This window comes from Eumetopias jubatus, unplaced genomic scaffold (assembly GCF_037043125.1).
Source record: "Eumetopias jubatus isolate StellerSeaLion01/CBP00866 unplaced genomic scaffold, mEumJub1_p1.0 scaffold_11, whole genome shotgun sequence".
Lineage (NCBI taxonomy): Eukaryota > Metazoa > Chordata > Mammalia > Carnivora > Otariidae > Eumetopias > Eumetopias jubatus.
In genome coordinates, this window is record NW_028274817.1 from 115,840,662 (window position 1) to 116,111,427 (window position 270,766).

Genomic DNA, 270,766 nt, shown 5'->3' on the forward strand with positions numbered 1-270,766 from the left:
TAACTTTGAAAGACTAAAGAATCATGGTAAAAAAGCCATGAATTCTATGTGCAGTATTCCCCTAGCGCTGGAGTTCTGCTGTTCTCATTGATCGGTAAAGTTGGTCTTGGCTTGCTGGCTGTTCGTGCTGATCTTCTTGGGGAGGGGCCTGTTGCCGTGGTTCCCAGATGTCTTTGCCGGAGGCGGAATTGCCCCGCCCTTGCCGGTCTGTGCTAAGCAATCTGCTCGGGTTTGCTCTCGGGAGCTTTTGTTCCCTGCAAGGTTTCCGTAGGGCTTTGGAGGACGAGAGTGAAATGGTGGCCTCCCAATCTCCACCCTGGAGGAGCCGAGAACTCGGGGCCCCGCCCCTCAGTGCGCCCCCAGAGAAAAGCAGTCACTCCCGTGTCCCCGGGCTCCGGCCGCACTCCGTGCTCACCCGGCCTGTGACCGAGCGTTTCTATGTCTGGCACCCGACCCCGCGCAGAGTCTCCAAACCCAGCAGATCCCTGTGGTGCGCTCCCGCGCCGCTCCTCCCAGGGGAGGAAGGGGAGTCTCCCCGGATTTGCCGCTTGTTGGGTCCCTGCTGGAGGAGCAGTGGCCCGACTGTCACCGATCACAGTTTATGGCCACCCCGAGCTGAGAGCCCGCGCCTCGGCTCCGTCTCTGCAGCCGGCTTCCCCGCTCCGATTCCTGGGAGCTCTGCCGCACTCAGGCACCCCCGGTCTTTCTGTGACCCCGAGGGTCCTGAGACCACACTGTACCACGAGGGTTCCACCCCCCGCTTAACCACTGGAGCAACATCCCTCTGCGGAGTCGATTTCTAAAAGTTCCGATTTTGTGCTCCGTGGCTCTAGCACTTGCCAGAAGCGGCCGACGGAGGCCCCCTCCCCTGCTGTCTAGCCTCCCGAATATCGCCTCGGATTCACTTCTCCGCACGTCCTACCTTCCAGAAAGTAGTCGCTTTTCTGTTCAGAGAGTTGCTGCTACTCTCTTCTTCGATCTCCTGTTGAGTTCGTAGGTGTTCAGATGGTTTGATCCCTATCCAACTGAATTCCTGGGACCAGACGAAATCCAGCTCTCCTGTTGCTCTGCCATTTTGCTCCGCCCCCCCAAAATCTCTGGTAACCTCTCATCTCACTGACACCCACTGCACATTTCCCTCATCTCCACATTCCTTGAGTTGTGTGTACTATGTGTACAGATTGCTTCGCAAGGCCGACACACTCAGTGTCCCGCTTAACTTCTTGCAGCACTCAGCTTCCAGAACAGGTCAGTGGCATCCTAATTTAAGCACCTGGGACGCCCCTCAACCCCCACCCCCACCCCGGAGGCTTCTCTCTAGTGCTAGTGCAGGGTACATCAGAAGTTTTGGGGAATTTGTGTCCATGGGAACATCCCTCAGCAAAGGATGAATGGAAGTTGGACGATAAATATGAGACTGGCTCATTCCTAGGTGGGATGAGCATGGCTCTGATGTATGGTCTGCAGTGTCTCCCAGAGATACCCAGTAGGACTGAGTAACAGTTGCCGCAGCAATAATATGCTCAGTACCTGACCTTTTACATGTTTCCTTCCCTTTCCTTCTCACTTCCCTTCTCCCTTACTGTTGCTTCCTGGGATTGTCTCCCAAATAAACCACGGGAAGTTAAATCTTGTCTCAGCATCCGCTTCTGGGGGAGCCACACCCAAGACATACCCATTTCTATTTCACCACCTCTCATCACTCTCCAACCATTCCCCGTGCATTCTGCTCCATCATGTCACTGAAGACCTTCGTGTCAATGCGTACAAAGGGCATTTTCAGTTCTTAGTCTCGTAGTGACATTATACAAATTGACTGCATACACCTCTTGAAACACTCTTGACAGCTTGATACTATCTACCACTGGTTCTCCTTTTACTTCTCTGCTTGTTTCTGCCTGGTCCCCCTTGCAGGTTCATCTGTCTCTAGCTGACTATGAAATGTGAAAGTTCCTCAAGGCTTGGTTCTACACCTACTCTTGTTCTCACTTTATACTCTCTGGCTGATTTTATCCACCTCTTCATCTTCAGTTGCCACCCATAAAGAAATAAATCACATTTGTGTCTTTTGCCCAAACCTTTAGTCTGCACTCCAGACTGGCATGTCTGTCTAATGTATACCTCTTTGATATCATAAAGGCATCTCAAACTCAACAGGATCCAAAGGAAAACATGGCATTTCTTCCACACATGACCCTGTAGTGTCCTATTGATCTCTATCTCGAGGAATGTTACCACTATTCATCCAGTTTTAAAAGGCCGAAATCTAGTAGTTATTTCTCGATTCATTTCTCTTCATCACCATTCCCCAGCGCACGTGTATAATCTATCATTAGTCTAATTCTTTTTATTTTACCTCTTAAATATTTTTGAGCCTGTCAATCTCTTTTGTCTCTCCACCATCTCCTAAAGCTCTGCAAATACCTCCTACGCTGCTCGCCTACTTCTTCTCTACCACTATCCATGACCTGTTGTCAAAGTAGTAAGATTACTTCCATCCTCCTCCCCCTCCCCAGATTTATTTTTTAAGATTTTATTTATTTATTTATTTACTTATTTATTTATTTGAGAGAGAGAGTGCATGAGCAAGAGAGTGAGTGGGGGGGAGGGGCAGAGGGGAAGGGAGAGGGACAAGCAGACTCTGCCCTGAGTGTGGAGACTGACGGGGGGCTCCATCCCTTGATCCTGAGATCATGATCTGAGCCAAAACTAAGAGTCAGATGGTCAACAAACTGACCCACCCAGATGCCCTCCTCCCCAGATTTAAAACACTTTAATTCTAGGGGCATCTGGGTGGCTCAGTCGGTGAAGCATTGGACACTTGGTTTTAGCTCCGGTCATGATCTCAGGGTTCTGGGATCAAGCCCCGTGTTGGGCTGCGTGCTCAGCTGGAGTCTGCTTGAGGATTCTCTTTCGCCCTCTCCCTCTGCTCCTCCTCCCCCTGTTCTCTCTCTCTCTCTCTCTCTCTAAAAGAAATAAACAAATCTTTAAAATAAAAAAGATTCTCTCTCTCTCTCTCTCTCTCTCTCTCTGCCCCAGCCCCACCACTCATGCTCTCTCTCTCTCTCAAAAACAAAAAAATAAACACTTTAATTTTAAACACTTTAAAATCATTACTCATTAAATAGACACAAAATCCTTAATCTATGCTACAAGACCCTACCTGTATGGCCTCTACCTATTTCTCCATCCTTCTCTGGTCCCCGGCTTCTTCTCCATCTTCCTGATCTGGCTATAGTGTCCTTCTATTGCTCCTTCACACATCCTCGACATGGGAGTCTTCATATACACTATTTTGTCTCTAAAACCCCTTCACCCCCCCTTCATTTGTTTCATATTTACTAATTTTTCAAATGTTTGTTGAATTGTTATTTCCTTAGGAACATTTTCAGTCACCTCTTGGGCCAAGCTAAACCCTTCCATCACCCTATCTTGAATTACAGTTATTATAGTTGAAATGCACAGTTATTTGTTCATTATACGAATAATTGCAATTTAGTGAGTGAATGAAGAAAAGTTACATTCCCAAAGCTAGAAGAATTTTGTTATTTCCTGTTATGGGCTGAATTCTGCCCCCTTGAGAGTCATGTATTGAAGTCCTCATCCCTAGTACCTCAGAATGTGACTGTATTTGGAAATAGGGCCTTTACAGAGGTCATTAAGTTAAAACTGGGTCATTAGGGTGGCCACAGTACAATATGGCTGTGTCCTTATAAGAAGCGGAGATTATGATACAACACAGAAGGACAACCTTGTGAGGACATAATGAGAAGGTGGCCATCTGCAAGCCAAGGAGAGAGGCCTAAGGAAGAAAAAAAAAACCTGCTGACGTCTTGATCTTGGACTTCTAGCCTCCAGAACTGTGAGAGAATACATTTAGGTTGTTTAAGCTACCCAGTTGTTATGGCAGCCCTAGCAAACTATTACATCTTGGATTTCTCAATGGGTTAGTGTATACTGTCCTGGAATTCATCCAACACCATCTCATCTCAAGAACGGTTCTCATATACTTTACCACTATGCCAAATACAGTTTTTGACTCTGCCAAGATGATCCCATCTGCTCTAAATGAGGCAGCATTCATCATTATCCCATGTGTTCAGCTTGAAAGTCAATCTTTATAAATTGAGGGATGAAATGACCTTGGTGTTATGTGCAGTACCCTCACTATATGGATAGAAATCAATAGTAATACCAAAGACAAAGTCTCTTTGAAAGCAAAAAGCAGTACTTTTTAAGGAAGCTGTCTTTGAGCTGCCCATGATACCTTGTTGTTGGGGAATTTACAGTTTCTCTCTCTTTTTAAAAAACAAACAACATTTTTAAATAAATATTGTGGCCAGTATTTTTACTTTTTTGGTTCATTTTACTCAGAGGAAGTGTGACAACTGATAAAGTTTCCTGCTTGAAATGATAAGATAATTTAAGTGGGAAAATGGCATTATTTCATAGCTGGAGATATGGTGTTTTCTATTTGTTTAGTTTTAGAGAATATTGTGTCTTGGTTTATTAACTCTTATATGATAGTACTAATTGTAGGATAATTCTCTTTGAATATTTTATATCATTTTAATAAGTAGTGCTATAAGTGGTTAATAGCCTAACAACAAAACTAGGCATGTTTTCAAATATGATTAATATTTCTCTGTCTTTTTCTTAATGCTCCATTAACTAGTGCAAAGTAAGTGGTCCTACTGCCAAAAGCCTTTTCCATTAAATGGAAAATACATTTACTCACTTTGTGAATTAATTAAAGCCATATGGAATCTAGAGCAGAAGATTCTAACTTACACATTTTGTTTTAGAGATTTAGAGAATACAGAGCCATTTGTACCCAACAGGACTCCCATATGCTTTCATATCTTGAAAGAAAAATACAGAAACAAGTATTTCAACTTTTTCTTAGTAATCTCAGTTTTCATGTGTATGATTATTTCATGTATATGATCACATCTATATGATTCCAAGGTATGTGTGATTGATAGCAATGAGCTATACTGACTATCAAAACCTTTGGATGGGGGGAGATTTTTCAGTGGGTTTTCTCCTGATTCCATAAATCTCTAGTATTTTAGAAATTTGAGTGTGGGAATGGGGTGCTGGCCACATGGGTAGTTTAGGTGATGGATGGCTATATCCCTAGCCTGAAAGAAACCATGTGCCTTTGCAACTGAACAGCTATGCCAAGTCAGTCACATAGGTGTACAGTAAGGAGTCCCACACATGAGTAGTTCCTTGTTCCAGGATTTGCATGAAAAGGGACTGTGGTGACATAAGCAATGAAATGTATTGAGGACTTTTGTCCTCTGCATAGACTTCCTGTCTCCTTAGCTCAGTAGCTATTTATTGAACACCTGCTATGGGTCAAGCATGCACAGAGTAACTGAGCTGCATTTACACATTATGATGTGGCATAACAGAGAGGTGGCATTGGTCCTCTCTCACTGCTTGCTCCAAAGAAGGCCAGCTCCAAGGGTTGATGTCCAATTATGGACATCCTTGAAGGAATTTGCTGGGAGTCACTTGTCTCCAGAAGCACTATTCCCCATCTAACATGAAAAATTTAAGATTGCTTTCATCTCATTTCCAAAGCTTAGGATATCAGTTCTCAAACTTGAGCATGCAGCAGAATCATCTGAAGGACTTATTGAAACAGATCACTGTGCCTCAGCCACAGAGTTTCAGATTCAGTAGGTCTGGGGTGAAACCCAAAAATTTGCATTTCTAATAAGTTCCCAGTTGATGATAGTGTTGGTCTCAAGCCATTATTTAAGAACCACTGGTGGGGCGCCTGGGTGGCTCAGTCATTAAGCGTCTGCCTTCAGCTCAGATCATGATCCCAGGGTCCTGGGATCGAGCCCCGCATCCGGCTCCTTGCCCCGCAGGAAGCCTGCTTCTCCCTCTCCCACTCCCCCTGCTTGTGTTCCCTCTCTTGCTGTGTCTCTTTCTGTCAAATAAATCAATCAATCAAAACTTTAAGAACCACTGGGCCAGGAAATAGCCAGTCCCAAGCAGCCAGAACCCCCATTATTCTTACCCAAACACTACTCCAAGCTCTCTCCGCTCTTCTGTCCCAAAGGCACTTCCTAAGAAGGCTCATGCACCTCCATGTTTCACCACCCAAAATGCCCCATTCAAAAAGGAAAAGAGAAGCATCATCAGAAGGAGGAGGTGTTCTATTATTGTGTCATTATTAATTGCAGGAATTGTATCTCTGTCTTAATAACAATTTGATGAACACTTACTATATGCCAAACACTGTGCTAGGACTCTGAATAATAATGAGTTAACTTATACTGAGCACTTATCTGGGTGTTACGCTCTAGCTATAGTCATTTAAATAGATTGTTTCATTTGATCCTCACTATAGCTCATTTTACAGGTGAGGAAATTGAGGTATATAGAAAATAATAACTTACCCAGAGACATAGTGAATAGTGGAGCCAAAAATATGAAACCAAGAGAATGTGCATTCTTAACCATTAAGATATAGTACCTTTCAACATATATCTGTATGTCTATCTAAATTTCATTTAATCTTAACAAGAAGCCTAAAAAGTAAGCCTTGTTAGCCTCGTCTGTAGATAAGGCAACTGAAGTTTAGAGACATTAGCAACTCGGCCACAAGGTTAGGGATGGAAGGGAATGCAGGCTAGCTGACTCCTCAGCACGTGCTTCTGACATATATAGGATTCTATTGGCCTCAGCAGGTAGGACAGCCATTATCCTCCTGAAGCTCATTGTGTACTCTTGGCTTGGCCAGAGCCCCTCTCCTGAAATGAAAGAGGAAGATGGGTTGGAGCCACCAAAATTCATATCACCTGAACAATGACGTATCAATATCAAAGGGCTGGAACAGCTCCTCAAATAGGTGGCTGGCCACAATTTCTCTAAGTACGAAGAATTCAGCAGCAGCATCTGTTGGGGGTGGCACTTAGTTTTGGACCTTTGGTTTTCCAGATTAAGATGATTGCTCTGTAAGGGACTAACTGGATCCACCTTTGGATGCATCAATATTCATGGACTTTCTGAGAGCCCAGAGTGTAACTTACTGCAAAATCTGGCACCTCCCAATACTGCCCCTTTCAGGAAGGAAGCGCTCATTGCTCCAGCTGCTGAAAGAGTTGTTAACTGACAGCTCACCGCTGAATCCCTCTCCAGACATTGTCCTTGGCTAAAGAGAGGTACATCGTGTCCACGGTTATGCTTCCTTGGGGGTTAGGAGGACATCCCCTATCTAATGAATGGTTGATTCAGGGGCTTAAAGGCCCAGCCACCTGGTTATAATTCAGGATATCTCAACTGGGACATCCCAGTTCCAGAGGGCCTAGGGTGACCAACCATCCTGGTTTGCCTGGGACTGAGGGGTTTCCGAAGATGTGAGACTTTAAATGCTAAAACTGGAACAGTCTTAGGCAAACTGGGACAAGTTGAATACCCTAAGAGACCCCCTTGTAATTGTCTGAGGCCCATCTTCTCCTTTTGCCCAAGGCTAACTCCTTCCCTTCCCTCACAGGTGATGTTTCCAAGAGCATGTCCCAATAATTTCTTACATGCTAATCCCCATCTCAAAGTCTGCTTTTCAGGCTTTCCCTAAAACCTGACAGGTTTCCCCTAACACCTGTGACACCAGACTTTAGAGGAGATGCTAGAGAGTACTATCTCCTCCTTCCCTTACTTGCTTGAGGACCCATAGGAAGAATCTGGAGAGATGGTGCCAAAGATGATGAACAAAATGAAGCTAACTCGAATTATAGCCAGATGCTGAATTCACTCAGCATCTCCAGTAGCTTAAATCCATTTGTCAGAGATGAAGTCATAATATCTGAAACAGACTGACGTAAAGCTGACTTGTGCTATAACGAATGCTTCTAAGTTTAATTTGTGGGGAAATCTCTTCATATTGAAAGAAATTCTGAAAGACTCTACCCCAAAGTCTAGTCAGTCTTTCTGTCTGCCCCTCCCCCCGCCCCCGCAAGCTTTTTGCTTTTGTCAGGGCTACTCCCTTTGCCAGAACTTTTAGCTAATAAAAATATGTTTGCTGAGCCTGACTCCCTGAAGCGGGATGCAACCTTATTGAATTCTGAATTTTGTATAATGTGGGCTATAATCAAGGTGGAGATCCTTACTGAAAAATAATTAGCTTTGGGGATAGAAAGCTCAACAGAAGCATAATAATTAAATTGGTTCTCTGTTTTTATTTTATTGGGAACACTAAGCTATATTGATCTCCTTTCAAACCAGATGCTGATTCATGCAGCCGATTGCAAATCTTTGGTGAAGTGCTTAGGGAAAAAGGGATAAGCTTGAGAATTCCACCCTAGTACTCTAATAGATTTTGGAAAATTCCAGTACTTGGAGCTTCAGTGTGCCTGGGTTGGGGTGCTGAACTCCTCCAAGTGGGATGACTCAAGTGGGAGATGCTGGTCCTTTAAATATCTGGTGGGTCTCCCCAAATGGAGGGAAAATCTAAGAGAACAGAATGTGTGTAGAGTTTCAGTTTTGCAAGATGAAAAAGTTCCAGAGATCTGTTACACAACAGTGAATATGATTAAATACTACTGAACTGTACAGTTAAAATCGGTTCAAAGGCTCTAGTGAGGAGATCTAGGCCAAGCCTGAAGTAGCAGATGACCTACTTACTGGTTCTGCTTATAGCTCAGACCTGATCCTAACAGGAGGCCTGAGGAGAAACCGTGGAATTCCGAATGGCTCCCACTCTCTCTAGACGGTTCTCCCAGGCCCACTCTTCTTCCTAATATTCTGACCTTCGGACCTTGATTCCCAAGAGTATATCTCAACTGTTACTGTCCTGTTTTCGTCTCTCAGGACCACCCTGCTCCTGTGCACCCCACTGAATGTGCCCCCTCCCTGTCTAATGGCCTTTTCTTGGCCTGGCATTTACCTTGTGTTGGATTCCCTGTGGCCATCTATATGCCGAGCTAGAGGCTACCAGCAGCTCATGCTTTCCTGGCCTCTCAGAAGGGGGTTCTCTGCCTGAAATGTCCCCCTCTCATCCCCAGGAAGTTAGACATACCCTCTATTTCATTCCCAAAGCCCCATTTGGACCCTGGCCATGTTCCGTTATAATTGTGTGTTCACCCTGTATCCGCTCACATTTTTGTCTCCCCAACTAATACCAAACTGTGAGCAACCTGAGGGCTGCAACTCATATACAGCTGACTAGAAAGCTAGTTTGTTTTTATTTCTATGATAACATAAGTAGTTAATTTTTAATTTCACAGGTTTTGACCATACTGATAAAAATGAGTTCATTCTGAGAAAGAATCTGGTTGGAGAGAAAAAGATTTTATTGATCGAGTACTTATCAATTTTAGAAGGCATTGTTCTGATTTTATATATCATAAGTCTAAAAGTTATTAAAGGATTGCTGTGAGGTAATTTTATTGATTGTGCCAAGTGAAAAGTATAATAGTCTTCCAGCATTTATCTAGTATGGAAAATCAGCCTTAAAAAATAAAAGGCTTGTGTTGGATTACTACATTATACACCTGAAGCTAATATAAAACTGTATCTTGTATGAGTTCTAGCAGTTTTATGATAGTGACTTATTTATAACTGAAGGCAAAACATGCTAGTAGTTCATTCAGTATGATGTCTTCTTAATAAAGAAAATGGCATATTTAAAAAAATTGTATCTTACTAATTGGAATTAAAATAAAAACTTTAAAAAATAAGTAAAAAATAAAAGGCTGGTGTGAGTGTAAATAAATTGGCTGTGGCATAAAATGATTTCTTTTACTGTCAACATGCTTTATCCAGTCTCCTTTTTATTTATGTCACTCTTACTAAATGCACTTCTCAAAAGAAAACAAAAAACAAATCTATTTGCTGTTACCTTCTTTTAGCTAATTGTTGACATGAAAGCTGCCAATTCCAAAGAGAGCTAAAGCTTAGCATTTCAAAGAGTAGAGAATGAACTAGGGAGAGCGTAAGATTTTTTTTTATTATATTTCCATGTGCGAAGTTATACTGTGCATAAAATGCACGTGTTTACAGACTTAAATAAAAACCACGTCTGCCTTGCCATTTGCCCCCTTTCAGAGAAAATCACTTTCTCCTCTTCTAATTTATTTTTATTTTACTATTCTATTTCTCTAAATGAAATGTTTCTCGTAATAATTGCTGCTTCTTAACTTTTCAGCTCAGGCATAATTAATTGACTTCCTCCTGTGGAAAACGAGCATGTAACATCCTCCCCTTTCCTCGGTGTTCTTATATCTTAGTTCCAGTTAGATCAATATTGTTCTTTACCTTTTTATGGCTATATAAATACTATACGTGGGTGTGCTTTGTAGTCAAATATGATTACTTTTCCTTTTAATCACCTTTGATTCTCCTGTGATTAACAATGACCTCATGTTTGCTACATACTGAACATTAAACATTAATTAAATTCTGTATTTTCTGGCAAGTGTCTGAATCTCCTTTCAAGAGGTCCAGTCACATCAGCTGTTTTTGTGATGTTCATTTTTCTTTTAGAAATATTTCCCAGTGCTTTTCCGTCCGTGCTACTCTGGATATGTTGCCTTCTTTGCCTTCTGCCCTGCTACCGTGCTGAAGAACATCTTTACCTCTCTCCTGTGTTGGATCTCCTGGGTCCTGTATTCAGGGATTTCTTCATTGGTAAAGCGCACCCTGCAGTGACTCCCTAATAGAGTACGAAATGGTAAGTTTTTTAAAACCTTATATGTCTTCCTAATTGACTGATAATTTGGTTCAGTATAGAATTCTAGGTTGGAAATCATTTTTAAAGCATTGTTCCATTTTCTTCTAGCTTCCAGCAATGTTGTTGAGAAGTCTAAAATTATCCCAATTCCTGATCATTAGTATGTGACCTATTTATATTATCTCCGTCTCTCTCTATTTATATATCTCTCTTTCTCTATCTCTATCTCTCTTGACTTGTATGTAGGACCTTTTAAACCCAGGATCCTGAATTTCTTGATGATGGGTCCTAGTGTGTGTCTCTCTTTATCTGTTGCCCTATATGCTTTGTGAGTTTCTTTAAATTTGGAAACATATCCCTTTGATCCTGAACATTTTCTTGAATTATTTTATTGATGAGTTTTGCCTGTCTATTTTTTTCTTTTTTCTCTTTTGGAGCACCTGTTACTTGGATTTTGGACATACCGGACTGGTTCTTTAATTTTCCTTTCTCTCTTATTTTTCTATCTCTTTATTTTTTTAAGTTACGTTCTGGAAGAGTTTTGGAAATATATCTCCTTATCCAACTATTGAGGTTTTCATCTGCGCTACAATTAAAAAAAAATTTAAGAGGCATAGTCATCTTCTGAATGTTCCTTTTTAATAATACCCTGTTCTTGATTCATGCTTGCACTATCTTCTCTAGTGAGATTAAGGATAAACTTTTAAGGTTTTCATTTTTTTAATTGTCTTCTCCCTACCTAGGTACTGTAACCTCTAACTTGCTTTTTCTCTGAGGGGTTCTTTTTGGTCTCAATATTTTATATTAGAGGCTTTCCTCAGATACCTGGAATTCTTGGTGTCTGCTCCTATTTAAGAGTGTGGGATTAAATATCTAATTGGCAGCTCTGGCCAATCAGAGTCCCTCATCTCCCTGGCTGCGTGATTAGCTCAGGAACGAGCATATTGCCACAGGCCAGTTTAATAAGTATCTTCCTTTGATGTTTAAAAAAAAAAAACTACTTCCGGGGTGCCTGGGTGGCTCAGTTGGTTAAGCGACTGCCTGTGGCTCAGGTCATGATCCTGGAGTCCCGGGAGCGAGTCCCGCATCGGGCTCCCTGCTCAGCAGTGAGTCTGCTTCTCCCTTGGACCCTCCCCCCTCTCATGCTCTCTCTCTCTATTTCATTCTCTCTCTCAAATAAATAAATAAATAAATAATAAAAAAAAAAAACCCTACTTCCTATTCCTGGTGTTACTCAGCTAGCAGGACATGAGTTGACTTACTGGTGTCATCTTTACCAATGCATGGGAAGAACTTTCAAGAAATGGAGAGACAGACAGAATGTAGATAACATCTCTTAAAGCCCTGAATTTGATTAATTACTTAACTTCTCCATACCTTCAGCCACTATAGACCCCTGGGTTTTTTTTCTGCTTAAATTATTTTGAGTTGGGTTTCTATGACTTTAAACTTAAAGTTTTTTTTTTGACAAATATGTTTCACAACGTTTCTATGTCTGACTAAAAATAATATAATTTGTGCCACCTGCAAATGTAAAGGGTCATCAACTATTGATCATTTCCTTCAGCTTTCTCACAATGGCTTATATGTCCCATGAGTACCAATGTGTCATCCAGTCCAATATATAGCTACATTGAGAATGGGGGACTGGGCCATAAAAAATATCATCCACAAGTAACAGTGATGCTAAATTCACATTTTCTCTGAGGGCTATCTCCTTTCCCTCAAAGCTCTCATTCAGTTCCAGGCTACTTAAATATGGAGAAATTGTGCCAGAGGTTGTTCTAGGATTTCTTATTTTTCACTTTCATTGATTTCCTCCTGATAGTCTAGGTATTATATCTCCTCTTTGGAGTTTTCTGTACTTAGCTTGTTTGTGATAGTGATGTGAACATCCCTTATTCATAATGCCCTTGTTTCCCAGATGCACCTATTCTTAATCTTGAAATTTTTACATAACCATTTTAAGACTCAGATTGCTTACACAATTTCTGGTTACTCTTTTTAGCAGGTGGGAAATAACTTCTCAATTTGAATGCTACGTCTATTATTTAGCAAATTCTGGTTTAGGTTCCTCTAAGATAAATGAAAATTTAGAATACCATAATGATACTCGCTTTTTTCTTAAGCCATGGCTGAATGTAAAATACCCTTTAGCTTTTCAGTGTTTCTAAAGATAGCTCTCATAAACTTCACATTCCTGCAAAATCAGGTTGCTTTGGAAAGCAGTTACAACTCTGTGTCTCACACTGCTGTATCCACAGGGCCTGATGCATTTTCTATGTCCATAAAAAGAGGCCACAGAATAATGACTAATTTTACTAGGAAACAGTTTTGCCTATCAAAAATACTTTTAGAGGTTTGGTAATCAATGTGCCTAATTTTGAAAACATTGGGAAAATGGTTTATCATATTTATTAGTCAGTTCCATCACACATGAGCCTCTGGGCATGCTTACAAGATACTAGGGCTGGAAGAGAGAGAAAATCATTCATCGAGTTTCATGCTCTATAGTATTATAAAAGCAAGAAATATGCTCTTATCTCAGAACCAAGAGCTGCTTGTAGGGCCTGAATTTTAAAATAAGGAGTGGGGCATTCCCCAAGAGAGACAATACATGTGGAGGCTCTAGAGAGAAGAACCAGGTTAGCCTTCAAACATAATCACTTGATGATTAAGGCCCCAAAAGGACTCTTCAATGCTTGCCTATCTTTCCTCCTACCCCCCTCTTTTCCTATGGGATCCATGATTTTATCCCAGTTTTCTTTTTTTACCTTCTGTTAATTTTTCCATTTTGAATATTTCTACTTGCTTTCTCTCCCAAAATATGGCTCTACAGCTAAACACAGTCTGATTATTTTTTTCTTTGGGCCTTGTCTAATTTTAAAATACTTGCTGGCTTTTCAGTCATTTGATCTGGTGGCAAGTACAGTATGCATTTTAATTTAAGGACAACTTGCTATTATCACTACAGTGAAACAGATACGGAATGATGCATGAGCACAGACACAAATTTAATAATTGAGACAGACTCCATTCTAAAAGTTTCCATTACATTTTCTCAAGGATTCTGTAAAGTATGTCTCCCCGCTTGGACAATATCCAGAAGGTAGAACAATGAGACATTTAAAAAAATCCATACCTCCTTCTTCCTCTAGCTCATAGAAGGATTGTTAGAGTGTGATCTACAAAACAATGTCAAATTTCTTATCTTTAGAAAACAAAATGTCCAAGGAGTCTGGCTGTACAAAAGAAGCAGGTTCAGGGACGCCTGGGTGGCTCAGTCGGTTAAGCAACCAATTCTTGGTTTTGGCTCAGGTCATGATCTCAGGGTTGTGGGATCAAGCCCCACGTGGGGCTCCGTGCTCAGCGTGGAGACTGCTTGGGATTCTCCCTCTCCCTCTGCCCTTCTCCCTGTTCATGCTCTCTCTCTCTGAAATAAATAAGTAAGTAAATAAATAAATAAAATCTTTTTTAAAAAAAAGAAGCAGGTTTGGGGCGCCTGGGTGGCTCAGTCGTTAAGCATCTGCCTTCGGCTCGGGTCATGGTCCCGGGGTCCTGGGATCAAGTCCCGCCTCGGGCTCCCTGCTCGGCGGGAAGCCTGCTTCTCCCTCCCCCACTCCCCCTGCTTGTGTCCCCGCTCTCGCTGTGCCTCTCCCTGTCAAATAAATAAATACATAAATCTTTAAATAAAATAAAATAAAAAAATAAAAGAAGCAGGTTCATCCACATCACATCGTTCTTATTTTTCCTAGTGGCCCAAAGGCAGAGGGTTTCTAGTTACATGATCATGAGGCCACAATTCTAAAAATATGTTTTCCTTGAAGTGACCGTGTGGTGCTTAATAAGAGTGATAGCCTTGGCATCAAGAGGCTATCTTTCTAGATTTATAAAATTTAGATTATATCATTTTAAGGTCTTTTCCGGCTGTAATATTTTATGTGGTGTATCCATATAGCTGTGCCCTCTTGGAAGAATTTTCTCTCTTTTTGTTCTTTCCATTTTTGAAAGAAAATGCCTTATTTTGTGAGAAGATCTGTGTGAAACCCCCACTTTACAGAGTATGGTGAGTTCCTGTCCTTCAGCCCTTCCATTATACCCCTCTCCTTCCAGGGATGGCGAGAAGGTTAAATCGACTAAGCCTTATAATTCTAAGCTTTCTTGGCTTAATATTATTACATGGGGTTAAGAACTCTGAACAGCTCTACAGACACTCTCTCATCTTGTTTTTCCAAGAGGCTTTTATTCTTGACCTTCAAGAGTTGAAACAATTTGAAGATAAAATGTTGAGGATTTTGTAGTAACTATTTCTCTACACCACAAATGGTTTTCCTCAGCACAGAGCTTTCATTAGGGAACTTCCAGTATAATGGTGACCATCCTCACAGACAAACATTTTGACTTTCACTCTTGGGATGGTGTACGGGGAGACATGAGCTGGATTTATGTTTCAATATTAGATCAGTTTCTGCCAGACATTTTTTTTTCCCCTTGAGGTTAAAACCACTCTAACATGGGCGCTTGAGTTTTATTCTTCTCTGAAATCACTCTCATAACCAGTTTATTGAGAAGAGGTATAAAAATGATTGGATTTATTTTTCCTTCAGTCACTACTTTCAGCCATGTGCTATCATATCTCCCTTTCATGGAAGATAGTGAATCACTTAATGCGTATCTTGGAAGATTCCACTACCTTCTGGTGGCTTTCAGTTACTTCAAGACCAGCCCAGGTTAAAACTTCAATCTCAGACTTGATTTATAACTCATTTCCTCCGTTGCCCACAACGTAAGTTTCAGCTGGGACAATGACTGCCGCTAGCGGGAGGACCTTAATGAGCTCCGAAACATGGTTTTTCCCCCTCCACTTCCACAGCTAACTCTAGGGGAAGGCAGGCAGGAAAGACAAGGAAGAAGACAAGTGCCTCTTGGCTTAAAGTGGCTGTTGTCATAGTGTCACTGGCTACCACTGTCTGATCATTGATACCCCTGTGGCGAGCATCCAAAGAAGCCAAATATTGGCTCTCTGGTGAAGTGAGTTTGAAGCTATAAGCTCTGAGGGATGGAGGCTTTAAAAGGGTCTCTTTGCTGCTGCCTAAGCCTCTGAAGATGCTGAGAGGTTTAGCTTTGGCCCCTTCCAGCCTCTCCTCAGCTCCCATATCTTCTTGTTCCAGAGGTTGTCTCACTGAGTAGGTAGCCTTCTTGGGTGGAATATCAACAAGATAGATCAAATTCACTTAGCATGTGTCCCCAGAAGCATACTCTCGGACAAGACGTGCAGAAAAGGGAAGACAGCCAGTAAAGAGTATATTAGAAAGCAAGTTACCCCTCAGGTAGCTGGAGCTAAGTTCCCTGGGACACTCTGGGAGCTAGACTAGAATGTGGGTCTTAGAGTTATCTTGCCTGAGGGGCAAGGGAGAGGAGCGTTATATAGCGGTCCCTTCAGTCGTTGGTTGAGGGTTACTCTCAAGGATGTAAACTGCTCAGCATGTTTGGCCTGTGAAAAAGCTCTTAGAGACACAGATGCTGGGAGTTGGTAGTTCCCTTCATGGAGCCATCTCCAATCTCACACCCACAGGTCTACCGTTGGCCAGGGCTGCGTTGTTTTAGGCTGCAGATCTGTGGGGGTATCTAGAGAAGTTCTATAATACATGCCTTATTCCCTGACTCAGGCTAGAGGGGCAGCGGGTTTGTGGGCACATTGTCCTCATGGCGGGAGTTGGAGACTCACAGAGGGGTGAGAGGAAGCACTCAGGGCTTCTTAAGGCCTAGCCTTTGAGCTCAGTCCCTGTCACTTCTGCCCTACTCTTCCACTGGTCAAGTCCAACATCCATAGGGGGATGGAGAAAAGACTATTTCTCCCCTGAAAATAAAGCAGGGGGCAAGGGAAGTGAAGATTTGGTAAACAATAATGTCATCTACCACACATGGTCTTCAAGCATGGAAAAAAATTTAAGAGTCTCAAAATGGATAGTAACAAATGTCTAGAGAGAACAAAGAAATGGCTACTGCATTTGGTGGTTAAAGAAATTGACTACTTTCAATTATATATCTTCACCAGAACTGAGGAGAACAAAAGAAGACTTTAGGTAGTGATTACAATTTTTAAAATAATAATAATTTATTAATAAATAATAAATACTTATGTAATAGTACCTATATTATAATAATTAATCTGTGAGTTCTAGTAAAATATTAAAAAGTAATAACTGAGACAGCTGGTGTGTGCAACTCAGTTTCTGAGAGCTTGGCAGGGAGAAAAATGAGAAGGTTGAACAAGAGCCAGAGAAGAGAGTCAGAAAATATCATAGGAAAAACATGCGACTCTTTGATGGAACAGAAGAGAAAACATTATGAAGACAAAAAGAGACGGTTTAACTACAAAAGAAAATTTCCTCAGGAGGCGAGAGTTCCTTCTGCCAAGGAAAGCTCTAAGGCCAAAAAGAAGAGAATGCCAAATTTGGCGAGCAACCTCAAAAACCAAAACAAACCAAAACAAAACAAAACAAAACACCCTTTTCTGGGACCTTTTTGGGAAGATTCCAAACTAATTGTTAGTTAAAATAATTATTAACTGTGTTATTTTTGTCATGGAATGAATATCTGGAAGTTTTCACTCCCTTAATTTTCAGTGTTCTTTTCTCCTACACTCTTAATTTGACAAATCAAGTCCTGAAATAAGAATAAAAAGAATCAGTGTGGTAGGCTGGATAATGGCCCCCAAAGACATTCACATCCTCGTCCCTGGAAGCTATGAATGTGTTGTCTTATGTTAAAAAGGGATTTTGCAGGTATAATTAAGTTAAGGCTCTTGAATTGACAGAGTATCCTGGATTATATAAGCAGACTCAGTGTAATCACAGGAGTTCTTAGAAGAGGGAGGCAGGAGGCTCAGAGCGGTAGTAGGAAGACAGGCAATATGAAGACGGAAGCAAAGATGGGAATGATGCAGCCAGGAGCCAAGAGATGAGGGCAGACCTCCAGAAGCTGTAGGAGGCAAGGAATAGATTCTTTCCTGGAGCCTCCAGAAGGGTCCATCCCTGCCAACACCTGAACTTTAGCCCCTTAAGACTCATTTCAGACTTCTGATCTCCAGAACTGTAAGGTAGTAAATTTGTGTTGTTTTGAGCCAGTACGTTTGTGCTAATTTGTTATAGCAGCAAAAGGAAACGAATATAGTAAGTGACAATTACTGGGTGCTCCCTGTGTGCCAGGCACAGTGCTGAGTGTGATGAGGTGCCCTGTTTCCTTACCCCATGTTACAGTGTGGGAACTTGCTGCCAGCTACACAGCTGCTATGTGCTGGGAGTCATGACTCACACCCAGGCCTCAGAGCCCATGCTGTTCCCATTGTGTTAAAAGTTAGGGATCCGGGGCGCCTGGGTGGCTCAGTCGTTAAGCGTCTGCCTTCGGCTCGGGTCGTGATCTCAGGGTCCTGGGGTCGAACCCTGCATTGGGCTCCCTGCTCCGAGGGAAGCCTGCTTCTCCCTCTCCCACTCCCGCTGCTTGTGTTCCCTCTCTCGCTGTCTCTCTCTCTCTGTCAAATAAATAAATAAAATAAAATAAAAAAGTTAGGGATCTACCATTCTCCACTAGAAGTCACTAGAGCTTCTTAGAGAAATCGCTGAATCTAGAACTGGAACAGGAAAGACAAGGTAAGACAAGACGAGCCTTGGAGCATCTTGTAGTCCAGAAAGCAAGAAGTATTAAAAAAAAAAAAAAAACAAAAAACAAGAGGAGAGGGGCAAGTCAAAGAGACACAGGAGCCAACCTGAACATGCTCCCAATAGTCAAAACTGGAACAATTTGAGCAACAAAATAAAGTCATACTGGATTATAACCCAAAGTATAAAATAGATAGCCATGCATCCATACTGATATAAATAAATGATAAAAATAAGCAATGAGAGAGAAAGGACCTACGTTCCTCACAAAAGAGTTCTAAATAATATATTTAGATACCTACCCCACCCCCACTCCGGTTTGGACTAAGTTTAGTGACTTGTCCTAATGAATAAGAATGAAAAGGGAAAAGTAGTAACTTTTCAGTGGAGAAACCTAGCAGACAGCCCTTTCCAAATAGTCAAGGCTAATATCACCAGTGATAAGTCATGTGGACATCACGTGTCTCCTGATGTGATGTGATGAAAAGGGCACTTCACCGCTCTGGTTTTTTTTCCTCCAAAATCTGTTTCTCCAGCCCAAATCATGAGAAAACATCACATAAACTCAAATTGAGGAACATTCCCACACAATAGCTAACCAGTAGTCTTCAAAACTGTTAAGATTAAGGAAACTGTGAGAAACTGTCACAGACTGGAGAGCCTAAGGAGACCTAACAACTGGGTGCCTGGGTGGCTCAGTGGGTTAAGCGACTGCCTTTGGCTCAGGTCATGATCCCAGAGTCCTGGGATCGAGTCCCACATCAGGTTCCCGGCTCAGTGGGGAGCCTGCTTCTCCCTCTGACCCTCTCCCCTCTCATGCTGTTTCTCTCTCTCTCTCTCTCAAATAAATAAATAAAATCTTTAAAAAAAAAAAGAGAGACCTAACAACTAAATGCAATGTGGTATATACTGGATGAGATCTTTGAATACCAAAAGGACATTAGTGGAAAAATATAGAACACTGTGGTTTTGTTTATTATTCTTTACAACAGCAACAACAATTTGATGGAGTAGATTACCCTTTCCCATATGTCACAGCACCCCAAGAAATAAAGGAAGACAGGTTTTATTGTCTTCATTTTTACTATATCATTCAATGCTCACAGTTTATTGGGCACAGTCCTAAACAGAGTAGATATAATATCATGTACCCCATTTAATCCCTGTATCAGCCCTATGGAGTAGTTACTATTTCCATCCTCATTTTCCAGAGGAGGATACTGAGGCACAGAGAGGTTAATTGACTTGCTCAACTTAACACAGCCACTAAACAGGGGAGCCTGACTTTGAGCAGAGATGTTTGGCTCCAAGTCTAGCCCCTCACCACCAAGCTACAGTGCCTTAGGTTTTTGGGGTCAAAGAGGCTAAATGATTGGCTCAAAATCATAAAACCAGTTGTTCAGAACTGAGACCAACGTTGAGATCTCCCCATTCCCAGGCCACCATTTGCCCCTATTTCTAGACACCACCACCCACTTGGTTTTCCTTTCCCAAAGCACCATGAAATTCTTAGAATTTCAGAAGCCGACCTGAATATGCTCTCAATGGCTGAAACAGGAACAATTTAAGCCACAAAATAAAGTAGTATTGGACTAAAACCCAAAATGTAAAATAAATGGCCTTTCATCCACACTGAATGATATAAGTATATGATTGAATATATAAGTGTAAGTATATGATTGAATATATAGATAGAGGAGGACGGAATTCTTTGACTTTCACTCTACCTTAACAACCCAAAACAGGTAAGAAGTCTCAATGATGTAGATTTGTGGTCCCAGGTTGAAAGCTGAATAGAGAGAAAAATTTTGTCACTGGTTTAGTTTTCTGACAGGATTCTGATGATTGTTTCAGAGCTGATGACACTTCAAAATTTCTCAGGCCTGGTGGATATTATCTTGACAGTTCTTGACCTTTTTTAATCCTTGAGGTTTAACTTTGTTTACACTGACTTTATATCTAATATCTTTTGGCACCCTTTGGAGTGTTACTTCAGTATATGTTCTCTGCAGTTGGACAGTAATGTTGATTGGCATCAGTTGTTGTCTTCAAAATACTTGGTTTTAAAAGAAGAATGGGGGTGCCTGGGTGGCTCAGTCATTAAGCGTCTTCCTTCGGCTCGGGTCTTGATCCCAGGGTCCTGGGATCGAGCCCCGCATTGTGCTCCCTGCTCCGCGGGGAACCTGCTTCTCCCTCTCCCGCTCCCCCTGCTTGCGTTCCCTCTCTCGCTGTCTCTCTCTCTCTCTCTCTGTCAAATAAATAAAATCTTTTTTAAAAAATAAAAAAAAGGAAGAATGACTTTTAAGACTCATAGACTTTAGGGATGCTTTTATGACTTTTTCAACTTCTGAAACTCTCTTTCTGGATGTAGTATTCAGATTGAATCTGAAGGAGAATGGAGAGGACTAACTGTGATCATGTTTTCTTTAAACTATGTCAATATCGGGCACCTGGGTGGCTCAGTCAGTTGAACGTCTGCCTTCAGCTCAGGTCATGATTCCCAGGTCCTGGGATCGAGTCCCATGTCGGGCTCCGCACTCAGCAGGGAGTCTGCTTCTCTCTCTCCCTCTGCCCCTCCCGCCGGCTTGTGCTCTCTCTCTCTCTTTCTCTCAAATAAATAAATAAATAAATAAATAAAGTCAATATCTCACAGATTCTTGGATTCTCATGGAAAGGGGGATGAAAACTCTTTAATTAGGAAAATTACCAGTTGGGAAACTAGGAGCTGATTCTTTGAAAGAATTAACAAGATTGATAAGCCCCTGGCCAGACTTATCAAAAAGAAAAGAGAAATGACCCAAATCAACAAAATCATGAATGAAAGAGGAGAGATCACAACCAACACCAAAGAAATACAAAAAATTATAAGAACATATTATGAGCAACTCTATGCCAGCAAATTAGATAACCTGGAAGAAATGGAGGCATTCCTAGAGATGTATCAACTACCAAAATTGAACCAGGAAGAAATAGAAAACCTGAACAGACCTATAACCACTGAGGAAATTGAAGCAGTCATCAAAAATCTTCCAAGAAACAAGAGCCCAGGGCCAGATGGCTTCCCAGGGGAATTCTGTCAGACATTTCAAGAAGAATTAATACCTATTCTCCTGAAACTGTTCCAAAAAATAGAAATGGAAGGAAAACTTCCAAACTCATTTTATGAGGCCACCATTACCTTGATCCCAAAACCAGACAAAGACCCCGTCCAAAAGGAGAATGACAGACCAATATCCTTGATGAACATGGATGCAAAAATTCTCACCAAAATACTAGCCAATAGGATCCAACAGTACATTAAAAGGATTATTCACCACGACCAAGTGGGATTTATCCCTGGGCTGCAAGTCTGGTTCAACATCCATAAATCAATCAACGTGATACAATACATTAACAAAAGAAAGAACAAGAATCATATGATCCTCTCAATAGGTGCAGAGAAAGCATTTGACAAAGTACAGCATCCTTTCTTGATCAAAACTCTTCAGAGGATAGGGATAGAGGGTACATACCTCAATATCATAAAAGCCATCTATGAAAAACCTACAGCGAATATCATTCTCAATGGGGAAAAGCTGAGAGCTTTCCCCCTAAGGTTGGGAACGCGGCAGGGATGTCCACTCTCACCACTGCTATTCAACATAGTGTTAGAAGTCCTAGCCACAGCAATCAGACAACAAAAAGAAATCAAAGGCATCCAAATCAGCAAAGAGGAAGTCAAACTCTCACTCTTTGCAGATGATATGATACTGTATGTGGAAAACCCAAAAGACTCCACCCCAAAACTGCTAGAACTCATACAGGAATTCGGTAAAGTGGCAGGATATCAAATCAATGCACAGAAATCAGTGGCATTCCTATACACCAACAACAAGGCAGAAGAGAGACAAATCAAGGAGTCGATCCCATTTACAATGGCACCCAAAACCATAAGATACCTAGGAATAAATTTAACCAAAGAGGCAAAGGATCTGTACTCAGAAAACTATAAAATACTCATGAAAGAAATTGAAGAAGACACAAAGAAATGGAAAAACGTTCCATGCTCATGGATTGGAAGAATAAATGTTGTGAAGATGTCAATGCTACCTAGAGCAGTCTACGCATTCAATGCAATCCCCATCAAAATGCCATCCACTTTTTTCAAAGAAATGGAACAAATAATCCTAAAATTTGTATGGAACCAGAAAAGACCCCGAATAGCCAGAGGAATATTGAAAAAGAAAAGCAAAGCTGGCGGCATCACAATTCCGGACTTCCAGCTCTATTACAAAGCTGTCATCATCAAGACAGTACGGTACTGGCACAAAAACAGACACATAGATCAATGGAACAGAATCGAGAGCCCAGAAATGGACCCTCAACTCTATGGTCAGCTCATCTTCGACAAAGCAGGAAAGAATGTCCAATGGAAAAAAAGACAGTCTCTTCAACAAATGGTGTTGGGAAAATTGGACAGCCACAGGCAGAAGAATGAAACTGGACCATTTCCTTACACCACACACAAAAATAGACTCCAAATGGTTGAAAGACCTAAACGTGAGACAGGAGTCCATCAAAATCCTAAAGGAGAACACAGGCAGCAACCTCTTCGACCTCAGCCACAGCAACTTCTTCCTAGAAACATCGCCAAAGGCAAGGGAAGCAAGGGCAAAAATGAACTATTGGGATTTCATCAAGATAAAAAGCTTTTGCACAGCAAAAGAAACAGTCCCCAAAACCAAAAGACAACCGACAGAATGGGAGAAGATATTTGCAAATGACCTATGAGATAAAGGGCTAGTATCCAAAATCTATAAAGAACTTATCCAACTCAACACCCAAAGAACAAATAATCCAATCAAGAAATGGGCAGAAGACATGAGCACACATTTTTCCAAAGAAGACATCCAAATGGCCAACAGACACATGAAAAATTGCTCAACATCGCTCGGCATCAAGGAAATCCAAATCAAAACCTCAATGAGATATCACACCCATCAGAATGGCTAAAATTAACAAGTCAGGAAACAACAGATGTTGGCGGGGATGCAGAGAAAGGGGAACCCTCCTACACTGTTGGTGGGAACGCAAGCTGGTGCAGCCACTCTGGAAAACAGTATGGAGGTTCCTCAAACAGTTGAAAATAGAGCTACCCTACGATCCAGCAATTGCGCTACTGGGTATTTACCCCAAAGATACAAATGTAGGGATCCGAAGGGGTACGTGCACCCCAATGTTTAACACAATGGAATATTATGCAGCCATCCAAAGGAATGAGATCTTGCCATTTGCAACGACGTGGATGGAACTGGAGGGTGTTATGCTGAGTGAAATAAGTCAATCAGAGAAAGATATGTATCATATGACCTCACTGATATGAGGAATTCTTAATCTCAGGAACAAACTGAGGGTTGCTGGAGTGGTAGGGGGTGGGAGGGATTGGGTGGCTGGGTGATAGACATTGGGGAGGGTATGTGCTATGGTGAGTGCTGTGAGTTGTGCAAGGCTTTTGAATCACAGATCTGTACCTCTGAAACAAATAATGCAACATATGTTAAGAAAAAAGAAAAAGAAGAAGATAGCAGGAGGAGAAGAATGAAGGGGAGTAAGTCGGAGGGGGAGACGAACCATGAGAGACTATGGACTCTGAGAAACAACCTGAGGGTTCTAGAGGGGAGGAGGGTTGGGGGATGGGTTAGCCTGGTGATGGGTACTAAAGAGGGCACGTTCTGCGTGGAGCACTGGGTGTTATGCACAAACAATGAATCATGGAACACCTCATCAAAAACTAATGATGTAATGTATGGTGATTAACATAACAATAAAAAAGATTATAAAAAAATTACCAGTTGGATTCACGAATCAATTGTTCTCTGGTTTGAAATAATAAAACTGAGGAAAAGCATTTCCAAATTTATTTTTTTAAAGATTTTATTTATTTGACAGAGAGAGACACAGCAAGAGCGGGAACACAAGCAGGGGGAGTGGGAGAGGGAGAAGCAGGCTTCCCGCAGAGCAGGGACCCCGATGCGGGGCTCGATCCCAGGACCCTGGGATCATGACCCGAGTCGAAGGCAGACGCTTAACGACTTGAGCCACCCAGGCGCCCCAAGCATTTCCAAATTTAGTAGCAATTGTGATAACACATAAAATTTGTAAAGGGCATTTCCGTTTCCAAAGTGCTCTTACTCAAGTTTTCTCTCTCGAGTCTCACAAAACTCAGTGAGATTGGTATTTTATTACCTGTCTGTCGTAAGTGAAGAAATTGAGGTTGGACCCAGGTTCACTCAGCTAATTGTGGGCTAAACTGAGATTCCATCATTTCATGTGACCTTGAGTCCTTAAAAAGAAAGGACTGGAGTAGGGAAGACTCTTGCCAGTATGTCAATAATCATTGCTTTGATAAAGACTACATATTAATTGATTTTTCCTAGCTATGCCACTTCCCTGAAAATGACAACAAAACACATTCACTAGTTCATCAGAGTAATAGAAGATGAAAGAAGATCAATACTAATAGTGACCATTTATTGTAATCTTACCACCTTTCAGAAGCTGGAAGTGAAAAAGTCATTGTGAGGCAAAAGTCTACCATAACCTGGTGAGATAATAGATCAAATCTCTCAAGGATAAGTTTTTTTAAAAAAGAAGAGACCACAGTGCCTTCAAAGTGCCTCGCACAAAAATTTGTATTCAGTATTTTTTTTTATTAACCAGCGTAAGTAATAGTCACTGGTTTATTTGGAGAGGTTTCTCTTTTCTTGGCAGAGAAACAATATAAATCGAGTCAGTTTGGTCACCATAGGCTTAGTTCTATCTGAGAAAACCTCGCCTAGATGAGGTCTGCAACCTCCTTCATCTTCTCTAAGTTCTGGACCACCAGCAGAACTTCACAGGAGACTTGGGGAGCTGTGAGCAGGTAGCCCCCTGCAGAGCAGAAAACTGGCAAATTGATCCTGCATAAATCCCTACATGGCTTCCCACTGCTCTTACCGAGGCTTTCCTGGCCCCAGCACAGTCTGTCCCCAGGAAGCCCCCCAACTCTATCTCTTGCCTTTGCACATGCTGTTCCTTTTGAATGGCACACTCCTTCCCCTTCTTTGTATGGCTAATGCTCACTTATCCTCAGGTCTCATTGTAGGTGTTCCTTCCCCTAACTCCCCGAATCTGGGTAAGGAGTCCCCTCAAGTGCTCCAGAGCGCCCCCTAGTTTCCCTCTTTGTACCACAGTCCCTCACTGGAATGTCAGCTTCTTGAAGGCAGTGACTCATCCGTTTTCTTCCTTGTTTTATTTCTTTTGCCAGCAAGACCTGGCCCTTGGCAGGTGCTGAGCAAATATCTGTTGACTGAATGAAGCAAAACAAGGAAGCAGAAGAGGAAAGAGAAAAAAGGGATGAGAGAGAGAGAATTGCTTTTGAAGGAGCAGAGTGAACTGTCCATAGCAATAATGTCCCATGTTTGAGTGACATCACTGGTTTCTACACAGAAGCTATAGCATGACATAGCCTTCTTTTCCTGCTTGCAAATTAACAAAGATTACATACCTTCAGTTTTCTTCAGCAGTAGATAAGCAGACAATGAGATCCAACCAACAACAGAAGTAACAATAGCACCTTGCATTTTTGTGCCATTTTACAACTTTTATTTTTTTTAAGATTTTATTTATTTATTCATGAGAGACAGAGAGAGAGGCAGGCAGAAGCAGAAGCAGGCTCCCCGTGGAGTAGGGAGCCTGATGTGGGACTCGATCCCAGGACCCTGGGATCACGACCTGAGCTGAAGGCAGACGCTTAACCAACTGAGCCACCCAGGCGCCCCATTTTACAGCTTTTAAGGAGTGGTCATGTAACTCTCCTATCAATTCTGGGAGTCAGGCAGGACAAGTGTTATTATTACTCTCATTTTATGCATGAGGAAACTAGGACTCTGTGACACATGACTTGCCACTTAATGAACGCATGACATTGGCAGGTCAGTAATTATTTTTTTTTAAAAGACAGGCAGTAAGCGATGCATGGGTTAGGGTGGGGGTTGGGTCTTGCACTCCAGCCTTTGGGACTTATTAATTGGGATGTTTAATGGCCATGATAAAATCTTCTTTGCAAGTTTGTTGTGAGTATTAGGAATGAGAAAATTTATGTCGCTTGCATAATACACTATCTGGCACTCAGTAATCATTATATATTTGTTGATATATATATTTTTTGCCTTCATGTGTTTGTTTTTCTCTAACTTGCCAGTGAGTTGCATCAGTGGTCCCCCTGCAGTCCATTCAGAGTTGGTGGCATTCATTTAGCATAGTACAATTTGTGGGCTTAGAGTGAAAGAGTTAATGTAATTTTCTTCAGGCTCGTGCCCAGGAACATTAGTAAGGTTGGAAAATATAACGTAGTTATCCTGCAACTTGCTACAGAAAAATGTGAACAGTGTAGGAACCTGCAAGCAGGATATCAAGCATCTACCCCCACAATGTTTCAGGAGTGGAAGAAATCTGGTGCCAAGTTGTACTGCACAGGGTCTGTCTATGATCACCATGAATAGTACCAATACTGACCCCATGGATGATGTAGGTCTAGCTTATAGTCAATGGGTGCCCAGAAGGGTGAGGGGTATGGTCAGAAAAGACTCATATACCTGTCATTCATTCATACATTTACTCAGCACATATTTATTAAATACCCAACTAAAGATAACACAAGATGGTAGGTCCTATAGGAGTTACAAAGTGGAATGAGATTAGGGTCCTACCTTTCAGGAATTTATGGTCTCTGACATGGATAAGGAACATTTCTTGAGCTCTCCCATTGTACCAGGCACTGTTCTAAACACTTTCCATGTATTAGCTCTTTTGATCTTTACAACAAATGAATAGGTCACATGTTATGACTAAAAATCGCATTATACAAGTGGGAAAACTAAAGAAGGGAGAGATGAAGGCACTTGCCTAAGTCCCTAGAACATGTACTCCCAGCGGGGGAGATAAGCAAAAGTCTCAAGTGTTCAAATCCAGCAGTGCCTTCTACCACAAACTCAGTACCTTCGGCTCCCAGCGCAGGCAGTTCTACTGACCAGCGGGGATGGCCTACAGCACCTCGCACCAGACTGTGGTGGCTGACAGGGCTAATCATCACAATCAGACCTTCACCTTTTAGGGCTAGTTCCTCCTCAAGTTTGTTTCTATTTTTATTAAATGATTGTACAGCTGTCTGCTTTTAGAGAATCTATGGATAAAAGCCTTCTTTTCCCTGGAGTGGAGAATATCAACCTTGAAATTTGTTCTTTCCCCATACTTGCTATCATCCAAAACTTTCAAAATTAATGTACCAAAGAATTACCTGTTTAATGCTCATAAAACCATTTCTTAAGCTATTTACTTGGAAATGAATTCCATGCAAGGGAATAGGGCAGTAGGGCAGAAGGAGAATTTCTTCGAAAATATGATATCAAGAAAATGTTATAAGTATTGAACCAGCAGGTACTTTAGGTGAGGAAATACATGCCTTTCAAATAATGACGAAAGCCATTTGAAGCAGAACAGTGGCAACAAGTCCAATTTGTTAAACAATCTTAAGATGTAGAAGTGTAACACTTCAAATATATTTAGCCTCTGCCTTTACACATAGAAGGAGTTTTATTCCAGTAACCATGGTTACATTATATACTACTCAGGTACTCATAAAGTGAAAGAGATGAGTGAAGAGTAAAGTTAAACGCTGAGGTACACAAAGCTGTGACTGGTACTATAATGGAATTTCCTTTTGCTTTGAAGATTTAGATTTGCATGTACACTGATCTAGTTCTTTCTGTGTTTGCATTTTACCTTTATCAGGACTATACTTTGACCGGGTAGATAATAATGTCTTACAATAAATCTAAAACAGTAAAACTTCTCAGAAAAACGTGTACTAACTATGGTGGGGCACTGGGAATCCTTTGGGCGAGTACAGACGTGGGAGTAAGGGGGAGATCAATTAAGAGTAGCATATAAATCTGAAGAAGGAATAGAAATCACAGTGTTTATGAGAAGGACACATAGTTACAGTTAAGGATTAAAAAACAAGCAAATACAGGAACTTCTCTCCAGTATAAAGTAATAAGTGAGTCCAAAAAGCTCAGTTATGTTATTGCATAGTTAATAAATCATTTGGTACAAGCCTGTGCAGCTAGCTGACCAGGGGTTCCAGGAGCCTGGCTATAGGAAATGAACGCTTTCTTGTCCTTGCTATGGTTTAACATCACCTGATGGCAGTTGTCTGCGCCATCTTTTTTTTTTTTTTTAAGACTTATTTATTTATTTTTGAGAGAGAGAGAGAGAGAGAGAGAGAGAAAGAGCACGAGCAGGGTGAGGGGCAGAGGGCTACAGAAGAGTCTCAAGTAGATTCCCTGCTGAGTGCAGAGTCTGATGCAGGGCTCGATCTCATGACCCTGAGATCATGACCTGAGCCAAAATCCAAAGGGGGACTCTTAACCGACTGAGCCACCAGGCACCCCTAATTTTCATTCCTTTATAGTTATCACATCTCTCTCTCTCTCTCTGTCCCCCTTGAGAGAGGCTTCTAGGCTCCCTTCTTTATTCTTTTGTAGTAAACACTTGTTTTCATTCTCACCATCTGTTTCTCATGCTCCACCTTTCAAATAATCCTCTATTTCCATTCAATACCCATGGGTCTTAAGTACATGTACTTTTCTCCCAGTCCCATGAGGCAAACATGTGAATTAGGACAAGTCAATCAGAACTTGCCATCTTTCTGACCATCTCTTTATGGATGTGTGCATCAACTGTGCCTGTTCGATCTGAGTGAATCTTACGACTTTTTTTGGGAACTCTGAAACACAAACCCTCTTTCCTTATGGACTCTGTGGTATGCAAATGTGAAGCCTGGAACTTCTGTCACCATTTTGCCACCATGGGGAAAGCCTGTCTGGAAAGAATGCTGACTCCTGAAAAGGGGAAGGGCTGAGGGCATGACAAAGGAATGATACTGGAGCCCTGCTCAAACCACTCATAGAAAGCATGACATTTAGTCAGGCGAGCTCTCTATCTCTACCACAAACTCAGCAGATAATTTTTCCTTTTATTTCAAAGAGAAAATAGAAATCAGACAGCCCGTCACCAAATTTGCCAAACCAAATTTCCATTGATGAAATGTCTTTTCCTCTCTAAGCCTCAGGTCTCCCCCATGCTCTGGACCCTAGGTCTCTCTCCATTAGCATTCAAACTCACTTAAGCATCTCTCAATTAAAAATCCCTCATGGTATCTGATTTTTGCATCAGGCTTGTTCCATTTTTCTTTTCCCTATTCCCAACCATACTTCTCAAAAGACTACTCAATATTTGCCATTCTCATTTCTTCATTTTCCTCCCATGCCTCACATTCTCATTCCACAACTTCCGCCTGATCAAAACTGCTTTTGCCAAGATCATTGGTGACCTCCATGTTGCTAAATCCAAGGGGCAATCTTCAGAATTCTGACTTCACATCTCACCACCTACCTTGACATAATTGTCCTCTGTCTTTCTTGAAGCACTCTTTCTTTGGTTTATGTATACCATGCCTTTCTGGCTACTCAAAGTCCCTCTCCTTTTAATCAACTCTTATATGTTGGAGTTCTCGAGAGACTGACCCTGAGTCCTCTTCTCTTAATCTTTACTGTCTTCGTAGATGATGTCACCAGTCGCCACAGCCTCATTATCGTCTATGTGTCAATGGCTTCAAACTGGTCCTCTCTGTTGAATTCTAGATAGATTTATTGTCTCTCAGGCATATTAAGCTAATTATTTCTGAACTTGAACTTACCATTTTCTCTTCCAAAATCTGCTTCTTTTTCAGTGATTCTTATCTCAGTAGATGGCCTCCACAATCTTCCCAAGTGCTAAAGGCAGAAACCTAGAGTCAAAATTTGATTACCTCACTCTCTCTCAAGCCCTGTTATAGGAGTAAGGGAATGAGATAACCATACCATAGGAGGTTGTGACCTGAGATGGTGCTTCAGAGTTCAAGATTTTATTTTTTTTAAGATTTTATTTATTTATTTGCGAGAGAGAGAGCACAGAGGGAGGGTGAGCGAGAGAGGCATACTCCCTGCTGAGAAGGGAGCCCGATGTGGGTCTCGATCCCAGGACCCTGAGATCACGACCTGAGCTGAAGGCAGTTGCTTAACTGACTGAGCCATCCAGGTGCCCCGAGAGTCCAAGATTTTAGAGGTGGAAATGTTTCAGGCACTGTTATGTTTTAAGAAACAAAACAGATAAACATAAGGGAAGGGAAGGAAAAATAAAATAAGACGAAAACAGAGACGGAGGCAAACCATGAGAGACTCTTAACTATAGAGAACAAACTTGAGGGTTGCTGGAGGGGAGGTGGGCGGGGGATGGGCTAAATGGGGGATGGGCATTAAGGAGGGCAGTTGTTGGGATGAGCCCTGGGTCAGTTGAATGTTAAGTGATGAATCGCTAAATTCTACTCCAGAAACCAATACGACACTATATGTTAACTAACTTGAATTTAAATAAAAACTTGAGGGGAAAAAAAGGTGACTAGCCATGTAGAAGGCTTAAGTGGATGTGGAAGTAAGGGCCACTAGATTGAGAAGGTTAAGTCAGCTATGAGATTAACATGTGGGAAGTTTCCACATCTTTCTGGAAAAAAAAGCTTAACCATCTGCGTACATTTAATCAAAGCACAGGCATTAGTTTTTCTTAATTTAACATTTCCTTGGTGCCAAATTGTTGGCCAGGAGTTAGTGAACACATGGTTCTCAATGACTTGCGGCAATATACAAACAAATCCTGAGACAAATAGTGACATTCTATACTATTAAACATTAAACTGCATACCTCTTTTTCCCAATTAGGAGAAAATGAGTTTTTCCTCCAACCTTGTCCTTTGAAGGTAGAACTAATTTAAAAGCTGTGGTCTCTTAGCAACCATAGCTGATTCACACAATTAGTGTGGATAGTAGATGTGCTTTTCTGAAAAGATTTGAAGTTATTATCTAAGCTTTCCAGAGAATGTTTTTAAAATATATTTAAGCAACATATAGCAAGGTATTTTAACAGAGATAAGAGCACTTTCATCTCAGGAGTCATACCCTGTTCATAATCTTCATGACAATTAAATCTATTCCAAGTTTCTTAACTGCCCACTCTTGCCTAGCTACGGTGGTGGAACATATGTTTGCTTGTGTTAATTCAGGGATTTGCATTCAAATTTGGTCTTTTTTGCTACTCATGATAAAATTTTAGTAAATTGTGACTCATTACAACACTTCTTCTAGCCACTATTCTGGTTGATGCACAAGTACATTCAAACTAAAGACTTATTCCCTTGTTCAGGATTTAAAGTTTCAACTTCTTAACTCAAGAGTCACAACCTTGGGGTGCCTGGGTGGCTCTGTCGATTAAGCGTCTGCCTTCGGCTCAGATCATGATCCCAGGGTCCTGGGATTGAGCCCTGCATTAGGCTCCCTGCTCGGCAGGGGGTCTGCTTCTCCCTTTCCCTCCGCCCCTCCTCCCTGCTTGTGTTCTCTCTCTCTCTCAAATAAATAAATAAAATCTAAAAAAAATTTTTTTAAAGAGTCACAACCTTTGTTGAAAAATCTCTTGTCACACTCAAGGTTATAAATTACAGTAGTAGAAGAAGCTGTCAAAATGGCGTGTTAAGCTGTTTGCAGGAAATTTAGTTGTGGCCAAGTGTTTTGTTTTTTTTTTTCCTCCAGACCAGAAATATAAATTCATGAAATTGCTTTTAAAATACATCAGAGAGAGGAAGGTCAAGAGTTCTCAAGTTTGATTTTTGTATCTACCCCATAGGCTCTAACACTTGGGGGCTTTCAAAATAGACTGAATTTGATTTCTTTTATTTTCCTCCAAATAATAAATGTTAGGAGTGTGTGCTCAGTAGTTTAAGGAAATTAATGAAAACATTCTTATAGGCAATGTGGAAAGAGCACAAAGAATAGGAGAGAGAAGTCAAGCAATTTTCAAACAAGCCAGAGGATAGAATTCAAACCTGACAGGGAAATTCATTAGCAAATAAAGTTCCTCCCAGATATAAGAGGTTCCTGGCACCTTTTACAGTCTTTTGGCTTTATTCAGCCATCTACTTTTTTATTCCTTTCATCTTTAAGTCAAGTGTTTTCCGACCATATTCCTGTTGATAATTCTAACTAAATAAAAGAAGTGAAACTTCCTTAGCCTGTCTTTATTCTTTTTTGGCTCACCTGGCTTAAATTATGAGCTACCTCTCACACAGGCCCAGGTACACTGTAAGAATTCATTAAATATTTATGGCAGAACTAAACTCACCTTTCTAAAATACCAGGGAAATAATTTCTTTAATATTTTATCTTGTGATACAACATGCAAAATGTGCGTAAGACACAAATATTTGGCTTGACAAATTACAGATCTTCCTCAACTTATGATGGGATTATATCCCAACAAGCCCATCATAAGTTGAAAATACTGTTAAGTCAAAAATGCATTTAATATACCTACCCTATTGAACATCATAGCTTAGCCTAGCCTACCTTAAATGTGCTCAGAACACACACATTAACCTGTAGTTGGGCGAATCATCTAACACAAAGCCTATTTTATAATAAAGTATTGAGTATCTCATATAATTTATTGAATACTGTACTGAAAGTGCAAAACAGAATGGCTGTATAGGTACAAAATGTTTGTCAATGTATTGGCTGTTAACCCTCGTGATCATGTGGCTGATTAGGAGCTGTGGCTTGCTCCTGCTGTCCAGCATCACAAGAGAACATTGTACTACATGTCACTAGCCTGGGAAAAAAAAACAACCAAATTCAAAATTCAAAGTATGGTTTCCACCACATGCTTCTAGCTTTCACACCATCGTAAAGTCAAGAAATCATACATTTCTCCATTGTAAGTCAGGGACTGTCTGTATTGAAAAACACCAGTGTGTCTTCCCTGCAGGTCAAAGCATAGAATGACATCTGCCTCCTAGAAGGCCTCCACCTGTCTCTTCCTGATCATAATCCTAACCTACCTCTACTGGTGACTGCTAGCCTGACTTTCATTGCATTGATGTTTTGCCTCCTTTGGAGTTGTATGCTGCAATTATTATATGTATAACTATATTATTGTTATTGTACCGTATAATAGTGGTTGAATTTTGGCCTCTTTTTGAAATAAGTGTCATTGGGATCATACAGTAGGTAGTCTGGCTTCTTTAGCTCAGTCTTCTTGTGTTTAAGATTTATCCATGCTGTTGTATGGAGGGGTAGTTCATTCATTTTCTTGCTATATAGTATGGTATGGATCTACTCCATTTGTTTATCAGTTCTTCTATTGAGTTGTTCTTGTTTGGGGCTTTCTACTAACAGTGTGTTGGAAACATTCTAGAGCATGTTTCTTGGTGCACGTAAGCATGCATTACATGCATGGGGCTGTGCCTGTGGGACACAGAGAGCCAACAATAGAATTGCTAGGTCATAGGCTGTGCACACATTCTGCTTTACTGTCAGACATTATTCGAAAATGATTTTACAATGTATACTCCCATCAGCTGTGCGTAAGAGTTCTCATTGCTCCATATCCTTGGTAATATTTGGCAAAGCCATATATTGTTAACATTTTTGCCATCCTGATACATGTGGATAATCAGATGTTTTATTTTTGTCACTCTGATGCATAGGTAGTGGCGTCCTGTGGTGGTTTCAACTTGCATTTACCCAGTAGCCAGTGAGGTTGAGCACCTTTCCATATGATTTTGACCATTTCATTTTCCTTTATTGGGATGTGCCTGTCTGAGTGGTTTTCCTGTTTTTCCCTTGCATTGTCTGTCTTTTTCTTATTCATTTGTAAAAGGTTTTTATATATCAGTAGGACTGTTGATCCTTATCATCTAACTCACTCTCACCAGAGGCTGAAGGCACTCCTGTGTACATTTTTTCTGTATGTACTTTATGGTATCAGTTTCCTTGGTGACTCACAGTGGGATACCTGTAAAATTGAAAAAGATAATGAAACTAAAACTTATTTAATCTTTTTAAAGTAAGCTCTGTACCCAGTGTGGGTCTTGAACTCACGACCCTGAGATCAAGAGTCACATGCTCTATCAACTGAGCCAGCCAGGTGCCCCTAAAATTTATTTACTTTTTTAAAAGATGTATTTATTTCTTTTAGTGAGGGGGGAGTGGCAGAGGGAGAGGGAGAAAGAGAGAGAGAAGCTAATCTGCCATTCATGAGCTTGTCTTAAGAAATCATACAGCATCACTTTTATCACATTCCATTTGTCAAGATGGTCCCAAAAACCTGCCCAACTTCAAGAGGAGAGAGAAGTAGACTCATCTCTCTTTTTTTAAAAAAGACTTATTTATTTTAGAGAGAGAAAGAGAGAGCAGGGAGAGGGACAGAGGAAGAGGGAGAGAGAATCCCAAGCGGACTCTACGCTAAGCGCGGAGCCTGAGGCGAGGCGATCCCAGGACCCTGAGATCATGACCTGAGCAGAAACCAAGAGTCAGACCCTCAAACCGACTGCACCACACAGGCACTCCTAAAGTTTATTTAATTTTTAACATACTTGCTATTTTATAAATTTTTTAAAAGATTTTATTTTTAAGTAATCTCCACACCCAAAATGGGGCTCAGACCTACAACCCCAAGATCAAGAGTCACATGCTCCACCAACTGAGCCAGCCAGGTGACGCCTGCTATTTTAATTTTTATGTAGTTCTCTTGTCAATACTTTCCTTCACTTTTTCATTATTTGTAATAGGTTTACTTAGCAGTCATTTTAATCCTTGAAGATCTCTATCAATCAGTCCATCTTGTCTTTCCTAAAGACAAATTAAAGTATATTTTTCAATGGAACCATGTTTAACAGTATGTATAATATTAAAAGAGAGTATTCTTTTTTTTTTAAAGATTTTATTTTATTTATTTGACAGAGAGATAGAGAGAGAGCACAAGTAAGCAGAGAGGCAGGCAGAGAGGGAGAAGCAGGCTCTCCGCTGAGCAGGGAGCCCGACGCGGGGCTCGATCCCAGGACCCTAGGATCATGACCCGAGCCGAAGGCAGCTGCCTAACCGACTGAGCCACCCAGGCGCCCCTAAAAGAGAGTATTCTAAAGTGATTAGCACATAGCAAGAACTGAATAACTCTAGTTATTATACTCTATTCAAGAACAGCATTAATATTACCTTCCTGAATCCTGATTCCTTAAAAGTAAGAATCTGTGTCTTGTTAAATTTCTGGGAACCAGAACTTTGACTAATCAGAATACTTTATTTCATCTAAAATAGTACATGTGTGTACTCACATTCAAAATCTAGAAGAGAAAAATCCTGAAATTGCCTTTTATATCTGACTTACAAAGTTCCATTTTAATATACCTTCGACTATCTTTTATCTTTGCAAACATTCCTTGTATTTTTCCTCCTCTGAGCTCTTTCAAAAGAGGAAGCACTTATCTGAGAACAGTATCAGTCCTATTGAGGGCTTGGTTTAATATGGAACCCTACCTCCTGTGGTTACTAACAGATTGCAAAAGGATAGTCACATAAATGAAAGCATAACTCAAATTTCAAGAAATTATAAATTTCTGTTCATTTAGCCACTCATCAGACTGAAAGCTTGCAAGCCTAAAATAAAAAAATGTAGTGTTAGCTGTAAATGATCATTTTTGGCAACTATCCCTGAAGATAAAGAATTCTAATAAAGAAGAATATTTCTTCTCCTTTCCGAAGAATTCTGTTTGCTGTAGAACATACTTGGGACAGAAAGGAACCAAGGGCTCCAATTATTTATGTCTCAGTGGCATTATTTGAAACTGTGCTAGAGGAAACTTAGGGACTCCAGAACCTCCTTTAGCAGTCACATGTTAAGGTGCCCTCTTAGGGATTTTACAAAATGTAAATGCTCAGTGCTTTGATAGACACCATCCGTCTTAGAGCAGTACAGGATCCTTTCATCATAAATAGTCTTTGAAAATCAAAGGTTCACCATCCTCAATGTGGAGACCTATAAGCCTAACACCTAAAGTGCTTTAGTAACTTTTTCTAACTTACTGTAGCTCTAGGGCACTAGATTTTTTTTATTTCTCTTTCTTTTCAGAGAACAAATTTTATAATGGATTTAAATATTATATCCTTGTATAAATTCAGCATGACAGAAAATGTATAGAGACTCTTAGAAGAGCTTAGAATTTGATGGGATCCATTCATCAACCTTATGGCACTTGATGTTAACGGCATAACCTATATTTTCACTTGGAGCTGAAGAATATATACTATTATTGTATTGGGCCAAACTCTAGTAGGACATGGACAATCTGTTAATAAATGACTAAACTGTGAGAAAATGTCTTTGCTGAATTTACATTACTATTCTAGGTTTAGATATGGTTTTTGTAATCATGAGAGAAATGTAATGACCCAAATTCTCCCAGTAGTATTCACGAATTGCCAAATGAACGTGGAAATGTAATATTGAGATTATTAATTTAAGTAGGGGTGCTTTTTAAAAAACAAAAGAAAACTAAAGTGAGATATTTCATGGTAAATTAACTCACTTACACCTAACCTAACAGCACATATCAAGGTCTCTTTGACTAACAAGCAGAGAAAGCCTGCCTACAAAACCTGCCCAGAAGGGTCCACTTCTTAAAAAACACAAGAGGGAGAAATGTTCCATGAGGCACAAGTATAAAAGAGCACAGGCTCTGAGGGTCAAATTACTTGGTTTGAATCTCAGTTTCTCTGCTTGATAAGATAGGTCTTCAGGCAAGTTATTGCCTTCTGTTATTTTTTCAAAAATATTTTTGAAATACAGTAGAGATACACAAAATAATATTAAAACATCATATACTCATGTCAAAATAAGGAGGGGTGGGGGGTTGGGGTAGCCAGGTGATGGGCATTGAGGAGGGCACATGTTGTGATGAGCCCTGGGTGTTGGATGCAACTAATGAATCACTGAACACTACATCAAAAACTAATGATGTACTCTACAGTGGCTACCTGAACATAATAAAAAAGTATATTAAATTTTTGCATGTTTTTTATTTAAATGAAACTGTGGAGATAAAAGTTGAAATCTCTGCTTCCTCCCCCAGGGCCATCCCTGTCCCTCCCTCTCCAGATGTAACCATTTAAATGATTTGGGTATACAGTCTGTTCAAGAGTCTATATTCTGTCATAATATGCCTTTGGGAAGGCCATATGTAAAATAACTGGATATGTAAGAATTTGAGTTTGGCATCAAGGGGGCTTTTGAGCTGGTGGATAACAGCCTGCTGTGAAGAAGTAAACAATACAGGGGCCAATGTACAGGGGCTCTATTTGGCTCACTTACATAATAGTAAAAAAAAAAAAAAATCTGTGCCCTTTCCCTTCTTTGTTCATAGTCTCAAACATTTTCCCAAAGTGGTTGTTTTCTACATAACATAGAAAAATGGATAAGAGCAGGAACTTCGGATTCAGTCAGGCTGAGTCTAGTTCTAGCATTTCTATTCCAGCATTTTCTAGCCATGAGACCTTGGGCAAGGTACGTTAACAGTTTACATTTCATTTTCCTTATGGCAAAATGCAAATAATAAGAGTGACCTTTAAAGTCTGACATAAGAAATAAATAACACATGCAAAATATTGGCCCAGTGCGAAGAATGTAGTAAGCCCTCAATAAAAACCTGTTATTATTTTTATTTTTGCATATATATATGTATATATATATATATACCTAAGTTCAACAATACAAAGCTGCCATTTTTGCTTGCCGATAATGGTCAAAATCAGCACTTTCATGTAGTTCAACCTAATATACACCATGAAAACCTCTTTGATCTTGGTACCTGGTGCTTTACCCTCCAGGGCTTTGACTCAGCGAGCTGGAAACCAGCACCTGCTTTCCAAACTCTTAGCTACACTTATAATTCCTTGAGCCTAAAAGCATCTGTCACTTTGTACTATTTCTTCCATAATTGTGGGCAAGGATCTTTGTGTCAAATACTGCCTGTGAGAAACTGGGCTTTTGCTGCCCTCATCGAGGGATGGGCAAACTATAGCCATGAGCCAAATTGGCAGCCGCCTGTTTTTATAAATAACACTTTATTGGAACACAGCCATGCTCACTCATTTATGTATCGGCTATGTCTGCTTCTGCACTGTTATGGCAGAGTTGAGTAGCTGCAACAAACACTGTATGGTTCACAAAGCAGAAAATATTTACTCTCTGGCCCTTTACAAAGTTTACTGACCCCTGGTCTAGACTAGTGATCTGCAAAATAGAGTATACCTCTCAGGGTTGGACAAGATGTTTTAATGTAGTGCAGGGGAAAGAATTAAAACTGTTATTTATGGTTATTTTTCCCTTTTTAAATAAAGAAACAATTCAATCTGCCAGTATGTCATAAATGGGCTCACACTGGCACCCCCTTCTGTCCTGTCCCTGAGATATCGGGAGAAAATATTGGCATCCCATTTGGGAGAGGAGTGGACAGTGGCCCCTCTACCTTCATTTTGTTGCTGTCAGTGTATTGTGAAATAATGGACTTGACAAATGCCCATTCAGTGTGTCTACAGATTGTATTATCTAGTGGTAACTCACTTAAACCCCCCAAATGGACAAGTGACTTTAAAATATACGAGTAAACAGTAATATTAATCAGATAATGCTAATAATGCAAGCCCCAGGGGAAAATGAGATCTATATTAGTTATGTTAGGGATAAAAACCAGTCAAATCTAATTTTAAAAAATCAGCTAAGAGAAATCCAAAATTTCAAGAAGACTACTTGAAACAAAGGTTCGTGTGCACTGCCATTAAGAGTAAAACTCACATTAAGTACCTGTTGCGTTTAAGATACTGGTAAATGAAAATATGAAGCACCCTAATTAGCAAGACTTTCAAGATCCATTTTATTTCATCTGTGTCATACTAGGTTTGCAAATTTGCTTTTTTTTTTTTAACCTAGGCACTGTATGCAATATACAATATAGGCATGCAATTTAATAATAAATATATAACCAAGCATGTAACAGTAGAAGGTACTCAAATTTCCCCTTTAGAGCTTTGCATAATAAATGGAAACCAGGTACCATAGTCCAGGCTTCTGTATGGTGGAGATCCTTTGGCGAACTACAAATAATGCCTGTATTCACGACCCTTTCTGTGGGTGCCCCTCTCTTTTCTTCTCACAGCTGGGCTTGGACATATAATCTCCTTGTTCCTCTCCTAACCTGTGGAAGTCTCCAGGCCCTACTGGATGATCACTGGGTAATTTTGTTTTACTTTTAATAAATTTCCTCCAGGCTCTATCTTAAATAACTCCAGGGGGGAGAACAAAAGCAGTGTGTTAAAATAGAAAAATCATGCAAGTCCTAGGGATATGGTATTCATGTAACACAGAGTTTCCCATCTAGCCCAGGGCCCACATGTGCCAATACACTTGTGTCCCCAGCCTTCAGGGTGGAGAAGAGCCTAGGGCAGCTAGAGACCACAGGTTGGTGGCCTCTGGCCAGAAGTAACCTCTTCCTCTTGTTATACCAGTTTCTCCTATAAATATCATTTTTCTACTTGTGTCATGATACAGAAAAAAAAAGGTTAGGAAGCAATTAAAAACCACAGGCAAACTCCTGACCTCGTAGAGTTTGCATCCTAGAATATAGCCATACATAAAAACCATAATTTGTGTAGTTGTTCTTTAGGATTACCTCATTCCTTTTGTGATAGGTGCTAAGAAATCACGTAATAAGGATCTAACCTATCTGGGAATCAGGAAAGGGGGTTCTTTGGAAAATAAACTGAGAGCTACATAAGGAGCAGAAAGTTTTCTATGTCGGGGATGGAGGATGGGAGAGCAGTAAGAACATGAAATACCAGGGTGAGAATTTTGAATTTTAGCCTAAAAGCAAGTGGAAGCCTTTAAAACGTTGAAACATGACCATGTTTGGGTTTTAAGAAGATCTCTTTAGTGAAGTGATTGAAAGGGACAAGTCGCTTTTAAGGAAGACTGGACTGTTTTAGAGCCCAGCACTGGGGTGGGGCCATAGGGGTGGAGCAGAGTACAGAGTGTCAGATGTATGACTGTCTGGACTTGGGATATGAACATGAAGAAGGAGGTATCACGAGGGATTCCTGGATCTCTGACTTTTCCATACTGGGTGGGTGGGTGATGGTGCCATTCCCAGAGTTGGGACTCACTAGAATGAGAGAGCACACGCCCAGTTGGCAACATGTTAAGATTGAGATGCTTCTGGGGTGCCTGGGTGGCTCAGTCGGTGAAGCGTCTGCCTTCGGCTCAGGTCATGACCCCTGGGTCCTGGGATCGAGCCCCACATCGGGCTCTTTGCTCAGCAGGGAACCTGCTTCTCCTTCTGCCTGCCGCTCCCCCTGCTCATGCTCTCTCTCTCTGACAAATACAATCTTTGGAAAAAAAAAAAAAAGATTGAGATGCTTCCCACATTAAAAGGATCATCCACCACAACTAAGTGGGATTTATCCGTGGGATGCAGTGGTGGTTCAACATTCACAAATCAATCAATGTGATAGAACACATTAAGAAGAGGAGAGAGAAGAACCATATGGTCCTCTCAATTGATGCAGAAAAAGCATTAGACAAATTAAAACTCTTAAGAGTATAGGGATAGAGGGAACATTCCTCAAGTTCATAAAATCCATCTATGAAAAACCCACAGCGAATATCATCCTCAATGGGGAAAAGCTGCGAGCCTTTCCCTTAAGATCAGGAACACGTCAAGGATAACCACTCTCACCACTATTGTTCAGCATAGGACTAGAAGTCCTAGCAACAGCAATCAGACAACAAAGAGAAATAAAAAGTATTCAAATTGGCAAAGAAGAAGTCAAACTCTCTCTTTTCACAGATGACATGATACTTTATGTGGAAAACCCAAAAGACCCCACCCCCAAATTACTAGAACTCATACAGCAATTCGGTAATGTGGCAGGATACAAAATCAATGCACAGAAATCAGTTGCTTTCTTATACACTAACAATGCAACTGTAGAAAGAGAAATTAGAGAAATGATTCCATTTACAAGAGTACCAAAAACCACAAGATACCTCGGAATAAACCTAACCAAAGAGGTAAAGGATCTATACTCTAGGAACTACAGAACACTCATGAAAGAAATTGAAGAAGACACAAAAAAATGGAAAAACATTCCATGCTCATGGATCGGAAGAATAAACATTGTTAAAATGTCTATGCTACCCAGAGCCATCTATACCTTCAATGCCATCCCGATCAAAATTCCAATGACATTTTTCAAAGTGCTGGAACAAACAATCCTAAAATTTCTATGGAATCAGAAAAGGCCTCGAATCGCCAAGGAAATGTTGAAAAAGAAGAACAAAGCTGGGGGCATCACGTTGCCCGATTTCAAGCTCCATTACAAAGCTGTGATCACCAAGACAGCATGGTACTGGCACAAAAACAGACATATAGACCAATGGGACAGAATAGAGAGCCCAGATATGGACCCTCAACTCTATGGTCAGATAATCTTTGACAAAGCAGGAAAAAATATGCAATGGAGAAAAGACAGTTTCTTCAATAAATGGTGCTGGGAAAATTGGGCAGCCACATGCAGAAGAATGAAACTCGACCATTCTCTAATACCATACACAAAGATAAACTCAAAATGGATGAAAGACCTCAATGTGAGACAGGAATCCGTCAAAATCCTAGAGGAGAACATAGGCAATAACCTCTTTGACATCAGCCACAGCAACTTCTTTCAAGATACATGTCCAAAAGCTAGTGAAACAAAGGCAAAAATGAACTTTTGGGACTTCATCAAGATAAAAACCTTCTGCACAGCAAAGGAAACAGTCAACAAAACCAGGAGGCAACCCACAGAATGGGAGAAGGTATTTGCAAATGACACTACAGAGAAAGGGCTGGTATCCAAGATGTATAAAGAACTTCTCAAACTCAACACCCAAAAAACAAATAAGTCAAAAAATGGGCAGAAGACATGAACAGACACTTCTCTGAAGAAGACATACAAATGGCTAACAGACACATGAAGAAATGTTCATCATCATTAGCCATCAGGGAAATTCAAATTAAAACCACATGGAGCTACCACCTTACACCAGTTAGAATGGCAAAAATTGACAGGGCAAGAAACAACAAATGTTGGAGAGCTTGTGGAGAAAGGGGAACCCTCTTACACTGTTGGTGGGAATGCAAGTTGGTACAGCCACTCTGGAAAACAGTGTGGAGGTTCCTCAAAAACTTAAAAATAGAGCTACCCTATGACCCAGCAATTGCACTCCTGGGTATTTACCCCAAAGACACAGATGTAGTGAAAAGAAGGGCCACATGCACCCCAATGTTCATAGCAGCAGTGTCCGCAATAGCCAAACTGTGGAAAGAGCCGAGATGCCCTTCCACAGATGAATGGATAAAGAAGATGTGGCCCATATAGACAATGGAATATGACTCAGCCGTCAGAAAGGATGAATACCCAACTTTTGCATCAACATGGATGGGACTGGAGGAGGTGATGCTAAGTGAAATAAGTCAAGCGGAGAAAGTCAGTTATCATATGGTTTCACTTATTTGTGGAACAGCAGGGAGGACATTAGGAGAAGGAAGGGAAACATGAAGGCGGGGGGAATCAGAGGGAGCGACGAACCATGAGAGACTATGGACTCCGAGAAACAAACTGAGGGTTTTAGAGGGGGGGGGGGTAGGGGGGATGGGTTAGCCCGGTGATGGGTAGTAAGGAGGATATCCACTGCACGGAGTGCTGGGTGTTATATGAAAACAATGAGTCGTGGATCACCACATCAAAAACTAATGATGTAATGTATGGTGATTAACATAACAATAAAAAATGGAAAAAAAAACTAATGATGTAGTGTATGGTGACTAACATGATATAATAAAAGAAAATTAAAAAAAGAAAGATTGAGATGCTTCTGTGGCAACTAGGTGAAGATGTGGAGTGAGAGTCAGGCATATAGATCTTTAGCCCTGGCTGGGGGGTGTACATGGATAAATCAAGCCAGAGAGTGAATGACATGGGTAAAAAATAGAGAGGAAGAAGAATGGGGAGAAACGAAGAGGAGGGACTAGGCTTTGGGGTCAAATAGAGAAAACAAGGGGAGTAGGAAGGATCATCCCAAGCCTTAGAAGTACAACCAAAAAAACTTGGCGTCATGCCAGCAACATGAGGAGGATGCTTTTGGAAGGGAGTGGTCATCCGAGTCTCACGATGCCAAGAGCTCAAGAAGAATGGGAGCAGAAATGAATAAATGTTAGGAGTAAGTATTGGGGAATGAATAAATGCTGAAATAAAGTTCAGACACAAGTTTATTTTACAGAAAGAGGGAAAAGGGGGCAGTTTCTGGAGATAGGAGATAAGGTAGAAATAGGTTGAAAGGAGGTTTTCTTTCTTTTTCTCCAGATGAGAGAGACTTGATCATGAATAAAAGCTAAAAGAAAGGTCCTTTGCTCAAAAGACAACTGTGTTCTCATGTTAACATGATCTTACTCACATCGGGAACACTGGCCACCCCCTAAATGGCTAGATTAATGTCACCTGGTCCCTATGTATGAAGGCAGGAAATGGGCTGAAATAGTTAAATAATAGCACATGCTTTCTAATTCCAATTCTCTATTCATACCTTACATCCATTCACTATTCAGCAAATACTTACTGAGCATTTACTAAGTGAATAAGTCTAACAGAAGCTCAGGTTGCAGAGGTAACCAAAATCAAGCCCCTAGCATAGATTCTTGTGAAGAAGACAGACTGTAATCCAACTAAAATGAATAATTTTATATGTTAAACTATTATTTACAATATTATAATAATTTTCTAGTCATATAAAAAATAATCTACTTTTATGTAGGGTTAAGTGCTTTGCAAACAATAAAGCAGGGTAAAAGTGTAGAGAGACAGAGATGGTGGGCGTAGGAGCATTTGACAAGGGGTGGTCTAGGAGGGCGTTTCTGTAAATCGGTGTTGGTCAGAGACCTGCATTGTAAGAAGGAAGGGGGCAGCCACGGAAGGACTTGGGAAGAGAACATTCCCAGGAAAAGGACCATCACCGTAAGTCTAAGAAAAGCGAGTGAAGGCGGCAGGGTATGACCTGTGTGGTGTCCCACCCTGCAACACACCACATAAAGCACAATAAGGGCTTTATTATACATGCTACCGGAGGTCCCTGGACGGTTACTGGCAGGAAAATGACAGAATTTTACCCACACTTCGTTCGAAACCTTGCTCAGCTTTTGCCAGTAACATGTTTGCCATGCCAACTTTAAGAAAGGATCAACTTGGTTCCAAGGATCCGGATATCTGTCATAACAGATCTACATGGGATTAGAGTCTTGCTTTGGCTATTGTAGGTGTGCAAAGTAAGGTTATTCTTGAGGGCAGCCTTGGAGAGGGGGATTACAGTACGTGACTATATCGTGACTTCTGCCTATTTTCCAACATCCGCTGAAAGCAGGTGGTCTGAAGGGTGACGGGAGCCACAGGGAACTGCTCTAGTGGTTCTGTATCTGATCAAGGCCACAGAGGAGCAGTGTCAAGATGCCCATCACCTTAGACATCTTAGTTAACTAGTTGGGGGGAATCCTTTGACGATGTATACATGTATCAAATCATCACGATGCACACCTTAAATACCCTACAATTTTATTTGTCAGTTATATCTCAATAAAGCTGGGGGAATAAAGAGATACCCATCACCTGCTTGCTAGCTGACATGCAAAGGAGCGAAGGGGACCCCCCCAGGGAAAGAGTTAAACATTACATTGAATTCAACTTGAGGTTGTATCTGAATTCCAGTGAGGTCTCATCAACTCCAAAAGAGATCCCTGAAATTCCCAGGCCAGATAGCACATGTTTCTTAGGAAGCCGACTGCTTACAGAAAGATACGTAAACCAGCGGAGTAGAAGTCAGACTTGTGGGTTTTTGGCACTTGGACTATGTCAGGACATTTGTAATCAGGCCATCGTCCCCCTCCCCAACCTGGTTCTGTTGTATTCACTTTGCCTTAAAGGTTGCCTCTCCAGATTTAAATCTAGTGATGAGAAAGGTGCCTCAGAGCTGGCTTCGGGCATCATTGTGTGGCTTTGAAAAGGAAACCTCAGAGTAGTTGTAGTAAAACTTCTTCAGGAAAATTACTGGGCCTGGAAATGACAGAATGGCCCTAGAAATCTCAACAGAATGCAGAGAGGACATGTGACCGCTGTAAATTCAGCCTAAGAATGCAGATGATGCTTCTGAGCCCAGTGTTTCTGATTCTCTACACAGAGCAAAAAGAGATTGTTCTGGAACCAGGCTCAGGGATAGATGTGTGCCTAATGGTGGAATTATTCAGTTAGATAATGGACAGGGAATGCAGTGGGTGAGGGAAATGCTTGAGGGGCAATCTCCCACAGATTGTGCAGAAGCTCTGTGTGCATTGTGAAAGATAATGGTTGGCTTTTAACATTAACTGTTTCTTGAGATATTTTATTGTTCAACTCCAGGACTTCTGAAGGTTACCAGCCTGATCAGGTCTGTTCCAAGAATTGCTTCTCTTCTTTCCTGGAAGAAAAAAAAAGTGCACTTCAGTTCTAACAGTCCTGATAATAGTCCTGGAAAAATGAGTTTTATGAGGGCACTGCTAGAAACCTACAAAAGTGAAGGGGAAGGGAAAGTAGGAATCCCAAGAACTAAGGAAGGCTTAATATGGCTTTTACTTTGGGGGTGTCTGGTGATCCTCATGGTCTGTTTTAGAGGCTGCATGAGTCCTGGGGAAGAAAAAAATAAAGCCTAGAGAACGCTAAGGTGGAGACCTTAATAGAACGCTCTATAAAGCTAGGACCCTGAAGAGCTTCACCTTTAGAGTTAGGGTGAACAAAAACTCAACTCATAATGCAGAGGAGGCAGCTCAGAAACTTCCCTGCGTCCACCTTTTCCCCAGATAGAAGGACTGGGGGAATTAGGCATTCTGATACTGTGGAATACGATACAGCAGGTGAAATGAATACACTATAGCTAACTAACCTGGGTAAATGTCCAACACCTGACACTGATCAAAAAGCAGCAAGTCACAGAAGAGTACATGTATGATTCCATTAATGTGAAGTTACAGGATACCAGTCATATTGGATTAGAGACCCACCCTATTACAGTATGACCTTATCTTAACTAATGACATTTACAACAACCCTATTTCCAAATAAGGTCATGTTGGAAGTACTGGGAGTTAGGACTTCAGTATATCTTTTGAGGGGTATAAGTCAACTCAGTAGCATAGGATGGTCTCCCGCAAGAAAAGATTATTTCATCTAAAATGTCAGTAGTGCTGCTATCGAGAAACCCTGGGGTAAGGCGATAAAGGAAGTGTGGGGGCCGAGGTGGGCTGCCCCAAGATGGGCCACTGTGACATGTGGATAGTTTTGAGCTGAAGGCACTTGAGACCCTACAGTCTCAAGAAAACATTCGGCCCTCCCTTAACCACATAGACAAATCTAAACTGGAGGGTCTTTCCAGAATAAGGGTTATTAACCAGAGATAGATTTTATAGATAGATGTTGGCAGGGCAAACGTCTGTTTACCAAACATTCACTCTTTTTCATCTTCCCATGAATTTCATTCCTTGCCTCTGAGGTCCCAGATGCCTTCCCCCACTTCTCCTTAGTTCCGAATGACATATAGATAGACCTCATTGTGCCTGATGGTCTTTGGAATTTCCAAGTCTTCGTGGATTCCCCATACTTATGCTATTAAATTTGATTAAATTTGATTTTCTCCTGTTAATCTGTCTTGTGTCAATGTGATTCTTAGTCCAGCCAGAAGGACCTCTGAGGGAGCAAGAGTTCTTGCTCTCCAACAAAAGCAAAGAAGTAATTAACATATAATTCTGAATACCTTTTAGAGATGGGGGAGTAGAAAAAGAAGAGACCAGGGAGCAGCACACAGGGCACTTCCCAGATCTTGGAATGTTGTCTATCTTTAGCTTGGTGGTGGGTACACAGATGAGCCTTTCATTATCCTCAAATATACTTGTATATTACATATACTTTTTGCCTGTATAAATAACCTTGTTCAAGATAATAAAATTCCAAAATTATGAGGATACAGATAAGTCATAAATATAAGGTAGTAGGCATAGAAGAAATTGAGCCTCTTCTGAGACACGCTTGCATGCGTTCATTTAAGGTTTACATGAGGTTCTGTGTAAATGTGTTACTGTGGGTCTCAGCCAGGAGCAATGGTGAGAAATACACCATGCAGTTTGCCCGGTGTGAGCCACCTAAGGGCTTCTCATAATGATGCCACACGTGTTGAAGTTCCCCCAGATGTTGGATCTGATTCTGCCAGATCCCTGCTTTCTCTGGCTGCAAAAATGCCAAACTACAGACACAAGCATACCTTTCACTGGTGGTTGGATCTTCTCTCCCAGACCCTGGAACTGCACAGGACCGTGGTTAAGAGCGTGCGATCTGGAGGCAGACTGCCTGGGTTTGCATCTTAGCTCTGGCACTTTCAGAGTGGTCAAGTTAATCTCTCTGGGCCTCTAGTTTTGCCACTGTGAAATGAAAATATTAACAGTATTTAATAATAGGGTTGTTCTGAAGAACGAGTGAGGTAATGTGTATAAAATGTTATAACAGCAGTAGCAGGTGTTAAACACTTCATAATATCAGTTATCAGCATCATCATCACTGTTATTATCCCTGCCTTGTCTCCTTGGTGACATTGCTTGGACAACGTGTGAATCTGTTTTTTCATCATTCTCATTCTTTTTTTTTTTATTATGTTATGTTAATCACCATACATTACATCATTAGTTTTTGATGTAGTGTTCCATGATTCATTGTTTGCATATAACATTCTCATTTTTAAAACCAAGATAAGAAGTAGACCTAACACAATCCCCTTCACTTCTCCTTGATTCTTCTTTGGCTCTCCGTATCTCTTCTCTTAGCAGAAGGACTCTCCCAAGCCCAACTGCATCAGTCTAGCAGCAGACAGGCATAGAGAGAGGGATCCATGAAGAGGAAGAGAAACTCAACTCCTCCACAAACACGTTGCTCCCCAGACTGGGATGGACACCATACTGTGTGTCCTTAATGACTATTGATTCTCTCTGTCCTTATAGACTATTGACTAATGATATCCCCACCTTCTGCATCTCCATGAAGGGTGGGGTTGGGATGGTTGCAAGGTATAGTAATTAAAATGTGACTACCTGCTGTAACGAATCACAAAAGGTAGCATGGCTCAAAAGACAAAAGAAGTGTATTTCTTCATAAAGTCAAGTCAAAGAGAGGGGTTCCTAATTAGCAGGAAGTTCCCTGTCCGTCTTATGGCCCTGCCACCTGGGACACATGGCTTCCAGATAGCTTCGTTCATTTGCCCTAAGTTGGTGGAAGGGAAAGTACTTGAAAGATCGCATGGGGAGAGATTTTTATGGGTCGGGTCTGCATGAGACACATATTTCTACTTACATACCACTGGCTAAAATCCAGTCACATGACCACACCTAACAGCAAAGGAGGCTGAGATGGGTAGACTAGGAAGAATATGACAGGATTTGGTGAACAGCTAGCATGAGAAGCAAGAAGAGAGTATGTCATTGAGTAACATATGCCCAACGTGACTCACACATTTTACAGAATTTTGGTGCTGGGGGAGAGGGGAATGCCTGATTGCTTGGAAAATAATCGGCAAGGTTTAGCCCTATGCACATAATATGGAAGAGTATCCTGTCTGCCGAAAACTGATTTCACCGAGTAGTACTAAACATAGGATTGCTGAGGGTTCACTGGCTCCGACAGTCCATCCAGAGGGGCATAATAGGCTATTCTAGAAGATCCCGGAGCCTTTCATAGTAGTGAGGCTAGGTAAGAGAAATTAGGATTTCAGCTGTTTCTGGAACTTCCTTGCCTCCTCACCAGAGACAAGATAGTAACACTTTCCATAGGGCTGAAGAGCAGATATTCTCCCGACATTTTCTGGTACTTGCTATGAGTCCAGGCAAACAGGAGAGTCTCGATGCAACACAACCTTCCCAGTCATTTTGCTACTTTTCTTACACGGGAGATACATTGCAGCATCAGCACTGGTAGGAGCTGGTTCGAAATGCAGAGTCTCAGGCCCCGCCCCAGACCCACTGAGTCAGAATCTGCAGTTTAGCATGATCCCCAGGGAAATCCTATGCAATTTAACATTCCAGAAGTGCTGCTTTGGAACACTGACTCTTAAACTTGGCTGCACATTGGTATCACCTGGGAAGCTTCAAAAATGCCCATGCTTGGGTCTACCTGCAGAGAATCTGTTGTAATTGGTTTGGGCTGTGGCCCAGGCATTGTGGGGGGGTGGGGAAAAAAAATGACAAAAGCTCCCCAGGTGATGCCATTTCCAGTTAAGGTTGAGAACCAGCACTTTCAAATGGCTGGTTCTTTTAAACTAAAGATTCTTCCTTGGTCAATGTGGGCACTTGTTTAGAGAATGGTTCCAGCATCTGTTTGATATTTAATCCAACAATCCGGATCCATTCACCAACTCACAAGGATTAGGGGTATTATGTGGACCTCGGTCAGCGAGCAGCAGAGGCCTATAATGTCACAGCTGGAGGCTATGTTTTTGCAAAAAGGCTTGTGCAGGTAAGCACACGTTTTTCCCCCCTAAAGGCCACTACAGGTAACCCTGATCCCCCCACCCCCCCCACCCTCTCCCTGGTTGGCACAGGCTTGGATAGAAAAGAGTTTCAAATGAGTTTTTCCTTGTTCCACTGTATCATTTTCACAGAATACACAGTTGATAGGAAGCTCTGATAGGAACCAACCCCATGTTTCAGTTTTGAAATCTGCACAGAAATAGCTAACTTTACTGGCATTTTTTTTTCCATCTGTTAAAGGACATCCTGTGGTGTCTAATTGTGGAGTCTCTCCGATCAGATGGCAGCCCCCAAATGTGGGGCGGTGAAAGAATTCACCCCCTGAGGCAGAACAAAGGAGATAGACGTTTATTGAGTACACCTGCAAGGGAGTGGCGGGCAGGACAGCGGAGGGGAAGCTTCTGCAGTGAGGCCGTGGGTGGGGGCTGTTTTTAAAGGGAGACAGTGAGGGGGTATGGCGACCTATGGAACCTTCCCTTTTTTGGGAACTGTGCCTGGGTGTAAGTAGCCCACTGGTGAGTTAGGACCTAGGGATGTTTTGGCGGGGGGGGGGGGAGGTCACTGGATGGGCCCTTTCTACACTCCATTGCTCAAGCCTGTTGGCCTAAAACCAGCCTCTACACTTACTTTCCTTTAATTTCAAGCTCTGCCCCAATCCCATCATATGCTTAATAAACAATGAAAGAAGAAACCTGGGTTGCTTGTGTCTGCTTGGTAAAAATGGAAAAGGTACAGGAAGGCTTTGGTGTTTAGAACTTGGCCTTCATTTGCTCTTCGTTTGTGTTGCCCTGTGTTCAATAGTAATGGAGGATACTCGGAAGAAAGGCAGGCAGGGGCAAGGGGCCCCGACCTAAGAGGAAACTACCCTTGAGAGGAAAAGGACCCCATCATGGTATTCTACACCACCCTGGAAGGAGCCCCCCACCCTTTCCCATGTAAACAACTACCTACCTGATCTGTGGATAGATGAGCACGTGGACAAAACCTGATTGGGTGACAGGCTGGAAGGTTCATCGGATTAAAACAGCCCGCCAACAATCTCATAAAAACCCCTAGACTTAGAAACTCCAACCTCAACCTTCTCCGGTCCCCTCCTTCTTCAGGAGCTTTGTGTTATCGCCCAGTAAACTTTGCTTTGCTGCTCACCACTCTTCATCTGGTCTATCTCTTCCTTCTTCAAAGCGGCTCGACCGAGAACCTCGGACACTAAAGGCAGAGAAATCCTGCCACACTAGCAGCACCCAGATCAGTGGTTCACATGTGGACTCTGAGCCAGCATCATCATTATCCCCAGAGAAATTGCCAGAAACGCAAACTCCGCATCCCACTCCACGGAGGTTGGGTGTTGACTACCCCTGCAGGTGATTCTGATGAACACTCCAATTTACAAAATGCTGCCCTAGAGGTTAAAAGCTTAACTTGGGAAACAAACCAGGTTCTGCTACCTTCTGTCTAGGTGACTTCGGGTAAGTTTTTCAACTTTGTGAGCCTCCGTTTTCTCATCTATAAGTAGCAATAATAATACTGTACCTATTCTGTGGAGTTGCTGTGAGTTTTATATGTGATAATGCAAGAAAAGTAACTTCCAGGCATGTAGCCAATGTCCTGTGAATGTTGATCACCATTACATGCTATTTGTCATTTAGGCATGTAGCTATTAGGGGTTTTTGTGAACACTTTTCTATTGAGCACATTCCACATGCCAGTGGACTTATCTTAGGTGATACCGGTAAAAAGCAGAACGAGACCCTACCCTCATCCACAACAGGTTCATGACCTAAAGAGCCAGGAAAAGCAGAGAGCTCCTACCTGGAGTAAATAGGGTTTGGATGGCCTTCCCTTCGGGGAGCCAAGCATGTATGGAGAAGGGTGGGGAGAGGAATACAGGATTCAGCCATGTCGCATACACGTGCTGGTGAAGAACATAAAGGGGAGCTGAATATGCCACTCCAAAATATGCCTCTTGGGCATAAGGATTATTTTGAGTGGAGTATTTCAGGACACTGGAGCAGTGCTGAAAGCCAAGTACAAGTTAGACTTTGGTGAAGGCCATTTACATGGATAAGGGAAATCTCCCTCGTACGGGTGTCTCCCTCTCTGCTCCAAGGAGGGGAGGATGACGACTTTTCAGGGGAGAAGGCACTGAAATTGGCAGAACCAGCCCTACCCTTGTTACCGAGCTTTGCGGCTAACCTCCCAGAAACGGCTTCCCTTCCCGCACATCTCTTGTCTTTAGCTGGGAATGATTCTGAAGGTGGTGTCTCGGGCCATTGGGGGGAGTTACTCGGTTTTTCTGGGTTTCTCCCAAGTATAGAGTGGTATACATGTTATTAAACTGTTGATTTTTGGATGGAAAATTTTTTCCTTCCTACTAACAAAGCATACAGCAGAAATCTGGAAGCAGAAATTCCAGTCCCGGGTCAGCACCCCCAACCTGGCTGTGGGGCACCAGAGCCCCTCACTTATCTCTGGGCTTTGAGTGCTTCAGTACAGCATGAGGGGGTGGCCCAAGAACATTGCTGACAGTCCTTGTAGAGGCCACTTTCAGGCAACAGGTTTGAGCCATGGAGAGCTGAGCAAGGCAAAAAGGCCCACAGTGACCACCGGGCTGAAAGCAAACAGGCTTATTAGGTGACCCACCTCAAAAGAGCCATAAGCCCTAACTGACCCATGGGCTACTTACAACCAGGCAGTTACCAAGAAGGGGAAAATTCCATATATCGGCATATTCCCTCGCTCCCCCCCATAAGTAGAGCCCCTCCTCCGCTGTCCTGCCCTTGCTCCCTTGCCGTGTTTTCAATAAAATCCCATCTCCTTTGTTCCGCCTCGGGTGAATTCTTTCACAGCCCACACGACTGTCCCCTGCCCAACTAGGGTACCCCGCCCTCCTGCTATAGGTAACTAAGTTTTAAGACTCAGAGGAAACCGGCAGATGCTGTAACCAAAAGAACAAAGAACAGGCACATTTATAGATCAAGAATATTAAAATGTGCAAATGGGGGCTGTTGTACCATGAAGAATTTGGTTGGACTTTTGTTTCGTAGATCTTGGGAGGTAACTTTGAAACCCTTGGAATTTCCTGGTAGAAATGGCTCCGTTGCCTATGATGGGCCCTTGGACCACACCTGGTTTTATGCTAAGGCCATGACTCCATATGGAGGCTAATCATGTGATTAGACTGACCAAGTGACTGGAAGGCTGGGGCTTTGAACCAGGTGATAGCAGATCGGCCTTCCAGGAGGGGAGGGAGCTGCATACTGAGTTCCGTCCTGTGGCCTACGTAATGAGCTTCCTGCCTGGTGATGTGGGGGCAGGACAATTTTCCCTTCTTTCCTACCTGGTTCTTTGGCTGGTCTAGTGAGTTGACCTAAGACCGATTAACAGGAGAAAAACAAATTTTGTATGTAGGGGATGCCTATAAAAATTGGAGCCCCACAGGGCAGTCAGGTAACTGAGATTTAAATAACCTCCTGAGCCCAGGAGAAGGGCCTGGCTGTGTGGCTACAAAGGGGGGAAAGGCCATTCACAGGAATGGAGAGATGTTTGGAAAACAAAGGCTGCCCCATTCAGATATGTTTCTTAAGTGAAGTATCTCTGGTAATAGCTCTCTTCCTGGAACAGACCCCTTTCCATGGTAAATTTAGTTAGTTGGGGAGGAAGTAAAGAGCTTTTCCTGAAACTGTTGGGTTTGGATTGCCTTTAGCTCCAGGTAATCGTTAGGCCAAAGGGACATACTTTGGGGTGGCAAAATCCGCTCCCCTTCAGTGAATACCTATGTGCGCTGAAAGGGTGACATTCCCTGATTCCCTGGGGAGAGGACACAGTCGTTCTGTGTTGGAGATCCTCCCAGACCTCACCCTCGGTGTCTGTCTGTTCCTTTGTGGGTCCTCCTTGTACCCTTGACAATAAAAGTGTAATCCTAAGTAGAAAAGTTGCCTGAGTTCTGTGAATTATTCTGGTGAATCATTGAACGTGAGGGAGAGTGGGAATCCAATTTGTAGCTAATTGGTCAGATGTGCAGGTGGCTTGGGGACCACTGAACTTGTAGCTGGCATCTGAAGTGAGGACAGTCTTGGGGGACTGTGCCCTTAACCTGTGCAGTCGGCACTAACTCCGGGTGGTTGGCGTCAGAAGGGCAGTGCAGAAATGTAGAGACAAAACCTGTCTCTTCCTCAGTGGGGGAGGCAAGATGATGGGCCCTCCGGAGAGACCGAATTCGCACGTCTGTAGGCAAGAACTGTTTTGTTCTCAGTTGTCCACAGCATAGAGTTGTAGAATGGTTTTCACAGACTCAGAAGGAGATAGTGCGGAAGGGTAAGAGAGACAATGTGGAGCTTCCTACTGAAGCATTCATTTCTTTACCTGTTTACAGAAAGGAGAAATGGAACTTGAGATGTCATTGAATCCAGTTTTCTGCATCTAGGAGAGTCTAGGTAAAACCAGTCCTGGCTGACCAATAAACAAGGGTCAAGTCCAAATTTAAACCTTCGGGGAAGACGAACCTTCCCCCCCGCCCCCACCCCCGGTACCACATCCCAACATCACAAACCTTTCAACTAGGAAATTCTATCAGATGTGTCATGCGGCACAATGCCATGAACCCTGTTGTCATTAATAATGAGGAATTAGTAAATAACCAAAACTCTCCTGCTCAATCTCTCAAGGATGGTCTGCCCTCCATGTAAAAGATGAGCATCTCCTCCACAAAAGAACATTCCTTCATCTTCCTTGTCTCTCCCCACCCCCAGCACACACACTGCTTTCTGCATTTAGGGTTTGGTATTTCCCTTTAGGTTCCCAACAGTTTTTCTACATTATTTTTCTTGTTTTTCAGTCAGCTGCTGTTTTGCTTGTGAAACCAGAGGTTCCTGTCACACGAGTCACATCATGGGCCTCCAGAGTCAGCATCTTCCATGTGACTCCAGATCCTGCACTAACTTGACCTACTGGGGATCCGAATATCTACAAAGAAAGAGGTATTTGAGTGTTGGACCTTAGAGTCATGTATAAGTCATCCTTTAAGGTTAAAAAAAAAAAAATACCCAGAGTTATCCTCAGAGCAGTGGCTTGCAGAGTATGGTCCCTGGCACCCCAGCATCAGCATCTCTGGGAACTTGTTAGGGATGCAAATTCTCGGGCCCCACCTCAGAGCTGCAGAACCAGAAACACTGGGGGGCGGGGGGTGGTGGTGTTTTAACAGGCCCTCCAGGGGATTCTGATATGCACTGAAATGTGAGACCACCCGTATAGATTTTTTTTTTTTAACTTTCCTGGAATTTGAAACACAGTCCAGAAAAGCCAGTGCGCCTAATGAAATGCAGTTGCTTCTTCGTCTCTGTTTCTGGACCTGATCTGGATACACAGCTTTGCAGGCAGAGTCTCCTGAGCCTTTAGGTTGAACGTATCAGAATTGTTTGACTCCCTGGTTTAGAAATCTCTTTACCCCAGGACAGACTGTCCCTTTTGGGGGGGGGGGAAGAACCATATAGAACCAACAGGAAGTTTAGAGTAAATTTTCCTTCTGAACCACATTTTTATTGACTACACATCACCATCGGCATGTGGAAAGAGCTTCCAGTGGGCTCAGCTGGGCAAAACCACCACAGTGTCTCCCAGATGTTTTAAATGTTTGCTTCCTAATCCCTCGGCCCAAGAAAATCTGGGGCAACAAGCATTCATCCCACTGGTTTGCCTGCTTTTAGCCGGGGTTCTGGGAGCCCCTGTTACATCCTGCCCCTCGCTATTGCCATCCATCGCGCTCATCAGAGTGACTCATCTTCTGGCACTCAGCCCTCTCAGCAAGAGGATGGACTTTTAATCAGAGTGCAAACCATATGATTCTCTTTTATGACTGTTATTTCAACTTCTTTTCCAAACCTCCCTAAGGATTGCTGCCAGGAGCTGTGGTTCCTCTCAGAGGCACTGAAACTGAAAGTGCCCTCGGAAAGGGTGGAGAGGAGATTTTGACTTGGGAAAATGTCTTCCACTGCTGTGGAGTCTGGAAATGATCACAAGCAGATACCTTCAAAAGAAGGCTGCATAGTTAAGCACATGTGAGGAAAATGGCAGCCCACAGGGGGCAGCCGGCTTTGGAGGTGGGATCGCAAACATCAACCCCCTCAGGAGTTCACGTAGAGGCAGTTAGTACTTAAATTAGTTTCTCTTTAATTTGCAGTTGGTGATGGTGTAAAGTTTGCCCACTAGGAGGGAGAGAGTTGATGAGCTGCAAGTCCCTGTTTTGCATAAGAGCTACCTTCCATTCTGCACATCTGTAGAGCTGGCATGGCCTGGAATTCTGGATCGTTCTCACAGGAGACGGTGGTCCTCCGTAGGGGCCTGTGTCGTGAGAGGGGGCCATCCGAGTGTGGGAGACCGCTTTCCCAGTAACGACTCACCTATAGACATTCTCCATGGCGCTTGGAGACATGTCACCGTGTGGTGGGAGTCCTTAGCCTGACCGTGAGACACGTTTTGCATGACTGCTTCCCTTGTGGCAATTCAAAAAGATGGTGTACCCAAAGTCAGTTTCCCATCGCTAAGTAAAGCACCACTGGAGCCAGCGGTTTTCAAATTTAGCTGAACATCCGAATTAACAAGGACTCTTAAAAATCGCGGTGCCCGGTTTGTGCCCCAGACCCATCACATCGGACTGTTTGCGGGGAAGGGGCCCAGGCTTTGGTATTTTTTTTTTTTTTAAAGTCTCCAAGAGATTCTAATATACAACAGATTTCGAGAACCACTGACGTAGGCAGTTTACATGGCAACTGGATGGGGGGAGGTCAGGAAAGGTCTTGTGGGCTCAGAATAGACAAATCCATTTTGTAAGGGAAAGGGGGTATTGTGCTGGTACCCTGGTAATGGTACTGAGTGGAAAAGTTTCCAAGCACTGAAAGCATACGAAGTCATCAGCAATTTGGGAGAAACTAGATGGGACTCTCCGCACTCTCCTACCTGTGAAGTTTTCTCCTATGAAATCATTCAGTCTTGAGTCCTAAAGATCTGTGTGGCAAAACATAGCTGCTATCTCTGTTAAAGACAGGGGAGGATGAGTGCCTAAACTAGTAGTTTTCAGCCTTGACTACATGTTAGAAGTACTTGGAAAGCTTTAAAAATCCCCGTGACCTGGGCACACCCCGCCCCCCGCCCAGAACAATAAAAATCAATCAAGTCAGGATCTTTGGATATGAGGCATCAGGATATTTAAGATCTCCCGGGGTCAGGGGGCACCTGGGTGGCTCAGTTAAGCGGCCAACTCTAGATTTCGACTCAGGTCGTGATACCCGGATCCTGATTGAGCTCCCGTGCCCGGCTCCGCACTCAGCACTGAGTCTGCTTGAGATTCTTTCTCCCTTTACCTCTCCCCTCCCCCCCCCACCACATGTGCCTGCTCTCTCGCTTGCTTTAAAGAAATAAAAGTCTTAAAAATAATAAAATCTCTCCCAGGTAATTCCAACTTGCAAGTAAGGTTGAGAACCAGTGGCCTAAAAGAGTGATCCTCAAATTTTTGTTGCTGTACAGGAGGAAAAATAATTTCCCCCTATCCTTCTGTGTTCTTAGCAGATAACCGTTGTAATGAAAGAGTAACAGGAGAAACACAAACACAAGTGTATTAACATGTGTACCACATGCGTATATGGGAGATAACTCCAGGAAAATGAGTAACTCCTCAAGACGGCTTTAGCCACCACCTTAAATACCATCTTCAGCTGACGATACAACAAAGAAAAGTGGGGAGGGGTCAGGGAGGCCAGTAATGGGAGATTACCAAGAAAAGCAAGAAGGGAAAAAAACAGGGTGGGGGGGGTCTTATCATACAGATCACCTCATCTTCCTTTATTGGCTGGAGAGGGCCCATGTAGCTGACTCACTGGTGCTGATAATAAAATTCCTGACTGACCAGTTAAGACTGCATTTCTTAATTTAAATTGGGTATTAAGCCCTGATTTAGGGACTTGGCCTAAGTGATGCCATTTTGGACCTGTGGTTTTCTTTTTAACACCTTCATGAGAGACTGAAAAGGAAGTTAATGGGAGGAGAGAGGATATAGGAAGGCATCACAATTTCATCTACCTGGTCAATTTGCCCAAATCCTGTTCTTTCCAGTGAGTAGAAATAGTTGACTCCCTGGCTAGACATTATGCTAGAATAAAAAACATCCTAAGAACAAGCTGCATTCTCTTATTTGGGGATTGAGTGTGAAGATAACCATCAATCAGCCCAAAGTCAGCACCTTCCCTCACCTGCCTTCAGGCTCTGTTTTATAAATTCCTATTAAGCTATATTCTTTGTCCCGGAAGAATTGTTCTTAACCTTGGCTGCACATTAAAACCGTGGAGGGGAGGGAAGAGGGGAGATTTTACGCTCTGGATGCCCAGGCCACACTCCAGACCATTTTAAATCAAAGTCTAGAGGAGTGGAGGTATGGGAGGAGATGGTATTAGTATTTTGTTAAATTGAAATTTGTATCCGGATATTTGTAAATCGACATGCAGTGGTGTTAATTTGCGTTTCACTAGTGGCTAATGATACTGAATATCTTCGTTATTTGCCATTTATGTATCCTTCTTGGTGAAATATTTGTTCATATCTTTTACCCATCTTCTGACTAGATTATTTGTATTTTTGCTGTTGGGTTTTAGCATTCTTGGGTTGTCTAGATACTTCAGGAGATAGGGGTTTGCCAGTATTTTCTCCACTGCAGCTTATCTTACCCTCCCCGTGTGGGCATCTACAGAGCAAAAGCTTCTAATTTTGATGAAAGTCCAACTTGTCAATTTTTTCTTTTATGGGTTGTATTTTTGGTATAAAGTCTAAAAATTTGCTGCCTAGTTCTTGATCCTGAAGATCTTCCCCGATATTCTAAAAGCTTTACAGTTTTACATTTAAAAGTGTTAAAAAATAATTAAAATAAGTGATACAAACAAACATTAACACTTCAGAAAGTGGACCATCTCCTGCTGCTGGAACAGAGTTCTGGAGAACTGCCAAGTGGGGCAAAAAGCAGAGAGCTTCTCTAGGATAAATAACAAGGAAAAGACAAATTATGTTTGGCTGAGACCATGTAATCAACCCTGTTTGGGGTGAGAAGCCCCCAAGTTGGCTTGGCACTTGGGGATTGACTGACTGGGTATACTGCCTTTTTCGTCAAGTGGAGTATTTACAAGCACACGAAAGTTACCTAACTTCCGGGTTGCTGATGTGGCGACCTGGACAGGAGCAGCTTCATCTTGAGCCTAGAATTTCAACAAAGCTACAATTCATTTTGAGTTAGCTTTTGTATAATATGGGGGGTTTAGGTCGAGGCTTTTGTTGAGTTTTGTGTGTTGTTTTTTTGCCTGTGGATGTCCAAGCGTCAGTATTTTTTAACAGCGCTCCAAAGTGATCTCAATGGGCAGCTAAGGTTGAGAACCAGTGCCTGCTGATTGAAGGACATATGTGTTAGAAATCTGAACTCTGAATCTGCCTGTGTGGCTTAGTCAGTTGAGTGTCCAACTCTTGACTTTGGCTCAGGTCATGATCTCAGGGTTGTGAGATTGAGCCCCTCCCTGCTCTCTTTCTCTCTCTCAAAAAAAAAAAAAAATGTGAACTCTAAGGTCTTTTCTTGAGCATCTCAATAAGATTAAAAAAGAATGACAGGAGTATGTTTTTATAACCACTGTCCAATGGTGCTGTTTAATATAATATGTATGTTAGTATATGTTACACATATATAATTAAAAATTTTTTTTACCAGCTACATCAATTTCACCTGTTTTTTATTTTTTTAATTTTAAGAATATATTTAACTTGGGGTGCCTGGGTGGCTCAGTCAGTTAAAGCGTCCAGCTCTTGGTTTCAGCTCAGGTCATGATCTCGCAGCTGTGGGATCAAGCCCCACATCGGGCTTTGTGCTCAGTGCGGACTCTGCTTCAGGTTCTTTCTTCCTCTCACTTACTCTGTCTCAAATAAATAAAATCTTTTTTTAAAAATTTTTCTTTATTTGACAGCACAAACGGGGGGTGTGGCAGAGGGAGAGGGAGAAGCAGAGTCCCCGCTGAGCAGGGAGCCCGACGTGGGGCTCGATCCCAGGACCCTGGGATCATGACCTGAGCCGAAGGCAGATGCTTAACCAACTGAGCCACCTAGGCGCCCCAATAAATAAAATCTTTAAAAAAAAAAACCCAGTGTATTTAACCCAATATAGCCAAAAATTATTTCAACTCATAATCAAAACAAATTATTGTAAACAAATTATTAATGAGACCTTTTGCTTTTTTCTGGACTAAGTCTTAGAAATGCTTTGTGTATTTTACATTTATAGCACACCTCATTTGGACTCCTCACATTTCAGGTACTCAAGAGCCGCATGTGGTAAGTGGCTACCAAATTAAGAAATACAATTTTAGACATGAACGGTCTTATTCCCCACCCCTGTTCTTTCCATGTTTGCTGACTGAATATTTCTGTACAGTTTCTACCTGGTACAAATGTAGGACTACTCCTTTCAAACAATACAGGTGGTATTTAGAAAACTTGGCTTCTGCTTACAGAGGGATGAAACAAGTCTCTCCCAGACAAACGTGCTCATAGCACAGTGTGCTGTCATAAATATTTACATTGGACTGACAGTGATGGGCCCAGAGCCTTGGAGCTATGATGACCTACGCCCTATGCTTTGATTTTTAATCTTACTTTCCCACAAGAAATGTTATTAAATTCACATGAGTTTGCACAGTGTTCAAAATTCATGAGGGCTTTGTTTATAGATGGAGCTGTGCAGCAGTAAGGGTGGGACAAGGTAAATTTTACGTGTTATTTAAACTGTCTAAGGAACAAAGAGCTTGAGTAGGACTGGTTTCCATTCCACCAATGAAAGCACACCAGTTGAAATAAATGTACCCTTAGCCATTTGGCATGGACTAGAACCGAGTTTCTCATCCTCATCACTGTTGACATTTTGGATTGGACCATACTTTGTCATGGGGGGCAGTCCTGCACACTGTAAGATGTTTGGCATCATCTCTGGTCTCTAGTGTCCACCTATTTCACAGGTGTGACAACCCCATATGTCCCCAGACATTGCCAAATGTCCCCTGGGGGTCAAAATCATCCCCAGTTGAATCACTGGGTTAGAATGAAATAAATTTGATTTGTGTGTTTTTTTCTTTTCTTTTTGCCTAATTTGAAGTTTTATGTGACTAATTGCATTCAGATGGTTAAAAGATAAGATGAGGCATATTAAAAATTTTAAGAGATTTTTTTTGAGCAAAAAGCAATTTCAACCAGGCAGAATTCAATTGGGCAGCTGGAAAGGAACTCTGCGGAGCTGTACCAGATGAAAGACTTTTATAGGCAGGAGGGATCAGGAACAAGAAAATTACACTGGCAAAAAAGCAGGGTAGTTATTGCAAGGTTATTTTTCCTTAGGGGATGGCAGGGGTCAATCAGGCACATTACCTAACGCATGCTGACCAGATGATTCCTGATTGATTTGTTGCAAAATGATCTATCATAGCTGTGAGCTCAGGAAACAAAGGGGTGAGCCCCAGCACTGCCTTAGCCAACTGCTCTGCCATGCGGAATTCTGAGAGGGCTGGTCAGATCGAAAGCACAGCTCGTGTCTGGGTTTGCCAACGCTGTTGCGGAACAAACTCAGATAAACTTGTCTCAAGAGAAGCCCATAACTCAAGAGACAAGGGTTTGGAAAAGAGAAAGGGAGAGGTTTATTTCGGGTTCTGGCAGTCAGGGGAGATGGCAGGCTCAAGCCTTAACAACCGACCTCTCCTGGCAAGATGGGCACCTAGAGTTTTATAGAGAGAGGTTCACGGGGTAATGTGCAAGAAAGCAGGCAGGGAGCGTGTGATCATGGCTGGGGGTATGTATGTGTTCAGCATGTGATCTTGGGTAGGGAAGGGGACGGAATGTGGTCTTCTAGGCATTCCGTTGCTTGCAGGGCTTTTCTCACCTGGTGGTTGTAAAATATCTTGGTCAATGCCTCAAGAAAGTGCAGTAACAAATAAGAACATTTGGGTTTTAGTTAGAGCATGAATTAAGTGGTCTTGTCTTAGGTTGGGGTCTATAGTTGAGCAAGAGGGCTCGCTGACAGATTGACTAGTTTAAGATTCTGTTTCTGAGAGAGCTGAATCTTTTTAAATTTTAATTCTCAGTTTGGTGATGTAGGGCTTTAAGTTACTCCATTTTGGGCCTGTTGTCTTGTTTTTTCGACACTTCAATATTATGAAATATTCTACTTCGGTTTTTCTTTGGAGGAGGAAATTATATTTGTAAAAGTGCATGTGATGGTAGGGGGAGGACATCTCTTTTAATCATTGAGAAAATGGCACTCTCAGTTTCAGGTCATGGTACTGTGAACTCCTTGAGACACAGAAATAGGAAAGATTCTCATCTAATCTTTGATAGTAGATTTACCATGGAAATAGACTTCTGTTCTCTGCTTGATGAATTCCTGTTCTGCCTGTGAGGCCAGCTCAGATGCCTCCTTGTTTGTGAAGACTTTGCTAATGCAGAAGAGGAAAAATTTTTCTTTCCCTTCTTGGTTCTTTGGCTGGTCTAATCATTGACAGAAGGCTGATTAACAGGAGAAAAACAAATTCTATATCTAGGAGAGCCCCATTAGAAATAGGAGACCCAAAGGCAGTCAGGTAATTGAAGCTTATATAACATCCTGAGCTAAAGAAAAGGGTAGTAGTCTGGGGAGGCAAAGGGGGAGAAGGGCCCATTCCCAGGAACAGAGAGATGTTTGGAAAATAAAGGCTGCCCTGTAATGCAAATGTGCTTCTTAGGTAAAAAATTATCTTTTATAATAGCTCTCTTCCTGGTACAGGCCCCCTTTCTGATATAAATTTAAGTGGTTGAGAGGAAGGTTGTAAAGAGCTCTTCCTGACTCTGTTGGGTTTGGATTGCCTTTAGCTCCAAACGATCCTTATGCCAAAGAAACATATTTTGGGGTGGCAAAATCTGTTCCTTTCACTAATGTCCCAAGGCAGAAAAATGACACCTTTTATCAGTGGTGGTCTTGGTTTTTGCCAAAGTTCCGCTAAAAGCATCTATTCCTGATTACAGTCATCTCTGCATAGTGAGTGAATGAATGAATGGGTACAGGTGACATTACAAGTAGAAGCAGCAGGTGGAGGCACAGCCAACTCTGGTTAAACCAAGAAGCATGTTTCATGTACACACAGACAATGGACAAACCAAAAGAAACCAGTAAGTAGATGCCTGCTTGGAACATTGCTAAGAAGCTCTACAAAAAAACTGTAAATATTAACAGAGGATTAACAATATCATAAAGGGAACTCCAGAGACCAAAGTAGTTAGGAAAACAGTCATCAGTGCTGCTCATACCCTTAAGTAAACTGGAATCAATATCGTAAACTCCTATGATCAGTGACTTTCAAGATGTATAAATTGACATTGACAGTGAGTGTCCTTTACAGTCAAGAATCTTTGAATAAAAAGTTACTGTGTTGATGCTGAAATACTCATTCACACAAAACATGACGATACTGTCACCACATTGAAATTTTATAGTTTTACTTGATCCCACTGCACACCGGGGAGAAGTCTAAATTCTCCAAGTGGGTCTGCTTGGCTAAATTGGAATCTTTGGAAGAACCATATATCAGTTCACTTCTACCTGTGATAAGGAACAGGATCCCAAACAGGCCAAATTTTACTTTACTAAGTACCAAAGACAAATTCAATTTACCTTTAAGAAGAAATACTCAATTCAGTGGGATCTCCAACTTTAAGGCACTTAAGAGTTTCAGACACTACCAAGCGTCCTGATTTCCTGAAGGATTTGGATCTGGGGGCCTGAGTGGGGCTTAATAAACTGCTTTTTAAATAAGCCCTATAGATACTATGACAATTAATAGCTCAGAAAATTGCGGATGCTACATTTCAAACACCAAGCTCTTTGCAAAGGAAATGCACAAACCAAAGTACATTGTTGCTTCAGATCTGGAGGAGCCTGCTTTATCTTAAAGATTACTCCCTTAGCATGCATGCCTTTCTGTATCTTCTTTGCTTGCTTCAATAAACTAATTTGCATCAAGAAAAAAACCACAAAACACAAGTGAATGAATGAATGAATAAGCCTTGTAGATGTTTCTGATCTGGGTTGGCCTGTAATCATTGTTGGAGAGATGATGATGAACTCTAACCCAGTGTTTTTCTTTTTTCTTTTTTTTTTAAGATTTTATTTATTTACTTGAGAGAGCGAGAGCGAGAACACAAGCAGGGGGAGCTGTAGAGAGGGAGAAGCAGACTCCCCACTGAGCAGGGAGCCCGACGTGGGGCTCGATCCCAGGACTCTGGGATCATGACCTGAGTGAGCCAAAGGCAGATGCTTAACTGACTAAGCCACCCAGGTGCCCTAACCCAGTGGTTTTCAGCTGTGGGTGATTTTTAACCCCAGAGACATTGGCACTGTCTGGAGACAGTTTTGGTCGTGACATCTTTGGGAGGCGGGTATCACTGGCTTCTAGTGAATAGGGGCCAGATGCGCTAAGCATCCTACAATGCAAAGAATAGCCTCCCACAATGAAGAATGATAACAGCCCAAAATGTCAATGTTGCCATGGTTGAGGAACCTTGGCTGCGTAGTGGAATTACCTGGGAAGCTTTACAAAAAAAATCTTCTGCCTATGTCTCACCCCCAGAAAGTCTAATTATTCTGGCCTATAGCTTGAACTTTGGGACTTTTACAACTCCTAAGGTGATTTTTATTTATTTATTTTTATTATGTTAGCCACCATACAGTACATCATTAGTTTCTGATGAAGTGTTCAATGATTCATTAGTTGCGTATAACACCCAGTGCTCATCGCAGCACGGGCCCTCCTTAATTGAGAATCATGAATCTGGGGCAGTAGTTCTCAAACATGACCATGTATCAGAATCACCAGGAGGATTTTTAGAAACACAGATTGCAGGACCCCACCTTTAGAGTGTCTGACTCAGCAGGTCTGGGGTGGGATAGGAGAATCTGCATTTCTACAAGTTCCTAGGTGCTGCGGCTACTGGTTTAGAGACCACCATTTGAGGATATCTTGTGAGTCATGGAAAAGTCACTCTTACTCTTTGGTCTCCTTCTGACCTGCCATTTTACAGATTCTGCAAATGGCAGATTTTGTCTTATAGTCTGCCTTGAACTTCAGCTCCCGCTATCCCTGCCAAGGACAAACAGGCAGTTAGTAATAATTAGACCACAGTACAGATGTGTGGCTGGCTCATGGGATGTCCTCAGGGGCTTCCCAGGGAGAGAATGCATGGGTTTGCAGTTCCTGGTTTCAGACCAAACTTAGAAATCACAAAGGGGAGAATATGGGGTGAGTGGAGAAGAAAAAATATGTAGGTGACCAGCTTCCAGTGTGGGGCAAATCTACAAATACCAACTGACCCCTTAATCTGTGGGAGAAACAAGGAGAGGTAAGATGCAGTCTGAAAGATATGCAACTTCATTACCTTAGTTTCCATGTGGTGCTTCTCATGGAAACCCTGAGAGCACACAAAGGGATGGCTTTTGATTTCCTACTCCACTTGAATTTCTTGTTTACATGACTTTTAATTTGCAAGAGAGGAAGGATGGGTAGGATCACAGCTTCTGGATCCAATGTGCTTGAGTTTGAATCTTAGCCCTGCTGCTTACTACTTTTATAACCTTGACCGAGTTCCATCACCTCTATGTGCCTACGTTTCCTCATGTATAAAGAGGCAACAATGATAATGCCTATAGTGTAGGTTCGTCACCATGATTAAATGATATTAATATATCATTGTATTATTAAAGTGCTTAGAACAGTACCTGGCACATAGTAAACACTCAAAGTGTTAGCTCTTATATCAATCAGAACTTTAATTATAGAATATAAGCTTTATTACCAGCATTTTAGTAAAGCACCAAAATAAAACAATCATCTCATTTATAAAAAATAATACCAGGCAACAGCAGGAGAAGGAAGATTATTTTTAAGGTGGCTTCAATAAAGATTGCAAAGACCTCTTTTATATAAAAGAACATCAGGAAATATGTTGGGTTCAATTTAATTATTCACATACAGTTATTAGCCCAGTTGCCAATGACCATGTTTATCTATAAATAGCCAGTTGATCCTATCAAAATGAAAAAGGATCAAGTCATTGAATGAGAACTGAAATTAAATGATTTCTAGTAGCAATGCAAATAAGCATAAATAATAGCAGATACACTTCTTCACATTTTTTTCAACAAAACTTGTGAGAGCCTGTTTCCACGTGTTTGAAAAGTTGTTTTCCAAAAAGCTTGAACAGCAACTTCAAGTCCAACAAGAAGAGTTTTAATTTAATCCTATAAGATGGTGGCCAGAAGGGTCAGCAGAGAAGTGTTTGTAATGTGAGCATCTCAGCATTGCTTTCAAATTAGTACTAACACACATTCTGAATGCAAGACTGAGAGACCAAAGAGCTAACTGTCAGAAAACCTGATGTTAGGGGAAAAGAGGCATGAGACCCTCTTGTAGCAGAATAATTCTGTTGTGCTTCTCTTTTTGTTCTGCCATTAAGGAATCAAGGGTGTCAGGAGGAAGAGGGAAGAGTCTTTGACCCTAAGAAGAGCAGAAAGTTCTTATCAAATCTAACTATGTTAGCATGTGACTTTTCTGTTTGTGATTCTGGTGGGAAGAAGCAACTCATCAGCTGAGAAGAGACAAAAGAAAAAAAGTCTTTGGCCATAAACCAGTTTCGGATTCTGAGTTTAGATCTTTAGATCAGCATTTCTCAGCCTCAGCACTATTGCCATTTGGGGCCAGATCATTCTTTGTTCTGGGGGTTGTCCTATGCATTGTGCAATGTTGAGTGCAATGGTCTCTACCCACTGGATGCCAGGAGAAACTGCCCGAACTCTTTGCAGTTGTGAGGATCAAAACTGTCTCTAGATATTGACAAATATTCCCTGGGAGGCAACATTACTCCCAATTGAGAACCACTGCTTTAGATGGTCTGACCCAGATTTGAAGATTTGGAGCAGGGCTTCTTGAATTATCTGTAGGGGAAAACAGTTTTGAAAAAAATTTCTAATCCATTGTGAACCAATACATTTTTGAAGCATGATAAAAAGGAATTCTTTTTTAAAAAGTAAAGTAACAAAAGGGCATAAAATACAAACGACTGTTTATGGTTCGAGTCAAATGAAATAAAACCGTTCTGTAAAGTTAGCAAAAAGGTTTCCAAATACTTAGTCTCCATTTCTGTACTTCTCTCATGTGGACCAGTAATGAGCAGTAAATGGGCCCAGCCCTGAGTAACACTAATTTGGAGGACATTAGACTTAGAGAAAGAGAAAATGCATTAAATCAAGTAATCCTTGCAGCATAGTAAGAAATAGTCCTTGAGTTTTTCTATTTCTTATGTTCAACTCTTGTTAGTTTTAAAATTACATGATTTAGGTTTAGTGATTTTTCTTGGCGACTTCTATTTTATTTTTAAAAGGAATAAATGCCTTTGGAAAAGCATGATACTTTATAGCTCTTATCCATGGGAAAGCTGGCTATGAAGGCTCCAGCTAAGATAGAGCATTTGGCTTGTAAATATTTTATCATTTCTTTGATTCATTCATCGATTCATTTAACATGTGTTTCTTCAAGAAACCACTGTGTCCTAGGCCCTGGGGATCCAAAGATGAGTGAGGGAGAAATTCCACCTAGGAGGGAGGGTAGTGGCATCCAGAAAATCTTCCTGGTGGAAGTGATACCCAGTGGGACCTAAGGCATGAATAACAGCCTCTGGGGTGAAGCAGGGGAGGCTGAGAGCATGTTTCAGACAGAGGGTACTTCATGGGAGACTGTTAGCAGGTAGTCATGACCCTTCCAGGGGACCGAAAGTAAAACAGGGCTGGAGTTGAGTGGAGAGGAAGACGCAAAAGATGATGCTGTAAAAATAACACAGGGGTCAAATCATGAAGCCCTTATCAGTTCTTGCCAGGCCAGGTATGGTGCCAAGGACCAGTAGCAATAGCATCACCTGGAAGCTTTCTGGAAATGCAGACCCTCGGGCCTATCCCAGATCTGTTAAATCAGAGTCTGCACTTCAACACGAACCCCAGGGGACCCATAAGCTCAGTAGAGCCTGAGAAGCACTGCTCTGAGACCTATGAAGGTTACGTTTTTTTATGGGCGCCTTTATCCTGAAAGATATGGTTAATTATTACATATTAAAAGGTTTTTAGGCACTGAAGGTTGGCTAAACCAATATCTCCTGGCACTCTTGCTGCCTTTGCTATAGGTACCAGGTAGATGAGCATGTAGCTCAACATTGGCTTTATTAGACTCCCTTGCAGCTGGAGAAAGGGCAGGGCACCTCAGTGACAATCTACTGTGGTGATTTTTGAGAAAGCTACTGCTTTCCTGATTAAAATAATAGGCATGGCCAGCAGATCCTTTTGCCAGTTATTTCTGCCTTTAATGGGGATGTGATTCCTGGAGCTGTGGCAGCCATCTTGATTATGGGAGAAAGGCCAGCGCAAGCCCTGACTTGTTGGACTGCAGAACCTAAGCCGGGAGACCGTTCCTCCAGATATTATTATTATTATTATTATTATTATTATTATTATTTTATTTGCAACTGAACGCACTCCTATGACTAGCCCAGAATGACGAATCGTTAATATATCTGTTAGCATTATATTTGGACATATATAAAATTCAAAACACTATTTACTTAAACAATATACGTGTTTACTGCTGTATCCCCTATAGAAAAATTCAGCAAATTGCAGCCTAGACTATAATGGCAGTTACCACAAAACACCAGGAACTCTCTTTGCTATCTTTGCCATTTTTTTTTTTAAGATTTTAGTTACTTATTTTTATTTTTCTCTTTAAATTTTTTTTAACTTTAAATTTTTTATTGTTATGTTAATCACCATACATTACATCCTTATTTTTGATGTAGTGTTCCATGATTCATTGTTTGTGCATAACACCCAGTGCTCCATGCAGAATGTGCCCTCTTTAATACCCATCACCAGGCTAACCCATCCCCCACCCCCCTCCCCTCTAGAACCCTCAGTTTGTTTTTCAGAGTCCATCGTCTCTCATGGTTCATCTCCCCCTCTGATTTACTCCCCTTCATTCTTCCCCTCCTGCTATCTTCTTCTTTTTTTTTCTTAACATATATTGCATTATTTGTTTCAGAGGTACAGATCTGTGATTCAACAGTCTTGCACAATTCACAGCGCTCACCATAGCACATACCCTCCCCAATGTCTATCACCCAGCCACCCCATCCCTCCCACCCCCCCACCACTCCAGCAACCCTCCGTTTGTTTCCTGAGATTAAGAATTCCTCATATCAGTGAGGTCATATGACACATGTCTTTCTCTGATTGACTTATTTCACTCAGCATAACACCCTCCAGTTCCATCCACATCGTTGCAAATGGCAAGATCTCATTCCTTTTGATGGCTGCATAATATTCCTTTGTGTACATATACCACATCCTCTTTCTCCATTCATCTGTCGATGGACATCTTGGCTCTTCCCACAGTTTGGCTATTGTGGACATTGCTGCTATAAACATTGGGGTGCACATACCCCTTCAGATCCCTACATTTGTATCTTTGGGGTAAATACCCAGTAGCGCAATTGCTGGGTCATAGGGTAGCTCTATTTTCAACTGTTTGAGGAACCTCCATACTGTTTTCCAGAGTGGTTGCACCAGCTTGCATTCCCACCAACAGGGTAGGAGGGTTCCCCTTTCTCCACATCCTGGCCAACATCTGTCGTTTCCTGACTTGTTAATTTTAGCCATTCTGACTGGTGTGAGGTGGTATCTCATTGAGGTTTTGATTTGGATTTCCCTGATGCCGAGCGACGTTGAGCACTTTTTCATGTGTCTGTTGGCCATTTGGATGTCTTCTTTGGAAAAACGTGTGCTCATGTCTTCTGCCCATTTCTTGATTGGATCATTTGTTCTTTGGGTGTTGAGTTTGATAAGTTCTTTAGAGATTTTGGATACTAGCCCTTTATCTGATATGTCATTTGCAAATATCTTCTCCCATTCTGTCGGTTGTCTTTTGGTTTTGGGGACTGTTTCTTTTGCTGTGCAAAAGCTTTTTATCTTGATGAAATCCCAATAGTTCATTTTTGCCCTTGCTTCCCTTGCCTTTGGCGATGTTTCTAGGAAGAAGTTGCAATGGCTGAGGTCAAAGAGGTTGCTGCCTTGTGTTCTCCTTTAGGATTCTGATGGACTCCTGTCTCACATTTAAGTCTTTCAACCATTTGGAGCCTATTTTTGTGTGTGGTGTAAGGAAAGAGTCCAGTTTCATTCTTCTGCATGGGGCTGTCCAATTTTCCCAAAACCACTTGTTGAAGAGACTTTTTTCCATTGGACATTCTTTCCTGCTTTGTCAAAGATGAGTTGACCATAGAGTTGAGGGTCCATTTCTGGGCTCTCGATTCTGTTCCATTGATCTATGTGTCTGTTTTTGTGCCAGTACCATACGGTCTTGATGATGACAGCTTTGTAATAGAGCTGGAAGTCTGGAATTGTGATGCCGCCAGCTTTGCTTTTCTTTTTCAGTATTCCTCTGGCTATTTGGGGTCTCTTCTGGTTCCATACAAATTTTAGGATTATTCCATTTCTTTGAAAAAAGTGGATGGTATTTTGATGGGGATTGCATTGAATATGTAGATTGCTCTAGGAAGCATTGACATCTTCACAATGTTTGTTCTTCCAATCACGTTGATTGATTTGCAGATGTTGAACCAACCTTGCAGCCCAGGGATAAATCCCACTTGGTCATGGTGAATAATCCTTTTAATGTACTGTTGGATCCTATTGGCTAGTATTTTGGTGAGAAATTTTGCGTCCATGTTCATCAAGGATATTGGTCTGTAATTCTCCTTTTGGATGGGGTCTTTGTCTGGTTTTGGGATCAAGGTAATGGTGGCCTCATAAAATGAGTTTGGAAGTTTTCCTTCTATTTCTATTTTTGGAACTGTTTCAGGAGAATAGGTATTAATTCTTCTTGAAATGTTTGGTAGAATTCCCCTGGGAAGCCATCTGGCCCTGGGCTTTTGTTTGTTGGGAGATTTTTGATGACTGCCTTCATTTCTTTAGTGGTTATAGATCTGTTTAGGTTTTCTATTTCTTCCTGGGTCAATTTTGGTAGTTGATACATCTCTAGGAATGCCTCCATTTCTTCCAGGTTATCTAATGTGCTGGCATAGAGTTGCTCATAATATGTTCTTAGAATTGTTTGTATTTCTTTGGTGTTGGTTGTGATCTCTCCTCTTTCATTCATGATTTTGTTGATTTGGGTCATTTCTCTTTTCTTTTTGCTAAGTCTGGCCAGGGGTTTATCAATCTTGTTAATTCTTTCAAAGAACCAGCTCCTAGTTTCGTTGATCTGTTCTACTGTTCTTTTGGTTTCTAGTTCATTGATTTCTGTTCTGATCTTTATTATTTCTCTTCTCCTGCTGGGTATAGGCTTTATTTGCTCTTTTTTCTCTAGCTCCTTTAGGTGTAGGGTTAGGTTGTGTATTTGAGACCTTTCTTGTCTCTCGAGAAAGGCTTGTATTGCTATATGTTTTCCTCTTAGGACGGCCTTTGCTGCGTCCCAAAGATTTTGAACAGTTGTGTTTTCATTTTCATTGGTTTCCATGAATTTTTTAAATTCTTCTTTAATTTCCTGGTTGACCCATTCATTCTTTAGTAGGATGCTCTTAAGCCTCCATGTATTTGAGTTCTTTCCGACTTTCCTCCTGTGACTGAGTTCTAGTTTCAAAGCACTGTGGTCTGAAAATATGCAGGGAATGATCCCAGTCTTTTGGTACTGGTTGAGACCTGATTTGTGACCTAGGATGTGATCAATTCTGGAGAATGTTCCATGGGCACTCGAGAAGAATGTGTGTTCTGTTGTTTTGGGATGGAATGTTCTGAATATATCTGTGAAGTCCATTTGGTCCAGTGTGTCATTTAAAGTCTTTATTTCCTTGTTGATCTTTTGCTTAGATGATCTGTCCATTTCAGTGAGGGGGGTGTTAAAGTCCCCCACTATTATTGTATTGTTGTCAATGTGTTTCTTTGCTTTTGTTATTAATTGGCTTATATAATTGGCAGCTCCCATATTAGGGCCATAGATATTTACAATTGTGAGATCTTCTTGTTGGATAGACCCTTTAAGTAGTATATAGTGTCCTTCCCCATCTCTTATCACTGTCTTTGGCTTAAAGTCTAATTTGTCTGATAGAAGGATTGCCACCCTAGCTTTCTTTTGGTGTCCATTAGCATGGTAAGTGGTTTTCCACCCCCTCACTTTCAATCTGGGGGTGTCTTTGGGTCTAAAATGAGTCTCTTGCAGACAGCATCTCGATGGGTCTTGTTTTTTAATCTAATCTGATAGCCTGTGTCTTTTGATTGGGGCATTTAGCCCATTTACATTCAGGGTAAGTATTGAAAGATATGAATTTAGTGCCATTGTATTGCCTGTAAGGTGACTGTTACTGTATATTGTCTGTGTTCCTTTCTGGTCTATGTTGCTTTTAGGCTCTCTCTCTGCTTAGAGGACCCCTTTCAATATTTCTTGGAGGGCTGGTTTCGTGCTTGCAAATTCCTTTAGTTTTTGTTTGTCCTGGAAGCTTTTTATCTCTCCTTCTATTTTCAATGACAGCCTAGCTGGATATAGTATTTTTGGTTGCATATTTTTCTCATCTAGTGTTCTGAATATATCATGCCAGTCCTTTCTGGCCTGCCAGGTCTCTGTGGATAGGTCTGTTGCCAATCTAATGTTTCTTCCGTTGTAGGTTACAGATCTCTTCTCCTGAGCTGCTTTCAGGAATTTCTCTTTGTCTCTGAGACTCATAAGTTTTATTATTAGGTGTTGGGGTGTTGACCTATTTTTATTGATTTTGAGGGGTTCTCTGTGCCTCCTGGATTTTGATGCCTGTTTCCTTCCCCACATTAAGGAAGTTCTCTGCTATAATTTGCTCCAATATACCTTCTGCCCCTCTCTCTCTTTCTTTTTCTGGGATCCCAATTATTCTCATGTTGTTTTGTTTTATGGTATCACTTATCTCTCGAATTCTGCCCTCGTGATCCGGTAGTTGTTTATCTCTCTTTTTCTCAGCTTCTTTATTTTCCATCATTTGGTCTTCTATATTACTAATTCTCTCTTTTGCCTCATTTATCCTAGCATTAGTGCCCCCATTTTTGATTGCACCTCATTAATAGCCTTTTTGATTTCGACTTGGTTAGATTTTAGTTCTTTTATTTCTCCAGAAAGGGTTTTTCTAATAACTTCCATGCTTTTTTCAAGCCCAGCTAGTATCTTTAAAATCATGATTCTGAACTCTAGGTCCAACATCGCACTAATGTCCATATTGAGTAGGTCCCTGGCAGTTGGTACTACCTCTTGTTCTTTTTGTTGAGGTGATTTTTTTCTGTGTTGTCATTTTGTCCAGAGAAGAGATGAATGAGAGAACAAAATGCTAACAGGGTAACCACGTCCCCAGAAAATATACTCTAATCAAATCAGAAAAGACCTGAAACCAGGGGAAAAGAAGGGGAAAGAAAGAAAAAAGAAAAAAAAAAAAAGGAAAAGATAAAAACAAACAAAAACAGAACAAAACAAAACAAAAAAACAATATGATCAAATGTGATCAGGCTGGTGCATAGATCAGTGCCACACACTAGATTTTGGGTGTATTTTGGTCTGTTAGAAGAAAGTGCCTCCCAAAATTTTAAAGAAAGAAAAACTTATATATGTACAAAAATAAGGGTTGATACAATGAAGGGATGGACTATGACTGTAAAGATGAAAATTATAACAAATTTTATAAAAGGAATTGATAAGTTGTTTGAAAAAAGAAAGAAGAGGATTTAAAGAAAGAAAGAACAAAAAAGGGGAGAGAATGTGATCAGGCAGGAGAGTAGAACAAAGCCATACAATAGAGATTTAGGGTATATTTTGATCTGTTAGAAGAAACTGTATCACAAAATTTTAAAGAGAGAACAACTTATATGTTTATATGCCAAAAATAAGGGTAACTACTATGAAGGGATTGAATATGACTCTAAAAATGAAAAATAAAAATGTTTTTTAAAAAAAGGATTTGATAAGATGTTGGTTGAAAAAGGGAAAAAGAAAAATTCAAAAAAAAAGACAGTTAAAAAAAATTAACTTTGAACGACTAAAGAATCATGGTAAAAAACCCATGAATTCTATGTGCAGTATTCCCCTAGCGCTGGAGTTCTCCCGTTCTCCTTGATCGGTAAACTTGGTCTTGGCTTGCTGGCTGTTCGTGCTGATCTTCTGGGGGAGGGGCCTGTTGCCGTGGTTCCCAAATGTCTTTGCCGGAGGCGGAATTGCCCCGCCTTTGTCGGTCCGGGGTAAGCAATCTGCTCGGGTTTTGCTCTCGGGAGCTTTTGTTCCCTGCAAGCTCTCGGTACAGCCTTGGAGGACCAGGGTGAAAATGGCGGCCTCCCAGTCTCCGCCCGGAGGAGCCCAGAACTGGGGCCCTGCTCCTCAGTGCGCCCCCAGAGAAAAGCAGTCACTCCCGTGTCCCCGGTCTCCGGCCGCACTCCGTGCTCACCCGGCCTGTGACCGAGCGTTTCCATCTCTGGCACCCGACCCCGTGTGGAGTCTCCAAACCCAGCAGATCCCTGCGGTGCGCTCCCGCGCCGCTCCTCCCGGGGGAGGAAGGGGAGTCTCCCCGGATCTGCCGCTTGTTGGGTTCCTGCTGGAGGAGCAGTGGCCCGACTGTCACCGGTCACAGTTTATGGCAACCCCGAGCTGAGAGCCCGCTCCTCGGCTCCGTCTCTGCAGCCGGCTTCCCCGCTCCGATCCCTGGGAGCTCTGCCGCACTCAGGCTCCCCCGGTCTTTCTGTGACCCCGAGGGTCCTGAGACCACACTGTCCCGCGAGGGTTCCACCCCCCCGCTTAGCCACTGCAGCGACGTCCCTCAGCGGAGCCGACTTCTAAAAGGTCCGATTTTGTGCTCCGCGGCTCTAGCACTTGCCAGAAGCGGCCGATGGGGGCCCCCTCCCCCGCCGTCTATCCTCCCGAATATCGCCTCGGATTCACTTCTCCGCACGTCCTACCTTCCAGTAAGTGGTCGCTTTTCTGTTCAGAGAGTTGTTGCTACTCTCTTCTTCGATCTCCTGTTGAGTTCGTAGGTGTTCAGAATGGTTTGATCCCTATCCAGCTGAATTCCTGAGACCAGACGAAATCCAGGTCTCCTACTCCTCCGCCATCTTGCCCAGCAATTCGATTTTAGTTACTTATTTTAGAGAGCACAGGCAGGGTAAGGAGCAGAGGGAGAGGGAGCTGAGCACAGAGCCTCATGTGGGGCTTGATTATGACCTGAGCCCAGATCAAGCATTGGATGCTTAACCGACTGTGTTACCTAGGCCCCGCTACCTTTGTCATTCTTACTGCAGGACTTCCATCCTCATGATAGTTGCTGAAATTCCACCCAGCACATCTGTGCTCCAGGTCAATAGGCCACTTCCTAATTGTTCAGAAACCTTCCTTGAAATTCCACACCACATTTCTACGTATAGCTCATTGGCCAGGACTTGTTACATGTTTACACATTGCTGCAACGGAGGTGTAGTTTTGTTGTTTTCTGGTTTGCCACATACTACGTTAAAAATCAGGACTCTATGACGAAGTAAGTGGGAGAGAATCCATATTTGATATCCATATTTTTCTGGAAGAGGCCACCACAATCAGGTTTGCATTGCGGGAAGATCTTTCTGCTAGCAGCGTGGAGCAGGTTGTAGGGAAAGAAGACTGGAGGTAGGCAGATTAACGATGAGGCAGAAGAATACTGTAGGAGTTGGCAAACTACAGATCATAAGCCGGTCTGACCAAATATGGCCCACTAATTATTTTTGTAAATAAAGTTATATTAAAACATAGGAAGACCATAAACTTAAATATTGTTTATATCTGTGTAGAGACGGGAAATCATCTTCCCTTTATCCTCTGAGTTCTTGGCTGAGAACCCTATAATCAAACACAAACTAATAGGAGAAAAACAGTACTTTAATAACATGTACACCTTCGCACACATGGGAGAGACCCAGGAAAACTGAGTAAAACTCCCTGAAATGGCCCAAGCCACTACTTTATTTGTTTTAGAGATTTATTTATTTGAGAGAGAGCGAGAGTGTTCCCGCACAAGCACACACACACACGTGAGCACGAGGAGGGGCAGAGGCAGAAAGAGAATCTCAAGCAGACTCTGCGCTAAGTGTGGAGCCTGCCGTGGAGCTTGATCTCCATGGGAGATCTCTCATGACCCATGAGATCACGACCCATGAGATCATGACCTGAGTGGAAACCAAGAGTCAGACGATTAACCTACTGAGCCACCCAGGTGCCCCCCAAGCCACTACTTTAAATATCAGCTTCAGCTAAAGACGAAAGATTGGAGGTTGGGAAGGAAGCAAGTCATGGCAGGTTAGCAGGAAAAGCACAGTAAACAATGGTCAGATTTGTTACACAGGTTTAAGTCAGTGCCTTCTCCATTGATAAGAGGCTCTGAAGATTTAGAGTTACTCCATCTCTTCCTAGTACAGAGAGGGAGAACTTACAAATGGTAATTTCCTTTATAAATGTAAATGTCCCTTAGAAAAAGGTGAACATCTGTGTTTCCAGAGATTCTCCTGTGTCTACTGTTGCTAAAAATAATCAGCTCAAAGTCATCCTTGTATCAAAGAGGCACATTTGGGGGTGACAAATTCTGCTCTCCTTCGGGCACATACATTCTCTCTATGACAGCAGAGTTGAGTAGTTTCAGCAGAGATCATCTGGACTTATAAACCCTAAAGTATTTACTATTTGGGACTTGACAGCAAAAACTTGCCAACTTTTGCCCTAGAGGAGCAGCAAGTAGGGTTGGAGAAAATGAGCACTTTCAGAAGACATTAAGGAGGTAGAAAAGGCGGGTGACCATTCCATGTGGGGGATTAGAAGCAGAGTACAGCTCTGACCTGAGGGGGAAGAATATTTCTACAGTCCTAAGCAGTGCCCAGATGACTGCCTAGCAAATACAAGTTTATTTTAATTGAAGTATAATTGAACATACAATATCATATTAGTTTCAGGTGTACAACATCGTGACTCAACATTTATATACATAATGAAATGCTCACCACAATAAGTGTAGTTACCATCTGTCACCACACAATGTTATTACAGGGTTATTGATTATATTCCTTATGCTTCTCTGTGCCGTTTATTTTATAACTGGAATTTTGTACTTCTTAATTGCCTTCATCTATTTCCCTTAATCCCCTCCTCCTCCCTGGCAACCACCAGCTCTCTATATTTATTAGTCAGTCTTCTGTTTTGTTCTTGTTTTGTTTCTAGATTCCACATATATGTGAGATCATATGGTATTTGACTTTCTCTGAGGTATTTCACTTAGCGTTATACTCTCTAGTCCCATCCATGTTGCAAATGGCAAGATTTCATTTTTTATGGCTGAATAATATTCCGTTTGAATATATACAACATCTTCTTTATTAATTCATCTGTCTGTGGATATTTAGGTTCTTCTATGTCTTGGCTATTGTAAACAATGCTGCAATGAACATAAGGGTACACATCTTTTTGAATTGTTGTTTTTGTTTTCTTCAGATAAATACCCGGAAATAAAGCTGCTGGATGATATGGTAGTTCTATTTTTAATTTTTTGAGGAACCTCCTACTACTTTTCATAGTAGGTACACCAGTTTACATCACCACCATCAGTGAATAAGGGGTCCCTTTTCTCTACAATTTTGCCAATACTTGTTATCTCTTGTATTTTTGATCCTAGTCATTCTGACAGGTGTGAGGTACTATCTCATTGTCGTTTTGATTTGCATTTCCCTGATGATCGGTGTTGTGCATCTTTTTATGTACCTGTTGGCTGTCTGTATGTCTTCTTTGGAAAAATGTGTATTCAGATCTTCTGTCCATTTTTTAATTGTGTATATTTTTGGCATTGAGTTATATGAGTTCTTTATATACCTTGGATATTAACACCTTACCCTTAGCAAATATCTTCTCCCATTCAGTAGGTTGTTTTTTTGTTGATGGTTTTCTTCACCGTACAGAAGCTTTTTAGTTGGTTGTAGTCCCAGTTGTTCACGTTGAGCAAATGCAGCTTTATATAGGAAGATTCTTGAGAGACGTAAGGTTTATCGTTATTTGTAGTCCATGAACTAAAGAACCAGAAACAATAATTCAGGTTTTGAGATCTTGGCTTTGATGAATAAAAATGAAAAAAAATGAAAATAAAAATAAAAATGAAATGAAATAAAAAGTGCCCATTTGAAAAGGGAAGATATTGAACGTGGAAGTGTGGGGTGTCTATAACATGTCAGACACTGTGCTAGAAGTGTATTTATGCTACTTGTTAATAGCCCATGACTGTTCATTTTAATTTTGATTTTTGATGTTTGATGGTATCAAATAAAAAATTAACATGTTATAATATGTTTTTGTTTTGTATCTTTATTAAAGTATTTTTTTAAAGATTTTATTTATTTGAGAGAATGAATGAGAGAGAGAGCACATGAGAGGGGAGAAGGTCAGAGGGAGAAGCAGACTCCCTGCCGAGCAGGGAGCCCGATGTGGGACTCGATCCCGGGACTCCAGGATCATGACCTGAGCCGAAGGCAGTGGCTTAACCAACTGAGCCACCCAGGTGCCCTGTATCTTTATTAAAGTTTTTTAAAAAGATTTTATTTATTTGTCTGAGAGAGAAGGGGAGAGAGAGAGAGAGAGAGCGAGCGAGCATACAAGCAGGGGGAGGGACAGGCAGAGGGAGAAGGAGGCTCCCTGCTGAGCAGGGGGCCCGATGGGAGACTCGATCCCAAGACCCTGGGGTCATGACCTGCGCTGAAGGTAGATGCTTAACCGACTGAGCCACCCAGGTGTCCCATCTTTATTAAAGTTTTTAATTAAAACATCTTAGAAATATCATAAACTCATTTTTTAAAATTGGAAAAGAGAAAAAATGGGAAAAAGCCATACTTTATCATTAGATACAATTGCTGTTAATTCAGTGTATTTTCTTTTTATCCTCCTCCCTCACCCCCAAAGATTAAACCTTAACTTTTAAACTCTATTTTTCATAGACTTATGTGTACTGCTTTTTCACTTAAATATATCACAATTTTTTTGTCACCATATGTTCTTTGTATCATTTGGGGTTTTGTTAGAAAAAAATTCAACTGACTAAATTTTCAAGATCTTATTGGCATTTTTCAATGATTGATGAGTGGCAGCATCCAGTCTAGGAGATAGAAAAGAACTCCTGAGGAGCTGTACAAAATGAAAGACTCAGACAAGCAGGAGGGAGTATAACTGAACCAATGTGAGTTCACTCCTTGGTGAGTCACAGATACGCCAGGTGGAGTCACTTTATTTGCAGCAAATAAGAGGATCACTGGGAAGAACTTCCAAAGCCACGACTCACTGAGCAAGGATAGATGAGTTTCTTTTATCTAGGGTCAGGATGAATATTTAAACAGGGGATCTTTGTCATCATGTGTAGAGGCAGGCATAAGGTTGCCCATGCACATTTGTTGTGTTTTTTTTTTTTTTCCCCTTTCCCCTATGTTTGTTTTGTTTCTTAAATTCACACATGAGTGAAATCATACGGTATTTGTCTTTCTCTGGCAGACTTATTTCACTTAGCATAATGCAGTCCAGATCCATTCACATTGTGGCAAATGGCAAGATTTCATTGTTTTTGATGGCTGAGTAATATTCCATTGTATATATTTACCACATCTTCTTTATCCATCAGTGGATGGACATTTGGGTTCTTTCCATAATTTGGCTGTTTTTGATAATTCTGCCATAAACATTGGGATATATATATATATATATCTTCAAATCAGTATTTTTGTATCCTTTGGGTAAATACCTGATAGTGCAATTGCTGGGTTATAGGGTAGTTCTATTTTTAACTTTTTGAGGAACCTCCATACTGTTCTCCAGAGTGGCTGCACCAGTTTGCATTCCCACCATCAGTGTAGGAGGGTCCCCCTTTCTCCACATGCTCACCAACATCTGTTGTTTCCTGTATTGTTAATTTCAGCCATTCTGACAGGTGTGAGGTCCTATCTCACTGTAGTTTTGCTTTGTATTTCCCTGATGCTGAGTGATGTTGCACATCTTTTCATGTGCCTATTAACCATCCATATGTCTTCTTGGAAAAATGTCTATTCATGTCTTTTGCCCATTTCTTACTTGGATTATTTGGTTTTGGGGTGTTGAGTTCTTTATAGATTTTGGATACTAACTCTTTATCAGCTGTGTCATTTGCAAATATCTTCTTCCATTCCATAGATTGCCTTTTAGTTTTGCTGATTGTTTCCTTCACTGTGCAGAAGATTTTTATCTTGATGAAGTCCCAATAGTTCATTTTTGCTCTTGTTTCCTTTGCCTCTGGAGACATGTCTAGTCAGAAGTTGCTATGGCTGATGTCACAGAAGTTGCTGCCTGTGTTCTCCCCTAGGATTTTGATGGTTTCCTATCTCACATTTAGGTCTTTCATCCATTTTGAATTTATTTTTGTGTATGGTGTAAGAAAGTGGTCCAGTTTCTTTCTTCTGCATGTCACTGTCCAGTTTTCCCAACACCATTTGTTGAAGACAGTCTTTTTTTCCATTGGATGTCCTTTCCTCCTTTGTTGAAGATTAGTTGACCATATAGTTGTGGATTTATTTCTGAGTTTTCTATTCTGTGCCAATGATCTATGTGTCTGTTTTTTTTTTTTAATTTATTTGAGAGAGAGTGAGCGAGCACGAGTGGGGGGATGGGCAGGGGGAGAAGCAGGCTCCCCACCAAGCCCGATGCGGGACTTGATCCTGGGACTCCAGGATCATGACCTGAGCCGAAGGCAGTAGCCCAACCGACTGAGCCACCCAGGTGCCCTGTTTTTTGTGCCTGTACTATACTGTCTTGATGACTGTAACTTTCTCACATAGCTTGAGGTCCAGAGTTGTGATGCTTCCAGCTTTGCTTTTCTTTTTCAAGATTGATTTGTCTATTTGGGGTCTTTTGTGGTTCCATACAAATTTTAGGGTTGTTTGTTGTAGCTCTGTGAAGAATACTGGTGGTATTTTGATAGGGATTGCCTTCAGTGTGTAGATTGCTGTGGGTAGTATAGATATTTTAACAATATTTGTTCTTCTAATCCTTGAGCATGGAATGCTTTTCGTCTCTTTGTATCTTCTTCAATTTCTTTCATAAGTGTTCTATAGTTTTCAGTGTACAGATCTTTTACCTCTTTAGTTAGGTTTATTCCCAGGCATCTTATTGTTTTTGGTACAACTATAAATGGGATCGATTCCTTGATTTCTCTTTCTGTTGCTTCATTATCGTATAGAAATGCAAGATTTCTGTACATTAATTTTGTATCCTGTGACTTGACTTTATTGAATTCATGCATCAGTTCTAGCAATTTTTTGGTGAAGTATTTGAATTTTCTATATAGAGTATCATGTCATCTGCAAAAAGTGAAAGTTTGACTTCTTCCTTGCCAATTTGGATGCCTTTTATTTCTTTTTGTTGTCTGATTCCTGAGGCTAGGACTTCCAGTACTATATTAAGTAACAATGGTGAGAGTAGACATCCCTGTCTTGTTCCTGACCACAGAGGAAAAACTCTCAGTTCTTCCCCATTGAGGATGATATTAGTTGTGGGTCTTTTGTATGTGGCCTTTATGATGTTTAGGTATGTTCCCTCTATGCCTACTTCGTTGAGGGCTTTTTATCAAGAAAGGATGCTGTACTTTGTCAAATGCTTTTTCTGCATCTATTGAGAGGATCATGGGTTTCTTATCCTTTCTTTTATTAACCTGGTGTGTCACGTTGATTGATTTGCAAATCTTGAACCACCCCTGCAGCCCAGGAATAAACCCCACTTGATAATGGTGAATAATTCTTTTAAGGTAGTGTTGGATTTGATTTACTGGTAACTTGTTGAGAAGTTTTGCATCCAAGTTTATCAGGGATATTGGCCTGTAATTCTCCTTTGTAGTGGAGTCTTTGGTTTTGGAATCAAGGTAATACTGGCCTCGTAGAATGAGTCTGGAAGTTTTCCTTCCATGTCTATTTTTTTGAATAGTTGGAGAAGAATAGGTATTAACTCTTTAAATGTTTGATAGAATTCCCCTGGGAATCCATCTGGCCCTGGGTTTTTGTTGGGAAATTTTTGATTACTGATTACCACTGATTATCACAAATTTTGATTTTGATTACCACTGGTCTGTTCAAATTTTCTATTTCTTCCTGTTTCAGTTTTGGTAGGTTATATGTTTCTAGGAATTAATCCATTTCTTCCAGGTTGTCCAATTTGTGGGCATATAATTTTTCATAATACTCTCATAATTGTATGTCTGTGGTGTCAGTTATTTCTTCTCTCTCATTTGTGATTTTATTTGGGTCTTCTCTCTCTCTCTCTCTCTCTCTCTCTCTCTCTCTCTCTCTCTCTCTCATGACTCTGGCTTGAGGTTTATCAGTTTTGTTGATCTTTTTAAAGAACCAGCTCTGGTTTCATTGATCTGTTCTATTGTTTTTTTAGTTTCTATATCATTTATTTTTGCTCTAATCTTTACTATTCTCTTCCTTCTGCTGGTTTTGGGTTTTGTTTGTTCTTTTCCTAGCTCTTCTGGTGGTAAGGTTAGGTTGTGTATTTGAGATTTTTCTTCTTGAGGTAGGCCTGTATTGCTATAAACTTCCCTCTTAGAACTGTTGGAAGACTTCATTTAGAATTCAAATTTTGGGAAGTTTGTTAAAAACCTCAGAAGGTTTTAAAGGGCATGCCTAAATAGGATTACAGGGTATCATAAATTTTATGTTTAATCAAGATGGCAATAAGAGATATCACAGAAGTTTAGCAAAACATCTCCTTTGATATTAAGAAGTTTCAGTGCTCTAAGTAATCAAAGACCTGATAAAGATAAAGTATAGAACCTTTGGCTTTCTGGGCAGATCATGAATAGGAAAAAGAAAAACTTTCTTTACAATTTCTTATCAAGAGCACACCAGTAATCCAAGAAAAGTTTGTTTTTTTAATAGAAGAGCCGAATTTCAATCTTATACCAGTGTACTTTTATGATCCATTCACTTCAATCTTAGTCCTGACCACACATAAAGTTCTTTTCTAAAGTTTTTTGTTCACAAACCTACAACTTTCTTTTTACATCAGATTTTGTCCTAAGCCTCCTTTGTCTAAGTAATCAGTTTCATTGTAGGACAAAATTATGTTCCTTTCCCTCAACAACAATGTATTCCCATTCCTTATATCTTATCAAAAATACATCTTACTTTTCTTACATAACAGTTATTTCCCTTATTTCTAGCAGTCTCAATTACATTTATTGGAATATTTACTTTTAGAAACCTTAGTCTCAAGTGAAAACTAAGTAGTAACCAATTGTGAACTGCCTGTTGCTGCAGAATTCTTTAGATTGACAAATTTATGAATATACTTTACAATTTCTAGACACCTGTTTTTTTCATAGTGCAGTGTTCAATAAAACATAAAATATGTTCACTAACAGAATCAAGTATCCTCAGTTTCCCTGCAACAAGAAGCCAAGAGCAGACAAACCTACATTCAGTAATCACTGCTATCTTATTTGGAAAAGACTTAAGTATCCAATGAAATCAAACCAATATTATCATTTTACTTAGCAAAACTTCAAAGTTTCAGATTACCAAAGATTTTGAAAGCTCTTTAGAAGTTTACCTATAAACCTTTTTATCTACTCAATCTACTTGTTCTTAACAATTACCCATGAAAACTTCACAAGATAGACAGAAGCAACCAGCCTTTTAAGTCACTTTTGCTGACAAATTGCAGTAGATACAACATGAATGTAACTAATAAATCCAGGTAGAATAAAAGTTTACTAGTACATTTGATATTGATAACTCCAAAAGACATGTCTCTTTTAATTTACCAAAAATTATCCCAGATCATGTGAACTTGAAAAACATTTGGGTTCATTTTTATCTTTCTCCATTTTAGAATGACCAAGTTTTATAAGCCCTTGTCTTTTAAGCAATTAAGTAGAACTCTTGTCTGTGCCCAGTACATGCTTCCAGCGACACAAATTGCTGCTGTCTCCTTTGTCCAGGGTTGTAAGGGAAGGAGGAGGTGCACAAGGGCTAAGCAGCCAGGGTGGAGATTTAAACAGGGAACAACAACAAACAGACGGAACAGCCAGGTGGGACGGAGATTTCTTTCAATCTCCCACACCCTAGTCTCTGTTAGCTCACTCCCGTTTTGCCAGGTTAGAGCATCCAAGCCTCTGAATAGCTGGATCCTGTGATATTCCGTCACCCGGGGATGTCTAGATTTGACTCCAATTGATTGTTCTGTCCCCCAGAGTGTCTACCAGAGACCCTGTCAATTCTCCAGAGTATGCTGACTGTTAACACCTGCTTGCCTAGGCTTTATGAGACAACTCTAGTTTTCCCTCTTAAAGCTGTGCCACGGACCTGGTGTAACTTATCCCAACAGAAGTCCTTCTGAGTAAAAGTAATCAAAGTGGCCATTGGATTTCAGGTGAGGACAGAATGCTAGGCTGGCAGTCAGAAGTACCAAGAAGGGAGAGTTCTCTCCAAAGAATCTACCCCCAGCCCCATTAGCTTGAATGGGGTTAGCCTGGGTGAGCTGCCACTGCCCACTGCTCCAGCCATTGAAAACCAGGGGGCAGAACCTCAGAATGACAACAGTCTCATCTGGGTCACTGAACCAACATGAGTGGGTTCCATGGTGAGTCACAGATATACCAGAGTTGTGGCACAAAGTAAATTTCATTTGCAACAAAGAAGGAGATCACTGGCAATAACTTCCAAAGCAGTGACTCCTTGAGCAGCAATGGGTGTGTTCCTTTTATTTAGGGTCAGGGTGAATGTTTAAACGGGGTTTCTTGTCATCATATATAGAGGCAGGCATAAGGTTGCACGTTCCAGATTGCCTGGTTTAAGATTCCATTTCTGGGAGAAACAAAGTTGTAATTAAGTCTTGGCTTGGTTATGTAGGGCTTAGCATAAGCATCTCCATTTTGGTTCTGTTGTCTTATTTTTAACAGTTCAAAACCATTCTGAGTATTTTGGGGAGGTGCCTGGATTTGCAGGCATGTGTGAATTTCAAAGGTCCCTTATTTCCTCATCTGAACAGATGAATTTCTGACATAATATTCTGAACATCCCACTGTCGACTCAAAGGGCTTTTTGAGCCAAGAGGCCTTTCCAGTACAACCCAGCACTTCTGTCATTTGAGAAGAGGGAATCTCATCTTTGTGTTGGCAGCAGAGCCTGAGAGTTGCTGTTTTTGTTCAGGGACTATTTGTAGAACCTATCTGTAGATGCAAACTTGCCCTTTTATTCTCACTCTACGAGAGGCAGGCAAAGTTGTTATACTACACAAAACAACTCTTCTTCCCCCATCTGCTTTCCAGTGACATTTCTTGGGGCCTAATCATAATCTATAAGCCCTGCCCTTTCTCCCATCCTGAGCACATCTTACTCCTCTTTGTAACACGGTGCCCAGCACAGTATATAGCATCTAGAGAACACTCAATACATGTTTAATTCATGTTAAAGAATACACAAATGGCCACAAACCAGTTATCTAGCAAAATTCACAAAAGATCATATAGCTCCTAATCACAGCTGTTGGAGCCAAGGGGATGATGAATAGTCAAAAAAAAAAAAAAATAGGGAGGCCCTTAGGAAAAAGGACTTTGGAATAAAAGGTAGGAGTCCTTTAGATCAGTGCCTTTCAAACTTTAATGTGCATATGAACCACCTGGGGACCTGGGATCTTGTCTACCTGCAACTTCTGATGCAGCAAATCTAGGATGGGACTTGAGATGGTCTTTTCTAACATTCCTAAAGCCTTGTTAGCCAAAGTCTGGTCTGGGCATTGCAGGATCAGCATGACCTAGGCTGTTTGAAATGCAGAATCTTCAGCCCTGCCCCAGCCTTTCCTAACCAAATTTTGGCTCCTTTTTCATCAGATTCCTGATTCCTTCGAACATACCCTTTGAAAAGGTCCAAGGACTCCTTATTGATTTCTCCCTAAGGTTGCCAGGCTCTACTTCAGAAGTGGTATTTTTTTTTTTTTTTTGGTGCCTCTATGTATCCATCATAATCAGTTGGCTTTTCTAAGCTCATTGCTAAGGGGCAATTGAGCAGATTTCTATCCCTTGTACCTTTCTGAAACCATCAAACTTTGAACTTTCAATCCCTTTGATTCAAGCCATGTTTGTTTAGGGACTGCCTGATAAATAGTCTAATACTATTATGCATGCTGTTTACTGGAGGGTGGGAAAATACAATACTGAATAATGAATCCTGTGGACAAGAAAAGGAATGTGGAAATTTCACCTAAAATGAAGTCAAAATAATAGATTCAGTAGGTAGAGAAAGATGTGCCGGGGGTAAATAAAATGCATTTACATATAGATAACTCACAGAATCACCTCTTTTTCTCTCCCCTGAGAATCTTTAACAAAAATGTGTATTGATTTTAAGCCATGAAATGGAAGGGTTAATAGGTACAGGTAGCCAAAGGCCAGTACCAGCACCACTGAAATTCAAAGATGTAAGTGAAGAAGAAAATATTACTGGCATGAAGTGAGGTACTCAGCAGAATTTCTGTCTTCAGAGAAACATCAAGATGGAAAAGAAGACTCAAAAAGGCAATGCATTAACACAGAGAAACAGGCTGAGATGAAAAGGATTATATGCAGTTATATCCAAGTCTGCTAGCACTTGGGAAATGCCATTAATTTTAAACATACTTACATTTAATGTCTATAATAGACTCCCCTAAATTAGGATTCTCGTAATGCCCTTGAGGTCTTCTTGGATTTACCCTTAGTGAGGGAAAGCCAACAAAGGAGGATGTGTTTCCTGGAGGTGGTAGGTGCCGATGGGTCATGAGCTAGGCCCAAAGCTATCTGTGGGTTGGCTAAAATCCTGCTGAGCACAGAGCTGGCAGGCTCTCATGAGCTTGCATCTGAGTGAGTGGCAAACACGTTTCACGTCTTTAACTGATCTACAGAAAGGTAACGGGCAAATATTGGTGCAGGTAGGGGTAAGAAGGAAGGGAGAGTCAGACATATGCAATCTGGCCATGAGTAACATATAAACTAGCTGTAAGGAGTAAAATGGAATTTGGAAATGTAAATCCACAGAAAGGTCTCTGAGATTGAAGGCAGCTTTTAGTTAAAATGCACACTCTGCCATATTTAATTAATTTTACAAATGGAAGTTAGAAAGTGAGAATATGAGGAGCTATCCTGGAGCTTTATCAATAAATATCCCCTCCTTTATTTACAAGTGTCATGGCATTTTAACTTTGAAACATTACCTTTGGCTCCAACTTAAATTTCAGTTGCAGGCTGCACTTACAAGCGTACAGGATCCCTTCAATGTCCGTAAAAACTCCCAACACAGCGTTTTCCAAAGTGTGTTCTTAGGATACTCAGTCTCAATATATATTGCTTGAAAAGAGGATTCCATGGTTTAAAAAAGTGTGGAAATACACACAATTGTGGAAATACTCTTCCCGTCTAAAACAAAAGATGTGTTTCAGACCCCAGCTTCAAGTCATTTCATCATTATTATATTGTCAGAGCAATTACTTAATATAGGTCAGAGCAATTGCTTAATATAGCTAATGAAGTCATGCAACTCTTAAGTGACAGAGCTGGTACTTGAGTTAAAATTCTGTCTCCATCACCATATGGACTTCCTACTATTAATTAAATCACCTTTGTCAGCTCCTGGGTCTCCTGGCACCACAGTCCTTAGCCAGTAAGCTGGAACTTACACTGACCATTTGTGATCAAGCACATATTAACTTCTCTAGAGCTTATTCCAGAAGTGGGCATAGCAATAATAATGTCAAACAGTAGCAGTTGTTGGGAAGATGATGCATGAGTCATTGGGCTAATGGTCAGAATACTTTTCAAAATTTAACAGGCTATCCACATATTTGGGTAAAAGATTTTGTGAAGTTGTATATGTTGGGGGCATCTGAAACACATGGATACACAATGGAATATTATTTAGTCATAAAAAAGAAGACAACCCTGCCATTTGTGACAACATGGTTGGACCTTGCCTTGAGGACATGATGCTAAGTCAGAGAATGGCAAATACTGTAGGAACTCATTTATTGGTGGAATCTAAAAATAAGTAAGTAACTCATAGATACAGAGAACAGATGGGTGGTTTGCCACCCAGTGGGGGTGGGGAATGGGCAAAATGGGTGAAAATGCTCCAAAGGTACAAACTTCCAGTTATAAATAATCCTAAAAAATAAAATAAATATATAGAATAACAAAAGCCATAAATATCAGTGAAATACAAATATAGAGGAAAAAATAAAGAAGCAAGGAAGTCACCTGCAGTTAGGCAGTAGGAAAATCTACAGCATATATTGTCATAGACTCCAACGGTAGCAAAGTCCCAAGAGACCATGAAAAGTCAATGTTGCTAAATGGCCCAGAAAGTTCAATGAAACTAAAGTAACTGAAAGTGACTAGAAGGAGACCATTGGTCATCTTGATGAGAGAATTATTGGGGAAGTTGTTGGCAAGGACCTCACACTGCATGAGTCAAGGTTGGCTTGAGCCTATGGTGCGTGTGATCCAAAGCTTGAGGCAGAGAACACACTATCTGCTTTAGGATCTGGGCAGTAAAAGGAAGAAAGAGCAGTAGCTAAGGGGAGAGCAGTTTTCTTTATAGCTGATGGCAGAAAAAGAGTGGAGATGTGATAGAGCCGAGCTCCCAGATGCTGAGTATGAACGGGCTCGGGAGCATGGTGACAGGGATGAGACAGTCACCTTGACCCAGAGCCATGTGAAGATGCAGAATGGGATGGATGGAGTTACAGGGATGGTTTCTCTTGTTAGATGAAACTTCAAGTCAGATTTTTCCATCATGTGCATATTTCAGGAGTAAGCTGTATTCCAGAGATCTCAAACCCAGATACCTATCAGGGTCAGGAAAGTAATAGCATATGCAATTATTCAAGATATGCCATTATATAAAATCTTGGACTTCCACAAAGCAGGAAGCATGATTCTTGAAGCATGAGACGCTCTTAGTGCATCCCTCACTTTCTCAATTTTGATAGAGACATGGTCAGAAAGAAGAGCTTCCCTTTAGTGAGAAAAGCAACACTCCATGTGTGCTAACCAGTGCAATTGATGGCTTGGTCTCTGGATCAAGGAGACAATATGGAGTGGTAAAGTCTGAGTGGACCTAGAGAGTATGTGGTAAAGGGACCAGTCACTGCTCAGTTCCTACTCACTGCTGTCATGTGTCCGGGGGTGGGGGGTGTAGTCAGGAACTGTCACATCTCCCGACATTTTAGGAAAAGCCAGAACACTAGATGTTTATGTGAAATATCCTGATTATTGTATCTTGGCCTGGTTGGAAAACAAAACAAGACTGGGTAGGCCATCTGGGCACCAGACCTGCCCACTCATCAATCTGCATCCTCTGTTGTACACATTCAATTCAACCTGTCACAAACCTGGGAGACAGCTTTTGATACCTGAGAGTCAAAAGTTACTTGTGGTTTCCTTTGGTTGCACTGATTAAAGGGAAGGGAAAACAAAATCCTTCAAAGCCAAGTGAGCGATCGGGATTAACGGTCTACCAGGACAATTGATAATGAGAAAACAGAGCAAGAGGCTTAGAGTAAATAGGTTCTACAGCAGTTGAACAGTTGTTGGTCTGATTTGATAGCAGGAGGCGTTCTTAAGTCACGTTGAGCTAGGGTTAGCTTTACTTACCATGATGAATCTACATGTATTGGTAATCCAACAAGGGGGTATGAATTCCAGTGAAATGCTATGCAGACATTAGAGACATTAAGGATTTAGAAAAATACTTATTTACTTTGGGAACTTCTCACGTTGTATTGGTGATGGTTCCAAACAATATTATCGGATTTTCAACCTTTAAAACAGCTTAAAAGTATTATACACCACACGATTCCATGGCTTCATAAATTATTTTTATTACATATTTTTCATTTTCTGAAACAGAAGCTCTTTTACCTAAAGCAGTGTTCTAAAAAAAATTGTGGAAATACATAATATTCTCAGAGATTTGTTATGCACATTAGCACACTCAAGAGTCTGAGAAATTCTATGGCGGAAAACTTTGATTTTGTTTAATGCAGTGTTTCTCAAAATTATAAGATGATGGAGACCTTTGGGCCCAGAGTAAATGATGGAATGAGCAGTCTAAGGGATCTCCTTGGGGAAATGCAGGCCTGTAGACCTAGAGAACAGCACCTGAGAACCACTGTGGCATGGTATTAATGGAACTGTAGCCCTCTCGGCTGTGATCTAAGTCAGGTCCGTAAAGCTGGGGGAAGCTGCCCGCATAGTCAACCTTTGAGTGAGCCCAAACCTTATCCTGCTCCGTGAGCCCGTGACCAATGACAGAAGGAATGTCGTTGCGAGGCTTGAAGAGAAAATGGCCCTTCTGACATCCAGTTCCCACCAGGGCTGCAGACCAGGTATTCTGGGTTCTTTGCAAACCGTCACTGTCTCTTTCACTTGATATTTTCCCAAAAGCATCGGGTTATTTGCTTTGCCTAAGCTGTGTTTGGTAAATGTTAATTCATTGATGTATATGGGGGGAAAGATCTAGAAACGAGGGAGGGGAAGGCTAGCCTAGAACTTGAGAAGATTTTTTTAAATATTTTAAAGATTTTATTTATTGAGAGAGAGCGAGCAAGTGGCAGGGGGCAGGGACGGGCAGAGGGGGAGAGAGAATCTCAGACTGCATGCGGCACGTGGAGCCTGACGAGAGTCTCGAACCCACAGCCCTGAGATCATGAGCTGAAATCAAGAGTCAGACGCGTAACCAACTGAGCCACCCAGGTGCCCCCAGAATAGTCTGTTTTTTAAAACCCCAGGAAGTAATTTCCTTCTCATGAAGTAGGCTCCGGCCATGTGGCAGGTATGTGCTAGGTGCTGGAGAAGCAATGGTGAATACCATCCCTTCACTCGTGAAGTTTATAGTCCAGTGGGGAGAAAGGCATTAATAAGAATCACACAAGTATCTGAATATAAGCTGTAATAAGTGCTATGAAGAAAATGTGCTGGTGTCATGGGAATATCTAATGGAACCTGACCACATCCTTCAAATGAAAGATACCTTTTCTTTTTTACTGAGGTATAATTGACATAAAACATTATATTAGTTTCAGGTATACAACATAGTGATTTCATATTTGTGTATATAGCAAAATGATCACCACAGTAAGTCTGGTTAACATGCATTATCACACAGTTATAATTTTTTTTCTTGTGATAAGTACTTTTAAGATTTACTCTTAGTAACTTTCAAATCTGCAGTATAGTGTTAGCAACTATAGTCACTATGCTATATTATATCCCCATGATGTTGATTTTACAACTGGAAATCTGTACCTTTTAGCCCCCTTCACTCATTTTGCCTACCCCCGTCCCATCCACCTCTGGCAACCACCAGTTTGTGCTCTGTATCTATGAGGTCAGTTTTTCTTTGTTGTTTTTTCCTTCTGTGTTGTTTTTACATTCCACATATAAGTGAGATCATATGGTATTTGTCTTTGTCTGACTTACTTAGCATAAGGCTCTCAAGGTCCATCCATGTTGTCATAAATGGCAAGATTTCGTTTTTGGTTTTTTTTTTTACAGATGAATAATATTCCATTATGTACACACCACATCTTCTTGATCCATTCATCTGTCGACGGACATTTAGGTTGTTTGCATGTCTTGGCTATTGTAAATAGTGCTGCAATGAACATAGGGGTGCAGATAGCTTTCCAAATTAGTGTTTTTATTTTCTTCAGATAAATACTCAGAGGTGGAATTGCTGGATCAAACAGTAGTTCTATTTTTGATTTTTTGAGGAAACTCCATACTGTTTTCCACGGTGGCTGCGCCACATTACGTTTCTACCAAGAGTGCACAAGGGTTCCCTTATTTCTACATCCTCACCAGTGCTTGTTATCTCTTGTCCTTTTGATACTAACCATTCTGACACATATCAGATGATATCTCATTATGGTTTTGGTTTGCATTTCCCTGATGACAAGTGTTGTTGAACATCTTTTTGTGTACCTGTTGGGCATCTGTATATCTTTTTTGAAAAAAACGTCTATTCAGATCGTCTGTTCATTTTTAAAATCTGATGGTTCGGGTTTGTTTGTTTTTTTTGCTATTGAGTTATATGAGTTCTTCAATATGTTTTGGATATTTGCCCCTTATCTGATACACGATTTGCAAATATTTTCTCCCTTTCTGTAGGTTGCCTTTTCATTTTGTTGGTGGTTTCTTTTGCTGTGCAGAAGCTTCTAAGTTTGATGTAGTCCCACTTGTGTATTTTTACCTTTGGTGTCAAATCCAAAAGAAAAATCATTGTCAAGACCAATGTCCAGAAACTTACTGCCTATGTTTTCTTCTAGGAGTTTTATGGTTTCAAGTCTTATAGTCCAGACATTAATCCATGTTTAATTTCTATATATGGTATAAGATAGTTATCCAGTTTCATTCTTTTGTATGTGGCTGTCCAGTATTCCCAGCACCATTCATCGAAGAGACTGTTCTTTCCTCATTTTTTATTCTTGGCTCCTTTGTTGTAAATTAATTGATGATCTATGTGTGTGTTTATTTCTGGGCTATCTATTCTGTGTCATTGATTTATGTGTCTGTTTTTATACCAATACCATACAGATTTGTTTGCTATAGCTTTGTAATATAGTTTGAAATCAAGAAGCCTGGTGCCTCCAGCTTTGTTCTTCTTTCTCTGGATTGGTTTGGCTATTCAGGGTCATTTGTGGTTCCACACAAATTTTAGGATTGTTTGTTCTATGAAAAATGCCATTGGGATTTTGATAGGAATGGCATTGAATCTGTAGATTGCTTTGGATGGTATCAGCATCTTAACAAAATTAATTCTTCCAAATGATGAGTACAACATACTTTCCATTTACTTGCGTCTTCGACTTTTTTCATTAATGTCTTACAGTTATTAGTGTGTGGGGTTTTTCTCTTCCTTGGTTATGTTTATTCCTAGGTATTTTTTTGATGCTGTTGTAAGTGTAAGTGTTCTCATTTCTCTGATAGTTCATTATTAGTGTATAAAAACTCAACAGAGTTTGGTATATTGATTTTGTATCCTGCAACTTCGTTAAATGTGTTGATTAGCTCTAGCAGTTTTTTGGTGAAGTCTTTCAGGCTTTCTGTATATAATGTCATATCATATGATATGCAGACATAATGTCATGTCTACAAATAGTAACAGTTTTACTTCTTCCTTTCCAATTTGGATGCCCTTTACTTTTTTCCTTGCTTTTATTTCTTTCTTGCTCTGGCTAGGACTTAAAATGCTATGTTGAATGAAAGTGACAAGAGTGGGCAGAGAGAGACCTTTTTTTTTTTTTTTTTTAAAGAGAGAGTGTGTGTGTGTGCGTGTGTGGGCAGGTGGGGAGGGTAGAGGGAGAGAGAATCTTAAGCAGCCTTCTTGCCCAGCACCAGCCAATCTCACGACCCTGAGACCATGACCTGAGCAAAATCAAGAGTCAGATGCTTAACTGACTGAGCTACCCAGGCACCCCTGAGAGATAACTTTTTGGAGCAAATGATGAGCTGAGAGTTACTGTGAGGAGGTGAGGTGGGAAGGTTGGGATAGAGAATTCCAGGCAGAGATGGGACCTGTTCCATGAAAGAAAGGGAGGTATATGCAAAACGACCCCCAAAGGCTGAAGGAGCAATAAGACTGAAGAAAAAGGCCGACAAGGCCAGCTTGACAAGAAATGGTTTATTAAGGGGATTTATAGATAGAAGCATGTCTTGGGTGGCAGCAAGACAAGTAGATCTCTAAGGCCTCACCTCCCATAAGACCTGCTTTTATAGCCCTAGAGGCTGTGGAGTAGGTGCTAGGAGACCACACAAGAGGAGAGTGTTTGAGAATACGTGAATGTCATAGTCATATCTCCAAGGCAGATCAAGGACATTATGCCCCAAGGGTATACTTGAGGATGTGGATAAATAAGGAAAAGAATGTGGGAGTGGGGCTGTGCTCTAGAAGGCTTTGGGTCAGAGTGGTCATCATGGAGGATTTGATCAAGACGGCATTAGTCTGGTTCATACAGGACCAAACCACAAAGAGGGAGAATGGGGGGGGGGGGGAAACTGAGGTTGTGAAGTTAGACAAGAGCCAGATCTTCGAGGAGCTAGGAGGCCAAATTAGGAAGTGTAATCATGGGCTGAGCCATGGAAACCATTTGAGGGTTTTAATCTGGGATGTGGTATGATACGATATGCATTTTCAATGAGTCCTGAATATCCCCGAATGCCATATGGAGAAAGGACTATAGAGAGTCAAAGCGTATGTCCAGATATTGCCTGAGATTGTTGCAGAAGTCAAGGGAGCAATGCTGTGGATTAAAGAAGAGGGGTGGGAGTGGAGAGGGAGAGAAGTGGAGAATGGAGGGGCCCTGTGGGGTCAAGGGTGAAGGTCAGGTTTCTAGCTGGTATAAATGAATGGAGGGTGGTGCCATTCATTGAGAAGGGGACTGGAAGACCAGGTCTGGGGGAAGATCAGGAGTTGTTTTTGACATTTTGTGATGGACATCTGGAACTGCTAAGTTGACGGTTGATACATATCTAGACTTAGATCAGGAGGTCTAGTTAGAATGTCCAAGGGTTAATGGCTTACCAGTGCTAATTGCAGCCCTGGGCACCTATGAGGAGAAAAGAAAAGGAGCCCAGTTCTAGTATTAACATCTTAAAGACTTGGTGGAGGAAGATAAGCCAGTAAAGGTCACTAAAGAGTGTTGGTGCGAGAAGAAAGAACAGAAACCTGGTAGTTGGTATAGCCAAAGGCTGCTGTAAGAACTCACTTCAAATTCCAACTGAAGCGGGTTCCATTGGATGAAGTGAGAAGGACATCACTGTTGGACCTTAGCGAGTACTGTTTTTCTGGCGTGATGGGAATAGGCACTAAAATGGAGTCATCACAGGGAGCAAGATGGAAGTGGAGATGGGGAGATGTGGTGAGGACCCTTCCTAAAGAGGTTTGTCGAAGAGGGAGGCCAGATTTCAGTTCTGATTTTGGCCTCACCTGTGTGATCAACCTGACTTATATCTGGCCCTCCACTCGTAGAACCCAGAGGGTCTATTCCACTCACTGTAGAACGGTAGATGTGAATTTTTTTTTTCCCCTCGTTCATTCTTATTACTCTTGTGCCTCTTAAGAGAATCTTGCTGACGGTGATTCTAGTTTTGAAGACACAATATGTATATTTATTATACTATATCCCCTTCCCAAATAAAGCCAATTAAATGCTTTATCTGGTGTTAGAATGTTTGGACTCACCAAGGTAAGAGTTACTATGTCCATCTCTCTTGTGGCAACTTCCTAATGAATTCTCAGGGGACATACTGAGTATACTCAATTTTACTCTAAGCACTGACTTTAGATATGACTTCTCTATAAGATGTATCTCCATCTTTAATGACTAAGCTCTTAATTAGTTTAAGTGATCCCAGAGTAGTAAATACTGAATTTGAAAGGAAGCTTTGCTTTTTATATCCGTTTCTTTTACGTTATTACCTTTTTAGCAACCTGTTAGTTCAGCCACATTTAAAAAACAGTTAAATTTTGCTCAACTGTCATACTATTGTTATTGCTCCCAATAATAACCTCATCCCTCTTCACTCCCTTAAAAGGCAGTAGCTTGAGTCATAGAGTCAGAATATTGGAAAAGTGCCCAAAACACATTTTTGACATTTAGTTTATGACAGAGAACAGTGATTTGGTATTTGACTCAAGTTGCTCAAGCACATTTGCCTATTAGCGGGCAAAAGCAATTCAGGGCAAATCTAATTGCAAATAGTAATTGTACTGAATGAATCTGTATGCTAGTATTACAGTGAGGGCTTGGTGCAGAAAAGGTAGAGGAGTATTGGAGTGGGAAAGACAAATGATTCACTTCTTTGTTATTGTCCCAGATCCAGCAACAGGGGACAGGCATAATATTAGGAGTTTGGAGGTTTCTTGCAGTCAGAAACAAGAAGACCTACATAGAGAGAAGGGGAAATCAAGTCTGAATTTGTGAGGCAATAGCAAATCCATGCAGGGCAGTTTTAGAGGACTTCCAAAAACTAGTGAGATTTTTCAACACACACACACACACAGACACACACACACACACAGAGCTCTAGTATTACCTGAAAATTTGCAGGGAACTTTCTGGAATAGTACAATTCAGTGTGCTGGAATTTGATCTAAAGTAAATTGGACAGTACAAATGCTGGGAATCATGATGTGAGTTTCTGTAAGAAAAGGATTTTCCCCCTTTCTTAGAGTTTTAACCTTCCCATGTAGCTAGATTCACAGAGCATATTTATGTCCAAAAAAACTAATTTAATTGAACTAATTGAAGTGAATGGGTTATTCTGAAAGAGAAGAGAAAGTTGAAAAACTGTTTTCCACTAGAGCTTTGTTTACAAAGCTAGTGAATGTGATGGGATAGCACTCTCATAATCCAAGTTAGCTTATACAGAAGGGATTTTGCAGATATAATTAAGATTCTTCATCAGTTACCTCTGAGTTCATCAGTAGGGAGATTTGTCCTGGGTGGGCCTGACCTAATCAGGGGAGCCCTTAACGGGGCCCTCCCTGAAAGAAGATATTTGAAGTGAGAACAGCCATGTTGTGTACTGCCTATCCGGGAGGCCATTTAGCAAAGTCCTGGGAGTGGCCTCTAGGAGTTGAAGAGCAGTCCCCGGCTGATGGCCAGCAAGAACTTGAAGACCTTAGTTCTACAGCTCCAAGAAAAGGGATTCTGCCAACAACCTGAAGGCACTTGGAAGTGGATCTCGATCCAGTTGAGCCTCCAGGGAGGATGCAGTTGGCTGACAGCATAGCTGTAGGTGTTGTAAGACCTTGAGCCAAGAACCCAGCCCCGTTGTGCCAGGCTCGACACATGCAAACTGTGAGATAATTTGTGTGGTTTTCAGATGGTAGGTTTGTGGTCATTTGTTACATGGAAACAGAAAACTTAAATGCTCTGATCTTATTGAACACAAGACTCCGTGAGGTCACTAGACTGCGGCTGAGACAACTTTGCGCCACACAGCTAGTAGATGCCCTTCTCTGGAGTGCTAGATAAACCTCTGACAAGGCTGAGGATGCAAGCCAAAACCCTCCATTCAAGTAAATAGTACATTAACCCATAGGTTTCACACCTTTGTCAAAGTACGGTCTGTAGCTTAGAATACCAAGAAACTTACTTTTCCAGCCAAGGGTCTTGAGCGGCAATTGTGTCTTGTCACCTCTGCTTCTCTTTAAGTAGTTTATCTTCTCTTTTCCTCTCCTGCTGTTTGGTGAAGGTAAAGTTCTCAGACCTGTCCTTTGAACATTTTAAACTATCACTCAGATTGGCTCTGGGTGGTTGTAAAACAGATAAGCATTAGACTTGGGAGACTAGTTCAACTCTTGGCTCTGAAAGCAACTAGCCACATGACCTTGGGACAGAGAATTATTTCCCTGGCCCTGGGTTTCCTTCTGGGTAAAACACAAGACCTTATTATATATTCCCAGACGGTTGAGGACAAAGGAGCATGGGCCAACTGGTAAGAGTTTCAAGAACCACTCAAATTCCCCCTTTAGAAAGACTTGGAAATGCGCACCTATTTTGCCCCTCTGGGTCAAGGAGATGTTTCTCTATATTCTTGCCCGTTGAACCAGTTGTCTCAAATACTTTAACATGTGTAGATTAGTTTTATTTTGCGTGGCAGGGGACACCAGTGGGTAGGGATAGGAAGAGAATCTTTAGACAATTCAGGGAGGTAATTTTATTCCGTGGAAGGACAAAATTACAAGATGTGAAAGAGCCTATGTGATATTTTTATTGAATTGTTACAAATTTAAGGGAAACTCATGGGTGGAATATTGCGAGATCAATTCCGTGTGTGTGCGCGCACGCACGCGTGCACTGTTCTGAAGGGGTGTGGGTGCAATGGTAGAAGGAAACATCTGACCAAAGTGTTTTTTGGAAGGGATATTCCTTCCGAGGATTTAAGGCAGCCAGTCATCACTACCCTTCTAAAGTATATCCCTTGACCTGAGCACTAGAATTAAGAGTCGGGTAGCAGGAAGGCAAGGGTAGGAGTACAAAGCAGGGAAGAGTTTGGAGAACTGATGATTGGCTTTGTATGAGGTGGGATAGTCAGTAAGATCAACCCGAGTGTGGAAAGTTCTCGGAAGCTGGGATGGAAGGTGGGGGCAACAGCAGCAAAGCAAGGCCAGCCTCTTCAGGGCTGCTTCAAGTGCCTTCTTTCCCCTCACTGTCACACTCATCCTGCACAGCAGCACTACGATTATCAGCCTCAGAGATTGGGAAACTGAGGCCCAAGGAGGTCAGTTAACGTTGCCGTCACATGGGCAGCGGGTGGTGCGGAGCGCAGCTGCATGCGCCCAGCTAGCCTGACTACAGAGCCCTCACTCCTAACCACCTTTGACTCCAGTAGAACAGACGGGACAACTTCCATTCTGTCTTCCTGGGACAGGGAGAGAGGGGGAGCCCTGTGCTTCTGGGGGCTGATGTTCGGACATCAGGGAACCTCGAGTTGTTGAAAACTTCGGGGAGAAAGCAGAAGATGGGGGTAAAGGAACCAATCCTTCCCTAGCTGGAACTTTCCCCCCAGGAGCTCTTGTTTCCTAGAAAATTGTATCTTTTAGGAAGGGAGGGCACGGCCTCACAGTCCTGGGCAGATGTGCTGCTTCTTGGTAGGTTACCATTTTGTCTTTGTAGCTCTGTTCTGAATTTCTCTTATCGTTTTGTATTTCCACCTCTTTTTCAGTTTAGAAGATGGATCTGTCCTATTCTATTTTTACGGAGTGGTAGCTGTCACGTGGGGGTTTATCTTCCAGTGGTGAGGGGACCACACCAATAATTCTCAGGCCGCTCCCAACCACACCCACACCCTGTGGATGCCTCCGCACAAGGACTGCCTTCCAGGGACCCAGGAGCCAGGTAGGGCTGTCTCTCCACAGCCTGCTTCCTGTCAGGTGGGAAGGTGCACTAGGATTGAGGGGACGTTGGGCAGTTCTGGCTCATGTGGGGCAGCTCTACAGAAGGTTCCATGATGGAGCCCCCAGTCATGACAGTGAGTCCAGTGTTAAGTTTGGGGATAATGGAGAGCTCCACTGAAGAGTAACCAGACCCTGACCCGGGCTGAGGAGAAACGGGACACACAAGGACATCACCTGATAACACGACTGTAACTCTGGACGCTTACAGCACTGTCCTTATAAAAATGCAAAGCAGGTCCAAAAGAAATTAATGTGATCTTTGAAAGGTCAGAGTAGGCCTGAGCATTGATTTTAAGATGCTTCATCAATTGGAGACCAGAGGTTTTTCCTGATGATATTTATTTCATAAATGTAATTATTTTTCTAAAACATATTAAAATAGAAAACATGTTCTTTTGATCAATTATACAAAGAAAATAACAATATAGTAATAAAAATACTGAAAATATATGAAAAGCACCAGAATATTAGAGAAATTACACTGGCAACAATTCTAGGAATATATTTTTTTGCAATTGTACAATAAAGTGCTATGAAATCCAGTCAAAATTAGTGGCAAGATATAAAAACAGTTATGGTATTATTATGAAATTTGAGGCTGGGTTTAACCACAATTGAATTTGTAGGCTACTTTCAGATCAAGCTAATGATAGTTTATTAATATTTTCATGGAAAGTCTATTAATTTCCATTCTCAAGTGAAAACAATCTAAATCTCAATGTTGATCCTTGGTAATCTGGTCGTGAACAGCTAATGACAAGATAAAAAAGAAAATTATTATCAGAGTCCTCAGAGTAATCATCATACAAAGTGTGATGAAATAAAATCAAAAGAAGACAGAAGAAAATCAAATGTAAATAGGTGATTAGTTAAGACAAGAACAAAAGTTTAGATGCCTTTGCTCTTATAGTTAATTTTAAGTACTCTTGCCTAGTCACACTGAATAGACACACAAACATTAACAAGATAGGTTATTCAATGAACTGGCCAGACATCAGGGAAGAACAACTTAGCGAGTCAATGTCATTTTCATCGGAAACATTAAAGGGACACTGTTAGGACAGCATGCTTCCAATTCTGACCAATGATTTCCTCATTTCTTTGCTGAGGAGCAAAAAACATACACAAATACTTTGGGGTTAGAGGATGGCTGAGCCGGGGATGTGACACAGAAGGGGACACCGCTGTGCACACGCACACACACGGGGGAGATACTACGGCCAGTACTTAGGGTGTACTGAAGTCACTTTCACATCTGGAGTTGGCAAACTGCAACAGAAAAACCCAAATTAAGACAAAGTTATCAGACCAGTGTCCTTTTAAGGTTTTATTTCTAGGCCAATTTTGAAGGGACTCTATTATATCATTCTTCACAACTCAGTGAATGAGTTGAAATGAATGAGATGAAAGCCGCCAACACTACACTTCAGAATAAAACATTTTCCAAGCATGGCTCAATCAAAACTCAACATTTATTTAACAGGCAGACTCTTTTTCTTTCATATCAAGTAGATTTACACGTGAACCAACACGGACTGAAACCGGCTGTATAAATGAGAAAACAAACTCTTTTCATCCACCTCTGCCCCTGCAAGTCGTTATCACCTTAGGAACTCAGGAACCCAGGAACCACCCTTGGGATTACTGTGACAAGGGGAGAGGATCCAGCAGGTCCATCAGCCCCAGTCTGAAGGTGGTACAAGTGGATCATGAGTTCTACTTTTCACTCAGAAATGGAGACTTGATACTTGAGTTTTGATTTTTTTTTTTTTTTTCACGCTTCTAGATCCTCTAGTCTTTTTGTCAAGTTTCCTTCTTGTGGCTGATTTTAATAAGGAACTGAAATGTAAATGATTTCTGCTATGCCTCTCAAAAACTTTTCAAAGAAATTTTAACTCATTTAGAAAAGAGGGTGAAGATGGTACAACGTTGGAGTAGGCCTTTCTAATACTGAAGCATACGGGTCAGTGTCCAGCCACCGTGAGCAATGTGACACCGCATAAAAAAGACTGGAAAGTGGGACCGAAAGGATCTTTCTTCTCCATGCCACTGACAGAATTCAAGGAAAACCCAACCCAACTTAGTTTCCCCAGTTCTACCTAAATGTGAGTATTCATTAAAAAGTCCAAGATTAATAAAAGGCAGACTTTAAGTTAAGGAAGACAGATAAGAAACAAAGGCTAAAGGTGGTTTGGCATTAAATAGTTTTACATACTCAAAGAATATTGACTAGCATCTGGAAGTAATTCTCAAAATTACAAAGTCATGTTTACAGAAACTGCTCTGTATAAGTATGGTTTCTTCAATATACATGTTCTATATACATAGTATAGAAAAGCTAGTAAGTTGGCTCAGCTGTAATGATTTTGTCATTAAAAAAAGCAGATGACATTTTTTTGGCTGCAACAAAGCTTGTTACTTAAACTGTTCAGTTCAGCTAATGTATATCTATAATAAAACCTAAACTTTAGAAGTCTTCAAATCAAAAGGAAAAAATAAATTATATCTAACGTATTAATTTACATGCGGCGATGCCCTGACTTGGCTAACTACAGCTACAGTCTCTTCCAATCAATTTCTCCAGTGTTCCCTTAGTTCTAACAGACTTTATTTTCAAGACATATATTTGTTCCCCTCTAAGTGTGGCAAATTTCCTTTCAGGAAGCACAGATGTGCGGCACTTTTAGTAGCATGAAGTTCTGGGTCTTTTTCCAACTAATGAACGAAAGAGCCTTGCTTCCTACCGAGTGCCACTTCTTTAACTGTACAACAAATAGAAGAAAGAGATGACAAAAGCAAGCAACAGCATTGTTAAGGAAATCAGTAGCTGCTGGAACCAGATACAACGCTGAACTTGGTCTTCAAGCTTCCTATTGCTTTCTAGTAAACGATTGAGCTAAAGAGGGAAAAAAGGATGAAAGATTTCTATCAGTAAAATGGTACGTGAATCATGTAAATGACAAATAGGAATATTAGAAATCCAACCATTTACAGGATGGGGTCCATCCACTCTGAGCAGCCGGGAGCTGGCAACGCCATGAGGCATTGCATTTGTTTGGTGAATAGCCGTGCACCCTCTTACTCCTGTTTTGGAAAGGCCTAGTTTTCTCGTGGAGAAGGAGCAAAGCAAGTGCCTTCCTGGAGGTACCTAAACCAGCTACTCAGAAAGAGAGCCCCTCCAACTTTTTCAAGTTGAAATGGTACTCCTCTCGTGAGATCAGATTCTTTGGTACTCCCCAAGGCACCATATAACTTGTCCAAATTAAAATGGCCAGAGCTTTTCAAAAGTTAATAGATCTCCAAGAGTAACTCACTGCTTACGATTTCAGATTTGGCTTCCCTTCACAAAGAAAAGAGCATTTGTGTCATGTCTATGCCAAAGGTCTTCCTTGCATCAGTGGGGAAAAAGTGGATTTCTAATATTAGTTAGCATTAACACCTCTGTTTTAGTTAGGGAGAAAGAACACTTACTTGTAGATAAAGATCTTCGCTGGTTTTTTCGGACATGTTAAAAGCATTGTCTTTTAATGTCAGAGTGGTTGGTTTACTGCTCTCAACAATATGGCATCTTAACCTATGAAAGTCCAAAGGAAACATAACTTCTTAAAATTTTTAATGAAATATTTTTTTATAAAAGTAAACTATAATGTGAGAAAAGTCAAACACAGAAGTTCATGTAACCGGGATGAAAGTACTCCTCCCTCCTCCCCAGATACACGTGTACGGTGGCAGCTCACTATGGATCTATCTTGGGAGGGGAGCACAACTGGCCGCCCCCAAATGCACCTCTCTGGCATAACGATTATCTGGAGCTGGTTATTTTTTAAGAAACAGCAGACCTAAGAAAAGCTTTGAAAACCTTTTGTCAGGGACATTGACATCAATAAGGGAAGGAAAGGTCCATCTATAAGGGTGTCTTCCTCTCGCTGCCAGGACGAGGGGATGACAGAAATCTCTAAGAACTCTTTTCTTAAGTTTTAGCACGAGTTGTTAAAAGGGCAGATTTTTTTTTTAAATTAACATTTAATGGAGAAGGGACCAATCGACATCTGCTGAACCACCTTACCCTTGTTCATTGTGATTTTCCTGACAGCCCCCCATAATGGACTCCCTTAGTAACCCCAACATCTTGTCTTGAGCTGGAGATGGTATTTAAGGTGGTGTCTTGGGCCACTTTGGGGGGTTTTCCTGTTTTCTTGGGTATCTCCCAGATATACAGGAGGTATACGTGGTATTAAACTTCTGCTTTTCTCCTATTAATTAGTCTTGTATTTCAGGGGGTGGGGGTCTCAGCCAAGAACCTAGCAGGGTAGATGATAAATAATTTTTCCTCTGCTACATTTTGGCAACCTACGCTGGGACCTGCTGAGACACCCTACTCGCCTGGGAGCCTACAGATGGGAGCCTGGAAAACCGGCAGAAGCCGGCAAAGGTAAGCATTCTTACCAAAGCCTGCTTTCCTGGATCTCACTCTGGTGCCAGGTCGAGAGAGAGAAAGGTCAAAATTTGACCTTGTCCCTTCCATTCCAAATTTAGATTAGCAGAAGAAAATAGGTCAAATGAGGTCTTCCTTTCATCTTGTTCTAGGTCTCGAGAGCTTGGTTTTGTGACCAGCAAGAATATTCTTTTTGGTCCCTGTCAGCTGGAGGATGCATGTGTCCACAGGTGTCTGGCAGCTAGGGGAATAGGCTGGGGATCTGAGGCACAAAGTGACAGGCAGCATCCTCTCTGTCCAGCTGTGCCAGCTCTCAGGGCAGTTTGTCATTAGGGGCCCCAGTCCATGAGGGGCCTTTGTCCTCGCAGCTTTTGTGGTCATTAGTGCTGGAAAAGTCTAATCCAGTAAATGATGTCACGGATTAGAGGGTCTTAGACTGGAGGCCTCTGACATTCTTGTGGGAAACGAGAGACAGCACCTTCACTACACCATTCTTACCACTTGGGGCAATGGAAGTCTTTGCTTTCTTTCTTTCTTTTTTTTATCTTTTAATTTTTTATTGTTATGTTAATCACCATATATTACATAATTTGTTTTGGTAAGTCTTTGCTTTCTTATGCTAACTCTCGGGATCCTGTGAGGACTGCATTTTTTTTGCACCGTCTCTGGGGATGCCTCTTTATGTCCATGGTTAAACCAAAAGAAGGCCTATTGGCTTGAGTTGAGTCGCTACTGAGATTAATATAAGATCCTACTTTTCAATGCCAGATGATGGATCTTTTGAATTGGAAAAGCTTCTATGTTTAAAAAACTTTGAGAGAGCTCTCATCCTAAACAATTGTCTTACTGGCACCTCTGGAAAGACCAAATTGAAAGGAGAATATGAAGGAGAATGGCCACCAGCCTGAGAGACTTCCTAAGCAAGATGAAATTATGATGTTCTTCTTACCTCCACGTTCAGAAGATACGTACCAAATATAGAGACGAGGTAAAAGATTAGTGGCCACTCACTTCACCACTCACAGGGACTGTGACTAGCTGCTAAGGGTTGTTCTGCCCACCCACGATTATACTGTAGTTACCAGACAAGCCACTTGGTTCCCCCATGGAAAACTCTCCTCACTGGAAACATGACCAGAATTTCTCCCAGGCCTTCCCACAAATGTTCAGGAAATGGATCAGCTGAAGGCTGATGTTTGGGGGCTGCTAGAAGCAATAGTACAGGTTCCCCCCCCCCTTAAATGCCTTTGTGGAATACTTTATATGAAACTTTTTAAAGGCATAGTGCATTAAACCCTGAAGCTCCAAAACATAGAAATCACTTCATTTCCATCTTAGTTGGAAATTTCTCCCAGATACAGAGCAAATCGAAGAAAATGTAGTTGCATGGGTGGTTATCAGTCCCTTGATAACCATTTAGGCTGCAATAGAATTATTTGAGTAATTAAAAACAATGGTCTTTGACTTGCAAATCTTTACAAAACCGGAAATGCAACATTGGAAGCAATTCGAAGTCCACCTAACCTTACCAATTCTAAAACCTCCCCCAGTCATCTCAAAATACATGTAGGTACTGTAAAAGATCAGGATGTTGGAAAACAGAACTGTCCTGTGCTTAAGAAAAAGAAGAAACACAGAAGTAGAAATTACTTTAGACATCTGATGATAGGCAAATATACCCCAAAACTCCTTGATACTTTCTGTGTGCCTTTGAGGTACAGATTTTCTGCTCTACCTTCTCTAGGACCTGACAGCTACCTCTTTGAAATACAAACTTTAGGGAAGTGATTCTCATCAGAAGGAAGAAAGGGAGTTACTTGGGATTTTGGCAAATGATTAGCCATCTGAGCAGGCAAACTGATTCCAACTGCCAGAAACACAATTTGAACCTAAATGTTCTTTTATATAAACTAGTGAGTTTTGTGTTACTGTACCTGAATCATGGCTAAAATTTTAGAGCTATAGCCAAAAGGTCTCTGTGTCTGTATGTTTATGTGCGTCTCTCTACATGTTATAGATGTGTAATACTTTTCTACCTCAGGATGGTAGTGTGAAAATTAATTTGTAAAAGCTCTCTTTGATTGGCTTAAAGAAAAATAAGTACTTACCAAATTAAGTATTCCTAAACCTCTTAGAAATACAGAAACTAACCCAAGTGTCTTTCAAGTTCATGTGCTATATATTAATTCTAGGTAAAATAAAAGCTAAATTTGTTGGTTTAAAGTTGTCAATATTAGATATAATGCAGACATGCAACTTTTTTTTCTTCTGGAGTTTACTATTCAGATAGGTTCATGTTATCTCAGGTACATAATTTGTCAGAACGAAAAATAGCTTGGGATGATGGCAGACTCTGATGTTTCCTGAAGCTGTCATGAGTAGTCAAGCATAATTGTTGGAAGCAAGTGATTTAGAAGTTAAGTTGGATAACAGTTTTTAGGTGAAATCTACTTAAAAACAGGTTTTCAAATCTCTGACAACTTGAAACTTTAGTTTTGCTAAGTTAGACGGGAAATTCACTGACTGACTAGATCATTTCCAAGTGAGATAAAATACTGAAACATTGGGGTGCCTGGGTGGCTCAGTCGTTAAGCGTCTGCCTTCGGCTTAGGTCATGATCCCAGGGTCCTGGGATCGAGCCCCGCATCAGGCTCCCTGCTCGGCGGGAAGCCTGCTTCTCCCTCTCCCACTTCCTCTGCTTGTGTTCCCTCTCTCGCTGTCTCTCTCTCCCTCTCTGTCAAATGAATAAAAAAAAAAAATCTTAAAAAATACTGAAACATTAATTACTGAACATCGGTTTATCGACTTTTGGCTTCTTACTACAAAGGGACTAAAAATAGTCTGTTAGTAAACCTATCTTGTGCCACACTGAAAAACTGTACTATGAGAAAGCATATGCTTCTAGAAATGATGTATTCATAAATTTGCCAATCTACAGGATGCTGGTGTTAACACAATTGCTTACCACTTAGTTTTCACTAGAAATCATGGTTTCTAAGGGTTAAGAATTCTAATTCATATATGTAATTGCTAGAAATAATAACAGAAGCAACTAACTCCATGTGCAAGGAAAACAGGATGTGTTTTGGCTGAGGAAATGTATGAAGTATGGACATGTATTTTTGTTAAGGGGAATGAAAGTAATTTTCTCTTACAATAAAGCTGGTTATTTCAGAATAGGGAAGATAATAAAGGACACACTAAATGGATATAGACAGTTGGAAAGGGAAAATTCCACTTTGTGTAGTCAAGCTGGCTAAAATTGAATGAATTAGTTATAAGGATTATATACAAATAAGCTTCAGTATCAGCAGTGTACTTATGTGAAACTAAAAATTTCATCTGCTAAAAGGACCACCTTTCCTTGGACTATCAATCAGTCAGCTACTGAGAAGAGACTGTAAAAGGCTTTTCTTTAGCTTTTAAGTAATCTGCCTAGAAAGCAAAGATGGTGAGTTTTATCAAAATTTCCTGTGCTCCATGTTACCTTTATCAAGCTCTTTGATTGTTTAGCTCTTTTAATCTTTAGAAGACTATTTTCCTAAGTTTTACTCACAACTGTGTAACTGTATTTGCCTTTGATATATTATTGTCACTATGGTTAAATGGATAATTATTATTTCATGATGACTTATCCCACTTAGTCAAGTGTCTAAAACCTTCTGATGTTTTTGACAGACCCCCAACTCAAATTCTTTTTTTTAAAAAGATTTTTTATTTATTTATTGAGAGAGAGAGAGAGAGAATGGTAGAGAGCATGAGAGAGAGGAAGGTCAGAGGGAGAAGCAGACTCCCCGCTGAGCAGGGAGCCCGATGCGGGACTCGATCCCGGGACTCCAGGATCATGACCTGAGCCGAAGGCAGTCGCTTAACCAACTGAGCCACCCAGGCGCCCCCCAACTCAAATTCTAAATGAAGTCTTTTTGACCTTGAACATCTCTGAAATTTTTCAGACGGCCGCTGGAACATATCAAAAGATCGTTCTTTCTTATAGAAAGAGATATATGGGGCACCTGGGTGGGCTCAGTTGTTAGGCGTCTGCCTTCGGCTCGGGTCATGATCCCAGGGTCCTGGGATCTAGCCCCGCATCAGGCTTCCTGCTCAGCAGGAGGGCTGCTTCTCCCTTTCCTACTCCCCCTGCCTGTGTTCCCTCGCTAGCTGTCTCTGTCAAATAAATTAAAAAAAATATTAAAAAAAAAGATGTAAAACTAATTAGGCTTATTTGCTATGTTAAATTACAGGGGAAGCATTGTCAAATAAGTAATACTAAACCTTCTTTAGATTATATTTGTATAGGTATGTTATTAATATAAGTGTTCCAGAAATTGTATAAAATTCCTAGATTGTCCTGGTATAATGTCACGGTTTATAATTCTAGTTATCTTACAATGCTGTATATGTCACAGAAATAACCAAATTTCCTTGTCAGAAGCATTACAATAGACTTTCATCAGATCTGTAACCATGGCCATTTTTAAGTCTTTTTGTCACTTAAAGAAGCTATTGTTTTACTCTGATCCTTTTGCAAATGGGCTTCATCTTCAGAGATTCATGGAAAGGACTCTGACAAGTACTCCCGAAAACAGGTTTCTAATAACTTTCAGATCATAAAACTGAACTGGGTAAGAACTTCCAGAACTAAAAAAAAACAGGATTCAAGCAGACCAAGAATTAATAACATGGGATTGAATGAACTGATGACTATACTTTTTATTACTGGTTCTTTAATGTTTGGTTTTCCCAGATTTAAGGTAATCTTTTACTCTTTTCCTCATAAGCTATCTATGATTGGCAGTAATTCGGTAAACTACCTTTGTGAGCAGAACTGAAACAATTTTTCTCCCTACCTGATTGCTCCAGAATTCAGAAACTCTTAGTACTTTCATGGTAATAGTTTTTTTTTTTTTTTTCCCCCGCATAAGAATCTGTTCTCCTTGTACTAGGACACAATTGGAAGCATGGTTATACTACCAAGGCTTTGACTGGAATGTCGTATTTGAAAATAATATGCATAAAATCAGGTATGACCAGACAACTTTAAGGAACTAAGGTTGACTTTATGGAACCAATAAAGCGCCTTGGAAAAAATGGACCTGTAACCTTGCTTACAGGATTCTGGACAGAAAGCTCCTTTCCTTGGCAGGCTCAGGGGCTTCGAGAAGAGAGGAGTTAATCTAAATCTGTATAATAACCTTACCCTTGTTGACTGTGCTTTTCCTGATAACCTCTCATAACTGGCTCCCCGCTCCCCATTTTTCTTTTGTCTTTCACTGGAGATGATATTTAAGGTGGGTAGAGGCAATGTATAATAACACAAGCAATTACAGATACTGCTCAAGAACCTAGGGAAAGTTTTTTTTATATGGTGTTGAGTAGAATTCACCCCATCTTACTACTTGAAGGAAACCACCCTTTGTAGATAGGAGTCGTTGCTTTACTTGGGCCTTCAGTATCAAACCACCAAGTCTCCCTTTTTCTGTGAGATAAGTGAGCTTCTCTTGACTATCAGAAAACCAAACCATAAGGAATTGACTTAAAAAAACAAACAAACCTGCTTTTGAGGGACTGATAAGAACTTCAAATTAATCTCCATCTTTTGTACCAGTGTTACTTAATCTTTCAGTTTGTTTTCATAGCCATGCCTTTGACAAAAGTAAACTGTTGATAAGGAGAAAGTAGACCCTGTTACAATATGGAGATTTAAATATGTAACTACTCCATCTAAAAAGTCAAGCCCGCCACGAGCCTTAATGTGTACCTGCGTTCCTTCCTTCCTTCCTGACTAAAGCTGACCCATACCTTGGCTTTAGTGCAATTCCTGAGAAAGCTGAAGGGACAGGACCTATCAATGATTTACCTTCTAGAGTTGGCTTCTCCCATTGAAAAACCCACAGCAAACAATCCCTTTGTCAACACCACAGTCTTCCTTCCTCCACCAAACCAAACCTCTAGAACAGTCCTATTACCTTCATTTCTTTAGAACCTGGTTCCTGCCCACTGAAAATGCTCCCTATGAGGTCAGTGATGGCCTCTGTGATGTCACCGATAGCCACTGCTCACACTTCATCCTTCGTTGCTGGCATGGCAGCACTTGGTAGCACTGGTCCCTTCCTCTTTTGTCAAACACCCTTTCCTAGACCTGGATGACACAGCTCACCTACTGGTTTCCCTCCTGAGTCCCTGATGGACTGCCCTCCCCTGGCCACTAAATACTCCTCGAGGCTGGGACAACTGAAATAAAGCTTGTCTTCCCAGGCCCGCTCCTGTCCTCCTCCCTTCTGTAAACAAGCCTGCAGCGATCTCGTCAAAGGTGAATCAGGTCAGGCTGACGCTCTCCCGTGGGTCTCCCCAGGGTGACCCCGCTCCTCCTCTGGGCCCTGTCCGCCTCTCCAGCTTTCTTCTTACCCTGGATCCTGTCACCTCTGTGTTCCAGCCACATCTGTATTCTTTCAATTCCTTTTGAAGATTTAACTCAGCCACGGCTGTTAAGCGGTTTCCCAGCTTCTCATTTATCAAGGGGGACAAAGAATTACCTACCTCCTAGGGTCATTTTAATGACGAAGTGGATAAATCAGAGTAAAGCACTTAGAGTGGTGCAGGCTTGCAGCACGTGCTATTTGTGTTAACTGAGTATCACTTTCACCTGTGTCTGCCTAGTCTGTTTTCCACACAGCCCCCAGAATAAGCCTTAAAAAAAAAAAGCCAAATCATTTCCTGGCTCTGCTTAGCACCAAACTAATAGTTTTTCTCAAAATTGTAAGTCCTCACTATGGTAATCACCTGCCTTCCCACTACCTCTTTGACCTCATCTCCCACATTGTCTCCCCCACCCTCCTATACTGGGTTCAAGCTACATTTCCCTCCTTGCTGTTCCTTACACAGGCCAAGCACTCTCCTTTTTCAGTTGTGGTTCCTTCTACCTAGAAAGCACTTTTTCCAGTTATCTAAGTGGCTTACTCTCTTTTCCTTCAGGTCCTATATTTTTGTCATCAAAGTGGCCCTCCTTAACTACCCACCATGGAGAATCCTCAGTCTAGGCACTACTGACATTTTGAGCCAGATCATTCTGTCTTGGGGGGGGGGGGGGCTGTTCTTTGCACTGTGGGATGTTCAGCAGCATCCCTGGTCTCAAAGTACTGGATGCCACAGTACCCCACTGCCCAGTTGTGATAATGGACAGTGTCAGCATTCAAGTGTCCCCTGGGAGGCAGAACTGGCACACTCCAAAATAAAACCATTACACAGGCTTCTCTTTTCTCCTTTTCTATAGATCTTTACATGCACATACATGCTTGGATATGCCGATGTAGGCAAAGGATTTTCCTCCTAATATATCATAGGTATTTTTCCATATCAGAACATAAAGATTTACCACACTGTTTTGAATAGTTGAATACTCCTCCACATACTCAAGTGCATTTGACTATTGCTTTAATGAGGATCATTTAGGTTCTTTCTTTCCCACTGTTTCATTAGCACAAACAATGTTGAAAGACACGCATTCGAGTACACAGGGTGAGTGTTCCTACAAAGGGAACTGCTGGGACAGATCTCCGTTTGTAATCTTGACACCTCCAGGTTCTTGCACCGACCTGTAAACAAGTCTGCTATTAGCAACCTCCTTGAGAAACTGCAGATCGCCTTCACCTGGGCGCCCCAGGGCCCTGCAGAGCTTGAGGTCACACTAGAAGCCTAAATGTCTGCCACACGCAAGAAGGAAGAGACCCCTGCCTAGTCCATGCAGGCAGTTCTCTCCTTCTGCTTCTTCCCGTCACATTTGAGAGTCCGTGAGTAAAAAAAGCATACCTATGCTCCATCACTTTGTTTCTGGGAACTTCTTTCCAGAACTGAGTCAATTCTGCTGGGCCCGTGCCAGATGACTGTTCCATTTCCGCAGCCATTATCAGGAAACGGTCTTGGGCAGAGACTGTTAAACCTGCGTTCCAAAAGGGTAACTTACTATATAAACAAGAACCTTTACAAAGGGCTGGACACGTGGTTTAAGGCATTATTGTAGAAAACAATGGAAAAAGAATAATATGGAAGTACCTTAAAGAAAAAATTTTCTAAAAAGGATTTTTTAAAAAATTCCATTTCAACTGGCATCAGTTTAAACAATTTTATGTGCTAAAAAACCATTTCCGGGGCGCCTGCGTGGCTCAGTCAGTTAAGCGTCTGCCTTAGGCTCAGGTCATGTTCCTGGGCTCATGCCCCACACTGGGCTCTCTGCCTGCCACTCCCCTTGCTTATGCTTGCTCTGTCAGATAAATAAAATCTTAAAAAAAAATTTAATGAGAAACACTGACCCATCTCATTTTACACATGAGAAAAGAGATGCCTACAGTGCAGTGAGCTGACTTGTTGACACTGAGCTAGTTTCTAGATTTTAGTCTGGCTCAATGGACTCCTCACCCGGCCCCAGGTACCCCAGCACACCCTCTGAGGCCATCAGGCCACAACTCACCCCCATGGGGAGACACAACTATATCAACTGATGCACCAGGGTCACAACTGCTGTTGCTTGGCTTGACTCTGTATTTTTCTGGAGCAGTTGTTCTCACCTGTTTATAAATACAGTGGTCATATAATAACTAATAACATAAGAAAAATGTTTCTTTTGGGGTAAATGGCTTAAAAATGAGTTTTAAAAAATTAACAGTTAATAATAAAGTCTACAAAACAACCATGGTGGTTAGGCATGGAACGTATTTTTCCCCATCAATAGGAAAACAGTATCTTAGCCTTCCTTTTAAAGAAAAAAATCTATGAAATATCCTGTCTGGTAATTTCCTAAATTTAATAATACAAATTAAAACAAACCTGTGTATTAGGACACGTTATAATAGCGTTCACAAATTAAAACACTATATTCAAAGAACATCCAGAACATCTTAATACTTACAATATGGGGCAGTGGTAAACTCAGTCATTAGGTCAGTATCCAGTATAAACTACATTCCAAACGATAGATCACACTCGGGGGGAAATGCACTTTTGACTTTATACTTTTGTTTTCACTGTTATTATGAATTATTTATATAATGAAGAGTGATTTTTTCCTTGGGTTTTTATTTACCACAAACATTAAAGCCTAGGATGAATTTGGACGTTAGCCTATTATGGCTCATTAAAGATTGAGATACAGATCCTGGGGAAAATTGTAGATAAGCTATGCCACGTGGTTAAAACTAGAAGGCAGTATAACATGCCTAAAAATATCAAAAACACTGTGCAAGTTAAAAATTCTCAATCATTCAATTAAAATATGTCTGAAATTACTTCCCCTATCAGATTTCCACATATAATAAATTCTATCTTTCTGATATTTACCTTAAATGCTACGATGTTTTTTGTTACATTTGTCAACACTATTAAAGTTTTCTTCTCTCCAGATTCTGTACTTCCAAAATACAGTTCTTCTGCTGGGCTAGGTGGTGACAAAAATATAAGGCATTTGTATTATTCGGAATAAATGACAATCTAATCATTAGCTGGAAGAAAAGTATTTGTTTAGTATCTTCTGCTTATCTGTATAAAGAGATTTCATCAAAAAAGAAAAGCTTATAAAGCAACTACCTAATATAGTTTGTGTTTTAATCTTACTAATTCATTGCATGCTATTTAAAAGTCCTATGGTTTTCCCCAAGAATCAAAAGCAAAATAAGAAAAGGACAGGAGAGAGAGTTAGGAAGGTTCTGAATTAGCCTATAATCAGCACCATCTTAAGGTGCATTTAAACTCTTTGGAAGGTTAAAGATAATCAAAACAAAGAAGAAACTGCTGCTTCAACTTTAATTACAAAGAGATTAGAATGGGACATAATTTTATACACCAACAGAGAAAAGCATAACTTAAAATGAAAGATCATTAGAGATGTACTTAAGTCACAGAATAATTCCTTAGGTAATTCCTCAATAATAAAGGCTTTTTCTAAGTAATATGGAATACAAAAAACAAAAATAAAATTTGGGGTGGGAAATATTGGTTAAACAGTAAAATCAGTAAACCTCAAAATGCAAATTTTACTACTGCTGGCCACTGTAGTACTCATGACCTAAAATCAAAACTAAAAGACTGAAGCAAAGTTTGTGTAGTTTAATTACATTAGTCAAATTGTATCGGGTGCCTCCAAACAATGGGCAACACAGCGTTTTTATTTTAGATAAAAAGGTGAATTCTTCAGACTGTCCTTCACTTTGAGCTACATATGTAAGTAGATTCATTTTATATCAGGAATGTCTACATATCAGAGACAGTCATTTGGAGGACACACATTTTTTAAGGATGTGCTTTCCGAGGAGGGGGCTTTGCCCAACTCTGGACAAGACAAATTAGCATGGTTGCTGGCTTCCTTTTAGAACCCAATCTGAAAGAGACCACAGAGAAGAGGTCCTGAATCTCAGAACTGCTCACAGTAACCAGCACAAAACCGTGAGACTTGTGGGGAGAAAGATGCTGGTGGGTCCCCGTGCCTGTGCAGGAGCAGTGCTGTGACCTGCCCGGGGGCAGAGGCAGGGAGCGGCAGAGCCCAAACTGCAGCCCTAGACGCTGCCTTGTTCTCCTCTGGCTTTCTCCCCAGGCAGCTCTTCCAGCCAACCCCCGACATTTCTAAGTCGAGACCTATGGTTTTGACAGGCTTCCAATGAAAACACAGTGTGTGGGTGGGGAGTGGGAGGGATGGGGTGGCTGGGTGATAGACATTGGGGAGGGTATGTGCTACGGTGAGCGCTGTGAATTGTGCAAGACTGGTGAATCACAGACCTGTACCTCTGAAACAAATAATGCAATATATGTTAAGGAAAAAAAAAGAAGATAGCAGGAGGGGAAGAATGAAGGGGGGGGCAATCGGAGGGGGAGACGAACCATGAAAGACGATGGACTCTGAAAAACAAACTGAGGGTTCTGGAGGGGAGGGGGGTGGGGGGATGGGTTAGCCTGGTGATGGGTATTAAAGAGGGCACGTTCTGCGTGGAGCACTGGGTGTTATGCACGAACAATGAATCACGGAACACTACATCCAAAACTAATGATGTAATGTATGGTGATTAACAATAAAAATTTTTAAAAAAAGAAAACACAGTGTGTAACTTCTAAACCAGTAAAGGGAAAAATGGAAAACAAACTCCAGAGGGGGGAAAATGGCAAAGAAAAACCACGACCAAAAGCATATGCATGTGTTGTCCCCTGCCTCTGCCCCCCCCATAAACACACACAGATGGTAGATCAATCCAGATATAACAGTAATCAAAAATATGCAAACTAGTCTTAGAAATTCGAATATCAGATTTTTTAAAAAGTCTGGCTGTATTGTTCATAAGAGTCATACCTAAAACAGTTACACAGAAAGATTTCAAGTATGGGAAGGGAAATGATACATTAGGTCATCACTAAGTAAAGTCGGTACAGCAACATTAACGTAAGGCCATATAGATTTCCCAACGAAAAGCATCATTAGTGAGAAAGAGATCTTTACATAATGATAATTACAAACAACCCTAAATCTTAGATTGAGTAACCCAGAAACAAAAATAGAGATGTACTGAATTCTGGCTTTGGTAAAAAAACAAACAAAAAAACCCCCTATTTTTCTAGTTCAGCTTTAGCTTTTAGAAGGTCAAACTGATAAATGCTTACTTCAATGTCATTTCTGGCAACCTTGAACTTAATGCAAGCCAAACAGTACCAGTAAAATGAGAAAAAATGTATGTCATTCAGGTTAACTGTGAATATATGAATATTCACTTTTATTTACTGATACAAAATGAGGGCCCTTTAAACACATTTACTGGAATAAATAACAAAAAGGTAGCTGAAATATCTACTATGACTGGAAACCAAGGTGAGTCTTTGGATAACCTTTAATTTTATTATTTCCACAGTTTGAAAAATAGTACAGGAGTTTTAATTTTGCAGTTCCTTCAAGATAATCAAGGCAGGTTATAAAAGCACAGCTAAAAAAATCAACTATGATACCTGATGTGTAATAAGGGCCCTTTAAACACACTCAGTGGTTTTTTGAAAGCTTTCATTTTGGAATCAACCTTTTCAGTTTCTTCTGCTTTGGAAGTATGTTCGGTTAGGTTAATCTAAAGACAAAAAAACAATATATGAAGAAAGAAAAGATAAAGAAATTTAGTTTCATGCTGATAGCTGGGCAGTTCATCAGGTCAAAAAGTAAACATTATAGTGATTCAATCCAAATTACAATCTTTAACGTAAGCTTAGCACACCTAAATTATTTAACATGTATTAACATGACCACGAACATATTTGAGAGCATACTTAAATAAGTCGCTACAGAAAATATAACATGGTTTTTCCCTTAGAGTCTTTAAATTTGTTCTAAGTTATAACATATTTATCCCTCTATCAAGCCCCTGATGACTCATAAGAAGATAACTAAGTGCTCTTTCAAAACTAAAATAGAGGAAGTAGAAGGTTGTAAACTAATTCCTTTTCTCTCAGGTAAATCAAAAATATTTTCAATAAAACAATTCCTTCAAAATGCATTTTGCCAATTTTTATACAAATTCATGAAATCAGCCTTTTTAAACACCACAGTGACACTACTGGTTAGCTAGGACCATCCTTCCTCTTATTTACACACGAAGATGGGGAAGGGCGGCAAGTTAAGTGAATTACTCACAGTCATATACGTAGCTAACTGCAGAATGGGGCACAGGCCACAGGTTTTGACGCCATTTGATTGTTAAAATTACCTTTTTTAGAAGAGTTATTTGTTCTTCACTAGACACTGTTTCCAGGGTTTCTTTGCCATCACTTTCTATATCTTCTTTACTTGAAGCTTCATCCTCACTGGCAATAGGCCCATTTTCACACAGTGGTGTCTGGAAGTCATCATCTACTAGTGGAGGGTAGCTATACTTGAAGGGATCCTAAGAGAAAGGAATTTTATAACAGCCTGCTAAGAGGTGGGTAGAGAAATAATTCTCTAAGTAAAATTAAAATCCACTCTCCTGGCCAAAAAAAAAAAAAAGGAGAAAAAGACTTAATTAGTGAAATTTTTAAAAAAGGAAACATTTCAAAACACAAAGGGAAAGAGCAGAAAGTGGTGTGGACAACTGGCTAGCCATCTGTGAAAGCACCAACTTGGATCTTTAGCTCATTCTTTGCACCAAAAAGAATTTCAGATGGATAAAAACTTTGAAGTACATATTTTTTTTTAAAAAGTTTGTTTATTTCTTTAGTAATCTCTACCCTCAATGTGGGGCTCAAGCCCACGACCTCGAGATCAAGAGTAGCACACTCTTCCGATGGAATCAGCCAGGCACTCCAAAGGTGTGTATTTTTTTAAAACCCATGTAAGCTTTAAAAAAAAAAGCTCCAGAACAACACACAGGATTAAAAAACAGAAAAGAAAACCTACGAAGACCTTTCTAATCATAGCACAAAACCTAGCAGGCATAAAAATATTGATATTGATAAAAATGGAGCACGCTAAAATGAAAGATCTCTGAATTACAAAAAACAAAACCCAACAACCAACCAACCAACCACAATCCCCCGCCGAGAAAACCCCCTAAAAAACCAAGTTTTTTTTTTTTCTTTAAAGCCACAACTGGGAAAATTATGTACCACGTGTATCAGAAACAAGATAGCTTTTAATATATACAAATCAACAAGAAAAGAGTAATAACGGAACAAAAGATAAAGGAATGATACAGAGTTCATAGAAAAAGAACAGACTACCTTTTAAATCATAAAAAATGCTCGTCATCACTTACAATAACAGAAATGCAAAACCACAATATTTTTCACCCAAGACGAGCAATGATTACAAAAATGAGAGTATGCCATGTTGGCATGGATGTGGTTCAAGCATGCCACACACATAATTGGGAAATGAGCACAATCTCTTTAGAGGGAAACTGGCAACAGGTAACAAAATTTAAACTACAAATACCCATTGACCTGATGATTTTACCTCTAGGAGTTCATCTCCTACTTACACTGCTGTACCCAGGTACCAAGAGTTATTTACAAGGATATTCGCTGCAGCACTATTAATGATGGCAAGATTAGGAAATAACTACTAGTCCTTCAGAAGAGAACTGATTAAATACATTATGTTACATCTATACAATGGAATATTCTGAAATGGTTTAAAAAATCAGGTAGACCTCTAAGAATCAATATGGCATAACCTAACAAGAAATGATGTGGAAAAACTAGTACAACAACATACATGAAAAAATAAAATGGACAGAGTATCTCTAGGAGAGAAAACTTGGAAGCACTGACTGCCTGCCTGTGGAGAGTGGCAGTGGGCAGTAATGTGGGGAGGGAGGCCATACTTTTCACTAAGCTGTTGTACTTTTCAGTCCTCTAAAAAAAATGGTCTATGTATTACTTTTGGGAAAAATTATGTTAAAGAATAGTAGTCCTACTACAATTCTGAGTACACTCCTGAAAAAAATACATCATTAATGACAGAGAAGGGAGATACTCTTTTCTACCCCTAAAAATAATTGTTACTAGATGCCACTGATTTTAAGATATTAACAATTCTATGGGCAAATTATTAAAAAGAAATCAAATAGCTCGTTTAACTAAAGGTAGAACCTGAAATGACCCGTACTGTGTTCTTCTGTTAAAATGTAAAATATAAAGCCTCAAAATGGGAAAGTTGCAAATTTCAAATTAAAAATACTGTATGGTGACTAACATAATAAAATAAAATTAAAAAAAATAAAAATATTGGTTCATGTTTTTTCTAATCAAAGAAAACAAAAGGACATACCAAAACTTTTTATCTTGCTAGTCACTTGATTCTGGTTGAATACAATTTTGCCAGGTAGACAGTATATGAAATAGATGATAAAAATCAAACAACTGAAATATTATCAATCAAGTTAACCCAAAGCATACCAAATCCATAGGTTTTCATAGTTTAGAAGAAAAATCATTATCACAGTATGTTTCACTGTTATGTAGTATTAAAAATTTAACACATACCTACTTATTCCTGGTCTCTTACTTGTAAGTAGTATAACCATTTCAAAAAAAACTTAATATATATTATCTTTTAAATTAAAAAGACTGTGCAACAGTAAACAAATGGAAGCAAACTAAGGCACATGAAAAAAATTCAATAACTCATGGTTACTAATTAAACAATTTATGGTCCATCTCTAGATACAGGAATACTGTGTCACCATAAACAAGAGTAGAACAGTTTGTCATACTGATTTGGAATGATCTCTAAGACACGTTGTAAAGAGAAAAGTAGGATGCATAATGGTGTAAAAACACACTACTTGTTTAAAAGAGATGAGAAAGAATTACATATTTGCTCATATATATTACAAATATACTGTATTGCCTACATAGGCAATACAGATTCGTGGAAATAAATATAAGAAACGGAACTGGGATAGCAGTAGGAAGACTTTTTACTGAATACTGTTTCTGAATATTTGTACTGAATACCGAATACTTTTCAGTTTAGAATCATGTGATTCTAAATATTCTCAAAATGAAAATTTAACACCTTGAAAACATATAAAAAATGTCTGTAATGGTATTATTTTGGAGTATCTATGATCTTTCTCTGGATATTAAGATATTGCTTTTTCTTTTTCCTTAAGGAAATACAGCCTAATGTGCCATGGTGCAGTCTTATTTTAGAAACACATTTCGGGGACGATACTTACAGTCCCACCCATGTGGGGAGGCAGATACTCCACACTGACATAGTCCTGGACTTCATTTTTGCTGGTAAACTTCAACAAACTCACTGCTTCCGGACCAAGCCAGGATTTCACAATTTTGAAAGCAGCTGAAGAAGAAACAGTCACTTCATTAAATTCATTCTCTGTCTCAATTAATTTACTGCATGTGGTAATGTAGGTCTTCTGAAATTTGGGCAAAACGCTGTTAATATGTATCTCTCTGTGGTATGATAATTAACATTCACTAATTCCTGTAGGTATTTACATTATGACGATCTGTTATGGGTTTCAAATGTTCCATGAAGATTCAGGAAGATGAAATTACCTTGATGTGCGTCAATAAACTTATCAAGGTTCTGGCCTCTGTACAAATCTGTCAGTGATCCCCACTACTAAGATTCCCAGACACGGACCCAAATGGCACTGTGGTTTGAGGAATAACTGCACAATAGTATGGAAAGAGTCATTTTTCCTTACACTCCTGATCAATCCCCAACCTGAAAAACCTTCTCAAATGGGAAGTCAACAAGAGAAGCAGCTTTCCTCATGGGTTTGAGCTAGACTCAGACTTCATCCTAACCCTAAACTTTTTTTTGCCTTTCTTGCAAGCCCTGCAGCTTATATAATTGTGAGGAACTTATTCATGGAACCTACAAGAATACACTGTTATCAAACACAGCTGTTTGGTAATTACAATCTTGTTCTTTCATGCTATTCTAATTTATACTTAATTTTTTTAAACCTTGTTTCCATTCTGACATTCTAAACACATTTTAAAGAAATTAAAAGAGGAATCCTGCATTAAATGTGCAAAAGCATCAATGAAAAAAATCAGGAAATAAACCAGTATGATAAAAATTAAATAGTGGTTCAGAAAACTGCATTTTCACTTTGGCTAATTATGCTTACATTTTACATAAGATTTACATTTTCATTAATTTCAATTTAAAAAGTCTGTGAGTAGGGGCACCTGGGTGGCTCAGTCGTTAAGCAGCTGCCTTCAGCTCAGGTCATGATCCCAGGGTCCTGGGATCAAGCCCCGTGTCGGGCTCCCTGCTCCACGGAAGCCTGCTTCTCTCTCTCCCACTCCCCCTGCTTGTGTTCCCTCTCTCGCTGTGTCTTTCTCTGTCCAATAAATAAAATCTTAAAAAAGAAAAAAAAAAAAAGGTCTGTGAGTTGACGTTTGAAGCTATGCAATTCTCCTTAACCTCTATACCTTATTCCCTGGCAACCACTAATCTACTTTCTGGATTTGCCTATTTTGGATATTAATATAAATGCCATCATACAACATGGGGTTTTTCTTTTTTTTATTGGCTTTGTTCACTCGGCATGCTTTCACGGGTCATCTATGATGTAGCATGTATCGGTATTTAATTCCTTTTCATGGCCGAATAATTTTCCATTTTATGGATCTACAACATTTGTTTATCCATTCACCAACTGATAAACATTTGAGTAGTTTCCACTTTTTACTATTATGAATAATACTGCTATGAACATCTGCGTACAAGTTTTTATGTAGACATGCGCTTTCAATTCTCTTGGGAATATACTTAGGCATGAAATTGTTGAATTATATGGTAATCCGATGTTTAACTTTTTGAGGAACTGCCAAACTGCTTTCCAGAGTGGCTGCACCATTTTACGTTCTCACCAGTAATGTATGAGGATTCTAATTTCTCCATATCCTCAACACTTGTTACCGTCTTTTTGATTATAGCCATCCTAGTTGGTGTGAAGTAGTATCTCATTTGGTTTTGACTTGTAGGTCTCTAATGACTAATGATGTTGTGCATCTTTTTATATGTTTATTGCCCATTTGCATTACTTCTTTGGAAAAATGTCTATTCAAATCTTTTGTCCTTTTTAATTTGGCCATTTGTCTTTTTATTGTGTGCTGTAAAAGCCACTTATATATGTATGATTTGTAAATATTTTATTCCCTTCTGAGAGTTGTCTTTTCACCTTCTGGATGGTGTCCTTTGAAGTAACAAATTTTGAATTTTAATGAAGCCCAATGTATCTGTTCTTTTGTTGCTTGTGCTTTTCTGGTATCCTATCAAGAAACCCCTGCCTAATCGAAGGGCACAAAGATTTACTCCCATGGTTTCTTCTTTTCTAGTTCTAACCCTTACATTCAGGTCTCTGATCCACTTTGAGCTTATTTTTGTATATGAAGGGAGGTAGAGGTCCAACTTCACTGTTCAATTATTCCAGTATCATTTATTAAAGAGACTATTCTTTCTCAAGAGAGATCTTAGTAGAAGGACCCTAAGGCATGCCTCGTCCCACCAATACAACTAGATAACTATCAAATCATCCTAAATGCCCCAGGAATTCATCTGAAGATTGGCAGAACAAACTCCACAAGGGAGAGATGAGGCTGCATTGAAGAAGGCAGTAGCACAGAGACCTGGCTTAGGAGAGAACGGGATTATGGCCGCTGCGATGAGCAGGGAGCCTTGGTCACGGAGAAGGGCAACAGACACACTAGCACACAGGGGAGCACGTGGGGAAAACAAATCCCCATAGCAACTGGCTTGGAAAGCGAGAGGGCCTGAATTTCGTGAGCTCTTGCAATCAGTAGGGCCTAAAGCGGAGTTTTAAACGTCAGTGTGCTTGGCTCTGGAAGAGCTCAGAAGACACTGGGGCTGCTCCTGGGGAGAAGGCAGGACAAACAGCCCACGGACATACAGTGTGGAAACGGAGATCTGAAGAGCACCCAGGGCGCAGAGTACGGAGGTTATCTGCTCCTCTTGGAGCATGTCCCAGACAGGCAGCATTCATGGAGAGACCCCTTGGGGAACAAAGAAACTGGCAGGTACCATTTCACGCCCCACCCCTCAGCATAAGCACAGGGCCACCTGCAGGAACCAGCATAGTACTGACACTTGCTACCTAACTTGCTTACACCCAAGCTCTCCCACAGCCCCACACTCTAGAAGAAACGCCCTTCCCAGTCACGCTTCCCTCAGCTCCAGGTCTGCAGGCCCCCTCCCCCAGAAGACCGGCCCGAACCCTTGCTAACACTGCATCTCCCGACCCAGGAGTTCCGCAGAGCCTCAGTTCTGCCAACAGTGGTGACAGGTCTCACTTCACACACAGACCAGAGCACACCTAGTTAAAATGTGCCACATTCAGGCCAGGGACGGAACTGTGCCCACAACAGGCAAAGAGAGCGTCTGCAGATGCCTGGCCTGAAGGATAAAGTGGCCAGGGCACCACAGCAGAGCACACACAGCACACACAGCAGAGCACACACAGCACACACGGAGACACTCCCAGAAGCGCCAGGCCCTGGGGAACAGGGGACACCACATGGCAGGGCACTAGAGCACCTCTTCCTCATAAGGCAGTTACCCTTAAGAACAGGAGACGCAGCCGACCTTCCTAACACACACAGACAGGCACAGAGACTTGGACAAAATAAGAAGACAGAGGAATTTGCCCCAAATGAAAGAACAGGACGAGGCCCCGACCAGAGATCTAAGTGAAACAGATACAAGTAACATGCCCGATGGAGAATTTTTTAAAAAGATTCATTTATTTTAGAGAGACAGTGTGATCAGGGGTAGGGGCAGTGGGGGAGAGAGAGAGAGAGAGAATTCCAAGCAGACTCCACACCGAGCATGGAGCCCAACGAGGGACTTGATCCCATGACCTCGAGGCCACAACCCAAGCAGAAACCAAGAGTCAGATGCTCAACTGACTGAGCCATCCAGGCGGCCCCTGAGGGAGAATTTAAAGCAATGACCACAAGGATACTCAATGGACTTGAGAAAAGAGTGGAAGGCATCAGTGAGACCATGAACACAGAGATAAGGAATAACAAAGCAAAGATAAAGGTCTCAATAAACAAAATGAGAAACACACTTGATGGAATGAAAAGCAGGCTGAAATAAGCAGAGAAATGAATTAGCGACCTAGAAGAGTAATGGAAAATAATCAAGATGAACAAAAGAGAGAAAAAAGAATTATGCAAAATGAGAACAGACTAGGGAACTCAGTGACTCCATCAAACGTAGTAACATTCATATTATAGGAGTCCAGAAGAAGAATAAAGAGAAAAGGGGGCAGAGAATTTCTTTGAAGAAATAGTGGCTGAAAACTTCCTTAACCTGGGGAAGGAAACAGATATCTAGATCCAGGTGGCACAGAGAACCCCTAACAAAATTAACAAAAGCAGATCCACATCAAGACACATTGTAGGGGCGCCTGGGTGGCTCAGTCAGTTAAGCATCCGACTCTTGGTTTTGGCTCAGGTCATGATCTCAGGGTCGTGAGGTCGAGCCCCACGTCAGGCTCTGCACTCTGCAGAGTCTGCTTGTCCTCCTCCCTCCCCCTCAAATAAATAAATAAAATCTTTAAAAAAAGACATATTGTAATTAAGATGGCAAAATATGGTGATAAAGAAAAAATATTAAAAGCAGCAAGACAAAAGATGAAAGTTACATACAAAGGGAACCCCATAAGGCTATCAGTGGATTTTTCAGCAGAAACTTTATAAGCCAGAAAGGAATGGTATGATATATTCAAAATGCTGAATGGGAAAAACCCGCAGCCAAGAATATTCTATCCAGCAAGGCTATCAGTCAGAATAGAAGGAGAAATAATGAGGTTCCCAGACAAAAACAAAGGAGTTCATGATTACTATTAACCCAGCCCTGTGAGAAATATTAAAGGGGACTCGAAGTGGAAAGGAGAGACCAAAAGCGACAGTATAAAGGTAGGAAACACCGAAGCAGTAAAAATGAGTATTTCTGTAAGAAATCAGTCAAGGAACTCACAAAATAAAAGGATGTAAAATATGACAGCCTACACTTAAAATGTGGGGAGAGAGGAACAAAGAACGGGTTCAAAGTTAGAAGACCATCAACTTATATAGACTGCTATATGCAGAAGAGGTTATTTATATACAAACATAATGGTAACCACAAATCAAAAACCACTAACAAGTATGCAAAGAATAAAGAGAAAGAAATCCAAGTATACCACTAAAGAAAATCAGCAAACCATGAAAGACAAAAAAGGGATTAGAGAAAATCTTCAGAAACAACCACAAAACAAGTAATAAAATGGCAATAAATACATATGTGTTAATAATTACTCTGAATGTAAATGGACTAAATGCTCCAATCAAAAGACACAGGGTGACAGAATGGATTAAAAAAAACAAGACCCATCTATATGCTACCTACAAGAGACTCATTTGAGACCTACGATACTGTGGATTGAAAGTGAGCAGACAGAGAAACATTTATCATGCAAATGGCTGGCAAAAGAAAGCCAGAGAAGCAATACTTATATTGGACAAACTGGACTTTAAAACAAAGACTAACAAGAGACAAAGAAGGACACTAAATAATCATAAAGGGGATAACCCAAAAAGAAGAAAAACAATTGTAAATATTTATGCAGCCAGCATGGGAACACCCAAATACACCAAAGAGTTAGTAAGAAACATAAATGAACTAATTAATAATAGTAGAAGATGTTAACATCCCACTTACATCAATGGACAGATCATCTAAACAGAAAATAAGGAAACAATGGCTTTGAGTGACACACTGGACCAGATGGACTTAACAGATATATTCAGAACATTCCATCCAAAGACAGAATACACATTTTTTTTTTAAACTGTGCATGGAACATTCTCCAGAATAGATCACATATTGGGCCACAAAACATGCCTCAACAAATTCAAAAAGATCAAAGTCATACCATGCATCTTTTCTGACCACAACGCTATGGAACTAGAAGTCAACCACAAGAAAAAATCTGGAAAGAGCACAAATACATGGAGGTCAAATAACATGTTACTAAACAATGAATGGGTCAACCAGGAAATCAAAGAAATAAAAAAGTACATGGAAACAAATGAAAATGAAAACACAATGATTCAATACCTCTGGGATGCAGCAGAAGCAGTTCTAAGAGGGAAGTTTATAGCAATACAGGCCGACCTCAAGAAACAAGAAAAATCACAAATAAACAACCTGACCTTATACCTAAGGACCTGGAAAAAGAACAATAAACAAAACCTAAAGCCAACAGAAGGAAAGAAATAATAAAGATCAGAGCAGAAACAAATGATATAGAAACTAAAGAAACAACAGAACAGATGGATGGAAACCAGAAGCTGATTCTTTGAAAAAACCAATATAAAAAGAAAAGAGAAAGGACCCAAATAAATAAAATCACAAATAAAAGAGGGGAAATAACAACAAACACTACAGAAATACAATTATAAGAGAATATTATGAAAAACTATATGCCAACAAATTGGACAACCTAGAAGAACATTCCTAGAAACATATAAATGACCAAACCTGAAATAGCTTGAAGAAATAGAAAATGTGAACAGACCAATTATCAGCAAAGAAACTGAATCATAATAAAAAAAAATACCAATAAACAAAAGTCCAGGACCAGACGGCTGCACAGGTCTTCTCAAACTATTCCAAAAAAAAAAAAAAAAAAAAAAACGAAGAAGGAAAACTTCCAAATTCATCCTATGAAGCCAGTATTTCCCCCTGAGACCAAAACCAGATAAAGATACCACAAAAAAAGAGAACTACAGTGCAGTATCTTTGATGAACACAGATGCAAAAATCCTCAAAAAAAACACTAGCAAACCAAATTCAACAATACATTAAAAAAATCCTTCACCACAATCAAGTGGGACTTATTCTTGGGTTGCAAGGGTGGTTCTATATTTGCAAATCAATCAATGTGATACATCACATCAATAAGAGAAAAGAACCATGTGATCATTTCAATAGATGCAAGAAAAGTACTTGCCAAGGTACAACATCCATTCATGATAAAAATCCTCAACAAAGTAGGTTTACAAAGAACACCTCAACATACTAAAGGCCGTATATGAAAACCCACAGCTAACAGCATCCTCAGTAGGGAAGAGCCTTTCCCCTAAGGTCGGGACCAAGACAAGGATGTCTACTGTGACCACTTTTATTCAACATGGTATCGGAAGCCCTAGCCACATGCAGTCAGACACCAAAAAGAAATAAAAGGCATCCAAATTAGCAAGGAAGAAGTAAAACTTTCACTGTTTGCAGATGACACGATACTATATGTAGAAAACCTGAAAGACTCCACCAAAAAACTGCTAGGACTGATAAATGAATTCAGTAAAGTCACAGGATACAAAATCAACATAGAGAAATCTGTTGCATTTCTATACACCAATAATGAAGCAGCAGAAAGAAAACAATCCCATCAAAAATAGTAAGATAACTAGGAATAAACTTAACCAAAGAGGTGAAAGACCTGTACCTGAAAACTATAAAAAACATTGATGAAAGAAATTCAAGACAACACAAAGAAATGGAAAGACATTCCATGCTCATGGATTGGAAGAACAAATATTGTCAAAATGTCTATACTACCCAAAACAGTCTACACAATTAATGCAATCCCTAATCAAAGTACCAACAGCATTTTTCACAGAACTAGAACAAATAATACTACATTTGTATGGAACCATAAAAGACCCCGAATAGCCAAAACAATCCGAAAAAGAAAAGCCAAAGGGGGAGGCATCATAATTGCAGGCTTCAAATTATATTACAAAGATGTACTGGACCACTTTCTAACACCATACACAAAATAAATTCAAAATGGATTAAAGACTTAAATGTGAGACCTGAAACCATATGAATCCTAGAATAGAGTACAGGCAGTAACTTCTCTGACATCATCTGTAGCAACTTTTTTCTAGATAGGTCCCCCAGAGGCAAGGGAAAGAGAAGCAAAAATAAACTATTGAGACTACACCCCCCCAAAAAAAATCTTTATCAGAGTGATGGAAACAATTAATAAAACTGAAAAACTACTGAATGGGAGAAGATATTTGAGAAGATGTATGGGGGGGGAAGAGAATGTGTGAGAGGGCACGTGGAAGGGAGGGGCAGAGGGAGAGAGAATCTCATGCAGATTACCCACTGAGCATGGAGCTCAACTCGGGGCTTGATATCATGACCCTGAGATCATGACCTGAGCTGAAATCAAGAGTTGGACACTTAACCGACTGAGCCACCCAAGCGCCCTGCAAATGATGTATCTGATAAAGGGTTAGTATCCAAAATATATAAAGAACTTATAAAACTCAACACCCAAAAAACAAATAATCCAACTAAAGATGGGCAGAAGACATGAATAGACATATCTCCAAAGAAGACATCCAGATGGCCAACAGACACATGAAAAGATGCTCATCATCACTTATAATCAGGGAAATGGAAATCAAAAATACAATGAGATATCACTTCACACCTGTCAGAATGGCTAAAATAAAAAAACACAAGAAACAACAGGTGTTGGCAAGGATGTAGAAAAAAGGAATCCTCATGCACTGTTGCTGAGAATGCAAACAGGTGCAGCCACTGTAAAAAAACCAGTATGGAGGTTCCTCAAAAGGTTAAAAATAGAACTATGCTATGATCCAGCAATTGCACTACTAGGTATTTACCCAAAGAATACAAACAAACAAAAAACAAATTCAAAGGGATACATGCACCCTTATGTTTATAGCAGCATTATTTACAACAGCCAAGATATGAAGCAGCCCAAGTGTCCATTAATTAGTGAATGGATAGAGGAGATGTGGTATAATATATATACATACACACACACACACACACACACACACACACAATGGACTATTACTCAGCCACAAGAAATAATGAAATCTTGCCATTTGCAATGATATGGATGGAGCTAGAGAGTATTATGCTAAGTGAAGTGAGTGACTCAGAGAAAGACAAATACCATATGATTTCACTCATGTGTGGAATTTAAGAAACAAATGAACAAAGGGAAAAAAAGGAGACAAATCAAGAAACAGATTCTTAATTATAGAGAACAAACTGATGGTTACCAGAGGGGAGGGAGTGGGTTAAATAGGTGACAGGGATTAAGGTATGTACTTGTCATGATGAGCACTGTGTGATTAAAATAAAAACTTAAGACCATTCTATCTCCACTGAAATGTCTTGGTATTACTGTAAAAAAAAGAAAGCAATTATTCATAAATATTAGGGTTTATTTCTTGACTCAACACTATTTTACTGATCTATATGTTTATCCTTATGTCTGTATCACGACATCTTAATTACTGTAGCTTTGTATTGAGTTTTGAAATTAAGGAACGTCAGTCCTTTAATTTCATTGTTCTTTTTCAAGATTATTTTTACTACTCTTCGTCTCCTGCACTTCCATGTGCACTTAAGAACAAGCCTGTCAATTTCTATAAAAAAAGGCAGCTGGGATTTTGACAGGGACTGCACTGAACTGGCAGATCAATTCAGGAAGTACTGCCATTGTAATATTAGGTCTTCCAATCCATGAACCAGAGATGTCTGTTGACCTAGGTCTTGAATTTCCTTCAATGGTGTTTTGTAGTTTTCAATGTATGAGTCTTGAACCTCTTTTATTAATTTTTACTTCTAAGTATTTTATTCTTTGTGATGCTATTCGAAATGGAATTTTTTAAATTTCATTTTTGGATTATTCATTGCTAATGTGTAGAAATACAGTTGAGTGTGTATATTGATTTGTATCATGCCATCTTGCTGAACTCGTTTCTTAGTTCTAATAGAGTTTTTTTTTTTTTTTGGTGTGTGTATTCCTTAAAATTGTCCATATAGAGGACTATGTCACCTGCAAATATAAATAGTATTACTTCTTTTCCAATATGGATGCCTTTTATTTCATTTTCTTGCCTAAGTGCCCTGGCAAGATAAGTGGTGAAGGCAGACTACTCTGTCTTGTTCCTGATCTTAGGGGGAAAGCATTCCTTCTTTCACTGCTATGTATGATGTTAGTTCTGAGTTTTCATAAATGCAAGTTTTATATAAATGCCCTTTAGCAGGCTGAGAAAATTCTCTTCTGTATATTCAAGAATTAACTTTACCCAAAGAGAGGTCTGGCCTTTGCCCTCAGCTTCTGGAAGGTAATCTTCATGTTTACCTTGTAAGGTAAGGAGTGTCCTTGTTTGCCTTAGGGCCTTGGGTCACACTGTAACAATATGATTTAGGGTGGGGGCTTTGGTCACACAGTATGAGTAGACCTCTGGAGAATGGAGACTGAGACCAAGCACGTGATTAATCAGTCAGGCCTATGTAATGGGGCCCTAATACAAACTGAACAGTGGGGTTTAGGTGAGCTTCCCTGGTTGGCAATACTCCAGGAAGGACTGCCACATATCAATGCTGGGAAACTAATGTGTTCCACGTTTGGTACTTAACTGGATTCCACCCTATGTTTCTCTTCCCTTGGCTGATTTAAATCTGAACCCTTTTGCTGTAGTAAACCATAACTGTGAGTATAACAGCTTTCAGTGAGGTCTATGAGTAATTCTAGCAGACCTGAGGGTGGTTTGGGGGAAGCCCCTGAACTTATAGGTGGTCTCAGAAGTAAGGGTAGTCTTACATGGACTACTGTGGTCTCCCTAACTCTGCAGGTGTTACAACTCTTTGCACCTTTTATTCCTACTTTCTTGAGTGCCTTTACCATGAGAATGTACTAGGTTTTGTCAAATGCTTTTTCTGTGTCTGAGATGATCATGTGCGTTTTTCCTCTAGTCTATTAATACATTGAATACATGGATTGATTTTCGTATGTTGAACCAACTTTGCATTCCTGAGATAAATCCCACTTGGTCATGGTGTATAATCCTTTTTATATGCTGCTAGGTTCAGCCAGTACTTTACTGTGGGTTGGTCCACCCATATTCATAAGGGATACTGGTCTCTAGTTTTCTTTTCCAGTGATGTTATTAGAATATACTTGCCTCATAGGATGAGTTGGGGAGTGTTCCCTCTTCTATCTTTTGGAAGAGTTTGCAAAGGTTTGGTGTTGATTCCTCTTTATATGTTTGGTAGAATTTACCAGTGAAGTCATTTAGGCCTCGACTTTTCTTTGTGGAAAGTTTTCTGATTACTAATTCAAGGTCTTCGTTATACTTCTATTCAGATTCTTCTTGAATTATTTCTGTATTTTGTCTTTCTAGGAATGTGTCCATTTCATCTATATCATCTAATTTCTTGGCATACAAGCATTCACAGTATTCCCTTATAATCCTTTTAATTTCTGGAAGGTCAGCAGTGATGTCTCTCATTTCATTCCTGATTTTAATCACTGGAGTCTTTTTCTTTTTCTTTATTGGTTTAGCTAAAGTTTTGTCAATTTTATTTAACTTTTCAAAGAACCAAGGTTTAGTTTCATTTGTTTTCTCTATTGCTTTCTACATAACAACTGACTCTGGCAAACACAAATGAAAATGTACATTCTGAAAATAACATTAAATCTGCATCATGTTGAAGTTGGTAAAGAGTGTTTTTCAATGCTTTTTAAAATAATTTTTTACCAAAAATGTATCATGACTGTCTTATAGAAGGGTAATGTGCCTACAGAGATTTGGGAGTATATTTCAGATTCATCCCACCTTCTTCCTGAACACCCAAAGCCCATGAGAAAATCCAGCCAACGCCTGTGTTCTGTGACATGCCTATCTGTGGGTGACAAACTGAGGCATCTGGCTCTAGGTTTACCTGAATGGTTGAACATCTTGACGCTGTTTTTAGAGAAGACTAATGCATGTCCCATCCAGAGCCTGGGGATAGAACGTTAACCCGGGTTGCTTAGGAAGAGCCTTTGAATTTTAGCTCCAGCCTCTTAAGAGTACACACCAAGCACAACATAAACATTATTTTAAACCACCATAGAAATATGGCTAAATTGGAAAAAAGGAAATCAGACATTTTGTTTTAGCAAAGTAATATACTCACCGTTCATTATCCAAGGCATATCAAAGATCACCATTTTTGCTGAAAGACAAAAAAAAAAAAAAAATTCATTGAATGTGATTTAGTACCACTACAGTAATATCACTTATACCTGGTCTAGAAAAAGCTGGTGATCTAAACCTAACTAAAAACTGAGCTAGCTGACTCTGTTCTAATTCAGTGAAGTTTGAGTGGTGCTCGAACCAAATTAACTTCTCACACTGATGAGGGGCCCACCCAGGGCAGCTTTTTGGAAATGACCACTGCATTATCACTCTCCTTTGGCAAATAGCCTGTTCTTTTGTTCATTTATTGCTTTTGCTGTTTGCAGAAAGGTACGAAAGAAAATAGTTAAATGGGTGAGTGGAATCTTTGGATGTGGCATGTCATATTAGTGTTGAAGTCCAGTGAACTTTAAAATGATTTCAATGTCTATATGTTAATTAATTGAATTTAAATAAAAAAATGATTTCAATGTCTAATTTATTGGTTTTGCTAAGTTTCTAGAGATTATATTGTTAAACCACTCACACATTTTCCCTTCACCCTAACTTTAATACACCATTATGTTTTAAGAAACAGAATTTATACTTTTCTTCATATTATAACCCCAGCAAGCCAGTAATTCCCAAGTATACAAAAGTATTATTTGCATATTTAGATGAAGACTTGAATAGCCCTATTAACAATTATGAGAAAGAACCAGAAATCAAAAAGGGAAGTTTTGATATCCAATTCATTGTTCTATTACAAATGAATCAAAATATAATTTCATGTGAGAAACAAGGTATCTTCACAGAGGTAGCCTGGTGCTTAATACCGCAGTTTTCATCTGTGATATTGCCCAAAAAGATGTGGACTTAAGGTTTTACGAAATAATGGTTGTGTTTCATGACAGATTTTGAAGCATAATCAGATTCTACAAAACTTAATGTCTGCAAAACTACATTATGTAGGCAGAATAGATACACATTACCTCTAGTTAATCAGAATGAATAGTATTCCAATTCATGGTTTATATAGAACCATGAATTTATTAATAGTTCTCTCAAAAGAATCTTAGATATGTTTTATAAGGTAATAATGATATTTATATTTATAAATGGCTCTTCACAAACTTTTAGATATTTCAATAAACAAATGGATATTTTATTTTCATTTTATACATAAGAGGAACAACCTAATCATATGGGGTTGAAATTCCCTATTGACCATTTGACTGGTACTAGAAAACTTAATGAATCAGGGTACATGGTGGATCCAGGAAGAATTCAGAAGGAATAGCAGATCCTCCAGGTTTCCCAACCAGACATTCTCTTTACCTAAAAAGTTTCATGAATACTCCCTCTGAAGACATGGGAGCATGGGGTAGCAGTGGCACTGATCCTTGAGATTCACCATGCCTGCTGTCTGTTCCTTACTTCACATGAATAATAACGTGAAAGCATGCCAAAGTTAAGAAGATTTAGGGATTTTAAGCTTTAATATCACCTAAGTCAGAAGTCTCAAAAGACCCTAATTGTGGTATTTCCCAGGTTGTGCCCAGACAGATCTGTGAGTTTCCATTTTCTGATATCCCTGTTGTCTCTCTCCTGCTTTTTTCACTTTTAGTCCACTGGAGTTAAAAATATATGGCTGTTTATGTGGGACAACATCTTGATTTCTCCAGAGGGAAACCATCATATAAATCTAATAAATCAAAAATAAATACGTAAGATTTAGGAGTTCTTCATTCTGGTAATTAATGCAAGAGTCACAACTAAAAATAAACTCTAAATGCCAGACTTAAATGCAGTGTATGCTAGTCCAATTTTTTTTTAAAGATTTTATTTGAAAGAGAGAGAGTGTGTGTGAGAGCACACAAACAGGGGGTAGGGACAGAGGGAGAGGGAGAAGCAGACTCCCCGCTGAGTAGGGAGCCTGATGTGGGACTAGATCCCAGGACCCTGGGATCATGACCTGAGCCAAAGGCAGACGCTTAACCGACTGAGCTACCCAGGTGCCCAAGTCTAACGTTTTCTTAATGACAATTTTAAAATTAACGATTAGTAACACAGTATATTTTATGTATGAGTACTGCTTATCACACAGTATACTTTATCAATACTGCTTATGTGTTTCTTATATGTAAAAAGTTCCATATAATAAATATTATTTTAAATGAGCTTTTTATTTAAAGATGCCTAAAAATGGGATAATCTTCGAAATAAAGGTATGTTTTTATGTACCTGTGTGTGTGTGTGTGTTATAGGATGCCATCTATACAGTTTAGAACTTAAATTCTTAAAACTATAAAGGACGATTATGAAAATTTTCCCGTATATCTACTAGGATATGCGCTTAAACTTCTATGCACACATTTAAGCTCCTCATCAGAAAATAACACTTCAGGTATTAAAGTCTATAGTAATATAACACAATCTGAGCCATTGTTTATAGTTTCTATATTTTGTATTTTTATAAAAGAGTAAGTTACTTACAGAGGTATTTAGGATAATAAACCTTAAAGCAGTTGATGATAAAGCGTACAAAGTCCATGTCCTAAAACAAAGATTATACATTTAAATCTTTAAGACTATCCACAATAGAGAATTTTAAACTGCACATTTCTAAAGGTGATTAACTATTATATCACATAACATAATAATAATAAAAAAAATCTTACTGAATTGGTACCCCTTGGAATAGGGAAATAACATTTAAAATATGGTGCTTGGGGAAAGAAAAGTAGAGAGACAATTCTTTAAAAAATAAGCTCATATATAAATACGTATCTATATTCCCAGGGATTAAGGTTTTAAGTCATTAAGCTACTTATAATAATCAGTCCTAAAATCAGGTAAAAGAAATCAGATGCTTAAACATCATTCCTGTTACCTCAAACTAGTAAGATACTTCAGGCTGCTAAAGTAACATGGCATTATAAAGTGGATCTAAAAGCAATGCCTATAGAGAAATTCTAAAAATCTGTTGAACAATTAAGGAATTATTGAAACAAGTATACAGTTTACAATCTCACTACTTGGAATGATAACACATGTATCAATTCTGGTATATTTGCTTTCTAAACCTAATTTCTATACCTTGTAATAGTTTCAATAAAATATGTTTTATCAATCTTTTACACAACAGCTAATCCAAACATACTGGTGTGCTGTATCTACTTCGCCTCTAGCTTCTTTCCTCTTATTTAGGGACCTCGAATTAGAATTAGAATTTTTTAGTTTATATTCGAGTGTTGTTCATTGACTCCAATTCCTGGGAAACTTTATGAACATAACTGTCTGTTGGTTCTACTGCACTGAACACAGCAACATGAATTTAGGTTATGAGGGTCACTATTCACATGGATCATTTCATTCCATGTTATTCCATGGCCGCAGGCCAACTTACTAATCCTGATCAGCCATCTTATAAGGACTGTAGGATGAAAGATAATCGGGCAAACTTAAATCCATCAATTACTGAAAGGTGAGTTGCCCAGAGATGAGTCTATAAAGTCATTTCTAGGATGTGAGTTGCAGCATCTTTAATTTCAGTAAACTGAAAGTACGCATCCTTAAGTGTGTTAAGTATTTTTTATGGAATAAATCCTAGTATATAATAGTACCTTTATAACTAATCATTATATCCACTGTGTACTGAGTTTAATAATTTGTATTTAAGAGTCAAAGAAATATGTCAAAATAACTAGTTCCATAAAAATTTGGTTACCTAGTATATGATTTGTGGCCCCCAGAGACTTTGCCCAAAAAGTCTTCATCCGATATTCTTGTTTTCGTCTTTTAACTGGATAGCCTTGCTTATAAAATCCCAAGTTACTGCTAATTCAAGTGGATTTGATAGGATACCACTGGTGTTAAGTATATTAGTGGGTACTACATTAAAAAGTTCCATGAAACCTATTGCTCTGCCTTCTGTGAGGATGTCTTCAAGGACTATTTATTATCTTGTAAAATGTCCTCCCTTTGGGGACCCATGAAATACTTTTCTCTCTAGTTCAAGTATCAGGAATGAATATACTTCTCCTAAGACACTGGTTTTAAAGTACGGCCACTGAAATAATTTTAAATGATTCCATTTCTTTCAGGCAGGCAGATGAAAGACTGGACTCCAATCAGTGGCCCAACTCTAACAAATAGCTTTTAATGTTTTTTGCCTTGCAATTCTGCATACTGTTCATAAGCCAACTTAAATCCTTTGTGAATCATGAGGGAGTCATATATAAAAATAACTCAATTAGGATTCAGTATTTTAAAAACATTAATAATGATTTAAATACTTAGTAATGCAAATAAACCTTATTTATAAATTAAAGATAAAGAGAGAGCATATAAGTAGTTTGAAAAAGAATCAGTTCAAGTCGATTCCTTGCCCCTATGTTTGGCAATAAAAAACATTAGCACTTGTTTATGATTCTGGGTTAATAATTAGAAACTGTCATATACAAAGGATGACAGAATTATGATTTATTTTTATGGAATACCTATTTATCTAGGTATTCTGATTTAGACTTTGGGTATAAATCAACTTACTCTGTAATCTACAAGTCACTGAAATGGAAACTAGATTGAAAAAATCCAGGGCAACGGACTCTTAAAATATACACAGAGATAAAGATGAAAATAAAAATGTGTGATCCCACCACCCAAAAAATCCTCTTGTTCTCTCTAGGCTGTTTTTTGTTTGTTTTTTTGATGTCTAAGAGTTCCTTTTTTGGAGGCTAGGTATCACTAGGACATAATCCTGTCGCCTTTTTCATCATTCATTTTTAAAAAAGGTATTTTCCACTATTACTACACTTATTTATAAACACCATTTTATATAGCTACATACACTCTATCAATTAATACACCATAATTTACCATTTGCCCATGCTGACATTTACATTTTTTTCTAAGTTTTCACTATTTTATTTTTTTTTTAATTTTTTCTAAGTTTTCACTATTTTAAATGACACTCTGGAAAAAAAAAAAAAACACTTGACACACAATGCTTTTTTCTGTACTCGGGATTATTTCTTTAAAATAGATTTCCAGAACTTAGTTACCAGGCAAAGAATATAAATACGAACACCTTAAGATTCTTAACATACTTTGCCAAGCGGACTTGCAAAAACGTTTCACCACTGCCCCAGGCAGGTGTGTGAAGGCTGCTTCACTGCGACCAGCAGTAGCTAAGGCTCGAATGTAAGAGACGACAGCTATCGTCGGTGTGCCAAAGGATCCCCATTGCTGCTGAAGGGTCTGGTCTGTAGTTACTAAGGTCACAAGGGCCCGAGTTAAAGACTAGTGGGTTTTACTTATTTTTTAAGCTTGACAAAAATCACCTGAAGAAAGCTGGTTTCCAAAGCTGACCAAATCCAGCAAACAAAAACTCCCAACAGAATGACAAAGTACCATATGGGCAAAAGTCAGGTGAACATCTCACAGCTGCCAAACATGGTATGACTCTAACAGTACTGCAGAGAGCGTGCATTACTTTCCTCAGCCCTTCCTGAGTGCATTTCTCTGTGCCAGGCACGGGGCTAGGTGCGGAGGGGTATTAGTACTGACAGAAGAGTTCCGTGTTACCACAGCTACTCGTCACCCTGCCAGCTTCCATGTCCCACCCTGACACCTTGTGTATCACATGAGGAACATTTCTAGGAAACTCACAGTTTCAATGCCAAATACTGAAGCAAATTTCTTTCTCCGCAAATCCTATTTCATGTCTGACTTGACTCACAATCCACAAGGAAAACAAATCCCAAACAGAACTTGGTCAGCTCAAACGTACAGCAGTATTTGGCTGGGAGGAGTGTCGGGGAGGACATGACAATAAAGAATGCTTGCAAATTAAAGAAATGCTTACTATGCTATTTATTCCAGTTTCTGACAGGTCAAACATCACTGTTACGGGTTTCCCATTTTCTCTTTTAGCATAACGTTCCAACCAGAATGCGATAAGCTTCTTTTTGTCCAACATGGTTTTCTGGTCTTTTACGTGATACTTCACCCTGATCCAGACTTTTAACAGAACACAGGGTAAAAATAAGAAAGGTATCTGTCATTAGAATGTTATTTCACACACAGATCATTCCTTTCCCTTGCCATTTTCCTCACTTGCAATTCATTTTCTTTCTCAGATTAAAAACATCTCTTTCCTTCTTTTAAATAAGAAATAGTGTGCATTTGGGAACTTCCAGAGGAGCAGAAAGGGAAACTCTTTTCCCCCCCTTGGAAAGTAAACACACTTCTCTAGTAAGAGGGAAAAGAAAATACAGGTGAACAAACAGTATCTGGTAATAACCTAACAGGACTCTTCACTGTGCTTGACAAGCCAGCCAGCCAGTGGTCGTGGGAAGCACTGGAACAAACGTGGCGTGCGGAGCAGCAGCCCGGACAGAGGGGCAGAGGCACGAGGGCGGCACGGGCCGGGGCGGGAGCGTGCGCGCGGACAGGGCACCGCCAACCGCTCGGAGCAGGGCAGCCAGGGCAGAAGGTGGCCAGTGCTGAGAGGAGACGCTCAAGAGACAAGGGCTGGGCTGGAAGGGCTCCGATAGATATGTGCACATCCCCTGGGGGCCGTGTGGGGTCATGACCGTTTGTGGGGAGGCAAGGTCCTTGAGATCACCCAAGGGGACTGTATCAGCTGGAAAGTAAAAGCAGCCAAGAAAGGAATGAAGCCTGGGAAGCGCACGTAAGGGACGGGGAATGAGAACAAGGAGAAGAAAGAGAAACGAAGACTGGGAAAGAGAGCCTGCGACAGGAGGAAAAGGCTAGGAGAATACTGTTAAAACAGGAATGGACCACATGCTGCAGACGGAGCTGGCAAGCGCGCGCTCGGGATGGGGCTCTGACACCCCTGCCCAGTCACAGCTTTGGTACAAAGCAAGCTGGATTTTGGACAAAGGGGAGAGAGGAATAATAAGGGAGGCATCAGGGTGGTAGGGATGGTTGTTACTGGTCCTCCTGCTATCACAGATTTCACAAGAAGCTAAGGGGAGAAGACTGGTGGGGGGTGGGGGGACACGGGCACGACAGGGACAGACGTCAAACCTGAAAATCCATTTAGCAACCCTTAGCGACTGTCGAAAAGATTTTCCATGAAAATACTGGGTTGAATTTCAGTATCAGTAAATTAGAAAGAAGATAATGACTCTGAATTACATTATTTTGGCTGTGCTACAGGATGTGGCATTTGCCTTTACCACCTCCTTTATCATAATGCAAACAGTACATACAGTAAGTGTTTGACACTCTGTCAGGATGGCCCTAATGATCCCAACTGTAGGAAACTTGATGTGTGGTACATATGGAGAAGGTGCTGCCTATTATTAAATTCAGTTGAGATAAACGCATCTCAAAATCTTGAAAAGCCAGTACATCAATTAAAATATACTTACACAACTTGTTGCCTTCTTTGTCATAACCGTGCAGATAAATACCACCAATTTCCAATAACCATCTGGGAATGGAGGATTCAGTCAGGTCTAAAAAAGGATAAACCTGATGAGTAATTGTAACTTAGGGGCCTTTTAAAAAGAAAACTTACAATGTAAATGCTAATGTTATATAGTAGATCTAGTATAAAAAAAGATCAGCTTATTCAAGTATCTGGAAAGAACCTCTGGCAATAAAAAAATGGTGTTTCTTACTAAGTAAACAAACTACATAAAGACATGGATGAGAGAAATGGGAAAAAAAATCCATTTCCCTTGACACACTGGCCATTATTATGTGGACACATTTCCATGTTTTGGTTGTGCTTCACATAGTAATTTTCAGCAAATACTACCACGATTGGACAATTTCAAGATAACATGCTAGTAAATATCCACATTACAGCCTCAGGGTTGATTTAAAAATCACTTATGGTTTCTCTAGCAAAATATTTTTCTACAAAGGTTCATATCTAGTAGAGTCTAACACATTTTAAAATCTTGGGGCAAGTGGAAAATACTTGGAAAAAAAAAGCTAGATCTGTTAGCAGGAGGAACAAAACAGGGTCTGTCCAGTCTCTAGTGAGAACACAGCAAGGCAGTAAATGCCAAGGCTTTTGTTTCATTCACCAGTAGTTCCCTGAGAACTTTCAAAGATTCTTTACCTTTCTGCACCCCCCTTTTACCGTTATCTCCGCCCTGTGTCACTGGAAACTAGCAATTCCGTATAAGAAAATACTACTGTTTAGCTTAAAAGTTCATTCTGTACTTAAATGATTTACATTTCTTTGCTTGATTAATAAATGCTTCACTGTTTGTTGACATGATCTATGGTTTTTACATTTCCAATCAAATTATTTCTTAAATACTCCCCTTCTCATGGATTTTTTTCTACAAGTATGAAGACTGGGGAAGAGTATCTGCTCTGGATTTATTTGTTGACTTTCTTAAGTCTCCAGACTCACTCACTCCAGAGTCTGTAACCCTCAAGGTCAAGAAATCCTTCTTTGTACCTCATCAAAACCAGTAGTTATGCCAGATTCCTCCTGTTAAATTTTACAAGAGAGATAATGTGTAACCTTTCCTGTCAAGGGTTCTTCGTATACTTGAAGAGTGTTAGAAAAAAAAAAAAAACAACAACGCTTCTAAGATTTAAAAATCCCATTGCGGGGGAAAATGTCAATCTAGAATTGGGTCTTCAAATCAGGAAGTTAAGCAAAGGCTGCCATAGGCATCCTTGGGGATAAGCCTGCTTTTTTTAGGGGCCCCCCGTTATTTAGTAATGCTACAGGGGGTACCTATTAGCACAAGGAACTCTGGGGATAGAGCAAGATACAAGGCAACAACTGAAAAACAAAACAAAACAGGAAAAGAGTATCTTCTCCATACCTCTAGGCCTTGTAGTGACGATGCTGTCTTGCTATTGTTCAGTGGTACTGAACTAAATGAGCACAGATTAAGAGACTCTGCTCTGAGTGAAAGAATCTGAATGTAATTCTGCTCCTTGGTGATCTGACTTCCCTATGAACGATACTACTTTTAAGACATTCGTAAGATGCTTTCAAAGTGTTAGTGGGTTTTTATAAAACATTGTATTTTGGTGTTTATGATGATTACCAAGAATATTTGCAAATACACTATTTGATAAATGTAAAACTAACATTTATGCAGGGGACAGTATACTGTCAAGGTTAAATTGAACGTCTTACCATTGACACACATTTCTTTCCTCCACTGAAAACTCTCATCAAGCATCTTCAGTGTTTCATCAACAATACTATGTCTCCACAGTAAGTAACTTTCAACCCAGTTATCATCTTGTTGTAGCCTTTCAACATCACGTGGATCATATTTATCTGGCTTATCTGGGGGAAAACAGTAATAAATAGCCAAGTCAGATACATTCTGCAGTGAGTAATAACACTAATGCCAGGAGAAAAAAGATAGGCAAGACAAAGGTAAGCTACAGAAGACAGCCACTTGAAGGATGCAGTTCAGATGAAAATGCAATGTAAAGGGTTGACGGAATTTCTAATTGAGGGGAGAATAAAGTTATCCAAAGATGGCAAGCTTACTTTAAAGGTTTATTTATTTGTGTGTGTGTGTGTGTGTGTGAGAGAGTGATAGTGATAGATAGATAGAGAGAGAGAGAGAGAGAGAGAGAGCATGCGCGCACAAGCAGGGGGAGCGGCAGGCAGGCAGAGGGAGAGGGAGAGGGAGAGGGAGAAGCAGGCTTCCCGCTGGGCAGGGAGCCCGATGCGGGGCTTGATCCCAGGACCCTGAGATCATGACCTAAGCTGCAGGCAGATGCTTAACCGACTGAGTCACCCAGGTGTCCCGGCAAGCTTATTTTAAATAAGCCATAGTAGAATTAAAAAATAAGACCACAGTAAAATGTTTAAAAGATTGTTATTTATTCATTTGAGAGAGAGAGACAGAGACAGAAAGAGCAGGAGCAGGGCGAGGAGCAGAGAGAGAGGGAGAAGCAGACTCCCTGCTGAGGTAGGAGTCCTACCACGTGGGGCTTGTTCCCAGGACCTGGAGAGATCATGACCTGAGCCAAAGGCAGATGTTTAACCATATGAGCCACCCGGGTGCCCCAAGACCACAGTAAAATATTTTGCATGACCCTCTCTAAAACTATAAACCAACATCTAGGAAGATTATGTTGCCTGAACTTGAAATCCTTACCCTGGTCAATGAAAAAAAAAATGAAGTTTTATATGTAAAGAAAGAAGTTGTACTTAAGAAGACATCTGTTTGGCAATATCGTTTCTTTTAAAGATTTATTTATTTTAGGGGGGAGAGGCAGAGAGAGTCTTAAGCAGACTCTGCACCGAGTGCAGAGCCCGACAAGGGGCTCGATCTCACACCCCTGAGATCATGACGTAAGCTAAAACCAAGAGTCAGATGCTCAACTGACTGTGCCACCCAGGTGCCCCTGGCAATGTCATTTTAAAAAAATGAAATACAAAATGGAAAACCGACCCTGTGTGTAGCAGTCAACATTTCCCGTAATTTACTGGAATAACCGTTTCCAATAATTTCTTATCATCTGCTTATGCACAAGCTATGGTACTTGATATTCCTCCTTCCACATCTTGCTTTATTTTTCTGTAACTGAACTTGGTCTCACAACCACCTCTGCACATCCAGATTCTACCATTCTGCAAGACTCCTTTCAAATGTTTCCTTCCACAAAAATTTCCCTGAGCCCAGAAGGAATTCCTTCCCTCCTGTGAACAGGTACAAGACTTAAACCAAGCCTTTCTTAAGGCACTTAGCATGTTTTCCCTTTAATCAGTTACGGCACATGTGCTGTAACTTGCCACACAGAGACTGTGTGTGAAAGCACAGCCTATATATTTTAGGACTCCTGCAAAGCAGGTTATACTAGTGCCACAAAAAGGCCTTCAGGAGACCTCAATCTATTCCTTCTCTATTTTCATTTTCTCAGTTAATGGTACCCTCCCAGGGGCCCAAGTGGGAACTTCAGAAAATTCCCTGGCTCCTTCATCTCCATTTCTTTTTTTTTTTTTTGCATCTCGTTAGATGCCAAGTTTTACAGATTCTATCTCCTCTCTATTTACTCCGCCTTATTTCAAGCCATCAGAGATAACAGCCAAAAGGCTGGAAAATATAAAGCACAAAGATTCTTCGTTGAGTCTCAATTTCCTTATCTTTAAACTGCTTTAGATAATGACAGGGTTGTGTGAAGATCAGATGAAAACGTATATATGAAAGTACTTGGAAATTTAAAGCGCTCTAAAATTTAAGATTAGTTCATGAATCATGCATTTGCACAGGGTTACCTTGGATATCTGGGCTCTATTTTGCTAATCTATGTGATGACTGATTCTATAGTAGGTAAACCCTGGAAAATGTTTTATGGCTCTGTTACTCAAAAATTCATCAGTATTCAAAGTCCAACTTTTTTTTAATTTATAAAATTGAGTCGGATATAAAAAAGTTGACACTGTTGCGCATCAGGAGGGCCCCTGTGAACACCTGTCCCCTGAAGAAGCACCCTCCAGTCTGGCCACTGCACAGCCCCCACTGCTCCACCAGTAATACACTGTTGTCCTTGAAGTTACAGGCTGGCTTCTTCGTTTGCAAGAACATTTCTGCCAAATGCTCAAGTCTGAATAACCAGTTTCCTCGCCACGAAAAATGTTGACTAATCCAGCTGGCAACTCAAACATGCAGAAGTGTTTCGTGTGTACTGCCCAATTTTGTCACACAGAACATTAAAAGGACATGTAATAAAGGGTCAAGGTTTAATAAAATGTACTGCTTCATCAGGGGCTTTCTAAAATAAAATTGGCTTCTTCTGCTTTTTTTTTTTTTTTTTTTAAAACTGAGAGTGCCCACAAGGAAGACTACAATGACCACTAGCCTTGATCTGGGCTGATGAGCCAGCAGTTTTGCCCATGGCTTCTGTGTAATCAGCTCAAATAGCAATATGATAAAAAAGGCAAATGGCTTCTTAGCATTATTATGAAAATAGTTTTGACCTCACAGGCTCCTGCAGAGTCTTGGGCACCCCCCAGGGTCCAAAGACTAAACTCAGAACCACTTACCTGGAACAATATATGGCAAGTGGTACAAACTCAATAAACATTAGCCATAGGAGAAGAAGACACCATGACTGTTGTTACTATCATTGTAACCACCGCTGACATTACCACTAGGGATACCATAAAAGAGACAGCACCTGTTACTATGAAATGTAAAGCAAACTGCTTTGGGATAGCTTTTAGGGATGGAGGTCTTTGAAATTAAAATCTCCATTTATAATAAAATGACTAATTACTGTTATTGTCAAGATGTGTGCTTATATATGAAATGCCTGTTAAACATTTAGCCCTATACAGCTAGGGAAAGAGAGCGCAGGAAAAGACAGAGAAGGAGAGGATTGGGGAGGAGGTCCTATATGGTGGGGGGGGGGAGGGAGGCAGGAAGAAAGTCGGGGCAGAAGAGGACGGAGAGGAGGGCTGAGGGCAGGAGAAGGGACACACACACACACACACACACACACACACACACACACACACACACACGAAAAGACAAGTCAACTGAACATTCAAGGTAAGGAGAGCTTGGCCGAGTGCAATAAGGGTGCTTATGACAACACAATTTGCTGCTTTCAAGCACAGCTCCCAGACAACTGAACCCTCAAGTGTGAGGTGGTTTTCAGAAAACCGGTCCTCTGGTAAATCCAGATGTCACAGGAATAAACTAAAGAGGTATACTCAGAAGGTAACTAAAGCTACCAAACACACATTTGTGCACATACATCTCTGCCACCTCCCACCTACTCACGACATCATTTTGAAAGACTTTACCTCTCAATAATTAAAGCATAAAAAACGAGGAAGAGATTAGTTGTGTACACGGACATGTATGTGTATGTCCATATTCTCATTATACCTTATCCTTACTACTTTCATCTTGCTGCAAACCAGCGAAAACTTCAGTGCAAACCAACATTCATCTCAAGTTATGGGATTTTAGCCTCAACTTTGCAGTTCTTCCAAACAGCTCAAAGCTCGTTTTGGCCACCCTTTGTAAGAAACCTTAACGGTTCACCCACGGTCTACTGTATTTTTCCACTATTTATTTCTTCTTATACAAATTCTGCTGTGTACATTGGTCCTGTACTTATATGGTGTTTCACCATCAAACACATACTCAAGTTCAGAATTTGGCAGAGAAAGAACTAAAGATAAATGGCAAGGGAGATTGAGCTCTCACACAGTACTAAGTGTTTCAGAGTAAAGATGACTTCTTTCTCTCAGCTTTTCATCTCTTTCTCTTCTGTTTGTACGTACACACACACCCCCTCACACCCCTTCATACTGTCTCTCACGTATACATTCCAAAAAATTTTTTAAGTTTTGCAGGATACAGTTTTTACTTGTAAAATGGTGAATTTCATCAACTTTTCTTTTTCTCCCTCGTACTCGTTGGCTGGTGAAATTACCAACAGGTCAGAACTGTATTTTAAAGGTAACGAATATGAAAAAAAGATCTAGCCAGATTCAGGATATGGGGCAGAGTGATGGAATCAGAAGACCCATGCTACTATGTATAGGGACTGAGCAAGTCACTGATTTTCTTCTCTGTAAAATGGAGATAAGGTCTGCCTACCCACAGTCTTATGAAGATCAAGAACACTGAAAATTTTAAATACTATATAAATGAATTTTCATTAACCTAAGGTAGAATGCTATCCATGAATATAACATTAAATTCTAATTGGCCCATTAATCAGTTGAGAAAATCCTAGAAGTATACTGTAGTTATTATAAATGTGCCTAAAATTCAGATAAAGGTTGGAAAAAATACAAAAGTATTCTGATAATGAAAACTAGAGAAAAATTCTTAACTAGACAACATAATGACATTCAAAAGCAGCAAATATACAACTATCAAACATTATAGTAATTTAAAACCTCCTAAACCCTCTTATTTCTCCAGGACTTTGAGCACTGATCCACTTAAAGTCCTGGTAGGGCCCCGGAAGAGCATCTGTACTGTCTGGAACACTTCTATTGGCTGGAATGTGTTACTGTCAACAGTGGGAGTGATCAGGCTGAAATAACAAAATATTCCCTTAAGGACATCCTTAAGGGAATTTTAGTAGGTCACAACCTACCCTAAATCTCCCTTTTCCTGTGACATCATCTGGTGAAAGACTGAGAGGCAGGTGCTCTTTTAAAATGAGATTAAGCCACACACACACACACAAAAAAAGATGGGATTAAGCCACTAGCCTATAGCAGTGATTCTCAAACTTCAGGACCTGTCAGAACCACCAGGAGGGCTTGTTTAAAAGGGGGATTACTGGACCCCACTCCCAGAGTACTTAATTCATGGACGGGAACCAAGAATCTGCATTTGTAACAAGTTCCTACAGGATGCTGACTGCTGTTGGTCCAGGGATCACACTTTGAGAACCACGGTCTATTACAGGTGTTGGAACACTTTCTGTAAAGGGCCAGATGGTAAATACCTAAATATCTTAGACTTTGAAGGCCAAACTGGCTGCCACTGCTGATTATTCTTCTTCTTTTTTTTAAGTAATCCTTTAAAAATACAAAAACCATTCTTAGTGCAAGGGCTATACAAAAAGAAAACTTTGCTGACCTATGATTTGTTGTAGAGAGGGGAGGTGCTTTCTATCTTAGATGATATATATCTCCGTTTATTTATTCAGGTCTTCTTTCAATGTTCTTTAGTAACACAATTTTCTTGATAAAAGAAAAAATGTTGCAAATTTCTTCTATTAGATCATGATGCACTTTAGAGATTTTTGTGTTGCTATATGAGCCAATAAAGAGTAGCAAACCCTCTACCTCTTATTTTCCTTGCCATATTGGTAACTAGGTTATTTTATATACTGAAGAATTTTAGAAATAATAGTGGCGATCACTGCCTTTCCCTTGACTTTATGGGAGTTACTTTGAAGTTTCACAATTAAACATAACCTTTGTTGTAGGTTTTTAGGAGATACACTTAGAACAAAGAAAGTTTTCCTTGTTTGCACGAAGTTTTGTTTGCTTTACACAAAGCTGAATTATAGCCAGTGTGGTTTCTGTCTTTGTTGAAATAAAAGCCTTTCATTTAATTTTGTTAATGCATATATATATTTCTATTTGCTCAAGTAATTATAGAAAAAAAGAAAGAAAACAAATATGGTTAACTAAAGAGAAAAGAGAAGGGACAGAAGAGGCACATGAAGAGAAGGGACAGAAGAGGCACATGAGATGAAAGACCTCTCAATGTTTACCTTTTTATGTGGTTTTGATTGTTGAACCTGACCTATTCAGTAATGTCATTGAGAAGCATGTTGTTAATGTGGTAAGTTCCTCTGCTGCATTTTCTGTTACCATCTTTGTGTTCCTGGGAGTAGCCAACTGCTTGGGCCTTATCTGTGGGCACGTCTCTCTGCAAAGGGGACAGTGGTAGGGACCTACGGCTGCCAACTCAGTCTCTTTAATGGTCACTGATCCAGTTAGGCTTTATACTTCTCATTGAGACAAAGTGAGAGGATTTTTCTCCTCTCCATAAAGTTTTCCACTTAATCTAAGCTTTATAACTTACTGTGATAAAGCTGGTGACTGTATTCTCCTATGATTTTTAAAATCTCTACCACATCTTTAATTATGTGTGCTTTTGGCTCCTCCTGTCTTTGCATTTTCCCCTTGCTCTTAGTCATCCTAGGCTTGTCTGTTTCACTAGTCCTTTCAAAAAACCAGCTTATGTTTATTACACCGACTATCTTCTTTCTTTTTTTTTTTTTTTCAAGATTTTATTTATTTATTCGACAGAGAGAGAGAGAGAGCACAAGCAGGGGGAGTGGGAGGCAGAGGCAGAGGGAGAAGCAGGCTCCCCGCAGAGCAGGGGGAGCCCGATGTGGGACTCGATCCCAGGACCCTGGGATCATGACCTGAGCCGAAGGCAGTCGCTTAACCAACTGAGCCACCCAGGCGCCCTATCTTCTTTCCTATATCATGAATATCTGCTCCTGTTTCCTTCTACTTTCTCTGTATTTACTCATGTTCATTTTGTAGCTCCTTGAATTGAATTATAGCTGATTTTAATTTGGGCCTTGTTTCCTAATCAATGAACGTAAGACCCTAGATACTCTGTTGCTCAGCTTTAACTATTTAGTAATTTCCATTGTGATATCCTCTTTAACCCATGGGTTATTTAGCAGAGCTAAGAATTACACACAATACAGGGAAGTTGTTAACCCGTGGGTTATTTAGAGGTGTGTTATTTTAGTTTCCTAACATTTGATTTGTTTTTAAGTACCTGTTTGACTTGTTTTTGTCTTTTGGTGCCAAAACCTGGGACTGTGACTTCTAATACAGTTGCTTAATGGTGTGAAAACATGGGTCTGTATGATGTAGCTGCTTTGGAATTTCTGAGACTTCCCTTATGACTTAATATGTGGTGAATGTTTGCAAAAGCTCCAAGAGCACAAATATATTTTCTAAAGTATATATATTCCCTATTTGTTGAGAAGGGACTATACATTCATATATACACATACATATATATCTTTGATCAACTTTGTTCATTGTGTTAGAGTCTAAAATCTTGGGGCACCTGACTGGCTGTCAGTAGAGCATGAGGCTCTTGATCTCAGGGTCCCGAGTTTGAGCCCCATGTTGGGGGTAGAGAGTTTACTTAACAAAACATAATTTGAAGGATCCCTTGCCTGCATGCTCTGCGTATTTCTCAAAGAGGTTTGTTAAAATCTTTCAACATGTTTGTGTATTTCTTGAATTTCTCTCATAATTCTGGGAGCTTTTGCTTTATATATGTGAAGGCTTATACTGTGAGATACTTATGTTATTAGTTCTAAATGTTAAACCTTTTCAGGGTTCCATTAATCAACAGTAGAATCCCTTTTTAAGTGTATTAATGTTTTTCACCTAAATATCTTGTCTAATGAAAATGCAGCCAACACAGTATCACTTTTGGTTAGTATACTTTGTTTTGTACACTTTTTTCCATCTCCTTACTTTAACCTTTCTACATTAATATTCCATTGTGTGTATTCAAATAACAATTGACTAAATACAAGTTGATATCCTAGAAGTGACAGTGTACTAGTAACAGACTCTTTAAGTTGCATATCTCACTTAACATTCAAGAGGAACATATACGAAGAATAGGTATCAACAATTTAAAGAGATAAGTCAAAAAAACATTTGCCAGGCACTGATAAAAGTCATTACTGAGAATAAGGATTCAAAAATAAGCAGGTCTACCAATTCTCTATCCTATCACCAATTTTACCCCTCGAGTCTCCATGTGAAGTTACAATCTTACATGAATGGATAAAGACGATGTGGTATACATACACAATGGAATACTACTCAGCCATCAAAAAATAAAATCTTACCATTTGCAACGTTGTGGATGGAACTAGAGGGTATTATGCTAAGTGAAATAAGTCAATCAGAGAAAGAGAATGATCATATGATCTCACTCATATTTGGAATTTAAGAAACAAAACAGAGGATCATAGGGGAAGGGAGGGAAAAATAAAACAAGACAAAATCAGAGCAGGAGACAAACCATAGCAGACTCTTAAATCATAGGAAACAAATGGAGGGGAGGGGGGTGGGGGGATAGGGTCCCTGGGTGATGTAATGAGCACTGCTGATTATGTAAGATTGACGAATCACTGAACTCTACCTCTGAAACTAATAATACACTATATGTTAATTAATTGAATTCACATAAAAAAATAAAATAAAATACAACATAAAAGAATTTACAATCTTATATTCTCTATGACAGAGGCTTGGTATTTTTAGATATGTAAAATAAGGACAAAAAAATCGATAAACTCTTAAAATCTTTTCCTCTTGCTCTGATCATAACTTTTTTTTTTTAAAGATTTATTTATTTTTATTTTCAGAGAGTGAGAATGAGAGAGAGAGAGAGCACATGAGAGGGGGGAGGGTCAGAGGGAGAAGCAGGCTCCTCGCCGAGCAGGGAGCCCGATGCGGGACTCGATCCCGGGACTCCGGGATCATGACCTGAGCCGAAGGCAGTCGCTTAACCAACTGAGCCACCCAGGCGCCCTGATCATGACAACTTTAAAAGGTTTACTGTGAGAATGTTAAAGATGGAACAAAATTTAAGAAAATGCAAGTGTCTGTCTACCTATCTGGTATAGGCTTCCACTATTGAAGGATAATACATAACTAATTAGCTTTGAAGACTAATTTATGCTCTCTCACTATATGCTAGCTCAGAATGGAGCTAGGTATTGCAGACGCAAAGATGAATAAAGCCTGAGTGGATCCCCTGGGGGGTTCATAATCTAGAGACTTATGTAAAACATTCAATAGTGTTTTAGTGACACTTTAAATGTCATTTTCCTTCTATTCTTCCTCTCCAGAGAGGGCAGCTGCTAAGGACAATCCCTGTTTTATGTACTCTTTACCTACAGAGGTTCCTTCCAGTCTCTGCTAATCATCCTGCCCTTGAAATTCTCTCAGAGATCATCCTGGTTCTTCCACTTCTCTAATCACTTTGTCTCCTTCAGCCTAATAAAATGAAGGCACTCTTCAAGATTAACTGCTTAATGGAAAAAAAAAGACAAAAGAAAGACATTAAAAAATGATCTAAAAGTTATACTTAAGATGAAACAATAATGATCCCAGATGCAAGATCTAAAACTCAAGAAGGGATGGCAAATAAAGATATTAGTAAATATATGGTAAGTAGACAAAAACTAACATATAAAACAATAATAAATGGAGGGAGGGGTGAATATGGAGAATGAGGTTAGAACTACACAATGACTATATTTTTCAGGGAGTAGAAAAGAGGAAACACTCCTAACTCATTTTATGAAGCTTGCATGATCTTGATGTCAAAATTGCACAAGTAAAGTATAAGAAAGGAAAATTACAGGCTAATTTATGAATACAGATGTAAAACCCCAGCTAACTGAATACAGCAATGTATTTTAAAAACCTGATTAATAGAGTCCACAACATTAACAGATTAAAAAGGAAAAAAAAACAAACATCTCATCAGATACAGTAAATGTGTTCAATAGATGAAGAAAATGCATTTAGTAAAATTCCCCCATCATCGTGATGAGAACAAAGCAACAAACAAAAACCAAAACCAACAAACCAGAAGGAAACTTCTTCATTTTCATAAAGGATATCTACAGGGATCATACTTGATGGTGACATGTTTGGGGCTATCTTTCTAAGATCAGGAACAAGACAAGTAGGCTTTTCTCACTGCTTCAATTCAACAGTGTTCTAAACTCCAGCCAGTGTAAAATAAAAGCATTTAAAGTTGTAAGAATTGGGAAGTTAGAAAGAAAACTCATTACTTCAAGGTGATATTATTGTGTACACAGAAATTCCGAACTAATCTAGAGATAAATTATGAAAATTAGTAAGAGCCGGTAAGGTTTTTGAATTCAATATTAATGTAAAAAAGTCAAAAGTACTTTCTGTTAACCACAAACAATCAGAAAATAAATTCTTAAGAGATACCATTTAAACAATCACAAAAATAAAACATGTAAGTACCCGGGAATGAATTTAAGCAAAGTGAGTTAACCTCTATGGAGAAAATTATAAATCTTTCAATAAGGAAGAGTTTAGCAAAGATATACCAGGCTCTTGTTTAGGAAAACACCACCCTGATGATGTCAAGCCTCTCAGAATTGGTCTTCTCATTTAACACAATTCCATTCAAAATCCCAGCAACAGTTGGTTTTTTTGCAGAAACATAAGCTGATTCTAGAACTCAGAGAGAGGAACAACAGGCCAAGAGTCTGAAGAAGTGATTTTCTCAGAAGCAGAAACCAAATGGTCCATAAAGATATGAAGAAATGCTCAATCTCGCAGGTACTCAAAGCAATGCAAATTAAAACCACAATGAGATATCCCTACACCTTAATCAGATGGGCAAAAACGAAACAAAACAAAACAAAACAACAAAACACCACCGCCACCACCAAATTTTAGAATGTGGAAACTGCTGGTTAAAATGAAAACTGGTATTATCACTTTGGGAACTAGTTTGGCATTACTTAGTAAAGCTGAACATGTGCCTCGTCGATGACCCACACATTTCACTGTCGGGTGCAAACCCTAGAGCAGCAGTCCTCAAACTTCTTGGTCTCAGGACCCCTTTTACACTCTTAAAAATAACTGAGGACTCCAAAGAGCTTTTTTATTTATATGGGTTATAGTTACCAGTAGTTATTCTATTAGGTATTAGAACTGAGGAAAGTTTTAGGGGCGCCTTGGTGGCTCAGTTGTTGAGCGTCTGCCTTCGGCTCAGGTCATGATCCCGGGGTCCTGGGATCGAGCCCCACATCAGGCTCCCTGCTCGGTGGGAAGCCTGCTTCTCCCTCTCCCACTCCCCCTGCTTGTGTTCCCTCTCTCGCTGTGTCTCTCTGTCAAATAAATAAATAAAATCTTTAAAAAAAAAAGAACTGAGGAAAGTTTTAAACATGAGAACACACAAGCACATATTCTATCAGCTGTCAGAGCAATGACATCACCATGTGCCATGTGACCTCTGGAAAATGCCAATGTATGCTTGTGAGAGAATGACAGTGAAAAAGGAAAATGATGTTTTGGTGTCATTATAAAAGTTGTTTCCACCTCTCCAGCTCCTTGAAATGGTCTCAAGGAACTACGGTTCCTGGACCAATTTGAGAACCACTGTGCTAGAGAAAGTCTAGGCACCAGACATGTTTATTTTTTTATTTTTATTTTTTTTAAACATTTGTTTATTTATCTTGAGAGAGTGAGAACGAGAGAGAGAGAGAGTACATGAGAGCGGGGAGGGTTAGAGGGAGAAGCAGACTCCCCGCTGAGCAGGGAGCCTGATGCGGGACTCGATCCTGGGACTCCAGGATCATGACCTGAGCCGAAGGCAGTAGCTTAACCAACTGAGCCACCCAGGCACCCCGGCCCCAGACATGTTTAAAAATGTTTGCAGCAGCCTTGCGCATAATAGCAAAGCCTAGAAACCACCCCAAATCCATCAACTGACATTTTCATTCCATGCACTACTACACAGCTATCAAAAGCAATCAATTACACTTATGTTTGATAATACAAATGACTCGAGTAATAGAAGCAAGTCATGGAAAAATACATTCAGCTTTTATTTTAAAGTTCAAAAACAGCTAAACTTAATAAAGTATTGGTGAAGAATACATCATAGGTGGTAAAGCTAATGAAAAGCAAGAGAATGACTAACACCAAATGCAGGACACACCACTGCCCCTGAATGGCAGTGTTAAGTACAAGGGTGTTCACTTTATTCATGTTTCATACAATTTTTACTTAAAAGAGATTTCAAATTGTAAAAAATAATAAACCAAGACAAAGCAAAAATTAAAGGACTAGGAAATTATCAAACGAGAGAAAATTATTTAACTTAACAGCAATGAAAGAAACCAAAGGAATGGGTAATTTTGAATACATTAAAAACATGAAAAAAGTGAAAGTGACATAAACAAGAAAAAGCCCAAACCATTTTTAAAAGCCATAGTAATGAAAAAAAATTTAAACTACAAATCGATGTAAATATCCGAAAAGAAGTTTACTCTCACTAGCAACCAGATGCAAACTAAAACAAAGAACCATCAGGTAAGGAGTGAGGACTTAACACGTGGGTAAGGCCGTGGTGAGACCAACACTGTAACACAGCCGGTGGGAATGAAGCTTGGTGCAACTTCTGGGGAGGAAACGGCAGCACATATATGAAGTGTCTTAAATATATTCATTCTCTTGAAACTAGTAATTCTCCTTCTAGATATGAGTCTTAAGGAAACAATCTGAACTACTGCACAAAAAACTGTACTAACAAAAAAACTGGAAAAAATATAAATATCCAAATAGGAAGTCTTAAGATAAAAGAAAATTATCTCTTATTTATTGAGCTGAATATTAAATAGTAATGTAAAACACTGTTTACTTCATCAATCTAGGGAAATAAATTTGATTGTGTCAATAAAAAAATGCAAGCCCTAAAATTACATACACAATAGTCTTTTAACTTTTTTTTTTTTTAATGTATAGAAAAAAAAAAAGACTGAGGGCGCCTGCAGGGCTCAGCTGGTTAAGTGTCCCGACTCAGCTCAGCTCAGGTCTCAATCCCAGGATCCTGAGTTCAAGCCCAGCAGCGTGTGGAGCCTATTAAGAAAAAAACCAAAAACTAAACGGAAAAAATGCATCCATTGTTAGCAGAGCTATCTCAGGATGGTTAGCTTATGGGGGACTCTTTGGGCTTTTCTGGTATCATCCAAATTCATTTATATGAATTCATATACTTGTAAAGTCAAGAAACAAACCTAAAATAAGAAAACACACCAATCCCTCAACTGCTCTCCAAACTCAATAAAGTACAAACACATTGACTCTCTACACTACATTCCCACTGTTGTTAGCGGGCGTGCTTACCCTCTTTAAAGCTCATCAAAGCGGATTTCCCAGGGCTTCCCACTACAGTGCCTTAGCTCAGAACTATTTGATCCATCTAGATCACATTCTCTACCTGGCCAAGTTCTGCCATTTTCCAAAATTCCACCTTTCCGAAGTTTCCACCTTTTCTAAGTTTTTTCTCACTTGGTGCTAACCCAATCACCCCAACCACGTGTGACTTTTTTCCTTGTCTTTGATTTCTACAGAAATGATTTTAGCCCTCATTCTTTTTTTTTTTTAAAGATTTTTATTTATTTGAGAGAGAGAGAGAGAGAGAGAGCGAGCGAGAGCACATGAGAGGGGGGAGGGTCAGGGGGAGAAGCAGACTCCCTGCTGAGCAGGGAGCCCCATGTGGGACTCGATCCTGACACTCCAGGATCGTGACTCGAGCTGAAGGCAGTCGCTTAACCAACTGAGCCACCCAGGCGCCCAGCACTCTCCTTCTTGATACAATTTGCCTGAATTCTAATAGTTAGCTCTGTCTTAATGCCTCTACTAGATTGTAGTAGTTCAGGAGGGAGCTCTATCCCTCTTCAGTTCTTTCTCTAGTAAGGACATACTGTTTCTCAGAATTAAGCACATAATGAGTATCTGAGGAACCAAATAAATTACTGTCACAAGGGAGTAGTCTCTTGCCTTGGCCACCAGGAGGAAGAGAGAACGGGAAATGTTTCTCGTTTGAGACTCAGCATGGAATTTCTCACAGAAACAATGAGGGAAAAAAAGGACCACTTGTAATGCATAAAACAATTATGAACCTTTATTCTTTCTGACAGCTACAAATCTATCCATAATTGGTAACTTAATTTCTATGGAAACAAAAATGTGCTTGGAATTCCCAAGAACCTATCTCCAAGTTTTTGGAGTACAGCCAGTGCTTAAAGTGACATATTTGCAGATAATATTTTCTTTTAGGAAAAACATCACGTTTGTTTGCTTAAGTTAGCCTTAAGCGTCTTCTGAAACAAAACATTGTGACAATAGAAAGGGTGAAATGAAAGAGGAGCTAGGAAAGTGCAGGTTCTCTAAGCACTTGAGTTAATTTCTAAAAAGTAAACTTGAAAAGGTGAACATAGGCAGATCAAAAACCCCTTTTTACCACTTTCCTACTTTACCTTTACCTGATGCAGTATCTCAGGAAACAACTCAAACTTTAAAGGTAGAAAGTCTTTGCAGGTTTTTATTTTCCCTTCACCGTGCAAGTCTTTGAATTAATTTAGTATTTACAGGAGCTGTGCAGATAACCCGCTCACATGAATTCACACGAACCCAACCCTCCCTATACTTAATGCCATAGAGTGCTTACTTTGAAATAATGCTCGTCTTTATGAAACATATTGTGAGGGTTGCTCTTCGCCAGATTTTGGGGGGGGGGTGGGATGGGGAGCCAATTAGGACAACTCATAACGCAGACTCGGATTAATCTCCCTATGTATATATATAAGCATTGCTATATTGAGTATATATTGAAAACTGTGCTAGGTATAGAGAGGTGAGACAGTCCCTGCCCTCAATGCCCACAGGTTGCCCCAGACCCATATACATTCTACTGGAGGAAATGAACAATAAGCAAGTAAACAAATGAACATGATAATTACAGGTTACGGTAAGAGCTGTAAAGGAGACAAAATAAACAGGGAGGCTATTTAGTCATCAGCAAAGGCCTCTCAGATACATTTAAACCAAGATGGAAAAGAAAAAAAGGACCTAGCCGTGCACACTATCTGGGCAAGAGCCTCCCAAAGAGAAGTGGAAAGGTCCCAAGATAAAAACAGATACAGTCTGTCTGAAGAGCATAAAAGAAGCAGTGTGGCTGGTCATGTTTTTCAAACCCTGGGTCATGTAGGATGTGATGTCAATTTTGTGGGTCACCGCAATGGGGAGTCACAGGTTTTCAGAATAAGTATTCCTTAAGGAACTTTTGCTCCAGTTATGTATGTGTGAGCGTGTACTAGATTGCAATGTGTGATATGTTTCTTACTGTGGGCAGTGGTGAAAACTGTACTAAGCGATGAGAGTAATTATAAATTAGGATGGACGGTTGGGCAAGAGCAACAGCATACACGGCCTTGCATTGTAGGCCACCATAAAGAATTGAGATTTTTATTATAAACACAGTGGGAACATATTGAAGAGTTTCAAGTTAGGGAGTGACATGATCTAATTCAACATGATGGTGTTGCCAAAAGATTTTCACTATAGTGAAATTCAGAAAACTAGCCCAGGCCTAGCCGCTAACACCAAGGATTTGGAGTGAATCACTTAATTTCTCTAGGTCTTACTTTCTTCATTTTAAATATGAGAAGTCTGGACCAAGGTAACTTTTAAGATCTTATCTATTGCTAAACTTGTATGACTATATATATAGACACACACACACACACACACAATGTATACATATATTCTGCTTCCTCCATTGGGCATAAATACCTGACTATTGGGGAGACACTAGCCCATTAGGTCAAGTTTTGGGATACTTCTTAAAATACTACAAACCGTGTAAATATAAGAATTACATTTCTATAGAAAGCAATTTTAGAATTATCTTTTTTACTGGAACAAGCTATATTACTTAAATGAGATCTCTGGGCTAAGTGAATCAAGTGCTTTTACAACTCTCTAGTGCAAAGTTTGGGATATGAAGAAAATTGACAGGGAGGATGAATAGATTTACTGACTAGGTTATTTGGAACACATTTCCTTATTTGTTCTAGGTCATCACTGACATTTAATCTAGGGCAGTCTAAAGTTGCAGAAAACCTCTGCTGAGCACTAAAGTCAAGATGCAGAAGTTTAACCCCTTCCACAGCAACCAAACCAACCGACTTGAGACAAAATATTCATTGAGAGCCTACAATAGGTTAACCCCATGCTAGACAGTTTGATCTATGTTTTTTCAGTTAATCCTCCTAATTACTCATATTTCACAGATAAGGAAACAGGGGCTTAGAAAAGACAACCAAGCTAGTAAGTGGCAGGGTCAGGATTCACTATTTCATATTTATACTAAATTATCCTGCAGGTTTTAAAAAATTACTGTACACGGATTAAATCATCAGTTTCAAGTATCTGGGACATCTGTTCAACCATATGAACACATAATGTTCAACTAATAAATCAATTCCGGACACACAGGTACTTTGGCTAGGTACAGTGTGGGATGAAAGAGAACTTGTTCCAGCCCTGGAAGGCCTACTCCGTGGGTAGCATACTGGATTGTATGAAGTGGAATTAGGCAAAATATCCAAGGAATTTGTATCCCCAATTAAGTACACGTGAAAAGCATTATGGCGGTTTCCAGATTCTTTTTCTCCATTGTTGCTGGTGAAAGGTCAGCAGAGAAACCGTGTACTGGACAGTGTCACCTGTGCCGTGGGCCTTGAAAGTGTCCTGCAAGTTCCACAAACTCGAGATGCTAGAAAGTCACTAATTTCCAACTTACATTAACCCTTTAGGAAGCAATGGGCGTATCACCTGCCCAGTTGGAGCAGCGTGCATGGCGTGTTACGGAGAAGAAAACCTTGGAAACGTGCAGGGCATCATCACTGTGAGGGTCGAAATGGTCCCTAAAGCTTCCCACAGACACCTGCAAACACCTCTGAAAAGTTAGGGACGCTCATTGCACACCTGCCTCAACATCGAGAACGCGGTACCCACCTGTCACATATTCGGCTTCGAATCTCCGTCGGGTCTCAGAGATGAGCTTGGCTTTATTCTGGGCGTGATACTGAAAGGGAGACACGAAGGGACGCTTAGACACCACGCGCACCACCCCGCTTCCCTTCAGCCCAGCCCACCTGCACCTGGGCGCACAGCCCCCTGGCTTCAGAGGAAGCTTCCGGGTCTGGGGGGAGGGCCGGCAGCGGTGTGGTCGCCTCCTCACCTCGGCCATGGTCGCGGTCGTGGACGTGATTTCGATCGCCGTGGCCACCTTCCGACCGGCCCGAATATCTCATCACTGGCCAGGCGGGCCAGGAGGTAGAGAGGGAAGGGCGGGAGGTGGAGACAGTCGCGTGACACCGGGAGGCGGGCGGAAGCGTCGCCGCGTTGTCCAATCCAATGTGGCCGCCTGCGTCTGGAGGCGGAACCAGGTCCCAGTCTGGCTTTCCATTAGCTTCTCGTTTGGGCTCCGCTCCCCCGACGTCCCCTGCACTGCGGACCCGCCTCCGCCTACCGCCGGATCACGGGAGCTTCCCGCGCGGAGCTCCGCCCGAGCAAGCTCCGCCTGCCCTTCGCTTTCACAACATTCCCTGGAGGCCCCGCCCCCTCAGCCTCCCTTGGTAACCGTCTCCTAGCAGGCTCAGCAGGCTCGGCAGGCTCCGCCTCCTCTGCTTTCGACGCAGCCTCCGGCCGGATCTCCCAGGATGCAGCGCGCGGGCGGGAGGTTTGGAGCGGAGGGACCTTGCGCCCACGTAGGGAGTCGGGAACCTGGCGGCTTTAGGACGCAGGGCCTCGCGCGGTGAGGTAGGGCCGGCCAGTCGTCCCTTACCCTTACCTGGTCTTCGCGGGACTGGGCGGCAGAGCTGGGTTGGCTCCCTTCTTTGCGGAATAAGGGGATGGAAGCGAGACTGCCGCGGCCTATGTTCATCATTCTTTGGAATGATGACTAGATTTTAAGTGCTTGCTCTGTAGGATTTTTTCGCTTGAAACTTTCTTCACCCCCGCCTCATCTTTCCCACTTGGAGTGTGAGAAACAATAATCAATAATCAAGGATTATATATGTGAAATCCTTAAACTAAAGCAGTTATATAAAGTTAAAAGATGTAAAACATCTTGCAGTTTATTAATTAGGGTGGTTCTCAATCTGGGGCAATTTTGTCTCCCAGCGGACATCTGACAGTGTCTGGAGATGTTTTCGGTTGTTTTTGTTTGTCACAACCGGGATGGGGTCCTGCTACTGGCATCTAGTGGGTATTGCTAAATAGCCTGCAGCGCACAGGGAGGCCCCTATGACAGTTATCCAGTGCAAAATGACAGTAAGTGCCAAACTTCAGAAAGAGGTTTATAAGGCACTGGAACAATTTTATGGTCGTTGGCTAAAATATTGAAAGGAAATAATTTTGCATTCAATAATACAGGTTTTTTTTAAAAACTGAAAGATACTGAAAACTACAAAGAAATTGCAGGAAGAAAAGTCCCCCTATTTCCACCATCCACAGTCAACCATGATCGACACTTTAGCATCTTGGGCGGAGACATTTTTAATATGCTACAAATTTTTATGGAGAAAAATGGACATATTGTTTAAAAATAATTGAACACATTGTTAAAAAATAACGTTGCAGCTATAGCTAACGTCTCCCTCTGGCTCCACTCCCCTACCTGATATCTATCTCCTTCTCCAGAATAAACAGTCGTTGGAATTTGGCATGAATCTTTACAGAATCTTTGCTCTTTAAATTTTGGACAAGGCTGCCTGGATTTGAATCCTGGCTCCGTCACTTCCTAATTTTAGGCCTTTCAGAAGATTCTTAACCTCCGTTCCTCAGTTTCCCCATCTGTAGAATGGGATAATATTGCCTATAGCATGAGAATGTAGTGAGGAATAAATGAGTCCAAGGTGCTTAGAATAGTACTTGGCACAGAGAAGCACTCAGGGAATGTGGCCTTTGTAGGTAAACAGAAAATATGTAATGTTGTTTTATGTGTTTTGATTTAGATAAATAATGTACCACAGAATACATTTTTCTTCAGCTTAAGTTTTTTCATTTGATTTTTGAAATTTAGCCACGGTGGTATACATAGATCTAATTCATTTTTTTAAAACTGTAATATGATATTCCATCTGTATTTATTCATTCCTCTATTGATGGTCATTGAAGTTTTTTACCTTTTTAATATTACAAACAACAGCACAGTGAACATTCTAGAGCAATGTCTTTGTACATTATTATGTAGGATTGTTTCTCTGGGTTCATATCTAGAAATGAAATTGCTGGATATAGGCCTTTCAGGTGACTGCCAAATTGCCTTCCAAAGTCACCTCTCCCTTTAATTAAGAACTCATAATTATCTCCCAATTGATGGCTCTGCCTCCATTCTCTCCTCACCCCCATCTTCAACACTGTCACCAGGATCTTTATAATTCAGAAGTACAATCCTGTGATTTCTATTTTTGAAATCTTTCAGTGGTGTATCATTGCTTAGAGAAAGTTAGAAGTCCTTAGGGTGACATAGAAAACCTTTAACTTAGTCTTTCCTAATTCTCTTAGTGGATCACCGTTCCCCCATGTTCACCTACATTTCAGATACACTAAGTGTTGTTGGAAAAGGGAAAATAGAGCTTGATTCTGGGTAGGCTCCAACAAATGATGTCCAGTTATATAGGTAGAAAAACGTTTTTAACAGCAGACCTATTCTGTAGCCAAGTTAATTTACTTAGGTAAATAATGTCCTATATGTTATGAAAAGTACATCTATCCGTATTCTTATAAAATTATGTTTAATATTCTTAGGTGAAATTTTTAGTTGGGTATCTTAATTCTACCTTTTTTCCAAAGATACTTTCTATTGCTCACTCTTGATATAGTTTCTTAGAGACATTTTAAGATTTTATCTGCAGATAATATGGTGCTCTTCCTCAACCAGATATATGGTGATCTTCCTCAACCAGACAGGTAGTTTATTTGAAAAGTTCTGAATTTTATGACACCCAGAAGAATTTATTAACGTTTAAAAGGAACATTGTTTATTTAATAGGAGGCAGGTAGGGAAGAGTGGATGAGGGTGATAATTTATTGCCAATCTACTATATTTCTGTTAGCGTGTATTATTTCCCTAGTATATTCATTTTATGTGCAAAATATATACATTCAACTATGATATATGGTAATACAGAACAGGAAAAACTCAAATTAATATGTAGTATTTTATAAATAATCTGCTTCCAACCCTCTCCCCACCCCATTAGCTGCAATAGGAGGTAAAACTTAACCGGTTTGAGTTACCTGTTTTTGTTTTGTTTTGTTTTTCTGTCGTAAGGGTGTAAGCCACAACAGCGTAAGCCACTGTTGTAAGGATAAGTAAAAAGTCAGATGGCCAATAGGCTGGAGTAGTAAGTCTGGTGCCCTGATAATCAGGGTTTGATTAATCAGGGCTTGTTTATATTGGTCTTAGAACCTCTAAATTGATCTTAGTTTCAGTTGTTTCCGTATTATTTTTATCTAAAAAAAGAAAATTACCATTTATTCCATAGGCTTGAAGGTTTGTTTTATGAACATATGCTAAGAACTCTTAAAACAGATGTTGAATCAGTATAAAATAAAATGTACACAGGTATGCAAATTCAATAAGCCTTGAGATTATAGAAAGTTTGAGGAAAAAAATTTATCTTCATAAATAAATATATTAATGACTTCTAATTTTTAACTCTGAAGGTGATCAATTTTAAATAACTTATATTTAAAATGTGCATGGTTTTGCAGTAGTATTTAAAAATAAAGACCTTTCATATAACAGTCTCTAAATCCATGAGAATAAGTTTGCTTTTTTCCTAGAGCTCATGCTAAAAGCATGTTGGGTTAGGATTTTAACAAGGCTTTGAATGCCACGATAAACTTTATAGCAATGGTTTGCAATCTTTTGTCTCTGTGTCATTCATGTGTTCAATTTACAGTGTTTAGCATCTATCTTTCCAGGAAGTAATTCAAGGTTCATACATCTATTGAGAAGGGGGAGAGGGTACATGCAAGGTTTTTGAGGCAGGGGACAGTTACCAGATCAAGTTTATGTTTTAGAGCCATAACTGAGGTAGCAGAAATAAATTGGTAAGTTGGAGGGGAGAGAGCCTAGAGTAAGGAAGATCATTTTAAGAAACTTTTTCATCAACCTAAGTGAGAGTTGAGAGCCTGAACTACTGTAGTGGCAGTTGGAACAGAGTTGGAAGATAGTGGTTTCTAAGTTAAGGAAGTTGCTGGTAGCATTAAAAGAAGAGAATGTAAGGGGTCTGATTTTCTTAAGTCATAACTTTATCAAGGTGCAATAATACATACTCTAGAGTTTAGTAAAGGGGGATATTCTGCTGGCCTTTCAGCAGTCACATTCTCCTGTCATATTCAGATATTGGTGAACCAGAGCACTGAGTTGATTCAACATTAGTTGTGACATTTAATACTAAAATAACAAATGTTATTACGTTTGATGGAGTCACTGAGTTCCCCAAGTCTGTTCTCGTTTTGCAGAATTCTTTTTTCTTTTGTTCAGCTTGGTTACTTTCCATTACTCTTCCTTCTAGGTCACTAGTTCATTCCTCTGCTTCTTGCAGCCTGCTGTTCATTCTGTCAAGTGTGTTTCTCATTTCGTTTATTGAGCCCTTTATCTCTGCTATGTTGTTGTCTCTGTATTAAGGGTCTCACTCATTTCTTCCAAAATCCTTTTCTGTATAGAAGTTACTTTTGGTTGTTTTTAGTACTTAAGAAATCTGAAAAAACTTTTCATGTAAATAGGTAGTCAAAGACAAGTTCTTATATCTTTACCTCAGATTCTATCATTTTTTTAAGATTTTTATTTATTTATTAGCGAGAGAAAGCATGAGCAGGGGGAGGGGCAGAGGGAGAAGCAGGCTCCCCGCTGAGCAGGGAGCCCAATGCTATGCGGGGCTCAATCCCAGGACTCTGGGATCATGACCTGAGCTGAAGGCAGACGCTTAACCGACTGAGCTGCCCAGGTGCCCCAGATTATATAATTTTAATGCTAAAAGAACAATGTATCATTTAATGCTGAAAAAGGAAACTTCTTTTAGAAATCTAAGAGACCAGACATATCTGTGGGAAACTTTAAATAAATTATTATTCATACATTTTGTTGTAATACAATATTTATTTCCTTTAAACTAAAAGTTTCATAAGTAAAAGCCACACCTTTGATTTACCTACTTATCTTCTTTACTAATAAAGCTGAAACTACTTTATGATACTTATTGTCCCAGATCTTTGCGTTTATTGCCTAACAACAAACCAGTAAGCCAGTGACTTCTGCTAGTTTGTATTATGATACAGTTTCTCCAGTTAACTTCAAGTAATAGGTTTCATGAAATTCTCAAAAACAATATCATCAATTTAAACAAATTACCAGAGAGGAACGTATTTATCTGTTACTGTATAACAAATTGTTCCCAAATTTAGCAGCTTAAAACAACAAACGTTATCTCAAAATTTCTGAGGATCAAGAATTTGGGAGCAGTTTAGCTTGGTTCTTCTGACTCAGGATCTCTCCAGGGGGCTGACTGGAGCTGGAAGATCTGATCCCAAGAAGACTTACTCACATGGCTGTTGGTAAAAGGCCCCAATCTCTTGCTGACCATTGGCGGGAAGCCATAGTTCCTTGCTGAATGCACATCTCCATGGCGCTGCCTGAGTGTCTTAATAATATGGCAGGTGGCTTCCCTCATTGCAGGTGATCCAAGGAGCTGGTCAACAAGGAAGCCACAATGTTCTGTGACCCAGTCTCGGAAGTCTCATGTCGTCCCTTCTACCATATTCTTTTGGCTAGAAGTGAATCATAATGACCAGCCCTCACCCAAGGAGAGGAGAATTAAGTGCCACTTCTTGATGGAAGGAATTTCAAAGAATTTGTGAACATCGTTTAAAACTATAACAAATGATGTATTTGGAAATTAGACAATAAGCCACGGCATCTCCAATTTGAAAGCAGATGCTGACTAATCAAGTCTGCATTTTAATAGAATTGCCTCTAAATTAAAGTCATTTCTACAAAATGCTACATTAAGTTAAATTTGTAGATGGTTCAGTGATACTTTTTTCTAATTGGACTCTTGGTAGATTTTTATAATAAAAGAACAAAACCTAAGCCTTTGCAGTTTGTTTCTCATTCAGCAGAGGAAAACATTATTACTTAATTGCAAATGACCTAGTTTTCTGAAATAGTTGAATTTTCTGGTGTAAATGATCCACAAGTATGAGAAAAGAAAGAGTATGAGTTAGAGTTATTTATAGTGGAGAGGGACCTTTCAGCATTCACAAACTGTTAAGTCAACTGTTCTGATGTTTCAAAAGTTAGGTACTATATAAACCAGAGTGGCCATGATGATGATGATAATCACAATGGTAGCAGCTAAGCTTTATCAAGCATTTTCTATGTGTCAGGTTCTATTTTAAGTGGGTTATATTTGTTAATTTCAATACCTTGTGGGGTAGTACTTCACCCCATTGTATGTGGATATGTGGCATAGAGGGATTAAGTAACTTGCCCAAAGTCATACCTCTAGTAAGAGGCAGACCAGGCCCACCATTCACATAGTTCTCTAGGCTCTCCAGCCATGTGCAGTTCATAGTGTATGCTGAGCTTTCTACAACTGTTAAAGGAGTGACTCTGCATATATAGCCACTGAGTAGAGATCAACATCTTTCTCTTATATGTGTGTTCACTGTAAGGGGTGTTCCCTTGTAATTTTGTTTTTTTGCTGTTAGATTTGGCCTGTGTTCTTTTTTAAACTTTATTTTTACCATTGAAGTATAATTGACATGTTGTATGTTTCAGGTGTACAGCATATTGATTCAATAATTCTATACATTATTCAGTGCTCACCATGATAAGCATAGTCACCATACAACGTTATTATAAATTACTGACTACATTCCTTAGGCTGTGCTTTTCATGTCCATGACTTATTTATAAGTGGAAGTATGTACCTTTTAATCCCCCTCATCTATTTTGCCCGTTTCCCCACTGACCTCTGCTCTGGCAGTTTGTGCTATGTATTTAAGTGTCTGTTTTTTTGTTTATTTTGTTTTTTAGATTCCATGTGAGTGGAATCCTATAACATTTATCTTTCTCTGACTTATTTCACTTCATATAATATCCTGTAGGTTCCAGGTGTCCATCAACAGATGAATGGATAAAGAAGGTTGTGTGTGTGTGTGTGTGTGAGAGAGAGAGAGAGAGAGAAGTGGAATATTACTCAGCCATACAAAAGAACGAAATCTTGCCATTTGTGATGCCGTGGGTGTTCCTTTGTTCTTCATTCTACTTTACTAATTCTCTCAGGTTGCCTTGCTTATAACCAGTGTTCAGAGCAAGGGGATGCATGCCAGAACAGTGTGGTAGTTAAAAGTGTAGGCTTAGGAGTCAGAGGGCCCATCTTCCAAATCTAGTGCCATTGCCGATTATTGTTGTAACCTTGGAAAATTTTCTGACCTCAGTTAAAATAATAATAAGTTTTCTCAGTTGAAAGATGTGATAATAATACTTACTTTAAAAGAATAGTTGTAAGCATTAAATGAAATTATGTATTGTACCTGGCATATAAGCCTGAATAATTGATAGCTATTATTTAATTCTTGTGTTCATTATAATATTACTAATCTTCTAGTTTTTTCTACTTGGAATAGGAATAGTGACTTTCTTAAGGTCCTAGAGCTGCACTGTTTTTGCAAAGTAAGATTTAATATTGTATTTCTGTTACTTCTGTGGAGATTTTTTTAAACCATGGTATAGAATCTCCTGTTTTTCTTTCTGGGCTTTTATTTTGGCCATAGAGGCTGTATGAGCTCCTGTTTCAGGAAAGCAGGACCCCAAGTGCCTGGGTTGTTGTAGCACTCAATATGAGTCACTGACTACTTAATTGTCATTGTTGAGGGTGTAAGGCTGAAAGGAAAAACCCAGGTTTGAGGTAACAGGGTAGAAGATGGTGGAGGGGGAAGAAAATAGGAAAACCAGATCAGGTTGGTAGGTTTGAAAGAGAGGCAGAAGTGGAACCCTTAAGAAATCCCCTGAACCAGAAAGAACATCTTCAGGCACTTTCAATGGACCACGCACAGCTTTTAATAGCTGCTGTTAACACATTCATATCTTTTGTGATGTGGTTATTTGCATTGTTTGCAAACTGTTTTTTAACTGTACAGAAATGATACTTGGGATGTGGTTTTTTGATAAGTGTAACATTGTTAAGATAGCATAAAAAGCTACAACTTATAGTTATCTATGTGATAATTCTCTGGCAGAAATGTGTTTTCTTTTCAACTGCCTACTTGATGGTAGTTTTCCTCATTACATTTTTAGGTTTAAAAGCATCAGCTGGAATCAATTTGCCTTCGAAAATTGGACCGACACAAAGACTTGATATTGTGGAATGACTAGCAAACAAGCAATGTCATCTAATGAACAAGAAATGCTCTTGTGTCATAATGGGGAAGTCCTTATTTTTCGATTGTCTAAGGGAGATTTTAAAGGTAAAGAGCCTGCAAAAATATCCATGTTACATGTCAGAAGAATGGTATTTGACAGAAGAACAAGAGCATTTGTTCAGAAGTCCACTGGATTCTTTACACTAAAGGAAGAAAATTCTCATTTAAAAATTATGTGTTGCAACTGTGTGTCAGATTTCAGAACTGGAATTAATCTCCCTTATATTATGATACAATGCAATAAAAAGAATAACATCTTCAGATATTTTCTTCTATTTCTTCACAGTACCAATAAATTTGAAAAGCGTTTGAGCTTTAGACTAAGCCATGAGTTGAAGGATGGTGTAAGGGTCTTTAGTGGCCCTTTAGTTTTATGGAGACATGTCAAAACATTCTACTGTATCTCTTCTCAAACTGGCAAAATTGTTACTGTGTCTCTTAATTTTTCCTCTGTTGAGTGGGCAGGGGAGATTGAAAATCTAGGTATGGTTTTGTTAGGACCAAAGACATGTTTTTTTTCAGAGGAAGGATGCACTCAAAAGCTTTCAAAATCAGATTATGCAATTTGGAATACCAAATTTTGTGTATACTCCCTTGAAAATGAAGAAGTAATAAGTGACGCATACATTATCCCTCCTGCTTATAGCAGTGTAGTAACTTATGTGCATGTCTGTGCAATGGAGATTGTCAACAATCAGTTAAGAATGGCTCTGATTGCCCTTACTCGAAAGAATCAGCTGATTTCATTTCAAAATGGGACTCCTAAAAGTGTGTGCCAGCTTCCATTTGGAGATCCTTGTGCAGTTCAACTTATGGATTCAGGCAGAGGAGACCTTTTCGTCATATCCTTTAGGTCCAGTAATGCTTGTGCCGTTTGGAAAAAGAACTTTCAGGTACAGTACTTATTCTTATAATCATTCAGTTGGTGTAGCCTTAGACCTTTTAAGCATTTATGTTTCAGAGAGTGTGTCCTGGAATCTTTTTTTTTTTAAGATTTTATTTATTTATTTGGGAGAGAGAGATAGCAAGAGAAAGCACAAGTAGGGTGAGGGTGTGGGGAGGGAGGAGCAGAATCCCTGCTGAGCAGAGACGTGGGATTGAGCCCTGTGTTGGGCTCCACACTGGGCACGGAGCCTGCTTAAAAGATTCTCTCTCCTCTCCCACTGCTGCTCCCCCTGCATGTACTTGCTCTCTCTCTCTCTCTCTAAAAAAAATAAATTTAAATTTTTGAAAGAAAATAATTTGAAAGTACCCTATTTTATTTTGAAAGCAATCTTTAAAAAGCATATTGTACTTTTATTTGAAGGTTATTTGGAAGGTAACATTTTCTGTCTTTCTCTACTCTCTTTGCCTTTCCAGAAATGGTAGCAGGGAAACATCTAGTATAACCTATAATCCTTACTGGGGTCAGGATTATGGGAAGAGCACACTTGGTTTGAATCCCAACTGAGCCACTTACTAGTCTTACCTTAAGGAATGTGTTTAATTTTTGTGAACTCATTTTCTATCTTTATGAAATTGGGATCATCCTGCCTCTGAGAGGAGAGAATTAAAGAAAATGACATTGTAAAGTGTCTTGCACAGTGCTTGGCACACAGGAGAAGCTCAGTAAGTAGCTATTATTATGTTATGCAAGGGCTAGGACTGTCATCACTGACTTGCACCTACCTGAGGTCCCTTATTCACCTGCATAAGGAAAAACAGTCCCCTTGTGCATCATTAATTCAGTGTAATATAGTCCTCACGCACTTTAAGTGGGTCCCCTGCTTGGATGCTGTAGAGCTCTGCCACTAACATATTACCCAAAGAGGGATACCATGCCCCTCTCTGTAAGTAAGCCTGTAAACTGCTGGTTGGCTTTCCTGCCTTGAAATTGTGTTCTAGGTTTCTTTCTCTACAATGGACCATCATCCTTTGCACAAGTTACTGACCTAAGTCCCTACTGACACATCTCTTAAGCTACTTCTTTAGGGATTCTGTACATCTAAGCTGTTTACAAATGCCCTGTATTGAAAGCTCTGGAATTACACCCTGATATCCACAAATTCAGTGCTCATAAATTGCTTTGGTAACCTTGCTACTCTGAGAATTTTGCAGCTCTTGGCTTTACCTTGGTGTTACATTTATATTCACCCACTTAAAAAATATATATCGTAGGGTAAAATATGCAATGACTTTAAAAGCAGGAATAAAGCCTAAGAATCAACAATAAAGGGGGAGGAGAGATAACTATGTCAGAAAACCTGGGTTAAGGGAAGTGATTGCATTTGAGGAATTATACTTAGTTTAGTAGTTAGGACAAAAAAAACACAAATATAGCAGGTTTTACAACTGAATGGAACATACTATCAAGGGAAATTTTTTTTTTCTGACATTGAGTTCTGAGAGGAATTTACTGTTTGTGGTATTATGTAAGAGGTTTTGAATAATAAAGTGAATATGTTATTGAATAATAAAATGGTGTCTCTGATAGCAGTTTTGCTCCAAAATGGGAAAAAAATAATAGACACAATCTTCCTTTGGGTTAGCTATGGATTCATCCAACCATCCTTTTACTACCTCATTCTATAAAGGAATTAAGGCAGCTTAAAAGACAAAGTACAAACAAGCATAAATTAGAATAAATACTGAAAATCAAGGTTAGCACGTTCTCAGATCAGCCCTTCATAAAAGCCCCAGGTATAATGTTTAATCTAGTGATAGAACTTGAAACAGCTGAGTCTAGACAAATGCCTGATTAACTTTTCTCTTAGGTTTTCTCTCTCGAGTAGAAATTGTCTCTGTAAGTTTTGACAAGAATCTGTGTAGCAGGTAAAACTGAATCATTGTCAAGTATACCTAAAACAGATACTGGTATGTTGTAGATAGAGGTTAGTATGTTCTAGAGATGTGCTCTCTAATATGGTAGCCTCTAGCCACGTGTAATTATTCGACATTTGGAATGTGGCTCGTCTGAATTGGAATGTGCTATAAATGTCAAATACATACCAGATTTTAAAGGCTTAGTAAAAATGATAGGAAAATATCTAGTTAATAATTTTATTGATAATATTGAATTGAAATGATACTATTTTGGATATAGCAGATCAAATTACATATAAAATTAAATATATATGCCTTGCATTGTTGCTCTCCTATATTTGGACAGCACTATTCTAGAGCTGTAGATTGTAAATGTGTGTGTGCATACATGAGTGCATAGCTCTATTGTGTTTGCATGTTGAACACATTCTTTTTTTAAAAAAAATTATTAGAGAGAGTGCACATGTAAGTGGGGGGAGGGGTAGAGGGAAAGAAATCTCAAGCAGACTCCCCACTGAGCACGGAGCTGATGCCAGTCTCCATCTCATGACCCTGAAATCATGACTTGAGCCGGAATCAGGAGTTGGATGCTCAACCAACTCAGCCACCCAGGTGCCCCTGTTGAGCACATTCGTACTATTAATGTCTTCACATAGTTCATTGTACTCCATGATACTCATGGTAGGGGTGGGGTGGGAGGAAGGGAGGATATGGGTATACAAATAAGCTTTCTCCCTGCATAAGTGAGAAATCCTGGCTTTGGAAATTAACCTTATATGGTTTGGTTATATAGATTGAAGTCTTACTTATAGTCTTGCTCTAATACATGCCACCCTCTATCATCTAGATGATGTGTCTCTGCTACTGCTAGGATTCTGAGCAGGAGTTTTAGGTTTTCTGTCTGAGGGAGAAGGGATAGCTGATCCCCATGGTATTAGTTTTCCAGGGGACCAGTTTGGAGACTTTCAGCTTCATGGACCTTTACGAAGTTGTCTTCTATTTTAAACTTGGGGTCCCATGTTCAGGTATAAACTGATCAAATCATTCCAGTGGGCTAGGACGGTTCTAGGTACATCACTAGTAGGATCCCTTCCCACTCTGTGTCCCTAATAATGGCTATGTTCTCTTCCACCAAAGTTTAGTGTATTAAGTTTGTCTTGACTCTTAAAAGTTATTCTGCTTCAAGAACTTTTGAGTGTTTACCACTACTTTCTAGTTACCTAGAGTTTCCGAAATAGTCATGAGAAGTTTAGAATTTATAAATCATAATAAAATTTTAATATAGAAATCAGGAATGTGACAGACACTGGACAAACATTTGATAAAATATTAAAGTATCTTGCTATTTGTAAAATTGTTGTAACTCCTTATGTTGTCTGATCCCCCAATATCTTTAGTTTTTAGTGTTTACCATTTTCATTACTTGTTTATAAGATTGAAGAGGACACATTACACCTACATGCAACAAAAGAGTTTAGTTTATTTCACATCTGATTTTTTTTTTCTTTTCCACTCTCTTTCTTTCAGGTTGCTGCCAAGTGGGAAAAAATTAGCTCAGTACTGATAGATGACTTTATAGGAACTGGAAGTGAACAAGTACTGCTAGTTTTTCAGGAGTCCTTGAATTCAGATTGCCTGAGTTCATTTACAATAACAGATCTTGGCTACATAAACTATTCAGTAAGTTCTGTATACTTTTTATATATTTAAGAACCATTTTAGAAAGTTGAAGCGCTTTAAAGCTTTTGACCCACTGTTACAATGTTTGTAATTTCATACTTACAGTAAACGTTTTGAACTTTAAAAATACGTAGAATGCATTTTTGAAATTATACATTGACTCTCCTTTCAATAAATGTTATACAAATTGACTATGCTTTTGATATAAATTTGAAATATAGTGATAGTAACACTGTAAATGAACTTCATTGTTGCTTCTGAAAGACACATTTTATACCGGTAAACGTGATAACATTGGATTAATTAAGGAGTAAAATAAAATTAACCTGCTTTATTAAAAGAAGTAACCGTTCATAGTATGTTAAGAGCTTGGGCAGAAGGGAAATAATACCCATGAAGTTTCAGATCTGTATAAAATATCTGAGTCTGTGTTTTTCCCTAATAAAATGAAGATAATTCTTATTTTCCCTAGTTGTGGGATTTTATAAAAATCTAGTAAGCTGATATTTTTGAAGCAGTATATAAATGTTAGGTTGGTGGTGATAATAATAGCAATTTTTTCTAGTTACAAGAAGTGATGGGGAAATACATATTTTTTGTCTCTTATCTAATAGTGTGTAACATGGAAAACTGCCCTTTGGATAAACTTTAATTGTATTTTGTTAATCTTATAAATTTTCAATTTATTTCAAAATTTGTTTTAGTGTATTTTTTTTTTATTTCTTAGAGTGAAACATTGGATTGCAATGAAGATGACTTATATGAAGGCAAAGAACAGAATCGTTATTTGATAGTTCCACCTCTGGAAAGAGGATTGAAAGTTAGTGTCTATGTTTGCTATTTGTTTTGCCTTTTTGGGTTAGTGCTGTTCTAAATGATGGAAAGAACATTGAAAGAAAGGATCTTAATGTGGGAAAAAATGGTATTTCAAAGAATCTTTCCCTTTTTAATACTTCTGTAAAAACTATTATGCCATTACTTATAAACGTATTATCTAAAAATGATACCTTTTTTGTGGTAGGACTGTAAATTTAATAAGACTCGTAAGATAAAATACATGAAGCTCACTTTTGAAAACACATTTTTTTCTGGTCTTAAGGATCAGTATATCACAGTATCTCTTTTAAAGGAGCATCAAATATGATGACTCATAACATGTTCCAAACATGAACAGTTTGCCTTCAAATTTTCCATACAAAGCTCTCTGAAAAAGTTTTTGGTTTTTTCCAAGTGTATGAAGGTAATGCATATTCCCTGTAAAATACTCAGACCATACAAAGAAATATTAAAAAGAAACTAATAATTACCTATGAGTCCACTACTGAGATATAACCCATTTTAACACTTTGGCATATATATTCCTGTAGATTTTTTTAATGAATATATGCAAATTTATGTAGAAATGTGATTATAAGATATATGTTCTTTTGTAACCTGCCTGTTTTCATTCATAAAAATTTTTAAGTATTCCAAAAAGTTCAAAGAACAGCACTGTAGTTTTCTCTAATCCTCACATGGATTCAACTGTTTGTACTTCTTAGAAAAATTCCGTTTTCCTCATCTGTGCTTGTGTGGCATATGCATGTGTGTATGTACATTTTTGCGGAACCCATTTGAAAGTTCCAAATATGATAACTTCGCTCCTATATATTTTAGCAGGGATTGCCTAAAAAATAAGGACATTCTCCTATGTAAACACACCATACTATTATTACAGTTAGAAAATTATTAATAATCTCGTTTTTTATGTTATGTTATGATAGTTACCATACAGTACATCATTAGTTTTTGATGTAGTGTTCCGTGATTCATTGTTTGCGTATAACACCCAGTGCTCCATGCAGTATGTGCCCTCCTTAATACCCATCACCAGGCTAACTCATCCCCCCTGTCCCCTCTAAAACCCTCAGTTTGTTTCTCAGAGTCCATAGTCTTTCATGGTTCATCTCCCCCTCTGATTCCCCCCCTTCATTTTTCCCTTCCTTCTCCTAATGTCCTCCCTGCTATTCCTTATGTTCCACAAATAAGTGAAACCATATGATAATTAACTTTCTGTGTTTGACTTATTTCACTTAGCATAACCTCCTCCAGTCCCATCCATGTTGATGTAAAAGTTGGGTATTCATCCTTTCTGATGGCTGAGTAATATTCCATTGTATATATGGACCCCATCTTCTTTATTCATTCATCTGTTGAAGGGCATCTTGGCTCCTTCCACAGTTTGGCTATTGCGGACATTGCTGCTGTGAACATCAGGGTGCATGTGGCCTTTCTTTTCACTACATCTGTATCTTTGGGGTAAATATCCAGTAGTGCAGTTGCTGGGTCATAGGGTAGCTCTATTTTTAATTTTTTGAGGAACCTCCACACTGTTTTCCAAAGTGGCTGTACTAACTTGCATTCCCACCAATAGTGTAAGAGGGTTCCCCTTTCTCCACAACCAATCCAACATTTGTTGTTTCTTGCCTTGTCAATCTTTGCCCTTCTAACTGGTGTAAGGTGGTATCTCAATGTGGTTTTGACTTGAATTTCCCTGATGGCTAATGATGATGAAATTTTTTCATGTGTCTGTTAGCCATTTGTATGTCGTCTTCAGAGAAGTGTCTGTTCATATCCTCTGCCCATTTTTTGACTTATTTGTTTTTTTGGGTGTTGAGTTTGAGAAGTTCTTTATAGATCTTGGATATTAGCCCTTTATCTGTAGTGTCATTTGCAAATATCTTCTCCCATTCTGTGGGTTGCCTCTTTGTTTTGTTGACTGTTTCCTTTGCTGTGCATAAGTTTTTTATCTTGATGAAGTCCCAATAGTTTATCTTTGCTTTTGTTTCCCTTGCCTTTGGAGGCATGTCTTGAAAGAAGTTGCTGTGGCCAATGTCGAAGAGGTTACTGCTTATGTTCTCCTCCAGGATTTTGATGGATGGATTCCTGTCTCACATTGAGGTCTTTCATCCACTTAAGAGTTTATCTTTGTGTATGTTGTAAGAGAATGGTCGAGTTTCATTCTTCTGTATATAGCTGTCCAATTTTCCCAGCACCATTTATTGAAGAGACTGTTTTTTTTCCATTGCACATTTTTTCCTGCTTTGTTGAAGATTATTTGACCATAAGAGTTGAGGGTTCATATCTGGGCTCTCTATTCTGTTCCATTGGTCAATGTGTCTGTTTTTGTGCCAGTACCATGCTGTCTTGGTGATCACAGCTTTGTAATAGACCGTGAAATCAGGCAACGTGATTCCCCCAGCTTTGTTTTTCTTTTTCAACATTTCCTTGGCGATTCAGGCTCTTTCCTGATTCCATGCAAATTTTAGGATTGTTTGTTCCAGCACTTTGAAAAATGCTGTTGGTATTTTGATTGGGATGGTGTTGAAAGTATAGATTACTTTGGGCAGCATAGACTTTTTTTGTAAATTTTTTATTGTTATGTTAATCACCATACATTACATCATTAGTTTTTGATGTAGTGTTCCATGATTCATTGTTTGTGCATAAGACCCAGTGCTCCATGTGGGCAGCACAATTTTAACAATGTTTATTCTTCCGATCCTTGAGCATGGAATGTTTTTCCATCTTTTTGTGTCTTCTTCAATTTCTTTCATGAGTGTTCTGTAGTTCCTAGAGTATAGGTCCTTTACCTCTTTGGTTAGGTTTATTCCGAGGTATCTTATGGTTTTTGGTGCTATTGTAAATGGAATCGTTTCTCTAATTTCTCTTTCTATAGTTGCATTGTTAGTGTATAAGAAAGCAACTGATTTCTGTGCATTGATTTTGTATCCTGCCACATTACTGAATTGGTGTATGAGTTCTAGTAATTTGGGGGTGGATCTTTTGGGTTTTCCACATAAAGTATCATGTCATCTGTGAAGAGAGAGAGTTTGACTTCTTCTTTGCCAGTTTGAATACTTTTTATTTCTTTTTGTTGTCTGATTGCTGTTGCTAGGACTTCTAGTACTATGTTGAACAATAGTGGTGAGAGTGGGCATCCTTGTCGTGTTCCTGATCTTAAGGGAAAGGCTCTCAGCTTTTCCCCATTGATAATGATATTTGCTGTGGGTTTTTCCATAGATGGATTTTATGAACTTGAGGAATGTTCCCTCTATCCCTATACTCTGAAGAGCTTTAATCAGGAAAGGATGCTGTATTTTGTCAAGTGCTTTTTCTGCATCAATTGAGAGGACCATATGGTTCTTCTCTCTCCTCTTCTTAATGTGTTCTATCACATTGATTGATTTGCGAATGTTGAAACACCCTTGCATCCCAGGGATAAATCCCACTTGGTAATGGTGGATGATCCTTTTAATGTACTGTTGGATCCAATTAGCTAGGATCTTGAGAATTTTGGCATCCATAGTCATCAGGGATAGTGCCAGAAATTCTCCTTTATGACGGAGTCTTTGTCTGGTTTGGGGATTAAGGTAATGCTGGCCTCATAGAATGAGTCTGCAAGCTTTCCTTCTGTTTCTGTTTTTTGAAACAGCTTCAGGAGAATAGGTATTATTTCTTCTTTGAATGTTTGGTAGAATTCCCCAGGGAATCTATCAGGTCCTGGACTCTTATTTTTTGGGAGGTTTTTGATCACTGCTTCAATCTCATTACTGGTTAGTGGTCTATTCAGGTTATCAACTACTTCCTGTTTCAGTCTTGGTAGTTTATAGGTTTCCAGGAATGCATCCATTTCTTCCAAGTTGCTTAATTTATTAGCATATACGTGGTAATAATTTCTGATAATTGTTTCTATTTCCTTGATGGTAGTTGTGATCTCTCCCCTTTCGTTCATAAATTTAATTTGGGTCCTTTCTCTTTTCTTTTGGATAAGTCTGGCCAGTGGTTTATTGATCTTATTAACTCTTTCAAAGAACCAGCTTCTAGTTTTGTTGATGTGTTCTATTGTATTTGTGGTTTCTAATTCAATGATCTCTGCTCTAATCTTAATTATTTCCCTTCTCGTGTGTGGGTTAGGCTTAATTTGTTGTTGATTCTCCAGTTCTTTAAGGTGTAAAGATAGTTTGTGTGTTCAGGGTTTTTCTGGTTTTTTGAGTGATGCTTGGATGGCTATGTATTTCCCCCTTAGGACTGCCTTTGCTGTTTCCCATAGGTTTTGGACCGATGTGTTTTCATTCTCATTGGATTCCATGAATTGTTTAAGTTCTTCATTGATTTCCTGGTTGACCCAGACATTCTTAGGCAGGATGGTCTTTAGCTTCCAAGTGTTTGAATTTCTTCCAAACTTTCTTGTGATTGAGTTCCAGTTTCAAAACATTGTGGTCTGAGAATATGCAGGGAATAATCTCAGTCTTTTGGTATTGGTTGAGACCTGATTTGTGACCCAGTATGTGGTCTATTCTGGAGAAAGTTCCATGTGCGCTTGAGAAGAATGGGTATCCTGTTGTTTCAGGGTGGAATGTTCTGTATATATCTATGAGGTCCCTCTGGTCCAGTGTGTCATTCAAAGCTCTTGTTTCTTTGTTGATTTTCTGCTTAGATGATCTGTCTCTTGCTGAGAGTGGAGTGTTAAGGTTCCCTACTATTAACGTATTATTATCAATATGTCTCTTTATTTTGGTTAACAGTTGGCTTATGTAGTTGGCTGCTCCCATGCTGGGGTCATAGATACTTACAATTGTTAGATCTTCTTGTTGGATAGACCCTTTAAGAATGATATAGTGTCCTTCTATATCTCTAACTACAGTCTTTAGCTTAAAATCTAATTTGTCTGATATGAGAATTGCTACCCCAGCTTTCTTTTGGGGTCTGTTGGCATGAAAGATGGTTCTCCATCCCTTCACTTTCAGTCTGGATGTATCTTTAGGTTCAAATTGAGTCTCTTGTAGACAGTATATGGATGGGTCCTGTCTTTTTATCCAGTCTGCAACCCTGTGCCATTTTATGGGAGCATTTAGGCCGTTCATGTTGAGAGTGATTATTGAAAGATTATTGTCATCATGTTGCCTGTGAAGTCCTTGTTGCTATAGATTGTCTCTGTAAATTTCTGCTCTCTATCTCTCTCGGGGTCTTTCTCCTTTTATGGAACCCCCCCTTAATATTTCTTGCAGGGCTGGCTTAGTGGTCACTTTCACTTTCTCCCAGTCCTGGAAGCTCTGTATCTCTCCATCCATTCTAAATTTCATTCTAAATGAAAGCCTTGCCAGATAAAGTGTTCTTGGCTGCATTTTCTTCTCATTTAGTACCCTGAATATGTCTTACCAGCCCTTTCTGGCTTGCCAGGTCTCTGTGGCTAGGTCTGACATTATTCTGATGTTCCTCCCTCTGTACATAAGGAATCTCTTCCCCCTAACTGCCCTTAAGATGGTTTCCTTAGTTCTAAGCTTTGCGAGTTTTACTATTACATGCTGGGGCATTGGCCTGTTCTCCTTGATCTTTGGGGGGGGTCCTCTCTGCCTCTAGGACAGGAATGCTGTTTCATTCCCCAGATTAGGGAAGTTCTCAGCTACAGTTTGCTCAAATATATCATCTAGTCCTCTCTCTCTCTCCACCCCCTCAGGGATCCCAATAATTCTGACATTGCAATGTTTCATGGCATCATTTATTTCTCTAATTCTGTTTTCATGGATGTTAAGCTGTTTGTTCCAGGTCTCCTCCTGTTCCTTTTTTTCCGTTTGTCTTCTAGATCACTAACTCCTTCTTCTGCCTCGTTTACCCTAGCTGTTAGATAATGCCGTTTACACTGCATCTCATTTATAGCATTTTTAATTTTTACCTGATTAGCTCTCATTTCTGCCCTTAGAGAAACTATGTTGCCATTAATGTTTTTCTCTAGCCTAGCTATTATTGTCTTCATAACTGTTACCCTGAAGTCCATTTCTGATCTCTTGCTTATATCCATATCCATTTGGGTCTGTGGGAGAGGCCATTGTCTCTGGGTCTTTTCTTTGTTGGAAGTTCCTTCTCCTAGTCATTCTGTTGAGTTGTGGTTGAGGGGATGTACAGTCAAAAATATCAACCACAATCCAGGCAAGGTGAACCCTGAGTTTCTCACTGTCTCCAGATGCCATCAGAAGTTTGCTTGGATGCCATTGCTGCCACCAGTCTACTAGAATGGCCAAAATCCGGAACACTGACAGCACCAAATGCTGGTGAAGATGTGGAGCCACAGGAACTCTCATTCATTGCCTTGAACTCCTGGGTGGGCAAGAAAGCAGGGAGCTCAGCTGGATCTGTGGGTACAGGCACCTGTTCGCTCACCCCCCTCAGAGTTGGGGGTCACCTCTAGATCCCGCTTCAGATCACCAAATAATGTTAACCTTAAATATAAAACTGCCAGTTATCTTACCAACAAAAATGGGTTTGAGACTAGCCGAGAATTGCAAATCCCCAGGAGCAGGATACAGCAAAACCATAGGCAAATCCAGAGAACAAAGGAGAGGAAACAATAATAATCTCTTAATCTTATTCACTATTCATTCTGTATTCAGATGCCTTTAATTGCCACAAAAATGTTTTTTATAGATGCTTTTTTTTTCAGGATCTGTCAGTTTACACTTGCACTTGATTATTATGTCTTATTGGTCTTTTTATCTAGAATAATGCCCCTCCCCACTTTCTTACAATGATACTAATGAGGAGGCCAGGCCAGTTGTCCCTCTTTTTGGATTTGTCTGTTTCCTCGTGTTGTCATTTAACTTTTTCCTCTATCCCTGGCAAACTTTTTTTGTAAAGGGCCAGATAGTAAGTATTTTTACCTTGCAGGTTCTCTAAAAAAATTTTTGCAACTATTTTAATTATGAAAGTGAATTTACTAAATGCTTATTGAACCACAGATATGAATATGGGCAATATATAATAAGATATCATAGGGGGCATAGAACCATAAAGGAAAAGATCAATTACATTAAAAACTTTTGTTCTCTGAACAAAGTAAAATATATAAAAAGACAAGTTATGTAAATAGAAATTGTAACAAGTGACAAAGGATGAATTTCCTTAATGTGAATATGCATTCTGAAACAGTATTCTTGAGAATATAAAGTGGCTCAACCTCCTCAGAAGGAAACTTGTTATTGCTAATAAAATGTGAATTGGGCGTATCTTTTTACTTTCACAGTTTTACTTCTGGAAATCTATTCTAAGGATATACTTGTACAGTAAAGATGATTTTATAGGGATTTTATATAGTATTTAAGGACAACAAAATTCAGTCATTTTAAATATCCATCATTAGGAGTTTGGTAGATCAGTTATAATATCCTTGAACTATAGAATAGTATGCAGCTGTCAAAAAATAAGGTAGATCTTTATACTGATTTAGAAATGTTGCCAAAATAATTTATGAAAGCATGACTTTTAGAAATTCCACCTCTACTAATGTGTTACCTAATTTATTTGGACCAACTCTTCTGATAAAAACAAGTTAAAATCATAGTTGAAATATGTTTTTAAAATCTCCCTAAAAGCTTCAGAATGCTGAAAATGTAAGAATAAGTTATCAGGCCAAACTGTAAAGGCTGGAACCCAGAGAGAACCTAGAGAACACTGTTGCTACTTTTGCCTGGGGGCGTTTGTGTTTAAACTAAAGCAGAAGTACTCTAGACCACTGGCAGAAACAAACATCCCATCCTCTCTCAAAATATACATTTTATCCTAGGCCTCTTATAAATCTCACAAGTAGTTTTTCAAAGAAAATGAACCACTCACAGAATAAGTACATAAATAAGGCATCATGAGCAATTATTCACAGGAAATAACCAAATAGCATATCTATGAGTGAAAAATACATTGAAATAAAAAAGTCTCATCAGATGAGTTTAAGAGTTGACTCAAAGAGATGCAGAGCAAAGAAGCAAACCAAACTGTGTTACAAAAATTGGGAGGGCACGTGCTGTGATGAGCACTGGGTGTTATATGCAATTAATGAATCACTGAACACTACATCAAAAACTAATGATGTACTATACAATGGCTAACTGAACATAATAAAAAAAATAAAGATAAAATCCTAAAAAAACTTGCTCAGAAGGTAGTACAGATTCATAGAAGGAAAATAAGAAAGAAACACAGAGAGAAGGCAGGAGCATATAGAAGTGGTGAATAAGAGTTGCATGTCCATTTTGTTTCAAGTATCCTCATGTTATCACTAGCTCCTAAGTTGGATAAAAATATTTCCAACATTGAAAGTCCTTTTATTTTATTTTTTAAGATTTTGTTTATTTATTTGAGAGAAAGAGAGAGGGAGTATGAGCAGGGTGGGGGGGGGAGAGGGAGAAGCACACTCCCCACTGAGCAAGGAGCCTGACATGGGGCTCAATTCCAGGACCCTGGGATCATGACTCAAGCTGAAGGCAGACGCTTACCAACTGAGCCACCCAACATCCCCTGGAAGGTCTTTTGGAGATTAACAAGTCTACCCCTCCTCCCCCATTTTACATGTGAGGAAACAAATAGCCAGAAAGGTTAAGGACAGGCAGAGCTAGAACCAATGTCTATCTCACCGTTCTTTCCCCTATGGAATTTGTTTCCCACCTGGTTGGAAGAGAACCAGTTGGAGGGGAAATGGGGAGACCAGGACCTTGGAGAAACTTGTGCACATGTACAGGAATGTTCACAGCAGCACTGTTTGTAATAGTCCATGCATGCCTGGACATAACGCAGATGTCCATCAGCAGGAGAAGGGAGAAGCGAGCTGCTATGGTCATAGGATGGAATACTACAGAGCCGTGAAAGTCACAGACTATAGCTCCTGGCGACAAATGGGATGACTCTAAAAACCTAGCACAAACAGAATGACTCCATTCATAAAAGGTTCAAAAGCAAAACACAAAAAACTAAAAATATTCTTTAGGAGATAACAGTGATGGTAAAATTATGAAGACAAGGAAGTTACCTTAAAAGGCCAGGGTAGTGTTGCCTCTATTGGAAAAAGAGAAGTTCGTGACTGGGCAGTGCCCATGGGCAGCTGACTGCATATGGTTCCTTGGGTGCTGACTTCATTATTAGTTTGTAAACTGTTTTTTGTATTATGCCCTTTTCTGCATGTATGAGAGAGATCACAATAAAAAGACCAAAAAGCAAGGTTTGGTGTTCTGCAGTACAGTATGCTCCTGTATTTGGTTTGGGTTATGTTTTCTTTGCTTGTTTGTAGTGAGGAGAAAGAAAGCATTCCTTAACATACACATCGAAAAGTTCTGGAAAGGTAAACGATCTGTTGGCTATGCAAATGGAATTGAGGGTCTAGAAAGAGAAGTTGAGAAGTATTTTTATGCCATTTGAATGTTTTATCATATGGTTATTTTTATAGTTTTATAGCAAAACTTCACAACATAGAATATTTAAGTAGTCTAGTGATTCACCATTTAGTCCTGGAGTGGGGCGGGGGGCATTTTGAGGAGAGTAGGGAAGAGAGAACACAGATAATTTTTGAGAGTGCCTTCATTGTCAGTCTGCCCACATATTCCTCTCTTCTACTCCTTGCCCCTCAGCATTCTCCGATTTGGCTCCCCCACTCTGATGTGTACAGCTCCCTTTCCCTAAGTCACAAATTACTCAGCGAATGAGTGTGAATAATGTGGAGCCCACAGAAATAGGTCAACAGATTAAGTTTTAAAATATTAGCTAGGCACTTTACATATTTTGTGCAGTGAGGTAAGATATAATTCAGTCTTCACTTTCCAGATTCTGTACACCAATAAGTTAAAGGAATTTACCTGACTTAAACTGTAATTTGAAAGAAAGGGATTATAAAACAGGATGCATTTTATGTTTTCAATCTAGAAAAACATGTTAGATTAAAAACTGGATTAATACTTAAACAGTCTCAGCCATCTGAAATGAAACCACTTCTACCAGTTCAGTGATACGACTTTATATTTTCAGTAGCAAAATACATTTCATGAATGTTTCATCCTTGGTAGTGAAATCTGTTTATCTGCTATAATAAAAGGAATGGATTGCTCCCTACCCAGCTCAGAGCCAAATTTTGTTTGTTTCCTATAGTTAAGAGCCCACCTTAGCACTGAGTTTATTAGCACAAAAATAAACTTGTGGCAGTTTGGGGGTTATGTGTTATCTTTAAAATTTGCTATAGATGTTTTATGAACAGGATTTCAAATAGTATCAAATTAAAAGTGACAATTTCTACTCATAACAATGTCTTTGCTTTTTGAAGCAGAAATTATTTCAACAACAAGAAAAATAGTTTACCTGTGGGAGTAGAAGTGTTGGTAGCCCTTGATTTTTATTCATATTGATTAGACATCCATATTTGTATCGATTGATTGCTTAATTCAGTGGGGAAATGCATGCTAATACATTGGCATTCTTGCAGTTGGGTACATAAACTCTATTGCAGTTACTTGCTGTGTTCGTTTCCTTTAAAATTACTTAAAACTTGTGAAGAAAATAGTTTTGCTCTGAGAAGTATTCTCTGCTTTTCTACAGAAAAATGAATTAATAAGCAAATTTGGAGAAAGTACTTTCTGAATTAACGGTATCATGAGATTTCATTTGAAATGTCTCTGGCAGTGGTTTTTCTTTCTATTTTACAGGTTCGTTTGGCTTCTATTCAGGAATTGCAGCAGCATCTCTTGCTTAAGGAAAAAATTATTTCAAAATCTTACAAAACTTTAATAAACCTGGTTCAAGGGAAAGATGATAGTACATCAAGTGCAGAGAAGGTAAAATTAATCATGTGACCATTTTATCATTTTATGAATTGAAAATCTACAAGCTATTGAAGCATTACTTAAATTGGAATATTTGGATATATTAGAAAATGCCATTCAATGGATCCAAGAAGCAAAGTAGCAAGGGTTATAATGCTGGACTTTCATGACTTGAAAATACTTGATTAAGGAGCCAATATTTTAACAATTTGCAAATTATTCTGTAGGATATTAAAATCTCAGAAATCAGGAACCTTGGGGAACAAGTCCTCTTGTTCAAAAGATTTAACTATTAAACTTTTTTATTTGTATGATTTGCATAGAAATTACCCCTAAGTGAATTATGTACTTTCTGACTCCTTAAACAGAATATGCAGCATATTATTCAACCTTTCATTAATGAATATGTAATTTCATCAGTATTATAATTGTTCTTTTTGTCTGTTGCAATATTCATTTCTAAGGGTATTTATTCCTCTGGTTAATGCCCCTAAATTGCTATGCTTTTTTAGTGTTTATATCTGCCTTTTATAATTTTACGCTCATTTTCCTTGTGGTTGACCAGCATAAGAACCTCTTTAGGTACCTTGCAGTTGCTTATGTCAGTACAGTAATGTAGAAAGTTAGCAAAAACTCCCTGACTTCATAAAAAATAGTATTTATGCACATTAATTACATACAAAGACAACATAGCAAAGTTACAAATAAATCAAGAAAAGCTAGCATAGAGAAACAATCCAGTAAGTTTTTTTCACTCAAGTCACCTTAGTGCCTAGCTCTGATTTTCTTCTAGATTGACCATTCTCATAGCAGTCTATGCCTTGTGTCTGTATTTCAGTCTTAGCAATGTGAGGACTTGGGTCCAAAATATGATTCCATTAATGTGAGAATCATAACAAAAGCACATCATGTTGCATTTCTGAATTACAATTCCAATCTCTTGGGAAAGCTCATGAAGGTCATTTTTAAAAGTCTCCGCATTTCCCTTCACCACCTCACCCCAAGTATTTTGCCAATATTATTATTATTATTATTATTATTATTATTATTATTATTATTATTTTGGAGCAGGTGAGAGAGAGGAAGGGCAGAAGTAGTGGGAGGGAGAGAATCTTAAGCAGACTCCATGACCAGCACAGAGCCCAGCGCGGGGCTTGATCTCACATCCCTGAGATCATGACCTAAGCCAAAATCATGAGTTGGATGCTGAACTGACTAAGCCACCCAGACACCCTGATTTTGCCAATATTAGAAAAGGGAAAGAAATGTTTAAAGGGACTGCACTGAAACTACTGTGTGCAAGGCAGCATTTGGGGCTGTTTATGTGATTAATTTTAAAAACAATTCTGACAGGTAGCAAAAATTACCCCAGGTTTCGAATGAATGGCCTGTCTCAAAGCTCGCAGCTACTGGCAGAAGCATCAGATTCCTAGGAAGTTGTTTAGTCCACTAGAATGTAAATGCCCATATCTTTTTTCAGTAATTACTGCCCACATAAAAGGGCAGGATAGAGTAGTTGTTAAGATAGAGCATGGGCTCTAGAACCAGTTTGCTGTGGTTCAAATCCCAGCTCTGCCACTTGCTAACTGGGTGACTTTGGGCAAGGTACTTAGCTTCCGTGTGTCTTGTTCTCCTTATCTGGAAAGTGTAGATAATACTACCGACCTAGGGTACTAGGGTTTTTTTTGTGTGAAGGTTAAGCAAATTAAATCATGAGCGACATTAAGAACAGTGCCTGACACATAGTAAGCATTCAGGAAGTGTTGTGAATTATTATGATTATTACTCCTCCCACCATTTCTATTGTTATTATAAATCCATATGTTTGTGGAAATGAATGAGTATGGCCTGGACTTTAAGAATACAATTTTGGCCATAATTGATCAGCAGTCCAAAGATAATCAGTTTTATTTGTACAAAATTTTACAGTTATAGGTTTAGTACAAGCCACTTTAATAATGAATGGATTTTTTTCAGCATGCCTGGGACACATACTGTCAGAATTCTTTCAAAATGGATTCCAAGTTTATGTCTGCTGGCTCTGTGTTGGGTACCTCATCTTGTTTCCAATCAGGCCATGCTTCTTGATCTGAATAGATAGTTAATTACATATAAGTTCTATAAATTTTGTTTTAGTGATTTATATATAATCTGCAATGTAAAATATTGTAGGTGACAATTTAAGATATGTAAGCTATAAGGCCTGACTAAAAGCTGACTTACATTATTTTTGTAGTTTCGCCACATTTGGTAGTGTTTTTTGGTAATCAGTTATTTAACATGTTTTTCTATAAGGCACATCTTTTTACTCTTTGTGGTAAAGAAGAAAATCCTGTCTGTACCTTTGAGGAAAAGATACCAGACAATTTTCAAGATTCAGAACAGCTAGTAGAGAAGATATGGTATCAGGTAATAGATGACAGCTTGGTTGTTGGAGTGAAAACCACATCTTCTTTGAAGCTGTACGTATCATGATAACATTATCTTGATGGTCTAGACTAGCACTGTCCCACAGAAATATAATGTAAGCCACATAAGCAATTTTAAATGTTCTAATTAGCCATATTAAAAATGTAAATAGAAACAGGTGAAATTAATTTTCACAATATCATATCCCAGACAGTATCATTGCTGAGGGATAAACAATGTTCTGTATTAAAAAGCAGATTTTATTCAGGTTATTTAGGGGAGTATAAAATAGAGTTTTTACTTTAGAGTTATTTGCATTCTAAACTATTGCCAAAATAAACTCTAAAAAATGAGTATTTTTTTCTTGTTTAAAAAGAAGGGGAGGAACCTACCTCAAAAGTAAAATCCAGCATTATTTTACCATTCCTTTCTCTCAAGAAAATTATTTTCCTGCAGTTCAACATATTTACAATGTGTTTGCTTTCCTGTTTCAAGAAAAGTGCTATTACAGGATCTTTAAAATGTGTTTGGTTTATTACTTGATTTTCTGATATACTTTGCATTTGAAATGATGTTTCCTAGGAAAAGAGAGGAAATTTTTTATTGTTTGTGTAGCATTTAATCATCTCTTTGATTTTAAAGAATGAGCTTTTAGACTCAACTCAACTCTGGATTTTTTACAGGTCCCTGAATCATGTGACTTTATCACTGTTAATGGATCAAGCTCATAGCTCCAGCTGTCGGCTTCTTAAGTGTCAAAATAGGGTTATCAAGTTGACTAGGGATTTTTTCCCAGCACCATGCTCAGTGCCATGTGAAATAAGATCAGAGGCAAAAAGGATCAAGTTGACTGTTGATAGTGAGGAAGAGGGAGAGGAAGAGGAAAAGGAAGAAGAAAGCCTTGTTTGTGAACAGTCACCTGAGAAAGAGTGTGTACAGGTCATTACTGCTGTGACATCTCTTTCACCACTTTTAGCGCTCAGTAATTTTTCTTGCACTGTGCTGCTACAAATTAGGGAGAAGGAAAATGGTAACTCTTCTGAAGATCATTATATTCAGTGTGGCAGACTTTTTTTAAGTCTAGAAGACCTTTCAAGGAGGCAATACCTGCTGATGTTTCCAAAGAAGAAACCTATAGGTAATTTTTGTTGGTACTTTTTAATCATATACCTAACTGAATTAGAAAATTTCAAGAACTCTTTTTACTTGATAATGGGCAGTTTAATGACAGAGCTTGTGACATGTTTTTCTTGTAGAACACATGGAAGATCTGTTTGCACTTCTCACAGCGTTTAACAAAACTTGTTTTCAAATCACATCACCCAGCTATTCTCTGGCTTCAATGAAGACGTGGCTCCTAGAACACATGAAGTGTGAAGAAATCAAAGAATTTCCAGAAATTTGCTTTTGCAAAATGCCAGGAAGTTTCTATGGGACACTCTTCAAGTGGAAACAAAAAACACCATTTGAAGGGATTTTAATAGTCTATTCCAGGTAATGCATATCAAATTGGAATATGTCCAGAGAAGTTAGTGCATATGTGTGTGGTGCAGGAGCCATCTCCACAGTAGAGATCTGTGTCATTGTGGTACATGTCCGGGTCATTGCCTGGGATAGCCTCAGTGGACAGGTGGCCTCATGTGGAAACTAGAGCTGTTTTAACTTGATGTTTGTTTTTGGCTTTTTTTCTTTGGTTGATTAGGGCCTAATAGTTATTTTAAGATTTCTACTTACTTTTCTCCTGCAATGACATTTTAAAAAATATAATATTAATCTTATTACTCAGAGAAAAAACTAATCATGAAGCAAGTGCTGAACATTAACTGACTTGGTATAGAATATATTTGATTGCTACAGTCTGAATGATATCAAAGATCACATGCATGCATTATTGGTTCTATTCATCATGAGAGGATTTATAAGTGAGTATTAATTACTGCAGTAAGTTGTATACAACTGCTTTTTGCTGTCCCAAGTTTTATAATGTTATGTTTGTTTTTTTATTCTAGGAATCAAACAGTTTTGTTCCAGTGCCTTCATAATCTCATCAGAGATCTCCCTATAAACTGTTTCTTCAAAAATCTAAAATTTGGAAGTGTCAATTTCCTAATGAATCGTTTGGCGTTAACTTTGGAGAAGGAACTGGTTATCCTTGGTTCTCTTTCTTCTGCCTTAGTTAAGGTTGAAAACAACTTGGTGCAAAGTTGTGAAGCAAGCAAAGAAAAGAGTAGTGGTATGGCGGCTTTATCAGACAGAGAGGAAAACATCCATCCCTACAGAAAAGAACTTCAGAGAGAAAAGAAGCAAACATTGGGGACGGACCTAAAAGTGAGTGGTACCCTTTATAGAGAAATGACTTTGAAATTAGCTGAGGTTCAGCTGAGATCAGACCTTGCTGCCCAGAAACTGGCTGGTTTATAATTATAATCTTAATTTGATTTATTTTAGCATGTTTTCTCTGTCAGGACATTTTGGTTCCAGAGTTGTTTCCATTTTACGTTATATGCTTCCTTTGCAAAAATAAAGATTGAGGCTTGTAGAATTGTGTGTATTGATGCACGAAATAGCATGCCTTAGCACAGCAGTTCTCAACCAGGGCATGCTTCCTTCTGCGCCCACCCCCCACCCAGGGGCATTTGCTGGTGTCTGGAGACATTTTTGGGGGCATTGTGAGAAGTAATTGGGGTTGGGGAGGGTGAGGTCGGGGTGCTATTCACATCTAGTGGGTGGAGACCAGGGATGCTGCTAAACATTCTACTGTGCACAGGACAGCTCCCACAGCAAAGAATGATCCTGCCCAAAATGTCAGTAGTGCCAGGGTTGAGAAATCCTGCCTTAGAGTTACCACTTAAGTGAAGGCAGAAGTGATCTAACAGTATTTTGATCTAAATCTTCAAAAAACTTAAATAGTCCTTTTATTGTATCCTGTTTAGTAAAACCTAGCATATAAAAATTACCTTCAAACAGATAAACAAGGTTATTAGGATTCACAAGTTTCTGTAAACATCAAGCTCCTGTGGAAATTGAAATCGCAGAGTGTCTGGGTGAGACCATTAAAATGAAAATCTTTGAACCCCTTGTTAATTTAAATTTTATTAGAGAGCTTCTCTGAAATTGTATAAGTCTATAGGAATATGAAAATTTTAGGGCATTTCTCTGAAAAGCCTATTTCTTTCAAAAAAGCTAAGCATACCGCATAGGCCACTATTTGAAAAAAATTGAAAATGCCTTTAGGCCATTTGTCATTCCAACTCTGGGCAAAACTAAAATATAGAATTCTAACTAAAGTAACTTAAAGAATATGATGCTCCTTAGAGACTGAGAAATTTAAAAATAAGGGAAATTCACTTAACAGTTAAAAAGTGATTTTTAAGGGGTCCAACGAGACATTTCAAAGGGGTAAAAATTTAACCTATTCTTTTTGGAAAAATAAGAATGCTGCAGTAATAAGAGAGTGTCAGGAGAGGAGAAGACACAAAAGGATATGGGCCAAATGGAATGTTTCTGATTCTTTTTTACTCTAAAATCCTTAAGTGAGTTGGAAGTTTTGATCTGAGTTGAAAGAAACAGATGATTATAAAAAGTGGCAATTCATGCTTGCAGATCTGAAGTGCTAATTCCCGCCATGCCTTCAAAATGCTCGTGCTTAATGATCTGGTGTTGCAGATGGGGTTTAGAAAATACAGGTTATTATTTTCTTTTTATGATTGTCCATATAATATGCTACTTCTTGTTTTTGTAATCCATTACAAATGGAGATAGAACCTTACAGCTCTATTTCTTTGAAATGTCGGTAGAAAAGATTTCAGACTTTCTGGAAATGGAAATGGTATAATTTCAGGATTAATTATGGAGATCTGGAAGCAGTATGTGTCAATAGGTACATTGAAACTGCCCGTGACATGTTCTGAAACAAAAACCATGTATAAAATGTAGGAACTAAGTTGAAAAATGGAGGCTGTCAAAAAGTAAACAGAATTTAATTATAATAGTTTATCTGTAGGAGAGTTAGGATAATACAAAAAAAGCATGTTGCTTCTTTTTTATCTATAAAAGCAACCAAAATATATTCATCTATATACATCAAATAACCTCTTTGCAAGTGAGTTTTGTACTCCAGTATATTTTTCCTACCTACTACAAATAAGAACAGCTGAAGTTTGAGGGAATGATGCCCTTGCCACTCTCTCATGATTCAGTAGTGTTTGCGTGTACCCATAAGCACATTCCTCTGACCACTGTCCTGGTCATGAATCTGAAGTTCCCCTCAAAAACATGCTTCTCCCAAATCCACACTGAAGTGAAAATGAGTCTTGTTTTAGAACAGAGCACACCACAGTTTTCAGACACAAAACTTTTTGTTGTCCTCCTGATCCCTTAACTAGGGAATGCATGCAAGCCAGCTTAGGATGATGTTATTCAGTTTGGTGACTAGGTTGAGGGAGGGGGAAGAAATGTAATATTTATTGATTGCCAACTATATGCCAAACAGTAAGCTTGAAAAACACAAGCAAATATCCATGTCCATACATATGTGTGGTTACATCCTTCCAGCAACCCCCAAAGTGTAATTATTAGTATTGTCCCCAGTATGAACAAAATGTTAGACCAAATTAAGGGGGTGCACCTAAGCAAGTTAATGCTATGTACCCTTGTTACAAAGATGTTCAAAATGAGCAGATCCTTTTAGAATTCTAATAATACGTAAGTGAATCTTTTATTGTCCTGATCACATCTCTTTATACCATATAAAATTGAATGCTCAGTTTTTTCCCAGTCTTAGAAAAGATCTAATTAACTTACTTCTCTGCCTGCTCTTCCCAATAAAGGCAAAAACGTCGACTGTCCAAGCTAGAAACCTATGTAATGCTTTCTCTCTCTTGCCTAAAACTTGGACAGTACCAGATATTGAGAGGTATCCTTTCTCTTCCTTATATTCAAACTTGTGGAAACATTATTTTCCATTCTAAGAATTTGAGAGTGAAAACTATTTCTTAGGTAACCCCATCTGGAGAAAGTCAGGCTTCTAATGCCAAAGCCAGTATGGTGTAGTGGAAAGAATGCTGATCCATAAACTGTGTACTTAATTGAATCCTTTGGTTCGTTCTGTTTTCCCTTTTTGAGTTGCCTGGATCTGTTACTTGAATTGCTTTCTGCCTCAGCAAAATCGCCCTCTCCTATAAGAATCCTACTGTTGAGTATCTTCACTGTGCCGTTGGTCTGGCCCCTTTCTGGGATCTTATTTCAATAATCCTGTCTTGCCTTTTTATTCAGTAGGATAGCAGGCACTGTCAGATAGTGAGTGGTCGGTCGTAAGGGCAGAAAGGCAGAAACCTTCTCTGCCCTCACTGTTCCCCTTTTTTCTGTGCATAACTGAGGCCAACATAATGGTTCTGAGTTCAGCTAGGAAAATTATTTAGCATCTTTAAACTTTATCTTTAATTACCCATGTCCTCACAGCAGCAGTCACTTACCCCAATAGTACAAGCAGTGTTATGGGCCAGTAAAACATGCCATCAGCTAAAACATTTATCACTAGATCATCCGTTCAGTCAGGAGTCGGAAAAGAGTGTGATGCACCCTGTTGATTGCCTTTTCCACATTGATTTCTTCCTTTTCTTGTACCAGAACTCTCATTTTGGTCAGGAAACTTCTTTCTACAGCTCATGTGATTGGGAAAGTAGACCCTATCCCCAGTTCCAGAGCTTAGTCCTGAATAGTCTAAGCCAGTTAATGTAAGACATTTGCCTGGAAGCTGGTATGGGCCTGGAATGAGCACAAAACCTAAATTGGGCCTAATTGGACTGAGGGCCTAAAACAACTCGGAGTTTTGGTGATGACGAGGCTCTTCTGTCCTGCTGGAAGTGGGTGGCCCTAATTTAAAAATCACGGGAAATTAGGCATTAGAATGAATCTGACATTACAGCCTGCAAAATTGTTTTATTGTGCCGCTGAATCAAACCTAAATCCCACCCTTTCCTGGGACTACTTTCTTACTTCAGAAAAAAAAATTCCTTCTAACCGAAATCAAGATTTTGGTTAATTGCGCCTAAAAACATTCCTCACTGCTAGACATGGGGAAAAAGAATTCCAGAGAGCAGAACTGACTGTTGGACCTGTGGACCTCCCAGGACAGGAACAGTTTACTACGGAAACAGGATGCTTGTGCTCGCTGAAAGAAGAGTGCGGAAGAGCTACCTACTCCTTGCCCCTCATGCACCTTTCCTTTCTGGGCAGTGGCTCCCTGGTCTTTCTGGGTTTTGTTTTTGATTTTTTTTTTTTTTAGTTTAAAATCAACTTAGTTTGTACCTGATAGTAGTTTATATCTGAGATAAGCTTTAATGTTTAAAAAATTCTTTATCTTTTCTCTGTTCCTTAGCTTAGCTTCCCTCTGGTATTACACCAGGCCACTTGCTCAATGATGCCTTCCTCAGTGGGTTAGAGATTTGTGTCAGATTATTTAACCTTTCTCTATGTTTCCTGTTTTATTTTTTAATCAAATTTTGCTTTTTATTTTTAATTTGTGAAAAACTTTTAATTGAATTAGAGTTGACACGAAGGTAAGATTATACATGTAAGGACTATATCTATTGTGTTTATAACCCTAGCTGTATCCTCTCCAGTAGGAAGAGAAAGAAGTCTCTATCAATTTTGACTTTCTAAGAGTCTTTGTTCTAGGAAAAACAGATTTGATATTATGGGACTGTTTTGGAAATAGAGTAGTACTGCTATATCAAAAGAGATGCACAGCGTTATTAATTTAGAGCTTGTAGCTTTTTCAAAGGTAACAAATAAATGTACTAGAACATGAATGGTTACCTTTTAATATATACTAGGGAACAAAAGATAACCTTTTCTAACTTCATTCATTCTAACCTCATTTAAAAAAAAACAATATGGTGGGAATTTTTAGTGTAGTTTTTGTAAGCCTGAGGAGATGCTTTAAGGTTTAGAATTACTAAGTAATTTGGTTATGTCAGTGCAATAATAAAATCCTCTTATAAGTTATTCAAATAGGAAACTATGCTCTCACACTCAAAAGATTCCAGTAAATGTAGTAAAAACACTGGGAGTGGGGGCAGGCAGCAGCATCTGAAAGGAGCCAGAACCAAATAAATGTATTCTTGATAATCTGCAAAATTGTCAGAGAAAGTGATCATGTAGTACATGTGTTGGGCCAGAGAAGGGGAGGTGAGATTTGGTGTGCAGATGGTCTGGTGTTTCCTGTAGCTGGTGGCTACCTGGAAGGGGAGAGAATTAGCCTGGAACTATAAATAGTAGGAAAAATAATTATAAAGCCATTTGGCTTATAAAGTCAGTTTGTAATAAAACAGTGCCATGTCCTCTGACAGTTTTATGTTAACAAAATGCACCTATTGTTAAAAAAAAAGATTAGAAGATCACATTGAAATTATCTCTGAGGAAAAAATAAAAGAGATGTACAATTCAACAAAGATATAAATTTGTTCATATAATTGAAATATCAGGGAAAATGCAGTCCATGTTATCATCAGTCCTGTGATGGACAAGTTCTTAGAGTTAATTGATGGCCCCTGCTGAGTTTTATCTTTTGACTGGTGCCCTCCAACTATATCTAATACCTGAGTCTCTCTTCCCTATTTCCTTTCAGTTGTCTTTGTTAGAACCATCGCTTTCCAGAAATATTGCAATTTACCATTGCTCAGTCATATTTGGGGGTTTCTTAAATTCAAGTGTCAGTTCTTAAAATAACTCTTAAGTACCTTCTCTTTGAGATATCTCTAGGAGGTCTTAAAATTTCTGAAATGTTTGTTGTTGGCAGGGAATCACTGGTGGAGAATGGAATTCCAGGAAAAGTTGTAAGCTCTCCAGCCTAGAAAACTTAGATGTATATTCCATGTGGGTACTGCATCACTTGAGAAGGAAAGCAGTGGAATTGTTTTCTTTTTTAACTGATGTGCCAATTAGAAAATATTTCGCCTCTTTCAAAATATCAGTGGTGTATGAAGTGGAAGGGGATATGGAGATTTTCATTCAGTCATGTGTTTATTGACATTTTATTGAAGACATTGTCATGCCCAGATGTATAAGCAGGTGCTGGGGATATAAAGATGAATACAATACCTTCTTAGGTTTTAAAGAGCTTGCAGTCTTAATTGGAGAGACAGTGACACAGAGTTGCATGTTACACTGAGATAATTCATACAAGTATACCTGGGGTTCCATAGGAATACCCTTATAGGACACTGTGCCCATTAGGGGCACCGTCTGAGAGCAAGAGTTCTTAATTTGGGGGAACAGGACTTTTTGGGAATCTGATAAAAGCTAATGGTATTCATGTTGGAGGTAGCTGTGGCTTAAAGTGGTGTTATAACAGAATTTTGCCTGTATCAGGGATCATCTGCCAGACCTGTTCATGCCCCATAAAGAAAGGTACAGAGAGAAATGTATACACAAAGAAGTTCAAACCAGAGTACTTGGTTCAGTAAAAAGGGGTGTAAAATACTTAAATCATGCAGTTTTGAAATACTTATTGATTGAAAAATTGGCTTTATTATATTGGTGAGCCCATAAAATAATTATATCCAAAACCCTCTTATTTTTTTTATTTTTATTTTTTTAAATATTTATTTATTTATTTGAATGAGAGAGAGAGAGCGAGCGCTAGTGGGGTGGGGGTGGAAGGGGGAGAGGGAGAGGGAGAGAGAATCTCAAGGAGACTCCCTGCTGAGTGCAGAGCCCCATGCAGGACTTGATCCCACAACCCCAAGATCATGACCCTCACTAAAATCAAGATTTGGATGCTTAACTGACTGAGCCACCCAGGCACCCCTCCAAAACCCTTTTAGAAACAAAAAGAACAAAACAAATTTGTTCTGAAAATTAAAATAACATATCCATGTATGTTAAAGCAAATAATTTCCTTCAATTGATTATCTGAATGATTTTATTTTATTGCAGTAAACAATAACATTAAATTTACCATCTTAATCATTTTTAATCGTACAGTTCAGTAGTGTTAAGTATATGCACATTGTTGTGCAACAGATCTCTAGAACTTTTTGGTATTGCAAAACTGAAACTCTGTACCCATTAAACATTAATTCTCCCTCCTCCTTTCCCCTGCCCTTGCTCTACACTAATAATTCTCAGCAGTGATTATACATAGGAATCACCTGAGGACTTCATAGAGCAATTTGCTGATCCTATGCCCCACCTGGGAGATTCTGATCCAGTTGTTCTAGGTTCTGCCTTGGGCCTTGGCAAAGGTTTCAAAGCTCCAGGTGATTTTGATGTGCATCCAGGGTTGAGAGCTACCACTTTACTAGAAGCAGCAAATTAACTTGACCATTTCAGGGGGCACAGCTTCACAGATTTTTCTTTGTCAGTGCATCTTTCTCTTAACAATGTAATATCCCATTGTTTCTCAAGCTTTAATGTACATATAAATCACCTGGGGATCTTGTTCAATTCTGCATTCTGATTCAGCAGGTCTAGGGTGGGGCCTGAGACCGCGCAGGTCTAACAAGCTCACAGATGATGTTGATGCTGCTGATTCACGGACTCCACTCATAATCAAGGGTGATAAGCCACTCTATGGTATTGTCAAAGTCAAGGCTTGTATGTTGGGGAAAATTCAAGTTTTCAAAGTATAGTTTTGTTGTCATTCCATATGTTCTCACAGTCTGATGAGCTTTTTTTTGAATGGTTAAATACAAAGTAATCCGTCTCTGCTGGTATTGTGCTTCCATTGATACAAACTCTGTACAGAAGTATTGCCTTGCATTATCTGTGTTCCGAAGGGTACGTAAGACTCTTACTTTCTTCTTTGACATTTTCCAATTTAGGTTATCTTCCATGCCTAATGTCCATAATCATTGTGGAAGGATATCTTTTCTTTAATTCCTAACAGTGAAAAATTACTCTGAACACTGAAGCAATGGAAAGATGATGATTGTACAATGCCTAATGGCACCCTTTATCCATTAGGACTTATAGTGAAAGAATACTCAACTCAAAACAAATTTACCAGTGAAAAAGATGTCCTGATTATTATAACTCGTGGGTGGTATGCAGGCTTGAGTCAGTTTGATTTAGCCGCTCAGCAGGATATCAAGGATGTTCTCATCTTCATTCTAAGGTTGGCTCCCCACACAGTACAGAAAGGCTGCAACACTTCCAGATATACCTCTGCACATGACTCCATCCAGAAAGAGCTTACAGAAGAGCGAGGAACCTTCTTTTCCAAAGGAAAATCTTGCCTCATGCCTTACTGCCCACACTTAGTCACACATTCAGTCCTGAAATGGTCTATGGCCATTTGAATACCCTGTATGGATTGGCTTAGGCCTGGGTTATGACAGGGAGACTTTTCACTGTTTACTACTACTTAAATGTTTTTATATAGGCATTTGTTACAGGTTGAATTGTGTTCTCCCAAAAAGATACATTGACGTCCTAACACCCCTCCCCCCACCACCCTGGTACCATAGAATGTGACTTTGTTTGGAAATAGAGTCATTGCAGATGTGATTAGTTAAGTTGAGATGAGATCATTCTGGAGTAGGGTGGGTCCCTAATCCAATATGACTGGCATTCATAACTTATAAGGTGTGAAGACACAGGAAGAATGTAATGTGACAACATAGGCAGAGATTGGAGTTGTGTAACTACAAGCCAGGGAATGCCAAAGATTGCCAGTGAACCACCAGAAGCTAGAAGGGACTCCTACAGATTTCAGAGGGAGCATGACATTGCCTGCTTCTTGATTTCAGACTTCTAACTTCCAGAACTGTGAAACAATATATTCTGTTGTTCTAAGCCACTCAGTTTGTGGCATCTTGTTTTGGCAGCCCTAGGAAACTAATACAAGACTTATTATCCATTACAATCATTTTAAAAATTAAAAAAATCAAGGATATTTTGGAGGAAGGAGGGTAGGTCATTGTGAAGGCCATGAAAAAATAGCAAGATGTTTGCATAGGATTAAAGGCAGATGGTTGTTAGTGTTAAAGATTTGGTCAATCTGTCCTCCTAAATCTTTTAATTTTATCAAGTTTCTTTTCCCCATTTTCATTGCTACTTCTCTATTCCATGCTACCATTATTTTTCACCTGGATTATTTCAGCAGCTTTCCAACTTGTCTCCAGGATTTTACTCTTGCTTCCTTCTAGTCCTGTTCTCCAAACAGCAAACAATTGTCAAAGCACAAATCTGATCAGAAAAACCACTCATCTCTCCATTCTTTCAGTGTTCATTCACTAGCTTCCCAAATTACTTTTAGAATAAAATCAGAATCTCTGTGTGGCATATTAGGTATATGGTGTCATCTAGCCTACCTCATGCACTTAGTTAGGATTCTACTTCTGTCCCTGTGGACACTAGTCATTGACATCCCATCATTTCTTCAAGCATGGCATTGTGCTTTCTACCTCAAACTGTGCACATGCTCTTCCTATTACCTATGCTGCTCTCTCTCCAATCCTACCTTCCTTCACCTCATTTCATGCTCACCCTTCAAATCTCAGTTCTTAATTTACGTCTTCATGGAAACCCCTGACCCTCCAAGACCGGGTCAAGTCCCCCTGTATAGACTTTTGTAGTACACTATACTTCTTTCCAGCGACTGTAATTATAATTTAATCATTAAGTATTTATAGGCAGGTACTATAGTTAACTCCAATTTGAAATCAGGGCTGTTAACTCCAAAATGTAAAACCTCATACTCTTAACTTCCTTGTGGGCAAAGTCCATTTTCTGTCTTGATCAACTTTATATCCTGTCTAGCACAGTACTTTGCACATAATTGGTACTTAACTAATATTAGTGTAATTTTTTTAAAAAAAGAAAATATTAATGAATGAAATGTAGTTGTAAAGAATTCAAGTAAAGAACCAACCTTGGTGTGTTTGTGTGTGTGTGGTAGAGGGGAGGATTTCCATGTTCCCATGTCACATTGAGAGGCTTGTACCTAGTTCTTCAATCAGTGGTTTTTAGACTTTGATCATGTAAGCAGGTGTAATTTTAGGAATTGCAGTGACGAGCATATATTTGACAAATTTTTGTTTTGCCAGGTAAGGATGTAATGATGACATTCCACTTCAGTGAGGAAAATATGGTCTTAGGAAATCCAAGTAGCTGCCTGGGGGAGAAAGGGGAGAATGTGCCTATTACCAGGATTAATTTGATATAGGTCAAAGTTTCAAGCATAAAAAAGAAAAAAAGCAGATTAGATGAAAACAAGGGATGCTTTCCAGGTTAACTTGGAGTGGGGAAGACTTATCAATCTATTTCACAAAATCCAGAAGCTGTAAAATTTGTTCACATTAAAAGAAAGTCAAAACACCTTTATTTTAAAAAAAGTCAAAAGACAACACTAGAAAAACATTATTTATGACATTTCTTTTTTTTACCTTTAAATTTTATTGTTATGTTAATCACCATACATTACATCATTAGTTTTTGATGTAGTGTTCCATGATTCATTGTTTGTGCATAACACCCAGTGCTCCACGCAGAACGTGCCCTCTTTAATACCCATCACCAGGCTAACCCATCCCCCCAACCCCCTCCCCTCTAAAACCATCAGTTTGTTTCTCAGAGTCCATCGTCTCTCATGGTTCGTCTCCCGCTGCGATTTACTCCCCTTCATTCTTCCCCTCCTGCTATCTTCTTTTTTTTTTTCTTAACATATATTGCATTATTTGTTTCAGAGGTACAGATCTGTGATTCAACAGTCTTGCACAATTCACAGCGCTCACCATAGCACATACCCTCCCCAATGTCTATCACCCAGCCACCCCATCCCTCCCAACCCCCACCACTCCAGCAACCCTCAGTTTGTTTCCTGAGATTAAGAATTCCTCATATCAGTGAGGTCAAATGATACATGTCTTTCTCTGATTGACTTATTTCGCTCAGCATAACACCCTCCAGGTCCATCCACGTTGTTGCAAATGGCAAGATCTCATTCCTTTTGATGGCTGCATAATATTCCATTGTATATATATACCACATCTTCATTATCCATTCATCTGTCGATGGATATCTTGGCTCTTTCCAGAGTTTGGCTATTGTGGACATTGCTGCTATAAACATCGGGGTGCACATACCCCTTCGGATCCCTACATTTCTATCTTTGGGGTAAATACCCAGTAGTGCAATTCCTGGATCGTATGGTAGCTCTATTTTCAACTTTTTGAGGAACCTCCATACTGTTTTCCAGAGTGGTTGCACCAGCTTGCATTCCCACCAACAGTGTAGGAGGGTTCCCCTTTCTCCGCATCCCCGCCAACATCTGTCGTCTCCTGACTTGTTAATTTTAGCCATTCTGACTGGTGTGAGGTGGTACCTCATTGAGGTTTTGATTTGGATTTCCCTGATGCCGAGCAATGTTGAGCTCTTTTTCATGTATCTGTCGGCCATTTGGATGTCTTCTTTGGAAAAATGTGTGCTCATGTCTTCTGCCCCTTTCTTGATTGGATTATTTGTTCTTTGGGTGTTGAGTTTGATAAATTCTTTATAGATTTTGGATACTAGCCCTTTATCTGATATATCATTTGCAAATATCTTCTCCCATTCTGTCGGTTGTCTTTTGGTTTTGGGGACTGTTTCTTTTGCTGTGCAAAAGCTTTTTATCTTGATGAAATCCCAATAGTTCATTTTTGCCCTTGCTTCCCTTGCCTTTGGCGATGTTTCTAGGAAGAAGTTGCTGCGGCTGAGGTCGAAGAGGTTGCTGCCTTGTGTTCTGCTTTAGGATTTGGATGGACTCCTGTCTCACATCGAGGTCTTTCAACCATTTGGAGTCTGTTTTTGTGTGTGGTGTAAGGAAAGCGTCCAGTTTCATTCTTCTGCATGTGGCTGTCCAATTTTCCCAACACCATTTGTTGAAGACACTGTCTTTTTTCCATTGGACATTCTTTCCTGCTTTGTCAAAGATGAGTTGACCATAGAGTTGAGGGTCCATTTCTGGGCTCTCTATTCTGTTCCATTGATCTATGTGTCTGTTTTTGTGCCAGTACCATGCTGTCTTGATGATGACAGCTTTGTAATAGAGCTGGAAGTCCGGAATTGTGATGCCGCCAGGTTTGCTTTTCTTTTTCAACATTCCTCTGGCTATTCGGGGTCTTTTCTGGTTCCATACAAATTTTAGGATTATTTGTTCCATTTCTTTGAAAAAAGTGGATGGTATTTTGATGGGGATTGCATTGAATGGGTAGATTGCTCTAGGTAGCATTGACATCTTCACAATGTTTCTTCTTCCAGTCCATGAGCATGGAACGTTTTTCCATTTCTTTGTGTCTTCCTCAATTTCTTTCATGAGTATTTTATAATTTTCTGAGTACAGATCCTTTGCCTCTTTGGTTAGATTTATTCCTAGGTATCTTATGGTTTTGGGTGCCATTGTAAATGGGATCGACTCCTTGATTTCTCTCTCTTCTGTCTTGTTGTTGGTGTATAGTAATGCCACTGATTTCTGTGCATTGATTTTATATCCTGCCACTTTACTGAACTCCTGTATGAGTTCTGGCAGTTTTGGGGTGGAGTCTTTGGGGTTTTCCACATAAATTGTCATCTGCAAAAAGAGTTTGACTTCCTCTTTGCCGATTTGGATGCCTTAGATTTCTTTTTGTTGTCTGATTGCTGTGGCTAGGACTTCTAATACTATGTTGAATAGCAGTGGTGATAGTGGACATCCCTGCCGCATTCCTAACCTTAGGGGGAAAGCTCTCAGCTTTTCCCCATTGAGAACGATATTGGCTGTAGGTTTTTCATAGATGGCTTTTATGATATTGAGGTATGTACCCTCTAACCCTATCCTCTGAAGACTTTTGATGAAGAAAGGATGCTGTACTTTGTCAAATGCTTTCTCTGCACCTATTGAGAGGATCATATGATTCTTGTTCTTTCTTTTGTTAATATATTGTATCATGTTGATTGATTTGCGCATGTTGAACCAACCTTGCAGCCCAGGGATAAATCCCACTTGGTCGTGGTGAATAATCCTTTTAATGTACTGTTGGATCCTATTGGCTAGTATTTTGGTGAGAATTTTTGCATCCATGTTCATCAAGGATATTGGTCTGTCATTCTCCTTTTTGATGGGGTCTTTGGTTTTGGGATCAAGGTAATGGTGGCCTCATAAAACGAGTTTGGAAGTTTTCCTCCTATTTCTATTTTTTGGAACAGTTTCAGGAGAATAGGTATTAATTCTTCCTGAAATGTTTGGTAGAATTCCCCTGGGAAGCCATCTGGCCCTGGGCTTTTGTTTGTTGGGAGATTTTTGATGACTGCTTCCATTTCCTTAGTGGTTATAGGTCTGTTCAAGTTTTCTATTTCTTCCTGGTTCAATTTTGGTAGTTGATACATCTCTAGGAATGCACCCATTTCTTCCAGGTTATCTAATTTGCTGGCATAGAGTTGCTCATAATATGTTCTTAGAGTTGTTTGTATTTCTTTGGGGTTGGTTGTGATCTCTCCTCTTTCATTCATGATTTTGTTGATTTGGGTCATTTCTCTTTTCTTTTTGATAAGTCTGGCCAAGGGTTTATCAATCTTGTTAATTCTTTCAAAGAACCAGCTCCTAGTTTCGTTGATCTGTTCTACTGTTCTTTTGGTTTCTATTTCATTGATTTCTGCTCTGATCTTTATTATTTCTTTTCTCCTGCTGGGTTTAGGCTTTATTTGCTATTTTTTCTCCAGCTCCTTTAGGTGTAGGGTTAGGTTGTGTATTTGAGACCTTTCCTGTTTCTTGAGAAAGGCTTGTATTGCTATATACTTTCCTCTCAGGACTGCCTTTGCTGCATCCCAAAGATTTTCAACAGTTGTGTTTTCATTTTCATTGGTTTCCATGAATTTTTTAAATTCTTCTTTAATTTCCTGGTTGACCCATTCATTCTTTAGTAGGATGCTGTTTCGCCTCCATGTATTTGAGTTCTTTCTGACTTTCCTCTTGTGATTGAGTTCTAGTTTCAAAGCATTGTGGTCTGAAAATATGCAGGTAATGATCCCAGTCTTTTGGTACCGGTTGAGACCTGATTTGTGACCTAGGATGTGATCAATTCTGGAGAATGTTCCATGGGCACTCGTGAAGAATGTGTATTCCGTTGCTTTGGGATGGAATGTTCTGAATATGTCTGTGAAGTCCATTTGGTTCAGTGTGTCATTTAAAGTTCTTATTTCCTTGTTGATCTTTTGCTTAGATGATCTGTCCATTTCAGTGAGGGGGGTGTTAAAGTCCCCCACTATTATTGTATTGTTGTCATTGTGTTTCTTTGCTTTTGTTATTAATTGGCTTATATAATTGGCTGCTCCCATGTTCGGGGCATAGATATTTACAATTGTGAGATCTTCTTGTTGGATAGACCCTTTAAGTAGGATATAGTGTCCTTCCTCATCTCTTATTACAGTCTTTGTTTTAAAATCTAATTTGTCTGATATAAGGATTGCCACCCCACCTTTTTTTGGTGTCCACTGGCATGGTAGATGGTTTTCCACCCCCTCATTTTCAATGTGGGGGTGTCTTTGGGTCTAAAATGAGTCTCTTGCAGACAGCATATCAAGAGGTCTTGTTTTTTAATCCAATCTGATAGCCTGTGTCTTTTGATTGGGGCATTTAGCCCATTTACATTCAGGGTAACTGTTGAAAGATATGAATTTAGTGCCATTGTATTGCCTGTAAGGTGACTGTTACTGTATATTGTCTGTGTTCCTTTCTGGTCTATTTTGCTTTTAGGCTCTCTCTTTGCTTAGAGGACCCCTTTCAATATTTCTTGTAGGGCTGGTTTCGTGTTTGCAAATTCCTTTAGTTTTTGTTTGTCCTGGAAGCTTTTTATCTCTCCTTCTATTTTCAATGACAGCCTAGCTGGATATAGTATTCTTGGCTGCATATTTTTCTCATTTAGTGCTCTGAAGCCATCATGCCTGTCCTTTCTGACCTGCCAGGTCTCTGTGGATAGGTCTGTTGCCAATCTAATGTTTCTACCATTATAGGTTACATATCTCTTCTCCCGAGCTGCTTTCAGGATTTTCTCTTTGTCTCTGAGACTCATAAGTTGTACTATTAGATGTCAGGGTGTTGACCTATTTTTATTGTTTTTGAGATGGGTTCTCTGTGCCTCCTGGATTTTGATGCCTGTTTCCTTCCCCACAGTAGGGAAGTTCTCTGCTATAATTTGCTCCAATATACCTTCTGCCCCTCTCTCTCTTTCTTCTCTTCTGGGATCCCAATTATTCTAATGTTGTTTCGTCTTACCGTATCGCTTATCTCTCGAATTCTGCCCTCGTGATCCAGAAGTTGTTTATCTCTCTTTTTCTCAGCTTCTTTATTTTCCGTCATTTGGTCTTCTATATCACTAATTCTCTCTTCTTCCTCATTTATCCTAGCAGTTAGTGCCCCCATTTTTGATTGCACCTCATTAATAGTCTTTTTGATTTCGATTTGATTAGATTTTAGTTCTTTTATTTCTCCAGGAAGGGTTTCTCTAATAACTTCCACACTTTTTTCAAGCCCAGCTAGTATCTTTAAACTCATGATTCTGAACTCTAGGCCCGACATCGTGCTAATGTCCGTATTGAGTAGGTCCCTGGCAGATGGTACTACCTCTTGTTCTTTTTGCTGAAGTGATTTTTTTTCTGTCTTGTCATTTTGTCCAGAGGAGAATAGATGAATGAGAGCACAAAATGCTAACAGGTTAACAACGTCCCCAGCAAATATACTCTATACAAATCAGAAAAGACCTGAAACCAGGGGAAAAGAAAGGGAAAGAAAGAAAAAAGTAAGAGAAAAAAAAAAAGAAAAAGAAAAAGATAAAAACAAAAACAGAAGAAAACAAAAAAAATAGAATATGATCAAATATGATCAGGCTAGTACATAGATCAGTGCCATACACTAGAATTTGGGTGTATTTTGGTCTGTTAGAATAAAGTGCCTCCTAAAATTTTAAAGAAAGACTTATATATGTACAAAATAAGGGTTGATACAATGAGGAGATGGAATATGACTGTGAAGATGAAAAGTATAAAAGATTTTATAAAAGGAATTGATAAGAAGTTGTTTGAAAAAAGAAAGAAGATTTAAAAAAAAGGGAAAAAAGGGAGAGAATGTGATCAGGCAGGAGACTAGAACGAAGCCATACACTAGTGATTTAGGGTATATTTTGGTCTCTTAGAAGAAACTGTATCTCAAAATTTTAAAGAGAACAACTTATATATATATATATATGCCAAAAATAAGGGTAACTACTAGGAACAGATAGAATATGACTCTAAAAATGAAAAATAAAAATGTTTTTTTTAAAAAAGGAATTGATAAGATGTTGGTTGAAAAAGGGAAAAAGAAAAATTTAAAAAAAAAACAGTTAAAAAAATTAACTTTGAAAGACTAATGAATCATGGTAAAAAAGCCCTGAATTCTATGTGCAGTATTCCCCTAGCGCTGGAGTTCTCCTGTTCTCATTGATTCGTCAACTTGGTCTTGGCCGGCTGTTCTTGCTGATCTTCTGGGGGAGGGGCCTGTTGCCTTGGTTGCCAAATGTCTTTGCTGGAGGCGGAATGCCCCACCCTTGCCAGTCCGAGCTAAGCAATCTGCTCGGGTTTGCTCTCGGGAGCTGTCATTCCCTGCAAGCTCTGGGCACAGCCTTGGAGGACGAGAGTGAAAATGGTGGCCTCCCAGTCTCCACCTGCAGGAGCCAAGAACTCGGTGCCCTGCTCCTCAGTGAGCCCCCAGAGAAAAGCAGTCAGTCACTCCCGTCTCCCCAATCTCCGGCAGCACTCCGTGCTCACCCAGTCTCTGACCCAGCGTTTCTATCTCCAAACCCAGCAGATCCCTGCAGTGCGCTCCTGCGCCGCTCCTCCCAGGGGAGGAAAGGGAGTCTCCCTGGATCTGCTGCTTGTTGGGTCCCTGCTGGAGGAGCAGTGGTGCGACTGTGCTGCAAATCACAGTTTATGGCCACCCCGAGCTGAGAGCCCGCTCCTCGGCTCCGTCTCTGCAGCCGGCTTCCCCACTCTGATACCTGGGAGCTCTGCCTCACTCAGGCACCCCCGGTCTTTCTGTGACCCCGAGGGTCCTGATACCACACTGTCCTGCGAGGGTTCCACCCCCCGCTTAGCCACTGGAACGATGTCCCTCAGCGGAGCCACTTCTAAAAGTTCCGAGTTTGTGCTCCGCTGATCTCTCACTTTCCAGAAGCGGCCGATGGAAGCCCCCTCCCCCGCCATCTATCCTCCCAAATATCACCTCGAATTCACTTCTCCGCAAGTCCTACCTTCCAGAAAGTGGTCACTTTTTTGTTCAGAGAATTGTTGCTCTTCTTTTCTTCGATCTCCTGTTGAGTTCGTAGGTGTTTAGAATGGTTTGATCCCTATTCAGCTAAATTCCTGAGACCAGACAAAATCCAGGTCCACCATCTTGCTCTGCCCCTAATCTATTTATGACATTTCTTAAAATAAAAACAAATATCCATAATACAGAGAAAATGTCTTGAAAATGATAAAGGAAAGAAATCAATAGAAAAGGGGCCAAAGAAACTTTAAAATTAGTGGGAAAGAAAATGCAAATACATTTAACAACGTGTGGAACTTCACACACTAAGCAAAACACAAAGTAAAACTGCATTGAAAAAACTCGACTTCCATGTAACAGTGAAATGAAATAGGTTGCCACAGGCCCACTCTCCTGTTAGGTGAAACTGGATACATTACAAAGATCACATTTTAAAGGATTCAGAAAGCTGTGGAAACAAGGACTGGCTAGATTAAAAATACGGAAAAAGGAAAATTATTCCAAAGTGACTCGATAATTCCAGCCTTTTGTTTATCTGAGGGCAGCCTTTGGATCAGGCTTGGTCCAGGCAAAGGGCTTCTGCTTGAAGTCGGCAGTCTTTTAGGAGTTGCATAATGCTGTAGTGATGAATTGACACATTAAGGAGGCTTAAATGCACATAATTTTGATTATGTGATATTTTCATAGTTCTTTGGCTGCACCAGAAATGGGGCAGCTAGCACAAAAACTTCTAAAAGGAAATCTGAAATCTCTTTCAGTTGTACACTGCTGCCAGGGAGGAGCTTTGCTTCAAACACATGACTGGTTTCCCCTTCAAGACATTTGCCAAGTTTTGAAGCTGAGTGAAGTAGGAGGCTTAAAGGGCCAAGCTGTAAACTTCTGAAGGTCAGAACCGTCTCTCTGTTAGCTTCTAGGGCTGAGATCTGTACTTCCAGAATCTAGGAACAGGAACAGACCAGAAGTAGATTGAGTCTTACTAAACTGGCAGCAGGGCCCCAATCAAGCTCAGTTTCTGATTGGATTGAGCTGATTAGCTATTCAACCTAATTGGCTAATGAAATCAAAGAGAAACTCTCTTTTCCATGGAACCTCTGTGGTTCTCCTATACATACTATCTGGCACACATTAAAATAATTTCTACATAAGCAAAGAGGCAAGACTGTATAGTAATTAAGAAGAAAAAAAGATGCAGATCCACAGGTGTGGCTGATATTGAAGTTAGTGGATAGGAACTCTAAAATATGTTATACTCAAAGTAGAGGAAAAGGACAAAATATATGGAAGGATGGATATGTAAAACAATTGGAATCGTTATAAACAAATAGATTAGAACTGAAAAATGCAGTATCTGAAATTGTAAGAAGTATGAGTTTAGCAATACAGGGGACATAGCAGAATGTAGAACTAGTGAACTGGGATATGGGCCAATAGAAAATACTCAGACTGAAGCAGAGGGAAAAAAAGGTGGAAAAAAAGAATAGAATGTAAGAGACAGATGAGATATACTCAAATTCATGTAATTGAATTCCAAGAGGAAAAGGAGAGATTGAGGCAAATGCATTATTAAAAGAGCTGGGAATCTGTTCCAAACTGATGAAAGATATCAACCAAGAGATTCAGGAAATTCAGAAAACTCCAGATAAGGAAGAAAAAAAAAAAAGTAGGAAACCACATGCGGATTGTGGAATAACAGCTGATAAGCAAAGATAAAAATCAATTAGAAAATCTTAAAAGTAGTTAAAAGAAGAACAGTATTAACTGACAGCCACCTGAAACAACTGAAACCAGAATGGAATGGAATTTCATTTTTAAACTGCTTATAAAAAAAACTGAGCCTAGAATTCTATGTGTAGCCAAAATGTGCTTCAAAAATGAAGATAAAGACATAGAGAAATTATTTCTAGCAGGCCTGTTGTAAAAGAAATATTAAAAGGATTTCTTTAGGCAGGACCAAAATGAAACTGTATGGAAACAAAAATGCAGGATGGAATGAAGAACATATGAAAAGATATATAATGAGTAAATTATACATGAATAAATATTGTACAAAACAGTAATTGTCATGTCTTGAGTTGAAATCATTTGTGGAACTTAAATGCATGACAACAGGGTGACTTCACCAAGATGGTGGAGTAGGAGACCCAAGTCTCCATCCCCACACAAAGAACAACAATTAGACAGCTATCCACAAGTGAAAATAGCTCTGGAAGACCTCAGGAGTCCACTTAAGCTTCAGCAATACAGCTGCCCTGCACCTGCATGCTGCCAGCCTGACTTCCGTCACCACTTTCCACAGCTCCTTGCTCACAGTTGACTTGCCCACAGCTAACCCCTGCAGCCATATGAGTGCACAGCAACAGCTGCTTGTGTGCCAGGAGCTGGTCCCGACCCCCGTCATAGGCCTATACCACCTCATGGCACTAGCGGCTAACCCCTGTACTTGTGCACCTGTATGTTGCTTACTTCAACTCCTATTGCTGATCCTCACTGCTGTATGTGTGTGTGTGTGTGTGTAGGACTAGCCCCTATAGTAAGTAGCATGAGTGCACATCAAGAGCCTCACAGCTACTTGGGTGCCTGGAGCTAGCCCTGACCCTGTCACAGGCCTATATCAACAAATATGCTTGTAGCTAACCCCTGCAGATGTATACGTGCACATCAGTGGCCCTGATTCCTTTCATTGGACCCTGCTGCCATGCATGTACCTTTGGCTAGCCCCTGCAGTTATGCAAGGGCATGCTAAACACCCTGGGACCCTACAGATGCTTCCGTGTCCACAATTGGCCCTGGACTCTGAAATTGGCCTTGGCCCTTGCCACTGCTTGTATGCTTGCAGCCGGCCCCTGCCACCACACAGGCACCAGTAGCCATTTCCCACAGCTGGTCATGTGCACACCATCAGCTCTGGTCCCTTGCCTCTGGACCTGGAGGTTCTACTAAGGACCCCAACAGCCACTGCAGCCACCACAGACACCTTGCATGTCTCACTGAAAAGGACCATACAATTGTCAGTGTGGAAACCAGCTGCCTGAGCTGATAAGACACTATGCTGCACCCCAGGCCCAGAGGTACCACATGCCCCCACACTTGGAGTCCCATACCAATAGACCAAGAACCACAACATGCTCTGTTGTCCTGACCCACAGGCGAAGGTTTTTCTTAACAAAAGTCAATTCATAAAGTCTGGAAGAAGTGATTGTTTCAAATGTGCGGACACATACCACAAGGCTACATGGATTGCTATGAGTCAGGGAAACATGACAACAGCAAAGTACACAATAAGCTTTCAGTAACTGACCCCAAAGAAATGGAGATCCACAAATTGCCAGACAAAGAATTCAGAATAATTGTTCTAAAGAAGCTCAGAGAGTTACAGAAGAACTTAGAAATTTTAACAAAATCAGAAAAACAATAAAAGAACAAAATGGGAAGTTCAACAAAGAGAGAAAGCACTAAAAAGACCAAATAAATTTTGCAGAGGAATAAAATGACTGAAATTTTAGAAATGCAAAAGAGAGCTTCAGTAGCACACTCAATCAAGCAAAAGGGAAAAAAAATCAGTGAATTAGAAGGGAGGTCATTTGAAATTATCCAGTCAGAGGAGAAAAAAGAGTGAAAAAGAGTGAAGGAAGAAAGCCTATGGGACTATAGAACAACATTAAGTGAAACAATATTCACATTATAGGAATCCTAGAAAGAGAATAAAAAAAGGAGCAAAACGCTTATTTAAAGAAATAATGGCTGAAAACTTCCCAGACCTGGGGAAAGATAAGGGCATTCAAGTATATGAAGCTTCAAGGTCCCCAATCACGTTCAGCCTAGTGAAGACGTCACTGAGACACATTATAATAAAACTGTCAAAAATCAAAGACAGCATCTTGAGAGCAGCAAAAGAGATTTGTCACATATGAACCCTGGCCCCAGGTTCAATGGAACCTCCCTAAAAGGCTATTGGCAGATTTCTCAGCAGCAACTCTGCAGATCAGGAAAGAGTGGGATGATACATTCAAAGGGCTAAAACGAAAAAAAAAAAAAACACAAAACAAAAAACAAGAATACTTTACCCAGCAAAGTTATCCTTCAGAAATGAAGGAGAGATCATTCCTAGACAAGCAAAAACTGAAGGTGTTCACCACTAGCAGACCTACCTTACAAGAGATGCTAAACGGAGTTCTTCAAGTTGAAAGGAGAGGATACTAACTAGTAACATGACATCATATCAAAGTGTAAAACTTACTGGTAAAGGTAAATGTATAGTCAAATTCAGAATGCACTAATATTGTAATAGTGGTGTATGAATCACTTATAATTTTAGTGTAAAAGTTAAAGGACAAAAATATTGAAAATAACTAGCTCCAATAATTTGTTAATGGATACAAAATATAAAAAGATGTAAATTGTCACACCAAAAATATAAATTGAGAGGGAGGTAGTAAAGAATGTTGAGCTTTTGTATGCAAAGTTAAGCCGTTTGAGCTTTAAATAGACTGTTATAAAATGTTTTGTGTAAGTCTCATGGTAACCCAAAAGCAAAAACTTATAATAGATACAGAAATAGATGCAAAGAAGGTGGGGAGTCAAAGCATATCACAATAGAAAATCATCAAATCACAAAGGAAGAAAACAAGAGAGGAAGGAGCAAAGGATCTATAAAACTCCCAGAAAACAGTGGTCTAAATGACAATAGTAAGTCTTTACCTATCAATAATTACTTTAAATGAACTAAATTCTCAAATGACAGAGTGGCTGAATCGATAAAAAAAACAAAACACAAACAAACAAGACCCAACTATATGCTGCCTACAGGAGACTCACTTCAAGTAAGGACACATGTAGGCTGAAAATAAAGGGATGGAAAAAAAAGGTACTCCGTGCAAATGGAAACCAAAAAAGAACAGTAATAACTTTATGTCAGACAAAATATAATTTAAGTCAAAAATGTAATAAAAGACAAAGAAGGTCATTATATAATGATAAAGGGGTTAATGCATCAAGAGGAAATAACAATAGTAAATATATATGCACTCAACATCAGAGCAATTAAATATCTAAAGTAATTATTAGATTTAAAGGGAGAAATAGTAATACAATAATAGTAGAGGACTTCAATACCCCACTTTCAACAATTGAGAGATCATCCAGATAGAAAATCATTAACCAAACTTTGGACCTAAACTACACATTAGATCAAATGGACCTAACAGACATATACAGAACATTCCATGCAATGGGAACAGAATAAAATTCTTCTCAAGGGCTCATGGAGCATTCTTTAGCATAGATCATACGTTAGGCCACAAAACAAGTCTTAACAAATTTAAGAAGAATGAAATCATATCAAGTGTCTTTTTTGACCACAGTGGTATGACTGGAAATCAATAACAGGAGAAAATCTGGAAAATTCACAAATATGTGGAGATTGAAAAACGCATTCCTGAACAACCAGAAGGTCAAAGAAGACATCAAAAGGAAAATCAGAAAATATTTTGGGACAAACAAAAATGGAAGCACAAGATTCCAAAACTTTGGGTGCATGAAAAACGATGCTAAGAAGAAAGTTTGTAACAATGAATATTTACCTGAAGAAAAAAAATAAGGATCTCAAACAACTTTACACCACGAGGAACTAGGAAAACAAGAACAATCTAAGCCCAAAGTTAGTAGAAAGGAGGAAATAACAAAAGATAAATAGAGACTAGAAAGACAATAGAAAAGATCAATAAAACTAAGTTGGTTTTTGAAAAGATGAAATTGGCAAACCTTTAGCTAGACAAAGGGAAACAAAGAGGAGACTCAAATAAATACAATGATAAATGAAAAAAGAGACATTACAACTGATGCCACAGAAATCAAAAGAATTATAAGAGTCTACTCTGAACAATTATATGCCAACAAACTGGATAGTGAGAAGAAATTAGTAAGTTCCTAGTAATATACAACCTAAGAAGACTGAATCATGAAAAAATAGAAAGTTCAAATAGACCTATAGCTAGGATGAGGATTAAGTAATCAAAAAACCTCCCAACAAAGAAAAGTCCAGGACCAGACAACTACACCAGTGAATTCTACCAAATATTTAAAGAAGAATTAACACCAAACATCCTCAAACTCTTCCAAAACATTAAAGAGAAGGGAACCCCATTTCCAAACTCATTTTATGAAGCCAATACTATTCTGATATCAAAGCCAGACAAAGACACCACAAGAAAACTACAGGCTAATGTCCCTGATGAATATAAATTCAAAAATCCTCAAGAAAATACTAGCAAACAAATTCAGCAGCAGAGTAAATGATCATACACCATGACCATGGGATGTGTTCCTGGGAAGCAAGGAATATATGGTTCAGCAGATGAAAACCAATTAATGTGATATGCCACATTAACAGAATGGTGGATAAAAATCACATGATTATCTCAATGACAACAGAGAAAGCATTTGACAAAATTGAATACCCTTTTGTGATAAAAACTCTCACCAAAGTAGGAATAGAAATAAATGGCCTCAACATAATAAAGGAGATATATGACAAAGCCACAGCTAACATCATGGTCAACAATGAAAAGTTGAAAGCTTTTTCTGTAAGGAACAATACAAGATTCCCACTCTCACTACCTCTATTCAAGATAGTACTGGAAGTCTTAGCCAGAGCAATTAGGCAAGAAAAAGAAATAAATAGCATTCAAATTGAAAAGGAAAAGGTCAAATTATCTCTCCTTGTAGTAACATGATCTTATATATAAAGAACATTGATGACTCTACCAAAAAACTGTTAAAACTAACAAATAAATTCAGTAATGTTGCAGGATATAAAATCAACATACAAAAATCAGTTCCTTTTCTATACACTAACAATGAACTATCAGAAAAAAGCATTGGTGAGGATGTGGAGAAAAGGGAATTCTTGTTCATTGTTGGTGGGAACATAAATTGGTACATCTACTATGGAAGACAGTATGGAGGGTCAACAAAAAATTAAAAATAGAAAGTAATTAAAAATTTAAAAATCATATGATCCAGCAATCCCTTTGGGGATTTATATCCAAATGATAGAAAATCACCATCTTGAAGAGATATCTGTGGTCCCACGTTCATTGCATCATTATTCACAGCCGGCAAGATACAGAAACAACATAAATGAGTTCTGGACTGCAACTCCTTCCAGAGAGTTGCAGTGGATTGGTTGTACACTGTCTGGTGTGATGAGGGTAGCTTTCCTTTCCTTCTTGGGGCCTGCCAGGTGAAGCCTTTGTTGGGCCTGAAAAATCACACATAGGTTTTTTGCCAGAAGCTGGATTCCTCAGTTTCACTTGTAAAATGGGGACCATAAATGACATTATGCATATAAAAGGTTTAGGAAACACCTGACACATAGTAAACTCCCAATAAGTGTCTGTTTTACTATTTTAATGTTGTTATTATCTCTGAGTTAAAACTCCTTGTTATCTTGTGATACATAATCAGAAATATATATATATATATATATATATATATATATATATATATATGGTCCTTGTCCCCATTTCTGGCACAGAGCTTCTAAAACCCTTGGAATTTCCTGTGATGAGGGTGATAAGGTGTTTTTTGTTGTGTTAATGAGGTGACTTTTGGACCTAAGGATGCCAATGGAGCCAACCATGTGATTAGAGGGTTGGAACTTTCAGTCCCACCTATTGACCTCCAGGGAGGGGGAGAGGGGCTGTAGATTTAGTTCAGTTACCAATGGTCAGTGCTCTAATCAATTATGCCTATGTCACAGAGCCTCCATTAAAACCCAAAAGGACTGAGTTCAGAGAGCTTTGGGGTTGGTGAACACATGAGATTTGGGGAGAATGCAGATGACATGATACTATACAGAAAACCCTAAGACTCTACCAAAAAACTACTAGAACTGATAAATGAATTCAGTAAATTTGCAAGATGCAAAATTAATATACAGAAATCTGTTGCATTTCTACACACTAATAATGAAGTAGCACAAAGAAAAATTAAGAGAACAGTCCCATTTACAACTGCACCAGAAAGAACAAAATATCTAGGGATAAACTTAACCAAGGAGTTTGAAATATCTGTATGCCGAAAACTATAAAAACACTGATGAAAGAAATTGAAGATGACAGAAACAAATGGAAAGACATGACATGCTCATAGATTGGGAGAACCAATATTGTTAAAGTGTCCGTACTATCCACAGCATCTACAAATTTAATGCAATTCCTATCAAAACACCAACAGCATTTTTCAGAGAACTAGAACAAATAATCTGTATGGAGCCACAAAGACCCTGAATAGCCAAAGCGTCTTGAAAAAGAACAAAACTGCAGGTATCACAATCCTAGATTTCAAAATGTACTACAAAGCTATAATAATCAAAACAGCATGGTACTGACACAAAAAGACACATAGATCAATGGAACAGAATAGAGTCCAGAAATAAGCCCACATTTTTATGGTCAACTAATCCATGACAAAGGAGGCAAAAATACACAATGGGAAAAAAAAGTCTCTTCAACAAATAGTGTTGGGAAAACTAGACAGCTACATGCAAAAGAATGAAACGACCACTTTTCTTACACCATACACAAAAATAAACCCAAAATGGATTAAAGACCTAAATGTGAGACCTGAAAAATTCCTAGAAGAAAACACAGGCAGTAATGTCTTTGACATCAGCTGTAGAGACATTTTTCTAGATATGTGTCCTTTGGCAAGGGAAACAAAAGCAAAATTAAACTATTATTAGGACTACCCCAAAATAAAAGTTTTTGCACAGCGAAGGAAACCATCAAAAAAAAAAAAAAATGAAAAGACAACCTACTGAATGGGAGAAGATATTTGCAAATGGTGTATCCAATAGAGGGTTAATATCTAAACTATATAAAGAACTTAACCAAAAAAAAACCCCACAAATAATCTAATTAAAAATGGGCAGAGGACTGAATAGACATTTTTCCAAAAAGACATATAGTTGGCCAACAGATACGTGAAAAGGTGTTCAACATCACTAGGCATCAGGAAAATGTAAATCAAAACAAGAATGAGATATTGCTTCACACTTGTGAGAATAGCTAGAATGAAAAACACAAGAAAAACAAGTGTTCGCCAGGATATGAAGAAAAAGGAACCCTCGTGCACTCTTGGTGGGAATGCAAGTTGATGTAGCCACTGTGGAACAGTCTGGAGGTTCCTCAAAAAATTAAAGATAGAATTACCATACAATCTAGTAAATCCACTACTGGATATTTACCCAAAGAAAACAGAAACACTAATTCAAAAAGACTTGTGCACCCCTATGTTTATTGCAGCATTATTTACAATAGCCAAGATAGAGAAGCAACCCAAGTGTCCATTGATAGATGAATGGATAAAGAAGATGTGGTGTATATAAATATACACCCACACATATACAGTGGAATATTTACTCAGCCATAAGAAAGGGTGAAATCTTGCCATATGCAGTGACATGGATGGATCTAGAGGGTTAATGCTAAGAAGTCAGTCAGAGAAAGATGAATACCGTAATTTCACTCATGTGGAATTTAAAAAGCAAAAATGCACAAAGGAAAAGGAGACCAAAAAATCAGACTCATAACTATAGAGAACAAGCTGGTGGTTGCCACTGGGGAGGTCAGTGGGGGGATGGGTGAACGAGATGAAGGGGAATAAGAGTACACTTATCTTGATGAGCACTGAGTAGTGTATAGAATTGTTGAATTATTATATACATGAAACTAATATAACACTATGTTAATTGAATAACAACAACAACAACAACAACAAAACCCAATGCACATGCCCTCTGACAAAGAAATTCTACTTTTAGGAATTTCTAAAATTCCGAAGTTTTATTTTCAAGCATGTGTGCTTATGTATATGTGTACACACCTACAAAGTTGTTTACTTTGCCATTGTTTATAATGTTAAAAATATGAAAACTGAATGGAATGGATGAAATAAATTGCATACATGCATTCAGTGGTGCTCTATGCACCTGTACAAATGGAGGTTGTTCTCTATGCAGGGATAGGGAAAGATCTCAACATATGTTGTTCAGTCAGTAAAGCAAGATACAGAACATGTATGGTAAATTACCTTTGGTGGTAGAAAGTGAAAAAATGTGGGTATATTTTCCTATGTGCTTGCATTTGCTTATATCTGGAGAGTAGGAATCTGTGGTCGCCTAAGTAATGGCCACTAAAGATACACTCACTTCCTAATCTCTGGAAAATATGATTGGTACTTATATGGCAAAAGATGTGATTAAGTTAAGGAGATTTTCCTGGATTATGCAGGTGGGCTCTAAATGCCATCACAAGCATTTTTTATAAGAGAGAGGCAGTGAGTGATTGATTATACACCAAAGAGGTGAAGGCGCTGTGACCAGGGAGGCAGCCGACGGAGTGATGTAGGCACAAGTCAAGGCAAGCCAGAAGCCGGAAGAGACCGGGAGCGGAGTCTCCCCTAGAGCCTCTGGAGTGAGTGTGGCTCAGCTGACAGCTTGACTTCCTCTCAATGGCACTGAGATCAGACTTCTGGCCACTAGAAATTTGAGAGAATAAATTTCTGTTGTTTTAAGCCACCATGTTTATGGCACTTTGTTACAGTAGGCGTAAGAAACTAATTCAGAAGCTAACAAAGGTAATCACCTCTTTTAGAGCTGGGAGCAAGATTTTTCACCAATGATCTTTTTGATCTTTTTATGGTGTTTTTTAAAAAACAAGATGGATGCATTTATGTTTTAAAATGTAACCTGTTAAAAAATTAATCTCTCCTTCAATCCAGACCTTTCCCTTCTCTTCTCAGCAGAGGCCTGGCCCCCAGTTCTGCAGAGCAGCAGTGAGGAAGGGGAATGGGCTCGACTCTGGACCATCCTATGCTCTGCTGTCCTGGCTGGCTCCTGACATGTAAACTTGAGGCAAAGAGCAGTCCCTCTGGATTGGTAGCTGGTGGTACCTCTGTCACGGAAGGAGCTCCTAAATGCAGGCTCTTTATTTCACAGCTTGTGTGTATGAGCTCTTTGGAGATCTTGGCGGAAGCTTTAGCCCTGCTACATTTCATGACCAGGGTGAGAAATGACTTCTTAGGACTCCCCTTTAACTCCTGGCTTTTGAACCTTGGCAAGCAGCATGGTGTTCCAGCATCTTTTCCCATACTGAATAATGGTTGCCTTCTCCTCTGGATATTTACATAACCAACGGAATTCAGTAGATTTTATAGAGCAATGAAGATCAGTTGCAAGGACACCACCCGCCCGCCACAGGTACCCCATTCGATATCTGCCTTGACAGGCCGTCTATCACACAGGCAGTCACAGAGTTCTGCCATTTTGATGCCAAAATATTTCTCAGTTCCATTAATTTTCCTGGCCACTACCTTGTTCGGGCCTCATCTTTTACCTGCATTACTGTGGCAGCTTCCTAATGCCGCCTGCCTTTTATTACTGCACTCCCATCCACTCTCCTGATGGTAGCCAGAGTACGCTTTCCAGACACAGATCAGATCCTGTCCCCTCTTTGTTTATAACAAGTGCAGCGCTTCTCGTTGTCCACCTAGTGAACCCCCTGATGTGATTTTACAAGACCTTCATGATCTGGCCCCTACTTTTACATGTCATCTTCCCCTGCCTTCCCCACTGCTCACCGGTCCCTTTCCTTCTCCCCTAGTCCTAGCCTCACATCTTCTCACAGGAGTTTCCTGCTGCTCTCTTAACCCCCTTGATGTAGTTTGAAGGAGGAGAGAATGTCCCCATGAGAGAGAAAAGAAAAATGCCAGGATGCTCTCATTTCTTTTCACTTTGAGAAATCACCTCTCTTCTCATTTTCCTAAGAAATCTTTCAGTGTTTCTTCTAAAGAAGCTGGAGGTAGGTGATTGTCACTGAACCAGTCAAGAGGTGACTACGTCATCACCTGTCTTTAGGATGATGGGATACCAGATACCCGTGGACCTCAGCTCTGTGGGCTTCATGGACCCCCAGCTGATAAGAAAAGCCCCATTTAATATCACTCTACATTAGTTGAACTCAGCCTGGTTATGTGACTCTATGAATTTGTAGCCGACTAACGGAGAACTGAAATAATCATCTTTTAAAATAACTAGGTTATATGTGTCATAGATTATGTTAAATATCTTGTCTTATTCTATGGTATTTGTTTTTTAAAGATTTTATTTATTTATTTGACAGAGAGAGACACAGCGTGAGAGGGAACTCAAGCAGGGCAAGTGGGAGAGGGAGAAGCAGGCTTCCCACTGAGCAGGGAGCCCAATGCGGGGCTCAATCCCAGCACCCTGGGATCATGACCTGAACCGAAGGCAGACGCTTAACGACTGAGCCACCAGGTGCCCCTCTATGGTATGTTTTATGCCCTGTCAGATGTCATAAAGATGTCAACTGTATGACAGGGTTAATTTGTTAGAGGGCAGTATTTTCTGGATATTTTAAGATGTAATGAAAACATGAAATTAGACACTTTTTCTCCTGCTTTGCTGGCCCTTATCAAGCTTATACCCTCATCATGGAGCTTTGCTTTCCACAAGATTTTTTTTCTCCCTCTCTTAAGGGTTTTCTATAATTGAGACACATAACCTATTACTGACCTGTGGTACAATTGCAGTGTATTTCAGCTACACTGACGTAGTTAGTTTCTTACCTAAAAATAGTATTTTAGTCATTGTAGACATTATGGAGTTTTGAGAATCAAAGCTGTTTATGGTAAAATACCTTAATTTTCTATATCTGCTTTTATCTTTACAGTAGGAAGAGAAAGTTGTAATAGACCAAACTCGTTATGACGCTTTTAGTAATGCAATGAACCGAATATCTTAGGCACTCGGAACACATTTCTGAAATCATTGATCAATACTAATTTCAGAAAATATTCAGATTCTCATCTCTTTGGCTTGACATATTTGTGGAATTTTTTTTGAAGAGGATTACATGGCTAAGAAGAAGAGATTGCATACAAAAAAATATTTAAAAACTTTTTAGATCATTTTAGAGTTCTGAAAGGTTACAAAAATAGTGCAAAGTTCCTGTGTACTATTCCCCCAGTCTCCTTATGTTAACATGTTTTATAACTATAATAAAATTCATTTTAATAAAAATACTATTTTCATATAAAGATCTGTATAGCTGAGATAATTGCCATCTGTCGTTCTAGTTAACTTATTTTTATTCCTAGTTATCTTTTTTAGATTTAAACTTCAAGAATGTAGAATATAGATCTAATTGGATTTGAACCCTAGCAAAGGCTATTTATTACCACCACTCAACACTTAATAGTTCAGTTACCTATTTTATTAGGTTTTATTCATTTGTGTTACATTTTCATTCTGTACCTCCTATGGATGAAACTCTTACAAAGTCCCTCCCCACAATGAACTTCCCTTCTAGGTGGGAAACACAAAAAGACAGAACAAATGAAATGGACAATTACAATACAAACATGATAGATGTTATAATACAATAAAGTTACTTCAATAGTTAAGAGAGCATACAAGACATGACTCTAACCTAGTCTTGGAGAATCAGCAAAGACTTTCACTGAAGTGACTTTAAATTGTGACATGAAGACAGTAGGAAGTATACCAGTAAAGAATGGAAGGGAGATTATTTCAGGCTGGGGAACAAGAATGGGAAAGGCTGGGAAGTGGGAGATGGGAAAGGGTGGGAGGAGAGAGGAGAGAGAGAAGTATTTGCCAGAAAGGGAAAGTAAATTAGGAAGCAAAAAGTAGGGGCCAGATCATGAAGGTCTTGTAAAATCACATCAGGGGGTTCACTAGGTGGACAACGAGAGGCGCTGCACTTGTTATAAACAAAGAGGGGACAGGATCTGATCTGTGTCTGGAAAGCGTACTCTGGCTACCATCAGGAGAGTGGATGGGAGTGCAGTAATAAAAGGCAGGCGGCATTAGGAAGCTGCCACAGTAATGCAGGTAAAAGATGAGGCCCGAACAAGGTAGTGGCCAGGAAAATTAATGGAACTGAGAAATATTTTGGCATCAAAATGGCAGAACTCTGTGACTGCCTGTGTGATAGACGGCCTGTCAAGGCAGATATCGAATGGGGTACCTGTGGCGGGCGGGTGGTGTCCTTGCAACTGATCTTCATTGCTCTATAAAATCTACTGAACTCCATTTATGTAAATATCCAGAGGAGAAGGCATCCGTTATTCAGTATGGGAAAAGGTGCTGGAACACCATGCTGCTTGCCGAGGTTCAAAGTTAAGGAGACCTATAAACATAGGCCAGGAAGACCTCTTCGAGAACTAGCGGTAGAGATGAGCAGTGGCATCCTGTAAATAGGACTGAAGCAAGGGGGCTTCTGAGCAACCACTGAGACAAGGTGTTTGGAGTTTATGGACAAGGGCTGGTTTGGGCATAGTCTGGCTGCTGCTGGAGGCTCCTTCAGGCCTAACTTCCTGGTCTGTTGTGCTGCATGGTGTGGCATTCCTCAAAACCAGAGATGGGTGCTTGACCAGTCTTTCCAGCAGTCAATCGTACAGGACCTGTTTACGATAGCAAAATTGTGTGAGAACTCTTGTCAGATACCAGTCCTCTAGATGGTTCTCCACTGATATGAAGAGTCAAAACCATCCTTCCCACCCTGATCCCACTCCTTGGATTGAGTAATCCCTGGAGGTCATGGTCAATAATGGGGAGATATGATATAAAGGGAGGAAGTGGACTTGCTGCTACCAGGAGGGGTGGAGGCTTGAATGTATACTTGTTTTTGTCTGTATTGTCCCCAGTGATGATGAAACAGGTGATACTGGTTCTATTTGGGTGTTAGAAGCGAGAGGAGAAGGAGGAGTCAAGGAAGTTTCTTAGGATTTTCTCTTGGGATCTGGGTCAACAATGACACCATTCCCAGATGTAGGGAATTTATTTCCTATCCTCGTTCTACACTTGTCTAGATTCTAGGCTTTTATGTCTCTGTCAAGACGCTAGACAATAACTTATATTTGCATAGTACCTTACCATTTATCAGGAGCTTTCACAAACATTATCATATGTGCTGCTTTCCAGTGCTCTGAGAAGTCCACCAGGCAATCCACTATTTATCTTTTTTTATGATAAGGAAATGAAAGCTCAGAGAGTTGGAATGAGTTGCTCAAGGTAATACAGCTAAGAATTCCAGCTCTGAATCCATTTCTTATAATTTAGTCAAACACTTATTCATTTATATATCCATTCTTTATTTCTTTTTTTAATATATATATATTTTTAAAGATTTTATTTATTTACTTGTCAGAGAGAGCGAGCGAGCGAGCACAAGCAGGGGGAGCGGCAGGCAGAGGGAGAAGCAGGCTCCCTGCCGAGCAAGGAGCCCAGTGCAGGGCTCGATCTCAAGACCCTATGATCATGACCTGAGCCAAAGGCAGACGTTTAACTAACTGAGACACCAAGGCGCCCCCATTCTTTATTTCTTACACAAGTATTTATTGGGTACTTCCTAGAGCAGTTACTGGACTAATCTCCAGAGATACAAAGATGTGCATGATGCGGGTCCTGCCCTGAAGGATTGGCACAGGCAGATGTGTTCACAGGTAAGAAAAATGCAAGCAGATTTCTCTAAGAGAGTAGAGGTGTCGTAAGGGCACAGAGAATTTCACACGAGTCAGCTCCATTTTCCCAGAGGGCTGTTTCAACTGGCACATAGATGACGTGGAGGAGATGTCAGGTGGAGGAGAAAGGACACTCCAGGCAACCGCTTTCCCTTATTGTGTGTTCCATGGTTCTCTGATTTCAAAATCTTGAATGTCATTGAGAGAAGTGTAAAGTTAATGAGGCTGAGTTCTATCTTTTATGAAAAATTTGGGAGGAGAGAGGTAAAGATTGAATTGAGGGAGAGCATTGTTTTGTGCAAATGGTTAGATTTAATAAATAAATTCTTCCTTTAAAGGTCTTTTTTTTAAAGTCAGTTATGCAATAGAAGGAATTATGTTTCTAAAATGGGTAATTTTCTCTGTTGTATTTCACAGCTTGAACTCAAAATACTACACATTCCTTCAGATTACAAGGCAGGGGAAATAGAAGTTTCATAACTAACAAATAGAAAATTGCAATTGTTCGCCAGGGTAGCATTAAAAATCGGAGTTCAGTCCTGGCTGCGAGCCTAGCAGTGCACTCTTCCAGGGCAGCCCACCTGGCTTGTATCTAGAATGTGAACACCTAGGCCTTTGTCTCAGTAAATGCTGGTTGGGTGAATGAGGCCATGGAGCAAACCTAACCTGTCTGGTTCAGTCTCTTTGCCCATTGGAAGCATTCCTTTGAAAACTTCTCTGTCCCTAGAAATGTATTGTTCCTGGGGTGGCCCCTGTCTTTTCACTCGAAATACCTCCCTGGGTGATCTCACTCACTCAAATGGTTTGATCTATCATCTATTTATTGGTAAATATTAAACTTAAAACTTATAGCCTCTTTGTCTCCTTCTGCTTCTCCCTCCCCTTCTCTCCTGTCTGCTTCCTTCCCTTCCTCCCTTCTTGTTCTCCATAATAATTGACCTATTACAGTCCCAAGAGTTCAGTAGGTACTTCAAGTAATCTGTGAACTTCAGGGGCACCTGGCTGGCTCAGTCTGTAGAGCAGGTGACTCTTGATCTCAGGCTGGTGAGTTTGAGTCCCATGTTCGGTGTACAGATTAGTTAAAAAAGAAATAAGTAAATAAAAGAGGCACAGAAACATTCTTTTTAAGAAAGTCTGTGAACTCCTGAAAACCACTATGGAATATAATTTCCCCTGTTAAATGTGTATAGAAGATAGAAGAGAGAAAAAACAAGCACAAAACAAAATCCCAACATAACACAAAGCAAACAAAACCCAGGTCCTTCTGAGGTCTTCAACTGGGGCTCTTCTGTGTCCTATTTATTCTTCAGCCTTGTCAGTTCATCTATCCAGCAAAGAGCTTCTCAGATCCTACGCCTCATTCTTATTTCCCACCTCCACTTCTAGTTCTCATTATTTCACATTTTATTTACTATGATAAACTGTCTGTTTGTCTCCCTGACTTCGTTGTATTTTTTTCTTTCTCGATTTCTCTATTCTGTTATAGTCTTCCTAGAAATCGGTTTTTGTCATATCTTCTTCCTTCTTGGCACCTAGTATAGAGCTATGTCCTATGTGCTATGTGCTATGTCCTAGCTCATATGCATTTTCCCTCCAGATATTCTTGAGTCTGCCATCCATGGGCCTTATGTCACCTGGGAACACCTCTAGACCCGCATAGCCTAACTTGTAGCCACTAGCCACATGTATGAAGGAACCCTTGAAATTTGACCAATGGTCCTGAGGAATTGAACTTTTTTTTTAATATACTGCATGATTTTATTTATATGACATTGTTAAAATAACAAAATTATAGAAATGGAGACCACAGGCGCCTGGCTAGCTTAGTCGCAACTCCTGCTCCCGGGGTTGTGAGTTCGAGCCCCAGGTGGAGTATAGGGCTTACTTTAAAACATAAGAAAGAAAAAAAGAAAGAAAGAAAGAAAAAGAAAGAAAGGAAGGAAGAAAGGAAGGAAAGAGAGAGAGAAAGGGAGGGAGGGAGGCAGGAGAGGAAGGAAGGAAGAGAGGGAGGGAGGGAGGGAGGGAGGGAGGAAGGAGAAAGAGGAAGGAAGAAAGGAAGGGAAGGAGGGAAGGAAGGAGGAAGGAAGGGAGGTAGGGAAGGAAGGAGGAATGGAGGAATGGAACCCAGATTAACAACCGCTGCTAGGCATTAAGAAGGGAATAGTTATGGGAGGTAAGTGGGTGTGGCTGTAAAAAGGCAACTGATTGGGGGGCATCCTTGTATCTAAGGAAATGTTCTGTATCTTCACTGTATCCATGTTAATATCCTAGTTGAGCTATAGTACTAGAGTTTTGCAAATGTTACCAATTGGGGGAAACTAGATAAAGGCTACACAAGAACCTCTCTATATTATTGTATTGTATTACTGCCTGTGAATCTACAATTATTTCAAAATAAAAAGTTTAATTTTAAAAATTGTGTGTAAAAATAAACATACATTTTTTAAAAAGATTTATTTTCAGGGGCACCTGAGTGGCTCAGTCACTTAAGCATCTGCCTTCAGCTCAGGTCATGATCCTGGGGTCCTGGAATCGAGCCCAGTGTGGGGCTCCCTGCTCAGCAGGGAGTCTGCTTCTTTCTCGCTCTCTGCCCCTCCCCCCTCTTATGCTCTCTCTCTCTGTCTCAAATAAATCAATAAAATCTTAAAAAAAAATTTTATTTTTAAGTAATCTCTACACCCAATGTGGGGCTCGAACTCATGACCCTGAGATGAAGAGTCACATGCTCCAACAACTGAGCCCACAGGCACCCCTAAACATATACATATTTTTTCTTTAAATTTTTTATTGTTATGTTAATCACCATACATTACATCATTAGTTTTTGATGTAATGTTCCATGATTCATTGTTTGTGCATAATACCCAGTGCTCCACGCAGAATGTGCCCTCTTTAATACCCATCACCAGGCTAACCCATCCGCCCACCACCCTCCCCTCTAGAACCCTCAGTTTGTTTTTCAGAGTCCATCATCTCTCATGGTTCGTCTCCCCCTCCGATCCCCCCCACTCATTCTTCCCCTCCTGCTATCTTCTTCCTTTTCTTTTTCTTAACATATATTGCATTATTTGTTTCAGAGGTACAGATCTGTGATTCAACAGTCTTGCACAATTCACAGCGCTCACCATAGCACATACCCTCCCCAATGTCTGTCACCCAGCCACCCCCTCCCTCCCACCCCCCACCGCTCCAGCAACCCTCAGTTTGTTTCCTGAGATTAAGAATTCCTCATATCAGTGAGGTCATATGATACATGTCTTTCTCTGATTGACTTATTTCACTCAGCATAACACCCTCCAGTTCCATCCACGTCGTTGCAAATGGCAAGATCTCATTCCTTTTGATGGCTGCATAATATTCCATTGTGTATATATACCACTTCTTCTTTATCCATTCATCTGTCGATGGACATCTTGGCTCTTTCCACAGTTTGGCTATTGTGGACATTGCTGCTATAAACATCGGGGTGCACGTACCCCTTTGGATCCCTACATTTGTATCTTTGGGGTAAATACCCAGTAGTGCAATTCCTGGATTGTATGGTAGCTCTATTTTCAAATTTTGAGGAACCTCCATACTGTTTTCCAGAGGGGTTGCACCAGCTTGCATTCCCACCAACAGTGTAGGAGGGTTCCCCTTTCTCCACATCCTGGCCAACATCTGTCATTTACTGACTTGTTAATTTTAGCCATTCTGACTGGTGTGAGGTGGTATCTCATTGAGGTTTTGATTTGGATTTCCCTGATGCCGAGCGATGTGGAGCACTTTTTCATGTGTCTGTTGGCCATTTGGATGTCTTCTTTGGAAAAATGTCGGCTCGTGTCTTCTGCCCATTTCTTGATTGGATTATTTGTTCTTTGGGTGTTGAGTTTGATAAGTTCTTTATAGATTTTGGATACTAGCCCTTTATCTGATATATCATTTGCAAATATCTTCTCCCATTCTGTTGGTTGTCTTTCGGTTTTGGGGACTGTTTCTTTTGCTGTGCAAAAGCTTTTTATCTTGATGAAATCCCAATAGTTCATTTTTGCCCTTGCTTCCCTTGCCTTTGGCAATGTTTCTAGGAAGAAGTTGCTGTGGCTGAGGTCGAAGAGGTTGCTGCCTTGTGTTCTGCTTTAGGATTTGGATGGACTCCTGTCTCACATCGAGGTCTTTCAACCATTTGGAGTCTGTTTTTGTGTGTGGTGTAAGGAAAGGGTCCAGTTTCATTCTTCTGCATGTGGCTGTCCAATTTTCCCAACACCATTTGTTGAAGACACTGTCTTTTTTCCATTGGACATTCTTTCCTGCTTTGTCAAAGATGAGTTGACCATAGAGTTGAGGGTCCATTTCTGGGCTCTCTATTCTGTTCCATTGATCTATGTGTCTGTTTTTGTGCCAGTACCATGCTGTCTTGATGATGACAGCTTTGTAATAGAGCTGGAAGTCCGGAATTGTGATGCCGCCAGGTTTGCTTTTTTTTTTCAACATTCCTCTGGCTATTCAGGGTCTTTTCTGGTTCCATACAAATTTTAGGATTATTTGTTCCATTTCTTTGAAAAAAGTGGATGGTATTTTGATGGGGATTGCATTGAATGGGTAGATTGCTCTAGGTAGCATTGACATCTTCACAATGTTTCTTCTTCCAATCCATGAGCATGGAACGTTTTTCCATTTCTTTGTGTCTTCCTCACTTTCTTTCATAAGTATTTTATAATTTTCTGAGTACAGATCCTTTGCCTCTTTGGTTAGATTTATTCCTAGGTATCTTATGGTTTTGGGTGCCATTGTAAATGGGATCGACTCCTTGATTTGTCTCTCTTCTGCCTTGTTGTTGGTGTATAGGAATGCCACTGATTTCTGTGCATTGATTTGATATCCTGCCACTTTACCGAATTCCTGTATGAGTTCTAGCAGTTTTGGGGTGGAGTCTTTTGGGTTTTCCACATACAGTATCATATCATCTGCAAAGAGTGAGAGTTTGACTTCCTCTTTGCCGATTTGGATGCCTTTGATTTCTTTTTGTTGTCTGATTGCTGTGGCTAGGACTTCTAATACTATGTTGAATAGCAGTGGTGAGAGTGGACATCCCTGCCGCATTCCTGAGCTTAGGGGAAAAGCTCTCAGCTTTTCCCCATTGAGAATGATATTCGCTGTAGGTTTTTTATAGATGGCTTTTATGATATTGAGGTATGTACCCTCTATCCTTATCCTCTGAAGAGTTTTGATGAAGAAAGGATGCTGTACTTTGTCAAATGCTTTCTCTGCACCTATTGAGAGGATCATATGATTCTTGTTCTTTCTTTTGTTAATGTATTGTGTCACATTGATTGATTTGCAGATGTTGAACCAGTCTTGCAGGCCAGGGATAAATCCCACTTGGTCATGGTGAATAATCCTTTTAATGTACTGTTGGATCCTATTGGCTAGTATTTTGGTGAGAATTTTTGCATCCATGTTCATCAAGGATATTGGTCTGTAATTCTCCTTTTGGACGGGGTCTTTGTCTGGTTTTGGGATCAAGGTAATGGTAGCCTCATAAAATGAGTTTGGAAGTTTTCCTCCTATTTCTATTTTTTGGAACAGTTTCAGGAGAATAGGTATTAATTCTTCTTGAAATGTTTGGTAGAATTCCCCTGGGAAGCCATCTGGCCCTGGGCTTTTGTTTGTTGGGAGATTTTTGATGACTGCTTTAATTTCCTTAGTGGTTCTAGGTCTGTTCAGGTTTTCTACTTCTTCCTGGTTCAATTTTGGTAGTTGATACATCTCTAGGAATGCCTCCATTTCTTCCAGGTTATCTAATGTGCTGGCATAGAGTTGCTCATAATATGTTCTTAGAATTGTTTGTATTTCTTTGGGGTTGGTTGTGATCTCTCCTCTTTCATTCATGATTTTGTTGATTTGGGTCATTTCTCTTTTCTTTTTGCTAAGTCTGGCCAGGGGTTTATCAATCTTGTTAATTCTTTCAAAGAACCAGCTCCTAGTTTCGTTGATCTGTTCTACTGTTCTTTTGGTTTCTATTTCATTGAGTTCTGCTCTGCTCTTTATTATTTCTCTTCTCCTGCTGGGTTTAGGCTTTATTTGCTGTTTTTTCTCTAGCTCCTCTAGATGTAGGGTTAGGTTGTGTATTTGAGACCTTTCTTGTTTCTTGAGAAAGGCTTGTATTGCTATATACTTTCCTCTCAGGACTGCCTTTGCTGCATCCCAAAGATTTTGAATAGTTGTGTTTTCATTTTCATTGGTTTCCATGAATTTTTTAAATTCTTCTTTAATTTCCTGGTTGACCCATTCATTCTTTAGTAGGATGCTCTTTAGCCTCCATGCATTTGAGTTCTTTCTGACTTTCTTCTTGTGATTGAGTTCTAGTTTCAAAGCATTGTGGTCTGAAAATATGCAGGGAATAATCCCAATCTTTTGGTACCGGTTGAGACCTGATTTGTGACCTAGGATGTGACCTATTCTGGAGAATGTTCCATGGGCACTCGTGAAGAGTGTGTATTCCATTGCTTTGGGATGGAATGTTCTGAATATGTCTGTGAAGTCCATTTGGTCCAGTGTGTCATTTAAAGTCTTTATTTCCTTGTTGATCTTTTGCTTAGATGATCTGTCCATTTCAGTGAGGGGGGGTGTTAAAATCCCCCAGTATTATTGTATTGTTGTCATTGTGTTTCTTTGCTTTTGTTATTAGTTGCCTTATATAATTGGCTGCTCCCATGTTCGGGGCATAGATATTTACAATTGTTAGATCTTCTTGTTGGATAGACCCTTTAAGTAGGATATAGTATCCTTCCTCATCTCTTATTACAGTCTTTGGTTTAAAATCTAATTTGTCTGATAGAAGGATTGCCACCCCAGTTTTCTTTTGCTGTCCATTAGCATGGTAAATGGTTTTCCACCCCTTCACTTTCAATGTGGGGGTGTCTTTGGGTCTAAAATGAGTCTCTTGCAGACAGCATATCGATGGGTCTTGTTTTTTAATCCAATCTGATACCCTGTGTCTTTTGATTGGGGCATTTAGCCCAATTACATTCAGGGTAACTATTGAAAGATATGAATTTAGTGCCATTGTATTGCCTGTAAGGTGACTGCTACTGTATGTTTTCTGTATTCCTTTCTGGTCTATGCTGCTTTTAGGCTCTCTCTTTGCTTAGAGGACCCCTTTCAATATTTCTTGTAGGGCTGGTTTCGTGTTTGCAAATTCCTTTAGTTTCTGTTTGTCCTGGAAGCTTTTTATCTCTCCTTCTATTTTCAATGACAGCCTAGCTGGATATAGTATTCTTGGCTGCATATTTTTCTCATTTAGTGCTCTGAATATATCATGCCTGTCCTTTCTGGCCTGCCAGGTCTCTGTGGATAGGTCTGTGGCCAATCTATTGTTTCTACCATTATAGGTTACATATCTCTTCTCCGGAGCTGCTTTCAGGATTTTCTCTTTGTCTCTGAGATTCGTAAGTTTTACTATTAGATGTCGGGGTGTTGACCTATTTTTATTGATTTTGAGAGGGGTTCTCTGTGCCTCCTGGATTTTGATGCCTGTTTCCTTCCTCACATTAGGGAAGTTCTCTGCTATTATTTGCTCCAATATACCTTCTGCCCCCCTCTCTCTTTCTTCTTCTTCTGGGATCCCAATTATTCTAATGTTGTTTCGTCTTATGGTATCGCTTATCTCTCAAATTCTGCCCTCGTGATCCAGAGTTGTTTATCTCTCTTTTTCTCAGCTTCTTTATTTTCCATCATTTGGTCTTCTACATCACTGATTCTCTCTTCTGCCTCATTTATCCTAGCAGTTAGTGCCCCCATTTTTGATTGCACCTCATTAATAGCCGTTTCGATTTCGACTTGGTTAGATTTTTGTTCTTTTATTTCTCCAGAAAGGGTTTCTCTAATAACTTCCATGCTTTTTTCAAGCCCAGCTAGTATCCTTAAAGTCATGATTCTGAACTCTAGGTCCGACATCGCACTGATGTCCGTATTGAGTAGGTCCCTGGCAGACGGTACTACCTCTTGTTCTTTTTGTTGAGGTGACTTTTTTCATCTTGTCATTTTGTCCAGAGGAGAATGGATGAATGAGAGAACACAATGTTAACAGGTTAACAATGTCCCTAGAAAATATACTCTAATCAATTCAGAAAAGACCTGAAACCAGGGGAATAGAAAGGGAAAGAAAGAAAAAAGAGAAAAAAAAGAAAAAGATAAAAACAAACAAAAACAGAACAAAAAAAACAGAATATGATCAAGTATGATCAGGCTGGTGCATAGATCAGTGCCACATACTAGATTTTGGGTGTATTTTGGTCTGTTAGAAGAAAGTGCCTCCTAAAATTTTAAAGAAAGAAAGACTTATATATGTACAAAATAAGGGTTGAGACGATGAAGGGATGGAATATGACTGTAAAGATGAAAATTATAAAAATATTTTAAAAAAGGAATTGATAAGAAGGTGTTTGAGAAAAGAAAGAAGAGGATTAAAAAAAAGGAAAGAAAGAGAAAAAAGGGGGAGAGAATGTGATCAGGCAGGAGACTAGAACGAAGCCATACACTAGAGATTTAAGGTATATTTTGATATGTTAGAAGAAACTATCTCAAAATTTTAAAGAGAGAACAACTTATATATATATGCCAAAAATAAGGGTAACTGCTATGAAGGGATAAAATATGACTCTAAAAATGAAAAATAAAACTTTTTTTAAAAAAAGGGATTGATAAGATGTTGGTTGAAAAAGGGAAAAAAATTAAAAAAAAACAGTTATAAAATTAAATTTGAAAGACTAACGAATCATGGTAAAAAAAGCCATGAATTCTATGTGCAGTATTCCCCTAGCGCTGGAGTTCTCCCGTTTTCCTTGATCGGCCAACTTGGTCTTGGCTTGCTGGCTGTTCGTGCTGATCTTCTGGGGGAGGGGCCTGTTGCCGTGGTTCCCAGATGTCTTTGCCGGAGGCGGAATTGCCCCGCCCTTGTCGGTCCGGGCTAAGCAATCTGCTCGGGTTTTGCTCTCGGGAGCTTTTGTTCCCTGCAAGCTTTCCATACAGTGTTGGAGGACGACAGTGAAAATGGTGGCCTCCCAATCTCCGCCCGGAGGAGCCAAGAACTCGGGGCCCCGCCCCTCAGTGTGCCCCCAGAGAAAAGCAGTCAATCACTCCCGTGTCCCCGGTCTCCGGCCGCACTTCGTGCTCACCCGGCCTGTGACCGAGCGTTTCTATCTCTGGCACCCGACCCCGTGTGGAGTCTCCAAACCCAGCAGATCCCCGCGGTGCGCTCCCGCGCCGCTCCTCCCGGGGGAGGAAGGGGAGTCTCCCCGGCTCTGCCGCTTGTTGGGTCCCTCCTGGAGGAGCAGTGGCCCGACTGGGCCGCGGATCACAGTTTATGGCCACCCCGAGCTGAGAGCCCGCGCCTCGGCTCCGTCTCCGCAGCCGGCTTCCCCGCTCCGATCCCTGGGAGCTCTGCCGCACTCAGGCTCCCCCGGTCTTTCTGTGACCCCGAGGGTCCTGAGACCACACTGTCCCGCGAGGGTTCCACCTCCCACTTAGCCACTGGAGCGACGTCCCTCAGCGGAGCCGACTTCTAAAAGGTCCGATTTTGTGCTCCGCGGCTCTATCACTGGCCAGAAGCGGCCGACGGAGGCCCCCTCCCCCGCCGTCTATCCTCCCGAATATCGCCTCGGATTCACTTCTCCGCACGTCCTACCTTCCAGAAAGCGGTCGCTTTTCTGTTCAGAGAGTTGTTGCTATTCTTTTCTTTGATCTCCTGTTGATTTCGTAGGTGTTCAGAATGGTTTGATCCCTATTCAGCTGAATTCCTGAGACCAGACGAAATCCAAGCCTCCTACTCCTCTGCCATCTTGCTCCACCCCAAGGAATTGAACTTTTAATTTATTTAATTTTAATTGGTTGACATTTAAATTTGAAAACTGAAGCAGTTTTTTCAAGGTGGATGCAAATATTAACAAAATGATGATTGGTATTTGATTCAGTTACTGGAAAACTTTATGTTTGGAACAACTTTGGTATGTGAATTCATCTTTTCAGTTATATATCTTTTAGTATCTAAATACAGATCAAATATTTCCGATGAATTTAGCATCCAAATTGAGATATGCTCTAAGTGTGAAATACACATTAGATGTTTGAGAGTATGAGTAAAAGTTAAGTATCTCAAGTTTTTCTATATTGAAATAACATTTTGGATATATCAAATTCCAGAAAATATATTTTAAAATGAACTTACAGGTATATGTCATTTTATTGAGCTTCATAGATAGTGTGTGTTTAACAAAGTGAAGGTTTGTAGCAACCCTGCATTGAGGTCTGGTGTTGCCATTTTTCCAACAGCATTTGCTCACTTTGTGTCTCTGTGACACATTTTGTTAATTCTAGCAATACTACAAACCTTTTCATTATGACTCTATTTGTTATGGTGATGTGTGATCAGGCATTATGACTTGCTGAAAGCTCGGATGATGGTTAGCATTTTTTTAGCAATAAAGTATGTTTTAATTAAGGTACGTACTTTTCTCAGACGTCATGCTATTGCACGCTTATCAGACTACAGTATAGTGTAAACAGAACTTATACATGTACTGGGATCACTTTATTGTGATCCGTGCTTTACTGTGGTCTGGAATGGGACCTGCAGTATCTCTGAGATATGCCTCTAATCTCTTGCATTTTGCTTTTTCTTAATGGGGCTACTAGAAAAGTTTAAATTATATGTGTGGTATGCATTGTATTTCTATCAGTGTTATTCTAGAACAATTGGGCCATTTTCCTTATTCTCCCCTCCCTTCAGTTTAAGATTTTCCAGGGCAGGCTAAATTTTTAATATTTCCTGTAACCACCCTCTCCCCTATTTTCATAAATAACTCATACTTGTGAGATAACCTGTTCAAATGAATGGTTTAGAAAATGTGATCCAGGCTTCCGTCCCCTTCAAGTGTTTTCTAATCTTGTTCTTTGCATCTGGGATATCTTTGTTGTCTTTTCCAAAGTCTGTATTATCCTCTGGGTCCAACGAGGGTGACCTGTCCCACCTTACCCCCGTGTCACCCATTTGCCACGGGTGGCTGTTTCTTATCTCTCAGTTCCCAGAGCACCTAGAGTTGGTTTCTACATCCTAAGACTCATTGTCACACCCCCACACTGCTATGCATCACTCTGGTTTCTTACATGTAAATTGTCCCTTCCCTTCTAAAAAGTTCAGTGTCTTGAGTCAGGCATCATGCTTTCTCTCTTCTTTGACACACCTACCAGATCTAAACTATTTTTTTAGCAACACAGAGGCTCAATAAGGACTAGTTGATTAATAACTCAGCACAGGAAAATTCCATATAGTTGAAGTACACCCTTATTGAGTTTCCAAATACTAAATTTGGCAATTTTAATTAATTAAATAAATGTATTTTAAAAGATGTGCCTTTGTGGAAACAGAGCTTGCCATCAAGTCAGCAAAGTAAGGCTTTAGTTCTAGTTCTGCCTCTATGGGCACGTGGCTTTGGATAAGTGTACTTTACCTTTCTGTGACTGACTTGCTTCACCTAGACAACAGATTAGCTCATCTCTAAGGTATATTGCAAATTACATAGTTTATAAGTCTGTGCTGGAAATCTTTCTCAAATGCCATACACAGGACTCTGAACTTTTTAAAAATAGAGCATGCTGAACAGATATTAGCATTTTTTAAAATGTCAGAGTCATTATTAGGGATGTCAGTTATTATGCACTGACAGTGTAATGCAGCCAAGGGGTTATTGCGGTATGTATGGCTGCTTACTCTCCAGAGCATGTGGTTTTTATTTTTTAATTAATGTCTGCCATTTAATTTTCTCTTCTAATGTCAGGCTGTCACCTGTCACTTATTGCTGATGCCAGTTCTGCCTGTATTAATAGCTTCCCTGTCCTCAAACCCAGTTTGGGACTTTTAACCTAAGGTGATTTGGGGAAACCCAGTAAGGATAAGCTCGTTTGACTTATGTGTGAAATTGGTCATTTAGTCCCTCAACAACCATGTGTTGGGTGCCTGAACCTGTGTGTGAGGCACCAGATGGTGCAGGGGCTAAAGAATTAATAGTTTATGAACTGTCTTAAGCCACTTGGGGGACTTCCCAGTGAGGAAAATATCTGAACGTTAGTGCAGGGCTTCTGCAGGCCGTTTTCTTCACTTCTCGTTTTCCAGCCCCTTTTCTGATGGCTACGTCTCCCAGACAGGTCACCTGTAGGTAATACAGAGCTTAATAGTAACAGTGGTTAATCAAGTCAGTGAGGATTTCTCCCAGGAATATGCAGAGACAAGTAACACAGGACAGAAAATGCAGAAATAGATTCCATGTTTAAAAAGGAACTGGGTTTATATAGAAGTAATTTCCTTAAACAGAGAGAAAAGGAAGAGTTATTTATTGTCTCATTTAATTCATGCAATAAGCTCGTGAGCCAGGTAACATTATTCTCCCTATTTTATAGATAGGGTAAAGAAGAGATTCAGAGACTTGCCCAAAGTCTCAGCGAGAGATCTGGGAGAAAGTTTATTCTCTTTGTTCTATTACTACCCGTCCTCAGTACTGGGTTATTTGATGTGTTAAAGGATCTGAACTCTTCCTGGTGGTCAAAGGAAGCAAATAGAAAAGCACTTCTCAATCACTTCTCAATTTTACTCCCCAAGGATATTTAACAATATCTGGAGACATTTTTGGTTGTGACAACTCTAGTGGGAGGGTTGCTATTGGTAACTAGTAGGTGGAGACCAGAGATGCTGCTAAGTATCCTGTAACACAGGACAGCCCCCAAGAAGGATCTGGCTCAAAACATGAATAAGGCCAAGGTTAAGTAAACCTGTCCTTCCCTGGTTATGTGGATGAGATTAAAATAAATAATGTATTTAAAGTCTGTTTTTTATTCCTTTTGTGTGTGTGTCACACCATACTGAAGCAGGAAACAAGTGGGAGGGAGGTGGGGAAAAGCTTCTTATGCTTAGATATACATGGAGACATTTTCATTTTATCTTTCCTGTAGGAAGACAAGGAAAACCTAAAGATCTGCTCTATATCTGTAGTAGACATTACTAATATTTGCCACCAAGATTTCTGATCCTCCTTTTTTTGGTTGGGGGCACATGCCCTCTTGAAGGCATGTTGTCGTATGACTGAAATGTGAGTTATGGATGGAAGCCAGTTTATGATTTTCCATGTTCTCTTCCTAGGCCACAGCGATCATGGGAGTATATGCTGGGATGGAGAAACCATAAAATCTAAGCAATGTGGAAAATTGTGCCAACACGTGAGGAATAGCAATCCTGCCTGGTCTCCCAGATCTCCTAAAGACTTTGAGTACGAAATAATCTTTTGTTGTGTTACATGAGTGAGAATTTTGGAATTGCTACTTTAGCATATTCTAACTTAGCCTAATAAATCCAAGTTAATTAGCAAGTACTCTGGAATTCTTGAACCCCAAAATTTCAGGGTTGTTACTTTTGCCTTGGGAATCAGGATATATTAATATTTCACCTACGTATTCATTCCCACTGCTTTGTCAAATTCTGATTCACATTGAGGTCCTAGAGAGATGTTAGTCTCTATAAAACTTCAATGACTCTGCAGTAAGCACCAGAGGTTCTCACATACAGTTGTTGGGTGGGTATGTGAAGGAATATTTTCTTAGGCTTTGGAAATACACCTATGTCTGAAATCATTTATTTTGGCATTAGGATATGTTCTGATTTGTGACATCCCAAGCTTGATGACTTTTACCTGCTTATTATATAAATTCTGTTATGTAAGATATAAGGTAGATTTTATTTAGTTTCCTGAATTTCTAGATTAAAATTTGTGAAAATTCTAGTACAGTGGTAATCAACTTCTCCCTCTTCCAATCACTTTACTCTTTCTTTCACTGTAATTTGAATCAAAATCATGTCATTATTTCTCTGACCTTTTGGAAACAGTACACCTTTTTTTTGTAAGTTAAAGATCTGAAGATGAAAGACCAGTCTTTTCTATTAAAGTTAGCACCCGGACTTTTGTAACGTTACTTTATCTCTACAGTCCAATGTGATTTTTACTGACCCCCTTCTATAAGTGTATTCATTTTAGCTTATACCTAACATAGTTATTATTGCATTTATTTACCTACCCAAGAGTATTTACTTCACTGCAATCCTATAACTTCGTTGTGTGAGCTGTAAGGGTAACCCCAGGGTCGACTGCCTAGAAATCCCCCAGTCTTTCTGCCTTATGGGAGTTGCGTCTCTTTTCCCTTCGATGTCAAGTAAACTGTCCTGAGACCGAGTGCCTCCGGTGGGAGAAAATCTAACATGCTGATCAGGCTGTCTGGGTGGTTCTCTGCATCTGACTTCCTTGTGGTCAGTCCATGCCGTGGCTTCTTCCCTTGTCGTCCCCTGAACCCTGGCCGCTGCTGTCTTCTCCCCGTACCACCTGTTCTGTCTCCATGGCTGCCTTGCCTCTGGCTTGGAGTACTGTTCTGCACCAACACGGAGTGCTCCTGGGGCAGATTTCTTTGGAGGGTTTAGGGGGAATAGAGGAGTATCACGACTCAGAATAGTCAAGACTCGCCCTATAAAGTAGAATCACAGGCACTCCAGTTCTCAAGAATCCCTTGGCCAACCCTCATCACTGGGAATTGCTCAGTGGGTGTCTTTCTTCTCTGGCCCCAGCATGTCCCCCCGATACTGGGCTTTCTTTCATTATTACACTCTCCTCACCTGTCCCCTTCCCTCGTTTCTCAGGGCCCTCACTCTCTCTCTACCCAGTTCTCCTTTGAAACCCATAATTGCCCTTACTCTAGCATATGCTACAATTTGACTTTCCCAATCTTTAACTCAACCCTCGTCCTGCTTTTTCATTTCATAAACTTCAGCCAGACCTTCTGCCAAACAAAGGCCATCTACTCTGGGTAGGCACCCTTCAGAAACATATGCTTTCAGATTAGCATTTTCTTTAATCTGTCACATTGTTGAGAACGAGAGTTCCTTTTTTAAAAAAAGATTTTATTTATTTGAGAGAGAGAGTGAGCGAGAGAGAGAGAGAGAGAGAGCGTGCACCAGCCAGGGGAGGGGCAGAGAAGCAGACTCCCTGCTGATCAGGGAGCCCAACGTGGCACTCCATCCCAGAACTCTGGGATCATGACCTGAGACGAAGGCAGATGCTCAACTGACTGAGTCACCCAGGCGCCCAAGAACAAGAGTTCCTAATTTCTCAGAATGAGAATTCCTAATTTCTCAATGAGGAGCAAGCAACATAAAGCATCAAGGCATTTGAGAAGCCTAAGAAGGAGTAGACAACTTGGTGGGCAAGAGTAGCAGGTGAGAGTACAACTAAGTTGTTGAATTGCAGCTGATGGGATCAGAGTAGTCAGAATGGGCCATGTAATGGAAGCTCTTGGGAAATACCATGTGGGCAGAAGGATACTGTTGAAAGATGTAAAGGAGCAGTCTGGCTTCAGTCAGAGGGCCACAGTTTGTGTGGAATCAGAGAGAACAGTTATAAGACTTTTACTCCAAAATGAAACATAAAATGCCTGGGCTGAGGCAGGACAAGGGTAGTGGGGTGAAATGAATTTGAAGCTATTAAGAAGGTGGGATTAAAGGGGTTTGCAGCTGGATGGGCAGATGAGTCGGTGGGACCTGCTGGAGCAGTTTAGGGGGTGATAGTATGCCCTCCAAGATAAGGGAATGAGGGAGGAAGAGCACTTTGGGGTGATGGTGGAGAAAATCAGGGATTCAGTTATGCCTGTGTTTAGTTTGAGGTACCCTCGTGCAGATGTTGAGTAGGCAGCTGTAGACTCACAGATGCTGACACCTACAGATTTATCATACTCCGTTTTAAATGTTCTTGAGGGTCACGAGATTGCCAAAGCACAAACATAAATCAAGAGACAAAGGATTAGTGTTTCAGAGTGAATCATGTGGCCCTTAAGTAAGACTCACACATCTACTTTTAAAAAAATTGTTTATTTAAATTCAATTTAATTAACATATACGGTATCATTAGTTTTAGAGGTAGAATTCAGTGACTCATCAGTTGAATACAACACCCAGTGCTCATCACCACAAGCACCCTCCCTCATGCCCATTACCCACTCACCCCATCCCCCTGCTCACACATCTACTTTTTACGGGATGAGTTGAATCCAGGAAGGCTGGGCCCTGGGACCAAGGGCAGAAGTCGCGGCTCGTAGGGTGAGAAGGAGGAGGCGATAAATACAATGGTGGAAACATGTGGGGTTTGAGTGGCAAGAGCGACATACAAAAGCCACTAGAAAGTCAGTACTGGGGCTGGATTAGGGAAACAAGTCCAGTCTGTTTTGCCAAACTGCTGCCTTTGATTTCTTAGCTCTGTTAAATGGGGTGGAACCGAGAAGCAGGCCCTGGCATTTTGAGTTTGCTCTACTTTCTACAAAGCACCCTGTTAAAATTGGCAGAAGCAGGTAGCTCTTTAGTAATCTGCAAAGGGATGGAGGTGAAGAATCCACTTGGAAAAAGAGGGTAAAATCTAACCCACATCAGTAGAACTATAACTTTGTTGTCTCTACATGCTGTGGGTGAAAAACAAGCATGGTGTTTGAAGCCAGAAACATGCTAAATTTTCACTTCTTACAGTTTAATTTTTCTTATTTTAATTTTACTGATGTCTATGTGATGTTCCCCGCCACCCTCCATCCCCCAAAAAATCTTGGCAAGAGTTTCTTCTCCTTCACACTCCTTTGCCACCCCCAACTCCTGTGCCATGTACACACACCCAAAGAATTATTATTAGGTAATTTAACTCAAAAAGTCATTTCAGAATATAATTTCTTTTTTGGTGAAGAAACACATGGTGATCATTTTAAAATTTTGAGTGGCTAACGGAATTTCTGAGGTCTTTAAGACAATCGATTAAACTGGAGTCTTGTTCTGCGCTTACACATGCCAGCACCAAGTTCATTGCTGAAATCCAAGTACCATCCGTGCTTTGTCCTAGCACCAAACATGCCTATGGTTAGTTGACAGATCTTGAAATCCCTGGGTGATCTGCACATCTTGTCCTTAGGAATAAAAATCTCTCCCTTTAGGAGGGCTTAAGCCTGAATTGTTCATAACAAAATCCTTTTGGTGTATACAAAGCAGCAGGTTTCTTGGAGTCCAGAGACAAGTTTGTGAGGTCGGGACCACAGCATGGCCCAACTGACTCTTTTCTACAAATGGAAGCATCTTAGCTTTCAAAATGAAGCTTAGTTGTCATATACTGACATGAAGAGAATTTCTTCAAGTCTCAGCAGTACCTAGATCTGAAGATATCAGCACCGGTGCCCCAATTTTTCCAGAATTTCTTGTATTTGGTGCATACTGAATCCTTTCTTTCTGAAATACATCTCTAAGGCCCATAGTAGAACCTGTTGCCTGGTGACTTTAAAGGGGAGGGTTGATTGACTGAAGACCTGTAAATTTCTTTTTTTTAAAAGATTTTATTTGTTTATTTCAGAGAGAGAGAGAGAGCAAGAGAGAGCATGCGTGGGGTCAGGGGAGGGACAGAGGGAGAGGGAGAAGCAGGCTCCCCGCTGAGCAGGGGGAGCCCAATGCGGGGCTCCATCCCAGGACCCTGGGATCATGACCTGAGCCGAAGGCAGACGCTTAACCAACTGAACCACCCAGGCGCCCCGGGGCCTGTATATTTCTTGGGCTGTTTGACTGCACGTCAGCTTAGAGAACAAAAGAAAGAGGGTACCAAATCCAATTATCTAATATCCTCATTCACCTGTGTGTCCCCAGGCACATTCACTCAATTTGGCCCAAGCTGAACTTACTATCTCTGCCCACAGTGTTGCTCTCCTTGCACATTCCTGTCCTGATGGAGAGTACTGCCATCCACCTGGACACTCAAGTGAGAAGGATGGAAGTTATCCAAGACATCTCCTGTTTCTTCACCAGTCTCCAGATTCTCTTGGTTCTATCTTCACAATGTCTTACTTCCATTCTCTTGTCTGCTTTCCCACCACTTGAATGAAGGGCCCGTCTTACCTGGTCTATAGTAATAGTGTTCTATTGAGCTTTACTTCCTCCCAGCAGCTTATCAACCCTGATCTCAGCAACTGGCCTTGTCCTCCTTATAGAATGGCCCTTCTGTGTTGCAAATCTGATTGTTTTATTATAGTTCAAGACCCCTCAGTGATTTCCCATGACTCCAGGATGATGTCTGAACTCTTTAGCATGATCTCCAAGGTTTTCTCTCTATGGCCTGGTCACTCCTTGCCTTTATCACTCCCTGATCCACCATTCTGCTGGGTGACCCAGTGTTTTAGCCCTGTCACATGATGCCATGTGATGATCCTGGAACACACCCAAGTTCCACGGAGTTGCCGTTTGTTTCACATACCCTGCGTATTCAGTTCTCTCTGCCTGGAGTGTCCTTCCTCTTGTCCTCTGACAGGGAAAGTCTAGTATGTGTTTATGTGTATTGGATCATAATAAAACTGTATATCCTTCTCGGGATCGTGTTTTTGAAAGTTTAAAAAACATGGCTTTAGCACATGATCATGATTTCTAAATCCCCTTTAGTCTAAAAATGACCACTGGCCCCTTGTACACATACACAAACATGTGTGAAAAAACAAGAAAGAAAAAAGTTTCATGAAATATTTACCTTTTTTACCTGGCAGGCATTCAGATATTTTCTATTCTAATTAGTCTCTCCCATTCTATGTTGTTATTTAAACAATCCCGGTTATAGTTATTCTTGGCCCTACCAAGAAACAACTGTTAAGAGAGAGCCATGTATGCTTGGTGGGATCAGTATCAAGCTGATGAATAGAATTCCTTGCATTGTAAAGAACTGAAACAAGTGTGACAGGCAGCTCAATTCTGACTCTTCCAAGAGCCAAATGAAGTTACCTGATTAACAGAGCATGAACTCAGAGACTGGAGTGGCGGATGACCATTCAGAGCCAGTGACTTTGGTTTGAGGGACTTGCAAGCCTGTGCTATGGCCTCATCACTTGAGAATATTCCAGCAGCCACACTGGGGGTCAGTCACATCAGTGTAGTGCTTCTGCTTCAGTTAGGTCCACTGCTCTGCTTGTTTACTGTGCACGGCACACCGACTGATAATTAGCAGCTGAGCGTGTGTAAACAAAGTCCGTGCAGAATTTAAATCCCTTACCTAATGAGCAGTGATGTTTGTCAAGAGAACACTGTTGTTTACTCTACTGGATTTCACATGCAAAAATATTCTTTGGTATTCTTGCAACCATGGGAGAAGGGAAGAGGAAATTAGAGATCGAGGCAGATGCAAAGAAGCCAAAATGACAAGTAACATAACTTTCAAATATATTGTAAGCCAAATTTTAAATGAAATTATTTAATTATTAAGCTAATGAAATCTAATTGTTTATTAAATTAGAACATTTATCTTTTGTTCCCTCAGCAGGCACAGAATATATGTAGGTTCAATGTAAGAGGAGATTTCAGCCCGTCAATACCTAATTTCAGTACTTCCCGTATTGACTTCCTAGGGCTGTTGTAACAAAGTTTTACAAACTGGGTGGCTTAAAACAATAGAAATTTATTCTCTCATGGTTCCAGAGGTTAAAAGTCTGAAAGCAAGACCATGTTCTCTGAAGGCCCTAGGGGAGGATCTTTCCTTGCTTCTCCCTAACTTCTGATGGTTTCATGGCAATCATTGGCTTCCCTTGGCTGGTAGATGCATCCCTCCAATCTCTGTCTCCTCCATCTTCACATGGAATTTTCTCTTTGTATCTCTGTCTTCACGTGCTGTTCTCTCTGTCCCTCTTAGTCCAGGCTGATAGTGTTTTTGCTGGTATAAAATTCTCAATAATTTGTTAGTTTTCTGGTGAGATTCATGGGAGCCCTAGCCATTGGATATAAGGGTCCTCCACAGATCCTTCCTGGATGACCCTGTCTTTATTCCTGGCTTCTGCTGGGATGGTTGATTGGCTCAATTACTCAGGTGTCCAGTCTCTTAAACAAACTATTATCCAGCCACACCCTTGGTGTTCTCTCCAGAGCACATTTTGTCATCTTTTGCTATCTGAGTAAGCTGAGAATTTTTCAGATCATCAAGTGCTGGTCCCTTTTTGTTTGACAATTCTTTCTCAATCTGTCCCTTTCCTTTAGCATTTTATTATAAGCATCAAGGACAAAGTGGGCCATACCTTCCATCATTTGCTTGGAAATCTCCTCAGCCACATGTCTGAGTTCATCACTTGTAAGTTCTATTTGCCATAAAACTCTAGGATACAATTCAACCAAGTTGCTCACCACTTTATAGAAAGATCAACTGACTGTATATGTTAATCACACCCACAAAGTACCTTCACATAAACATATAAATTAGTGTTTGATTAAATAACTAGTTACTCTAGCCTAGCCAAGTTGATAAATAGAACTAACCATCACACCCCCAAGGTCAGACTTGGTCACATTCTGTCAAGAATAATCAATAAGTATCTGATCTTTTATAAGAGAAAGTATTACTTTCTTATGCTTTTATTTGTGAGTTTTAGGCTTCATATTTAGAAGTCTCTTGTATTTGTTTTATAGCCTTGCTTTGTAATACATATGATTTTGAAAACGCTAGTTATTAAATACTCTTCTCTTGAATATCATGCCTTTGTGTAAAACATACTACTTTGTTGCATTAAGAAAAGTATTTTGAGGGGCACCTGGGTGGCTCAGTCATTAAGCGTCTGCCTTCGGCTCAGGTCATGGTCCCAGGGTCCTGGGATCGAGCCCCACATCGGGCTCCCTGCTCCGCGGGAAGCCTGCTTCTCCCTCTCCCACTCCCCCACTCCTCTCTCGCCATGTCTCTCTCTGTCAAATAAATAAAATCTTTAAAAAAAAAAAAGAAACGTATCTTGAATTTTTAAAATTTCTTTAATGAAATTGAGGTTTTTTTTAATCACGTGCAGTTTTCACACCCACTTGCATGATATGGTACAACATTAGGGCTGGCAAAACATAAATTGCAGGGCTATGTGCTTTCTTGCTAAGGGCTTACAGTATCAAGAGACACAAGAGTGGATCCAGATGATAGAAGGAACCCTTGGCTACCTGTTAGAATCACTTGGGTAGTTTTAAAAATCCCAGACCCACTAAATCAGAAGGTCTAGGGGTGGTAGCCAGGTGTTAGTATTTTTTAAAGTTCTCCAGAGCTGGTGGTTTAAAAATATACCCATAAATTCTTTGCTACTCCTTTCTTCAACAGGTAAAAGTTAATTCCTCCCTTACTGAGAGTGGGCTAGACTTGGTAACTTGTTTCTCACAAGAGCATGTGGCAGTGCTGATTGTGTGTGACTTCTAAAACTCGGTCATAAAACACTATGAGGCTTCCTCCTGGCTTTTTCTCTTAAGCCACATGCTTTGGGGGAAGTGGGCTACCATGGTCATGAGGACACTCAAGCAACTCTAGAGAGTCCCGGGTTGTAAGTAACTGTGAGGCCTCCTACCAACGGTCAGCAAGGAACTGCGGCCTTTGCAATGGTTTACTTTATGTGTTGAAGGGAAGGAAAAATTCTTACTCCACCCTTCAAGGTCTTCCAGCTGGACTAAGAATTAAATTGACATGAGCCAGACTAACAGGAGAAAAAAACCCAAGTTTTATTACATGTGCACAGACGCCCCTAATTAAATTGAGACCTAAAGACGTGACCAAGGCACACAAGTTTTCTACTTCTTAGGCAAAGAGACAATGTATCTGGGAGGAACTGACAGGACAAAGAAAACTTAAGTTTGGGATCTTTCATACGTAAGGAATTCTAAACAGAATTTGGGCTAGGGGGTAGTAAATCAGTAGAAAGTAACAAGGGTTATTTATACAGCTTTCTCGGCCCTGAATTTCCTATCTCTGGTGATAAGGATGTCTCTTTACCTCCTGATACAGGGAGGGTACCTTTCACATGGGAGATTTATCTCTTGCTTTCAGGTGGACAAATGAGAGTCCGAGTGTCCTTCTTGTACAGGCTGTCTCTTAAGTAGCTTTTCCTCAAAATAATCATAAAGTAATAATTTTGGAGCAGCCTGCCCTTGGGCCCTACAGGTGCAACTTGACTGAGCCACAGAGTTCCCTGACATTTGGACAAATATTATGCTGGGTGTGTCTGTGAGGGTGTTTCTGGATAAGGTTAACATTTGAATGGGTAGGCTGAGTAAAGCAGATTGGCATTCCTAATGTTGGTGGCCCTCATCCAATCCACTGAAGACCTGAATGGAACAAAAAGACTGAGAGGGAACTCCTTTTGCCTGAGTGCTTGAACTGAGACATCAGTCTTTTCCTGCCTTTGGACTTGAACTGAAATATATATTCTTCTTGTGTGTCAAGCCTGCTGGCTTTTGGACTGGAACTGACACCATCAGCTCTCCTGGGTCTCCAGCTTGCTAACTATAGACATTGAGACTTCGCAGCTTCTGTAATCATGTAAGCAAATTCCTCATTTTATATATATATATATATTTGTATCCTATTGGATCCTCTCTGGAGAAGTCTGTCTAATACAGCCTTCTGCCAATAGCCGTGCAAGAGCACCATCTTGGAAGCCCCATGCAAGCCTTCAGATGACTGCATAAGAATCCCTGAGCCAGAAACCTGAACTAAGCTACTCTTAAATTCCTGATCCATAGAAACTGTATGGGATAATAAATGCTTGTTGTTTTAAGCTACTAAGTTTTGTGGTAATTTGTTATATAGCAGTAGATTAGTACCACACTAGGTGATAGCAATATACAGCCAAGCTTAAGGAGTACCACCTTATTCTTCTGTCAGTAAAAATCATGAAATACTTGCCTTTGAGTAGAGGGATCTTGACCACTTATTTGTGTTGTAAGAGATCTATCAAATGTCTAACTGAAGCAACAGATCTGTTGTGCTAACCCTTCTGTACTTCTCAATATTTTCAAATTTCTCCTTACGTCCAATCAAATCCTCCGTCAGTGATCTTCTTACCTGGACTGTGCTACATTGACCTGGCCCTTTCCTCTGTGCACTCAGAATTGACTTCCTAGTGCTAGTAATTCTGGTATCTTATGTTTGGGTGTAGACATCTTTGTGTTTGGGAGAGGGTAAAAGCCCCATGAAAGACATAATTTTGTTCTAAATTTCTCTGCTTGTTTGAGCCTTTCTTCTTGATTTTCAGAAGAAAATCCCATTGGAAAAATAATAGAAACCGCTAAACACAAATCACCTGTATTTTATTGTCATCAAACTGCCTTTGTACGCAATCTTTTCTCTCCTCTGGCTATTATTCTTGAAGAGTTGATGTCCTCTTTTCATAGGCTAATGTTTCCACCTATGCTCTGCATCACATTGTCTCCTCTTCTGAGGGGCTCGTCGGCATCTTCACTGCTTCCGCTCTTCCGGCTTCTTCTCACTGAAACTACTCATGACTTAAGGACTGGGCTCTTTCCTCATTTGAACTCTAGTCTCCTAGAAGGCAAGAGCAGTGTCTTATTAATGAAGATTCTTTGAATATAGGAGTGAGCATATTAGTTGTGAAAATACTGAAACACTTAATGAAGAATAGAGTTACTCCTTTTTCATATCTACCCCCAAATTTGTATTTCATTTTGTTGAAAAGGAAAACTAAGATGAACGTTAAAGCCTCTTTTCCAGAGATGTAGTAAAAGGAGCTACAGATGTATTAAACTTAAAATAGAGATATATTTGGCTGGTGGTCAACTACCAGTTTGGCAACCTAATGGCCATTTGATAGCATTTAAAGCATTATACTGAAAGAAAAAGCTGGAGATTCAAAACACATTTTCTCTTATTGATACATGAGTATTCTTGATTCCTCTTTATTTTGCATAGTCAGAAAGGCACGTCCACTCAAAGAGCCTAATGAAATTTTCCCTAGGAAGCAGAGTAACAGCCATTATTAGGTGTGAGAATCACTGTAGCAGGGTAGCTACCATCCCTCTCAATCACACCCTTTATTATAGTCCCCTTTTGGGAAATGTAAACTACAAACTGCCTACATCATTGGATTCTTCCATCACACCCAATAATATTGTGCCTATTTTCTCCTTATTCTACAGGCCTTTTTTTGGCTTTTGTTTTTGAAGGTCCATTTATTGCCATGACTTAGACCGGGTCAACAAGACAGAGAGGAAAGAACATGGACTTTGTATTTAATGAGAGTGAGTTGAATTTTGGTTCTGCCATTTATTAGCTATGTGACTTTTGGGAAGTTATTTGGTCTTTCAAAATCTCTTTCAAAATTTAAAAATGTCCTCATCAGTAAAAATAATGTATGGCTCAGAGTTGTCATGGACATTAAATGAGATAATTTTAAAACATTTGTTATGGTGGCAGTTTCATTGCATTCCATATTCACAGATGACTTCCAAACATATGTAACCCCAGTTTTCTTCTTAGATCCAAGTCCATGATTACAACTGCATATCTGAAAGGCATCTCATAAAGATATCTTCAATACCGTGACTCAACTCATTATCTTTCCTTTCATCCTTTCTCTTCTGGTGTTCTCTAGTTTAATTAAGAGCAACATCATTTGGTTATCCAACCTAAAACATCTTTGCATCATCATGCATCTTTCATCTTCCTCTCCCTCAGTCTTCATCCCCAGGATCTGTCAGTCAACAAACTGTTGATTTTCTCTAAGGCACTTTATTTATTTATTTATTTAATTATTTAATTATTTCATTTAATTATTTAATTATTTATTTTTATTTTTATTATGTTCAGTTAACCACCATATAGTACATCATAATTTTTTGATGTAGTGTTCAATGATTCATTAGTTGCATATAACACCCAGTGCTCATCACAACACATGCTCCCCTTAATACCCATCCCCCAGCTACTCCATCCTCCATGCCCTTCCCCTTTGACACCCTCAGTTTGTTTCCCGGAGTCCATAGTCTTTCATGGTTTTTCTCCCTCTCTGATTTCTTCCCCTTCACATTCAGTTTTCCTTCCCTTCCCCTATGGTCCTCCATGCTCTTCCTTATGTTCCACATATGAGTGAAACCATATGATAATTGACTTTCTCTGCTTGACTTATTTAACTTAGCATAATCCCCTCCAGTTCCATCCATGTCAATGAGAATGGTGGGTATTCATCCTTTCTGATGGCTGAGTAATATTCCATTGTATCTAAGGTACTTTAAAAATATAAGCTGTCCTCTTCCTCCCCATTTCTACCACTTTGGTTCTGAGTCTCGACTCTTCAGCCTGGCCGTTGCCTGGGTCCATGTAAACAAAAACGTGTCATTCATCTGCTTACACACAAGACACATTTGTAACAGTGTCTTGGAGGACCCCAACAGCTCTTGCGGCTTCTGCAGATCCCCCACAGTGATTGCCAAGGATCATGCATTTGATGCTGTGGACCCCAGTAGCCTGAGCCAATAAGTCACCACAGCCCCTGGACCCAGAGTCTCCACACACCCCTTCAGTGGGCACTGTGCATCACTAGACCCAGGGTCACAGCATACTCCAGTGTGATGCCACCCACAGGTAAAGGTCTTTCCTTACTAAAATCAGCCCATAAAGTCTGGAGCAAATGACTTTTTCTTCAAATGTGCAGACAACTATGGAAGGCTATAGGGATCACAAAGAATCAAGGAAACATGACTCCACTAAAGGAACACAGTAACCTTTCAGTAATTGGCCCCTAAAGAAGTGGAGATACAGGAATTGCTCAACAAAGAACTCAAAATAATTGCTCTGAAGATGATTAGAGAACTAAGTACAAGACAACACAGTTAAACAATTTAATGAGATCAAGGCAACACTCCAAGAACAAAATTAGAAGTTCAACAAAAAGAGAGAAAACAAAAAAGACCCAAACAGAAATTTTGGAAGTTGAGAAACAATGACTGGACCAAAATTCCATAGAGAGCTTCAACAGCAGACAGGACCAAAGAGAAGAAAGAGTCAGTCAGCTCAAAGACAGATCGTTTGAAATCATCCAATTGGAGGAACAAAAAGAAAAAGGAATGAAAAGCAATGAAGAAAGCCTATGAGCCTTAGGGACACCACTAAGAGAAATAATCTATACATCATAGGAGTCACAGAAGAAGGAGAGAGGGATAAAGGGACAGAAAGTGTATTTAAAAAAATAGTGGCTGAGAACTTCCCAAACCTGGGGAGAGATTTGGAAATCTAAGTTCATGAAGCTAATAGGCACCCCCAAAATTTCAATCCAAAGCAATCGTCTCCAAGACACATTATAATAACACTGTCTAAAAATCAAAGACAAAGAGAAGTTTTAAAACAGTAGGAAATAAAATTCTCTTGTACAACTGACCCCATATAAGGCTAGTAGATTTCTCAACAGAAACCTTGCCAGCCAGGAGAGAATTGGATGATATATTCAAAGTGCCAAAAGAAAAAAAAAACAAACCTGCCAGCCAAGAATAGTTTACCCACCAAAATTGTCCTTCAGAAATAAAGGTAAGATAAAGACTTTCCCTAAGAAACAAAAGCTGAAGGAGTTTATCACTGCTAGACCTGCCTTAAAGGAAATGGTGGAAAGAATTCTTCAAGCTGAAATGAAAGTGCATTAACTAGTAATATGAAAACACGAAAATACACAACACACTGGTAAAGGTAAATATATATAGCCAGATTCAACTACTCTCCTGAAATATGGTGGGGTATTAACCACTTAACTTTATTATCAAGATTAAAAGTATTAAAAATAGCAATAGCTACAATAACTTGTTAATGGGTGCACAATATAAAAAGATGTAAATTGTGGCATCAAAAACCTAAACTGTGAGGGTGGATGTAAAAGGAAGGAGTTTTGTGTATAATCAAAGTTAAGGTCTTAGCAGCTTAAAATAGACTGTTGTATCTATTAAGATGTTTCAAGTAAGCCTAAGGGTGACCACAGAGCAAAATCCTATAGCAGATCTGTACAGGATTAAGAGAAGGGAATCAAAGCATACTACTACAGAAAACTATCAGTTTACAAAGGAAGACGGCAAGAGAGGAAGAAAGGAACAAGGGAACTACAAAAAAACCAGAAAACAATTAACAAGATGGCAATAGCAATTCTTACCTATCAATAATTACTTCAAATGTAAGTGGAATAAATTCTCCAACTCAAAAAGGCACAGAGTGGCTGAATGGATTAAAAAAAAAAAAAAAGACCCAACGATATGCTGCTGTCGAGACGCTGAAAGTGAGGAATGCGAAAAGATATTTCATGCAAATGAAAACTAAGAGAGCAGGGGTAGCTATACTTATATAAGACAAAATAGACTTTGAGTCAACTACTGTAATAAGAGCAAAGAAAATAATTACGTATCAATAAAGGGATCAGTTCATAAAGAGAATATAACAATTGTGAATACATATCCCCCTAATATCAGAGCACCTAAATAATATATTAAGCAAATACTAGCAGATCTGAAGGGAGTAGTAGACAATAATACAATAAGAGTAGGGGACTTCAGTACTTCACTTTCAAAACAACCTAAGTGTCTGTGAATGGATGAATGAATAAAGAAGATGTGGAATATATGTATACAATGAAAGATTATTCAGCCACAGAAAGAAGGAAATCCTGCCATTTATGACAACATGGATAGATCTTGAGAGCATTATGGTAAGTGAAATAAGTCAGAGAAATACAAATACTATATGATCTTACTTATATAGGGAATCTAAAAACATTGAACTTATGGAAACAGAGAGTGAGCGGTAGTTGTCAGAGGCTGAAGGATGAGGAAATCAGGAGATGTTGGTCAAAGCACACACATTTATAAGCATACAACTGAAAGATAAATAAGTTCTGAGCATCTATTATACATCATGCTCACTATAGTTAACAATACTATACTGTATTCTTGAAAGTTGCTATGAGAATAGAGCTTTAATGTTCTCATTATAACAACAGTAACAACAAGAACAACAAAATGGTAATTATGTGAGATAAAGGATGTGTTAAGTAACTATTGGGGTAAAAATTTCACAATGTATACATGTATCAAATCATCACATTAAACTTACACAATGGTATATATTAATTACATCTCAAGGAAGCTTAAAAAAGAAGTAACGAGAATGCATATTAGAAAAAGTCTGCACTTGAGATCCTTATCCAATAGCCTAGAATATAAACAGCACATTTCCTTTTTTAATTTACAGAATTATAAGTGGAAATATTATTTATGATAAAATGTTTAGATTACTTCCAACTTTTTGTGTTTTTAACTCTTGACAAATTATAACTCCTTTTATAATGAAGTAATATGTTTAATTTTTAAAATCATGCATTGATGCTGAAACCAAGTCCCTTATTTCCGTTGGCCAACAGGGTTCAATGTATGTGTTCATTTCCAGAAAATTGCTTGGCTTCTGGAAGGGATGAGTCAGCCAGGTGGAGAAGGAGAGTCAGGTTCTAGCCAAAATAAGGCATGATAAAGTGACTGGCTTTCATGAAGAGCCTTGCTTTTTCTTCAGATCAAACATATTCAGCATCTTGAAAAAGTTCTTTCACTAATTTGTGCACATATTTCTTTTGAGATTGATGCTTTTGGAAGGAAGGTACAAAATGACAGTGTCTGAGAGCAATGCTTTTAGCAAGATATTCCTGACCCAGTTAAAGAATCTCAAATTTCAGGCAAAAACCCATGCTCCCAATTTCCTTGGCATGTCTATGACACATTTTTAGTGAATTCATTACAATTTTTAAACATTTTCCCATATAAAATATTATGAATACAAATGTAAGGTTTTGAGGTGTAACACAATCGTCATCCATTTTTTGGTTTGTTTTTTGTCATTCTTACCCTAAAAGGAATGGAGGCTGCTCTGGAAATCAGGTTGGTAAAATGTCCCCTGTTCATGTGTTAACAAATGTTCATATAAAAGAGGGCATGGAATCTTAATGACTGCCTTAGGAAGAAAAGGCATATTAACAATTGAGAGGATAATAGGAGGGTTTGCCATTGCTTCAAATATAATGAGCACATAGGACATACTTTTTGGCAGTGTAGGTGCTCGTTCTAGCCATTGCATATTGTAGCTTTCCCGCTCCTTTACTTAGGGGGATCTGAGAGACAACAGGACAGTCTCTCAGCCTCAACATGTCTACCTTCTGTGGATTCTGTAGAAGATGTCTGTAGTGCCCATGTCACCTCTCTCACTTGCTCCTAATTTCTGCCATAGCTGTGTTGCACAGTTCCTTGTGTCGGGGAGCAAGAATGCCTTGCCGCCTTCACAGGGAGCAAGAACTCTTGTCCTCTTCATGGTCCTTCTAGCTGGACTAAGAATCAAGTCAACATGATACAGGTTAACAGGAGAAAATCAAATTTAACAGGCATACATACGGGGAATCCACATAGACCTGGAAATTCCAGAGACAGGCAAACTGAGGTCTATATGTCATTCCGAACAAAAGAGAGGGGGGTAGGGGTCTAGGAGTTCAGAGGAAAGGAATGCACTTCACAGGGTGGTAAGGAGAGCAGATGTTTGGTAATTAGATGTTTGCCCTACCATACACGTGGGTCACTCAGATAAAATTTATATATTTATAATAAAATTATATTTTATATATTTATAATAAAATTATATATTTATGATAATCCTTATTCTGAGAAAGACCCCCAATTTAGATTCTCCTCTGTGGTTAAGAGAGGGACAAAGGTTTCTCTTGAGCCAACAGGGTCTCAGATGCCTTCAGCTCAAAATAATCCACATTCCACAATGGCACATTTGGGGGGGCTGTCCCGAACCCCTTCACTTGCATGCATAGATTTGCCACAATAGTGTCTGTATTAGTTTCCTGGGGCTGCCATGACAAAGTACCATGAACTGAGTGGCTTACAAAGAAGTTTACTGTCTCACACTTCTGGAGGTGTAGAAATTTGAGATCAAGGTGTTGGCCAGCCACACTCCCTCTGAAGGTGCTAGGGAAGGCTCTGTTCCAGGCCTCTCTCCTAGCTTCTGGTAGTTCCTTGGCTTGTGGCAGCAGAATTCCAATCTTCCATGATATTCCCCTTGTGTGCTTCTGTCGGTGTCCAAATTTCCCCATTTTGCTAAGGATACTAGTCATATTAAATTAGGGCCTGCTCTGACTACCTCATTTTAATTTGATTACCTCTGTAAAGACCCTGTCTTCAAATAAGGTCACATTCTGAGGTTCTGGGGGTTAGGGCTCCAACCTTTGAAGTTTGGGTTGGGATAACACAGTTCAACCCACACCTTAAACTCACCTTAAACCCTTGCTTTTTTGTCTTGTGCCTTCTCAAACTAAAGCTGTAGAAATCTGCTGGGCTCCGAAGGTGAGGCTGTTGACACCCTTGGGGGGCAGTCTTCAATCAATCAGGGATGGGACCCAGTGAAAAAATGCACCAGCCTCCTTTCCTTTGGATGGATTCTTCTGGCAGGTATTCTGTCTTTTCTTAGAAGTCCTGATGAGACTGGTTTCTAATTACTATAATGGCAACTTCGCTAATGCACTCTGACATTGGCTTTCTCTCCTGTCTCACTGTCTCTATGTCTTACTACACCTTCTTGGGATCCCCTCTCAAACAGATGACCAATATTCGCTGAGGTTGTCTCCTTGTCTTGGACTGTGCTTTTGAGAGAATCCAAACAGCTGCTTTTTTTTTTTTTTATCTTTAGTAAAAAACTAAGTAATGCCCTATAAGGTTGCATCTCAATTCAAGTTATACATGATAGTAGTGCCTATGGTTATGATATTAACTATAAAAAGTGTACTTTTCTAGTCTCCATAAACATGGCCTGTCTTGCTAGTATGATTACAGTAGACAGATAGAAAACGTAACTTTATTACTGAAAATACCTTTGAGACCCTACTCCCATGTTGGCGGTGAGAGAATGGATGCTCAGGGAGTGTAATTGATAATACAAGAAGTTAAAAGCAGAGATAGGGCTAGAACCTAGATTTTCTGATGTCTAAATTAGCATTTTTCCCACTACACACTTAATTCCTGTTGCCAGGAATACTTCATATGTTAATAAATGTCATTCCTTTCAGAGAGTGTTTTATAAGCTTTTAAGGTAATGGAATATAAACTTAGAGACGGGAAGATTCCTATTTGTATTGTGACAAATGGGGTTAATGTCTCTCATAGAATGGGTGCTAAAGAGACATAATGTTAGCTCTCTAATGGCATAGATTTTTTTTTTTTTACTGAAGTATAGTTGACACAAAATGTTGCATTAGTTTCAGATATACAACATAGTGATTCAACAACTTTATACTTTGTGCTATACAACTGTAGCTCCCATCTGTCACCATATAGTGCTGTTACAATACCATTGACTATAGTCCCTGTGCTGTACCTTTCCTCCTTATGACTTATTCATTCCATAACTGGAGCCTGTATCTCCCGCTCCCCTTTACTCATTTTGCTGATTCCCCTCATCCCCCTTCCCTCTAGCAACCATCAGTTCTTTGTATTTATGGGTCTGTTTCTGCTTTTTAGTTTGTTTGCTCATTTGTTTTTTAGGTGCTAGATATAAATGAAATCATATGGTTTTTGTCTTTCTCTGTCTGACTCCACTTAGCGTGATACACTCTGTGTTGCTGCAAATGGCAAGTTCTCATTCTTTTTATGGCAGAGTAATATTATATTATATATATGTAATATATATGTATATTATATATATATATACACACACACACCACACTTTCTTTTTTCATTCATCTTTCAGTGGATACTTAGATTGCTTCCATATCTTGGCTATTGTAAATAATGCTGCCATAAACATAGAGGTACATATATTTTTTCAAATTAGCGTTTTCATTTTCTTAGGGTAAGTACCCAGTAGTGGAATTACTGATCATACGGTATATCTATTTTTTAATTTTGGGGGGAACCTCCATAGTGGCTGCACTGATTTACATTCCCACCAACAGTGCACAAGTGTTCCTTTTTCTCCATATCCTCACCAACACTTGTTATTTCTTATGTTTTTGATTTTAGCCATTCTGACAGGTATGAGGTGATATCTTATTGTGCTTTTGATTTACATTTCCCTGCCGATGAGTGATGTTGAGCATCTTTTCATGTGTCCATTGGCCATCTGGATGTCTTCTTTAGAAAAATGGCTATTCAGGTCTTCTGCCCATTTTTTAAATTGTTTTTTTTTTCATGTTGAGTTGTATAAGTTCTTTATAGATCTTGGATATTAATTCCTTATTGGATATATCATTTGCAAATATTTTCTCCAACTCAGTAGACTCAGTAGATTGCCTCTTCATTTTGTTGATGGTTTCCTTAACTGTGCAAAATCATTTTATTTTGGCATAGTTCCAATAATTTATTTTTGCTTTTGTTTCCCTTGACTTAGGAGACATATCTAGAAAAATGCTGCTGTGGCTGATGTCAAAAAGATTACTGTCTTCGTTTTCTTCTAGGAGTTTTATGATTTCAGGCCTCACATTTAGATCTTTAATCCATTTTGAGTTTATTTTTGTGTATGGTGCAAGAAAGTGGGCCACTTTCATTCTTTGGCATGTAGCTGTTCAGTTTTCCCAGCCTCATTTATTGAAGAGACTGTCTTTTCTCCATTGAATATTCTTGCCTCTTTTGTCATAGATTAATTGACCATATAAGCATGGGTTTATTTCTGCGCTTTCTACTTTGTTCCATTGATCTAGGTGTATCTCTTTTTGTGCCAGTACCATATTATTGTGATTATTATGGCTTTGTAGTATATCTTGAAATCTGGGATTGTGATACCTCCAGCTTTGTTCTTCTTTCTCAAGTTTGCTTTGGCTATTTGGGGTCTTTTGTGGCTCATTACAAATTTTAGGATTATTTGTTCTAGTGCTGTGAAAAATACTATTGGTATTTTGATAGGGATTACATTGAGCCTCTAAATTGCTTAGGGTAGTATAGACATTTTAACAATATAAATTCTTCCAATCCATGAGTATGTATGTCTTTGCATTTGTTCGTGTCATCTTCCATTTCTTTCATCAGTGTTTTATAGTTTTCAGAGTGTAGGTCTTTCACCTCCTTGGTTAAGTTTATTGCTAGGTATTTTATTCTTTTTGGTATAACTGTAAATGGTATTATTTTCTTTTTTTTTAAATGGCATTATTTTCTTAATTTCTCTTTATGTTTTTAGTGTATAGAAATGCAACACATTAACAAAATGAAGGATAAAAATTGTATGATCATCTCAATAGATTCAGAAAAAGCATTTGACAATATTCATTATTCATTCATGATAAAAACTCTCAACAAAGTGGGTTTAGAAGGAACATAACTCAACATAATAAAGGTTGTATATGAAAAATCCACAACCCCACAGCTAACATCATACTCAATGGTGAGAAACTCAGAGCTTTTCCCCTAAGATCAGGAACAAAAGAAGGATGTCCACTCTTGCCACTTTTATTCAACATAGTACTGGAAGACCTAGCCATAGCAGGCAGACAAGAAAATGAAATAAAAATAAACCATCACTATTTGCAGATGACATGATACTATATATAGAAAATGTTAAGGACCACCAGAAGACTATTAGGAGTAATAAATGAATTCAGTAAAGTTGTAGGATACAAAATTAATAAACAAAAATTGGTTGTGTTTCTATAATGGGTCAGATTTTTGTCTGGTGTGTTAGTGATATATCCCAAGAACCTAGAATAGTGTGTGGCACAGAGTAGGCATCCAACCAACATTTTTTGAGTGAACAAATAAATGTATACAGGCTTAAAAGACAAGAAATAATTCTGTCTCTTTGTCTTCTGTTAGAGGGCCACCTAAAATCTATTAATAGTATAATTATACGTATCAAAGAATGTTCTAGATTGTTTCCATATATCCATGATCTAATTTAATTTTTACAATATCACTATAAGGTAGGGAAACTGAGGCTTAGAGGAATTTTGTAACTATTCCATTATCACAAAGCTAATGCTTGTCCCAACCATGTCTTGACCATTTGCCTCTGATGAGCATAACTTAGATAGGTGCAGTGTGAATTCTATAGAAAATGAGGACACAAAGAGCTCTAGTCTCTAATCATAAATGAAGCAATCATCTTGCAAACATCATAAGCCAAAAGGTGAAGGACTCATTCCAAGGTATTTCTAAACACTGAATCTGAGGGAGTGTGATGACTCATCATAAAATCAGAAAGAAACTTTATTGCTCCCTCTTAGGTAACAACTCCCAAGTCTGCTGGGAGTGAATTTTATTAAACTGAAATAACTTTCACTGTCATAATTCCTTATGTTATTAAGTGCCATTATTATTAGTTTTTTTTGTCCAATTCATTCTTTCTGAGAAAAATAGTGTTCTACCGAACAATGGCATGCAAATAAAATCTTGTGAAATGTCACCTCCCTTTGACAGCCTGAGACAGTAAGGTTAAGTCAAGGGCTCTGTTTCAACTGTGTGTCTTTGAAAAGTTCCTTACCCACTCTAAAGTCCAGGTTCTACATGTGTTAAGATGGGATCAAAAAAGTACTTAGCTCACAGCGTTGTGGTGTTAACTGAAATACCGAAATCCAAATGCTTTACACAGGACCTGACTCTAAATATAAGTGCTGAATAGAATATTGCCACTGCTACTACCACCACCACCACCACCGTCATCGTTGTGCTGAAGAAAAGTCCTTTTTATAAGGGCATAATACTATTACTTGTGTGAATAAAGATCACCTTGGCTGGGATAGCGAGGGTTTCTCTGGGTCTGCAGATGCACCAGAGAGGGTGAAACTTGCCAAGATGATTTGTGTACCTTCTACTGTGATTTGGGGCCTCACCATCCTCCACAGCTGTGTTGTCCTGGGTGGTAGCTACCAGCCTCATGTAGCTCTTGGGCCCTCCAAACATGGGCAGGGCAACTGCGGAACTGAATTTTAAATTTTACTTAATTTTCATATGTTTAAATTTACACTTAAATGGCCACTTGTGGCTAGTGACGACCAGACTGGCCAGCACTGTGCTTTGTCCTGCTGGGGATGAGACTTTGCAAACCTTTGCCCTGTTAGACCCTATCAGGAGGGGGCACTAGAGGGAGACGTCCCGGTTCAGAGGAGAAGGGCCCTATTCCTTCCTGTCCACTTCCGTTCCTGGCAGGCAGTATCACCATGGCAATGGCTCTTCACTCTGACAGTGGCAGTTGGTTTCAGTACTTGCCACACTCCCAGAACTAACCCTGTTGTACCCCTCCAAGTCACCAGGACCAGCTGGGCAGTGCCTCCCTGCAGCCCAGGCCCCCTTCAGTTCCAGTTACCCAAACCGCTTATACAGGGGTGGGTTGCTGCTGCAGGTTACTCCTTTTGTCTTTTCAGTCCACTGATAACAGTTCAGTCAGCTCTCTAGATGAAATCTTTTTGGTTCAAATACTTGGCCTGATGTCTCTTTTCCTGCCTGGACTCCCCATATGGGCTTCCTGGGATCTTTGTCCATATGAGCCCTGTTCCCGCTGCTTCGGCCAAATGCTGCTCCAGCCCCATGACTTCACCTTGGACTTCACCTGGGACTTCACCGCTGACACAGTCTAGCCAGAGTTTCTTCCTTTCTTTCTGCTAATTCTTAACCTCACCTTTTAACCAAAAATTTTGAGGTTCTATTTTAACTGTACCTCCTTCAACTCCTGTTTCTATTGTATTTCTCACTGGATCTCAGTTTTTTCATCTTACATTTATTAATTTTCTATTTTTCTTTAAATGGGCTTTTAATTATTATTTTTTTTATTTTGTCTTTTAGTTTCCTCCTCTCTTACTCTTGGTTTCCTCATTTAAAGTCTTGTCTGTTTCATTTATTTTTTTCTTTCTGTTATTGATATTGGATAGGTTTATAACAAAAACTTTAAAATGAACAAGTTAACTTTCTTTTTTTTTTAAGATTTTATTTATTTATTTGACAGAGAGAGACACACACAGAGAGGGAAGACAAGCAGGGGGAGTGGGAGAGGGAGAAGCAGGCTTCCCGCCGAGCAGGGAGCCCGATGCGGGGCTCGATCCCAGGATGCTGGGATCACGACCTGAGCCAAAGGCAGACACTTTAATGACTGAGCCCCCCAGGTGCCCCAGTTAACTTTCTTTTATTTTTAAATTTATAAATTTAAGTCTCTGCTTCTTTTTCCTTGTCTCTTTGTTTCATATATGCTTTAAACATGTTTAAAATTGTAGAAGATACACTTAACATAAAGTTTACCATCTTAACCATTTTTAAGTGCATGGTTCAGTGGTATTAAATACATTCATATTGTTATGTAACCATCACCACCGTCCATTCCTTTAACTGTTTTCATATTATAAAACTGGAACTTTATACCCATTAAACAATAACTCCTCATTCTCCCCTCCTCCAAGGCCCTGGAAACCACTATTCTACTTTCTGTCTTTCTGATTTTGAGTACCCTAAGTACCTTATATAAGTGGAATCATCCAGTATTTTGTGTGTGTCTGTGACTGGCTTATTTTACTTAGCATAATATCCTCAAGGTTCATCCAAGTTATACCATATTGTAGAATTCCCTTCCCTTTAAAGGCTGAATAATATTCCATTGTAGGTATAGACCACATTTTGCTTATCCATTCATCCATCAATGGACATGTGGGTTGATTCCACATTTTAGCTATTGGGAATAATGCTATGAACATGGGTGTACATCTATATATTTCAAATGACTTTTCATAAGCACAGCAAGAACCGAGTGAGTCCCAAAGGGCACTGATGAAAGAATACTTTCAATGCTGATTTAATTTCTCTGGCTACCCCTAATATGTCCCCCAGCATAGGTGAGGGATGTTCTCCCAAGAAATTGAACATGTAGGATATCATTTATTGGGAGAGGGAGCAAGATGGCGGAGGAGTAGGAGACCTGGATTTTGTCTGGTCTCAGGAATTCAGCTGAATAGGGATCAGACCATTCTGAACACCTACGAACTCAACAGGAGATCAAAGAAAAGAATAGCAACAACTCTGAACAGAAAAGTGGAACAACTTCCACTTACTGGAAGGTAGGACATGCGGAGAAGTGAATCCGAGGCGATATTCGGGAGGATAGACGGCGGGGGAGGGGGCCTCCGTCGGCCGCTTCTGGCAAGTGCTAGAGCCGCGGAGCACAAAATCGGAACTTGTAGAAGTGGCTCCGCTGAGGGACGTCCCTGCAGTGGCTAAGCTGGGGGTGGAACCCTCGCGGGACAGTGTGACCCCTTGGGGTCACACAAAGACCAGGGATGCCTGAGTGCGGCAGAGCTCCCAGGTATCGGAGCGGGGAAGCCGGCTGCAGAGACAGAGCCGAGGAGCGGGCTCTCAGCTCGGGGTTGCCATAAACTGTGATCGGTGACAGTCGGGCCACTGCTCCTCCAGCAGGGACCCAACAAGCGGCAGATCCGGGGAGACTCCCCTTCCTCCCCCGGGAGGAGCGGCGCGGGAGCGCACCGTGGGGATCTGCTGGGTTTGGAGACTCCACACGGGGTTGTGAGCCAGAGATAGCAATGCTCGGTCACAGGCCGGGTGAGCACGGAGTGCGGCCGGAGACCGGGGAGACAGGAGTGACTGACTGCTTTTATCTGGGGGCGCACTGAGGAGCGGGGCCCTGAGTTCTCAGCTCCTCTGGGGCATAGATTGGGAGGCCGCCATTTTCACTGTCGTCCTCCAAAGCTGTACCGAGAGCTTGCAGGGAACAAAAGCTCCCGAGAGCAAACCCGAGCAGCTTGCTTAGCCCGGACCGGCAAGGGCGGGGCAATTCTGACTCCGGAAAAGACATTTGGGAACCACGGCAACAGGCCCCTCCCCCAGAAGATCACCAAGAACAGCCAGCAAGCCAAGACCAAGTTTACCGATCAAGGAGAACGGGAGAACTCCAGCGCTAAGGGAATACTGCACATAGAATCCATGGCTTTTTTACCATGATTCATTAGTCTTTCAAAGTTAATTTTTTTTCACTGTCTTTTTTTTTTGAATTTTTCTTTTTCCCTTTTTCAACCAACATCTTATCAATCCCTTTTTTAAAAAAAAAACTTTTTTTTTTCATTTTTAGAGTCATATTCTATCCTCTCATAATAGTTACCCTTATTTTTGGCATATATATATAAGTTGTTCTTTCTTTAAAATTTTGAGATACAGTTTCTTCTAACATATCAAAATATACCCCAAATCTCTAGTGTATGGCTTTGTTCTAGTCTCCTGCCTGAAAACATTCTCTCCCCCCTTTTTTTTCCTTCCTTCTTTTTTTTTAATCCTCTTCTTTCTTTTTTCAAACACCTTCTTATCAATTCCTTTTTTAAAATTTTTTTATAATTTTCATCTTTACACTCATATTCCATCCCTTCATCGTCTCAACCCTAATTTTGTACATATTTAGGTCTTTCTTTCTTTAAAATTTTAGGAGGCACTTTCTTCTAACAGACCAAAATACACCCAAAATCTAATATGTGGCACTGATCTATACACCAGCCCGATCATATTTGATCATATTCTGTTTTTTTTTTGTTTTGTTCTGTTTTTGTTTGTTTTTATCTTTATCTTTTTCTTTTTTTCTCTTCTTTTTTCTTTCTTTCCCTTTCTTTTCCCCTGGTTTCAGGTCTTTTCTGATTTGTTTAGAGTATATTTTCTGGGGACATTGTTAACCTGTTAGCATTTTGTCTTCTCATTCATCTATTCTCCTCTGGACAAAATGACAAGATGAAAAAAATCATCTCAACAAAAAGAACAGGAGGTAGTACCGTCTGCCAGGGACCTACTCAATACGGACATTAGTATGATGTCAGACTTAGAGTTCAGAATCATGATTTTAAAGATACTAGCTGGGCTTCAGAAAAGCATGGAAGTTATTGGAGAAACCCTTTCTGGAGAAATAAAAGTACTAAAATCTAACCAAGTAGAAATCAAAACGGCTATTAATGTGGTGCAATCAAAAATGGGGGCACTAACGACTAGGATAAATGAGGCAGAAGAGAGAATCAGCGATATAGAAGACCAAATGATGGAAAATAAAGAAGCTGAGAAAAAGAGAGATAAACAACTACTGGATCACGAGGGCAGAATTCGAGAGATAAGCGATACCATAAGACAAAACAACATTAGAATAATTGGGATCCCAGAAGAAGGAGAAAGAGAGAGAGGGGCAGAAGGTATATTGGAGCAAATTATAGCAGAGAACTTCCCTAATGTGGGGAAGGAAACAGGCATCAAAATCCAGGAGGCACAGAGAATCCCTCTCAAAATCAATAAAAATAGGTCAACACCCCAACATCTAATAGTAAAACTTACGAGTCTCAGAGACAGAGAGAAAATCTTGAAAGCAGCTCGGGAGAAGAGATATGTAACCTATAATGGTAGAAACATTAGATTAGAGAAATAATAAAGATCAGAGCAGAAATCAGTGAAATAGAAACCAAAAGAACAGTAGAACAGATCAACGAAACTAGGAGCTGGTTCTTTGAGAGAATTAACAAGATTGATAAACCCCTGGCCAGACTTATCAAAAAGAAAAGAGAAATGACCCAAATCAACAAAATCATGAATGAAAGAGGAGAGATCACAACCAACACTGAAGAAATACAAACAATTCTAAGAACATATTATGAGCAACTCTATGCCAGTAAATTAGATAACCTGGAAGAAATGGAGGCATTCCTAGAGATGTATCAACTACCAAAATTGAACCAGGAAGAAATAGAAAACTTGAACAGACCTATAACCACTAAGGAAATGGAAGCAGTCATCAAAAATCTCCCAACAAACAAAAGCCCAGGGCCAGATGGCTTCCCAGGGGAATTCTATCAGACATTTCAAGAAGAATTAATACCTATTCTCCTGAAACTGTTCCAAAAAATAGAAATGGAAGGAAAACTTCCAAATTCATTTTATGAGGCCACCATTACCTTGATCCCAAAACCAGATAAAGACCCCATCAAAAAGGAGAATTACAGACCAATATCCTTGATGAACATGGATGCAAAAATTCTCACCAAAATACTAGCCAATAGGATCCAACAGTACATTAAAAGGATTATTCACCACAACAAAGTGGGTTTTTCCCTGGGCTGCAAGCCTGGTTCAACATCCGCAAATCAATCAACGTGATACAATACATTAACAAAAGAAAGAACAAGAATCATATGATCCTCTCAATAGGTGCAGAGAAAGCATTTGACAAAGTACAGCATCCTTTCTTGCTCAAAGCTCTTCAGAGGATAGGGATAGAGGGTACATACCTCAATATCATAAAAGCCATCTATAAAAAACCTACAGCGAATATCATTCTCAATGGGGAAAAACTGAGAGCTTTCCCCCTAAGGTCAGGAACACGGCAGGGATGTCCACTCTCACCACTGCTATTCAACATAGTATTAGAAGTCCTAGCCACAGCAATCAGAGAACAAAAAGAAGTCAAAGGTATCCATATAGGCAAAGAGGAAGTCTAACTCTCACTCTTTGCAGATGATATGATACTGTATGTGGAAAACCCAAAAGACTCCACCCCAAAACTGCTAGAACTCATACAGGAATTCAGTAAAGTGGCAGGATATAAAATCAATGCACAGAAATCGGTGGCATTCCTATACACCAACAAGACAGAAGAGAGAGAAATTAAGGAGTCGATCCCATTTATAATTGCACCCAAAACCATAAGATACCTAGGAATAAATCTAACCAAAGAGGCAAAGGATCTGTACTCAGAAAACTATAAAATACTCATGAAAGAAATTGAGGAAGACACAAAGAAATGGAAAAACGTTCCATGCTCATGGATTGGAAGAACAAACATTGTGAAGATGTCAATGCTACCTAGAGCAATCTACACATTCAAAGCAATCCCCATCAAAATACCATCCACTTTTTTCAAAGAAATGGAACAAATAATCCTATAATTTGTATGGAACCAGAAAAGACCCCGAATAGCCAGAGGAATGTTGAAAAAGAAAAGCAAACCTGGCGGCATCACAATTCCAGACTTCCAGCTCTATTACAAAGCTGTCATCATCAAGACAGCATGGTACTGGCACAAAAACAGACACATAGATCAATGGAACAGAATAGAGAGCCCAGAAATGGACCCTCAACTCTATGGTCAACTCATCTTTGACAAAGCAGGAAAGAATGTCCAATGGAAAAAAGACAGTTTCTTCAACAAATGGTGTTGGGAAAATTGGACAGCCATATGCAGAAGGATGAAACTGGACCCTTTCCTTACACCACACACAAAAATAGACTCCAAATGGTTGAAAGACCTCAATGTGAGACAGGAGTCCATCCAAATCCTAAAGGAGAACACAAGGCAGCAACCTCTTCGACCTCAGCCGCAGCAACTTCTTCCTAGAAACATTGCCAAAGGCAAGGGAAGCAAGGGCAAAAATGAACTATTGGGATTACATCAAGATAAAAAGCTTTTGCACAGCAAAAGAAACAGTCTACAAAACCAAAAGACAACCGACAGAATGGGAGAATATATTTGCAAATGACGTATCAGATAAAGGGCTACTATCCAAAATCTATAAAGAACTTATCAAACTCAACACCCAAAGAACCAATAATCTAATCAAGAAATGGGCAGAAGACATGAACAGACATTCTTCCAAAGAAGACATCCAAATGGCCAACAGACACATGAAAAAGTGCTCAACATCGCTCGGCATCAGGGAACTCCAAATCAAAACTTCAATGAGATACCACCTCACACCAGTCAGAATGACTAAAATTAACAAGTTAGGAAACAACAGATGTTGGCGGGGATGCGGAGAAAGGGGAACCCTCCTACACTGTTGGTGGGAACGCAAGCTGGTGCAGCCACTCTGGAAAACAGTATGGAGGTTCCTCAAAAAGTTGAAAATAGAGCTACCAAAGGATCCAGCAATTGCATTACTGGGTATTTACCCCAAAATACAAATGTAGGGATCCGAAGGGGTACGTGCAACCCGATGTTTATAGCAGCAATGTCCACAATAGCCAAACTCTGGAAAGAGCCAAGATGTCCATCGACAGATGAATGGATAAAGAAGAAGTGGTATATATACACAATGGAATATTATGCAGCCATCAAGAGGAATGAGATCTTGCCATTTGCAACGACGTGGATGGAACTGGAGGGTGTTATGCTGAGTGAAATAAGTCAATCAGAGAAAGACGTGTCATATGACCTCACTGATATGAGGAATTCTTAATCTCAGGAAACAAATTGAGGGTTGCTGGAGTGGTGGGGGGTGGGAGGGATGGGGTGGCTGGGTGATAGACATTGGGGAGGGTATGTGCTATGGTGAGCACTGTGAATTGTGCAAGACTGTTGAATCACAGATCTGTACCTCTGAAACAAATAATGCAATATATGTTAAGAAAAAAAAAGCAGGAGATAGCAGGAGGGGAAGAATGAAGAGGGGTAAATTGGTGGGGGAGACGAACCATGAGAGACGATGGACTCTGAAAAACAAACTGAGGGTTCTAGAGGGGAGGGGGGTGGGGAGATGGGTTAGCCTGGTGATGGGTATTAAAGAGGGCACGTTCTGCATGGAGCACTGGGTGTTATGCACAAACAATGAATCATGGAACACTACATCAAAAACTATTGATGTAATGTATGGCGATTAACATAACAATAAAAAAGTTTAAAAAATTAATCATAAAAAAAATTGAACTTCTAGTGATTTAGGCCATGGGAAAGTTACCTCTCCTTGGAGCCGTAATCCCCATTTTGCCTTTGACCCATTTTCTTCACAGGAACACTTATGCACTGTGACATTTCACATCATCTGACTCATTGTGCTTTAAATCTGTGGTCTATGAAATATATTATCATTGGATTCTGGACAAATCCTTCTGGTGTCACATTCCTGGAGATTTTGGCACTAGGGAAGTGGCAGCCAGGGCAAGGCTGATTCCATGGTGTTCTCAGGTGGGAATGAAATTCTTGATACCAGTGGAGGCCAAAATTGGTTATATTGCCACTTCCTGGGCAGTTTTACCTCAGTCTGCTTTCTGCCTATTTATTATGAGGCTACTTCTTTTCACTTTTTTTTTTTTATCAGGGACATGGAAAGGCTTTTTTGAGGTACATTTGTCCTCAACTCCCTTTCCTTACCTTAAGACCAAAGAGAGAATGGGTGAAACAGGAATTAGCACATATATGAGTTTAAAAATAGTTTATCTTCTTTTGGGGACGTTCTTTGATTTGTCAGGTTCCATTCTTGGCAACTGGTGATAAGAAGAAGGAGCAGACCCTACCACTTTTATATAATAGGTCCAAGATGCCATGGCTCCCATTTGAGGGTCAGGAAAAGTCATCTCAGCATTTCAAAGCTGCTGGGGCAAGGTTTTTAAGAACTTTTTTAGCATAGCCCTTATTGTAGGTGCTTCCCCGTTTTCCCTTCAGGACTGAAGCCCCATCTCCCCCACCAGCAGGGTGCTGGTGGCTGACAATACTCAGTGAGAGTCCCTCTTTGGGAATTTCCATGGGCTGAAGAGAGCCACCGCACAAGGGTCACACCCTTTCCCCCAGGACACCCACAGTCATTGACTGGCTCATGGAGGAATAAAAAGACCTGGACCCCTTGCTTCAAGGCAGGACAATTTAAAGGGCAGTTAAGCTTCAGAGCTCTTCACGTGGGCTCAACTGAGGGCCACTGTTGTGAAAACATTGCAGTTAACTTCTCTCTGTGCCAAAGCCTGCTTTCCTCACACTCTTAGAGATGTTCCCAAGAACACTCCTATACCTTAGAGATTTGGTGCCAGGAATGATGAGAGGAAGCTCACTCTAAAATCAGATTTGAGAGGTGGATTACCCCACCAGTTAGCTGGCAATCAGGGCTCCATCACTGGGACGTAGTAAAGCATGGACAACCTCTGGCATACTGTAGCCCTGGGATTATTGAAACAAGGGAAAGCAAAAACAAAACAAAACAAACTTTCAAGGGTAGCAAATTAGAATAAAATACTTTTATCTCCTGTGGCCAAATAGGGGATAAACTAGGGCTGTATCACAACATAACCCTGTCAGAGAAGTGCTGGCCTTCAGAGAGAGAAAGGGGACTATATCCCAAAGTTGCTGCAGCGTTTAGCCAACTTAGGCAATTAGGATCCAGAAGAGAATTATGGTACTGAGTCTTGAGGTGCTGGATCAAGGGGGCGTGAGCCAAAGTTGGATCAAAGAGAGGGTAAGCTTGTGGTTATTTATTGTAGCAAAATAGGAAACTAATAATAATACAGGCTTGTATTGCTTACATAACATATCTGCATCCATTGGCATTTGTAGCTGTTGCATTCATGGTAATAGGGGCCAGTATTCAACCACCTCAGAATACCTGCTCTTGTAGTTATGCCCCACCATTTCCATACTGAAATATGTGTTGTTTTATTGTGAATTATGTTCTTTTTTATTCTTCCTTTATATACTCTTTCCTTTGGGTTCAAACTCCTCAACATCTCTTCCCACAAATAAACCTCTGATTTTTGCTCTTATAGTTTAACAAATTCCTAAAGGTCTTCCATTGTATAAGCCTTCTCTTCCCTAGTTTGGTTCCACACTCAAGTCTCCTCTCCTCCCAGGGCATGTTGGAATCTGATTATGGTTATTGACTGAGCGACAGTGACTGCTGGGGCACACAGTATTAACTTTGTTCTGCAAGGGCACATGCTCAGGCCAGGAAGGAACAGTTTCTCTAAGCAAGGGTAGGAGAACTGCTCTGCAGACACAGGAGACCCAATGGGAAGCACATCATAGGGGACTGGGAATTTAGGGTACTCCTCAAAGTGATCCAGATATTTCCATTCAAATTGCTGGAATTGTACTCTTTCCAGGTCACTGCCTTCACTCACATCCAAGACCTGGCAGGGCTATGAATCCAGCTGACACTGCAATTCAGCAAGCAAACTTGGATTGGGTCAGACTCAAAGTCTGAGTTAGATTCTTGAGAATTTTTTTCCCACTGCTATAAGAGAGAACATTTTTTAAAGATCATGTTATAGAAAATCTTTGATTTTAATCTGTCTTGAGGTAAAAATTTAGGTGTATGAGGTTTTTGTTCATGCTTCAAGTTCCATACTGCCATTAGGAGTAGCCATCCAATTTAATTAGCTGTCTCAGCCCTGCCTAGTCTGAACCCCTGGGTTCCTATATCAGATTGTGGACAGAAGGTTCAGTGCATTTTCCATCCTTGCTACTCAGAGAGGATGGTCTGCAAACCAGCAGCATGGACATCCCCTTGGAGCTTGTTAGAAATGCAGCATCTCAAGCTCCATCCTAGATGACCCTGAATTAGACTTGCATTTTAACAAGAGCCCCAGGATCTGTATGCACATTAAAGTTTGAGAAGCACTTTACATTCTATGTCAGCCAGGTAAGCAAGACCAGATTCAGAGTTTAGCTTCTCACCATCTCCTGGTTCTGCATTCCCTGAGGTTTTCAGTTTGAATCTTCAAGTGCTGGCCTTAGCCTCAACATACCCCAAATCCTCTCAGATTTAGGCCTAGGAGGAATGGGCACTGTCCCCTCCCCCAGAAGTCCTAGAAAAGGGCTGATTACCTCTCAGTAGTTCAACCGGGTCACACATATCATTTCTGAACCAATCACTGGCTCCAGAGAAGTGAGATACACATAATGGTTGCAGGCTCCAATGCTGTAACAAGGAGTGACACCCAGTGCGAAATGCCCACTGAACATTGTTCAAGAGTAATTGATGGGATATCCCAAGAGAATATCTGGGGACTCGATGAGTATTGTTTTACCAGAAAGGCAAAAAAATTCTGGGCTGACAAAACAGTAGTTGTGTACTATGCATTTCCCATTGAGTTTCTGTGATGGCTTCCACTGAGAGTGATTTCTTGTTCCTGATGGACTCCTCCCCATCACTGCTCGGTTTCAGACAGCGGTAGTCCCCCTCATTCTCCTGAGTGAAGTGAAGCACTCCCGAGTCCTGCAGGCTGACATGCTCTCGTACTGACTTTCTTCCCCGAATGAGTTGTTGGGACTCATCCTTTGTTGCATGAACACGCTCTTTGTAGGGTCTCTCTCTCTCTCTCTCTCTCTCTCTATTTCTCTCTCCCCTCCCCCTCCCATGACCCTCTTTTCTTCCCTCCTTCTCTCCCTCTTTTCATGTTCCTTTGCTCCTGCTTCCTGGGGCCACCTCCCAAATAAACTACTTGCACCCCAAGCCCTTGCCCCAGCCCTGCTTTGGGGAAACCCAAAATTGGGACACCAGGTTCTTGGGTCAAATCCACCCCACTACCTGAGCTAAGAATGATTTTCACATTTTTAACTGGTTGAAAAAAAATCAAAAGAATATTTTGTGACACATGAGAATTATATGAAAATCAAATTTCAGCGTCTATGAAGTTTTATTGAGACATAGCTATGCCCACTAGTTTATATATTATCTGCGGCTGCTTTTGCACTTCAATGGAAGGTTGAATAATTGTGACAGAAACTATCTGGCCTACAAAGCCTAAAACTATTACTGACTCTTGACAGTAAAAGTTTGCCTACCCATGATCTAGGCAATAAATGTCACATTAAAATCGAATTGTTACATTATCTATCAAGTATAGACTAAACTCTAACCTTCTGTGTTATGTCAAAATAGTTTCAGAATATTTTATTTTTCTTTCAGAATATTTTATTTTATTTTTCTTTCAGAATATTTTAGACACTTAAAAAGCTTAGCAGATGTTCTTCTACCTGATTATCATTAATAAAACCTACTTTTTGACCTCAGACTAAGAGTTAATGTTGTAGGAAAACTTCTTCTGGTTATATCTACAGAATGTAGAGTTTAAAAATCCAAAAGTATTTCAGTATTTAACTTTAATATTTACTTCTTAATCTATTTAGTGCTTGACATGTGGTAGGCAGATACAGAATATTTAATAATAAACAAATAAAAAGTGACCATAATTTTCTGAAATACCAAGTAGTTCTCCTGTTTCATGTTAGAAAATTACCTTGTTATAGGGGCGCCTGGGTGGCTCAGTCGTTAAGCGTCTGCCTTCGGCTCAGGTCATGATCCCAGGGTCCTGGGATCGAACCCCACGTCGGGCTCCCTGCTCGGCAGGAAGCCTGCTTCTCCGTCTCCCACTCCCCCTGCTTGTGTTCCCTCTCTCGCTGTCTCTCTCTCTCTCTGTCAAATAAAGAAATAAAATCTTTAAAAAAAGAAAAAAGAAAGAAAAGAAAATTACCTTGTTATAAAGACAAGTGTTTCATTTTGTAAAATAAGTGGTCCCAGGCCACAGGGAAGCAAGCTTCCTTTTTATGGTTGGCCATAATCACAGTTCAAAGTCATTTGATCTATTCATGTATTTCTAGAGCATTAAGCTCCTTTGTACACAGAAAGTAATCAACACCTAAGAATTTTTCACTTTCCTTTATTACATTTTGCTGTACTTGCAAGTTTCCCATTATTTAGTAATGTACTTGGAAAATATCCAATAAATTACATTTAGTATCAACTAAGGTTTATTAATGTAGCCAGTTCTATTTCATGTGGAATGCTCTCCCTTGCTGAAAAAATTGTTAATAGTTTTCTATTGTTCACAGGCTACATCCAAATTCCTGAATTAGACTCATCCTGGGTGCAGTCTCTCTGATACTATCTTCCACCATCATCCAGTTAAATGTCCTCTTACTCTGAGAAGCATCCCAAACCTCCCTAGCCTCCAAGTTGCCTCTTCTTATGCATTAGGTTTCCCAGAAGCAGACTTGGAGACAAGGCTTTGTGTGCAAGTGATTTTTTTAAAAATTTTTTAAAGGTTTTACTTATTTATTTGAGAGAGAGAGAGAGAGAGCACAAGCAGGGGGAAGGTGAGGGGCAGAGGGAGAGAGAGAAGCAGACTCCCAGCTGAGCAGGGAGCCCAATGTGGGGCTTGATCCCAGGACCCTGGGATCATGACCTGAGCCGAAGGCAGATGCTTAACCGACTGAGCCACCCAGGCGCCCCTGTCCAAGTGATTTCTTAAGGAAGTGCTCTCAAGAGAAAATGGAGAGGGAGTGAAGTAAGCAGGATAGGGAAGAGTGTGATTGCAGGTGAGGCTCATGAGGTGTACCTCAGCCTGATCCCACAGGGGAGCTCTGGAGTGGAAGTTACTGCTCAGACCTCTCATGGCTCCGAGTCATTGGCTGATGGATGCTCAAGGGCAAGTAGAAAACCAGGCACTGTGGGTTTCCATGCATGTGGTCACACTGGCTCTAGGCATCTAAGGAAATCTTTTGAACAGAGTCATAGGTACAAGCTGTTACAAGCAGAAGCACACTGAAGCTAGGGAAGGGTACATAGAAGCAGTAAGAGGGATCTCGATTCTTATCACCTTATTTCCTCTAGCATATGCTTGCTGTGTGGCATGTATCACCTTCTACTTCCAAATACCATTGGAAGGAAAGAGCCCTGGGTGTGAATCTAGGCTTCCGACCCTACCAAGGGACCTTAGTCGTATGTCTAAACTTCTTAGTCTCTTAGATTGTGCTTCTTTCTTCCTTCTTCCTTCCTTCCTTTCTTTTCTTTTTTCTTTTCTTTTCTTTTCTTTCTGTTTTGAGAGAGAGAGAGAGTGCGCAAGTGTGAGCACAGGGGAGGGACAGAGGGAGAGGGAGAGAGAGAATCTCAAGCAGGCTCCATGCCCAGTGCACAGTCCCACGACCTTGAGATCATGACCTGAGATGAAACCAAGAGTTGAACACTTAACTGACTGAGGCACCCGGGTGCCCCTAGATTGTGCGTCTTTAAGTGTGCAAAGTTCTATATACCTCAGGATTGATTATTCTGCAGATTAAAGAAGATACCTGGGAAACTAGTACAAGATAGCTTTCCATACATGTCAAATTTGAAATCATCCCACTTTGTTAGTCTCTAGCAACCCCTTGTTCTCCTGGCCATAATCTAGAATTAGTGTCTATTGTATGACACAGTGGAATGAATTATGAGCTTCTCTATTTAGTACAGTTAAACACCATTACAAATGATGCATCATGCCCTAGTTGGGTTAAGCAGGAGTTTTCAACTTTGGACTGGGTAATTCTTTGCAATGGGAGGCTGTCTTGTGCATTATAGGATGTTTAGCAACATTCTTGACCTCTATCCACTACATTCTACTAGCTTCCCCCCAAGTTATGACAACAAAAAGTGTCTCCAGACATAGCCAAATGTCCCCTAGGGAGCAAAATCACTCCTGGTTGAGACCAGTGGATTAAATAAATTCCTAGGAGCCTGTGCAAGATTGATTTCAGTATTGGAAACCACGTAGGTTGATTAACAGCAGCATCTTTTTAAAAATTGAATCATTGAACACTACATCAAAAACTAATGATGTACTATAAGTTGGCTAATTGAACATAATAAAACAAATAAAAATTAAAAAAATTTAAATTCAATTTAATTAACATACTGCATTATTTGTTTCAGAGATAGAGTTCAGTGATTCATCAGTTGCATACAACATCCAGTGCTCATTACTTCAAGTGCCCTCTTTAATGCCTATCACCCAGTTACCCCATCCCCCCACACACTTCCTCTCCAGCAACTCTGTTTTTTCCCTATAGTTAAGAGTCTCTTATGGTTTGCCTCCTTCTCTGTTTTCATCTTATTTTATTTTTCCTTCCCTTCTCCTATGTTTATCTGTTTTGTTTCTTAAATTCCACATATGAGTAAAATCATATGGTATTTGTCTTTCTTTGGCTGATTTATTTCACTTAGCATAATACCCTCTAGTTCCATCCACGTTATTGCAAATGGCAAGATTTCAATTTTTTGATGGCTGAGTAATATTCCATTATATATATATATATACATGCCACATCTTCTTTATGCATTCACCTATTGATAGACATCTGGGCTCTTTCCATAGTTTGGCTATTGTTGATAATGCTGCTATAAACATTGGGGTGCATGTGTCCCTACGAATCCACTATGTTTGTATCCTTTGGGTAAATACCTAGTAGTGCAATTGCTGGGTCATAGGGTAACTCTATTTTCAACTTTTTGAGGAAACTCCGTACTGTTTTCCAGAGGGGCTGCACCAGCTTGCATTCCCACCAACAGTGTAGGAGGGTTCCCCTTTCTCCACATCCTCGCCAACACCTGTTGTTTCCTGACTTGTTAATTTTAGCCATTCTAACTGGTGTGAGGTGGTATCTCATGGTGGTTTTGATTTGTATTTCCCTGATGCCAAAGTGATGTTGAGCATTTTTTCATGTGTCTGTTGGCCATTTGTATGTCTTCTTTGGAGAAATGTCTGTTCATGTTTTAACAGCAGCATCTTTTATTTTTTTTTAAAGATTTTATTTATTTGACAGAGAGAGCACAAGCAGAAGGAGAGAGAGGGAGAAGCAGGTTCCCTGCTGAACAAGGAGCCTGATGTGGGACTCGATCCCAGGACCCTGGGATCATGACCCGGGCTGAAGGCAGCCGCTTAACTGACTGAGCCACCCAGGCGTCCCAACAGCAGCATCTTTTAAATGCCGGAAATATTTTCTTCCTTTCCCTTTTTAAATGATAGAATTTCTCATGTTTTTGGGGGGGTTTTTTTGTTTGTTTGTTTTCTTTTGGACATTCACAAGATGAAAGGGAGGAATCTCACATGTTCCAAATGCAAGAACTTGAGGAGCCATGCTTTGAGCAACATGTGGGTCTCAGAGACCCAGATGCCTCACACATGTCTTGTCCCAAGTCTCTGAAGGAATCAGGATTTGAATGCAGACTGCCTTGCTCAATGGGAAGCAGCCATTGAAAGACTATGATATTGGGTAATCATTGATTATTTCCTATATAACATTTTATTTGGAATGAGAGGAATAGAATGAGTGTTATTGGATAAGACAGGATGTGCCAATCTCTTCTTTTAAAGGAAAGATTGACAGTGTTTTGGGAATGTGATTCTAATGAAGCATATTTAAGAGTCAATATTTCCATACAAAATGCTGTCCAGTAATCTTATCTTTATATGACCTATGGGTTCCAATTTCAATTTGTTTCAGTCATCCTTGTCAAAGAGAAAGCCAGACTAATTGAAATCATCAAATTACTATAATTGTGACTTTATACGAATCCAGTAATTATCCCCTGAATTCAGTTTTCAACACTGAATATTTTTATCTCTATTAGGAGCAGATAGAATTGAAAAAAAAATATTGAGTATTACAAATCGTAATCTCAGGAATTTGATAAGAGGACATTACTTTTCCATCTTAGAAAAATAATTTGCTATTTTCAAGCTCACCGGAAGTGATGATAGCTAACTGCAGTCTCTCAGCAGGTGCCCGAACAAGTAGATCCCTGGGAAAAATCACCTAATTTACACTACCAAATTCAAATTTGGTGAGCAAATTCAAAATGCTCATGGTGAGCATTTTGAAATGTATATAAATGTTGAATCACTATGTGGTACACCTGAAGTGAATATATTTTTTGTCGGGTATACTCCAATTAAAAAAGAGAGAGGAAAGCTCTTGAGGAGCTTCTGGGTTGGTAAACACGCAGAGGTGCAGAAAGAATGGTGTCCTTGGAGAGGACATGGAATCTCTGGGCCCCTTCCCCCATACCCTGCCCTCTGCATCTCTTTCACTTGGCGGTTCCTGAGTTAAGTCCTTTTATAATAAACCAGTATTCTAGTAAAAAGAGAGACAAAGGCTTTTGAATCTTCAGGATTTTAAGTATTTCAGCATTGTAATGATTGGTTTTATTTTTGTAAACCTGCTTTTAGATTCAGCAGTGCCTGCAGGGGTCCTGAAACAACCCATTCTTGGTATGTGGTAAAGCAGAAAAACCCACAGAGATCAGCAGACAGGACCAGCGTTGTCTGACCCATTCCCCTTGAGGCACCTTCCAGTTACTCTGAGCCCACCTCACATGGATAGCCAGTAGTTCTATCTTGGTCCCTCTTTCTGCTGCTTCTTCCAACCTGTTCCCTCCGTTTCATCCCTTTGATGACCCAAAAGCCCACCCAATGTGGTCCAGATGACAGGTCTT

At 39.8% G+C, this 270,766-nt stretch overlaps 2 protein-coding genes across 4 annotated transcripts; one reads left to right on the plus strand and one right to left on the minus strand.

The window, feature by feature from the left end:
• Positions 1-99,499: 99,499 nt before the first annotated feature.
• Positions 99,500-157,497, minus strand: MOSPD2 (motile sperm domain containing 2). 2 transcript variants are annotated; one of them, XM_028115071.2, is made up of 15 exons: positions 157,347-157,497; positions 157,121-157,190; positions 140,174-140,329; positions 138,429-138,515; positions 136,895-137,049; positions 133,522-133,582; positions 131,045-131,083; positions 119,211-119,335; positions 116,256-116,432; positions 115,510-115,622; positions 112,867-112,963; positions 112,001-112,097; positions 111,343-111,472; positions 102,573-102,675; positions 99,500-100,370 (listed from the first exon to the last, which is right to left on the minus strand). In XM_028115071.2, the coding sequence occupies exons 1-15, from the start codon at positions 157,353-157,355 to the stop codon at positions 100,329-100,331; spliced, it is 1,461 nt and encodes a 486-aa protein (XP_027970872.1). In that variant the 5' UTR covers positions 157,356-157,497; the 3' UTR covers positions 99,500-100,328. The 2 variants fall into 2 exon arrangements, with proteins under 2 accessions (XP_027970872.1, XP_027970871.1); XM_028115070.2 differs by lacking the exon at positions 99,500-100,370 and adding an exon at positions 100,855-101,997 and having other exon boundaries at positions 157,347-157,495.
• A 350-nt stretch (positions 157,498-157,847) lies between these two features.
• FANCB (FA complementation group B) lies at positions 157,848-232,183 on the plus strand. 2 transcript variants are annotated; one of them, XM_028115090.2, is made up of 10 exons: positions 157,848-157,927; positions 165,483-166,500; positions 169,937-170,089; positions 170,817-170,909; positions 181,585-181,713; positions 183,997-184,163; positions 184,794-185,248; positions 185,367-185,604; positions 186,120-186,438; positions 232,104-232,183. In XM_028115090.2, the coding sequence occupies exons 2-10, from the start codon at positions 165,553-165,555 to the stop codon at positions 232,146-232,148; spliced, it is 2,547 nt and encodes an 848-aa protein (XP_027970891.2). In that variant the 5' UTR covers positions 157,848-157,927; positions 165,483-165,552; the 3' UTR covers positions 232,149-232,183. The 2 variants fall into 2 exon arrangements, with proteins under 2 accessions (XP_027970891.2, XP_027970890.2); XM_028115089.2 differs by lacking the exon at positions 232,104-232,183 and having other exon boundaries at positions 186,120-186,636.
• Positions 232,184-270,766: the final 38,583 nt, after the last annotated feature.

Coding starts and splice junctions, on each gene's coding strand:
- MOSPD2 (XM_028115070.2), bottom strand. Junction 115,623..116,255: donor AAATAACTCTTCTAAAAAAG/GTAATTTTAACA, acceptor TTTTGTCTTTAG/ATTAACCTAACCGAACATAC. Junction 101,998..102,572: donor GCGAAGATCTTTATCTACAA/GTAAGTGTTCTT, acceptor TTCCCTCTTTAG/CTCAATCGTTTACTAGAAAG.
- FANCB (XM_028115089.2), top strand. CDS start 165,553: ATGACTAGCAAACAAGCAATGTCATCTAATGAACAAGAAATGCTCTTG. Junction 170,910..181,584: donor CTCTGGAAAGAGGATTGAAA/GTTAGTGTCTAT, acceptor TCTATTTTACAG/GTTCGTTTGGCTTCTATTCA. Junction 181,714..183,996: donor GTACATCAAGTGCAGAGAAG/GTAAAATTAATC, acceptor TTTTTCTATAAG/GCACATCTTTTTACTCTTTG.